This window comes from Ischnura elegans, chromosome 13 (genome assembly GCF_921293095.1).
Source record: "Ischnura elegans chromosome 13, ioIscEleg1.1, whole genome shotgun sequence".
Taxonomy (NCBI): domain Eukaryota; kingdom Metazoa; phylum Arthropoda; class Insecta; order Odonata; family Coenagrionidae; genus Ischnura; species Ischnura elegans.
The window spans coordinates 18,872,126-19,160,483 of NC_060258.1; the positions used below are offsets into that span (position 1 = coordinate 18,872,126).

General features: G+C 39.5%; 6 protein-coding genes across 10 annotated transcripts in view; 4 read left to right on the forward strand and 2 right to left on the reverse strand.

The window, feature by feature from the left end:
• Positions 1-13,576: 13,576 nt before the first annotated feature.
• LOC124170063 lies at positions 13,577-38,697 on the forward strand. The gene is made up of 5 exons (XM_046548749.1): positions 13,577-14,064; positions 23,554-23,708; positions 29,809-30,056; positions 36,675-36,783; positions 38,651-38,697. Exons 2-5 carry the CDS (start codon positions 23,636-23,638, stop codon positions 38,695-38,697), a joined length of 477 nt encoding a protein of 158 aa, XP_046404705.1. The 5' UTR covers positions 13,577-14,064; positions 23,554-23,635.
• Positions 38,698-38,746: 49 nt separating this feature from the next.
• LOC124170064 (zinc finger protein 236-like) lies at positions 38,747-188,052 on the forward strand. The gene is given in 29 exon segments (XM_046548750.1): positions 38,747-38,924; positions 41,629-41,757; positions 47,858-48,034; positions 63,021-63,299; positions 72,713-72,862; positions 76,747-76,864; positions 83,016-83,203; positions 89,148-89,386; positions 91,977-92,058; positions 92,060-92,142; positions 94,406-94,538; positions 98,267-98,406; positions 100,811-101,070; positions 123,492-123,636; positions 134,641-134,804; positions 136,004-136,299; positions 142,970-143,144; positions 145,338-145,426; positions 151,269-151,442; positions 162,112-162,302; positions 163,456-163,585; positions 169,770-169,882; positions 171,952-172,138; positions 172,169-172,228; positions 174,643-174,840; positions 176,755-177,055; positions 184,504-184,774; positions 186,051-186,204; positions 186,855-188,052. Coding segments are annotated over 29 exon segments (5,109 nt in total). The 5' UTR covers positions 38,747-38,801; the 3' UTR covers positions 187,215-188,052.
• Positions 188,053-194,077: 6,025 nt separating this feature from the next.
• LOC124170273 (uncharacterized protein C05D11.13-like) lies at positions 194,078-201,769 on the forward strand. 2 transcript variants are annotated; one of them, XM_046548979.1, is made up of 3 exons: positions 194,078-194,301; positions 194,457-194,837; positions 200,479-201,769. In XM_046548979.1, exons 2-3 carry the CDS (start codon positions 194,551-194,553, stop codon positions 200,825-200,827), a joined length of 636 nt encoding a protein of 211 aa, XP_046404935.1. In that variant the 5' UTR covers positions 194,078-194,301; positions 194,457-194,550; the 3' UTR covers positions 200,828-201,769. The 2 variants fall into 2 exon arrangements, with proteins under 2 accessions (XP_046404935.1, XP_046404936.1); XM_046548980.1 differs by having other exon boundaries at positions 200,485-201,769.
• An 8,980-nt stretch (positions 201,770-210,749) lies between these two features.
• Positions 210,750-216,733, reverse strand: LOC124170290 (gastrula zinc finger protein XlCGF7.1-like). 4 transcript variants are annotated; one of them, XM_046549003.1, is made up of 3 exons: positions 216,563-216,733; positions 212,592-212,813; positions 210,750-211,420 (listed from the first exon to the last, which is right to left on the reverse strand). In XM_046549003.1, exons 2-3 carry the CDS (start codon positions 212,666-212,668, stop codon positions 210,934-210,936), a joined length of 564 nt encoding a protein of 187 aa, XP_046404959.1. In that variant the 5' UTR covers positions 212,669-212,813; positions 216,563-216,733; the 3' UTR covers positions 210,750-210,933. The 4 variants fall into 4 exon arrangements, with proteins under 4 accessions (XP_046404959.1, XP_046404957.1, XP_046404955.1 ...); XM_046549001.1 differs by lacking the exon at positions 216,563-216,733 and adding an exon at positions 216,335-216,555 and having other exon boundaries at positions 212,592-212,810; XM_046548999.1 differs by lacking the exon at positions 216,563-216,733 and adding an exon at positions 216,335-216,555.
• A 6,397-nt stretch (positions 216,734-223,130) lies between these two features.
• Positions 223,131-266,045, reverse strand: LOC124170109. Its single transcript, XM_046548787.1, has 6 exons — positions 265,015-266,045; positions 254,415-254,584; positions 244,614-245,138; positions 233,289-233,432; positions 227,955-228,196; positions 223,131-223,588 (listed from the first exon to the last, which is right to left on the reverse strand). Exons 1-6 carry the CDS (start codon positions 265,668-265,670, stop codon positions 223,508-223,510), a joined length of 1,818 nt encoding a protein of 605 aa, XP_046404743.1. The 5' UTR covers positions 265,671-266,045; the 3' UTR covers positions 223,131-223,507.
• An 11,547-nt stretch (positions 266,046-277,592) lies between these two features.
• The window catches only part of LOC124170146 (probable nuclear transport factor 2), a 20,171-nt gene continuing 9,405 nt past the window's right edge, over positions 277,593-288,358 (forward strand). The window contains exons 1-3 of the mRNA XM_046548838.1: positions 277,593-277,845; positions 278,111-278,182; positions 284,373-284,471. Of these exons, the coding sequence (XP_046404794.1) occupies positions 277,738-277,845; positions 278,111-278,182; positions 284,373-284,471 (279 nt within the window). The 5' untranslated portion in view covers positions 277,593-277,737. The remainder of the gene's footprint in view (positions 277,846-278,110; positions 278,183-284,372; positions 284,472-288,358) is intronic.

Below are 288,358 nucleotides of genomic sequence, written 5' to 3' on the forward strand. Positions count from 1 at the left end.
TCAGAATAGAAACAAATCACTCACACTAAAATATCACGGGAAAAGTTCTTTAAAAGCACGACTGCAAGAGCCATATTTCATTTTTGAAAAATGATGACAATAAATGTACTTTAACAATGGAACTGACAAGCCTCCAAAAAGAATTACTCTCGGTTTGAAAATGATGATAGTTTTGTCTACATTAAGTCAATATGTAGAGAAAAGACATGCAGAAGTCAAGTAATATCATCTTAGAAGCCATTACAGTAATAATATTGTTCAGGAAAATTAGATTCTTATTGTAGTACTTGGGAAAATGCCTAAAGTCCCTTAAGTGACGTCACAAACCGTTTCATCGAGTAAAAATGGCTGGGGTAGGGTGTAGATCTATGAAATGTCCTTGGAGACAGGAGGAAGAACTGCTTCCGGTGTAAACGTTAGTTAACATTAGTCAATATGTCAATTAGTTTATTTAATCAGGCTTTGCTTGCACAAGTGTGATAATCTCGTGATATTTTAGTGTGAGTGAAAGGCATGACTATTTACCTGCTTAAATAGTAACGGACTTGATTCGAATCGAGGTTAGTGGTTTCGTACATCTGTAGAATGTTATTGTTTATTTCTGGTGTTTACTATGTGCCATCGTTGTTGTTTGAACGGAGAAACAATATAAGCCTACAGAACAAGTTTAACAATAATCCCTTGAAAACGATTTTTGTTTGGAATTTGAAAGATATTTTGTATAGTTGCGACTGAACTTTTTCGTGAACTTGGTGAGAAGAAAGGTCATTCAACAGTACATCGCAGGTTACCCTAATTCGAGATTAATATTTTCATGAACTTAATTGAATCACCATTGCGAAATGGATGTTTGTAACATATCCATATGATGACTAGGATATGTTGCTAATTGCTACTTTTCTTTTCAAGGGACTCATTGTCATGACAACTCCTCGAACGAAACCATCCAAACCTATTTTCATCCAGTTTTATTTCCTTCGTGGTGTAAATAGCAACTACTACGTGATCCGTAAACTGTTTTGTACATTCACGCGTCGTGTAGCATACTGTTTACGACCTCTAATATTATTTTTTTCAAGTGTTTATTATGTTACCATTTCCTTCTGTGAACTTGTATTCCATATATGGTAGACTTTTGGTGAACAAAAAATGCCAGACTTAACAATCCAAAACCACATTGTTGATGTTGTTGCTAGATTTAGTTAATTAATTCTTCATGGTACAATTATATGCCAGCCTCTCGAAAGCCTCAATGAATACCAACTTCTTGGTGGGCTGAAATAGGCTTAGTGTTTAAAATCACGCACGACTGGCATTTTTATGTTATAAAAAAATATGATTCTCGGAAGAGATAGTGGTTACATTTAGTGATGCTCTATTTCAAAGCAAAAAATTGTTTCTGTGAGTGGTAGTTAACTTAATGTTTGAATACACCACCTGCAGAAAGTTTCAAAATTGTTACAAAAGTTATGAAATTGACTTTTGTTAAATAATATCAGTCAATTGATGTAGGAGGGCATAGCACGAAACTTATTAGGTATTGAGTATGCATTTTGCGTTGATAGCTACATTTTCATTTCCTTGATTACTCTGTCAACGTTGCAATTGATTTTTTTCCGGCGTAGAAGTGTTCAATAGAACTATTCTGTGTTATCGAACCAGTTACCTTACTGATGCCTCTGTCTATTTTCTATTGCGTGTAACTATCACGTCGATGTCAAGATTTTCTTTCACATATATCAGATCTTTATACACATACATATGCTATAAACAGTCAAAATTTTCAATTTCATGAAAAGTGGACGACAGTGTTCCCTAGACAGAGATTTGGTGAGTATTCTGATGGCCTTCTTTTGTAGCAGAAATAAAGATTTTATGTCAGGGGCATTCCCCCATATTTCCAAGCCATAGTCTAAATGGCTGTTTAAAAATGAAAAATATATACAACGCATGAAATCAGAAGGGATTATCATAAGCTTAGCTTTCTTAGGATAAAGAGAGCTTTGGATAGCTTACTTCAGTGATGTGATAGCTCCAGCTAAGTTTAGCATCGAGGTAAAACCCAAGTAACTTAGTACACTTCAGATCACCTGAGGTAGGCTTCAGGCTACAGATAAGCTTTTGAGTTTTTTCCTTGTTTAGTAGAAAGCCATATACTCTAAACCAATCATCAGCTATTGCTAGATGATTTTCTAGGTGATAATACTATAAGAGCAATCAGGTGGTGTGAATATAATTGTAAAACAACATATCTTCACAAAGAAGGAATATATTGATCTGTATTAATGATGAGTACAAATAAGAAATTGTTGTCCAAATATATAATACAATTTTAGTATCTGAAGCATTAATACTAACATTGCAGATTGCATATTTCGTATATAAAACTTTGTTTAACCTTTTCCCAACGAAAGATGTAAATATACGTGTGGGCGTTTCTTGACCAGGGAGACGAAAGCTGTATATTTACGTGTGAGATTTTCCTACACAGGGGAAAGAATGCCGAATATATAAGTTTTCTAGCTCTCCTCCTTTTATGACGGTCGCGGGTGTAAGACGTCTTTGTTTCGGGACCCAACGCTGCAGGGTTTAGGCTTTACCCTTGGAATCCGGCAGCAGGCACCCTGACCCCCCGTCTTTTATTACCCCTCTTAGCGGTAAGGGACAGCGGTCATACAATTGTTTATCCGGTCAGGTTTCAAAATAAATATTTGTTCATTTCTCAAGAAATATAAACTAATAATAGGGTGGTTTCCTATTATTTTTTTATTGCCTAAATCGAAAGATTATTACTCCTGGAGTACGAATTTCACGCTTTTAGATTTTTAAATGACGATATCTATTTTTCGCGATCAAATGAAAAGTGAAAATTTTCAAGCGCGCGAAAACGCGACGCGTAAGTAGGAATGAAGAGAAAAAGTCCGTGCGACGCATTTCTGGTTCCCCCTCCCGCCTGGTAGGTGACCTTGATCGAGGCTCTGAGCGCTGATAGGACGCAGGATGCTAACGGGTAGCTGAGTACCTTCCTGTCTGGTAGCGCATGGCTTAAAAAAGGTTTATTAATACCTTATCAAGCGAAGAAAACTTTCCGACCTTAGCCAGTTTTAATAGGTGATTATTAAGACATGTTTCCCTGAGCTCTGCGACTCATGCATGCATTGGTAGCCTCTGACGATGCATAACTCCTATCCTCTCGTGTAGAAACTAGGTCCCTGTGACGTCACGTGGAGTGGAATCGCATGGGCGCCAATCTGGCCTTTTTCAAATGAGGATAAAATTTGACCCTTGCCATTCGTCTAAACCGGTATTTCAAAAACCAAATAATTTTTGTATTATGAATACACTAATGGTGGGTAACGAATCGCCATCAATGCCTTTTGTTTTCTTAGATGAAGGAAACTACCATATTGAATTCTTTGTCTGTTGAGCAGCGTTTACATTTTTTAAACAAAATTCTACGATAAATATTAACTTGTACAGTGAGTCCTCGTTCTACGTCACCCCGTTTAACGTCATTTTGCGATAACGTCACGAAAATTTTGAGACCGTGATTCGTTTATCGCACCTTTGCTTCGCGATAACGTCAGGTTGGTCAGATCTTTTAAATTTCGCGCGAGAAAAAATGCGAAGCGGCGGGCGTTGTAGGTTGTTCGTTTTGTGGGAGGTAATACAGTCAGTCTAAACGAAGTGTAAAACGGTGTGTTTATTGTCAATTTCGATTACGTTTATAGCAAATTTTCTGCAAAATGAATTCTTAGGTAGGTGCGCAAATGTTAAATGCGTAAATGTCAAGTAAAGTTTTAACAAATTTTACTTGACATAACGGTTTTCTGGAACCTGAAAAGTGATTTCTAGAAATTTTTGCGAGTAGAACTCTTGAGTATTTGTCGTCACTTTTTCGCCGTGTTCTCAATAATTTTGGCTCCTGTAACTGCGACGATGTTTCAGCGATGATTATGCCCAGGCGACGCTCGACCGGGTGACCACCATAGCTAAGCCGAAAAAACAAATATGCGGGAAGATACAAAAATGGAGAAGGATGTACGTCGCTGCTGGTATTGCCGTCGATGAAGACAGGGACTCGTATTTATGCCATAGTTTGGCATTCCCATCGTAAAAAATGGCCCAAATATGATATGCTAAATTTTTTTCGCGTAGGAATTGTGAGGTCTTGGAGCTGATATTCACTTTTTACATTGTTTCTTATGGGATATTGTGCTTCGATTAACGTCATTTCGTTTATCGTCACATTTTTCAGGAACGGTAAGTGACGTTAAACGAGGACTCACTGTATCTTGAGTTTTGTATAAACATCAGCATGGAAATTGCTGCTGCATTAAATGCGTTAATATTGACCTTAGAACTTACTTTAAAATTTGAAAATCCTCAGAAAAAAATGAGAAATTATTTCAAAGTCTGCAGTTAACGTGCAAGCAACAATTACCAATATATCAGATACAAATAAGCAATCCATAAGTTGACCGTGAACCAATGCCACAGGTAGGGTCGTAAACCCGGAAAGGAGGGAGCACAGCTACCCTAGGAGTCCATGATAATGCGGAGTCCCTTGCTAGGAAGGGTCGAAAAAGGTTGGAACTGAAAACGTGTGATTATCTGTAAGACCCTTCTTAACGAATGCCCTCCATGCTCTGTACCACAAGACAGAAGAGTCTCTTGGGGCTCAGTACAGCAGTCATGCTAAGACGAAAACTCCGCCGTCTTGAAAGGGTTAAAAGAAATCACAACTTCAATTGCATTCACTGTATTCTGTTATGTACTAGCTACCTTCAGCATGAAAAAATGAAATTTCAATTTATTTCTCACTTACTACCTTTCCTATTTCAACAGTTCAATTATCTTCATGACAGAGAATTGATCAATAATCTATATATATAAAAGAAAGTCGAAAATCATGTTAGTTAGAACACTTATAACTCGAGAACGGCTGTACTGATTTTAATGAGATTAGGTTTTTTGGATTCATCTCAGCCCCGGATAACATATAGGACATTAAAAAAGCATAATTTCACAAAAAATTCATCTCTTTCTTAGTGATATGTTTTAGGAGTTAGTAACACAGCAACAATTGATAAGTCGGTCAAAACTACAAATTAAATTATATGTTTTGTTTTTACCAATTTAATAACTGAACTTCGTGACAATATAATATTTTAATTACTAAATATATTCAAAATAATGAAATTGTATTTAAAAAATTTAATTCTAGCTAATTGAAAGACCAGCTCGAGTTGACTCTTAACTACCGTGTTTGTAAACAAATCTCCAAGCAATTGCTGACAAACGCTAATGTTTGTGTTCCTGTCGAGGAATCCAGCCGTTTGATTGACGAAGATGAAGTCACCAACTATCTATCTGAATATTTTAAGTCCTTGGAAGTACCTGGCTTACCACGAATTACAGCTAAATGTAGGCTCTGTGTTCATGATCTTTCGAAACCTAAACCTACCGTAACTATCCAACAGAACGCGTTTGGTTATTTAAAAAAAAAATTGGTAATGAATGTGATTCACACGACTTTTCTCAAAGGAAAACTCAAAGATTAGGAAGTTCTGATTCCGAAGATACCATGATCACAACTCATATGTCCGTTTGAGCTTAAACGTATTCAATTTCCAATTCGTGTTGCATTCGTGATAACGATTAACAAATCGCATGGTCAGTCTTTCAGTTTTTGTGATGTTTGTGCTCATGTGCTAATGAAAACCCATGATTTTCTCATGGCCAATTAAACGTGCTATGTTTACGAGTCGGTAAACCATCCACTGTATTTCTTCCTTCGCTTCAAGGGCGCAGCTAGGAATTAAGGATTGGGGGTTTTAGGCACAGCTAATACTACGTACAGGTCTGTAGAAAACTCGCTAAGGTAAGCGAGAGGTGTGGGGGCCTTCGCCCAGACATTTTTTAAGATAAATGGTCCAAAATACTGGGTTTTATGGCTGTGTGAATAGTTAAATATGTTTTGTTTGTTACTCAACCGTCCCCCTAATATTAGTAACAAAAGTTTGTATAAAAAAGTTCTCTGAGCTCTTGGGGGGTTTTATCCCCCAAAAACCCCCCCTCGCTGCGTCACTGCTTCGCTTCGCTATATTTATTTAGCTTCATCCTCTTTATCTTGCGCCTGATCACAAAACAAAAACTGCTGTTTATCAGAAGGTGCTTGACGCAAGACATTAAACCCAAATGTGTAGGGCACACCGTGGTGCATTTACGCATGCAGCACGATTACGCAGTGCATTTTTTCCGAAGAGAGATACTATAACTGCCACGCCTAAAGTCATTTGATGCGAATGCTGCTTCATAGGGGCTTTTCTTACACGATTTTGAGCATCAGTCAAGCGTCGGTCTGGCATTGTGTTAACCTGCCCCGTGAACGGGCCAAGTTTACGCAACGGACTTGGACCTAAAAACATATTTTACGGTTAATAACACAAATAGCCAACTACTGAATCCGTATAATTTTTATTTCATTAACTTCTTTATAAAACCACGATGCCCAAAATTTCTTAAGCTAAAACGTAAGAAAATTCATTGAAAAAATCCGCGTAAACGTGCTGCGATCCACCCCATTCAATAAATAAAATAAAGATTCAGCAAAGACAATATCTTTCTGACAAGCATTTTTGATACTCATTAAGGTAGTTTTATTGAATTTGTATCCTTATTTTATTATAATAAATTAAACATGTTTAAAAACGATACAGCCACTCTTGATTTATAAATGGTGTACCTAACTAAACTGTAAGTTCATTGATTGTAAGGCGGTACGAAGTGTGCCGGGTCAGCTAGTAGTGATATAAATCTGATACATGTAACTTGGAAGACAAATCATGCCAAAATTTTTTAACTCTAAGATGAACAAACATTCCTAAGGTAAGGGAGGTAAGATAATATGGCATGATATTATTTTCGAAAGCCATTTCCTGGACGAACAACATATTATCTGAAATGGCAAACGAATTATTCCCTATCAGTTAGAGTTTGCTATAAAACGTGACGGATGAGACGGTACTTATTTCTCGAAAGCGTATGAATTACTAAGTAAAGTGTAGAACTCGATCAATTCTCAATATACGAAGACATTTATATTCGGCAGAAATGGCAAAAAGCAAAAGACAAAGTGGGATTATAAGTAATCATCATTTGATCAACAAGTTTACTTTCAATGTATTGTTATTTATTTAAATTTATTATGTTTGATTGTGTTTGTACTTTTTCAGTTTGTTATACTGTGCCAATATAAAATGGCTAACTATGATGTATGTGGACAATTTGATAAATAAGTAAAAAACAACGAATAAATATCAATTCCGACCTCTCCTGTGATTGCTCGGACGACGGTCAGTGTTCAGCACATCACCCTCTATCGCACATCTATTTAAACAGTTGGGTCCGTGCGACTTTATGATGAATGTTTGGCACTCTGTTCTTCGTGGACGTCTTCGCGGCCCTCTCGGAATTTCTTGTACCACTGGGAGACTTGAGTTCTGGATTCAGCATCCTCACCGTAAACCTCATTGATCATTTGAAGAGTTTCCGTAGACATTTTCTTGAGTTTGACACAAAACTTGTCGCTAACCCATTGCTCGATGGTACGCTCCATTTACTAATACTACGTAACATCGAAGACAAATCATGCCAAAATTTTTGGGAAAGTTTTGAACTCTTAAGATGAACAAACATTGGGGACAATTCCTACGGCTTAAGGAAGTTTGAGCGAAAAATCAATCATCATAGAATTCTATGATTTTTATCTCATTGCAAAGTCTTGATCTTTCCAATGATATCATAATATACGCCCCTTACCGAGCAAAATTCAGAGAAATTTGTGTGTAAAGAGAAGCTGATTTACATGGCATAGATAGGAGCCATGCGCTTTGGTGGCAGAATTTATTTTAAAAGAAGTATTTCTCGTTCATAGAAATCGACAAAAAAATAACTGAATAGATTAAACTTCATTTATGAATTTCTGGTTGCTTTTGCTTTCTAATATGAGTAATATTTACAGTTTTATAATTGAACATTTCCGATGCCAGTACACCGTACCCCAAGCTGGGATATAGGCCATATTATATTAGGGAAACTTAGTATGAAATTACGAAATGTACCGTTGGTACCCTTGGTAATAAGTCAAGATAAAGTTTAAAATACGTGAATTCTGTTAATAACTGAGAAAAATAAGGAACTAAAGAAAATATTTTCTCGATAAAATATTATGAAAATGTATCAAAAACCTTAATAACTCCTTCTATTTGTAAATTTTATGAAGATTCAGTCGCTGTTATGACTACGGATCTATCTCGCTCAAACTACCTTAAGTGACCTATGACATTGATTATTAATTTGTGTCTTTTGACCAACAAGGGCAGGTACCCAGATAGCACAAAGTAAGAGAGTCACCCATTTCTTATGGTTTTCTCACAGTAAAAATTGATAAGCAGCGTATCGTAAGCTAAGGGGCTTATACAAGGCAAGGGTAAGATTTTAGGGAAGAATATTTATTTATATCACACCAAAAATAGCACTAAGGCATTTACCTTAGCTTTATAAACAAAATAAATTATGTAAATACCGTATTTTCACGAATCTAAGACGAACACGATTCTAAGACGACCCCCCCTTTTTTGGAACTCCCCTCGGGAAAAAAATTTTTTCCTAATAGCGATACGAATAAATGATGAATGTGGGAAAGCGATCAATGCGGTGATGTTTGGCTAGGTGTCCTATGTCCCAGGAAACTCGGGATTTCGGGCGTAGAAATTGTTCTCTCTCTGGCTGTCGTCTCGGTGGAGACCAAAGTTGCTGTGGAGGTGGCGGAGGAAGATTAAATAGGGTGGCTAAATCAGGTCTGTAGAGTCACTTCTGACTACATTAAGGAAGCTGAAAGACAACTGACAGATACCTCCTCATACACACTCATGCCTCATGACCCTAACCCCACCTTCCAGGAAAATATCAAGTCTTTTCTCAAGGAACATGCCCCACCGGAAGGCCTCTCTTCGTCTGATATATCCATCCTTTCCCCCCCATACCCACATACTCCACAGTTTTACATTTTGCCAAAAATACATAAACCCAACCACCCTGGCCGTCCTATTGTCAAATAATGCAACTCACCCACGGAAAGAATATCTGCATTCATTGACTATTACCTCCAATCGCTAGTTTTGTCTCTACCATCCCATATCAAAGATACATATAACTTCCTAGACCGTCTCCAATCCACCCAAATTCCTCCTGACACCCAAATTACCATGGCCACCATAGATGTCACTTCTCTCTACACATCAATTCCTCATTCTGAAGGTCTTTCCTCCCTCCGCCACTTCCTTTCCCAACTCCTCGTACCCCTAGCACCGACTTCCTCTTAGGCCTAGCTAATATCGTAATTAAATTTGTGCATAAGACCCTGCATTTTCTTTCTACATTTTAAAATTAGAAACGCACCTATCCCTCTGTGGACCTGCATTTAAAAGAGAGGGGGGAAGCTCGCTGGGAGCAGGCGCATCATGCTCATATTACATACATAAGCAGCAAACTCAGTTCTACATGTTACTATGGCAGCTCAGTTCCACTGAGGAAAGAAAAACTTTGCTAAAACTATATTATAGTGACTTCTATAACTCTCATGTCACCTATAGAGTAATTTTTTGGGGATCAACTCTTCATTTTATCAAAATTTTTTTGTTTACAAAAATGTGTCATGGGAATCATTTCACCCAAAGGTTACAAATCTCCCAGCAGACCAATATTTAATGAAATGCTTAACCTCACCATTCTGTGTGTATATATATTGTTAACTATTATGTATGTTAAGAACAACCTAAAATATTATACTTTGAATTCCCAGTCCCAGTCAGGCCACATTTTTGCCCTCTGATTTCTGGCTTTTTCATCTACCACAGCACCATTGTCCTCGTCCTTTTTCTATTCCATGTTCCTATCCCTTTCTTTCCTTACCTCTGAATTTATATGTATACTTTGAATAATAATGTACATAGCCATTACACAAAATCTCATAGTGATGTACATCATAATTTTGTACAAACAAATGTTGCTAAAAGGGGGTCTCAGGGAAATGGATATGAAACTTTTTAATAATTTGCCTGCTGATCTTAAAATTGTGAATGATGATATTTTGTTTAAAAATAAGTTGAAAAAACTCTTATTAAGAAAAATGTATAATTCAGTTGAAGAATATCTGGATGATACTCTTTAACACTTTAATGTAAATATGTGTACAGGGAAATACACTGTTTGTTATGTTGGTATATAAATGTATGCATACCCCTATGAAAAAATTGTATAAACCTGTTTCAAAATTTTATACAATTTATACAATTGCCATGGCAATGTATAAGATTGTATAAAATTTTGAAACAGGTTTATGCAATTTTTTCATAGGGGTAGTAACCGATGCCGTTTGGGCGGTCACATTGAGGGTCGAACGGACGTTTTGAGAAAGGGAGAGCCTTACCTCGTAGTCAAGTGGAGGTTCATTTGTCTTTGCATTTGTGTGTGTGTGTGCGTGTGTGAATTGCCCCGGTATGCGAGTGAGCAGTGTGGACGTGATTCATTCCCCCCCCCCCCTCCCCCTTCAATTCCCACTTTCCCGAGTCCCTGCATTGTGCTGCGACGAAGAAATCCCTCCTCCCCAGTGTGGTATGACTCGGGGGCGTCCATCTACGGACCCTCCCACGGCCCCCACCCCAGGTACACCCTTTACTTTCCGAAGATAAAAACCCTGCGTTTTTGGCAGCTGGAGGGGGAATAAGAAAAAGAGACGGGTCACGCGGGGCGTGAGAGTGCGAAGCTGAAGGAAGAAGTTGGCCTGGTTCTTTTTTATTGAAGTGTTGCCAGCGAGATACGCAGCCGGAGGAGATTCGTCGGGATGTGGCGTGGGTGGACAGGCTAAGTTGAGGCGCGGCGAGAAAAAAAAGGAGACAGACTGGTATTTTTCCGTCGCCAAAGAAAGGCCGTCACGCGCCATCCCACCAAGGAGACACGGCGGAAGGCAACATCCCTCACCAGGAGCCGCAAAGAAAGCAGGAACTCAGCCCTCCGCGTTGACGCGACCCGGATCCGATAAGTGCCATAACCCCTACCCCAACCAGGAAATGAGACTATTCCCCTTCCCCAAGATTTAAGAAGATCCCGGGCCAGTGTCGAACCCCTAACTGATCCCCAAAGTTGTCCCCCCATTCAGTGCAGAAGAGCCCCCCCATCACCCCCCGAACTTTCCCGATTCCTCCCAAATTCCCCCCCCCCCCAGGTGTGCGAGTGTGTATTAGTTTGTAAGGACATGGTACTTTTTCTTGTGATTATACTGTATTTAACTTTGTGGTCAGATGGTGCAAGATGAACTGATAAAATCAATCGGGTGAGAATTTGTTATTTCACTTGTTATTTCAATTTTCTTTCAAGGTTATGTTCAGTCGAATTCTCGCATATGCCCGCTAGGAAGCGGAAGTTTGATGTATGATTTTGCACTTTGATCATTTGTTATTTTCATTAAATTGGTGTCAAACGAAGGATTTGTAGAAGGCTCTCGTTCTTTCAAGCGCACCGATCACCAAGAGATCACTCATACGGTCCATTCCCTTTCCGCGCACCCCTCCCCATTCCTCTCCCAAAGAAAAAAAACCCTTCCCCTTTTCTTGTCCACCCCAATCCCTCCCATTCTCCCCTTGACCCGGCACGAGGAGTCACAGTATATACTGCATGATTTGACGTGCCTTATTTCTGGGTCATTATTTAATGTACTAGATCGCTCGGCAAATAAAATAATAATAATCTTATCTCGATGACTTCCCACATAGGAGAAATACGTCCCTGAGACGTATTGAATATCACATGTTACGTCTCAGAGACATTCTGAGAGCTTCAGAGACTTCTCTGAGATATCACTATGTCCGAAAAAAAATGGTCTCTGAGATGTCTCATGAGACGTCTCAGACAAGCCTCTGAGATGTCTCATGAGAGTTTGTACTGTGGTATGCTTTAAATATAGGCAAAAAAATAATTAAATGCAAATTATACAGTTATGGCCTACTTGTCTCGATCACTTTTAGCGACAAATTTTTGATGGATGGCCTTTTGAGAACAAGAATATTAAATGTCATGATTTTAATAATCACAATTACAGAATTGCACCGAAAAATATATATGGAAGGCATTGCTGGCATTTAAATATGTTTTTTTTTTTTAATTCCTGAACGTCTCACGATTACATCTCTGAGACATCTCCGAGACATATGCGATATTCGAGACATTCAGGACCATAATGAGACGTCTCTGAGAGGTTCGTTGCTACGTGGGTTATAATGCACCAGCTGGATAGATGAGTTCATTTGTGTGTATTGTGGGATTAGTGATGTTGTTTTGCATTCACACGACTTGTGTTTTCCTTTTTGTTTTCTTTATTTGTTGGATTGTTGTTTTTTTTTTTGAGTGACATAATACAAAGAGAGGATGACCTAACAACTCTTTCATCTGGGGGGGGGGGTATTCCAGACCCCCCCCCCTGTAGATCTTGCCACCCCATTTAAAATGCTGATATAAAGCATAGACCTATAGTGATAAATTCAAATTACAAATACCTAATTGACATTACTGATTCGGTTCTGTGATTTATGGCAAGCCTATTGTAACAACAATTTGTCAATTAAAGAGTTTAGCAGAGAGACTTATCGCAAGTTGTTTAAAAATTTTTCATCCCTGCCTTCAAGTAGAATCATTGCAACTTGCTGGATATCAGCCACTGAGGAATATTTAACACAGTTGCGATGGTTCAGATGTAAGCCCTTTTCGTCCCAAAACGATGTGTTAATTGGACCTAACTCAATCCGTTCAAAAATCTGTGACGAACTAACTTGAAAAAGGACCATATTCGCACAACACTGTTCATAGCAAAGTACGAAGAATCCTGATGGCAAGTCAGAGGTTAAAAATGTCCATGGGTGTAGGTATCCCTTGCGTTAAATGACAGAGGTGTATTGCAACCGCGCTTAGATTTCCAACACAATTTGAGTGAGACATAAAATTTAAAACGCACAAGTTATAGAAAACTAGTTCTAAAATTAACTCTCCAAATTCCGGGAAAAAATTATTAAGCCCAGCTTAAGTTTCAATCATTAACAAATTCCAGATACGAATTGGGAATTCATAACAATACGTTGCCGAGTCGGGTACTAACAAGCGAAAAGGAGCATTTCCTACAAATCGGGAGCCAAAGTTTTGGAAATAGTTTAATTATGTTCACATCCCAGAAAACGCCTACTTCCACTCACAATCAGTGGGGCTTACGGTAAATCAAAAGAGTGCATTCCAAGGAGAGGAAATGAACTCCTAATAGAGCTCGAACAATTTCTTTTGCATAAGTATGAGGATATCCCAAATAAGGAGTAAAAAAAAGATTCGGTTAATGCTTGGAATTTCCACCGTGTTTTTGCCCATCAAACCACATTCTGGCCGTTTAAACATCAATGGACAGCATACGACAATAAAAAAACAACAGCTGATTCCCGGAATGGCGATCAATAGCAGTAATACATAACTCTATATAATGGTTGTGAATAAGAAAAAACTTCACTTATTCCTTAAAAATATCCTAAATAATTGACTTTTTGAGGGGGACTGAATAATCGGCACCTTTGAATCATTAAGTGTTGCATAAACCTCTTCAAATGAGAATTATCATGCGAGCATATTCCACTATTGAAGTAACTTACGCTTGAGGACCATAAATTATTGCAGCAAACGGCCAACAAATTGCAAGACATATTACCAAATGGAGGAATTTTTACAACATCAGCGGCGGTTGCACCTTCAGAATTTGAATATTTGAGAACGTAAACAAAGCGCGGGATACTAATGGACGCCCAAAGCACACAGAATCATGGGTAGGCGTACATGGATGAAGTCGTGTTCCTCCATATTTTGATGAATAATTCCTCTAATCCGTTGGAATATCAGCTAGTATTTGATGTGTTGGAAAGCTTTTTTAGAATTGAAATCAAAGAGAAGACCCCGCTGAAAGTTTTTAAGGTATGTAAAAATGAGATTGTTGCGCCTTGGAGCTATCTGCCATAGGGAATTGTGCTCATGGGCGGATTGATACCTTAGTTTTAAGTAGGCCTCATCAGTCAATTGCCTTCTCACATCAATTCTGGCGGCGAAACTTGAATACGGTTAAAGATTAAAGTAAATTTGTCAAGTGAGAGCTAAATTGGTGACCTCGAGTGCTTAAATGGCCTCGCGAGTTTCTCATCAACACTGCCTATGAAGATCTTGACAGATCATGAATTGCTTGTCGTATTACATTCACACCATGCTATTGACGTTTAAGCTGTCAGTTTACGATATCTATATTTATCGAGCAGTGTCTGTTGTTAGAAATTATCTTACCAAAATGTATTGCTCTGGTAATAACCGATGTTCACTCCATGTTGCATGACGTGTAGTTTTTGTGATTTTCACTCTCAACTATTGACTCATATGTCGTAGATGTGTTGCTTTAACTATCCGGTAATCTCTGTATATCCTACGAAACATTATTATTTGTAATCAGCAGGCCCTTAGATGTTTGTGTGGGCCCAGTTTTCTCCTGGATCATTCCTACTCCAATAGTAATGTTAGTGATGGCATATTATAACACTAATAGGTAGGAAAACCGTAAGGGTGTTGTGGTGTCGTTTTCACCTCAATGGAAAGATCCATACTATGTTCAAGATCTATAGTCATACGCCAAGAATCTTTCCTGTTCATTATTTGATGTTGTTAAACTGTATTGAAAGAGTTTATCGCATAATTAATTCTATGCGATGAGAAGTAATGGCTAAAGGAAATGTATAAGAGGTGCAACATAAGTGAAATATTCCTAACTGTTCGAATTTGATTCGTGCTTTATTGCCGTCTATCGAAATCATATTTCCTTACATAAAATTGTATGTGTTAATGTATCATGTAACCGGGACTTAAGATTTTTCAAACGCATGTTAGATACTCTCTAAGATGTTTAGGCTCTTTTTTTCAGCCATCTTCCAAGTTTATTGAATTCCTCTTAGATACAAGATCCGAAATTTAGGACTGAATCCAAGCATTCATGCCATTAGTGGAGGAGCATAATTAATATTAATTAAGTTAATTTTGGGAATTAATAGGTACCATTGGGGTAGAAGAATGTTTTTCAGGATACGTTATGCATGCACTCCAATGCGTATGAAGTATGAATGATCGGTACATTCTTTCATTAATATTTCAGCACCCCACTTATTAAATACTGCTAGAATATCGCTGTGAATTTCGAAAATTGATATCACAGAATTATTTTTAAGTTAACTAATTATTATTTGCTGTTCATATAGAATTATTAAGTACTTCTAGTGGAGGCAAATGCATTGTTAAATGGTAGTAATTCAGCAATTGGTGGACAATCAATAATGTTAATACATAACTTGTACAAGGATAGAAACTCGGTGAGCTGACTTTGAACATGTGGTGGATACAAACATAGTATTCGCATTATCTCATCGCATGGCTCGTATATGTGGAGAAGCCAGCATGAAAATTTACACTGTTGAGAAATGTCATCTTGAGCCTTTCAGTACTATGATATATTATGCCAAAATATATCCTCACCTAACTTATGGCATCATCTTTTGGGGTAATGCTAGCTGCTGCCACAAAGTTTTCTCTATGCAGAAACGTGCAGTGAAAGCCATGGCCAGAGTTTCTATGTGAGCACCTGGCTTACCTCTTTACAATGATCTGAAAATACTAACATTCCCATCACTGTACATACTCAACTGTGCCTCTTTTGTTAAGAATAACCCTGAATACTTTCCAAAAAATAGTTCTCTCCATAATCACGCTACCAGAACCACCAATGACATTCACCTCAAAGACTACCATAGCACTTTCTGCCAAAAAGGACCCCTTTTCTCCCTATCAAAAATATACAACAGGCTACCGTATGATATTAAATGTCTTCCACCTACACCATTCAAGAATGCTTTGAAGAAATATTTAATGGAAAATAACTATTATAGCCTGAGGGATTTTATGTTGGGCTCGGAGTAATCTTTGCCCATCAACCACTAAAATTGTAACTTTTTTTCTTTTATCTGTAAAAATTGTAAATGTTATATCACTTCAGTTATTTGTAACTATTACTTTAATTATTTACTTTATTTTGACGACTTCCAATGTCACCGGAACATGTGATCTCTAGGAACAATAAAAATTATTATTATTATTTACATGATATTATTAATTTGGCTTCCATAACATGGAATGATTTTCTAAAAATGTTAGTTCGCATTAAATAACTTGTCAGTTAAAATGTTGAGCACAATGTAATAACATTCTCATCGCTATTTCTTACACTACTACATAAACTCTTAATACGTAATTGAATCATGTCAAGAAAATGCTGCAAGTCCAAAAAATTGCTCAAATTACAACGTTCTTGCGGTTAAATAAGTGACCTTGTGGCACCACTTTTCAAATCAACAGTTGGAAATAGGAGGACGGAAGAGAATTAAGTCACTCAATGGTAGAGGAAATGTTTTCCATTTTAAAGTTTCATTTCAGAGACAACGTTGCATTTCGGAGGGGGAATGATCGAGGAAAATATTGTGATACATAAATATAATAATACGAACGCGCTGCGCCCACTCCCAGCGGGCTTCCCCTGCTCTTTTCAATGCAGGTCCACAGAGGGATAGGCGCGTTTCTAATTTTAAAATGTAGACAAAAAAAGGCAGGGTCTTATGTACAAATTTAATAGGAATTTTCATGTACAAATTGAGGCCAGAGGACCTCTTTAAAGACAACATTGGAAGTAATTACACTATCCTTTGTTTAACGCACTTGATGACTCATATTTACGTATCAACAGGAGACTTGAATGAACAAATGTATCAGTTTGTGCACCGTTAACGTCAGGAATATTTACATGTTCTCTGATAAATTCTGTGCATTTAGGTACCTCATTTGTAGAGTTTGGTTGCATATAAGTTGAGAAAAAGGTATCTATACAGTAGAAATAATATAGAAGATTTAAAAGTACTTCAATAATTTTGGCAGTTTTAAAATTCTTATTCATCGCAGTAATCACAAAAGGTTAACCTGGAATTTTGCAAAATTTCTGTGGAATTCCACCCCCCTCTCTGGTGATGATCTTGAGTGCATCATAAAAAAACACGGCCCCCAAACGTAATCTCATACAAGGCTGAAGGCCCTTTACACACCCCTCTTCCTATCCCCATCCGCAATCAATATCCTGTCCCCACTTCCTCAACCAGGCAGCACCCATCCCACTCTTATTTACCCCACCCCCTTGGAATGCTCTCTGACTGTGGAAGTGCATTGTTCGTCTTTATGGCCAATTGGAGTAATTTCCTAACTGGAGGGAGGATGGAGAAGTGTTTTCCATTATTGGGGAAATGAAGGGGAAAACTCTGTTATCCACATTCGTTTCCTTGGCTACGACATGTGATTCGTCATTTTATCAGGGTCCCCACTCAACCGTGAAAACCTTAAAACCGTGAATAAGCCGCGGATTTCGTCGACCGTGAAAAAACCTGGAAATGGCCGTGAATTTTATAATGTAGTAGAAAAGACCTTAAAAATCTCTCAAACTTGTGGAAAAAGGACTACAGATCAAAATTAAAAAAAGATATTTCAATCATGTTTCAAGCCTGAGCCATGTACAGATATTGTCCACACATTCATATCCACACGTATATCCGAAGTGCAATTATTGGTGTCTTGTGCCATGACGACACATTGATCTTGAGCCTGTGATTGGAAGACCGGCGTACAAAGTGTTCATTAAATATGGCGAAAAATCAGACTCTTCTTTACTTCCCTACCTCACTGCTCCCTCCATTTTGCCACTCACAACCTTCACCTAAATTTTGATATCGATAGGTGACGTCATGAGAAATAGCACTTTCATTTGCTACGTTTGAATTCATAGCGCCTGTCGCGGTTGATAAATTTTTCGTTAACATGCGGGCAGTGATTGTTACGTCATCAATATTTCTGCCTTAAATGTCTCATCTACAAACTGTGGATTTGATGACATTAAGACGGTGAAAACCTGGAAAAAACTGGAAATTTATAATTTAGTTAGAGTGGGTAGCCGGTTTATGACATGTATTTAGTCTGTCCTCGCTCTCGTCAGACTTGTTACATTAGCATGGCCTCTCACTGCGTTCACGCAAAGATACGGCTGGACTACCCTCCTCGCCAATTCCGTAACTGACCCTAATCATTTTAGCCAAGTTTGGAAGCACGGGTCACATATTGGGGAAAATTAAACGAAACACCAACTTTTTAAATCAATTATTCTATGTTATGGATGTTATAGATAAAAAAATTAGCTATTATTATAGATAAAAAAATTGGCGCCATTCCGATGATGACGAAGTGAAAACGACCGTGAAGCAGTGGTTGTCTAATCAGGCGGCGAGCGTCTTTGACGATGGCGTACAAAAGCTGGTCCCAAGAAACGATAAATGCCTCAATAGTAATGGGAATTATGTAGAAAAGTAGAGTAGAGTATGGCCTTTCAAGTGAATAAATTAGTTTTGAAAAAAATGTACTTGTTGTTTTTTTATGTCAAAACGGTACTTACTTTAAAAACATGCCTCGTAATATATTACCCAGTAGAAAATCATATCGTACGTAATTTATGATCGTAACTGAATCATAATATGAAAATAACTAATCAAAAAGATCGTATATTCACCTGACTACACGGAAGGAACTATAATTATCAACCCACAAAAGCAATTTAGGAAACGGGCTATGACCCTTTTTTATCTTTTTTTACTTGTCACTGAGCGATAGGGGGCATCACAAATGGTGGTTAGATGGGCTGCCGTTAAAATTTCGTAGAAGTTGAAAACGAATAACTGTCTAATACATGGACAATAGTTGCTATATTCACTACTACAGTTGCTATTAACAGTTGCTATATATTACCCAGTAGAAAATCATGTCATACGTAATTTATGATAGTAAAAAAAATACAGTTTATGAAAAATTGGAAGTAAGGAAATAAAACTTTGTAAGGTTCACTGTTATTTAATTATGGGCACGACCCGGGTTTCGTAACTTGGTTACACCGTCAGGTGACTGATCTTGCATGCATCATACATTTATACACAAGTGACGGTGAGGACATCTATCGGAAAGGAAAGGGACTGGTTGAAAGAGTGGGGGTGAGGGTTAAACACGGAATGGAATAGGGAGAGAGGGGGGGAGAAGGGGGAAAAAGGGGCAGCCTTGATTTGGGACGAGGGTTTTTCCTGTGAGGATAGGTATCTGACCAGCCAGGGGAGGGCGGGGTTAAAGTGGGTGAGGAGACGAGAGCTAAAGAAGGTGGCGGTGTTGGGGAAGAAAGAGAGGATTCGCAGGCTGCCGTTAAAATTTCATAGACGTTGAAAACAAATGTCTGTCTAATACATGGACAATAGTTGCTATATTTGCTACTGACCACAAAATTCTTAGTTTTAATTCGTATACAAAAATTTTCAAGATGTTGTTTGATAGCATTTATTAAGATGGATGGGAATTTCTTCAGAGCTAAGATCGTTGATATTCAACTTGAAAGAATGGGAAGTTTAGGGTTGTGTGGTTTTTAATGATCTTTCACAGAATGAAATCAATAAGCAAGAGAATTTTTAAAAAATTCCATCTCAAATAGCCTCCATAAACGTTAAACAAAGAAACGCTAAAGACAGAAAAAGGGTGGTGGGAACAAAAGCAAACTTTTTTTCGTGGTTTGAAATTACGAAACTCGATATTACGAAGTGCCCATTTTCCTGTCCCGCTGACTTCGTGCAATGGAGAGTTCACTGTAATAAGGAATCTTAAATGCATAAATGTGCTCAATAAAACATCAAAATGTCTTCCATTACGATGTGTCCGCAAAGATGATGGAGCGCGGCAGCCGGTACCCGACTGTTTTCCCGAATCGTTTTTTCCGACGACCTTTCTCCCGAAAGAATTTTTTCCCGAAGTGTAACGTGTCCTCTTTCCCGAAAGCTTTTTTTCCCGAAACCCTTTTCTCCGAAACATTTTTTACCGAACACCTTATTTCCCGATTGTATAAAAATGAGTTCATATTTTTCATAACCAAATATATTCATACACAAGATACATCATTTTTTTAGAAAATTATATTGTGCGCGATAGCTCTAAGGAATTCAATAAAATTCCTATCGTTCTTGTACCTGCTTTTGTAGCTTCATGTTGATTCCATAGACTAGGAGGATATCGAGGAGGAACAGCGCGTCGTCTGCCAACAGCTTTTACACCAATAACGTATGTTTCTTGAAAATATTTCATAATTGGCTCAAGTCTGGGAATATTTTTATCCGCGTACTTTCTTAGAAGCTCGAAAGTTGTTTCAATGTCTTCAACTGGAACAAACGCTAAAGCTGCCATCATATGAACTGTTGTTTTGAGGGTTCTATGTTGGGTCATTGTAAGGGACTTGGAGTCCCACTTGTTGAATTTTACGATAAATAGCTTGTTTTTTATACAATCGGGAAATAAGGTGTTCGGTAAAAAATGTGCAGGAGAAAAGGGTTTCGGGAGAAAAGCTTTCGGGAAAAATGGATTTGGAAAAAAAATTTGGGAAAAAGGTCGTCGGAAAAAACGATTCGGGAAAAAGGTAGGGAATCGCGGCAGCCAGGCAGAGAGCTCGAAAATAATTAACTTCTAATATATTACCCAGTAGAAAATCATATGGTACGTAATTTATGATCGTAAAAAAAATACAGTTTATGAAAAATTTATGAAAATAGAGTTCAATCTCTTCCATAACACAGTTTTCACACAATTTCGGATCTGGATTTGATTTTATACTTTGGATCTGATTAAGCAGGGAAATATGCACCGATACTTGAATGCAAGTGATCTGATCCGACCATCCCTTAACCCATTCCAATTTGACTAATTTTCTAATACCGTGCTCCTGTTCTCTATGAATTTTTTCTGTTGTTCTTTTTTGAATGGCAGGTAATGAAATGATATTTTTTAAATTTGTAATCAACGTAGAACCGTGAAATACAATGTGATCATTAAACATGGAGAACACAGCTATCGCTACTCGAATAAAATCATTTTAATCCTTCCAATGCATGTGATGTTTCATGAAATATGAATAGGGTGGTTTCCTTTTATTTTTTTATTGCCTGAATAGAAAGATCATTACTCTTGGAGTACGTATTTCACGCTTGTAGATTTTTAAATGACGATATCTATTTTTCGCGATTAACGAAAAGTAAAAATTTTCAAGCGCGCGAAAACATGATGGCTAAGTATGAATGCTGGGAAAAAAACCGTGTGGCGTCATTCTGGTTCCCGTTGCCGCAAATGAGGTGACCTTGGGGCGAGGCTTTGAGCACTGATACGACGCAGGATGCTAGCAGGTAGCAGAGTACCATACTAGCAGGATGCGCTTTGCTTAAATAATGATTATTAATACCCTATCAAACGTAGAAGACTTTCTGACCGTAGGCAGTTTTAATAGGTGATTATTAAGACATGTTTCCCTCATCTCTGTGCCTCATGCATGCATTGGTAATCTCAGACGATGGAAAACTCCAATCGTCTTGTCCCTGTGATGTCATGTAGAGTGGCATCGCATGGGCGCCAATCTGGCCTTTTTCAAATGAGGATAAAAATTGACCTATGACATTCGTCCAAACTGGGATTTCTGAAACCAAATAATTTGTATACATATTATGAATACTCTAATGGTGGGTAACGAATCGATATAAATGCCTTTCGTTTTCTTTGATGAAGGAAACTACCCTATTATTCATGCATTCGATCAATGTTTTAACAATTTTAAGCTTTCAAAATAATTATATTGTTCCTCAAAATAGTGTTAAACTTATGAAAATCCGATGACAAAATACAACCGTTATTGCACGGTTTGGCATCACAAGTTCATGACCAGCTATGCTCTCACGAACTTGCATTTTTCCATTTTTTTGTGCATTATCTTCTTATATTTTTTAAAATTATATTATTCTAAAAAAACTTTTGTAACATTTATTTATGCAAAAATATTGTATATCGTTGTATTTTATATTGTTCTTATGTTTTCATTCATACTGTTTTCATTCATGCAATACTGTAAATACTGCTGAAATTTAACGTGCATGATCTACGTACATGCATTACTTACATTCTTCGGCACTCAACAATACGAATCGATTTTCAATTCGAAGCAAGCGGAGATTTGCGTAGTTTATACACAAATCCATCGATTTAAATGGTATAAACAAAGTGTTTTCCACAAACTGTTAATACTATCTTCCTTGTATCAAAATTCATTGTAAAGTCACTTGAACGAAAACTACGAGATTACCAAGCACTGAAATTGGGGCAACTTGATTTTACGCTCAAAAAAGTTTTTTTTACAATAATATACTTTTAAAAATAATAACAGTTGTAATAAAAAACATACATTGAAAACCTTAGAAAAATTTATTTTTGTTTAATTAATCAAAATTAATGGTAAATAGTTTTGGTAATAGCTTAGTAACGTAATATCAATCAATATGTGCAAAGCTAAGTTATGTCAAAATTTTTGTGTATTCTCTTTTTATTAAAAAAAATTATATTATTGTAGAAAAAACTCTTTCGCAACATTTATTTATGTAGGTAACGATATTATATTTCATTTTATTCTCATGTTTTCATTCACAGCCCTGGTGATAGTTTTAAATAAACTGAAATGCTGGCCAACAACTTTTTTGCCTCATATACATTTGACCTAAACTCCAAGAATTATTTTATTATTAATTAACACTTTGCGTGCCATGGACGTAATATTATGTCTTTCCATTTAATTGGCTTTGTATGCGTGAAGCCGTAATATTTCGCCCTTGGTACTTTTCCAGTTTACTGCTTAGGGGTTCTGTTTTTTCAAAAATCAACTGCTCGATGGAAAAAGAGTTCACTTTATGTCTTGAGGACGAAAAGTCCTCTGCATCTACCGGCATCCTCATCTTAGGCCACTTAGTGTGAAAATTCTTTGGGCCAATGGACCGTTCGTTGGGGGACCCTGTTTGTCATCCAGGATTTATAATGCTTTGCTTGGAACAATGCTTTTTTATGATTTCCATGCTCTAAATAGTTCAAATTGAGCGTATTAAAAAAATGTTATGCATTTTATGGCAGTACATCATATGTTGCAACTTTTTTATTTAAAAAAAACATTAGGTTTTCATTGTTAAATTATATGTTTAAATACTTGCAATAAATGTTATTCAACTCATTCACAAAGAAGAGCAAAGTCCATTTTAATTGAAATGCACATTGATATAAATATATTTTTGATGCTAATGTTTTAAAAAATGTACGAATATAGTAAAAAATGGCTGGATTTTTCAGAAGGGCTTTAAATTTAGCAGCCGGCACTCAAAGTGTTAAATGAGGTCATGATAAGAGGAAGAAGAAAAGATTAATTATTTAATACTTATTCTGACGTTCGTGTTTTGGCAGGTGTGTTTGTTGGGAGATGGATGGCAGTGTTGGATTGCGGGGACATGGACGTAGGAGGAGGTAGCGTTGCGTCTTGTCCGCCATGGAGGCCATGGACCATGCTACCGTCACCTTCCCTGTCGTCAACGAGATGCTCCTGTCCGACGACGTTCAAGGTGTGTGAGACAAAAAGAGGAGGAAGAGCGCGGCCTCCACCTCCTCAAGCGTGACAAATCCCATAAACCCCTTTGACCGTTCCAAATTACAGGCAGGCATTTATGGAGAGAAATTAGCAATGGATTATGCGCAGGGAGACTTCACTATGAAGACTCAGGGAGACTTTAGTGTGAGATAATAATAATTAAGATCCATATTTTTGGGTTTACCCGTGTCACAAATTATAATTCCGACAGTTTCGTCCCTGCTGCTGGAGATTTCATCAGGGCGATGACACTTCTTCTTCGTGTGCATGAATATATATTCTTTGGAAGGTTGGGGTGGGGAAAGTGCGGGTGGTAGGTTTGGGGCTTTTTGGGCCACACCGAAAAATCAGCCGTCGCAGAACACGCCGCAACAGGACATGACATCGAGGCTACCAAAAGAAAGACACTTCAAAACCAGAATAACAAGGGAGGCCCTTGAGATAAGAAAACACCGGGATAATTTCAACAGAGACCAAGGGCAACACATCAGCACATCCTGGCTTCCTTTAATTGCCAAATCTTTCTTGAAAGCCCCATACCTACCCCCCACCCTTCCCCCACCCCAACCTTCCTGAGAATATATATTCGCGCGCACGAAGAAAAAGTGTCATCGCCCTGATGAAGTCTCCAGCAGTGGGGACGAAACTGTCGGAATTTTAATTTGTGACACGTGTAAACCCCAAAAAATAAGGAAGGATCTTAATACCATGGACCGTGAAAGTTTTAACCAATAATAATTAAGTTTTCCTGGATATCACACAACTACTTATATCACTTCTTTTTTACAGAGCACAACCCAGATTTCGATGAATTACCATCATCTTCTATCATAAGTATAAAGAGCGTCGCACCCTTCTGATAATAACTCTAGCCTTTAGTGTCTTAACGACCGTTTCCCCGCCATACCTGTGCGAGAAATTCGTTAGAAAATCTGAAGTACATAATATACCTACCGGTAATCATACCATTGACCTCCATATTCCAAAACATCACACGCCTTTATATACGAACAAGTCATTCATAGTAACCGCCTCACGAATATGGAACTCTTTCCCAGCCCAAATAAGAAGCAGTACAAATATCAATAGGTTTAAACATAGCACATATGGGTTTTTGAAGAATGCCTCCTTAACCTCAAGTTGAATATCTTTTGTTTATATTCATGTTTAGCCTAATTATTATTGTTATTTTTATTGATACATATGTGAATAAATGGTCAGCTAAATTTAGAATTATGCTAAATCACAGTGTTATCCTAATGTTATGGTTTCTTTAAAAAAATGTTTGTTTGTCATAATTGTCATAATGTATAGTCACCTTAAAATCTTGTGTTTAGTATATTATATCTTGATTATTTATTTATTTTTTTGTAGAAAATATTCTATTGTTTTTTTCATGCTCTTGGCGATCTGCACTGGTTGCATATGTCTGTAATTATATTTTTTTTACTTTTTTACTTTATTTATCTACCAAGTTGGAAATGTAGAAAGCTGTACTTTTATTTTCTCATGGGCCCCAGTGCCTACGAAAATAAAGGACATTATTATTATTATCTTCAGGCACAAATAAATTTTATAAAATAATAATAAAAAAATAGTATAAATGAATATTTTAAAAATAAAACTTAAACACGAGTAAATTTATTTGAATTTAATTCACTATTTGTGAGTAGCATGAGAATATTTGAAACCTCTCTGTACGGAACTCTTTTTTTGGGAAGGAGAGTTACCCTGGTAATTTCGTCCCTCGGATTTGGGGCCCAGCTCATTCGAGTGCCCATCATAAATTATTAAATGAAATTATTTATTATAAATTAATAATAAATTGTTTAATTAATAATAATTAAGTAATTTATTATTAATCTATAAATATTATAAATATTTATGATATTTGCACCTGAAGATGGTGATAATTCATTGAAAGGGTCGTGCTCTGTAAAGAAGAAGTGTTATAAGTAATTGTGTGATATCTTGGAAAACTTATAATGGCATACCACAAAGTTAATCAAGTGTTGCCAAATTTTGATAATAATCATTATTTTATTTCTGGGAGGCGTCATAAGTAACATAGAAATCATCAAGTTAGGCAGGGCACGGGGAGTCAGTGACAAAAAAGAAGAAATAATAACCTTAAGTTAAACAATGCATGAATTAAAAACATAAATGACTGCTGACAGCAGTGGCGGATCTATGAGGGAGAGGGGGCTAAGAGCCCCCCCCCCCCTTCCCTTGGGTACCTAATTTACACTAGATAGAATGGTAATTTTGTTTGGACCCACGATACTACTAGGTAGTTACCCTCCATTTAGCCCCCCCCTCCCCCATAAAGTATGTAGTAGAGGTGGGTTAAACTGTTCATTTTTATGAACCGTTCACTTTGATCCTGTTCAGTAAAAAGAACAGTTCAAAATATCGGTTCATAGTGAACAGGTAGGGTCATTCGGTAGAAAATATTGTTTATCATGCGTTTAGAGTACATGAAAGCTTAGTGTGGTATCGTAAGGTTTGTGGAGAGTGTTATGGTAATTTCGAGCAAGAATCACGTTTTAAACAATATTTTTGGAGATGCATCCTCATTAAAAAATTTCATCGTAGGCGCCAAAAACTAAGTCCAAAGATCATCTTGGTAAAGGGACCAAAAAAATGTTCCACAATCATGAGTTCAATCGTTTCCTAAGTTCATGAATCGCGTTTTAAACAATATTTTTGGAGATGCATCCACAAATCCACAAATGTTCAAAAAACGAAATCAAAATGAACGCGATATCCCAACTGAACGCCCCGAGGAAACTAATATTTAATCTAATATTTCGAACGGTTTGAAAGAACTGATATTTTAAATATCAGTTCAAATATTAGTTATGTCGAACGGTTCGAATGAACTGATATTTTAAATATCAGTTCAAATATTAGTTAGAACGAACGGTTCGAATGAACTGATATTTTAAATATCAGTTCAAATATTAGTTAGAACGAACTGTTCAGTGGCGAACTGTTCGTTTTCGTCGACGGAGGAGAATAGTAGAGAAAGAAGGGGAGGGGCTCGGTCGTCTACGACGCACTTCGGCGGCCTTGGATGGCCTCTGTCGTAACCGCCATCTGTTGTACCCACAACGCACTTGCTCGAGTAAGCTGCAGTTCAAAATGCCTCTTGATGATCATACCTACTGTACCGAGTATGCCGCAATTGTGCAGTGCCGACATGAACAGTGAACAGGGTGTTTTAGAGAACGGTTCATTTTCGAACCGGTTCATTTTCGAACCGGTTCATTTCAGTGAACAGTTCGTTTTGGCAGTTCGGTTCTTTTTGACCCATCTCTAGTATGTAGTATTCCAAAAGTGGATACTTATGACGTAATACTAAATACTGCTGAATATTCAGTTTTATTGTCACAAAAGAAAATAATAAGAATGATAATGAGTGCAAAAAGAGATGACGCTTCTTATCCATTATTTAAATCACTGGGTATTTTAGATATTTATATGTTCATGGAGTACTACGCATGTTTTATATCTGAGGCGGAAATGTCACTGGCTATGTAAATATTTCCTACCATGGATTGAGGCCATGGAATAGAGTACCTATTCCAAAACCGAATAACGAAGCTTTTAGAAGGTTTTTTATATTGTGCTACTAAGATGTTTAACCTCCTATCATTTCATATAACCTCCATAAAGTCCTTCACGTTGTTTTTGCATGATTTGAAAATATGGTTGTTCTCCATATACAATATTGAAGATTACTTGTAAACATTATCTTTGTACGTTATTTTAAAATTCTATGTTATTAGTCTGATTTCTGTACAGTGTATGGAATTTTTCTATGTATAATGGTAATTAATGCATTTTTTTTTCATTTGTTTTTTATATTTCACAATATTCTCGAAGGAACACGCGTTAGAGAAAAGCGTACTTTGACTCATTAGTTATGGCATATTCTTTTGTTTTGGCCGCACCAGCCTGCTTTCAGTTTATTCATTTAAGAGGTGGCAACCCCAACACTGGTCCTCACCACAGGGGTGCCTATATTCTACCTGTAAAAACTCGTGCTTGAGTAAGCTGTTTTAATTTCATGTACCATAATGTGGAGTAAATATATTATTATATTATAATTATTGTATTATACTATATATTATATTTATTTTTATTATACCATTATATATGATTCTTATTTCTTTTATTAACTCATTTGATGGTCTCTTACTGATGATATCATGAAGAAATAGGAGATCATTTATGCTTCATTTATTTTGTAAGGCCTGAATATTAAACTCTTCCAATAATACATTTTCACAAACATGAATCTATTTACTGGAAATGTGAATAAAGGAACCTTGTCGTTATTCTTCCTGTTTACCAAATGTATGAGGAATTTTTCTAACCGTCGTGTTGTGTTTGGTTAAGATGGGTGGAGAGAAACCCAGCGTCAGCATTAGCCTTTGCTCTTAACGAAAGGCACCAAGGGGACCACGGCTTAACGTCCCATCTAACGGACGGAATGTTGTGCTTGAAGTGCCCTCCATACATCATTCAAGCAGGGATCGGGCAGTCACTGGCTGTCATCTGCATCCGTCGGGATTTGAACCAGAGCCCATCGGGGAGGGAAGCCAACACCCTAACCACCACACAAACACGATCCCCACTATATCATCAACGTCACTGCATTCGGTTGGGAAGGCTCAAAAGAGGCCAAAACCACAGATGAACCAGTGCAAATAAAGGGCCAGATATAGTAATGAAAATGCCAGGCATTGAGAGGGAAAAATACGAGATACGCCACATTTTCTCTCAGAGAATTAAAATTATTCTGTTTGTTAAAATGAGTTATTGGAAGAGTTTAATATTCTGGCATTTCGAAATAAAGAAGGCATAAAAGATTTCCTATTTCTTCATGATGTCATCAGTAAAAGACCATGAAAATAAAAGAAATAATTATCATACATTATAGTATAATACAAATAAGTTTAATATGTAGTATACCTTTCAACTGTACATATTTTGAATTACATCATAAGTATCCACTTTTGGAATATTACATATTTACTTTCTTTACAATTAATTATGGGAAGAGTTAATATTATGGCCTTACAAAATAAAGAAGGCATAAAAGATCTCCTATTTTTTCATGATGTCATCAGTAAGAGAGCATCAAAATAAAAGAAATAAGAATCACAGTTCTTAAAGTTAAAAGTAGGTTAAAGAGAATCTTTTACACACCAAGAATGAAGATCAATTGATGCACAAATCCACCAATACAAAGGATTTGTATAACATGTAACAAGCATTTCAATGACCTGAAAATATACAGAGAATCACAAATGAAAAAACGACTTTGTTTTCTTCCACTAATTTCTTTTGACGGTGCGACATGTTTCGACCTTGAGCGGAAACATGTCGTACTGTCAAAATAAATTAGTGGAAGAAAACGAAGTCGTTTTTTCATTTGTGAACTTCAACTTCCACAAAGTTGAGCCTGACACCATTGAATGTACAGGGAATCACTTTTTAAAGAAGGGAAGAATACGTTTGTGAAGTGATTTATATTGGCATTGGTGTTTTTCATGGCTGCGACCTATTTAATCAGTATTTTTCAATTTTGACTGTAATTATTTGGTGATCTGAACACTTTATTTCTAATTTTTATAATTATTCTTCAGGATTTTTCACCAAATTTTATGAATATGTTCGGCAAACACACAATCTAGAAGAATAATTCTCTGGTTAGCCATCGTGTATTGTTTTTCATAATTAAATGAAGTGTGATGTCTATTTCGCTGAAGAAGATCACACATCAGTTGAACTACACTATTTTTAATCACTCTCTGAAAAGTGTGTCAACATTTAAGGACCTAGGAATTGTCACTGACGATAAATTAATTTATTTCCTGCGCATACGATCCATCAAGTCTAAGGCAATGTCCCTCTTGTGCTTCTTGTACCGTTTCACTGAAATGAATGACCCCCAAGCACTTTGAGCTTTTTAAATTATAAGAAATAGAATTATTTGGTTTTTGATTGATTATTTTTTCCGAAGATGCTGTTGACGTTTTCTTTTGTTGTGATTTGTGGAGCAGCGTCGGAGGGTGAGATGGGAGTTGTGGAGGAGCCTCAGTCGTTTGTCTTCTCGTCGTCGGAGGGCACCACCACGACCCTTCTCTCCCTCCCCTTCGCCCTCCTCCAAGACTCTGGCCTCATCTCGACGTCGAGTGGCGCCCCCGAGGGCAGCACTGCCAACACGACCAATATCATCATCAAGCAGTCAGCGTCATCGCACCAAGGGGGCCACCTGCCCTCCAACACCATATTCCTCGATGCAGCTCAGGTGAGTCTCTTCATAATATACAGCCGACTCCTGATTATCCGGCTGTGGTATATCCGTGAGGGTTACCACTCAACCGTGGATAAGACGCGAATAGGGTAGTTTCCTTCATCTAAGAAAACGAAAGGCATTGATTGCGATTCGTTACCCACCATTAGTGTATTCATAATATACAAATATTTGGTTTTAGAAATACCAGTTTAGATGAATGGCAATGGTCAATTTTAACCTCATTTGAAAAAGGCCAGATTGGCGCCCATGCGATTCCACTCCACGTGACGTCACAGTGACCTAGATTCTATTCGAGTAGATAGGAGTTTTACATCGTCTGAGACTACCAATGCATGCATGAGGCACAGAGCTCAGGGAAACGTCTCTTAATGCCTACAGTCAGAAAGTTTTCTTCGTTTGATAAGGTATTAATAATCCTTATTTAAGCCAAGCGCTACCAGCTAGCAGGGTACTCTTTTACCTGTTAGCATCCTAAGTCGTATCAGCGCTCAAAGCTTCACCCCAAGGTCTCCTCACACTCTGACAGCAGGAACTAGAATGACATCACACAGGCTTTTCCCGGAATTCATACTTAGCCGTCGCGTTTTCGCGCGCTTGAAAATTTTCACTTTTCATTTAATCGCGAAAAATAGATATCGTCATTTTAAAATCTAAAAGCGTGAAATACATACTCCAGGAGTAATAATCTTTCGATTTAGGCAATGAAAAAATAATAGGAAACCACCCTATCTCGTATTCCGTGAAAAAACCTTGAAAAAGCCGTGACTTTCGTCATAAAACCTTAAAAACCTCCCAAACTTCATTTAAGGACAACAATTGACCGTTTAAAAGAAAAATCAATTAGTCAATCTTGTTTCAAGGTCAGTCACGTACAGACACACTCACTCCACACATTTACCTGCACAAGTGTATTCGAAGCACAAATATTGGTCCGTGTGTCATGACGACACACAGACCTTAAGGCTGTGATTAGACGACCTTTAACCAAAGTGCTCATTAATCCTTGCAAACAATCAGACACCGCCTCTTCTCTTCACTGCCACCCTCCATTTCCCCACTCACAAGATTTTGCTGGCTGTAATTTTGCTAACGATAGGCGACGTCATTAGAGCACTTTCATTGCTGCGTTTGCACTGCCGGCATTTTACGTTTGTTAAATTTTTAGTATGAGTTCGGCTGGTGATTTTTAGGTGATCAATATTTATTCCTAAAATGAAAAAGAAAAACGTGAAATTGACGATATGTAGACCGTGAAAACCTGGAAAAAAACTGAGAATTCTATAATTTAGTTAAAGTTGGATCCCTGTTGCAGATTATCCGTGCATGATTTTCACTTTCGCTCAATATATCCGCACTAATCATTTTTTTTAATGGTCGAAAAATCATCGGAATTGGTATTAACCGGGATTATTATTTCCGTTAGAATAACCTTTTTAAAAAGGAAGTGATCATTCACTAGCCGCATTCGCGGGAGTAGTGTTCCTTTTTTTCCAAGCCTCACAGGGCTCGACCATGCTCTGTGATCACGGATACACCTCCCGCAGCAGTTGCAACCTGGGTAACTTGTGAGAGACGTGACTCCGTGGCGTGGTGCCTGACAGTGTAGTTCCAACGTCGAGCAGTTGCTTTGATGCATTCGTGCAAACCAGTTTTCTGTATCTGTGATCACACAGCCACAGATGTGCGGTTTTCGAAATCCGGCCTTACATGGAGCATTAATAATACAAGTACAACCATGTTATTGTTGCTAAAAAGATCGCAAACTGGCAAAGAAAGCTCTCAATGAGTCCGGGAAGCACTCTAAAATAACAGAATAATGGCATAAATAACAATATACTGTTTGTTTTACGTAAATTATGAACATTACTAGACATAAACACGTTGCATACCGGGGTATTTAAATTCCTAGGAACGCCGAGATTGGAAACATGTGCCTATTAGGGCGTAATGCTTTCGGTTTAAACATGGTTAAAAAGCTAATGCTTAGGATATAAATTCACCCAATCAAACGTTATGATGCATCAATTCATTATGAATAACGAACAACAACTGAAAACATACTAACGAATACGTATTGTACGCTTTAAAATTGTTTAGGTTGACGCGCCTATATGACAAGAATCTTCGTCATCCGTCCGGAACGTTTGGGGAAAAAATGACGAGAATTCTCGCCATCCGTACGCAACGTGTTAAAGTGAAAGTTTGGGTTGTCCATGTTTTCCGATTATTCGCGCCGTCTCTCCCCATCGTTAGTTAGCCCATTGGGATAATCGGGAATGTACTCTTCAAGGTTTTTTACGGGAGGGTTTTTTACTAGTATCGTCCATTTGGAGGGTTTTGGAATGAGGGCTATGACCAGTGATTAGAGATGTGCGAATAGTATCCGCGAATACTCGAATACCTCGAATAATAGAAAGTATTCGATATTCGAGATCTCGAATAGTTATGCCAAAGGTACCGTCTCGAATACCTCGAATACTTTGAATTTCGCGTCATACACTGTCGCTCGCACGTCGTTGGTAGTTGACTCGGAAAAATGAGAACTTGTCTAGTGCATGCAGCGCCGTTTTAGGCAAGCTGACGAAATACATCAAATTCACGGGTTTGAGCGGTGAAAAGAGTTCGACGTGGGGAACCGAAATTGATCGGATGAAAAAAATCCGAAAATCCCAGGTGTCCCCTATCAGGAGAACCTCAGTTCCGTGGGATAGCGACATTGGCGCATTTCCCACGATCCGCTATCCCCATCCATTCAGCGTTCGCCCCCCCCCCCTCTCAGACGATTTCCTCTTCCCCGAAAACAAAAAAAAGGTCCCGGCTCGTGCAGGGATCGTATTACGAAGACCTCAGCTTTGAAAAAAATATCAAGTTACCGGAAAATAATAGAATCGTGTTTCACCCTTCTCTCTTTCTCCCCACTGACCATTTTCCCGCATCCATCTTTTGATAAAATGAGAGGAGGTGTTTGCCGTGTGTCCTTTGTGGCTAATAATGACAAGCACTTATTTTGAATCTTCCCCAGGAGATGAAACTACCATAGGGAGGAACTCAGTGCCGTGGGATAGTGACATTGGCGCATTTCCCACGATCTGCTATCCCCCTCCATTCAGCATTCGCCTCACCCACTCTTGACGATTTCCTCTTCTCCGAAATCAAACAAAAGATCCCAGCTCACGCAGGGATTGTATTACAAAAACCTTAGCTTCAAAAAATATCAAGTTACGCGAGAAAAATAGAAACGTGTCTCGCACCCACCCCCTTTTCTCACCCACTGACCTTTTTCTACCTACCTGCTTCGAATTTCCCCCTTTCTCGAGGTCAACTGCTGCATGAGTCATCTACTAGCCCGAAAGGTGTCTAACAATGACTTTCGGCAATTGTTATTACACCTTTATTGGATTGAAATATTAGTAATGTGCGCGTAATTTAAAAAAGAATAAGACCAAACACGACATATTTCTGACTTTATTTAAGCATTTTGCGCAAGAAAATAAATACCGGGAAGAAGAAGAAATACGACGGAGGCGTAATGCTCAAATAGGGTGGTTTCCTATTATTTTTTATTGCCTAAATCGAAATATTAATACTCCTGAAGTACGTATTTAACGCTTTTAGAGTTTTATAAGACGATATCTATTTTTCGCGATTAAATTAAAAGTGAAAATTTTCAAGCGCGCGAATACGCGACGGGTAAGTATGAATGCCGGGAAAAACTCTGCGTGACGTCGTTCTGGTTCCCGCTGCCGCAAGTGAGGTGACCTTGGGGCGAGGCTCTGAGAGCTATAACGACGCAGGATGCTAGCAGGTAGCCGAGTACCATGCTAGCTGGTAGCACTTGGCTTAAATAAGGATTATTAATACCTTATCAAACAGACTGTGTGATTATTAAGACATGTTTCCCTGAGCCCTGTGCCTCATGCATGCATTGGTAACCTCAGACGATGTATAACTCCTATCTACTCGTATAGAAACTAGCTCCCTGTGATGTCACGTGGAGTGGCATCGCATAGGCGCCAATCTGGCCTTTTTCAAATGAGGTAAAATTGAACATTGCCATTAGTCTAAACCGGTATTTCTAGAACGAAATAATTTGTATATTATGAATACACTAATGGTGGGTAACGAATCACAATCAATACCTTTCGTTTTCTTTAATGAAGGAAACTACCCTATTGTTTACATAAAATTAAAATATTCCATTAATCAGCTAAATTCCTGTTTGAATCCTTTAAAGGCAATCACAATTACTCGCCAAAATCTTGGGTTTCCTGCTGCATAGGCGACCTAGTCAAACATTTTCACATTCATCGTTTAGTATTCGAGGTATTCGAAATTCGAGGTATTCGAATATTCGAGCAATGATTTAATATTCGAATTCGATATTCGAATTCGAGAAATCTACTATTCGACCCATCCCTACCAGTGATCTATTGTAACAAAATTAACGTAATCGTAATGTAATTGTTTCAGGTAAATCCATTATACATTATGATTTTCATTCACCTGGTACTGCTCTTGCAATGCAGTGCTCGTTTTCCTGATTTTCAATGTTTTTACTTGTTGGAACGATGAAATGTTCATGGTGACACAAAACTCAGAACTATTCCACAAACTTTTATTTTAACAGTCAGGTTAAAATGGTTTGTGGAACAGTCAGGTTAGTTTTGATAATGACGGTATAAACGTCGAAACTAGTAGACTGTTAAAATAAAAGTTTGTGGAATAGTACTGAGTTTTGTTTTACCATGAACATCGTTAAACTCCTTTTCGATTTTTTAATCATCATAAATCAACTATTAAGTACTTACATTCAAATCGCTAGCGCAACTCATGAAGGCGATCCTGTAAGAACTATGAAAGTAATTGTAATTATGACGACTTTTCCACAGAGTGCAATTACTATGATTGCTATTATCCACTTCCCTGCACCTCGATTATGTAAATGTGACAGCGACGACGGCGATAGATGACCATCACGTTCTCCTATCACATTCCGCTGTATCATGTGATCATGTTAGCCACTGTCATCGCGTGTATCATGTAGAAACGAGCACGCGAGGTTGGTATAATTGAGAAATCTGAAGAGCCAATGAAATCCTTCGACACATCTCTGTCCAAGAATGCGTCGTCTGCGGAGTCTTTGAAATAACAATAATAAACAACGAAAACATAAAATGGATGCAGTTCACAGCTAAGTACTTCGCTTTGTCAATAGATAATATTATGATAAAGTACTCGTATTATGGTAAAGTTATGGGGAAAGTTTAGTATTACTTTTCGATGTGTGATAATGTATTCCATTATTCTAATGCTCGCCAGGAGATGCTGCAGTCATTATATTTACTATATCGTAGAGAAGGGCCGAAAAGTCGTGATCTTGGATTGAAATGATAAGGGAAGTGTAGTCGCGCTAGCGATTTGAATATAAGTACTTAATAGTTGATTTATGATGATTAAAAAATCGAAAAGGAGTTTAACGATGTTCATGGTAAAACAAAACTCAGTACTATTCCAAAAACTTTTATTTTAACAGTCTACTAGTTTCGACGTTTATACCGTCATTATCAAAACTAACCTGACTGTTCCACAAATGTATGGATGTACTTCAATAAGCAGTACTTTCCAATTTGCTGTGTGGAAATAAAGCAGCTCAATCGAATTCACTGCCGTGCGCACATAACAATTGAACAACGTGGACAACTAATAATGTCAAGAGAGCACTCCAGTAGAAATAATTACGAATTTTATTGGTTTTTAATCGATCATAGGGCATTATTAAATTAAATAAGAAATAATTTTTTGCTAATATATGCATTTAGTGCTCGTTTTTATGTCAGCATATGCTTGTCACCATGGGTTTCGAACATGATAGGCCGATGACGCTCGCAGCGTGATAAAGGGAGCGATCACGGTTTCATAATCGCTGCTATCACCTTCCGTCGTGGGAATCGAGTTGCCCCTGGCAACGACATCCCTCTCACCCTTCTCACAGTTACATAATCAGGGTGCTGGTTAGCACATTTTCCTGGATAGCACACTCATTTTTTGTGGTCCCTCCAGAAACGTACTAAACAAGTACTACCATATTACAGTGATATGTATGGTGCAGATTTTTACAGCAATAAGCACAGAGCAGACTTATTTTACTGATTTACTTTACATATTCATGTTGTAAAACATTTTATGCACATGTTGTTACGACGGCTTTGGCGGAGTGCTGGTAATGTAGGCTGCATTTTCTGGGTTTCACCGCGTCGTAAGCACTTCGACCTGAAGATGCCTGCTGGAATGCAGGAGAAACTGTCGTCCACAAAACAACCACAAGGCAGTGAAACCTGGAAAATGAAGCCTATATTTTATGCACATTTTTCATTATAATTTCAATATCATCATTTTCAAACAAACATTGTGAAAATCCTCAAGAAAACTGTCTAAAACGTGAATAATTCACAGAAACTAAATGGCTGCCACTACCGAAACGAAAACAAGCTTGATCTGCCGGTAATGGCGGCCACTTCAACTAGTTGCTGCTTGAAAGCAACAACTACCAGGTGCCCAGTCGGTTTTGTCTCATTCTCCCCTATCTCTGATTGCTCTTTCCTCTGGCAGATGGCATTGCTGTCCTCGGGGGGTGGCCACGTGGTGCTCACGGATGCATACCTGGAAGAGGGTAGTGGTGGCGAAGCGTCCGAAGTGACGCAGCAGATATTCCTGCAAGGTACGTATGTCTTCCCACGTTCTCATTCATTGTCATGTCTCGTCTGATTGTTTTTTGTCCTTCCACGCAAAATCTTGGGGCTCATACGTACGAACCACTCACCAATTACTTTTTAGTTTTAAGGTTTCCAAAGCGATTGGATGCACTATTGCATTCTTTATTTGGGTGTACGTCTGCGTGCTTAAGCCTTTTAGTGCCAGGGGGCGCATCTATCAGCCCGGGGCATATATCTATACATCTATTAGTATATGCGAAGAGTGCTGGGCTTATTTTGCACTGATGCCTTTTATATTTTGAGCTTTTATTTTGTCTCTATTTTTTTGTATCATGCTTTAACACACACGTAAGTATTGAGAGTCAACGAAAAAAAAATTAGTTTCAGAAAATGCATATTAGGCTTTATATAATTTTTTTTAGAGCAAACCTACAAAATCAGCAACAAAAGGCCAAAAGGCATTCTTCAGCAAACCAGGAAAAATGGGCTGGCACTAAAAGGGTTAATATAGTAAAACCTTTATGTAGTGAACCTCTTTACATCCTAAACCTCCATGCATCATATCACCCCTACGGTCCCGTCAGATTTACATGTAAATTTATAGGAAAACCTCTATGAAGTGAACCTCCTTATATCGTAAAACCTCCACTTATCATACCAAGGAGACACCCCCAAGACAGCCAAACTACCTCCGTAAATCATACCGAGACAACAAAAGACCATTAATGCAGCCGCGATTACGTCCATGGAATGACATTTTCAGCGATAAATGTTTCACGCTTAATTTTTTTCTTATACTCCTTTAATATGCTGTAATATTCACTTTAATCATTAGTTATGGCCATTTTGTTCAATATGAGAGCATACCTAACAGTATATAAGAAAAAAGGTATCCAACTATCCTAATCATTTTAACCCTTAACCAACGACGTGCAATTCTCGTTACACTACCAGTGACATGCGATCTGAGATACTGCAATAAATCAAAAATTCACAAAATGTTGCAATGCCATTTTCTATTGTTTTGTTTAATTTTTCTTTAAATGAATAACTATTCTAAAACTTATATTAAAATTTTTACATTCCCAATACGAACCAATTTGTCAGTAAAAATTGTTATATGAAACAGGATCAAAAAACTAATGCCAAAAACACTCTAGTTAAAATTATTTTATTTATGTATCAATATTTCGTCACATTTATAAATGAGGCCTTAAATGTTTAAGTTGGAAGGCTAAGTAGTAAGTAGCCATGAAACTTATCCCGCTTATTCCTTTTCTTGATGCATTCTGCGGGTGATCAAAATTGCAATTTTTCATGAAAGCACACACAACCTTTCTGCATTGGAAAAATAAGAAAGAGGTTTTCTGTGTTTTAGTATGGCGGGAAAAGTCTACATATTGTCCGCATCTCAAACCTTTCAACTTCTTCAGCCTCTTCCTACGGTAGATGGAGAATTTGTGCAATAATGTATCCCACCTGTCTCGGGAGTCTTACATTTGACATTCTCCTTCCCATATGGAGTCTAACGAGATCTCCACCATTGATTTCATGCAGTAAATTGTCATGTACAATACAATCAAATTCATACAATTAAATATCTACCAGTTATTGTCTTTCCTCTCTGATTTCTTTGGAAACTGAAGGGCACTCCAATTAATTAATTACTGCGACCAGTTTCAGTTACACAGTTACAGTTCAGTTACATGGGTGTCATCATCGGGCTAATGCAATTGAAACTGGTCGCAGTAATTAATTAATTGTGGAACCTGCCACTGTCTTTCCTTTTGTGATATGTCATTAAGGAGTTCCATCATGTTTAGCCTGATAAAGTTGTATTCCAAAGAAATCCCTTGTTACTAACTGTGCCAGCAATCAGAGGTCTTACAGAGGTGTGTGATTTTGTTCTCCTGCAGTGACGAGCGGTGGGGGTGGGGGGGTGTTGGGAGTGGGCAAGGGGGACGACGAGGGGCAAGGGGCCCTCTTGGATCAGAACCACGATGCCGTGGCCTTGGGAGACGTCATGGGCAACGCTTCGGTGGTGCAGCAGGAGCGACCCATGCAGAGCGTGAATGCCATGAAGGCAAAGCGAGGCCCGGGGAGACCGCGTCGGGACGACTCCAAGATGATCCCGCCCTCTGTCAAGGTACGTTCCTCCTCCACGATTCACCAAAAGGGTGTTCTCCTATTACAGTAGATTCCATTTAATGGGTCAACCGGTTAATTGGGGAAGATCTTGAAGAACAGGACCAATAGAGGAATATCCCAGAGTATTCTCCGCTTGATTGGGACAGCATGCTGCTTTATTGGGCCATGAGTCGGCAACATTGACTCTATACTCGCGACGAAATTAAATGTTTTTGTTTTCAGAATACTATTTTTTTATATTTTCCTCCTTTGATTTAATCTTATTTTTCACAAATGTTCCTATTCTTGCCCTATTTTGAAAGCTCTTGTTGTTATACTATCTGCAAGAGGATAGGACTTTTCTTTAATAGGACTCATTAAAAGACATTCAGATAATTCAGCATCGCCCGTGGCTGTGAAAAATATTTTTAACAAAAATGTTATAATTCTTAAAAATGATAATAAATTAAATAAACTCATTCATTTATTAATCAAATTAATAGTTAAATAAACTTGTGTTGCATTATAAACATTCTTTAGTCTTCTTTCTACCATTTCAAAGTTTTTTATGCCCATATATGAGAGAGTTCGCCTAATTGGGGCAACCGCTTAATTGGGGCAAAGAGCACCTGTCCAGATATGTCCTAATTAACCGGAATCTTCTGTATTTTTTTATTGCCCAAAAAAAAGATTATAACCCCTGGAGAACGTATTTCACTCTTTTCAATTTTTAAATGACGATATCAAATTTTTCGCCATTAAATGAAAAGTGAAAATTTTCAAGCGCGTAAAACAGTGACTGCTATGTATGAATGCTGGGAAAAGCCCTTGTGACGTCATTCTCATTGCTGCTGCTGCCGCGTGAGGTGACCTTGGGGCGAGGATATGTGCGTCGTTACGATGCAGGCTGCTAGCAGGTAGCACTTAGCGTAATGGTGTTTGAACCATTGCAATAGCCTCACACCAAGGTGGCCTCACCCGGCGACAGGGATGCCACTCCACGTGACGTCAGAGGAACACAGTTTCTGTACGAGTAGATAGGAGTTTTACATCGTCTGAGGTTACCAATGCATGCATGAGGCACAGAGCTCAGGGAAACATGTCTTAATAATCACCTATTAAAACTGCCTAAGGTCTGAAAGTTTCCTTCGTTTGATAGGGTATTAATAATCCTTATTTAATCCAAGCGCTACCTGGTAGCAGCCTGCATCGTATCGGCACTCATAGCCTTGTACCAAAGTGGCCTCATATGGTGGCAGCCGAAACCAGACTGACGTCACATAGGCTTTTCCCAGCATTCCTACTTAGCCGTCCCATTTTCGTGCACTTAAAAATTTTCACTTTTCATTTACCGTTTGTGTCTGAATATAGTACCCCCTTTTTTTTTCCAAAAATGCCTGTGGTAAAAGTAAAGGGGGGGACTGTATTCAAACGCATTTTTTTCTTTAAACTTTTCCTGAAACTGAAGCCTCAAAATTAGGGGGGGGGTGGGGGCTAAATTCAGAGAAATACGTTAATTGCGAAAAATTGATATCGTCATTTAAAAATGTGAAGCATGAAATGCATACTCCAGGAGTAATAATCTTTCGAATAAGGCAATAAAAAAATAATAGGAAACCACCCTTTTGTAGGCACCGGCTGGAAAGGGCTGAGCAATCTTAAGTCATCGTCTGTGCACGTAAATGAGGATATACATATCGTTTCATTTTTAAATTATCATAATCATTAAAAATAAAAGTGAATGTTTGGACTATCCATATTTTCTAATTATTAGTACCCCCTCTGCCCATCACTTACCTGTTGAACTAGATAAATAGATTGGGAAATTATTTTGCTGAGCTTGAGGCCGTAATACTTGGTGAATGATCACGCTGAATGATCATTCGAATGAAATCATTCGCCCTGAATAATGGAAAAATTGGCAAATGTACAGTCATGCGCATGATCGTTCAGTGAACATTAGAACATGTTCTAATTTGCTCACATGATCCTGTGAATGATCCCGTGATCATTCAGCATGATCACTCACCGTTCCTCTAAGTATTTTTTAAATGGTATTTACCCCCGATAGAAATTGCATTCCATTGTTTTCAACCTCTCTCTTTTTCCCTCCGCGCATTGGTGTTTCTCCACAGTAAACCCTGTTCGGCATTTGCCAAACTTTTCGAGCAGTGTGTTGATTTGCTTTTTATTTACAAGGTTTTACATCGATTTTTCATGAGAAGTGGAAATACGGGGTTATTATTATACAACCGTCCTTCCTTCACCCTACGAAGATCACGTATTACTTTACCAAGGACTAATCTTACGCTGTATAAACGTTGTTTCTTGTTTATAGGCCCAAAAGTGTACAACTTATTACCTGATTCATGTCTGAAAGCAGAAAATAATAACGTAATTATGAAAAATATTCAGTCTTGGTTGTTTAGAATGCAAAGTGTGGAGGATTTTCTTCTATGATATAATACCATGTAACGTACTAGCTTCAATGCAAATGTTGTGCTTAAAATGTGTATATGTCAGTCTATGTAAATCATGTAAATGATGGAAGCCAAATGATCCAGCTATGTAAATGATGGTAGCCAAAAAACAGGTTGTCCTTAATGGCTACCTAAAGTTACTCCATTTTATGTAATTAATTCTATTCTGTACTTTTTATATTTTTTTGGAGTAATAAACAAACAAACAATTTATTATTTCTGTGTTGATGCGTGTTTGCGCAGGGTGTGTGGTTCTGCCAGATCTGTGGCCGGGAGTTCAGCAAGTGGCCGTTGCTCAAGAAGCACCTCAAATCTCACCTGGACGACAAGCCCCATCGCTGCTCCAAGTGCACGGCCTCCTACAACGTACTGGTGAGTACTCTGCCCCCTATATATGATTCAAAATCATCATTTTTATGTATTTCATTTGTAAGAAAGGGAACCTAATACAGAATACAGTTGCCATTTTATAGTGGCCAGGTAACAATGCATAAATTAGAGGACAAACAAGTGGTATAACTAGCGGAAACAAGAAATAATTTTACAAAAAAAACAACGACAAGAATCTGCAGGTGCAAGCAACTTTGGTGGCTGATAGGATAGGGAAAGATTTATAAAGGATGCAATGCAAATGCGTTGTGAGAAAATAGGCGGTAAAGAGTCACAAAAATAAAAGACTTCGATTGATTCCCAAAAAGTTACATACATTTAATTTTATATACGTACAATACAAAGTTGGTTGGAGACTATTATTGAAAAATCCTTGCGTTTTCTGCGTGATGAAGATTGCCCTGGCCACGAGCAGGTCACTTCCCGTCCGTTGTCACGAAGCAAGAGAGAGCCACTCCTCCTTACCGTGCGGAATCCAAAGAGGGAGGAGGCGTGAGAGGGGAAGTGAGGCAGAGAGAGGGGAAGCAGGATTCTCTGACGTTTTCTCTTGCTATTGGCCGATGGATGAGCATGTGCCCTAATGTCGGCACAAGGATTTCAGTCGAAGTGCAAAGGGGTGGATGTGTGGAGGGACTGAGTTCAACACAGAAGTAATGCAGTATAAAAACGAACGTTAAGCAAGTGAAAGTCCAGGAATGGGCATGTGGATTAGGGGATGAGAACAGGATAGGGTGGAACTTCAAAATTGATAAAAGGGAGCCAGATATAGATAAAAGAGGCTAAGATATTAGTTTGCAGCAAAAGAGAGGAGGCTTAGACAAATATTAACCTAGGAAAGCATAAGCTTGAAGGGGTGAAAGAGTTTTCTTACCTGGGAAGCCGAATCACCAACAATGGAGAAATCGAGAAAGAAATAGTCAGTAGAATAGCGCAGGCGAAGAGGGCTTACTGTGAAAAGAAGAATCTTCTTACAGTTAAAAATAAAAGCATAGAAGTAAGGAAACAATTCATCAGAAGCTAAATATGGAGCATGTTTCTCTGTGGAAGCGAGGCTTGGACGTTGACAGCAGCAGAGAAGTCGAGAGTGGAAGCATTCAAAATGTGGTGCTACCAAAAAATGATGAAGATAAAATGGATTGACGGTGTAACGAGGAAGTGCTGAGAAGAGTGGGAGAAAAAAGAAGCCACCTAAAAACCTTTAGATGAAGATGAGACAAATTAGTTGGCCACATTTTGAGGTACGATTGCCTGATGAAGACTATCATATGAGGTATCGTAGCTATGGTCGTTTAAAAATCTAAAAGCGTGATATGCATACTGCAGGAGTAATAATCTTTCGACTTAGGCAATAAAGAAATAATGTGAAACCTCTTTTAAACGATTTTAATTTTTCCTGGTGAATACTACTGATGAATTTTTCTCGGGTTCTCAGCCAGGTTAATGCTTTTACACAAGCCGACGTTTCGGAAGATGACTTGCCTCCCATCCTCAAGGCTGTGTTACTTTATGGAAGTCAAACTTCACACTGAACTGGAGCGACCGTTTACCGAGGACAACAATGCAGCTCAAGTGTCGTCCGATTGGCTGTAGGTCTTTAAAAATTCTTCACGTTTAACACTTTGAGTGCCGGCTGCTAAATTTAAAGCCCTACTGAAAAATCCAGCCATTTTTACTATATTCGTACATTTTTTAAAACATTAGCATCAAAAATATATTTATATCGATGTGTATTTCAATGAAAATGGACTTTGCTCTTCTTTATGAATGAGTTGAATTACATTTATTGCTAATTTAAAAAAATATAATTTAACAATGTAAACTTACTGTTTTTGAAAAATAAAAAAGTTGCAACATATGATTTACCGCCATAACCTGCATAATAATTTTTTATTACGCTCCATTTGAAGTATTTAAAGCATGGAAATCATAAAAAAGCATTGTTCCAAGCAAAGAATTATAAAGCCTGGATGACAAAAAGAGTCACTGCAACCTCAATGAGCGGTTCATTGGCCCTAAGAATTTTCACACAAAGTGGCCTAAGATGAGGATGCCGGTAGCTACGGAGGACTTTTTGTCCTCAAGACATTAAGTGAAATCTTTTTCCATCGAGCAGTTAGTTTTTGAAAAAACAGAACTACTAAGCAGTAAACTGGAAAAGAACCATATGTGAAATATTACGGCTTCACGCATACAAAGCCAATTAAATGGAAAGACGTAATATAACGTCCATGGCACCCATAGTGTTAACCCTTATGTTTTTCATACAGCTGATTACAGGTCTCCATGTATTGCTAAGATGAAAGCCGGTGTCTCAATTGAAATTTTTGGGATTGAGGCGGATGTCTATTGCTTCCTTAATTATGCGGTCCCAGTAACGCTGTGCGTGGCAAAGGATTTTTGTATCTTCCCATCTAATAGCATGGCCTTCATTAATGCTGTGTTCTGCCAAGGCCAAATTTTCTGGTTCCGCTAATCTGAAAAATCTTCGGTGCTCTTTTAACCTTGTCTCGATTGTTCGGCCTGGCTCCCCCACATATATTTCATCACATTCACCAGGTATTCCATAAACCCCCGGTGTCTTCAGGCCGATCGGATCTTTCACCCTCACCAAGTGGTGCCTTAATTTAGGTGGTGGCAGATGGATGGTTTTGATGTTATACCGTCGTAGAATGCGGTGGATCTTACCAGATATGGTTGACACATATGGGATTAAGGCTTTGGACAAAGAGAGTTTTTAGGGTTCTAGGTGAACCCTTCAAAGAATACAATGCACCGGGGCCGGGAACCAAGCCAGTGGCTTATACGCCCAATCACCCGGGGAGGGGGAGGAGAGGTAGAAAAAAGGATAGAGGCGCCGCCGCGATGGGAATCCGCCGACGCCTCTGGGAAAGGATAGGAGCAGAAGGGCCCACTAAATGGCGAAACCAAGCATACGCAATTAATTTTCTACCAATTTGAGTGGATTTTCCTATGAGGAAGATAAATCCATCGATCGAATCGCTAGATAAGCATAATTTGTTAGTATGGGTGACATATTTTTGGACAGTGTGGTGTGCATGTGGGAGTCCAATTGCATGCTGCATGCTGGTGATTGATCACCCCCTGCCAAACACCCTAGAGGAGGCTCCCAGGGTATTATGTAGATGCAGATGGAAAACCCGATGATCCTCCATGCCCTTGTTACGCCTGGAAAATCTAAGACCATATGTTTCCCACTCCGCTACCAATATAAAAAATCGCTAAGTATTTACATTCACATCTACATGGTAGCGTCAAACCCACCACCAGGACACGGGCAGTAGCGTATACAGAACAAACCTCGCAAAAGATACCTTGGGCTACATTCACTTTCGTAGAAACGACAAATAGTTACGTCAATTGTGTAAGGGTTCAGTATATCGATACCATCATGGAAGGTAGCATCAGTGAGAAGAAAAGCTCTACATTACTCAAAGAAGGTTTATTTGCCACGTTCGTGCACTACAGCCGCCAACAACACACTCTCTCAAAGCGTCTCACTCTTCATGCATGCTCGTCGTTCTATCTCCCTTCGCACTCCATCGTCCCGTGGTATGTGGTCTGTCGACGCTTGAGTTAGGTGAGGTGAGGGACGGGGAGGGAAGCGAGAAGCGAAGGGAGGACTGCCGAACTCCGCAGCGCATGGGTGGTGGGTGGCGTGATGTGGGGGAAAGGGGGAGGCAGGACAGAGTCCCTCATCCAACGATGCTATCCACTCGCACAGTTTAAGAGAGTTTTATATAAACTGACAATACGCATAGGTACACAACGCTAAGCCAGAAAGAAAAGTTACCTTCGAGTTTCTGCAATGTTAGACAATGCGGGCGGCTCCTTTAGAGGGGGTGGTGCGAACACCCCAGTGCACCCTATAGATGCATATGCCGCCGCACTGGGAAAACACTTCAGCGCTATGAAAGCGAATAAGGCCCACTAAATAGCGAAACCAAGCATAAGCAATTAATGTTCTAACGACCTTGGAGGACCATTATATGAGGAATAATGATCCAACGATCAAAGAGCTATGTCAATAAGGCTTTGGACAGTGGTTTTTCAGGCGGCTCATCCGAGCAACACTTTTTTTTTACGTTGAACCTACTTAGGGCCTTAAAAATTTCTTGTTTTCCATAGCCATTCCATCGTGGTGCAAATGACCTCAGCTGTCTGTCTTTCGCCTCCTCCAATTACCACGCCATACCTGTTGTCACATCACAGGGCTGTTGCATCCCACCCAAAATGCAGGCAATGCAGGGCCGGAACTTAGCCTTGTGTTTACAACGAGAAAAGTAATAAAGAAAAAAGAATGAGGGACATGAAACCAAATCTTGTGACATTGAGGAAAGGAAGAGGGTGGAGAGAGATTGAGCCAGGGAATTCCCGCCTCACCTTGGCTTCCATCAACTTCTGCACCCTGTGTGGTGTCCGTCTTCCAGTTGACGTGAGTGAAGTTCCTCGGCCGAGCTTCGGCGAGATGAAAAAAATCACCCTCATCGCCTTGACATCGGTAAACGAACAACCCCGGTGCAAGGCATGCAAGCGATGTTCCTGTGCTTCTAGAGCCATCTATAGGCAAATAGGAGCAAAAGAAACTAAAACCAAGGAAGGCAGGAGAAAGGAAGGATGGGGTCAACTTGAAAGAATAGAAAAAAATAAGGCTGTTCTGGCCCGAACACACATGAATATATGTATAGTCTGGTGTGAAAGTTTGAAGCCCATTAACCATTCCAGAATGAAGCCCTGATTAAGTAACAATAGCTTATATCTTGCGTAAGGAGGTTGACTTGCGACTACTTGAGTCAAGTTGCCCATTGTAGCTCTCTGTTTAACACATTGCGTAATGAGGGCGAGAATTCTCGTCATTTATGCACGTCAACCTAAACAATTTTAAAGCGTACAATACGTATTCGTTAGTACGTTTTCAGTTGTTGTTCATTTTTCATAGTGAATTGATACATCACAATGTTTGATTTGGTGAAGATTTATTCTAAACATTAGCTTTTTAACAATGTTTAAACCAAAGGCATTACGCCCTAATAGGCACATATTTCCAATCTCAACACCTCCACCCAGAATCGGCATTCCTAGGAATTTAAATACCCTGGTACGCAACGTGTTAAGTACTAGTGTATGGCTCTTGTTTGATCCTTACCTGGCTCATAATAATGCCTAACCTGTTCATGACCTCAAGAAATGGATGAGTTTTATGTTTTAATAACAATTTTATTCAGCACAACAATGGTGTGAATTCTGTACCTATTTTTTCAGGATTATATTCATAAAATGTATTAATTCACTGATTATTAACACCACGACATGACTTATCAAGTTTGTTTTCATCATCACTGGTCAACAATCCTAGGATTGGTTTGACGCAGCTCTCCACTCAGTTCTCCTATCAGCTAATCTTTTCACTCCTACGTATTTCTTCTCTTTCACATCTCTCTTTACTTGTTCCATATATTTTGTTCGAGGTCTTCCTTTTCCGTTCTTGCCTTCCACCTGTCCTTCGACGATTGTCTTCATCAGGCCATCATGTCTCAAGATGTGGCCTATAAGGTTATTCCGTCTTCTTATTAGCATTTTCATGAGGCTTCTCTTCTCTCCCACTCTTCTTAGGACTTCCTCGTTACTAACTCGGTCGATCCATTTGATTTTCATCATTCTTCTGTAGCACCACATTTCAAAGGTCTCTATCCTTGCTTTCTCCGCTGCGGTCATTGTCCATGCCTCACTTCCATATAGGAGCATACTCCAGATGTAGGTTCTTATAAATTGTTTCTTTACTTCCATATTTAAGTTTCCCGCTGTAAGCAGGTCTCTCTTTTGGTGGAATGCTCTCTTCGCCTGGGCTATTCTGCTGATAATTTCTTTCTTGCTTCTCCCGTCACTAGTTATCTTGCTTCCCAAATAACAGAATTCATCCACCTCTATCAGTTTATTCTTCCCTATTTTAAGGTTAGTCTTAAGTTTGTTTTACTTTATTTTTATAGTACCTATATTTGTTAATTTTCCTGGCAGTGGACTACTTGTTTAAATGCACTGTGTCTTCTTTGCGTTGCATTTCCAGTGGAACCTGAGGCTTCACGAGGCCACGCACGCAGAGGTGGGGAGTGGGCAGCCGTTGAAGTGCCCCGCGTGCAGCCGAACGTTTTCACGCATGGCGTCTCTCAAGGCGCACGTGATGCTACACGAGGAGGACGAGTCGCTCTTCTGTGCGCAGTGCGGAGAGGAGTTCAGCATACAGGTATGATTCGCCACAACACGCAACGCATTGCATCGCCCGTTTCCTATCTCAGATTGCACTATCTCATGACTTTAGTTTTCTCTCATTAGAGTTTCACAGGTTTTTCACGCTCTCCTTCTCTTGTGGGCGCTGAAGGATACTACACCCTTATCCTAATGTTTTTCCCCACAAACATAAATTTTTTTAACGCAAAATTTTCCCATTACTTATTTATCTTGTTTGACCTTTCACCAATAGTGTATATGGTATTATTTTGTATTGTAAACTTCTATCTACCATTTTTAAATACGTTTGCGTTGACACTATCATGGGGTTAGGTTGAAGAGGGGACTTACTAGTCTCAACCTCGCCCGAATAAAGACATTATTACACTAGACTATCGTTAATATGAACAACTTTGTTACGAAGTTCTCATTATTACGAAGCAGTTCGTTAGCCCCAACGTAAAGGCCTATCCAATCTACAGTGAAAGAAACGTTATTACGAAATTTTCCCTATCAGGAACCTCAGTCCTGGTCCCTATAGGTACAAAATGAACTTTATTACGAAGTTCTGCGAAAAAGCAACGGCATTTAGGTGGATTTACGCTATACTACGTTGTCATCATTGATCTACGTTTAAGTTCTCTTCTTGTACTGTGCCCAAGAGCGTCAATTATGGTTCTTTCTTCAGTAGGAGATACTTCAATACGCACGCAACATGATGTAATAAGCTTCCTTCCGGTGGAATAATGGTGATCCACTCATAAACGCCCATAAATTGGACGTACAGTTAGTCCTCTTATTACGCACATTGGATTTACAAACTTTCAGAGATACAAACATTCAAAAAATGCAAGTGCGCCCAAAATTTCAAATTTGGCGCCTTTGGTGTTTGCCGATGTGACACGACGTGGCGTACAGGAATTCGTATAATCTGAACAAAGTATCATTTAATCTGGTGTGAAGTTAGGTGCTCTTCAGCGTTTCGCCCATTCTTTCTTCCGGCGGACAGCGATTTTTTTCGGCTCCAGCTATGTTGCAAGCTAGATCAGTTCGTCACAATCGTGATTTGATGCAGTGTTGGATTCTGCAGGATAACGTCACTCCTCGATGCCTTGTATAGGTTTATCAACTTACAAACAAACTCTGGGAATGCATCTTCTTCGTATATCGAGGACTTGCGCATAAATTAATCGCGTATATTATACACTTGCATCTGAAGATTTTAAGTGCGGGAGATTGAAGAGACAAGAAATTTCGACGAAGTATGTTTTTATTTTTTTTTTGATGATTCCTAAAAGAAGCGTTAATACAAACTTCATTATTACGAACGTCCACTTTTTTGGTCCGGTGAACAAAAGTAATAACAAGAGTCTACTGTAGTATTATATCCGAATGAAATCGTTATGATCATCAATAATAATTAGGGTAAGCCGGATTGGATTCGTTAGATCCACATATTCACAGATATTACCCTTCACCAGATACATCCAATCCAAAGCGGAAGCTTCGCAAACCAGAGATTGAGACCTACGCAAAAATTTATTCATCGGAGAAAATCTGCGTGGTGCTTGAGTGTGAGCGTGATTTTCCTAGTTCTATATATTTGTCTTTTCCTTTGGTCATCCTTCCAAAGTCCCACGTTTTTGCCCAGCACTTTCCTTGGGGAGTTTAATTTCTTTCAACTATCAAACAGCCGTAGATTGTTCCATTACTTATATCGGATCCAAAGTTGCGTAAGACATTGAATCTGGATTGTAAATTTTAAATTAATGCTTCAGTGATGCAGCCTTTCATGAGAGAGAGTGGAAAGATTTCCAATTCTCTCTTCGCAACTGCCAATACACTGCGATTCTTGTTCTGCTCGTGAACAATTTCTTAAAAAAAACTCTCGTAGTAGTTAACAGAAATTTCTACATAACACAATTAACATAACACAACAGAGTAACAGAATTTCTGATTAACTAATAGTGATAATTATTTTATTTTTAAAATAATAATTTCATAACAAAATTTCTACCATAGAAAATTTATTTTTATCCTTGCGAATCCCCCCCGCATTACACGTATGTATTCAATTGTTGCATAAGTTCGTACATCCGCAGGGGCCGTTTCTGTTTTAACACTTCGAGTGCCCGGCTGGTTCCATTTGACCCAAAAGAGAATATATTTACGTTGATTATTTTGAAATAAAGAAAAATTTTACACTAATATTTCATGACTTTTAATTATTTAGTTTGGTTTACCACTGTGCAAAAGTTAACACAGTGAGTCCTCGTTCTACGTCACCCTGTTTAACGTCATTTCGCGATAACGTCACGAAAATTTTGAGACCGTCATTTGTTTATCGCACCTACGCTTCGCGATAACGTCAAGTCTTTAACATTTTGCACGAAAAAAAAGCCGAAGCGGCGGGCGTTTCAGGTTGTTCGTATTGTGGGCGGTAATACAGTCAAAGTAAAGTGTAAAACGGTGTGTTTATTCTTAATTGTGATTACAGTTATAGCAAAATTTTCTGAAAAATAAATTCTTCGGTAGGTGCGCAAGGTTTTACTTGACATAATGGTTTTCAGGAACCTAAAAAGTGATTTCAAGGAATTTTTTTGTTTAGAACTTAGAGTTTTTGTCGTCACTTTCTTCGCCATGTTCACAATAATTTTGGTCTTGTAACTGCGACGGTGTTTCAGCGATGATGATGCCCTGTCTACGCTCACTCGAGCGACCACCATAGTGAAGCCGAAAAGCAAATGCTAGAAGATACAAAAATGGAGAAGGAATTACGTCAGTGCTGCTATTGTCGTCGATGAAGACAGGAACTCGTATTTATGCCATAGTTTGGCATTCCCACCGTAAAAAATGCCCCAGATATGATACGCTAATATTTTTTCGCGTAGTAATTGTGAGGTCTAGGAGCCAAAATTCACTTTTTACATTGTTTCTTATGGGATATTATGTTTCGATTAATGTCATTTCGTTTATCGTCAAATTTTTCAGAAACGGTAAGTGACGTTAAACGAGGACTCACTGTACGGATATTATTATTTTTTTCTATTTTCTCTCATCACTTATACTTGCCACGCCAGGATGGGTCATTTTGATCCAGACTATCATATTCAATTGAAGACTTTCTACTGTTCCTTTGTATTCAATGTGACGGTGTGTGTTTTATACTGATTTTTTGTCAAAAAGCTACTGTATTATTTTTAACCTGATACGATTGAAATTCATTGTACCTCTCAAACCCATCAGAGGAAAAGTGAAAACTATTCACTGATTTGTAGAAGCTAGTTTCCCATAACACCATGGAAATTGTTGAACGACCACAATTTTAATATTTTTCATCTAATTAAATTTTCTACTACCTATTCATATTTTTTAGTTTAGGTTTTCAGAATTTATGGGGTGAATAGAAACAAATCATTTTTAGTGTTTTATTCACCCCGCAAGAAAAATTTTCAAAGATGACCGGTCTGATCTCACAATTTATTTATCATAATTTAATCTAGTTTAATACGGTAAATGTCTACCTATTCAATTTGTTTACTTACAGTTATGTAACTTCTTTTGTGTGTGTACTGAATTAAATCATTATGTTGAGAAATAAATTTGTATTTATCTATTACAAATTAAAAACACCGTACTTAACTGTTTCCATTCACCCCCGATTCGTTTCAATAGAAAAAAACATGAAATTGAAGTACTGTTTCTATTCACCCCCATTTGCGGGGTGAATAGAAACACCATGTTTTAATTTTTTTCTTAAAAATCAAATAAAATTTTAAAAATTAAATACTATAAATAAATAGGTCCAACAGAGACCTGTGTTTGGGCAAAACATTGATTATATGGAACAACTGCAAGTATGCAAAATTTCAAACGAAAGAAGTTGAAAATTGTTTGTATTCACCCCGTTTTACCGGTACCCTCCCAAATGTTCCCTCGATATAGCGAATTGTCGGTTTACTGGGGGTGGAGCAAATAATAGTCAATATACCTGTTGCGAACAGTTATACAGGAACAGGAGTGATGCAGCGACAGATAAATTTATATCCGATAAACGTAAGCATAAATCTAGACAAAAAAGCGTTGTTTTTTTTGCATCTCTAAAATTTCTTACTCAAACAACGACTAACTATTCAAACAATTTATAAGCGCCGCACTGAATAAAAATCATGCAAAGCATTGTTTTTTGGTCATGGTGTCTGCCATTAAATGCTTTCTATTCACGCAACTCACAGACTTGCGGGTATGCTGCTGTCTGCTTTCTGCCGCTGTAACGTCCACCCGGGAATGCTCGCAGAGTAGTCGACGATAAATTGGGCGCCAGTGTGGGTAATGCAAAAACTTCCGCCCACACTCGGAAGCGGTAGGAAACGGAATAATTTTCTTTTTGTGATTCTCTCAGAGTAGTAGGCGACGGACAACCACTCGCTGATCCGTTCACCTGTTCATCACTGAGAATCGGGAGTGGTTGGGAAAAAGGACGGGGTGATAAAAGGAAAATATAAAAAAAATACCGGTACAAAATACTCCGGCAATGCCAGACTACTTAAACTCAAAATCAGCCTCAGCCACCAATTCCTAATTGTCCTAGCCGGACGCTGGTAGGCTCCGCTCGACAACTTCGACTCTCGCCGACTGACCCTCCCAAAAAAAAACTCCCCGAGCTCCCGACGGTAGCAACCTCTCCTTCCCTAATTCTACTCCCGGCCGCGGCCTCCGCGGCTGTCTACGGAAGTAACCCTCAAAAAAAAAGAATGGCAGTGAGCGCTCCCAAGCGCCAGCTTTAAATAAACGTCACATCACTCCCCTCCCCCCAAAAAAAAAAAAAAAAATACAACTTATATATCAACAGAAAAAAAACAGTTCGCCCACTGCATATGCTTAATTCACCGGCTTTAAATCCCGGACGTGCCATTGGCCCGAGGCCTTACCCCCCATGGTAACTAACTCATAAATGGAATCAGCGACTTTACGCTTAACTAAAAAGGGGCCTATAAACTTGGGCTCTAACTTAGCCGCGACAAATTCTCCGGCATCTGACTTAGGAAAGTTCCGCCGCCACACCAATGTGCCCTCCGGAAAATTCACTTCACGGCGACGCAAATTATAATAGCGAGCTTGGCGAGCTGATGCCTCACTCTGAGCCGCCGCGGCCGATACAGTCATTTTCTGTATTTTCTGACGCAGCTCCTCCGCATAACCGCGCGGCTCAAATTCAGCCAGATCGCCGAACTCTGACAACCGGTATAAGTCGTCAGGTAAGTGCCTCCCGAGATTTAGTTCAGCAGGGGAGAAGCCAGTTGTTTCCGAGATCGAACTCCTCAATGCGAACAATAGATCGGAAACGGACTCGTCCCATTTACGCTGATTCTTTTCACAAAAAATTGATAATAACGTTTTAATGGATTTATTCGTCCTTTCACATGGGTTTGCTTGCGGAACATACGGAGCTGTGTGACAAAGTTTGATTCCGAACAATTCACAAACTTTCTTTAAAATTCGGCTCACGTATTGTGGACCGTTATCAGTCAACATTATTTCTGGGCAACCCCAGTGGTTAATTACTTCGGTACGCAAGTAATGAGCAACATGTGTTGTCTTCACGCTACGCAAAGGTATTGCAACGGGCCAGCGGGTGCTTGTATCCAAAAAGACTAGCAAGTAGCGGTTTCCCTTCAGCGAACGAGGCAAAAGGACCTATAATATCTGAGGCAACGATCGTCCATGGGCGCATCATTTTATGTGGCCTCATAAGCCCTGGGGGTTTCACTTGCGCAACCTTGAAGCGCTGACAAGTTCGGCATCGCCGAACGAAATCGCTTACGTCTTTCCTCAACCCCGGCCACGAATAAAAGTTACGAATCCTCCGAAAGGTTTTAAAGAATCCAAGGTGACCGCCCCTTGAAGAGCAGTGATTTTCCTCCAAAATTTTTGGTCTCAACGAAAATGGAACTAACATTTTCCACTCTCCATTCGCGTCTCTAGAGTACAGTTGCCCCGAGGAAATTCGTAACTTAGGATGATCGTCAGGACTTTCTTCCACTTCACGCCGGAGACTCGAATACCAGGAATCCTCGACCGCGGAAGATCTCAAACTCTTACCACGCTGTATTGCCCCGATCCTGGACATGGCGTCAGGAACCACATGATACCCACCTTTACGATGAATTATCTCGCAGTCATATTGCTGCAACTGAGATATCCATCTCGCAAGCCGCCCTTGAGGATTCGAAAAGTTCGCCAACCACTTAAGCGAGGCGTGATCGGTGATTACCTTAAAACGGTAGCCCTCCACATACGGCTTGAATTTATTCACCGCGAATAAAACTGCTAAACACTCCGGCTCGGTCGCACTATAATTCCTTTCAGCGGCAGAAAGGGTTCGTGAACAATAAGTGATAACGTGCTCATCTCCGTTAATCTCCTGCGTTAGAACACCCCCTATTCCCATGCCGGATGCGTCACACTCGATCACGAATGGTAACTCAAAGTGTGGGCAAGCTAAAATTGGAGCCGTCACAAGGCATGTTTTTAATATTTCAAACGAAGTCGCTTGTTTCGCTGTCCAACAAAATTTTGCATTCTTTTGTTTTAAGAGATCGGTTAGAGGCGCAGCTACTGAGGCAAATGAAGGTACGAACCTTCGATACCAACCCACGAAACCCAAAAATCTACGTAGCTCTGTTACGTTGGTGGGGGTAGGATAATTAACCACCGTAGCAACCTTCTCGGGGTCCATTTCAAGTTCGCCATTGCCGACAATATATCCTAAAAATTTCAGACGCATCTTGGCAAACTGACACTTATCTATATTTATTTTCAACCCGGCATTTCGCAAACGCCTGAAAACTTCTTTCAGGTGACTGAGGTGCTCTTCAAAAGTAGAACTGACTATTACGACATCGTCTAAGTAGGCAAAAGTATGAGGCTCCAATTCTGCGCCAATAACTTTATCCATTAAGCGCTGAAACGTTGCTGCCTGCACTATGCAGACCAAAAGGCATCACTTTGAAATTGTATAACCCACGCCCTGGGATCGTAAATGCCGTAATCTCTCTGCTTCCCTCCTCTAACTCTACTTGCCAGTATCCTTTCTCCAAATCTAATGTAGAAATGTACTTTCCTGTTCGGAGTTTGTTCAATATATTAGAAATATATGGTAAGGGATAAGCGTCCTTTTTGCTCACATTGTTGACCTTACGAAAGTCAACGACGAACCTTTTAGAGCCATCCTTTTTTGGCACTAGAAGAACGGGAGAGGACCAAGAGCTATTCGAAGGCTCAATTATTCCATTAGTCAGCATATTGTCTACCTGGGCGTCGATAGCCCTCTGAATCACAGGGGAGACGGGATAATATCTCTGTTTAATCGGGACATCGCGTTCCAAGACAATTCTATGCTTTATAACGCTCGTGCGTCCCGGCACGTTATCGAACAATTTGAGTTCAGTATCCAAAAATCTGATTAGGGCGATGTCCTCAGCGGGCGTGAGACTGGTTTCGGGGTAAATCCTCTCCAATTGTAAATTAAACCCTGCGGAAGAGGGCCGTGAAGCTATCGTCGGAATAATAGTTCCATCCTCAATCTTAACCACATGACTGGAAAAATCCAATCTCGCACCAATACTCATCAAAAAATCCGCTCCCAGTACTAGGCTATAGGGCATAGAGGGGAGGACATCAAAATGAACTAACACGACCCTCTCTTTCACCCTTACCGGAAGAGTCACGGCCTTGGTAATGGAGGCCCGACGACCATCCGCCATTTCTAGTTGGGTGGTTCGCGTGCGCATTTGAATGCTGAGATCATCTAACCATCTTTCAACCGCGGCATTTATAACCGATTGGGAGGCTCCCGTATCGAGCAACGCGGGCCAGGCCCTACCATATATTTCAACTTCTACGAAAATTCGGTTGGTGACAGAACATATTGGGGGGGGGGGGGTGAATTACACATAAAATTTCTAACAGTTTCTAACCAATCTTCCCATTTGTTGTCCAGACCCACCGGCTTGAGCCGAAGTCTGCGAAGCCTGCTGCCTGGATTTAAGACGTCGCCCCGGCGTTTCCCGTACAACAGCAACTCGGAACAGTTTGTCCCTTTCTCCCGCAACGGTGGCAAAATTTAGAAAGAGATTTCTTGCATTGACGAAAAAAATGATCGTTCGCGTCACAATTCCAGCATTTCATATTAGAGAATTTTTTATTTTCCACGGAAATTGGGGTAGAAGCTAAAACTGAATCATAATCTAGGCATTTCACCCTCGAAAACTCGAACTCCCTATCGACCATATCAACCGGTTTTGGTGGGGGCATATATGATTCCCTTCTTATCTTCTGCCCTTCTACGGCTCGTCCGAAGAACATTAATTCCCTGATGGAGGAAATAGCATTGGGAGGAATTTGCTGGAGGTAATCGGGGTGCAAATTCCCGTAGGCCAACTCAACCAGTTCGCTCTCTTGCAGGGGTCGCTTCAAGCGTCTATTCATTGCGGATACGCAAGTCAGAAATTCATTAATTTTCTCGCCCGCCCCTTGAGTGCGTACAAACATATCCTTTCTTAGCCTTATATCATAATCTAAGGGCAGATAAGCTTCTCGAAGCCCATCCTTTAGCGCAGAAAACGTCCCGAGCGAATTTCTACTAACTCTCCACCATTGTAGAGCTTTCCCCTTTAAAATTTCAGAAGTGAGACGGTACATTATGTCATCGGAGGCATCATTATCTGCCTGAAACTCGTCGCAAGATTCTAAAAATGAGGCAACGCTCTCCGTCTCCTCTCCAGAAAAGGAAAGTCCTTTTCTACCGGCCAATTTCGCCCAGCCTACGGCGTCATAAAGCGGCCTTTCCCGGGGATTAGATTCTACGATTTGACGCAACAAATCTGCAAGTCGGCTTTCTTCTCGCGGGAGAGAAGCCGTCGTAGCTACTTCAGGCGTCAAATTTCTGCAATATTCGCGGAGCGCGGCCCGCAGCTGATCTAACGTTCCCGACGAAGGGAGACCGAACCTCTCACAATATGTTACCGCCTCGGCCTTGGACAAATCGTTTATCCACGATGTTCCTACTTAACCCTCCATGACTAACCGCTAAAACAACCAAGGGGATATAGGAAAAAAGTGGGTTCTAATCTTCGCTTCCCGGGGTCCGTCGGGAATAAGACTAAAGGTTCAGGGTGGACCGCGGTAAGGTATCAACAACAGGGAGAGGGAGACAACGTTGAACCTAACACTGAAACAAATAACACAATATCGCCGACCTCGTGGATAAAGTAAAGAATTGAAAATTTATACTTACAGTTTGCCCCGCGTTCGGGCGCCATAAATGTAACGTCCACCCGGGAATGCTCGCAGAGTAGTCGACGATAAATTGGGCGCCAGTGTGGGTAATGCAAAAACTTCCGCCCACACTCGGAAGCGGTAGGAAACGGAATAATTTTCTTTTTGTGATTCTCTCAGAGTAGTAGGCGACGGACAACCACTCGCTGATCCGTTCACCTGTTCATCACTGAGAATCGGGAGTGGTTGGGAAAAAGGACGGGGTGATAAAAGGAAAATATAAAAAAAATACCGGTACAAAATACTCCGGCAATGCCAGACTACTTAAACTCAAAATCAGCCTCAGCCACCAATTCCTAATTGTCCTAGCCGGACGCTGGTAGGCTCCGCTCGACAACTTCGACTCTCGCCGACTGACCCTCCCAAAAAAAAACTCCCCGAGCTCCCGACGGTAGCAACCTCTCCTTCCCTAATTCTACTCCCGGCCGCGGCCTCCGCGGCTGTCTACGGAAGTAACCCTCAAAAAAAAAGAATGGCAGTGAGCGCTCCCAAGCGCCAGCTTTAAATAAACGTCACACCGCCTGAGGAACAAAAGAAGATCAAGCATTCGCAAATGTTAATGCCACAATATTTTCACCAAAATGAACTACTTATTTGTATCGAACGACAGTATACTACATGAATTTGAGACTGAGCACTCCATGTTAACTTCATTTCTAACAGATCGCAAGAAATTACAGAGATAAGGGACTCTTGGTGAAGGTTTTCCGTCGATCTCTCTGGCAAAACTCTCGCTATGGCGAGTGCCAACACCAAAAGGGCCTCGTAAAAACGAATTTTTAACATGCTTATTATAGGGTCAATTGACGGTGCATCGGCTATCTCTCGTAATGGCAGGGGTCTCGCAATAGCCCGTACTCGCTTTAACGTGGTTCCCCTGTACAGTTTTAATATTTTTCATCTAATTAAATTTTCTAATACCCTCCCAAATGTTTTATAAACAACATAAATAAATAAACTGGAAAGGAATTCAGTGTTTTGAGTAAAATATGCAAGCATGGTCGTATTGGGTGTCAAATTGACCCACTATGGCATGAAAAGGTGTTAGGATTGGTCGGGTGCCAGTGTTAACAGCATAGAAGATGCACCGTTATTAAGAAGGCCACACACGAGGCCGAAAACAGCTCGGTACCACAATTGCTCAAAATGTGATGTATTTTAGTTCTCACGTTTTGTAATACAGTGAGTCCTCGTTCTACGTCACCCCAATTAACGTCATTTCGCGATAACGTCACGAAAATTTTGAGATTGTCATTCGTTTATCGCACCTTCGCTTCACGATAACGTCAAGGCTTTTAAATTTCACACGAAAAAAAAGGCGAAGCGGCGGGCGTTGCAGGTTGTTCGTTTTGTGGGCGGTAATACAGTCAGTCTAAACAAAGTGTAAAACGGTGTGTTTATTCTTAACCTGGATCCGCCCAAAATATTTTTTTTGAGATTAATACTTCATATTCTAGGGGAATGGTAAGGGTGTCATTTTTACTACATTCTGAAAATATTTCGTTGATCGGTTGTGTAGTTTCCGAGATACAGGCTGTGACATAAATGTCACATTGGGCGGATCTGTTGTCTTTTGGTGCAAGGTAATATTTCCCCAGAAAAAGCAAATATTTTTCGCATTTGAGCTGCACTGTTCATTTAAATGATAAAAAAACACTAGAAAAACATATTATTAATTACGTACACTATTTTCAAGCTTTTGTTTAAATTTAAAGTAAATTGTTTTAAAATTTAGCAATAATTTTCAGAGTTCCATTGCCCGCGATTCATAAATTTTTCGATGTAAATTGTGATTTTTTAAGATGTAGAAGTGTTTTGGATTTTTTAAATGCTATTTCACAAGCTTGGGGTATATTTTAATTTATAATGTTTATATTATAAACTTGTCAAATACACACCAAGAAAAATTATGTTAAATTTATGTATAAATTTAAGTTTTCGGCAGTAGTGTTATGAAATTACAGAACCTTGAATTGACACAATCAATGGATTTGTTGAAGGTACATTTAAATAATATTTTTACATGGCTAATAAGTAAAATAGTTGAAAATGCATTTCCCAATTTTGGAAAATACATAGAATAAATATACATGTTTGAAAAATATTCTCACAACATATGAGGGTGTAATACCTTATAAAATTGAATTAAATTTGAATCAATTTGTTTCATATAAACTAAAGATTGCTTTAGAGTTCAATGCCGGTGTATACGTACCATTTTGAGTGGTGAGTAGTAAAGCAATATTTGTCCATATTTCATGCATCGCATGCAGTGCATTTGACGGAAGCGCAATGATCTCCAGCACGGCGACGCAATCTTTTGAGACTAATTGATCATTAGCATCGTAACATATTTCACTGTCTGCCTCTGTTGAAAATGAAGTAGTACGGCGGCTATACTTGCCTTTGCATCGATGTATGGTCAGTAATGTTTGCATTATTACACGCCTGATCTCTAATTGTGACATGCAATGACCAGATTTCGCTCGTGAACAGATTGTGAACAGCTTCAGATTGTGAACAGCTACATCCAAAAGTCAAGGAAAATATTCCACCATTACCACCAAAACTGATTGTCCTCCGCCGAATGAATTACATGCAAGGATAGATACCAAAATACTCAACAATCATACTCCTGCCAAAAGAGAGTTTTTTCAGTGGGAAAAATCCCTCTTAAACGTTCTTTCAATTTAGTGATCTACGGCGAAGCTACCACAATTTGTCTATTATGTCGGGCATCGTATTGTCTGCACAGTGAAGGTATCTACTCATCACAAAGAACCTATTCCTTTGCTAGGCTACGGTAACCATTGAGTTGTGAGCACCCCCAGAATCTTCCCAGGAGCATCGCTTGGATGGAAACCAGTTACAACCTCATAACAGTAAAATCCCAATGAAAATTTTCATCTCCTCTTTACTGATGCTAGAAGATGAAAAAACAATAGAAGTAGTATAATTATCTAATTCTGCCATGAGAAAAAAGAATGTCATCCGAAAAAACTATTTTAAAAATTTCTACACCTAATTTTCCCTCTATTCAGGAAGATCTGTTTCGGGGAATAACCTATTTCTTACAAAATGACCTTCTTGTCGCAAATTGGCAGCTTCTCTTTTTACTTTTTTCTATTGGAGAAGTGATGTAAGCTTCGTTGACTTCGAATCCTTTTCCTTACATCTAACTGGTACCGAAATACTTCAGGACTTCTCTTGAAATTCATTAGTATTATCATTATCAAGCTGCAAAAGAAGCTCCACTCTTGCCCGAAGTTGTCCTCCCGTTAAATTTTCCACAAGTCCACCAGCCTGGTCATCTGCAATGTTCTCATCAGTGACAATTGCTGCTTCTGGTAGCTCAAGGCATATTGTACTTCGTCAAAGTCTTCGTTTTCCGGAAGCTATTTGGCTTCACACAGTGTAATATCTCTGAGCTATCGATATCCCTAATATTAAAAAATTTAATTCAAGAGTAATTACCGGAATAAAAGTTAATAAATGCAAATTTATCGACTAATTGATAACTAATAAGTCTTTTGGCGGGAATACGAAGGAAAAAACGTTGAAAATGGAATAAATTCTAACTAGAGCATAAAATTCGAAACTTTGAAGATTTGCATAGGGATCCGCCCAATGTGACATTTATGTCACAGTAACATTTATCAGAGTATATTACAGAAATGGAAAGCAATACCAAACATATTAATGTATTATTAATAATTTTGTATCATTATGTTGATACATACCAAAAATTGTTGCTGTAGCGCATATAGTTAATGAAAAAATTAAATATTTACACAAAGCGAACGTCCATTTTTAATGTCTAGGGAAGGCGCATAAGTACCAGGGGTACTCAAAGGATAGGTCTTCACTCTCACTTGACAATTCTTACCTTGAATTGAAGCACTTAGCTTCCTCTTTCTTATAAAGTATAAAACACAACAATATACCGTGCCCAAACGATGCAAGAGCCATTACAGTGGAGCGATACAGGGTGTGACATTTATGTTACATTGGGCGGATCCAGGTTAATTGCGATTACAGTTTTAGCAAATTTTCTGCAAAATGAATTCTTAGGTAGGTGCGTGAGGCATTGCTTGAAAAAATGGTTTTCAGGAACCTAAAAAGTGATTTCAAGGAATTTTTTTGTTTAGAACTTAGAGTTTTTGTCGTCACTTTCTTCGCCATGTTCACAATAATTTTGGTCTTGTAACTGCGACGGTGTTTCAGCGATGATGATGCCCTGTCTACGCTCACTCGAGCGACCACCATAGTGAAGCCGAAAAGCAAATGCTAGAAGATACAAAAATGGAGAAGGAATTACGTCAGTGCTGCTATTGTCGTCGATGAAGACAGGAACTCGTATTTATGCCATAGTTTGGCAATTCCCATCGTAGAAAATGCCTCAGATATGATTCGCTAAAATTTTTTCGCATAGGAATTGTGAGGTCTAGGAGCCGGTATTAACTTTTTACATTGTTTCTCATGGGATATTATGTTTCGATTAACGTCATTTCGTTTATCGTCACATTTTTCAGGAACGGTAAGTGACGTTAAACGAGGACTCACTGTAGCCAAATGAACAATCATTGAATGCAATTTTCAAACTTACTTTTATTAAGGAACATTAACAAACGGCAAGCTGTTTTGATCCAAAAATACATTATTTTTATTTAGTATAGATTGATTATGAATGGGCAATATAAAAATACCAACGAAAGCTGCGTTGCCATGTCTTGCGTTTGTTACTTTGCTTCCTGGTAACCGGCTCTTATATTGATGTCATGCAGCCCCGTTTGGCAACATGACATTAAAAGAAGTTATTGACATTCACAAATATCAATACTTTTTTGATTATGGATCATATAAAAATTGAAAATAAATTAAGAAGTGTTTCTATCAATTTTATTTTTTCTATCGGGGTAAACTGTGGAACTAGATAGTGTTTAAACATTTTCGTTATTTTACAACAAAATATGCATTTAAAAAATATGCAAAAGCCAATTTATTAATCTACATTAATGTTTCTAACTTATTGTGGAAGATGAATGTTGTAGATTTCGCTAGGTTGAGTTAAAAATTTCATGAAGTTGCCAAAACGGCTATTTTTACAGTATGCGGAGTCATTAATTGCACTGGCATGTCTACATTTTTGACTTTTTCATGAAACAAAAAATAAATCAGAATTGAGAATAAAATTTCCTTTAAAATGATGTGTTATTTATTGTGATAGCATGAACTGAAGGCCAGATATAAATTTGCAAAGTCAGGGTTCCCACTCAACCGTGAAAACCTTAAAACCGTTAACCTCAAACATTTCGGGTAACGAGAGCAGTATTCTGGAACGGATTGTGGTTGTAATACGAGGTTCTACTGTATATGTGTATAATGAATGTTTAAATGCTTTCTCTAATGTTTTCATTTATATTTAACTCAATTTGTGCTGTATTATAACTATTCTCATTTAAAAAAGCACACCTATATAGCCTGTAACTTTCATATAACAGTGAGTCAATAGGAGCTAGGAACCAATTAATCCTGTTACCTTTATTTCTTGTGGGGCAAATTGTTTCGGATAGCGAACATTTTGGATAACGAGAGCAGCTTTCTGGAACGGATTGTGGTCGTAACACGAGGTTCTCCTGCATGCTGCCATTGTGTTTTTGCAGGGTCAGCTGGATGAGCACATGAAGAGCCATGAGGAGTTGGAGTCTGCCGACCTGGACCCCCTTGCTCCTGAGGGGCAACTGCCCACCGTCGGCTGGTCACTGAGCAACGAGCAGCAGCAGCAAGGGGGCGGAGGGGGGAGTGGAGGGGGGGCGATGTCAACGCTCGTCGAGGGATCTCTAGCGGCGAGGGCAGCTCCAGGCGGCCACCGCTGCCGTCTCTGCAACGCCCTCTTCCGCAAGGCTGCGCAGCTGCGCGAACACATGAGGGAGCACTCAAAGGTCAGTGTGTCGATTAACCCTTAGTTACGTGCTGAGTCGGGATTTTGCCAAAACTTCGCATTTACTGCTATTCAGATCGCTGGTGGTACACTTTTGTTTTCTATTTCTGTACTTTTCCCTCTACCAAGAACATTATCATCTCAGGGTTCCCACTCAACCGTGAAAACCTTAAAACCGTGAATAAGCCGTGAATTTCTTCTACCGTGAAAAAACCTGCCATGAATTTCATCGAAAAAACCTTAAAAATCTCTCAAACTTGATTGTAGAACTATGATAGACGGGTTAAAAGGAAAAAAATAATATTTCAATCATGTTTCAAGGTCATTCACGTGCAGATACTGTCCATGCATTTACCTGCACACGTGTATTTGAAGTGCAATTATTAATTGGTCCTTGTGCCGTGACGACACATTGACCTTGAGCCTGCGATTGGAAGACGTTAACCCTGGCAAAAGATCAGGCACTTCTTCACTTCCCTGCCACCCTGCTCTCTCCATTTTCCCACTCACACCCTTTTAGCCAGGCATGAATTTTGCTAACGATAGGTGATGTCATGAGAGATAGCACTGTCTTTGCTGCGTTTTCATTCAAGGAACCTGTTGCGTTTGTTACATTTTTAGTTAACGTGCGACCTATGATCGTTACGTGATCAATATTTCTGCCTAAAATGCCTTAACCGTTAATTTGATGACTTTTAGAACATGAAAACCTGGAATAAAACGTGAATTTTATGTTTTAGATAGTGTGTTCTATAGACTCCTTGTTTATGCATACACTACAACTACAGCAACAGAATATAAACTTTCGAAATTTAAAACGAAAAAGAAAAACAACTCCAACTGTGTCGCAAAAAAGTATTCGGACAACTGAACTTTTATATTAAATTAAGTGGATGGCTCCAGGAATAGAAATTCCATCCTTTTTTTCCACCAAGTGGGAACCCTGTATCTGCAATTCCTTAAGAAAATTTAGCCTAAATATTTATCATGAAATTTGCATATTAATATGCTTTATTTTTGTTTTTAAACCAAAGGAAAAAATATTTTTTTCCAGTGAAATGTAGGTTTGCCTTTATTAGTGCATACAAACTTGTTTCTTCTAAACCATACGGCTTGTCAGATGGTTCCATTTATCACACATAGTGACAACATTGAAAGCATAGCATTTATATTGCATTACGAGTTACAACTTCATTAACAGAAAAAAAGCAATTATTATTAGAGTATTCTACCGATTAAGGTAGGTTTGCATGGAGTACACAAGAAGTGATCTGGGAGCCTTCCTTTCCTTCCATTACCGCCTTCTTCAGTTCACCATAAGGTCTACTCCCCTTCTATCTATCCAAAAATCCTACTCTTTTCCTTCCCCTCCCTCGTTTACCTAACATTCTACCCTCTAACACCTTTTTCAACATCCCCTCCCCGCTGAGTACTCCCTCCATCCATACCTTCTGTCTCCTCCGTATCTCATCCAAAAGCTGCCTCTCCTCACCCACCATATCCAGCACTTCGTCGTTCCTTTTCCTCTCCGTCCATTTTACCTTCTCCATTCTTCTCCATACCCACATCTCGAACGCCTCCAATCTTCTCTCGTCTTCTTTCCTCAGTGTCCACGTTTCCGCATCGTAGAGCGCTACACTCCAAATCAAACTCTTCACCAGCCTTTTCTTTAAACTCTTACATTACGATCCTTTCAGAAGCTCCTTCCTGTTCATGAACGCCTCATTTGCTAAATCAATTTGCTTCCTGATGTCTTTGCTACGGTGTCCATTTTCCTCTAATCAAAACGTTTTAGGAGCTTTTAAATTAAAATATGTGAATTAATATAATTTGTACATTTCAGAATAAATTAAGGAAATTACAAGCTTAGAGTTTCACTTAATAACCATTCTTTCACTTTTCTTTTAATGTTGGCCACGGATTGTATAATACATAAATCCTTTGGTATACCATTGAAGGAATGATGTACAACATACTTCAGCAGCCTTTTACCATACATGTTATTGCAAAGATACGATTTCAACAAAGGACTGTTACGTTTATCCACAGAATGTGTATTATTACATTAAATATTGTGCTCTTTTTTGCAATAGTTCTCTATAATAATGAGCCTATTCAGCATTTTATTCACAGTTAATATATTATATTTAGTACACAGTGATTTAAGGTCAGAATTACAACAATAACTGAAACCATCTGTATCAGTTAACTTCAATATTCTCTTTTGGTTCTTTATGATTGTGTTAAACAGAGTATTTGACGACATTCCTCAGGGAGTGATTCCAAATCTTAATAAAGTACTATATCCATATTATAATTTGAAGTGCTTTTAATTATTAGAAGTTATCCAAATGCTTTAAAATACCCTAAAATTTTGATGTACCTTTTCTTCGCGAATCCAAAAATATTTAAGTGTGGCAAGAAAGCCGCAAGCGTGCACTGGCGCTATCCTTGCGGGCGCGCGTTACTAAGGGTTGAGGCTGCATTCCCAACCGTGCATGCTGAGATTTAATCCACACCAAAACAAGCTTAGTAGATCTTGTATGATATTTGGCACGGTTTGGTGCAAGTTATTAATATCAGTTAAATAAGATGTGATGCTTACGGATAAGTTATTGAATCTTCTCAAGACTAATGTTTTGTTTCATCTGCTGAAACAAATGCGATGCATAATTGCAAATGGCGTCCACTAAATGTTGTTTCTCATCATCATCATCACTGGTCAACAATCCTAGGATTGGTTTGACGCAGCTCTCCACTCAGTTCTCCTATCAGCTAATCTTTTCACACCTACGTATTTCTTCTCTTTCACATCTCTCTTTACTTGTGCCATATATTTTGTTCGAGGTCTTCCTTTTCCATTCTTGCCTTCCACCTGTTCTTCGACGATTGTCTTCATCAGGCCATCATGTCTCAATATGTGGCCTATAAGGTTGTTCCGTCTTCTTATTAAGGTTTTCATGAGGCTTCTCTTCTCTCCTACTCTTCTTAGGACTTCCTCGTTACTAACTCGGTCGATCCATTTGATCATTCTTCTGTAGCACCACATTTCAAAGGCCCTCTATCCTTGCTTTCTCCGTTGCGGTCATTGTCCATGCCTCACTTCCGTATAGGAGCATACTCCAGGTATAGGTTCTTATGAATTGTTTCTTTACTTCCATATTTAAGTTTCCCACTGTAAGCAGGTCTCTCTTTTGGTGGAATGCTCTCTTCGCCTGGGCTATTCTGCTGATAATTTCTTTCTTGCTTCTCCCGTCACTAGTTATCTTGCTTCCCAAATATCCGAATTCATCCACCTCTATCAGTTTTTGCCTCCCTATTTTAATGTTGGTCTTGACTTCTTCTCTTCTGCTGCATACTAAGATCTTGGTTTTCTTCGTGCTTGATGTTTCTGTTTTTTGATATTTCGTTTTCAAAGTTTTATACATATAAGCAATTTAACGCAGACACACATGTTATTCCTTAAGGCCTGGTTGCATGGTATATTAGAATGTACAAGAAAATGTGAGAATGTCTGAATCTCAGGACGAATGCGAAATTTCACCTAGTAACCACGCAAATGTAATGGTGCGGCCCGCCACCGCAAAAAAGCCGCGAGTCGCACGCTGCACGGAATTGCACATGGGTTCTTGCCCTTGGTGTCGGGAAGCGAATAACCACACACAAGTATTTAAAGTTTTTACCCAAAGTTTATTTCCTTTTAAAATCCCAGTTTCCCCAATCAATTCAATGAAATGACGTAAAGTAATGACGATTTGTGCATCCAGAATAGCCATAATTTTTTGATATTACCAATGTCTCGGGAAGGAGAGGAGCTTCTGGTGATGACACGGGTGGATGGTGAGGCGCTTCAGTCGCACGGGCCATAAGGCCAGCACTTCGACTCCAACCGACGGCTACATTGCTGACTGACCACTGACGAGTGACCCGTGACTGAGTATGAGTCACTGAGTGAGTCCCTGAGTGCGTGAGTGACAATAGCATCTCCACCGTGTCATTATACACCCATGTCTCGTATAGCGCAATTTCGATATAGCGCAAATTCGTTCCTCGGGGAAACATTGCAACGCAGTGTAGCCTAATCACAAATCTTAAACGCTCTCGTGATAAAACGTGAACTTGCGCTAAGTACATATGAAATTTCTATCATTTTACGCATATTAATATTATTGCTTGCCTTATATCTTCTTTTTTGTTTATATATTAATCGAAATCCATTGCTGTGCAATGGCCAAAAGTATTACTCGTCATTGGGTCTAGATAGCCGTTCTGCCGAAGTAATTTATCTCGTCTCCTTAACAGAAAGATAATAAATAATTTAGTTCGTTAATTAAGCATGGGGCTAGTGGAAATGATTTTTTTTCAGCAATACGGTTTGAGACGTATTTTTGCCGTCGTAGGTTACCAGGCGATTGACTTCCGGGTAGAGGGTCTACGTTAAAGCCTTCAAGGTCATCGGTATTCACGGGGGAGAAATGGAGCAGTGGCCGAGTTGCATATGAATAATTAGCATCAACACATAAAAGGGTCCGCTATAGAGTCTCAAACACAATGGCTTTGTTCCCTCCCCGCAGTCGTAGGCCTTCTGCATCTCAGGAATACAGTTCAGCAGTAGAAGGTGATTTAGATAGAGCCATACAGAGTAAAAACCAAGAAATATGGAAAAAAATAGGAATACGTGTAGAAAAATCAAGAATTTATCAAGAAATACCATAAATCTAGAAGAGAAATTGATATAGGTCAATTGCTTTGAAAATGGAGAGCGTCAAAGCAATATTGCGCGGAAGTTTAAACGCATGATGCCTCATTCTGAATAAAGACAAAGTTAAAACATCAGTGACTTCAACCGCACCAACTTCAACCAAGCGGTCTACAGTTACGGAAAGTTCATAGTGAGTCAGTACAAAAAGACGAGAGTGGTAATCGCTCCGAGTCATTTAGTGAAAGCTCCGGTTGGTTTCAGAATTTAAACGGCAAGCAGGTATTTTCAGTGCGGCGATATCAGGTGAATCTGCAAGCGTTGATAGCGCAGCCACCACAACGTTTTCTGATGAACTCCAAGCTGTGATTGAAAGTGGCTCCTTTCCCCTCAACTAGTTTTTAGTGTTGACGAGACGATATTCTTTTGGAAAAGAATGGAATTTTGTTCATTCATTTTCAGGGAAGGAAAACCTGGGTCAGCTTTCAAGGCATTTAAAGACTGTTTCACGTAGCTGCTAATGACTGGGAGGACTTCAAATTAAAATGATTTATCATTCATAAACTCCGCTAGCTATGAAATGGCATTCAAAGTAGCATTTTCCTGTCATTTCGATGAGCGACAAAAGGGCCTGGGTGACACGATAGTTGTTTTTAGACTAGTTTGAAAAATCGTCAACTGCCGGCAACGCAATACGATCCCTTGAGATAGCAGATCATGTTAGCCCACCCGCACGACAGGAGGGAATTTCAAAAGCACGTAAGAATTTTTTTTAACGTGAATAAAAGTCTTTGAATGCGAGCATACTATCTTTAAAGATGTTTTAAACTATAAAAATTTATATAAATAATGTTTTCTAAGGCTTTTAATGGGAATATAGATGTTTTAGAGGAAATTCAATACCCAAGACCTATGCTACCAGGAACGCATCCTTATCTTCCCTATGTTAAAACGCTCTCGTATAACGCAAATTCGTATAGCGCAAAGACCCCAAGGAATGTATCCCTTGCGCTATGCGAGACATGGGTGTATAGGGAAGTGGAACCAGGATGTTTTCATCAAAGAGGAAAGGAAGGGGAAGAGGAAGGTTAGGCGTTCTTAAAGTTGAAAAGGTACTAATCCCGAGGCATACTTTGTCCACTGGGCAAGTCCATAATTTCCCGTGTTTTGCTCGTATACGTTCTTTCATTTGACACAAGTTCGCTAGGCGAGTCTCTCCTGGTCTCACCACGAAAGCTCCTCCTGGTCTGACGAATTTTCGCAGTTTCTTTATTCAGCAGTTCGCTTTGCTTCAAACCCAAGAGTTTTATTTGCTACATAAACAGGGTGAGTTAAGGCCAACTCCGCAAAGTTGTTCTCAGCGGTTATATTCGAGGATATTAAGAGCACTCGTTCTGGGGAAAACTCTTGACGGAAGTTTTAAACGCAATTTGTCGAGCGTTTTAGCTAAATTGCCATCTGAGAGGTCCGTGTGTTTTCTCCCGTTGAAATTTCCGCGGCCACCACCCAGTCAGCGGGGGTCCGGAAAAATTCTTGAAAAATCACAAGCCTGGAAATACTTTGAATGGACCAGAATTTCAAGACATGCATTAGCAGCAAAGGGCATTTATAGCTGGATAAAGTATGCAAAGTTACATGTATTACATGATCTTATTCACCGGACAGCTATTTTACCTGAAGCTTGAATCGGTAACTGATTAAAAATGGATGATATTTGCTGGAAAAGTCTTGGCGAAGATGCAATTGCAGCTATAAGTATGGGAGACTCTTGCAAAATGCTAAGGGAATGGAGAATGTCATCATCACAGGGATTCACATCTCTGCTGGCTATTCCGAGACGTCACACAACAACATATTTATGCATATTTTGGAAATGGAAATCTTCCATTTCCGGATCACTACACAAAAATGTAAGAATGTATGAATTTCTGAATAGAAAATAGAATTTGTCCTAATTTCGTTCGGACAATCGTACAAGTTGAACTCATAACAGAGTCACCTGGAGGCAGACTGCGCAAACGACACATTCAGTTCATCTGGCTTGTATTGCCGACTCCTAGGTTTACGACGTCTTGCATGTCTTGGCTGTCGAAATCAGCGAAAGACACTTAGTGAATGTTGCTTGTTAAGGGCTCCTTGCAACGAGATCAAATTATATTTGGAATGGAATTTACTTAGTCAGTACCTACCTCAGTACCTAGTACTCAGTACCTACCCGTTTACCTCAGTAGCAGTGCTAAAAGAACCATTCCAAAATATAATTTCCATTAATAAATAGGATGAAATAAAAGTTGATAACCCCGGACTGGGGGTGCTGTCGTATAAAATACCTCAATCTTTGAAAACCATGGATTTCAACATTGTACGTACATTCTGGGCTAGAATGGTCTCATGTATTCCTACAATGTACTTTGATAGCCTATATTGCGAGTTTTCAAAGTTCGAGGTATTGTAGCTAATGTTTTTAGATTAGCAAGATGAGCCCGTCACCAGTGGAGTATAAATTACGCTGCGTGACCTGCCGTGTACCTTTATATCTGTATCACCTATAAATTTACTAATTTCAACCAGTAAAGATTAACTTTAACAAAAATCGTTTATTATTATACATGCACATATTGGAGTAATGTGAATTACAAGTGTTTGGAGTACCTAATGTCAATTACAAGTGTTCGAGATTTATGGCATTTTATATTCGTTTTGTGTTCTTAGTGATTATGTTTGTACGCATATTGTTGCTTGCCGCAAACCTTTAATGGTATGTGCTCTTGCTAGAGTGGTTTTCATTTTTTATGTGGAAGTTGGTCAGTATAAGCAAAGAAAAAAATTAACATTTTAGCGCACACCAACCCTTGTAGTTGTCGTATCTCTGCGTTTGTAATGTCACTGCTAAAATACCTAAACGCCTTCATTATGATAAAACATTTGTATGTCCATAAATACATCAAAGTTTGGTATACCATTTATAAATCGTTGGAATTTTCCTTCTTCCAACCAAGATTAACTTTCTTGAACCCATCCTGGACAGCGAACCATTGCAACAACCAGCCAGCACGGAAATAAGGCTAACATCCCATGATTCTAGTTGCGAAGGACGAACGTTCCAGCCGGCGTGAATACATACGCAACAAATAAGTCTTGCAGCAAACGTCTGAAATAGGTTAATTAGTTTGACTCAGTTCTTACAAAAAAAGTGACAGAGAGAGAGAGCATTACCTATTTTCACAACTTAACCTCGTTTCCCTATTCGTAGTGAAACCTATTTCTATTTTGCTTTTCCCCGCAGTCCCGTGGGATTCCATTACCTTCAGTCATGACGTGCCATTTCATATTTATTCTACTTTCCATTCTAATCTTAGAGGGGGTGGACGCCCTCGGAACGGAAACCCTCCCCTTCCAGCTTGGGCCGATGTAGAATAAAAGGGAAGTGCCCAGAATTGCTATGTCCCAATTAACCAGAATCTACTTTAGCTGAAAATTTTTAAATCTGAAATGTTGCAAATTCCGGAAAGTAGCCTTGGCAGTCTTCGTACATCCCACCTGAAATGCCTGAAATGAGCTGGCTGTGAAAGAGTTAATCTGTAACTAGAGGCTCCCTAGAAGCATCTTGCTAGTAAATTTTGCTTTCGCCTCTCCTTGAAACAGAATTAACAATTTTAATGCGCGAAACATACAGGTTACGAGCTGTTGCTTTTTTTAGTGTACCCCTTCCAATATGTCCCAATTAATCGGAACCTACTGTATCATCATCAGGCTAATTTAATCGAAACTGGTTGCAGTAATTAATTAATTGTGGAACCTGCCATTGTCTTTCCTTTCTGATACGCCATGAAGGAGTTCCATCATGTTTCACCCGACATGGTTGAATTCCAAAGAAATCCCTTATTAACTCGTGAATGCCCACGGGTGCCATATGGCACCCAGTGCAGTGTTGAGCCAATACTCCTGCAATGCATTTAATATGTGAATTTTAGCGTACCTTTCGGTGCGCATACTTACGAGGAGACGTCGCCAAAGTGATGTTCAGGATCTGGATACGGATGTTATTTTCTGAAACTATATATGTAGGTAAGGTAGAAAAAGTGTCACGGCTTTCTTCCACATAGGCCCAGGTTCGATAGATATTCGCTTGTAGAGACTTCGCGCAACATGACATCCCTTGAGTAATCGCCGTGGTAAGGCACAATTCGGAGTTTCGTTTAAAATCCATAAATTGATATTAAATTTAAAAAATCACGAAGTAACTAAGTAAAACGAATGGGGATAAAATGTAACAGTGATTTCAAAAATTAGAAGAGAGAAAAACACGGTCGTAGTTAAGAGGTAGCGATTACTCAAGGGATGTCATGCTGCGCGAAATTTTTACTAGCGAATATCTCTCGAACCCGGGCCTATGTGGAAGAAAGCCTTGACACTTTTTTCTATCTTACCTATATAGTTTTAGAAAATAATATCCGCATTCAGATCCCGAACATCACTTTGGCGATGTCTCCTTGTTAGTAGAAGGTTTCCCCTATTATTCAGTCAGTTTGAATTGTGGTCATTGTGTTGAGTTCATATGTATCATACTTTATAAAAATGAACTGTGTGTGAATTTAAAGAAACTTTGGGCGCTGACGGGTTAACTAAAGCCTTGCTGTGGTTTTTTTTACGTGTGTGCAATATTTTATGTAAACTTGTGTGACTTGCATTTTTTTCTGTTTGCTGCTTTGCAGGTGAAGGCGTCGTTGTTGCGGCGCAACCACAAACGCAACATTGACCGCTCGTCCTTCCTGCACAAGTGCAAGAACTGCATGAAGGGATTCCAGAAGCCCAGCCAGTTGGTGCGCCACATGCGCATCCACACAGGGGAGCGGCCATACGAGGTGCGTGTGTGCTTGCGCGTGCGTGCGTGCGTGCGTCGTCGTCCAAGGGCGACACACTTTATTCATTCTTTGAATGATAATTAAATCCTATCCTTGGTATTTCCCAGGAGGTGTCGTACTTGAGTGTGTGGTTTAAAAATTTTCAAAAAAAAAAGAACAACTTTAATATTAAAATGAAGAGTATATTTCATAGAGTAATTGTTGCATGTAGTTTTTACTCCAAAATATGAGAAGTATTGTAAGTGTGGCTGTCAGACCCAGGGATGCCGACTTACAAAAATTATCGGGAGGGGGGGGGGGCAAACCGGGGATCCTTCCCCGGGAAATTTTATAAGTAGTGAGTTTTTAGTTTTTTAAGCATTTTAGAAGAGTCATATGATCAACATTATAACCTTGATAACCTGAATCTCTTATGTCTGGACACTCCGGGGAAAATTGACAAGCCTGACACATTTTTTCCTCACATCTGTTATGAATTTAAATATACTCATAAGTAGGTGGGTGAGCGTCTGTCGTGACACACTTTATGACCTTATTTACTATTTATAGTGCTACGAAAAATGACTGACTCTCTAGCGCTTAGTGCAGGTACGCAGGTATTGGAACTACTCCACTTGCTGACGTTGACGGTGAATAAATGAAAACATAGTAAAATGCACACCAGTAGTAAGAAACTTGTCCACAGTAAGAGTTTCTTATGTTTTCATAATGTTCTGTTTATGTTAATGGTCCACTGTGCTACGTTTTTGAATAAGTCTTTAGGAGAGGAAATGAATTGCCGAATAAAAAATATAGGGTGCCCTTAAAAAAGACATACCGTTGTTCATATCTTTGTAAATAACAAAGCTACAAGGGAGGCAATCATGCTGATTGATGTCCCCCTGACGGCTAATGAACATTTGCTTGACACATTTTTGCATCTGGACAAAAAGTTATTTTGGGTGGTCAAGATAAATGGGACACTCTGTTTATAATGAAAGGAAAAGCTGCATGCTCACTCACAGAAATGCAATAAGCAGTAGCCGAGGTGGAAGGAAACGTGAATTGGAATTGGAGCAAAAAGAAATGACAAGGACGAAAGTGGTGGCTCCACGATATCCTAGTCGGGGGCAATTGATTATTGCAGTGAATATCCTATTCTCCTAAATATATGGGCGAAAGTGACCTCCGTTTTTGATAAATAGAACACTGAAGTAGATTTTTTTTAATTATCATGTAATTACACCTTAAAACTATGATTTCCTTCACTTTTGAACATATTTTCCATGAACATTTACCTGCTCCTTTGTCCACCTTTCACTACATTTAGTCAGCTTGGTTGCATCGCCCCCACCCACCTCCCCATCCAATAAGATTAGATAATATATATTTGCCTAGCGATCAAAAATACAAAATGAAAGCAGTATGTACAATGATATAAGGCACGCCAAAATCAGGAAAAAAAAGCAATAAGAATACCCATACATTCAATTAAAAAAAAGTAAAAGCCATTAATTTAATTATGAGCATACAAAAAGAGAGATTTAAGTTAATAGGAGTCATCGAAGAACTCATTCACTGAGGAATACATTTTATTTAAAAGAAACATTTTTAGGCTACTTTTGAATTTTATTATCGACTCTGTTTGTTTAAGCTCAGAAGGAAGTTTGTTGAAAAGATGGAGACCCATATTAGATGGCCCAATTGCCGATTTTTATTAGTCCTTACATTGGGAACATGAATATCATGACATCTTCTAGTGGTCTAATCAGATCCCCTTGGCTTTTATAACCCAAGGAAGACCCCCTTCCACCCTCTCCCTACCCCAACAGTCCCCCCCACTCCCTCTAGTTTGTATGTCAGGTATGGAGCGAGTAATTAGCTAGGAGGGGATGTTGAAAATGGTGTTGGAGGGAAGAATGTTAGGTAAAGGAGGGAGGGAGGTAGATCAGTTTAAGATGACGTATCCAGGGTCGGTTGGCCTTACAGGGTCAACTGAGAATGCAGCCCTGAGATAGATTATGAAAGAAGCAGTTTCAGAAAGCACCAATAAGAGGTCCAGAAACCATTTCGATGGCTAAGTTCTAACAACACATATCTCAAAAATAGCAACTTTTCGGGAGAGCAAAAAACGATTATTGTTTTACTTGCACACCGAAATTGAAAACTAAAAGTTCATAAAACTGAAAAAGAAGCATTTATTTGCAAGCAAAGAGTTGTTTTATGCTTGAATTTTAAATATTATTACACTTTGTTTAAGGTACCCATCTCAAACCGGACATATTTGAGATGGGTGTTGTTAGAACTTAGCCGTTGATTTCTAATTCCACGGCCATGAAACACCAATTAGCTCATTGTCTAAATGTAAGCAATGGTAAATTTTAAAGTTGTTTAATTTTCTTTTTTTTTTGAGTAATTTGCAGAGCACATGTTGAAAATGGTGTTGGAGGGGAGAATGTTAGGTAAACGAGGGAGGGGAAGGAAAAGAATAGGATTTTTAGATAGATTGAAAGAGAGTAGGCCTTATTGTGCACTGAAGAGGGAAGTGCATGATGGAAGGGGAGGCTCCCAGAATTCTCCTTACGTACTCCATGGAAACCTACCGTAATTGGTGGAATACTTTAATGATTAAATGTTATCTTTCATCCTAAGCTGCCCAAATTGCAAAGCAAACAGTCTCTACAATGTCCATTAGATTAGGTGACAATGTAATTATGTTAGATCGTACGTAACGTCATAAAATGTCTGGTTCTGATGATGCAACTATGTCATGAAAAACGGGTCGTACTAATTCAATCTATAAGTAAACTTACATGCTTTAGTCTGTCATTTCAAGTACAGATAATGTAAGAAATGGCAATTGAACTTACTTGTGATTTATGAAAGTAATACTGTTGGAATAATAATAAGTTATTTGGAAGAAAAAATCAGCGGACCCCTGAATAATTTTGATGAAGGAAAAAAATAGACCAATTTTTCTACCCTATTCTCTATTTTCCTTCACGACGAGAGGTACGTTAGCAACCGAACAACAGATTATTTCAAGTATTTAGGGAATATAATTATGTATCCAAGGAATCTGAATTCCATTAAGACAACTTCTGAGGAACTTAAATTTGTGTAAGTAAGAAAAAAAAATTGCCTTCAAACTTTTAAGATACAAGGTACATATATGTCTCAAATTTTTGAAATTCTATCAAAATTAAATGAGGCAGTTATTAATTGTAAGAAATGGTTCTATTAAAGACTAGGCTATTGGTTTTAAGTTTGAAATCACTGAAGGAACAAGTGACTTCGTACGCAGTCACGCGCACGGGTGCAAAGTTAAATACACCAAAGGATGAAGTTCGCCATGAAAGAATATTTGACTTAGCCGGGATTCGAACCCGGATCTCCCGATTGCCGGTCAGATGTGTGAGCCAGTTACACCACTAAGGCATTTTCTCAGAGCAGATTTCGGGATGGGTTTTCCTCTGGTGTATTTTGCATCCGTGCAAGTGACTGCATACAAATCACTTGTTCCTGCAGTGCTTTTGAAATTCGTCGTCGCAGACCAGGGGAAAAATAAGGGTTCTTCACCCCGACAGTGGCTTAGTAAGCACGACCTTTGCCACATGTGCCACAGTGTGGACGTGTGACGTCAACATCTCGTTTGGTGAAACCCATCCCGAAGTTTGCTCTGAGAAAATGGCTTGATGGTGGAACTGGTTGACACGCCAGACCGGCAATCGGAAGATCTGGGTTCGAATTCCAGCTAAGTCAAATATTTTTTCATGGCAAACTTCATCCTTTGGTGTATTTAATTCTGCCCAAATTGTTTTACCATTGGAGTTTCAACTCCTTTCTCTGGCTTCTGATGGATGGCAGAGTGAGTAGTGATTAGTTTGTCATTTGTTTCTTTCTAGTGCATGACGTGTGGCCGAGCCTTCAACCAAAAGGGCTCCCTCCAAATCCACATGACGAAGCATTCTGGAGTCAAACCCTTCACGTGCGAGTTCTGCTCGGCCGGATTCCGACAACGAGGTGAGTACACTCTCATCACCTACTGGCTCATTGCTTGTCCACATACTGTCCACTCTGTGTAATAGGGTAGTTTCCTTCATCTAAGAAAGGAAAGGCATTGATTTGCGATTCGTTACCCACCATTAGTGTATTCATAATACACAAATTATTTAGTTTTAGAAATACCGGTTTAGAGGAATGGCAAGGGTCAAATTTTATCCTCATTTGAAAAAGGTCAGATTGGCGCCCATGCGATTCCACTCCACGTGACGTCACAGGGACCTAGTTTCTACACGAGAAGATAGGAGTTACACATCGCCTGAGGTTACCAATGCATGCATGAGGCACAGAGCTCAGGGAAACATGTCTTAATAATCACCTATTAAAACTGCCTATGGTTGGAAAGTTTTCTTCGCTTGATATGGTATTAATAAACCTTTTTTAAGCCAAATGCTACCAGCCAGCAAGGTACTCAGCTACCCGCTAGCATCCTGCGTCCTATCAGCGCTCAGAGCCTCGATCAAGGTCACCTCACAAGGCGGGAGGGGGAACCGGAAATGCGTCGCACGGACTTTTTCCCATCATTCCTACTTACGCGTCGCGTTTTTGCGCGCTTGAAAATTTTCACTTTTCATTTAATCGCGAAAAATAGATATCGTCATTTTAAAATCTAAAAGCGTGAAATAGCTACTCCAGGAGTAATAATCTTTCGATTTAGGCAATAAAAAAGATAATAGGAAACCACCCTATTTTGCAAAAATTCAGGCTGAAATTGGAGACAAACAGATGTGGAGAATAAATCACAGCAGCAAAGCTCATTTTGGTAACAGGCGAAGATGAATATAACTTTCTAGATTATATTGATTTAAGTTTTCTTGGATATTTTACTATCACTTAAACCACTACTTTGAACCTTCCGTCTGAAGATCACAGCGCGAGTGCTTTTTCATTTCTTCTCGCTATTATGCGGCATGGACCCTTGATGCTCATGGTAGCTTTTTTTTTTGAAATGCTCCTTGCAGCAGCCCTCTTGCTTCGTTTGACTTTGGCCGTCCCCACGGGAAGTTGTTTAAGTTTGGATCAGAGAAGCTCATTGTGCCCAAACTCGTCACAATTTGAAAGGTACCGCATAAGCGTGTGTAAGAGGCGCACCCCTATTTTGAACATCGAAGCTATGAAGAAGAAAATTTTGCAGCATTTTTTTAATATTATCGCGCGGTGTTGCAGACGTACGCCTGGAATTTCGACAGTTATCGAAATTTCCTCTTTTAATACTAATTGTAAGAGGAAATTTTGATAACTGCCTGTAATTTTACCTCAATAATGAAGACCTGTAATTTTGATTTTCTCGGGCCCCAAAGTTAAAGATTTTGCGAATATTTAGGCTGAATTTAGATAGAAGCACTGAGATATAAAATTTAGAGAATAAACCGCTACTACTAAGCCCATTTCAGTAATAAACAGTAATAAATGTATCATTAAAGGTTATATTTACGAAGTGTAAATTTTATCTAAAGAATGTCATGCTTTTACGATGAGTGAGAACGATCACCAAAAATTGAGAGTATGCAACCCGCGTGCCACCCAAAGTGTCTGACTGGGGTGGCACGCTCTCACTCTCGGTGCGATATCTCGGGAACCAAGGGACAGAAATGAAAGAAATTTGAGTTTAATCTCTGCAAATGTCTAACAAGTCGTTGTAGAAGACAAAAAAGGGATAGAATGATCCGAGAGTGACATTATCTTAAGTTATGTCCGCAAAACACCCGAAAATACCAAAATTTCAAAACTTAAAGTGCAATGAGGCACGTTTTCCCGGCATCCGATCGCAAAAACAATTTTCATGGTTTATTTTCTCACCAAATTAAACAAAACTGGGGGCTGTCCCAAAAGAAATTCAAAAACTTTAAAAATAAGGACCACCCTAGTGTATATACTGCACGAAAGATATCGTTTAATTGTTAGACTACACTGATAATAGTGCATTAACGTTTCAAGTTGCAGCTCTGAGCCATGCTTTGACTTGATAATGTGTTTTCGTATTTGTGCCTATCAGTCACATTACGCCTCAACTCGGGAGTTCAAATATACTTTTAAAAGTAGTTGTGTAAGAAATAGTGAAATATTCAAGACAGAAGTTGCAGATAGTGATTTAGCACTTTTAACCTTCCGTCAGGAAAAGTAGTAGTAATATAATAATAATATTTATTAACACTGTAGGGATACAATTTTCTGTGGGTTTCGTGAAATAAAATACAGGTTACATTGGCAGAGACATAAAAGAATTGCAGTAAAACACAGATTACAGAATATTCTTAAAAAATTCCTGAACACTATAATAACACTTGCTATATAGCTTGCTTGCTATAACTGAAGACTGGAAAAGTATAGGTGAAATAAAAAGAAGGATAGGAATGGCAAAAGGAGTTTTCAAGAAGAAGAAGAAGAGAGCGTTGTTTAACAAGGTACTGGAATTACAATTGTGGAAGAGATTGGTGAAATGCTGTGTGTGGAGTGTGTTTATGTATGGATGTGAGACTTGGATGATGGGGAAGAGAGAGACAGGGACAGGATTGGGGGGTTTGAGATTTGATTTTGGAGGGAGATGGAGGGAATATGCTGGATGGACGCAAGTGTTAAAAAGGATAGATGAGGAAAGTACATTGATGGACAAAATAAATCAAAGGAAGGGTGACTGGCTGGGACATTTGATGAGGGGAAATGGAATTTTGAAAGTAACTTTGGAGGGAACGGTGGAAGGGATCAGAAGAAGGGGAAGGCTAAAGTTTATCGACAACGTTAAAATTGGAAGGTATGGAGACTTCAAGAAGGTGGCCAGAGACAGGAGGGAATAGAGACAGCTTTGGCGCAGGGGACTTGCCGACGGGCAGATCATGCTATATCATCATCATCATCACCACAAGATGATGATGATATAGCAAGATCTTCAATGTATTTGTAAAAATCATTGCTGAGGTGTAGGGTTTTAAACCAGATGGTAACTTATCGTAAATTGCAGCAATAGAGTACAGTGAGTCCTCGTTTAACGTCACTTAACGTTCCTGAAAAATGTGATGATAAACGAAATGGCATTAATCGAAACATAATATCTCATAGGAAACAATGTAAAAAGTTAATATCGGCTCCTAGACCTCACAATTCCTACGCAAAAAAATGTTAGCGTATAATATCTGGGGCATTTTTTACAATGGGAATGCCAAACTATGGCATAAATACGAGTTCCAGTCTTCATCGACGACAATAGCAGCACTGACATAAATCCTTCTCCATTTTTACATCTTCCGGCATTTGCTTTTCGGCTTCGCTATGGTGGTCACCCAGGCGAGCGTAGCCTGGGCATCATCATCGCTGAAACATTGTCGCAGTTACAGGAACCAAAATTATTGTGAACACGGTGAAAAAAGTGACGACAAAAACTCAGAGTTCCGGAAAAATTCCTTGAAATCACATATTAGGTTCCTGAAAACCATTATGTCAAGTAAAACCTTGCGCACCTACTGAAGAATTTATTTTGCAGAAAATTTACTAAAACCGTAAACGCAATTAACAATAAACACACCGTTTTATACTTTGTAAAGACTGGCTGTATTACCACCCACAAAACGAACAACCTGCAATGCCCGCCACTTCGCATTTTTTCTCGCACGAAATTTAAAAGACTTGACGCTATCGTGAAGCGAAGGTGTGATAAAGGAATGACAATCTCAAAATTTTCGTGACGTTATCGTGAAATGATGTTAAACAGGGTGATGTAGAACAAGGACTCACTGTAATGGGGGCCGTTCTGGCATAGGCTAAATGAATATAGATTACTAGGAATGTCATTTTTAGAGTGAGTGTCATGACTGTGAAAGTTAGAGTTAACTTGAAAGTAATGAGGATAGCTCTTCACAAACACGGCGCAAGGTACAGTAAAACCTCTTTACATCGCAATGGAGGGGACCATAATTTTGGCAATTTGATGTATGGAGGTTCACTATAGAGAGGTTTTAGTGATAGGCACCATCTTTTTATGTCCTTCGGAAATGAAAGGCACTCCTGTCTTTTAAACCATTATATTTATGCGTTTAAACAAACGTGCATGCATTAGTGAACATGTATTTATTATTTAATAATTACAGAAAGCGAGTGCTATCGCATGATTTTTGCCATGATTCAAGAGAAAACAATGTGATCTCTCTGAATTCCACAGTCACTCAGGATAGTTGGATACCTTTTTTCTTATTTACTGTTAGGTATGCTCTCATATGGAACAAAATGGCCACCCACAACTAATGATTAACGTGAAAATTACAGCATATTAAAGATATATAAGAAAAAAAATAGTGAAAAATTTATTGCTGAAAATGTCATTCCAATTAGGTAATCACGGCTGCATTAATGGTCCCTTGGTCTCTCGGTACGAGTTGCGGAGGTAGTTTGGCCGTCTCGGGGGTATCTCCTTGGTATGATAAGTGGAGGTTTTATGATATAAAGAGGTTCAATACAAAGAGGTTTGCCTTTAAATTTACATGTAAATCAGACAGGACCATAGGGGTGGTATGATGTATGGAGGTTTATGATGTAAAGAGGTTCACTACATAAAGGTTTTACTGTATGTATTTTAAATAGGGATGGAGGGATCCAGGATTTTTATCGGATCCGGATTCGGATCGGATCCTTGATTTTCGGAGCTGGATCTTTCGGATCGGATATTTTCGGATCCAAATGCATTTTCAAATTCCTGTTGCTGAGATTCCCCCGATGATTGTTGGGAAGAGTCACACTATGTACCAGTCGTATTTTGCCTTTTTTATTTTCCACGGCTGAAATTCTGCTTAGTAACCTCTGCGAGAGCTTTCAAACAAAATGGTGGGACAAGAATCGCATGCGACGGCGCATTCGAAGATAAAATCGGAACTCTTTCCATACTTATGGGGTGTTGCATTCTCTGAAAGCTATTATTTAAAATTTTGGATCCAAATCCGATGTCTTCCGCGACTTTGGATCCGATGTATCCGATGAAGGGCGATATCCACAGATATTTGGAACATAGGTATCCAAACCGACCATCCCTAATGTTTAATAGTAAAATAACTAAGAAAACTAATAATGGAATGCCACAAAGTTAATAATGAGTCAGCTAATTTTGTATATTGACATAGTTAAAAGTTTATTTGAAGAATTTTATGGTTTTACGACGAGTGTGAATGATCGAAAAATTTTGAGTGCATGAAGCCCAAGGGTCGCCTATAACTGGCTGCACGTGGCATCACCTCACATTTTACCCTTTGGAAGGGGAATTTGTGGAAAATGAACTACAGTGAGTCCTCGTTCTACGTCACCCCGTGCAACGTAATTTCGCGATAACGTCACGAAAATTTTGAGATCGTCATTCGTTTAGTCTTTTAAATTTCGCAAGAGAAAAAATGCAGAGCAGGTTGTTCGTTTTTCGGGCGGTCATGCGGTCAGTCAAAACGAAGTGTAAAGCGGTGTGTTTATTGTTAATTGCGTTTACAGTTTCAGCAAATTTTCTGCAAAATGAATTCTTAGGTGGGTGCGCAAGGCTTTACTTGGCATAATGGTTTTCAGGAACCTAAAAAGTGATCTCAAGGAATTTTCCGCGTAGAACTCGGAGTTTTTGTCGTCACTTTTTCGCAAAAAAAATCCTTGCAAAACGTAAACGTCACGTCGCCGTGTTAACAATAATTTTGGTTTCTTTAATTGCGACGATGTTTCAGCGATTGCCTGTGCGACTAATGGTGATCTGATTGGTGATGCCCAGGTGATGCTCGCCCCTGGCGACCACCATAGCGAATTCCCATCGTAAAAAATGCCCCAGATATGATACGCTAAATTTTTAAATAAAAGGAATTGTGAGGTCTAGAAGCCGATATTCACTTTTAACATTGTTTCTTACGGGATTTATGTTTCGATTAACGTCATTTCGTTTATCATCAAATTTTTCAGGAACGGTAAGTGACGTTGAACGAGGACTCACTGTATTTTTTTGGTAAAACTTCCCCCTTTTGAATGTCTACCATTGATCTTTTTGCAAGGAAATAATTCCCGGAAAATTCATGCCTAAAAAAATCGCTCATTTTCAATTATTTGATGCGGATATGTGCCAGATTTCCAAACTTTTTGATTCGGTTATTTATTTTCAACGCAGGCAACCTGAGGGCGCACATATTGCGTGTGCATGCAATCCCAGTGAGCGGAGAGCAGGCTTTTCGCTGCTACGAGTGCCCTTGCGTCTTCCGCAAGCTTGGCTCGCTCAACGCACACGTGAGCCGCGTCCACGGCCACAGTACGACGACAGTGAACTCCAAGCGCAAGAAGACGGATGGAAGCGGAGTGGTAAGTGGATTCTAACTACAGTTTATTTTTACTAATTTTCCAGGATGTTATGAGGATGTATTGAAGAGTAAGGTCTCAAAAGATGCTATTTCTGATTCGCAATTCGCAATTTTTCTATGATCCAAAAATACAAGATTTTAACACTTTGAGTGCCGGCTGCTAAATTTTAAGCCCTACTGAAAAATCCAGCCATTTTTACTATATTCGTTCATTTTTTAAAACATTAGCATCAAAAATATATTTATATCGATGTGCATTTCAATGAAAATGGACTTTGCTCTTCTTTGTGAATGAGTTGAATTACATTTATTGCTAATTTTTAAATATATAATTTAACAATGAAAACCTTCAGTTTTTGAACAATGAAAAAGTTGCAACATATGATGTACCGCCAAATGCTCATATGCTTATCAATGAACTTAAAGTTTACTTACACCATTTATAAATCAAGAGCGGCTGTATCGTTTTTAATCATGTTTAATTTATTATAATAAAATAAGGATACAAATTCCATACTTTAAAATAATTTTTTTAATATGCTCAATTTGAACTATTTAAAGTATGGAATTTGTATCCTTATTTTATTATAATAAATTAAACATGATTAAAAACGATACAGCCGCTCTTGATTTATAAATGGTGTAAGTAAACTTTAAGTTCATTGATTGTTAGGCGGTACGAAGTTCGCCGGGTCAGCTAGTATAATATGTAGTGTAAAAGACAGTAGTGCCTTTCATTTTCGAGGGACATAGAAAGATGGTGCCCATCACTGAAACCTCTTCATATAGTGAACCTCCATACATCAAATTGCCTAAATTTTGGTCCCCTCCATGACGATGTATAGAGGTTTTGCTGTGCAGGGAGCATTTTGCGAATCACCCCCCCTGCACCGCTCGCATCTTAACTCTTCGATGCGCAATAACGCCCATTCACGTTTGGCCCTTTCACTCTTTCCCTATCCTTACTTTCATCCTTCCCCTCTCCCCCTTCTCTTCACCATGGGCAGCACTTCTTTGTTCCTTATTCCTCTCCTTCCTCCATCTCACCTTCTCCATTCTTTTTCGCGCTCACATCTCGAACGCTCTCATTCTTCTCTGCTCCCTCTTTTGCTGACATCTAAGTTTCCCCATCGTAAAGAGCTGCACCCTTATCAGTATAATTGTTAATAATAATAATAATAAAATTTATTGTTCCGCTGGTCATGTGACATAGAACTCGTCAAATTGGAAGTACCCTATATCTCCGAATATAGTCCCCCTCTGAATATAGTCCCCCCCCCTAGTTTTGAGACCCCAGTTTTGGGAAAAATTTTAAAATGCAAAGGAAGGCAGTTTTTCTGTGGTTAGCAAGTTAAGATTCTAGAGTCAATAAAAACTATTTTTTTCTGTGAATAATAAGAACAAATCTGTTCACACATTTTCCATCACAACAAAATAACTATTCCTAAAATATGTTGTTATCCATTGCATGTATCAGTAATTTATAGTTCCTTAACCAGATGTAATGAAGTAATGAGAAAATTTTTCAAGTATCCAAGGCTATTGTATTTTTTTAAACACTCGCAAATTATTAATATTTTTGATTTCCAAATGACTACAGACAATGTAAATATATAAGCTTTAACATAAAGCCCATAAAGAGTATTGCATTTGGCCCTGAAACTTCCTTAGACCCAGTGTAACACACCCATCGCAAGTCATGTCAAATCCAAGTGACTAGTAGAATTTAGGAAATCTAAATAAAATTGTGTTAAATAAATTATAAATATTATAAAAATATAGCCATCTAATGCCTGCTAAGCAAAATAATTAAACTACAGGACTTACAAATATCAAAGTAATAAAATTAAGAAATAAACTTTTTCCACCAAACATAAACACTGAAAAAATATGTTATCAATTTTCAATGCATCGTTGCGAATCATTGCATAAGTTACACAAAGAGTTTCTGCTCTGCATTTGCGCACAAATTCGACGATATTTTCCTCTAATTCTATGAATCTGCCGCATCGAGACCCCCGAAATGACTTCCGCGATGTATTAGCGCTTTGCAATCTTTCCAAAGACTTTCTTTCCACGCCAAAATTTTCAGCCGTCATATGAATACTATGATTTACGGCGTATTCTGCAACGGCTATTTTTAAATTGGCATCAAAACTACGTCTTTGATGGCTTCTTATCTGCCGCAGGATTGATCCTCATCTTTCTACTTGACCCATCACCTCACTGTTGAACGTAAAATTATTTTTAATAAAGAAAATATCGCTGAAATAATTGCGAAATATTATGTGACGTAATTTATCGATCCTACTTACCCTGGCGAATTGAAGATATTCCTCGATAAATTGATCGCACTCTCGATGCTGAGTCGCTGGATTTCGAACAAATGCAGTAATGCCGGCGCTTCTGGTTTAAAGCCATTGATTATTGCGCCTTTTCAGAAACAAATGCATAACCATTACGCATTCTTGTTCTGTGATGGCGGTAAAGGCAGTGGTTGTAAACACGAACCGCACGGGCACGTAGTAGCTACGGCCGCAATGAAATGCGAAATCGTCACGAAAGGTTTACTTTATCTGTTTATTTTTCGCAATGATTTAAATCGTGTTACTATTTAATGAGCGACGGGTGCATATACTATTGATTCAATTCTAGTGTTCGATTAGTGTGATAGTGTGTGTTTAGTTTTGATTTTAATTATTTATTGTTTTGCGTCATAAAGTGATCAGTGTCGATTGAATTATTCTAACAATACTTTTCCAAGAAAAATTAACGGCTACCCCATGGATTCCGTGAAAACGCATAATCGATATGCTATTTGAATCGGAAGAATCGTATCTTTACAACATTTGTGGCAAAAATTGTCTTAATTTCCGGTAAAACGTGGCAGTATATAGTCATATCTTCGATTATAATCCTCAAAAATATACTCAAATAGAAAGACTACGAGAACATTAGCCATTATGCCGTTATTTATAACTTTATGGTCACCTTTTGTATGCTAAATTGGATTACACTCGATTATAGTCCCCCCCCCTTACTTTTCCTCGGCCATTTTTGGAAAAAAAGGGGGGACTATATTCGGAGATATACGGTATACATATTGTATACAATACTAATACAATATACAAATTTACAATATATGCAATACACAAAAAATCAATTAGAGAATATCTTCCAGGTATTCAGTCAAGTTGTAATACCGTTTGTCGTAAAGAATTTTGCATAATCTGCTTTTGAAAATGGCTGGAGAAGAGACAGGCTTTAAAGAACTTGGGAGCTTATTAATTGTATATTTGGGAAGCTGGGTGGAAAGGACCTCGCCTCAAATACTCTAAATTGTGCCCAAATGCATGTGTATTGCCTCTACCACGTGTATTGTATGAATGGTAGTCACTGTTTGGTGGGAATAGAGAAGGATTGTTTTTAACCAACATAGAGCATTGCAGAATACATATACAGGGGAGTGTAAGAATGCCAAGAGCTTCAAATATTGGCCTACCTGGAGTCCTAACGGACACACCTAAGATGGCTTTGATAGCTTGTTTTAATAATAATTTTAATAAATTAGCAGATAATAAATACAGTAAATTCCGGTTATTACGCGCCTCACTTTACCGCGGTTTCGGATATACCGCGGGTCTCACCATGTCCCCCGAGATGATTACATTGACCTTTTTTTTGTGGTAGGTAACTTTGTGGCGAATTTTATCTCGGCGTGACTACCGACGCGTCGCAACTTCAAGCGACTGTATTAACGCGGTTGGCGACGTATTCCATACATTGTTTCGAAGCCATAAAAAAAACTCGGTAATGCCTGATCGGTCATTGTGTCTTGCGAACTCGAGCTGAAAAGTGTGTTGCACGGCTATAATAATTTTCGAGATTCTGGGAGATTGAGATAATTCTCATTCGTACGTTCGCACCGCGGCGCTCAAACCAAGGTAGGTACTCAATGCTCACAGGCTTCGAGCATTTCATAATGAATGGGCTGTTTTACCTTTGTCTTAATGTGAATATGAAAATTACTTTTTTACGAAAATTTTCATTGATTTTAGGGTTAAAACGATGTCTGTCAAAAGGAAAACTTACACAATAAAAGAAAAGTTGGGCATAATCGACAGAGTGAAACGCGGTGATTCAAAATCAAGTTTATTCAGGGAGTTTGGTGTTCCCGAAGGAACTATTCGTGGTTGGATGAAAGAAGAAGTTAAATTACGATCATTCGTTGATCAAGTGGATGACGAAATAGGACTTGATAGAAAAAAGGCCAGATTGAGTGCTGCTGGTGATGTGGATGAATGTTTGTTCACGTGGTTTGTTCAGAAGCGCAGTGAAGGTGTTCCATTATCTGGTCCACTTTTACAAGCACAGGCAATTAAATTAAATAAACAAATAGGTGGTGCTCATGATTTTGTTGCTTCTGCTGGCTGGCTATCGAGGTGGAAAATTCGCCATAGGGTAGCGCAAGTTAACATGCAAGGAGAATCTCGTTCCAGTGACAGTGAAGCAGCTAGAGAATTCTGTGGGACTTTACGCAAGATGATTGATGAGGGTGAGTACACTGAAGAGCAATTGTATAACTGCGATGAAACCGCTCTCTACTACAGATTGCTTCCAACAAAATCACTTGATATTAAGAAGTCGGCAAATAAATCCGGAATAAAAATGAGCAAAGAAAGAGTGACTTTATTACTGTGCGCGAACAAATCAGGAAGTCACAAGTTAAAACCTCTGTGTATTGGTAAAAATCGAAGTCCTCGGTGCTTCAAGCACGTTAATATGACAGCACTACCCATAAATTACAAAAACAGTCAGAATGCCTGGATGGCTCGAGGCATTTTTTTATCTTGGTTCAATGAAGATTTTGTTCCATCGGTTAAGAGCCACTTAAGATCAAAAAAGTTAGAAGAGAAGGCTCTACTTCTGTTAGATAACTGTCCGGCCCATCCGTCTTCTGAGCTCTTGATATCGAGGGATGGCAAAATAGTGGCTTCATTTTTACCAAAAAATACGACAGCTCTTATTCAGCCCATGGATCAAGGGATAATTAGAGCATTTAAAGCCCATTATCGGCGGGAATTGCTCACTAGTTTCATAAATTCAGAACTGCAGGTACAAGAATATCTGAAAACAGTCACCCTGAAGAATATGGCTTATAATATTGGATTGGCATGGAAGAAAATAACTTCAGCTACAATCCTAAATTGCTGGTCAAAGTGCGAGTATACAGCGGGCGATAGCATGGAAGACGAAGACGAGTTTTTGGGTTTCACGGAAGAGGACGCACGTGAAGCTTCAGATGTTCTTTCTAATAAACTATTTGTGAGTGATCTCGAGGCCTGGGTTCGCGAAGACGAGGAAACTCCTGTATCTGCTTATAATAGTGACGAAGAAATTGTGGCTGCAGTCCAGAGCCGCGCAAAAACAGCTGCATCATCGGAAGATGAGAGCGAGAATGAAGAAGACGAATGTGAGGTCGAGATGCCAAAAATTGGCCATTTATTACATAATATTAGTGAATTGATGAATTGGTTGGAGGGACAAAGTGATTGCGATAGTATTCATCTGTTGCACTTGCAAAGCATAAAAAATTACGTGACAAAGAAAAGCCATCAACTATCGCGGCAAAAGAAAATATCCGAGTATTTTAGTAACTCCCGTTAAAGTAGAGCGTCTAAATCATAAAATAAATATTTTAATAATGTATTACGCAAATAAATTGGCTATAAATTACCTTTAAGGGTTTTTTTTATTGCTTCCCACGTATTTCCCGTTATAACGCGGTTGTCCGATAACGCGGGTGTAAACTATGTCCCCCTAGACCCGCGTTATAACCGAATTTTACTGTATAATTTGAATTGATTGTGCAGAAATAGTCATGTAAAGAGGTTTTGCTGTGTCACAGTGGTATTTTTTAAAGTGCGTGTCGTGCCTGTTTGCAGTCGTGTTCGCTGGACGAGGACGTGTCGGACGTGCTGAGGGATTTGGCCGAGTTGGAGGAGGCGACGAGGCGCCTCAGCGGTGCTGGGGGGGAGGGCGTTGTCGGTGGCAGGAGGAGGGGGGGGAGGGGAGGACTCGGACATCCTGCAGCAGGCGCTCGAGAAGAGCGGACTCTCGGCAGAGGGGAAGAGCAAAGGGGACGACGGCGCTCAAGCACCAAGTGCCGTCCCTCTCCCTCCAGGTACGTACACTACAATACAATTCATTAAGTAGAACCTCACTTGTGAAACTTTCAGCTGAAAACTGAAAAAAAAACCTCACAAGTGAGGAAGTTTCATACATGAGGTTTTTCACTTAAAAAAAGGAGCATGAAATCCTTTTCAATAGAGGCCGGTTTGTTTCCAGGAAGCAATTACTCATTCGGAAGCAAGAAATTGGAACCTAATAATCCTATTTACTCACAAGCAACACCACTGATGATGTCTTACTTTAAGAGAAACATAACTTAGCATTCCTGAACAACATTACCCACTGTTGAACGTCTTGGTCAAATTGGTAGAATTTCTGGCACTAAGCCGTAAGGCTATCATACTGGAGAAATTTCAGAATGGTGATACTAAATGTTCACAGAGAAGCCAATTTTTGAAAAAAGTTGACTCATTAAAAGCAGTTATCAGGAAATTCATTTTACGACCTAAAGACAAACCCAAGGTTGGAGATTGAAGAAATGAAATATCTGAGGAAAGTCATCCAAATTAAACCCATAATTAGGGAGCAAAATTTCACTAATGCGTCACGAAGGCTGAACTGAGCAATGTCACTCACAGTTCCCATATTTACTCAGAGGTAGCACTATTTGAGGCTCTTAGGCCCTTAGTATTCTTAGTTAATATATTCACGTCACAGTGGAATTTGAATTAAAGAACAGTGCACCTAGCTACTCCAAAATTCTCATAATATTTTTTTAAAATCAATGTTGACTTTTTCTTGAATCTACTGAATTGATTTTGTTGCTGCTGAGAATGTATCTTTTACAAAATTAGAACAATATGGTAGCTTAATATGCGAACCGTTTCAGAACCTCGCCTTAAACGCCGTGCATATCTTCATCTACACCTTCATAATACCCTACGAGCCATCTCTAGGGTGTTTGGCAGGGGGTGATCAATCACCAGCATACAATAGGATTCCCACTTGTGCAACAACGGTCATAAAATATTTCGCATAATAACAAAAATTACGTGCACATTCATAAAAATTCAGAACTTACCGACGGTTATTAAGGGCCGTATTCTTAGTTCACCCTACATATCCGTCCCTACATATGAAGAGGCCCCTACATATGTTTCTCAATCGACACTACATAAGTACTTTTTTCACCCTCTATTCCCTCTATTCCGGTGTATTCCGTCGTCAAGTTCTCTGATATGACGTAGATGATGGTGCAGCGCCAAATTTCCATTCTGGTGGCGTAATGGGACCTAACTGTGAAACTAAGAATAGGCGTCCGATAATTTTCGGGTGCATTGTTAGGGCAACAGCTTAAAAAAAACAATCAGTGTCATCCGCCAGGTCGTGTCGGTACCTTAATTATCGCTACAAATACTCTCATGTGGAGCCAAAAGTAGGACCGTATTGTCTTTAAATTTCTTCAAAAGCGGTCTGTCTGTACAAGATAGTGATAATTACGGGGTAAAATTATCATTGACGCGGGAAATTGTGTTGCATCATCAAGGTTCATCATTCACTTTTACCTTCCGTAGTTAGCTTAATTGTATGGCAAAAGGAGGCATGAAAATATGTTTTCTATGGCTATACGTAAACGAAGTATTGGTTTCTCAAAAGTGTACCAAGGGCCAAACTTGAATAATATTGATATATATTTGCAGAACAATGTGACATATACCACTATATTGTACTTACTATTTTTCAGCCAATTTTATTATTTATTTCACATAATGGGTATAATGTGGTAATATTATTACCTTTCAGCTGTGTTACTATACATTTTAAAATGGTTTGTGTGAACTCATCTCCCTTAATATGCATTACAACATAGATTCTTTAATCGAAGTGATCAGCAGACGATATTTGGCTGCCATGTTTTTGTAGGGTGTAGGGCTGGTTCGGATATCCAAAAACAGCCAAATGTAGGGCTTGATGTGGCGTGTGTAGGGCGAGATCAGTTTATGTAGGGGCTGATGACATATCTAGGGTCGGTTGTCCTTACAGGGTCGACCGAGAATACAATCCTTAGATAGATTATGAAAGAAGCAGTTTCAGAAAGCACCAATAAGAGGTCCAGAAACCATTTGCAATGGCTAAGTTCTAGCAACACGTATCTCAAAAATAGCAACTTTTCGGGAGAGCAAAAAACGATTATTGTTTTACTTTCACACCGAAATTGAAAACTAAAAGTTCATAAAACTGAAAAAGAAGCATTTATTTGCAAGCAAAGAGTTGTTTTATGCTTGAATTTTATTTTTTTAATATTATTACACTTTGTTCAAGGTACCCATCTCAAACCGGACGAATTTGAGATGGGTGTTGTTAGAACTTAGCCGTTGATTTCTAATTCCACAGCCATGAAACACAAATTAGCTCATTGTCTAAATATAAGCCTAATATAAATTGTCTAATTATAAAAAAATAAATAAAAAATATAATAAAAAAAATGGTGAATTTGAAAGTTGTTTAATTTCCTTTATTTTTTTGAGTAATTTCTTATGTACTCCATCGTAATTATCACTAATTACATAAAAAATAGTGATAACTACGATTAATTTATAAATTTATTATTTCTCAGTGATTGTGCACATAATTTGTTGCAGGAGGTCCTGGAGATTCGATTCCCTCGCCCAAGAACGACACAAGCATAATCCTGAAGAGGGAGGGCGCGTGCGAGGGATCGTCGCAGTCTGGGGATGCTGACGGCAAGAATGGCAACTCACAGTGTGTCTTGACGCTGGCCGACAAGGCACTTGACGGGACTGTCAGGTAGGGCAGAACTAGACGTCGTTCTGCCGACGGCAACATTTTGATGAAGAAGCGTTCGGTGTTTATTTTTTGGCATATGCCAGAATCCATAGAATTGTGATGACTACTGGCCTCCCACTGCACTGTGAAAACCATAAAACCGAAAATAGGCCGTGAATTTTGTCTCCTGTGAAAAACCTGGAAAAAGTCGTGAAATTCTTCACAAAGCCTATAAAAAAATCTCTCAAATTTGGTTGTAGAACTACGATTCACAGACAAAAGAGAATTCAAAATGTCCGTCATATTTCAAGGTCAGTCATGCGCAGACATTGTCTACGCAATTATCTGCACGCATATATTCAAAGTGCAATTATAGTCCATGTGCCATGATGACACATTGACCCTTTTGCTGCTGTTCAATGTCCGAAAAACCTTCAATGCAATCGGCCAAAAGGTTAAAATGCATTTCCTGTGGCCACCTACTTCCAGGATGGGTGTGGTACACCCTCCAAAGGGTCCCTAATCCTCAACCTTTCCTCAACCAGCTCACCCTCGCTGACTCTGACTGCATTTTGAAAATCAATAAATCAATCTGATCATCAAAAAATGATTGTTTGCACAACACTCGTAACGAGCTGAAAATGGCCATTGTAGCAAAATTAGCAAAATCGTTACTTTTCATCACAGAAACACGGTTCAAAGACGTACTTGATTGCCTGATTGGCAGAAGTACGATGCAAACAATCATTTTTTGATGTAATTCATATAATTAATTGTAGCGGGCGTAACTTGGTGGATATTCATAATTGCAGGAATAGAAGGATCAACAACTTTGCTATTTCCACATAGTAATTTATTGAGAACGAATATGGTTTCGTCACAGAGTAACATTATCACTTTGATAATGTTACTCTGTAACGAAACCATGGTCGGTCTCAATAAATTACTATGTATGTGGAAAAAGCAACGTTGTCGATCCTTCTATTCCTGCCATTTTTTGATGATCCGATTGATTGATTATCAAATTACAGTCGGAGGGGTCACATTTTTGGATGGAGGTCCCCCTCTCGAAGGGTTGAAGATAGTGCTCTTAGCTGTGAGATAGTGTTATAGGAGGCGCTGAGTGCATACTAGGGAGGAAGAAAAGGAACGTTCACCACAGCAGTGAAAGGGTTAAGCCTGTACCAAAGCCGGAAGACTGTTAACCAAAGTGTTCGTTATCACTTGCAAAATTTCAGACACTTCTTACCCCTTAACCAGTGACGTGCAATTCTTGTTACACTACCAGTGACGTGCGGTCTGGGAGACCGCAATAAATCAAAAATTCATAAAATATTGCTGTGCCATTTTTGTTTTGTTTAATTTTTCTTAGAATGCTTAACTATTTTAAAACTTGAATTAAAATTTTTACACTCCCAATACGAACCAATTTGTCATGAAAAATTGTGATTTGAAGCAGGATCAAAAAACTGATGCCAAAAACACTCGAGTAATAATTATTGTATTTATGTATCAATATTTCACCAGATTCAAAGAGGCCTTAAATGTTAAAGTTGGAAGGCTAAGTAGTAAGTAGCCATGAAATTTATCCCCTTATTCCTTTTCTTGATGCATTCTTAGTAAGTGACGTGCAGTCTCACAGACCGCTAATCGAGTTCAATTGCAAATTTACAGAAATTTATAAAAGGAACGATAAATTTTAGGAGTGGGATGTCCTTGTTATGCAAAAATATGAAGCTAGCGAGGATTATATATATTTTGAAATCTTAATTTTGAAAATATTCATAATTTTAGAAACGCAGCGGTCTCTCAGAGGTTATGAGTGCCGATACGATGAAGGATGCTAGCAGGTAGCTGAGTACCCTGCTAGCAGGTAGTGCTTGGCTTAAATAAAGATTATTAATACCTTATCAAATGAAGAAACTTTCCCGACTATAGGCACTTTTAATAGGTGATTATTATGAGATGTTTCCCTGAGCTCTGTGCCTCATGCATGCATTGGTAATCTCAGACGATGTAAAACTCCTGTCTACTTGCATGGAAACTAGGTCCCTGTGACGTCACGTGGAGTGGCATCGCATGGGCACCAATCTGGCCCTTTTCAAATGAGGTTAAAATTGTCCATTAACATTCGTCTAAACTGGGATTTCTAAAACCAAATAATTTGTATATTATGAATACACTAATGGTGGGTAAGGAATCACAATCAATACATTTCGTTTTCTTTGATGAAGGAAACCACCCTTCTCCACTGTGCTTCATTATTCTTTCCTCTCGTCCGCAGGCGTTACAGCATCAAGGTTCGCTGTTTGGGTGGAGTGAGGTGGCACCAGTGTACATACTGCCCCAAGGAATTCCGCAAACCCTCTGACTTGGTGCGCCACATTCGCATCCACACTCATGAGAAGCCTTACAAGGTAGGCAATGATTTCCACTAGTACAGTGAAATCTCTTTATAACGAATCCACTATAACGAAATTATTTTCCTTCCTTTATAACGATATTTCCCGTATAACGTACTTCGGATATAACAAAATTTCAGTTCTACAGGCCGCTATACGAGGCGAATAATTTCATTCGCATGATCATTCACCGTAAGGTACTTGATAATGACCTCTACGGTTCGAAACATGTCGTATGGACAAAATAAATCAGTGGAAATCAATTAAGTCTCCTTTTCATTTTCGATTATTAACTTTCACATAGTTGAGCCTAATATAATTGAACTAACCATACACCGTGTACAACGTAACATTTCGCGAATGAACCTTCATGCCCATGATCATTCAGAGAAAATTAGAAGTTATTCTTTATTGCTCGCATGATCATTCACCGTGTATAGCGGCCTAAGGAATGTATTGTGGTGGCTCTTTAGGATTACGTTTCAAAGACATTTCACTGTAGATGCATATTTAACGGTTAGTCCCTCAGAATAATTTCCTTTACATGTAAGTGGTTCACTTGGGGACTCCCATCCTGTGGGCTTAGGTTCAAATCCCAGCAGTGAATTTAAGCCCCTTTGCCACCCTTATCATGAGGGAAAGTGACCAAGATAATAAAAATGTTGGGTAAATGCCGCGGTCCTTATTTTTAAAGTTTTCTAATTTCTTTTGGGTAGCCCTCCAGTTATACTCCGTTTGGTGAGAAAGTAAATTGTGAAAATTATTTTTGCTGTCGTGTATCAGGAAAATGTGCCGCATCGCACTATTAAGTTCTGAAATGTTTGTATTTTTGGGTGTTTTTCGGACATAAATGAAGATGATGTCACTCTCAGATTATTCTAACACTTTTCTGTTTTTTCATGTTGACTCGTTAGATATTTGTGATGTATCACCTCAAATATCTTTCATTTCTGCCAATTGGTTCCCAAGATGTCGCACCAAGAGTGAGCGCGTGCCACCCCGCACACTTTGGGTGGCACGCGGGTTGCATACTTGTGTGGACCGGGGGAGTGGGGGGGGGAACTCGTTACATCAGACTTCCGATTATCCGGCTGCAGTTTATCCAGGCTACGGAATATCCATCATGATTTTCAATCCCACTCAATTTTTTCCACGACATTTAAAAAAAAATAAAATCGTGCACAAAATCGTTGAAATTACTGCATCAATGCTAGGATACACCGGGCTTATTATTTGCGTTAGAATCCCCTTCGTAAAACGGAAGCATTTGCGTGCTAGCTGCATTCACGGGAGCACCGTGTTCCCGTTTTCCAAGCCTCACAGTGCACAACCGCGCTCCATGATCACAGATACACGTCCCGCAGCAGTTGCAACCCGTGCAACTTGTGCGAGACGTGACTACATGGCGTGGTGCCTGACAGTGTAGTTTCCAACGTCGAGCAGTGGTTATGAAGCATTCGTGCAAACCACTTTTCTGTGTCTGTGATTACACAGCCATGGATGTGTGGTTTTCGAAACTAGGCCGTACATGGAGCATTAATAATATGAGTACAACCATTGTTATTGCCGCTAAAAGGAACGCGAACTGCCAAAGAGAGCTCTCAATGAGTCTGGGAAGCACTCTTAAATAACAGAATAACTGCATGAATAATAACATATTGTTTGTTTTAAGTAAATTAAGAACATTGCAAGACATTTAAGAGAAAGTTTGGGTTATCCGAGTTTACCAATTATTCGTGCCGTCTCTCCCCATTGTTAGCTCATTAGGATAATCCGGAGTGTGCTGTATTTCATTTTGAAGTCATAATGGTGCAGAAAATTTGCGAATTGTGTTGACAAGGTAAGAAAAAAAATTATCAAAGTCAGTTGACATCTTCCCATCGTGCATAGACCCTAAACTTTGACAAAATTTGAAAAAACATCATTTTTTCGATTATTTTTTTTATTTTTGAACTAGATATTTTCACAAAAGTTTTTAACCTCTTCAAATAGAGGCTTAAGCATTTTGTTTTAATTGGGTATAGGACAGTTATATATATCGGCTGTGCATCAGGGGCTAAAATTTGCCACATTTTACGAGTTCTTTTTTTGGTCTTTAATATACATTTTTTATGTAATGGGTGCTACTTTACATTTAGTTTTGAACGTGAGAACATTATGTTTTAATGTGGTGTGAATGGATGATCAGCTTCTGGTCCCATAATGACCCCCAATGCTGTGGAAAAACAGAACCTGAAAAAAGAAAAGTCAATGGCATGATGGGTGAAAACAGTAACAATGGGCATTGTGCTTTTTGACATGCTCTCTTCTGAAAAAATCTAAATTATTGAAGTTAGGTACGGTAACAGTATAGAAATACCCACGCTGCCATGAGAGATGACAGGGCCCTCTACTTACGAAACTATGCTTTAATGTGCCAAAGATTTGATCAGTTTTTACTTTAAATTAGAAAAATCCTAAAATCAAATACATAGTTGGATGTAGCTGATGCCGAAGAAAGAGGGCTCAGGGGAGGCGTGTGAGGGTACAACGCACTGGTGCACACCAAGGGGGAGTGGGAGGTAACCCCATACCCCACACAGTATGGGTTCCCCTTCCCCTCTCCCTACCCTTCAACCGTCACCCTCACCTCCGCTGATGCTACTTGGGAAAATTTGCATTCTGCTAATGGCCTTTTGTATTCTTCCCGCTCTCCCCTACCTCTCCCTCTTTTGCCCACCTTTCACTACAGTTAGTCAGCTTGCATGCATCAGCTCTACCTACCTCCCCATCCTCCCGCTCCCCCTTGGTTCTACGACCAGGGGAAGACCCATCCCCTCCCCTCCCCTTCTACCCTCCTAACCCCCCCCCCCCAAGTCTACAGTCACCCCCCCACTCGCTCTGGCTATATGTAAGGTATTTAAGGATGTTGAACCACTGTACTTGTCGCTTGAGAATGACGTGGAGTGTCGAAACCATGGTCGTGTAATTATAAATATATTCTGTGGAAAAACAAAGTTTACATTTTTTATTCATCAAAGGTGTATTAGGTGCGTTCCCGCTCTCTGAGGGTGAAGTGTGAATTGGTTGTGCCTCTCCCATAAGTTTTCTTGGCTCATCATTTACCCAAGAACAAATTTCGTATGGCTCTCAAACCTTATGCCACTCTGAGCAGACTGGTTGTTAAATGTAAGGATCAGATGGACCACCAATTGGGTATAGATGTGTTGGAGTGTATTCATTGAAATGCAGCGATTGCAATGGTGTCTACGTGTTGCTGACAGGAAGAAGCTTTGAAGTCAGGAAGAAAGAACATTTAAGTGCTTACAAATATAACAAAGATGAAAAAAGTGATATTGCTAAACGCTTGATATGCAACAGCCATAGGAACGATTTCAAAATGAATATTTAAAAAAATTTGCAATGACCGCCATGAATTGTATTCTAGAGAGCAGTTGGAAATTTTAAAAATTATCGATAGTCAGGACAGCACTCTTATAAATGAATATTTCTACCCATCCTTCTCCCCTAGTCCGGCATCTGTTTTAAAATTCATCAAGTAACTAGGTGACAATAATCAGATGAACAAATCATAATTTGCACCTGAAGATGACGTGATAATTTGTTGTAACCCGGGTTTTGTTGTGTAAAAAATAAGTGGTATAAGTAATTGTGTGATATCTCAAAACTTATAATAGAATACCTCAATGTTAGTAATGAGTTTGTGAATTTTGAGTCTCTCCTCTTCTCTCTCTCTCTTGCAGTGCTATATGTGTTTCCGTGCGTTTGCGGTCAAATCGACGCTCACGGTGCACCTGAGGATCCATTCCGGCCTCAAGTCGTACGAGTGCCCAACGTGCAAGAAGAAGTTTGCGTCCCAGTCTTCCCTCAAGGTCCACCAAAGGTGAGTGGGTCCAACTCATTCTCATCATACTCTATCCTCTTTCAGGGTGGCCAAGAAGCAGAGAACTGGTGGGATTTTTTAAATTTAATTTTATTTTATTTATTTATTTTAGAGATAAGCGAATAGTATCTGCCAATACTCGAATACCGTGAATACTAAAAAGTATTCAGTATTCAAGATCTTGAATAATCCTCTATATTATTTCTACTGTATAGATACCTTTCTCAACTTATACGCAACCAAACTCTACAAATGATGTACCAAAATGCACAGAATTTATCAGAGAAATTGCGACGGCATATCTTACTTCCTAAATATTGCCGTTGTTTCCTAAAATTGGTTTAAAAAAAACAATCGATTAAAAAAATCGATTCCGGCAAGATTGTCCTCATCCCAAGAATACAGTTAACGCCGTCGGTTCCCACCATGCCTTTTAATTTGACTCTCAGACAATTTCCCATTAAGGTTTCCTATGCGATGACTATTAACAAGGCTCAGGGTCAGACTTTCCAAAGAGCTGGCTTATTCCTGCATGACCCTGTATTCTCTCATGGCCAACTTTATGTAGCATTCTCTAGGGCAAGATCTTTTCAATAATATTTTTGTAAATATTAAGGAAAACGCTTAACAAGTATTAACGGAGGATAGTGTAATTACTTCCAATGTTGTGTTTAAAGAGGTCCTCTGACCTCAATTTGTACATGAACATTCCAATTAAATTTGTACGTAAGACCTTGCCTTTTTTTTCTACATTTTAAAATTAGAAACGCGCCTATCCCTCTGTGGACCTGCATTGCAAAGAGCGGGGGAAGCCCGCTGGGAGCGGGCGCATCACACTCATTATGCTTAAAGTATGATCTCAAATACCTTAAATACTTTGAATTATGCGCCATACGCAGTTGAATGCACATCATTTGTAGTAGACTAGGAAACAACGAGGTAGAGATAGGACTCTAGTTATTCAGTGCATGCAGTGCCATTTTAGGCAAGTTGAGGAACTACATCAAATCCGCGGATAATAGTGGTGAATAGATAGATATCGCTCGATGTGAGAGACTGAAAATGATTGGGGGAAAACTCTGAAAACCACTGAATTCAAAACCCCTCAAAAAAGTTGTAAATGGTGGGAGAAAAAAATCGACTTTTGTGGTACCTTACGTCACACATTCAGCTATTGCTCCCGAACTGTTCCACTCATCGGAAAGATCATCGTGGATCCAAAGACTACAAGGATGCGGCCTACTCCTGACATCAGTTTTTTTTCTCTATGCCGAATGAAGTCTCTGCAATGACGGGTTAAAGTTGGAAAAGGATCGAAATTGAATTTAAAGTTGAAAGGATCGAAGGATCTGCCAAGAGGCAGAAAACCGTGCGGGTAAAGTGATGGAGTAAGAGTGAGGGAATACCACAACTGAGCCGGAAACAGTCATACAGTTGAGAACCTCAAATCTGGAATCCGGAAAACCGGTAATCCGAAACGGCTCACAGCTTACTTTGCCACATAAGCGTATTTTCCCCTGGAACCAGGGCACGTCATACTTTTCAAAGAATCGAAAATCATCGCCAAGGAAAATAAATATTTCCCTTGGCTGATAAGGGAGGCGATAGAAATAGCAAGTCACCAAAAGAACTTCAATAGGGAAGACGGCTATCCTTTATCCTCATTTTTCAAACGGCTTTTCCAGCAATGGAATTCAAATCAACGGCCTAGCTATATATATAAAGGATAGGCAGCTCTGCAGATCATTTGGACCCAGAGATGGGAGCTGGAACGCACCTGAAACTGTCGTCCGCAAACACATGAATAAACCTGGAAAACCCCGCCTGCCTGCCCGCCCCCCCACCCCCATCCTCCGACACCATGAGGCATCCAGGGGTAGGTGACCGGACCGAGCGACTGGAAGCGTTGGAACCCAGCGGAGAGGGTACCAGGGGCCTTCCCACCATCCCCTTGGAGGAAGACATTAAGGACATTAGTGTATATGTCATACTCCTCTCTAACTCCATCCTCAGTTTTCCCCCCGCTTTCCCGCCCACCACCCCTTCCTGCCTTTCCTATTTAAGTATAGCGCACTTGATATTTTTGTACCTGATGATGCTGAAAAGCGAAACCGGAAGTATTAATAAATTTTAAAATTGTGGAAATTGCTCCTGCTTTATCATTTTCATTATGTCACATTTCCACTCCATCTCGCCTGAAACCTCAGACTATATTATATAATTTATTGTATGCATCCAACTTTTCTGTGTACTCAAGCTCTGATGCCAATGTATACCTTTAGTATGTTCTTAGTGGACCTAGAGTCCAAGAGCAATAAACATTTCTTCATCTTTATAATCGGGAGTTTAATGTATCTGCTTCAACTGCGTCTGTGACCGTGCTTGTCGTTTGCTCTCGTCGCAGGTTGCACTCTGGTCTGAAGCCGTTTGCGTGTCCCTACTGCAGCCTGCGCTTCCGCACGACAGGCCACCGCAAGACGCATGTGTCGACGCACTTCCGGGCGAGGGGGGGCAGGGGGGGGAAGAGCGAGGAGGGGGCGTCGTCGACAACGGCCGAGGCCATCCAGCGGGTGTTCCTCAGGGATCCCATTGTCGTGGTGCAGCCCCCAGACGAGGACGACGGGGAGGATGACAACAACGTCGAGGAGGCGACAACCGCAAACGGTGGGTACATACATCCTTGCCTTGTATAGTGCAAGGGATGCATTCCTTGGGGTCTTTGCGCTATATGAATTTACGTTATACGAGAGCGTTTTAACATTGGGAAGATAGGGATGCATTCCTGGTCTCATAGGTGTTGGGTAGCGAATTTCCTCTAAACCATTTATATTCCCATAAATAGCCTTAGAAAACCTTATTTATATAGTTGTTCATAGTTTAAAATGTATTTAAAGATAGTAGGCACGCATTCAAAGACTTATATCCATGTTTAAAAAACTTCACCCGTGCTTTTGAAATTCCCTCCTGGCGAACATCTGATGTATCAGGGTTTCATAATGCATTGCCAGCAGTTGACGATTTTCTAAACCAGTCTAAAAACAATTATTGTGACATCCAGGCCCTTCTGTTGCTCATCGAAATGACAGGCAAATGGTACTTTGAATGCCATTTCATAGCTAGCGGAGTTTATGAATGATAAATCATTTTAATTTGAAGTCCTCTGAGGTATTAGCAGCTGCGTGAAACAGTCTTTAAATGCCTTGAACCCTGACCCAGGTTTTCCTTACCTGAAAATGAGTGAACGAGATTGCATTCTTTTCCAAAACAATATCATCTCGTCAACACTAAAAACTAGTTCTAAACACTAAATCCCATAGTCGTGGTGCAGCCCCCAGACAAGGTCGGGGAGGATGGCAACGACGTTGAGGAGGCGACAACCGCAAACAGTGGGTACATATATATGTAGTACCTCGTATTACGACCAAAATCCGTTCCAGAAAGCTGCTCTCGTTATCCGAAATGTTTGCTATCCGAAACAATTTTCCCCATTAAAAATAAAGGTAACAGGAATAATTGGTTCGTAGCTCCTATTGTCTCACCATGATATGACAGTTACAGGCTATATTAGTATGCTTTTTTAAATGAGAATAGTTATAATACAGTACAAATTGAGTTAAATATAAATTAAAACATTAGAGAAAGCATTTAAACGTTCATTATACACGTATACAGGAGAACCTCGTATTACGATCACAATCAGTTCCAGAAAGCTGCTCTCGTCATCCGAAATGTTCGCTATCCAAAACAAATCTCACCATTATAGGAAAGTTACAGGCTCTATAGGCATTGTATTACGTATAGACTTACTATTGTAGACATTGTATTACTTTGTATCCATTTGGAATCGAACAGCACAGAACACACATGGCCGCTGCACATCAGTTCGCTATCCAAGGAAAATTTTTAGCGAAATTTTTGGTCGTTATCGGAATTGTTCGTTATCAGAGGCGCTTGCTAACCGAGGCTTCATTGTATACACTAGAACTTCTTCAGTGTGTTTCTGAAGGGAGCACAAAAAATGAATGTGCTATCCAGGCAAGTCGATAATAGCAATCCGATCTCATTATATCTCACCAAGGGGGAGTGGGAGGGGGTCCAAAAAGCACCCCACCTAATTAATAAACCCCCTAGAAACATCGAAAAGATTCGTCATGGCTGGATTCTGTGCTAATCTGCCAAATGAATGCCATGAGGATGAAAATCTCAATGTTTTCATAGATTTCCCTGAGACAATCACATAAAAATGTCATCATTCTCCTGTGTTGTGTCGTATACAGTAAAACTTCGATTTTACGCACTTTGATTTTACATCAAGTCTCGTTTTTGCGCAGCGACCTTCAAGTCCGGCCAGAAAGCATAGGGAATTGCAATGGTGAAACTTCGATTTTACATCTTTTCTTGATTTTACGCAGTTTTTTGATTTTGCGCAGCATTACCTCAGCCTCAAAGAGGCCGCTAATCTTGATTTTATGCAGTTGAAATGATGTCGCGCTGTTAAGCGTGAAATTAAAAACATTGCGAATCTAATTATCGCTTCCCCCTGCGCCCTCTAAGTAATATTTCAGGCTCCTTTACGAACGCGAACATCGCTCTTAGTTCAAATTTGCCGTAGAAGGATATCGAAACCTAAAACTTACGGCAATCGCCGTGTATGTGTAACTACCTACTTTTGATTAAGACAGATGATCGCCAGAGATATTGACATTATCACCTTTCGTTTATTATTCGACTTATTGATCGACGCTGTTTATAACATATTTATTGAAATTACAGTAGATGGTCGTTAATCCGGAATTATGAACTACGGAATACCTATCCCAAACGGAGGGTTTTCTAGAATTTTGCTAACGCTATGTTTTCCGTCGCCCCAGCGAAATGAGCCGTTAAAAATCCTCCCGTGCCAAAATTTTGGCTTCCAAGGTGATCCAAAAAAGATAGTCGTACTTCTAGTATGGACGTAAGTCGATGGTGATTCAACACGATGGTAAAAGCAGCATGCGTTGTCTCTTTCCGCGGGCTAACCCCACATCTGCGGGACGAATGGAGGTGAGGAAAGTTGCTTGCGCGGCGCACAGATCAGAACTGACTCAACTTGTATCTCATTGTGAGTGGGTTTATATGAAATATGATAGGAACTTGAATAGCTATTACTTTCACTCCGCTAGGTGGCAAGCGTTTATTTTTTAACGGAACGGGAGTAAATGCCTTCAGAGAATAACTCGCGTCGTCAATCGTCATGTAATCATTGAAGTCAAATTCAAGACGTGAGTGGTAAGGCAGTCCATTTAAACTCAGGAATGGTTTAGCACCCCTAAATCAAAATACAAAAAGTGTCCGGTGTTGTTATCAGATATGGGGAAGCAAAATATTACGTGAAGCTGAGTCACACGGCTTGTGAGTCGAAGGTCCCGGCACTGAATTCGCAGAAGAATGCCGACAGAGAAGCTATTCCCGGAAGAGTCAATCTACTAAAATGCTAAAATTTCATGGGGAAATGCTTTTTTAATGCGTATAAATTATAAAGAAGGAAAATTGTTCCGGACTATTAATATTTTTTTATTCATCACTGGCGGCATGACGGTAGTTGCGCCGTTATTTAAATAGCTAACTTTAAAAAAGAGATCAAAACACCGGAAAAATCTGAATTTCCGAATATCCTGGGTCCTGCGTGCTTACCTATGGTATACTATTTTAAGCCTTCTAAAGATAATGAGTAGAGGTAGGCTATTTTCGTTTTTGACGAAATCGCGAAATTTCTTCAGATGATTAAAAAACACCGAGCTATCACTCGAAGATGCATTACCGCTAAAAAAAGTGGAATATTAAGCATTTCGTTTTCGCGAAATCCATACTATTTCGCGAAACCCATACTATTTCGCGAAATCATTAATAATTCGCGAAATCTGCCACGAAATGATTGTATTTTATCGCGAAATTTCGTCGAATGTGGCGTATGGAAGATGCCCATCAACACAATTAGATGTTTTGTAGTTTTTAACATGCCGGAAATCGATCGCGTTAATTATTTTGAAGCATAGATTTTCATTTTTAAAACTGAGACCATAAGTATCTGGTAAACCTCTCAACAATTCACTTCGCACTCAGAGAAATTCCCTCACCGTACTGAAAAGATGAATTCAAAAACGTAGAACAATTCGAGGAACGATAAAGTGATAATATTATATTACTTGCTGATTACGAGTTCCTAAATATCAGAACATCAACGAAGGTTCCCATTCCAGACAAGGCTTTTTAAAAATTCGTTAGCGCGAGTTGAGCTGAAGCGAACTCACGGCAAAACTAATCGGAAAAGCAGTGCTTCCTCGCACTTTCTTTTGCGGCAGTGGACAATAAACGTAGTGTCGGAATGTGATGTTCTGAAGTCCCTATCTATGTTTAAAAAAGCCATTTCAAGCCATATATTCTACCATTTACCGCGAAATGGATAATGCTGCATATTTACAGGCACAAATAATTCACTGGAAATCCCTGATGCGTATAATTACACATACAGTAAACTCTTGATTTTACGAAGCAGGATTTTACGAAGTTTTCGATTATACGAAGTGATATTGCGGTCCCGGTGAAAAGCCTATGCTAAATACATGGCGCTATTCGATTATACGAAGTTTCGATTATACGAAATTTTTTGAATTTACGAACCTCGGCTCGGTCCCTAGGAACAAATGGCATTCGTTTATACGAACTACGGCGAAAAATTTGTCAACAAAACTAGTTACGCCGGCGTAAGTAGCTAAAAAATCAGCGCTTCCAACTGTGGTCCATCAAAAGTGCGAAATCGTAAATGATAATGCAACTTTGGAGAGAAATGGGTCGCCAAAAACCTCACTGTGGGAATTTAGGGGGAGTAGGAGTTCAGTTAAAATATCGCGGCTGACATTATACCCCTATTTACGTGCCTGTTCGTAAACATAGCATCGACAATAATTCGTAGTTTAACATGCCAGGAAGGTCGCGCGGAGTATTTCGTACACCCCTAATTAACCCTTTGCACTGCTGTGAACGTACAACGAAGACTACTTGACTACTTTTCGCCGAAGCACTTCGAAGGGTCCCTAATCCGGGACCCTTTCCTCGACGAGCTCACCCTCGCTGGCCCCTGAAACTGGGCTATTTTTAAGGCATTACCTGACGCAACCCTGGGTTTCAAAGGGCAAAGGTGCCATGGGGGGAAAAAGAGTAAAGTGCGTGTTACTGTGGGGCTGTGCGTCAACCAAATGGGCACGGACAAAATAAGCCCGATATCATTGGGAAATTTGAAAGGCCACGGTGCTTAAAACATGTAAAATTGGAAGCCCTCCCCGTTTTTTACCATGCAAATAAAAACAGCTGGATGACCCGAGAAATTTTCCAGCAAACGGTTATACGTCTACTGAGAAAAATTGCTGGAGAGAACAGCAAAATTGTTTTAATAATGGATAATGCCACCGTTCATAAATACGTGGAGGATCTAAAATTGGCTAATGTTCGAGTCCTCTTTTTACCCCCGAACTCGACTAGCAAGTCCCAGCCCTTGGACCAAGGCATTATCCAATATTTTAAAGTCCTGTACCGGAAGAAGCTTGAGCGGTATTACTTGCGATGGATCGGTATGTATACATTCATCTATTTTGCTCATGTGCGTTTGGATATCGATTTAGATATTTTTATTCATGATTATCATTCTTTCAAATCTATTTGCTACTTTTATAAATGGGAACAGAAATTAATAACATCCCGAAATGGACGTTGATACATGCAATCCGCGCCATAATATCTTTTCGTGTATATATTGGCCTTTGTGAATGAACAACTTAAATATCTTAAGTATTGGGCTCTATTTACCGCCAATTTATATTTCAGGCTTCTCGTAATGAAGACGCACTTCCAAGTCTAACCATGAACTTTCTTCTCACGCGCTTCCCAGTTCTCCCATGCTGGGGTTCTGTCTTTCAAAAGCCTTTGTCCCTTCCCTCTTGCCGCCTTTGGCTGATCTTGCTGACACCCACCTTACGCATCCCAAACCCCTCCTTCCCCAGCATTTCCCATTCACTCCCTCCCTAAGGAGACTGAGCTTGTGTGCGTCGCAAAAAAATACGGCCCCCAAAAGTAGACTGAGGCAGAGCTGAAGGCCATTTCCCCACCCTTCTTTGTCCTGCCCCCTTCACCAGTCATTGTGCTGACCACACTTCTTCCCTCAGGCAATCCCCATCCCACTCTTATTCACCCCACCCACTGGGAACGTTCCCCGATTGTGGAGAAGGGCATGGTTCATCTTTACCTGCAACGGGGGGAAGTTATTAACCGGAGAGAGGCGGAAGAAGTATCTTCCACTGTCGGGAAAATGGTGCCGCGCTTATAATTGTCTCTCTTCTTCTCAGCTGACTTTTCAATTGAAATTATTTTCTTTGCTCTTTCCACACTATATTTATTTACGATTATGGCGCGACTATTTTTAGTGCTAAAACTAAGAAAATCTTTTCTCTATGTCAATGATCCTTTGCATAACTTTCAATACGGCGGAGAAAGGAACACAAAAACTAAATGAGGTGACGGTACAGGTTTTTGCGTGTCATTTTTTGGGAATTCACGCTAGTGAACCAATACTTAACCACGTTGAGAAATGATAAAACGTCTCTTGTAGGAAAACAATCAATGTGGATAATAACGTTTCTATCTATATTTCTCCGATACTGTAAGATGTTTCTCCTGTCGTTTTCCGGTTGGAACCTTGCTCCTGTCGGCATAAAAGGAGAGAAACATACTATATGAACAGATCACCTCACACCCGGTATGAAGAATACAGTCCTGATGAAGAATTAAGTCTTTTATGGCAACGTCTGCGAAGATGATGGAACACAGTAGTCGGACGGAGAACTCAAACAGAATTTACTGCAAATATTCGCCAGAAGATAATCACATCCTACGTTATTTATGATCGTAATTGAATCTCAGTGAAAATAGAGCACATTCTGCTGAAAATACGAAGTAACTCGAAATATTAATTTACGAAGGTTATTTTGGAAACGGGCTAAGACCCTTGTTTTTCTTTTTTTCTCGTCACTGAGCGATAGAGGGCGACATAAATGGCGGTTAGGCCGGCTGCCGCTAAAATTCCGTGGGTGTCAGAAACAAATATCTATCTTTTGCATACTTAATAGTAGCTATTGGCTCCTAACCACAAATTTATTACTGTAAATTCTTATAATAAACATTGCAATTCATTATTTGATTACGTTTTCTAAACTGGTCGGGAATTTCTTTAGCGATCGTTGATGTTGAAGTATGAACAAGAAATGGGAATTTTATGGTGGTATAATTAGTTAACGATTTTTCACATCATAAATCGATAGCTAAAAGCCTTTTCTATGAATTATACCGAGAATAACCTCCGAAAACATTTAAATAAGATCACTAAAGACAAAAAACGGCGGAAGAAACAAAAGCGAACATTTTTTTCGTGACTTATGAAAAAGGTTTGAATTTACGAAACTCGATTTTACGAAGTGCCAATTTTCCGGTCCCACTGACTTCGTAAAATCAAGAGTTTACTGTATATAGTTTTTACCATATTGGGATCCAACACTAGCCCGAAAATATTTAAGTTCGACACTTTTGGGAAAGGATAATTCGATTCGTATCTAAAATAATCCAGTTTTAGTAAACATTTCCTAAATATCAGAACATCAACGAAGGTTCCCATTCCAGACAAGGCTTTTTAAAAATTCGTTAGCGCGAGTTGAGCTGAAGCGAACTCACGGCAAAACTAATCGGAAAAGCAGTGCTTCCTCGCACTTTCTTTTGCGGCAGTGGACAATAAACGTAGTGTCGGAATGTGATGTTCAGAAGTCCCTGAAAGGATTTCATTTACCAATTTATGCCTCTTTTTCTGTCTGTACTCCGCGAGGTTAGGGTTTTTGTCAATGCGTAGTGATGCGTAGCGGGCAAGCCGTCTCCCTTGTGACTGTCGCGTAGTGGGCTTGCCGTCTCCCTGGTGAATGCAGGTGTCTACCGCCGCGCGCTGTTTTTCGCTTTCAAAATCGCCAGACTCATCAACACAGAGTCACGTTGGTAACTACATTGTAGCTGCATTGCATTTGGAGCATTTTTGAATTGCATCACTAGTTGAACATCGACAGAAAACAGTGACGTGGAGCTGGTGAGAGGACCCACTTCATGGTATTCGTATTGTGGAAATAACGAAAGGCAGAAAGACTGATTAATTGGGTATTCAGAAATACTTGGATGTTGATAATGCCTAAAGTTGTGACTGTGTTTCAGAGAGTGCGAGAGTATGAGAAAGAAGGATTTTATGTGTTTGATAAAGCAAAAAAAATTATGATGTGCAAGTTTTGCAATGTCATTGTGGGCTGGAGCCGGAAAGACACATGTGAGAAGCATGTCAACGCCAGAGCTTCTCATGAAGCAAATAAGAAGAGGGTGGTGTCTGAGGGGGAGGATCAAAACGGCAGACTTTGATTTCTGAAACATTGGATGCGAGCAAACGGGCAAGGCAAGAAAAAGAACAATTCACAAAAGACACGGTGAGGGCATTTGTGAAAGCAAATATACCTTTGTTTAAAGTTGATCACCCAGCTGTTAGAGAGTGGATGGAAAAATATATTCCAGGGGCAGGTAGTCTTCCTCATTCTAAAACTTTGAGGGATGTTTATTTAAAAAACATTGGAGAGGAGGAAGAAGTAAATCTTAAAGAAGTAGTTAAAGGGAGAAAGATAGTGATTTTATGTGATGAAACCACTGACAGGAAGGGTCAGTGTGTATTTGTAGTCTTATTTAAAGTGCTTTTGCTTGAAGAAGGCAGCAAGCTTTTCATTGCTGCTTGTAAAGTGCTCCAGAGTGCCACCGCCACAGAGTGTTCTCGAGTCTTGGTGGAGACATTAGGAAAATATGGTGTGGACTATCAAAATGTACTTTCATTTACAACAGACTCTGCCCCATATATGACAAAATGTGCTGACATTATAAAAGTGCTAACGTCATCTACACTCATCCATGTCCAGTGCTGGGCACATAAACTCAATCTTGAGGGAAATATGTGGGCTATTGGACTTCCTGAACTAAATGAATGTGTTGTGAAAGCTAAAATGGCTTTTCTTAACACCAGAAAAAGGAAACATCATTATTTGAAGTATCTTGAAGACAAACATGTTACCCCAAAACTGTATCCCTCACCAGTTGCCACTAGGTGGAATGCTTGGTATTGTTCCGTTGCATATATAGATGAATATCTCCCTTACCTTGCTGATTTTTTCAAGTTTGAAATTAAGGACTCTAATGACAACAGCCCCTCTATCAGATATTTCAAGTGCCTAACTGTAGATGAACTTGCAGGTTTGAAATGCCAGGCAAAGTTTGTTGTTGAGCATTGTTCAGCCAATGTTGCACTTTTAGAGACACTGGAAGGGTCGAATTATCCTTTTTCTCATGTCCTGAGCGTTAAGTTGTTAGACCTAAAAAATGGTTTCCAATTAGTTGCTGATCGGCAGTTTCGATCAGAAACTGCTAACCTGTTGCAATCACCTGCTTGCCACTCCAGAGCTATAGAAGCACAGTTGGCAAATGTTGGAAAAGAAGCAGTGTTAAAACTTAATTCTCTTGTAGCTAATGACCCAGCAAAAGACTTCTGGGAGGCTATGGGCCAACTTTTCAATCCTAGGAACATTATTGCAAGTGGGCTGCATGTAAATCATAGTTCTGTGTCTCAGTATGTAAAAAAATTGCCCTTGCTTAGTGATCTACCCATAATTGATTTTACTGAAGCTTATTTAGCAACCAAAAAATGTGTCATTGATGCTGCAGCTACTGGTGAGGTTGACCTAATGGCTATTGTTAAGAGTCTTAGCTCTGATTATCCTAGATATGCAGAATATGCTTTTTATTGTATAAGTATTCCTGCCTCTAATGTTGACAGCGAGAGAGCATTCTCAGCGTACAGCAACATTATGTCTGATAAAAGGACATCGCTAAAACCAGAGAATATGGAGACACTAATAGAACTATATTTTTGCGAATAAAGTCAATTTTACTTATTGGCAGAATTGTGGATCGGAAAGAACCAATAATTTATTTTACTTCCTATTTCATGACTTCTATTGCTGTATTACTCAAATATGCCTTAGTGTCCTTTTCTTTAATATTACATAAAAATTTTCAAAAATATCTCTTACACTGAATGTTTTATTGTGCTTTAAATTATTTATGCTTCAACATTTTTTCACCGAAATTTCATTTATTTACCGCTTTTTTGCGACGAAATCCACCATTTTATTCACCGAAATTCAGGAATTTTATTCACCATTTTTCACCAGCTCTAATAATGAGCTAGTGTTATCCTGAAAAGTATACTCCTCCTCAATGCAAAATCTTGATTTTACACAGTGCCCATATTTCGGTCCCTCCATCTGCGTAAAATCAAAGTTTTACTGTATGTTTTAATAGCAAGTTTAGCTAGGTCATTTTATCTTTCTCAGAGATTACTCGCAGAAAATGACGATAACCCTCAGTATATAAATTGGATTGTTTTAAAGCACAAAAATTGGGCAACATATGTTAACCATAAATCCCAGCAACAGCCATACACATTTTTTCTAAGAATGAACCCATATTAATGAATATATCAATATTGATATGACGATTAATAAGACATTTGAATCTTATTATAGGCAGATTTTTATATTTTACAGTTTAAGTTCTCTTAAAACATTTGTCCAATGTAGTCTGCTATTTATTTCTTGTACAGAGATCAAGTATTTTTGCGTTAAATTTCGTGTGGGGATCCAAAGCATTGTCTGCTCTCGCAATACTCGTTTGGTAATGACGCGCGTACTCCTCGTGTTGAGAAATGCATTTGGATGCATCGTAGTCGTAAAAAGAGAGATTTGGGATGAATGTAAGATTGTCAATGGTGGATAATAATAAAATAACTTATGAATTCAGAGGTTTACACACAAACCAAACTACAAAAATGGTCGGTTAAAATATTATGTAAAGCTAAAAAACAAACTAGCTGCCGTAATCTTTTCAAAAGGTTACAGATCCTTCCCCTTCCTTGTATATATATTTATTATGCTGTGATGTTAATTAGAGAATTAAAACAAAAGTTGTGTCTTACTATGAATAACGATATTCATGATTATCGTACAAGAAATGATCTCGCAGTGAGGCAACAAAATCTTTCTCTCTTTAGTAGAGGGCCTATCAATATGAGTATTAAAATTTGTAATAAATTACCCAAATCAATCAAAGAGGAAATCAGACCTGGCCTTTTTAAAGCAAAATTTTAAAAATATCTTTTAGATCATTGCTGCTATTCAATTGATGAATTCTTTGAGGATGCCTCGCAATTAATCACAGACAAGATGGCGGCCGTTAGTGACGCACGAAAATGTGGCTGCTGCGAAAAGTTGTTCGATTGCAAAGATAAAATTGTTACCTGCGACCAATGCTCGCGTATGTTCCACGGTAAATGTACAGGGCTAAAGGAAATATCTTTAAAAGCCGTTTGTGAAGATCGAGATTTACACTGGAGATGTTTGTCCTGCCGATCTTGCAAGACCACGCTAGCCGTCATGGCCGCTGACATCGAGTTCTTGAAGCAAGAGCTCGGCAGTTTGAAAAGGAGAGGTGAATCTTGTGCCATTGATAGTTCCCTAAAGAGGGTTACTTTCGCTGAAAAGCTTGCGACTAATAATTGTGCGACCGAGTCGCGTACGAAGGGTGTGGAACCATCTATCGACGAACCGGTTGTCAAAGAAAACGCAGTCAAGTCCAATGTGAATACTAAGCCAACTATCTCCTCCGTGGGAAAATTAAACAACAACGGCGAGACGACGCATAGCCTCAAGAACCCTGCAGCAATCAGCCGTAACGGAAACTATCGCGATGTTTTCAAGAAAGGTGAAGGATCTGGTAGCGAAAACTCGTTAAGTGACACAGGCAGTGATCCCTCATCCACCGACAAAGAAAACTACACTGAAGTTCAGCATAAGCGTAGACGTCGAAGGAAGCCGATGGAGGGCACGGCTGACGTCAGTGAGGACGCGAGTGGTAATCTTACCGGAGTTCCTCGCAAGAGTAGTCTTCACGTGTGGAGGTTTCCAAAGGACACAAAACCAGAAGAAGTTGTGGACTATTTGAAAGGTAGATTTACTGGGGTCGTGGAAGTGAAATCTTTAGAAACATCGGGAAATTACGCATCCTTTCGCGTATCTACCGATAGTGATAAAATTCACCTTCTAAGAAATGTTCAAATCTGGCCCAAATATGTTCTGTTCGAATGGTATTCTTTTCGGATAGCTCGAAAAAACTTGGCACCAAGTTAAGTTCTGCGCCGGTGTCACCTTATGAAACAGAAGTAGTTATTCGAGATCAAAAGGACTCTATCATTTCCTACCAGTTGTCTGATAATTCTAACCATAATAACAGTATTGACAGTGTAAGGGTGCACAGTGGTCTGTCCTCAATCCTGTGTTTAAACATTCAATGCCTACGCAATAAACTTAGTGCCCTAGAAGTTTCAGTCAATGAGTGCCCATATGACTTTCTATGTATAACAGAGCACTGGCTCAAAACTGAGGAATTTGATATCTCCAATATCAAGGGTTACAGGCTGGCAACATCCTTCTCTAGAATTAAAGCAAAGCACGGTGGTACATCAATCTATGCTGCCCAGCATTTATCTGTTAAAGTAATCAACATCAGTGGGTTATGCAGGGAAGTGCATTGTGAGGCAAGTGCCATATATGTGAAAGAATACCATGTGATTGTTGTGTGTTTATATAGATCCCCAAATGGTGATTTTGTAATTTTCTGCCAACAGCTAGAGCAAATTTTAGTTACTCTCTATAAGTTTGGTAAGGTTATAATTGTATGTGGTGACCTAAATGTCGATATTCGATTTGACACAAGAGAGACAAACTCCCTCATTGCTCTGCTCATGTCCTTCAATTTGCACTGTGTAAACAGAGAGCCCACAAGAGCCAGCTCTTGCCTTGACAATATTATCACAAGCTTACCTGCCTCTTCTTATAATGTCAACGTGACTGACTTAGGGTTGTCAGATCACCTAGCTTTGGACTTCAGATTTACCACTGAAAGAAGAGTTTCTGAACCCGTATGTAAGACCCATCTTCCTACATTTACTCGGTATATTTCTCATATTGGTGGTGAAAATTTAAAATCTCTATTGTCCAATGTCACCTGGTTTTCGCTCCTTCAATATCAAAATGGCAACGATAACTTCACTTGTTTTTTTGAGAATTTCATTTTGCTCTTTGAACACTGTTTCCCCAAAAGACTTATGTCCAAAACTAAAGGTAAAAAGCCCAGTAATAAGTGGTTTACTAAGGAATTATCTCATTTACGATCTGTAGTAATCCAACTTCACTCCAAATATAGTCACTCTCGCAATATTGAGGACAAGAAGGCCTGGCTTCTTCATAAGAAGGAGTACATAAATAAAATAAATCAGTCAAAAATTATGGCAAATGGTACTCTAATTAATAAGGCTGACAAAAAAGTAAAGGCAGCCTGGAAAGTTATTAATTCTGAAACTGGCTCTATACATCTCAATTCAGAACTCCCTTTCTGTTCTGAAAGCCTGAACAAGCATTTCATTGACTCAATCAATCTCATCATCTCCTCTTTAAAGAGCCCATCTGCTGATGCCACTGATCTTCTTAGAGAACTCCCTGTAACCGCACCTGCTTTCAAATGGCAGTGGGTTACTCCCACTGACATTTTTAAAACTATCAAAAGCTTCAGAAAATCAAACTGCACCGACATTTATGGATTATCTGCCAACCTTATCATACAATTAGCAGATGTACTCAGTGAACCCCTTGCAATAATCTGCAATACCTGCTTTCAGTCAGGCTCATTCCCAAAAAAACTCAAGATATCGAAAATAGTCCCTATTCATAAAAAAGGTGATAGAACCTCACCAGCAAATTACCGCCCAATTTCTATCATTCCTGTTTTTGGTAAGATAATTGAAAAAGTCATTAAAATTCAGCTCTACAATCATTTTCACGATAATAATCTATTTACACCCTCTCAATATGGCTTTCGTCAAGGTCGTTCTACATCTTCTGCCATCAAATATGTGGTCGATAACTTACTGGAGGCTTTTGAAAATAGATCCTCTCTTGTTTTAACAGCTTGTGACCTTTCTAAAGCTTTTGATTGTGTTTCCCATCCACTACTCCTGAGAAAATTACAATATTATGGTATCAATAATTCTGAATTAAAACTCATGCGGCCGTATTCATAGTTTCCTTAGTAAGCTACTAACGCCTAAGTAGCGTTCTAAGTAGTAGCATACTAGCAAAATGGTATTCATAGATCGTTAGTAAGGGCTACTAAGCCTAGTATGCTACTATCTTAGTAGCTGGTTCTTAGTCGCCCTCCGGCCTTGTTTAAGGGAGCTACTAAATATGGCGGACCGTTGTGGATGATCGAACTCCGGTTTTATTTGTATACTGTTATAGAGTTTTTATGCATTTGTGCCAAAATGGAATACGAGAATCCATTCTTCAAGTAAGGCAGGCAACGTATGTAGTGCAATTGTTGACAGGAAATGAAAGTTTTTCGTAGCTGCGAGGAAGCTACGACTTGCAGTGAACTTGTGCCTCTAGTGTAAGTGAACACAATTTGTACATTCAATGCGACCCTAAGTGAATTGATTGCATATAGACGATGAAGTAAAGAGTGAAGCGACAAGTGAAGTGATTTGTGAGTGTATGAGCTTCGACAAAATGATTTATTTCTTTCATACTGGTTTAACCATTTCGATCAAAGGTATCTACTAGCTGTTGCGAAGGGGATATGTTTTATATTTGAAGCAGTTGTTCTTTAGGGAATCAGGAAACGCTTATAAATTTTCATTCGTTTGTACGCTTATAATTTGTGTTTGATTATATTACTTATTCTAGTCACTTTATCGTGAGCTTTCGGCAGTATTTACATTTCGCGTATTTCGTTGCGCTTTTGTTTTTGTTTTGGTTACGGTACGAGTGATAGCGGAGAGTGAGATTGGAAGTATGTTGATGTTACAATTTCTGGTTTAAAAATTTGTTTCAGCATATTTATTTCATTGTCCACGTAATGGTAATGTGAAATAACATCAACTGATTCTAAATCATTAGTGATGAGTGGGAAGTGAGATGTGAAGAATTCTTTCGAAAGTCAACGAGTGCAAATTCTTTTGGTGTGTGCAGAGTGATTGGAAAACTGATTATCATTGTTTACTAGAGTCACGTTAAAGTGTTTTAAATTATGTGTGAGTCAAGCTTTTCATTGAACCAGTTGATTCAGAATGTACGGATTATAAGTGTCATAAAGACAGCTCGTGAAATGTGAAGTGAAATGTTGTGTGCGTTGTAGTCCTATTTGTGATATGATCAGCAATAAATAAGTAAAACAAGTTACGTTAATTATGCTTTGTTTTTTACATTAACCACCTCTAGTAAACTATATGCCGTATATTTCCACACGCTGTCAATGTTTGAAATATTTAAATGTAGCGAAGCAGATTGTTGTTTCCTTGACTAACACTTTAGGAGTTGCAAACATATGTTACTAATTGCTCGCACGTAGGTGTTTGTAACGTAATAAATGTGTGTCATTCACACATTTATCTCAACGTTATTTTCTTAACGTTTCATTTCTGCATTGCAAAAGTTTTCGTTTCTACTCCGACATTGAGGTGTATTTCTGCTTTCCGAATACAGATATGTATAATACTGACGATGCTAGTTATGTTTTTCCATACTAATCACGCATACACTAATGGAAACAAATATCGGAAGTGCAAGCAATACGCAATTTATATGATCAATAAATATACGACCGTTTGTAAAGCAATAACTGCATATCAAACATACAAATGCTTCGGTATTACTCATAAATCTACCCTTTCCCAAAGGTATTGCATAATTTTTTAGTACAGCAATAAAAAAATATATCTGAGATGCGATATCACATCGAATTATCCATTATGAAGTAAAAATTTCAATGCACTTTGCTGAATCAATTTCTTTTGTTTGATAGTGTTACGAATTTTCCGCGCCGCGGAGGAGTCAGATGCAATGTTGTCAAGCGTAGCCTAGCGGGTTGAACCCAAATCGCTACCGAGTATCGGCTGCCGAGCTGGCTAGTAGCATACTAAGTTAGTAGCTCTTAGTAGCTCACGTAATACAATCCATGAATACCATATCTTAGTGGGCGACTAAAAGGTCTTAGTAGCCGACTAAGTTAGTCGCCCTACTAGCGTGTTTTAGCGGAAATCTATGAATACGGCCGATGGAGTCCTACTTAACAAACCGCTCGCAATGTGTTCAAGTGAATAATTCACTGTCTGCCCCTATTAACGTAACACATGGTGTACCACAAGGATCAGTCCTCGGTCCTCTTTTATTTTTAATTTTGATTAATGATCTCCCACACCATCTTCCTTGCACATCAGTCTTATATGCTGACGACACTACTCTCATACATGATCTAAATGACCCCACCTATCCTTCGGATGTTATCCTTTCAGTGGCCGAAGAATGGTTCTCAGCAAACAGGCTTGCCCTTAACACAAATAAAACCCAACAAATGGTGTTCTCCTTAAGCCCTACTCTGTACCACACTAGAAATTTAAAGCTACTGGGCTTTGACCTTGATTGCAGACTAACATGTGATTGTCATACATCCTCTACAACTGCTAAGTTATCAAAAGCCATATTCCTCCTTAGAAAACTGAAAACACTCATTCCTGCCGAACATCTTCGAGCAGTTTACTTTGCCATTTTTCACTGCCACCTCTCCTATGGCATTGAGGTTTGGGGCCATTCTTCCTCATCTAAAGAGTTATTCATTCTACAGAAAAGAGCCATTAGGATTACATATTACCAATTCTAACGTAAGGGAACATTGCAAACCACTATTCAGGCAGCAAGGGATTATGACATTGTACGGTCTATATATATTTAAATGTTTAATAAATGTGAAAGTGAATATTGACAGCCATAAAACTGGTGCTGATGTCCACCATTACAACACAAGGCTCAAACATAATCTGTTACAGCCCCATTGTAGGCTGTCAACTACAAAAAATTCTTTTGACCATGTTAAACTTTGCATGTTCAACCACTTACCTCAAGAGGCAAGAAATTGTACTTTAAGAAAGTTTAAAGGTGTTCTTCACTCGTGGATAGTGACTCAAACTTTTTATTCACTCAATGAATTTCTGGAGAGCAATACTCTAAATTGTATATTCTAGATTTAGTTTTTCTTTGACGAAGACTATTACATTGTATTATGTTTAATGTTGAATAAATTATGATTATGATTATGATTAATGTAATGTATATATATATGTATTATAATATGTTGTGAGTTTCTTTGTACTTTTGATTTGTTTTTATGTTTTCCTGACGGGTCCTCTATATGTACATTCATATCTTTTCTGTGACCAATAAAATATTATTATTATTATGCAAATACTAGGAAACGACTTGCGGGTTGCGTCATGGCAAATACCGATATTTGCACGAATCTAAGACGAGGTTTTATTCCCTCGCAACTCCTGCGGAAAAGAGGGTTCACCTTAGAATCGGATGCAAAATGTTTGACGTCAAGTGGGTTGCATAATTTACGTCGGAAAAATTATGGACACCTGAGGTTGCCACCTGATAGCAATACAACGAAAAATCAACATCAAAAATAGCTTAACAGTAATTTAGCATATTTAATTTTGCATTCAAGTAAAAAGAAATTCATTTTTGGGCAGCAGGCAAAGATTCGGCGCGTGCCGATCAGTCGCCGGGTGCACTTCTGCCGAGTCCGCGAGATTGCCTGCTTTACCCTGGGTTCGGCTCCATTCAAGTTAAAGCTTGATCAACTCACAAAATGTTCGTATGATTGGTTACAATTTACCTTAATTGTAACGTTAAAGCCTCAATGCCGTAGTGGGATAAACTGCTACAAAGTCGTCGCATTTTTCTCAGAGCAACGGTAAGATGGCAACATGATTTGCCTCTGATTAGAGAAATCGATTTAGTTGTGATTCCGTGCCTTTCAGAGTATTACGATGGCAGAGAAAAGAAATTATTACACTGCCGCTTTCAAAAGAAAAGGTATTAAGTGGAACTCCGATCTATCGTACCCGTATTGATCATTTTCCTGCATTCATCGTTCGCCGTTTCTGGTCACAAATAAGGTTCCATATAGACAATGTAATTTTTTCCCGCATCTCAAAAGTATCGTTTTTATGCATTGATCGTGTAAAGATCGTGGTCCCGACGTATAATATTCCCACATCAATCTTTTGGCGAAAATGAGACGAAATTAATACAATGTGTCATTTATGGCTAATAACTAACGGCACATAGATTAAATATTCCCCACGAAATGAAATTACCATTGGGAGAAGCTAAAAGCCTTGGGGTAGTAGCATAAGCGCATTTCCCAAGATCCGCTATCCACCTCCGTACATCTCTCGCCTCCCCCCTCTGACGCTTTCCTCTTCTCCAAAATCAAACAAAAGGTCCCAGCTAGCGCAGGGATCGTATTACGAAGACCTTAGCTTCGAAAAAAATATCAAATTACATGAGAACAATAGAAACGCGTTTCACGCACCCCTTTTCTCACCCACTGATCTTTTTCAGCCTACTTGCTTCAAAGTTCCTGGTTTCTGGAGGCCAACCGCTGCATCCAATCACCTATTAGCTCAAAAGGTGTCCAACAATGAATTTCGGCAATTGGTATTATACTTTTATTAGGCTGGAATATTTGTAATGTGCTCGTAATTCATAAAAGAACGAGACCAAACACGACGTATTTCTAACGTTATTTAAGCATTTTTAAGCAAGGAACTAGTTGGAAAAATACGATGGTGATTTTTGGCGAAACTCGATATCCTCGTTGCTGAGCTTCTCGGCAGTTAATGCGGCATTTTTCCGAAAACAGGATATCAGGTCAGACAGGGTATCAGTTATCAATTTACGAGTTATACCATAATTCTCACTTGTCAGAGTTACTGACGAAGGGATATCTTCTCAGGATATTTCGTCCCTACTAACTATCCGAATTCATCCGCCCATCTGACGCTACGCTAATTAGAGAAGAATGGGTAAGTTGCCCTATCTTTGGGACAAAAAATTTCATGGCGCAGTCATATGGTCATGCTTCACCCCCTGCAGTATGCTCTGTGTACGCCGAACGCGATAGCATAGCTTGTACGAGTGGTTCCATACTTTCCAGGGTGGCTTACCTTCATACCACGGAGTGTTTTCCGTGTGGGTTTAATAAAGTCAGGTTTCATTTTCACTAGTTTAATTTTATTCGTCTTCAGACCATGGCCCCTCCGAAGAAACTATTAGTCGAATCAACAATAAGACCTAAGTGTCTCGATTAAGTACCACTATTCCTTTCATTACGCGCCAAAAATCATGCGTTTCCTGGGACATAGGCAACATAGCCAAACATTCGCGCATTGATTGTTTTCCCCTAGAAAATTTTTTTCCCATAGTGGAGTTCCAAAAAAGGGGGGGTCGTCTTCGATTCGTGCAAATACGGTAATTGCGCGTACTAACCAAATAGTTTAACTGTATTTCGCTCCGATGGTACCAGAAGAAATCGTCGTGCTAAGGAGGAAAATGTGGTAAGGAGGAACATAATTAATCAAGTTCCACTGTATATTCAATGTTGTAACCACTTCATGGTACAAAAAAAGTTATGACCCCATTTATTATCTTCACCACCTGTCTACAGAAAATTGTAGGATTTCCCTTCCTCATTGGGAAATATTTCCTTTCTGTAGTTTAGCAAACTCTAGTTATCACGAAGTTCAAGGGACCAAAAACATACGTTACCAAAATTCCTCACCTATTAAATGTCCCGTACTAATAGACGTGCTGCATAATGGATTCAGAGCCATGTGTAAGATATACTCAGTTAAATTACTAACAAATACAGTATATCCTCAATATACGAACAAGATACGTTTCAATACCTTCTTCGTAAGTTGATAGACCTTTGCTAGACATCAAAAAGGGTGGTTATCCTGTAGAATGCAACACTGCATTAAAGTTTTTCTTTCTCTCTCAATGGTGATCTGCCTGCACAGGCATTGCGGCTGAATCCTAAATAAATTCACTGTCCCCGGGGAGGGAGGAAGAACGGGCGAAATGCTGGACAGTTCCTGACTTCACAATGGATTAACTGATGCTTTGTTCAGACTGAACTTAAAGTGCGAGTTCCTTTACACAACACCGCGTCGCATCAGTTGACTCCAAAAAGTAACAAAAAAACAACTCCGCTGGCCTACTCGTACCAGGCTCAAAAAAAAAGGCAGGTGTAAGGCTCAAAAAAAAAGGCACGATTGAAAGGAGAATAAAAAATTTAATAACAAAAAAAAACCTTACTGAACTGTGGCGCTAAAGATACAAATTAATGACTCTTGGTGGGTAGGTAAGGGAGGGTAAGTATGTTACCTTGGCAGCAAGAGGTAGCGGTGGTCAAAGAAACGGCGCCGTTGGTCGCCTCCCGGGAGCAGCTCTCCTCACAGCCAAACATTCGACGAGAGCTGTTGCAAAATAATGTTCACCACTCGCGGACAAGCATTCCTTTATATAGGGTGGACCCATTTTCCACCATTAATGTTAGGCCCTCACTGACTGGAGGCCATTTCCTTTCGGTGGAGGATTACACCACCCGCCGAGCTGCTTGACCGATGGAGTGAGGTGCGGCTCACTCGTCCCAGGTTTCGGCACCAACTTATCTTCTTGCTTCACGGTCATATCCGTGACAGTAGCCCCAGCAATCGCTGGGATCAAAATCCAGGAAAAAGCCTAGTTCAGCATCAATGCATGATTACACCAAAGGAAACAGCGTTAGAAAGGTTTTTGGGAGTAGACACAAGTAATTTGCAGTCAGTGCCTTTCGTTTTCTATGATGAAGGCAACTACCCCATTATAGGGATGTGATGTATACGTTTTTGGGGTGTTGGTATTCCTGACTACTCGTATAACATCTAGGTCCCTGTGACGTCATGTGGAGTGTCATTGCATGGGTGTCAATCTGCTCTTTCTCAAATGAGGTTAGAATTGACTATTAACATTCGTCTAAATTGGGATTACTGAAAGCAAATATATAATTTGAATATTACGAGCGTGCTGCACCCACTCCCAGTGGGCTTCCCCCGCCCTTTTCAATGCAGGTCCACAGAGGGATGGGCACGTTCCTAATTTTAAAATGTAGAAAAGAAGGGAATGGTCTTATGTACAAATCTATTTGGAATGCTCATGCACAAATTGAGGTCAGAGGACCTCTTTAAACACAACATTGGAAGTAATTACACTATCCTCTGTTAAACGCACATGATGACTCATACTTACGTATCAACAGGAGACTTAAATGTGGAATCAGCCGCATTTTGATAAAAGTTATTTAAAGAATGCGAGATTTTGTTGGGAATGAACAAATGTATCAGTTTGTGCACCGTTAACGTCAGGAATATTTACTGGTTTTTGTTTTTTTTTTTTTTAGTTTTTTTTGATTATTTAAAAACCAATTTTAGGAAACAATAGCAATATTTAGGAAGTAAGATATGCCGTCGCATGTTCTCTGATAATTTCTGTGCATTTTGGTACCTCATTTGTAGAGTTAGGTTGTGTATAAGTTGAGAAAAAGGTATCTATACAGTAGAAATAATATAGAAGATGAATGCACTAATGGTGGGTAACAAATCGCAATCAATGCCTATCGTTTGCTTTGATGGAGGAAACTACCCTATTGGGGAGGTTCATTACGAGAGGTTCTTTTACGTGGATTGTCCATTGGACCATTCCAAGACCAGGCCAATGACTTTGAAATAGGGAGGTTTCCTTCAAATTTTGCTGCAAAGGGTTTCCTTTTACTGTATTTTTAACCTAAAATTTTGTTGTTAAATTTATTGCTCAACTACATTCAAACCTCGATTAGAGAGAATTGGATAAGTTGGAAACCTCAGTGAGTGAGTCTAATAGGGTAGTTTCCTTCATCAAAGAAAACGAAAGGCATTGATTGCGATTCGTTACCCACCATTACTGTATTCATTATATACAAATTATTTCGTTTTAGAAATACCGGTTTAGACGAATGGCTATGGTCCATTTTTAACCTCATTTTAAAAAGGCCAGATTGGTGCCCATGCGATGCCACTCCACATGACGTCACAGGGACCTAGTTTCTACGCGAAAGGATAGGAGTTATACATCGTCTGAGGTTACCAATGCATGCTTGAGGCACAGAGCTCGGGGAAACGTCTCTCTCAATAATCACCTATTAAAACTGGCTAAGGTCTGAAAGTTTTCTTTGCTTGATAAGGTATAAATAATACTTATTTAAGCCAAGCGCTACCAGCTAGCATGGTACTCAGCTACCTTCTAGCATCATGCGTCATATCAGCACTCAAAGCCTTGCCGCAAGGTCACCTCACACGGCGACAGCGGGAACCAGAACGACGTCACACGTAGTTTTCCCATCATTCCTACTTAACAGTCACATTTTTGTGCGCTTGAAAATTTTCACTTTTCATTTAATCGCAAAAAATAGATATCGTCATTTAAAAATCTAAAAGCGTGAAATGCATACTACAGGAGTAATAATCTTTCAATTGAGGCAAAAAAAATTATAGGAAACCACCGTATTCGCTTAACGTCTGGGTCGCTTGCGATCAACGCCTTTTGTTTTCTTTGATGGAGGAAACTGCCCTATTTCAGGGATCTGATTGATTCGTTTTGGATTAGGTGTTGGCACATTTAATGGCTTGTCCCTTGATTCGGTCAACCCTTGTCATTTGTGACTGCTAATTTTCTGGTTCTCCAGCCGTGTCTGTCGTTTATGGCTTCCGAAACTGTTGGCGAAAGGTCCTTCGACCTGAAGACAGAAGCAGGATGGCTTCCGAAACTGTTGTCAACCATAAACGACAGACGCAGCTGGAGAACCCGAAAATTAGCAGTCATCGTGGACAACGCCGCGGAAACCTACGCACGTATTCCACTTGTCAATTGTGTCTCGTGTGTGTGTGTCTGTTGCAGGTGGGGATGGAGGGGTGAAGGGGGAGGAGGTGAGGCCGCACGCCTGCCCGCACTGCACCTCGGCCTTCAAGAAGCTCTCGCACCTCAAGCAGCACGTCCGCTCACACACCGGAGAGCGGCCTTTTCGATGCACCTCATGCGACAAGTGAGTCATGCACCAGCAATACTAACTATCAACTAATTATTTATTTATTACAATCAATCTGTCATCATTAGTCAACAATCTTAAGGCCTGAATCACACGATCGTTTCCTTTCGTCACAAAAAGTAAACACTAGAGGGATCATTTTCTTTCGTCACGAAAAGAGATCGCTTCAATGATCATTTTTCTGAATCACACGGTCACTCCCGAGGTCGCTTCTTGAATTATTCCCGACATCGCAGCTCGTTTTCATGGGACCCGTATAATGTAAATATATAGCATGTTTATGTTTACTTGTGTCGTTCCCAGGATTGTGAAACGTTGCGCTACAATCACTCCGTACGGGCATTGCCTTCTGATTGGCTGATATGTGGTATCAGCATCGGAAAAAGCGACTGGACGAGTGATGATAAAAAGGGATGGGAATTCTCATTGCAATTGTGATCGCAAAAACAATTGCCGGTGAAGTTCATTTGCGAGTGATCACTCTAGTGATCGCTATAGTTATCACTGGGAAATGACGGATAAAATGATCGTGTGATTCAGGCTTAAGATAATTTGGCGTAGCTCTCCATTTCACCGGAGAGAGGCCTTTTCGATGCACCTCATGCGACAAGTGAGTCATGCACCAGCAATACTAACTATCAACTAATTATTTATTTATTTGCAGTAAGCCATAAAAAGTACATGAAACCTTATACATTGGATTTTTAACCCTTAACCAGTGATGTGCAATTCTTGTTACACGACCAGTGACATGCGGTCTGGGAGACCGCAATAAATCAAAAATTCATAAAATATTGCTACGCCATTTTTATTGTTTTGTTTAATTTTTATTTGAATGTTTAACTATTTTAAAACTTGAATTAAAAATTTTACACTCCCAATACGAACCAATTTGTCATAAAAAATTGTGATTTGAAGCAGGATCAAAAACCTGATGACAAAAACACTTGAGTTAAAATTATGTACAGTGGAACCCCGATTTATCGTTCCCGCATTCATCGTTTTCCCGCATTCATCGTTCGCCGCTCCTGGTCCCGAATTAAGTTCCATAAAGACAATGTAATTTTTTCCCGCATCTATCGTTCCCCGAAGTATCGTTTTCCCGCATTTATCGTTTGACGATCGCGGTCCCGTCGTATAATTTTCCCGCATCTATCGTTTGACGAAAATGAGACGAAGTGTTTATAACGTGTTGTTTACGGCTAATAACGACAGACACAAAGTTTGAATCTTCCCCAGGAGATTGAAATACGATAGGGAGAAGCTGAGTGCCGTGGGATAGTTACATTATCGCATTTCCCAAGATCCGGTATCCCCCTCCATTCAGCACTCGCCTCTCCCCGTCTGAAGCTTTCCTCTTCTCCGAAATAAAAAAAAGGTCCCAGCTCGAGCAGGGATCGTATTACGAAGACCTTAGCTTGGAAATAAAATATCAAGTTACTCGAGAACAAAAGAAACCTTTTTCACGCTTCCCCCTTTCTCGACCACCGACTTCTTTTTAGCTGACTCGCTACAAAGATCCCCACCTCTGGAGGTCAACTGCTGCATGAATCACCGATTAGCTCAAAAGCTGTGTAGAAATGAATTTCAGCAATTGGTATTATACTTTTATTATATTGAGATATTAGTGATGTACACGTAATTCAGTAAAGATTAATACCAAACATGACGTATTTCTAACGTTATTTAAGCATTTTAAGCAAGGAAAGAGTTGGAATAATAAGATGGTGATTTCTGGCGAATAACGATATCCTCGCAGCTGATAGAGAGCTTCACGGCAGTTGATGCGATTTTTTTCGAAAACAGGGCGTCTGCTTACAATTTACGAGTTATGCTACAAGTTTCACTTGTCTGAGTTGCTAGCGAAGCGATGTCTTCTCTGGATATTTTGTTTCTCTCGACTAGCAATCTGAATTCATCTGCTCATCTAGAGCTACGCTACTTATTGTTAGAAATGAGTGGGTAAGTTGCCTTCTCTATAGGATAAAAAATTTCATTGCGCAGTCGTATGGTCATGCTTCACCCTCTGCAGTAAGTTCTGCCTACGCCGTACGCGATAGCATTAGTGCCGAACTTCACCTCGCACGAGTGGTTCCGTACTTTCCGGGGTGGGTTGACTTAAAACTAGCGAGTGTTTTCCGCGTGGGTTCAATGGAGTCCGGTTTCATTTTTATTAGTTTTATTCTTATTATTGGCCTTCTTGATCCATTTCATAACCAATCACTGCGACGGCGAAATCAGTTGTTTGAGGCATAACACGAACATTTCTCTAGTAAATACGTGTACTTGAAATGGCATTTGATGGATAAGAGTTTTTACATCAGACAGAAATGCATAATAGCCGTGAAAATTCCGAGTGGAGTGCAAACATATTTTTAGCAAGGCGGCTTGTTCCTTTAGGATTTTAGAAAGAGAGATAAGTCGAATCAACAATATGACCTAAGTGTTTCGATAGTGTAATAATATTCCTGTAATCAGCTGAAATCTTGTTTGAATCCATTAATGAATGTCATAATTCGCAAAAATCCAGCTGATCCTGGGAAATAGGCAACCCGGACAACCATTCCCGCATTGATCGTTTTCCCGCATTCATCGTTCTTTTCATCCATCCCCCTGAAAAACGACAGATCGAGGTTCCACTGTATTATATTTATGTATCAATATTTCGCCAGATTCAAAAAAGGCCTTAAATGTTAAAGTTGGAAGGCTAAGTAGTAAGTAGCCATGAAATTTATCCCGCTTATTCCTTTTCTTGATGCATTCTTAGTAAGTGACGTGCTGTCTCACAGACCGCTAATCAAGTTCAATTGTAAATTTACAGAAATTACTAAAAGGAACGTTAAACGAACGTAACAGGCATATAGTGCAAAATCATGTCAGGTGACCATCACCGATTTCTTTGAAAGTTATACTTGTGAAAGCAGTATCCTTATGATGAATAATGATGCCTTTATCTCAGCTCAGAACCGAACCGTCATGAAGTTACCGTCCTTTGAACATTGCAGTGTCAGGCCTCAGAGTAAAAAATGAAAAATCATGTAAATGCTGATTACTAAGGAACCATTCACCATTTCCAGCCAGTAGCAGTGGGTGTTTGCACACATTGGATGCCATGGAAGTAAACAAGATTGAACTTGCTTTCACTCAATAGATGTAACCAATCATTCAGATATGAACTTTTCACTGTTATGAATGCTAAGTAGAATGAAACTTCATTTTTATCCCCTTGAAGGTATGCAATCTTGGTTTAAAAGAGTCAAAAACATGCCTAACTTTGACATACCTTAAAAAAAAAGTATAAAAATACTACCTTTTTTAATTTTTTTAGTTGAAAGCAGAACATTTAAACTACCCCCTGAGAAATTTTAAAGAAAATAAAGGGAGGCCTTTTTTAGTAATAAATTGTTAAATAATGACTAATTTTTATTGTTTAAACAAGTCCTATTTGTTTATTATTGCTTCAAATGACTTGCAAGTTATGCCATAATGTGCATAAATGAATTTTCTTCAAAATGAAACAATAATCACTGCATTATGGTTCATGGTTCCTTAGTAATCAGCATTTACGTGATTTTTCATTTTTTGGCCTGGCACTGCAATGTTCATAGGACGGTAACTTTATGACGGTTCAGTTCTGAGCTGAGATAAAGGCATCATTATTCATCATAAGGATACTGCTTTCACATATATATAAATTTCAGAGAAATCGGTGATGGTCACCTGACACCCCTCTGCCTGATTTGAGATGAAATCCCCCTGCTTCCTTAGAGATGCTAGGAGTTCAATTGATGATTACGGGCCGAAAAGAGATACATACCCAGCGGTGGGGACAGGGTGACAGGGGAATCGAAAGAACCATCGTAGGTCCCGTGACAGTATAAGCACAGTCATTCGCCATGGGCTGGGAGGGGCGGGCGGCATGACTGCTTAACACTCTGGGTGCAGGCCCCTAATTTTAAAGCCCTGCTGAAATTTCCCGCCATTTTTACTAGATTCGTACAATTTTTTAAAACATTAGCATAAAAAATATATTAATATCGATGTGTATTTCATTAGAAATGGACTTTGCTCTCCTTTATGAACAAGTTGAATATTATTTATTACTAACTTTTAAATATATTATTTAACTTGTTGACCGCCATGCCGGTCATAATGACCGGAGTCGAGTGGCTCCTGTCACGCCACCCAAGTCATACTGACCGGCCTCCGAGCGACTGTTTCTAAGTGGATTTCTGACGCCGGAGTGACCAGAATGTATGGGCTATGATCGTTGTGGCATCAGAATATAAATATTTATTTTAAAGTAAAGTACAAAATCACATTTAATGTTTTATGATCCGGGAATAGTTAACGGAATGAAAACAGTAATGGCGTCAGAGGACATATCTACTAAAAACATCATGGCGGTCAATGTCTTAATAATGAAAACCTACTGTTTTTTAAAAATAAAAAAGTTGCAACAAATGATACTGCCATAAAATGCATAATAATTTTTTTTAATTATGCTCAATTTGATGGAATGGATTTTAAACCATGGAAATCATAAAAAAGCATGGTTCCAAGTAGAGATGGGTCGAATAGCAGATTTCTCGAATTCGAATATCGAATTCGAATATTAAATCATTGCTCGAATATTCGAATACCTCGAATTTCGAATACCTCGAATACTAAATGATGAATTCTGGAATGTTTGACTCGGTTGCCTATGCAGCAGGCAACACAAGATTTTGGGGAGTAATTTTGATTTCCTTTAAATGATTCGAACAGGAATTTAGCTGATTAATGAATATTTTAATTTTATGGAAACAATTGGGCATATAATTAATTCAACTAACATCGCTTAACCCCCACTCCTGCTGCCAAGTGCTAGCTGACAATCTGAGGCATTTTGCAAAATACAAGCTCTTTTCCACCGGATTTTCTTCAATTATTTTCAGTCCATCTTTGGGAGTTCTCATGAGATAAGAAGATGAATTGGAATTGCTATCAGGGAGAAACCAAATATTCTGAGAAAATATCCCTTAGTCTGGGACTGTAACAATAAAGATTTATAGCACCACTCATAAATTGTAACTTGATATATGTTTTCGGAAAAAAATACTGCATCAACTTCCGAGAAGCTCTGCTGCTCATATCGAGTTTCGCCAGAATGCTAAGTCTCTGTCGTATTTTGATATTTATTTCTTTGCGTAAAATGCTTAAATAAACTCAGAAATACGACGTGTTTGGTCTTATTCTTTTTGAAATTACGCGCACATTACTAATATTTCAATTCAATAAAGGTGTAACATCAATTGACGAAAGTCATTCTTAGACACCTTTTGTGCTAATAGATGACTCATGCAGCGGTTGACCTCCACAGAAATGGGGAACTTCGAAGCTGGTAGGAAAAAAAAGGTTAGTGGGGGAGAAAAGGGAGGGCCCGAAACACGTTTCTATTGTTCTCGTGTAACTTGGTATTTTTTCGAAGCTAAGGTCTTCGTAATATGATCCCTGCGCGAGCTGTGACCTTTTTTTTTATTTCTAAGAAGAGGAAAGCCTCAGAGGGGGGCGGGCTAGCGCTGAATGGAGAGGGATACCGGATCTTGGGAAATGCGCTAATGTAAGTATCCCACGGTACTCACACAGCAGTTGACCTCCAGAAATGGGGAACTTCGAAGCAGGTAGCCAGAAAAAGGTCAGTGGGTGAGAAAAGGGGGGAGGGCGTGAAACACGTTTTTATTGTTCTCGTAACTCGATATTTTTTTCGAAGCAGGGGTCTTCGTAATGCGATCCCTGTGCGAGCTGGGACCTTTTGTTTGATTTCGGAGAAGAGGAAAGCTTCAGAGTGGGTGAGGCGAGTGCTGAATGGAGGGGGATAGCGGATCGTGGGAAATGCCCTAAGGTTGCTATCCCACGGCACTGAGGTTCTCCTGGTGGGGGGAATCGGGGATTTTCGGATTTTTTCACCCGACCATTTTCGGTTCCCCTCGTAGAACTCTTTTCACCGCTAAAATCCACGAATTTGATGTACTTTGTCAACTTGCGTAAAACGGCGCTGCGAGCACTAAATGACTACAGTTCTCTACATTTTTCCAATTCAACTACCAACGACGTACGTGCGACAGTGTGTGACGCGAAATTCAAAGTATTCGAGGTATTCGAGACGGTACTTTTCGCATAACTATTCGAAACCTCGAATATCGAATACTTTCTATTATTCGAGGTATTCGAGTATTCGCGGATACTATTCGCACATCTCTAGTTCCAAGCAAAGCATTCAAAATCTTGGATGACAAAAAGGGTCTCTGCACCCTCAACGAACGGTTCTTTCCTCCAAAACATTTTCACACAAAGTGGGCTGAGATGAGAGTGCCGGTAGCTGCAGAGGACTTTTTGTCCTCAAGTAAACATAAAGTGAACTCTTTTTCCATCGAGCAGTTGATTTTTGAAACACAACAGAACCACTAAGCAGTAAACTGGAAAGGTACCACGAGCGAAATATTACGATTTCACACATACAAATTCAATAAAATAGAGAGGCATAATGTTATGTCCAAGGCAATCTTAAGAAAGATTAACAGGATGTAATATTATGTCCATGGCACGCAGTGTGTTAAGAAGCCTTCCGCACAAAATGCATCAAAACTCACGATACACTCACCACAACCATTTTTATTTACAGTGAAACCTCGGTTAGCGAACACCTCTGATAACGAACAATTCGGATAACGATCAAAAATTTCGCTAAAAATAGCGAACAGTGATGCGTAGCGGCCATGTTTGCGTTCGGCGCTGTGCGATCCCAAATGGATACAAAGTAATACAATGCCTACAATAGTAAGTGTACAACTAATACAATGTAATACAATACCTTTGTAGCCTGTAACTTTCATATAATAATATTATTATTTTTTTATTTTCCCAGCGATCTCGTACATTAAATAATGCCCCAGATATAAGGCACCTCAAGTCATACAATATATACACGTAGATACCAACATAGCAAACAGTATATTTCCCTGGACACATATTTACATTTACCGTATTTGTCTGAATATAGTCCCCCCTTTTTTTCCAGAAATGCCCGTGATAAAATTTAAGGGGGGGACTACGTTCAAACCCATTTTTTTTATTTTTTCCCAAAACTGAAGCCTCAAAATTAGGGTGGGGGGGTGTGACTGTACTCGGAGAAATACGGTTAGTGTTAAAGAGCATCATCTAGATATTCCTCAACCAAATAACACATTTTTCTTAGTAAAAGTTTTTTCATTTTATTTTTAAACAAAATATAATCATTCACATTTTTAATATCATCAGGCAAATTTGTTCGTACAATATTATGATGTATCACACTATGAGATTTTGTATAAAGACTATGTACATTACTATTCAAAGTATAATTGTAAAGTCTATCGGGTCCTCCGGAGGCCGCAGAGGGAACGCGAGGAAGGGAATTAAGGAATTTATAACAAATTCCCGGTCTTTTCCATAACTCCTCTTTATTCGCGTTCAGATACATCCATCCCGCAAGTCGTCTCCAAACCAACTCAACGTCGTGTCTTCTTCCCACCAACGTATCCGCCAGCTTGCAGTTCCCAGCCCTTCCTCACCGGATGCAGGGAGGGGTGGGAGGAAGGCATTGTGTATCTGCTTGCTCTACAGCTAACCATGGTGGGAATGCAAGTCAGCGTGACACTAACATAATTTTTTAGGTTGTTCTTAACATACTTAACAATATATATACGCACAATAGCGAGACAATATGAGCTAGGAACAAATTATTTCAGTTACCTTTATTTTTAAGGGGGAAAATCGTTTCGGATAGCGAATCTTTCAGATTGTGGTCATTATCCAAGGTTCTACTGTATATGTGATGCGTGTTAATTGGGGTGTTTGGAGGGGAAGTCAATGGATGTCTCACTCTTAACTCACTCTGTGATGGTTACCTTGTAGGTCGTTTATGTCACAGAATGCCTTGGGTTGTCCGCTAGCACATGACAGTAGGGGTGGGGGTAGAGCGAGCTACCTGGTGAAAACAAGTAGAGAGATGAAGCTGAGGATCCAGGTGGGCGTGCCGCTGACTATTAACGCAACATTGTTCATGTTTTCCACGCTGCCTCAGTTATATTAAAAATATATTTATTAGACAGGAACAATTCAAATAATAGACTATTTTTGGCCTTTTTGATCCATCTCACAACCAATGACTGTACCGGCGAAAGCAGCTGTGTTAAGCCAAATGCACATAGCTCCCGTGAATACATTTACTGGAAATGGCGCTTGATGGATAAGAATTTTTACATCAGTCAGAAATCCGTTATAGCGTAAATGCCAACTGGAGAAACATTTTTTAGCGAGGTATTGGGGTGTTTGGAGGGGAATTCGATGGATGTATCACTCTCTGATGGTTGACTTGTAGGTCATTTGTGTCGAAGACCCCGTGACAGTGTAAGCAGTCATTTGCCATTGGCTGAGCGGTGGCACAAATGCTTAAGAAGTCTTCCACACGGAATAATAATAATAATAGTTTTATTAGCCAAAAGAACCAATACAAGTAAGTAAATGGTATAGGCTTCGTCAAGTATAATACATAATTGGTATTTTAGATAATGTTCACTCAAAAAAACAAAGACATCTTCCTAAAATAAAAAAGTTACATTACAAATTTCAAGCACACAATAGTGAAAGCTGAACAACAGCCATGTATACTTCAACACTTACTTCACAGCACAAAACCTTAAGCACAGGTATACAATTCTCATTTAATAGGTTAACACATCAAACTACATACTTTCTTTACAATAGTTAATAAATTCATCAACACTATACAATGCCTTTCCAGTCAGGTATCTTTTCAGATTTACTTTAAAATTATTTACAGAAGACAAACTTCTCAATTCTTCTGGTAAAAGGTTATATAGTTTTGTACCCTTATGTAGAGGACCATTACTACTCCTTTTTGTTTTCCTGGGTAGCACATGTAAACAGTCTTTGGTTCTGGTCATATGTGAATGGAAGTCAGCATTTTTTGGGAGAGAATTTATACGTTTTTTTATGAATAGCATTAAGTTCAGAATATAAATGGATGTTAGAGTTAAAATTTTGTGTGCCTCAAAGTGAGGTCGACAGGATTCTCTATATTTTAGGTTTAGCATAATTCTTACAGCTTTCTTTTGCATAGTGAATACCTCAGTGCTATTGCAACTGTCACCCCAGAAAATAATGCCATAAGAGATTAAGGATTGAAAATTAGCATAGTACACATATTTTAAAACACTCAAAGAAACACTTGATCGTAAATAGCGCAGTTGATACATAATATGTGACAGTTTGGTGGTTAAAATTTCGACATGTCTAGACCACTTCAAGGATTTGTCTAGTGTGATTCCAAGGAAAGAAATATTATTTACATAAGTTATTTCAGAGTTGAATAGTTCCACTGTTGGTGGCGATTTACAATTTAAGTTCATACATACAGTTTTTTCTAGGTTAACTGCCAACATACTATTTTTTAGCCACATTTGAATACTTTGAACTGTAGAGTTTACCTTAATCTGTAATTCTTGCGAATTTGGGGCTTGCAACAATATACTAGTGTCATCAGCGAATAAGATTGTTTTTGCTTCCTGGAGATATTCAGGAAGGTCGTTAATATACAAAGTGAACAATAACGGCCCTAGGATTGACCCTTGGGGTACACCATATTTGACTTCTTTCATAGTAGAGGAGCAATTATTTATATATTTTGTGTTTGAGTCCAAGTAAGAAATTTGGACAATTTGGTGTCTGTTTGTTAGGTAAGAATTTAACCAAGAATAAGCTACTCCTGTAATACCATAATTTGAGAGGCATTTCAACAATATGTCGTGGTTTACAGTATCAAATGCTTTTCTGAGATCAATGAACAACCCCACAGTTTGGTTATTTTTGTCGAGAGCATCAGTTGCATCATTTAGAAATTCAAACAAAGCATCAGTTGTTGACTTATTTTGTCGGAAGCCAAATTGGTATTTGGATAAACTTGCATTTTTATCTAAAAAACTTAAAAGTCGATTGTACATGACTTTTTCGAAAATCTTTGAAAAACCTGAAAGTAAACTTATGGGTCTGTAGTTATTACAATCCTTTTTGTCTCCTTTTTTAAAGAGGGGGTAGACTTTGCAAATCTTTAGCTGCTGAGGGAAAATACCTTCTGATATTGATAAATTACACAAATAGGTGAGTGGGTTTACGATGAACGGGATAGAGTATTTAATAATCTTATCCGGGATGCCATCAAAGCCCGATGACATTTTGTTATGGAGGGAGAGGCCAATTTGTAAAATTTCCCTTGGAGTGGCTGGGTAAATAAAAGGTGCATTCTTATTTTTAGATGCTGGTTGCTTGTAATAGGGATCTTTGGTAGCATGATTGCTGCTTAATGTTTTGAGTATTTTCTCAGGGGTTTCAATAAAGTGATCATTAAAAACATTTGCCACGGTTAATGGGTTTGTTATCAAAGTGCCAGAGTGTAGAACACTCAAGTCCTCAGGTAAAGAGGCAGTATTTTTGTTACTCTCTTTCTTAATAATCGACCAGGCAGCCTTTGTAGCATTCCCTGAGTTTTTTATCAATTTATCATTGTAAGTAGATTTTGCTCTATGGATTATTTTCTTGTATTGTTTGACAAAACATTTATAAGCAGTCCTGTTTTGATCACTGCAACATTGCTTATATTTATTGTATAAGTCGCGTTTTACTTTGCTTAGGTGGACAATATCAGGTGTTATCCAACTATTAAGTCTTGTGTCAGAGATGCAAGCCCTACACTTTTTAGATTGAAAAGTTGTGTCAAATATGTATTGAAATCTGGATAGGAAAGCATCCATTTTAGCATCAAAACGCGTTAAAAATGCGTTAAAACTCACGACCCACACTCACCACCACCATTTTCATGAACATGTATATGTGATGCGTGTTAATTGGGGTGTTTGGAGGGGAAGTCGATGTGTGGCTCACTCTGTGATGGTTGCCTTGTAGGTCGTTTGTGTCGAGGGGCGTTCTGCGCTCCCACCTCAAGACACACGTCCCCATCATGGCGCCCTCGAGACGACCCTACTCGTGCACGGAGTGCGCCAAGAAGTTCGTGGCTGCGGGCAGCCTCAAGAGACACATGGCCAACTCGCACTCCAACCACCAAAAAAGTGAGTACATATTTTGCAATCGATTACATATAAATATATACTATTAACCCTTTATAACCAAATGTTGCTTCTAAGCAACAACAAAAATGCTTAAAATTTCAGCTCTATTTAGGAGATATCTAAACTAAATATTATATTGTAGTGTACATTTTAATGACGAAATATTTAGCTGCCAGGATAATTATTGTTGAGAGTAAAATTTTCAAGTTTTCAAAATGAAAAATCTTGAAATTTGATTTCTCATACAAATTATACAAATTATTTGGTTTTAGAAATCCCAGTTTAGACGAATGGCAATGGTCAATTTTAACCGCATTTGAAAAAGGCCAGATTGGCGCCCATGCGATGCCACTCCACATGATATCACAGGGACCTAGTTTCTATACGAGTAGATAGGAGTTTTACTTCGTCCAAGGTTACCAATGCTTACATGAGGAACAGAGCTCAGGGAAACATTTCTTAATAACCACCCATTAAAACTGGCTAAGGTCGGATAGTTTCCTTCGTTTGATAGGGTATTAATAATCCTTATTTAAGCCAAGCGCTATCTGCTACCAGGGTACTCTGCTACCTGCTAGCATCCTGCATCGTATCAGCACTCAAAGCCTCGCCCCAAGGTCACCTCACTTGCGGCAGCGGGAACCAGAACGATGTCACACGGAGTTTTCCTGGCAATCATACTTAGCCGTCGCGTTTTCGCCCGCTTGAAAATTTTCACTTTTCATTTAATGGCGAAAAATAGATATCGTCATTTAAAAAACTAAGAGCGTGAAATACGTACTCCAGGAGTAATAATTTTTCGATTTAGGCAATAAAAAAATAATAGGAGAGCACCCTATTGGAGAAAGAAGAGAATTTGACAGCGAGGGAATGTAGCGACAGAATGAATCGGCATACTTAAACTAATGGCTCATGGATATGAATCCGCTGTATGTGATGGTATCAATTATATATGTACCAGGAATGTCCTCCCTCCATTGTATTTATACCTTTTTTCTTTGTCTCCATTTGCCTAAGAACGAACATATTTTCTGCATTGGTTAAAGAATATACATATGTTGGATATTACTTCTGCACCCTACTGGACACCCACCCCTTCGCCTCTTCTGGCTTTTCTTTCCCCATTTGAGTGTTTCTCCTTGTCTCTGTCGAGTGCTGCACATTAATTTACATTGTATGCTTTGAATGGTGGAATGCAGGGACTCCGAGGGAGACTTTCCTGTGCCCTTACTGCAACTCTCCGCCGTTCAACTCGAACAAGGCGTGTCGGAGGCACATTATGTCGCACACGGCTGAGTTGGTGGCCGCGCAGGAGCGTGAGGTGGCGAACCAGCAAGAGCAGAGACAACTGCAAGGCCCTGACGCGCAAGGGGAAGCGTTGGAGGCTGTGGTGGTGCAGGAGGAAGGCGTCGGAGGTGCAGAGAGTGATGCGCAAGGTGCGGAATGCCTTGCGGATGTGGGGCATGCTTCCTCACAGCTGGACCTCCAAGATCACGTGAGTAATCAGCCGCAACGGGCTTGTTCGCCATTGTTGTTGTCCATTGTGATAGCTCAGGCCTCCCACTCAACTGTGAAAACCTTAAAACCGTGAATAAGGCGTGAATTTTGTCCACTGTGAAAAAACGTGGAAATAGCCGTGAATTTCGTCATGAAATCTTTAAAAAAATCTCTCTAACTTGATTTTAGAACTAAGATTGACAGATCACAAGAGAAATCGATATGTTGATCATATTTCAAGGTCAGTCATGTGCAGACACTGTCCACACAATTATCTCCACACGTATATTCGAAGTGCAATTAATTATTGGTGCCTTGTGCCATGACGACACATTGACCTTAAGCCTGCGATTGGAAGACCGGTAAAGATTGGCAAAAGATCAGGCACTTCTCAACTTCCCTCCATTTTCCCATTCACAACTGTTAGCCCGAGATGAATTTTGATATCGATAGGTGACGTCAGGAGAGAGAGAGCACTTTCATTGCTGCGTTTGCATTCATGGCGTCTGTCGCGTTTGTTAAAGTTTTGGTTGAGGTGCGGCCAATCATTTTTATGTGATCAATATTTCTTCCTAAAATGGCTTATCAACCAAACGTGAATTTGACGACATTTAGACCGTGAAAACCTGGAAGAAACCGTGAATTTTATGATTTAGTTAGAGTGGGAACCCTTTCAGAGAAAATTTTTCCATTAACCATTCTGCAGGAAACACGTTCAGAAGAACCGCAATGTATCAAAGTTCAAGGGACCCAAACAGTAATGAATTCGTCACGCCAAACTTAAAATTTTTTTTCGTCACATTTTACATGATATAGTTGCTTAGATTAGAAATATAAGTTTCAAAGAATCTGACAGAATTCGTTAACATTACCGTGAATGTCTGAATATAGTCCTCCCTTTTTTCTAAAAACGCCCAAGGTAAAAGTAAAAGGGGGGACAGTATTCAAACTCATCTTTTTAACTTTTCCCAAAACTGAAGCCTTAAAATTAAAGGACTATATTCGAAGAAATACGGTTTATGCATTGCTCTTATTATCTTGTAAATCATAGTTTGAGAATTCTAAATATACCTATGCTTGAGAGAGGTGCCATTGTGGCTAATTCTAATAGTGATCATAACTGCAGGGCTTTAGTATGTTTAGACGTGTCTTTTCGAGATTTGGATAACACCAATTCTTCCTTCTTTGGGAACTCTGGCTTCACTTAGGCCTGTATTCCAGAGCATAACTCTCTAGTCTTGATCCTGACTCAAATTTGACTCAGTTGCTACTTTTCAAAACCTGACTCAAGTCTGAATGCTCACTCAGACTACACTTCAGAGCTTGAGCAGTCAATTGAAAACTTCACAGGGGCCTTTGAGTCTGTCGCATTTGTTGAAGTTTGTTGCAGCCAATCATTGTTATGTGATCAATATTTCTTCCTAAAATGGCTTATCAATAGACCGTGAATTTGACAACATTTAGACCGTGAAAACCTGGAAAAAACCGTGAATTTTTTTATTTACTCAGGGCGGGAACCCTGTAGCTTGAAAAATAAAAGAGGCTTGTAGTTGTAACGTTTCTCAATCCTCCACCCGTGTCTTGAGTCATTTGTAGCCTTCAAAAATAGACTGCCTGAACCCTTTCACAGATTAGTTGATAAAGTCACTAATTCCTGCTGTATGAATTGTATGCTGCCTGTCTGTTCATCCTTGGATCTGTGCATAATAGTCCATTAAAAGTGTAGATTAGACCCAGATGGGGTTAAAATGTTGATTTTTTTTAAATAAAAACCTGGAGAAAGAGCCAGTGTCTGCCCCATGTAATATTGGTCAATCATGCAGTCTATAACAACATTGCATTTAAACTTTTTTGCTTGACAATTAAAATTATGGAGACGATCTCAAGTTTTTTATACAGCTTTCCAGCTATTTTATATCTTAAGTTAAATTATTTTCATTGATTTCTCTTGGTAGTTCATTTAAATTTGCCATTAATTCAGATAATAAGAGTTCATCCTTAGAATTGAGTACAGGCATCCCCCGAGTTACGTATGCCTCGACTTACGTAAATCCGTACTTACGTAAGTGATAACCTATTTCAAGTGATTATGTTAATTTTCGAATATGAGCGCGATGATGTAGATATTCGCTCGTATAACCAATGGCTGAAAAAATATCGAATGTTTATCGAGTTTTTTACGTGATAAACAAAACAAAGTGACCCATTTTTATCATTCCTCGAAGGAATTTTCATTAATTTCTGTGGAAAAATCATTTATTAACCCCAAGTCACCAATCAACGTGAAAATTTGCAGTTCTAGCTATGGAAGTGTGTACGATACAGCTTGTTACACAGCATACACACCCGAACTCCGACTTTCAACTATTTAAAAATTGTATCCTTAAGTTTGGACATTTCCATGTGTGGAATTAAAAGAAAATGAAGTTCGAGCAGAAATATTTATTGCGGAAAGGCATTGAAATTTTGAATGCTGGCAAAGAACGCTGCGAAAAAGTGAAGAAAAAGTTGACACACGATATTAATTGCGTACTTGTATAAATGTTTCCGGCTACTGGGTTACCGTGTTGTATTTTGCAAAGATTTTAAGCTGCATTTTCTCTTCGTTAAAACTTTCGCGGGTGCTCGTCATGCTGAATTAAAACTTTTGGGCTTTGTCGCCGCGTCAGAGGATAGTGACAGAAATAATCAAGACGTATATACCAGATCCCGCCGATAGAAGAAGACTCAACCCACAAGATCCAAAAACTCCGTGTATCTACGGCCTGCCAAAAATTCATAAGGAAGGAATGCCCCTTAGACCCATAGTCAGCGCCATTGACTCACCAGCATATAAACTAGCGAAATACCTGGCACTGATCTTATAGCCCGCAGTAGAAGACGCTAAATCTTTCGTGAAAAACTCACAACATTTTCTTCAGATCATTAGTGGCGTCAAGGTCAAAGAAGAAGACATCCTAGTCAGCTTTGACGTAACATCGCTCTTCACAAATATTCCTTGTGACGAGGCGGTAAATATCATAAAAGACAGGTTCGGAGAAAACATCGCCAAGATGACAGAGATTTGCCTCAAGAGCACTTTCTTCCGGTGGAGGAATAATTTTTATCAACAGACGTCTGGAGCAGCGATGGGTTCCCCTCTCTCCCCAGCAATTGCAAATATATTCATGGAGCACATAGAAGATACAGCCATTCAGAACGCCCCCTACAAGCCGAAGATTTGGGTCAGATATATCGACGACACTTTTATCATTTGGACGCACGGCAAAGAAAAGCTTCAGGAATTTTTTACTTATTTGAACGGGATCAACAGCAACATAAAGTTTACAATGGAGGTGGAGGAAGACGGAAAACTTCCATTCTTAGATGTCCTCGTTGAAAAGAAGAAGTACGGAACATTGGGGCATGCAGTGTACCAAAAACCTACAGCAACAAATCGGTACCTGCACGCCTTATCTCACCATCATCCAGCGCAAATAAATGGAGTGGTCAACACGTTAATTCACCGCTCCTACAAAATAAGCGAGCAGAACAACTTTGCCGGAGAGAGGAAGAAGCTAGAGGCCATTCTACGGGCAAATGGATTCGACGACAGAGTTATCTCTCGAACATTTAATAAAGTTATCAGAAAGAACAACGAGATCAAAATCAACACCGCAGAAGCAGCGAACTCCTCTGTAAATGACCTCAGCGACCAGAAGAAAGCCTTCCTGCCGTACATTAAGGGGACGACTGACAGAATAGGAAATATCCTACGCAAATTCCAGATAAGGACAATATTCTCGCCTCACGTACAGATAAAACATCTACTGAAAACCGTCAAGGATAGAACTCCACTGCAAGTCGAAGGGGTATACCGAATTCCTTGTCAGACCTGTGGGAAGAACTACATCGGCGAAACAGGCAGATCGGTTAAAACACGTCTAGAGGAGCACGAGAGAGCAATTCGACTGGGGCAGTCAACGAAGTCCGCGGTAGCCAAACACGCAGCGCTGGGCCACACAATCGACCTTAAGGAAGTAAAAATTGTTGCGAGAGTGAAAGGCTTTAAACTGAGACTCGTAAGAGAAGCAATAGAAATATCTAAAGAGGAGAAAAACAACTTCACCAGAGACACTGGCCTTAAAATCAGCCGTACTTGGCAACCCGTAATCGGCAAAAATAATCGACAACCTACTCCTCCAACCTCTCACTCCTCTCCCCCCACCATCTGACACGTATACCTATATATACCAATTTTAAATCCCACCTCTTCAGATTCCCTTGAGAAAGCGACCATCATCGGTCGGGAAACATTGGGGCCACCCAAAATCTGACGCGGCGACATAGCCCAAAAGTTTTAATTCAACCTGCATTTTCTCGTTCTCTCATATTGTGTGCCAATATAAATGAATACTGCTTTATTGAAAGCTTTTCCCCACTAACTTTGTTGCAAGTTAATGACGGAGTTGGCTGAATAAAAGCTCCCTTTTAATTAGCTTTGCGCATTGGAAATACTCTTCGATGTTTCCAGGGAAGTAAATATTCAAATGATGATATTTTCACGTCATTTTATTGAGATGTATGTATGGAAGTATGTTTGCGTGCGTGAAAGATTGAGTGTTTGTGCGTGTGAATGTATGTGAGAATATAGAGATTTACTGGTATTTTTTTGTGTGTTATTTACTCGTCATCTTCGACACCACTCCTTGGTCTATTAACTGGGACAATGAAACCACCAGATTCATCAATCAACGTAATATATAAAAGGCAGAAGATATAATGATTAAAGGTAGGTAGACAATGCAAAGTATGCGCCTTTAGATCGCAGTATAACATAATGAATCAATTAAAGTATTCAGTTTAATAATGAAGCGTTTAGATACCGTACTTTCATGAATTCACGCGATCCATCTATTCGGGGAATAATACTACGCATTTTGATTGGCAATGCTAGAGAGGCAACTCTCAAACTATATTAATGTTTATCGATTTTTTTAAATCTAAAAACATAAGAATATGTGGAAGAGTTCGTGAATATCGCAGTGAATTGAATGAAACTTTACCGAGAATTTACCGTGCATTTCTCCGAAATCTCTGAAGCACTAACACAGAATGTTCGACTTATGCAGAGTCTGCCGGAACGTATCCCTTACGTAACTCCCTGTACTGAGAACTGAAAAAATTTAAGAACCGACTCTCTTTAATTTCTAGTTTCGTAATTGTGAACATCTGTGTGAGCATGACTAGTTTATGATGCAAGAAAGTTAAAAAATTATTAACCTTTTCCCTACTATACGCGTATATATACGTGTGGACGTTTCCTGACCCGGGAGACGACGGCCGTGTATTTGCAAGTGAGATTTTCCTAGCCAGGAAAACGAAAGCTGTATATATACGTTTTCTAGCTCTCGGTTTACGTCACCTTTGTCCCGGGACCCAACCCTGTGGGGTTTAGGATTTAGGGAGCAGGTACCCGGACCCCTCCTCTTTTATAACCCCTCATAGAGGTAAGGGACAGCGGTCATACATTGGTTTATCCAGTCAGGTTTCAAAATAAATATTTGTTCATTTCTCAAGAAAAATAAACTGAGAATTGAATCCTTTGTCTTTTGAGCAGCATTTACAATTTTTTAACGAAATTCTACGATAAATATTAACTTATATCTCGAGTTATGCATAAACATCAACGTGGAAATTGTTGCTGCATTAAATACGTTAATAATAGCCTTAGAACTTCGTTTAAAATTAGACAATGCTCAGTAAAAGAGTAATTCAATTCAAAGTCCGTAATTTATGTGCAAGCAACAATTATCCATTTGCTAAATACATACAATACATACAAATATAAGCAATACATAAGTTAACTGCGTACCAATGCCGCAGGTATGGTCGTAAACCGGGAAAGGAGGGAGCACAACTGCTCTTGGAGTCCGAGATAATGCAAAGTCCCTGTGTTGAGGGGTCGAAAAAGGTTCAGCGAGACCCTTCTTAACGAATGCCCTCCAAAAATGCTCCGTACCACAAGAAAGAAGAGTCTCTTGGGGCTCAGTACAGCAATCATGCTAAGACGAAAACTATGCTGTCCCGAAAGGGTTAAACTTTTTTGCTTGACAAATAAAATTATGGAGACGATCTTAAGTTTTTTACAGAGCTTTCCAGCTAATTTATATCTCTAGTTAAATTATTTTCATTGATTTCTCTTGGTAGTTCATTTAAATTTGCCATTGATTAAGATAAGAGTTCAACCTTGGAACCGAGTATGCATTGAGAACCGAGAGCCGTTGGGGGAGAACCAGACTGGTACCGAGAACCAAAAAAATTCAAGAACCGACTCATCCTTAATTTCTAGTTTCATAATTGTGAACATCGGTGTGACCATGTCAAGTTTATGATGCAAGAAAGTTAAAAAATTATTAAAGTGAGAAGTTATTTAAGTATACTGGGACTAGCCACGGTGATAACTTTCATAGAGTCACCCGCAATGCGCAAATAGTGCGAAAAATCCACAGAGAAATCAAGGGATCCGGGTTCGAATCCTGGTCAAGGTGAATGATTTTTCCTCTGTGGATTTTTTGCACAAAGTGAAGAGGATAAAAAAATTAAATGTAAATTGATTTTGGTACTTTAGGCTGTCAGATGAGCCATTGTTGTTGTCGTTGCTATAGTGATGAATGTGGCTGTTTCAGGAGATGGAGCAGGGGAGTCACGAGCTGTCCGTGATTGCAGAGGGCGACGAGGAGGATGGGGGGGAGGGGCAGTTGAAGGAGGGCGTGATGGGAAGCGGCGAGAACATGGTCGTCACTTTCTCACTCGACTTCCCCACCGCAGAAGCACTCGGAACGCAAGTCATCAACCACCAAGGTGAGAGTCACATCACCAAGTCATGTCCAAGTGTATTTTGATAAGTCCTGAAGATCTCTGGAAAATTGACTTCATCTGGCAATCGTAATGTCTTCTCCGTAGAGTTTTCAGAAGACTTCTCTTCTCTCCCCTCAGTGCTTCCTCATTACGTACTCAGTCAATCATATCACTCAATCACGTACGATTATAATACAGTAAAACCTCTTTACATCGGCATGGAGGGACCAAAATTTGGGCAATTTGATGCATGGAGGTTCACTATAGGGAGGTTTCAGTGATATGCACCATTTTTTCATATCCTTCGGAAATTAAAGGCACTACTGTCTTTTAAACCATTACATTTATGTGTTTAAACAAACATGCATGCATCAGTGAACATGTATTTATTATTTAATAATTAAAGAAAGCGAATGCTATCACATGATTTTTACCATGATTCTAGAGGAAACGATGTGATCTCTCTTAATTCAACAGTCACTGAAAATGATTAGAATAGTTGGATATCTTTTTCAATATTTAGTGTTAGGTATGCTCTCATATGGAAGGAAATGGCCTCAACTAATGATTAACGTGAAAATTACTGCACATTAAAGGTGTATATGAAAAATAAGCATTTATTGCTGAAAATATCATTCCATGTACGTAAAAGCATCTGTATTAATGGTATCTAGTTGTCTCGGTACGATTTGCAGAGTTAGTTAGGTCGTCTCGGGGGAACATCTCCTTGGCATGATAAGTGGAGGTTTTACGATATAAAGAGGTTCACTACAAAGAGGTTTGCCTATAAATTCACTTGTAAATCTGAAGAGACCGTATGCATGCTATGAAATATGGAGGTTAACGATGTGAAGTGGTTCACTACGTAGAGGTTTTACTGTATCATGTAAATTTAGGATGTGTTACTATAATATTATGAGAGAGATTGAATGGTATTGATATGATTGTAAATCAATATTTGTATCTTCACAACAACCCAATATTGATAATTTTAGATGATATGTAAGAATGAATACATTGTTGTCCAAATACATAATCATCATCGTTAGTCAACAATCCTATGATTGGTTTGACGCAGCTCATATCCATTCCTCACTCATATCTGCTAACCTTTTCATAATGATAAATTTCTTCTCTTTTACATCAAGTTCAACAGATTCAGGCTTCAATTGGTGAAAGTTAGACATATTTAAATAAACAAAAGATCGTAGCACTTTTTCCACTAAATTTTTTGCTGCGTACAACGCGTTTCGGCTCGCTGAGCCATCATCTGGTACAAGATGATGGCTCTTGTAAGAGTCTTGTACCACATGATGGCTCAGTGAGCCGAAACGTGTTGTACGCTGTAAAAAATTTAGTGGAAAAAGTGCTACGATCTTTTATTTAATCTTTAACATCCTGTATAACCAGTCGTATGTAACTCATTGGGACTCATTGAGAGCCGTCCCTTGCCCTTCTTCCCTTCCGCCTGTCCTTCAACGATTGTCTTCATCAGGCCATCGTGCTTCATAGTGTTGTCCCGTCTTGTCGTCTCTTCAAGGTTTTTAGGAGGTTTCTCTTTTCTCCCACTCTCCTTAGCACTTCCTCATAACATCCGCAGTCAATCCATTTTATCTTCATCATTCTTCGGTAGCACCATATTTCGAATGTTTCCACTCTTGAATTCTCTGCTGCTGTCAACGTCCAAGCCTCGCTTCCATAGAGAAATATACTCCATATGTAGCATCTGATGAATTGTTTCCTTACTTCTATGCTGGTATTTTCAGCTGTAAGAAGATTCTTCTTTTTGTAGAAAGCCCTCTTTGCCTGTGCTATTCTACTAACTATTTATTTCTTTCTTGTTTTGTCCATCCTTGGTTTATCAACTTCCTAATCAGTAAAACTCTTTCCCCTTTTCAAGCTTGTGCTTTCCGAGGTCGATGTTTGACCGTCGAATGTCTATTTTAATTGTTTTTCGAATGAATGATGACCATCTTTTTGTACAAACTGTATTTTTTAAAATAAACTTCAATTTTTGCGGTGCATCGATCTTTGGGTTGAAATTTCTATTTTTGTTAACAATTCCAAGCTTATCATTTCGATTCAGTATTGATCTCTCGAAAAATCAATTTTAGCCGATATTTTTCCGTCACTGGCCCTGGGACACCTATTGAATATGTATTTGAATTTTTCTTTGTTTCCCTTTGTTTCCTTCAGTGTCGATCGGTGGTGAGGAGGTGGAGGGGGGTGGAGCGACCCAGGCGGTGGCGACCATCTCGTTGGCGGACACTGACGGCCTCACTCAGGTGGGTGATTGAAGAAACAATTAGCAATAGGGTGGTTTCCTATTATTTTTTTAATTGCCTTAATCAAAAGATTATTAATCCTGGAATACGCATTTCACGCTCTTAGATTTTTGAATGTCGATATCTATTTTTCGCGATTAAATGAAAAGTGAAAATTTTCAAGCGCGCGAAAACGCGATGGCTAAGTAGAAATGATGGGAAAAGTCCGTGAGACGTATTTCTGGTTCCCGCTGCCATCCTGTGAGGTGACCTTGAGGCAAGGCTTGAGCGCTGATACAACGCAGGCTGCTAGCAGGTAGCAGAGTACCCTGCTAGCAGGTAGCGCTTGGCTTAAATATGGATCATTAATATCTTTTCAAACGAAGGAAACTTTCAGACCTTAGGCAAAATTAATAGGTGATTATTAAGAGATGTTTCCCTAAGCTCTGTATCTCATGCATGCATTGGTAATCTCAGATGATGTAAAACTCTATCTACTCGCATGGAAACTAGGTCCCTGTGGCGTTACGTGGAGTGGCATCGCATGGGCGCCAATCTGGCCTTTTTCAAATGAGGTTAAAATTGTCCATTGCCATTCGTCTAAACCGGTTCTTCTAAAACGAAATAATTTGTATATTATGAATACAGTAATGGTGGGTAACGAATCGCAATCAATGCCTTTCGTTTTCTTTAATGAAGGAAACTACCCTATTGTGGAGAGACTCACGCTATTGTTATAATTATATACAGTTGTCTTTTCAATGTGATGTGAGAGTGGTACAGCAGTACCAACTACAGTACACTCTCGATTATCCTAATGGGCTAACGATGGGGAGAGACGGCATGAATGATCAGGAAACACAAATAACCCAAACTTTCACTTAAATTTCTTGTAATGTTCATAATTTACGTAAAAAAACAATATACATATTATTATTTATTTAGTTATTCTGTTATTTTAGAGTACTTCCCAGACTCAATGAGAGCTTTCTTCATAAGTTTGCAATCTTTTTAGCGGTGATAACATGGTTGTACTCGTATTACTAATGCTCCATGTAAGGCCTGGTTTTGAAAAATCACACATCCATAGCTTTATGATCACATATACAGGAAATTGGTTTGCGCGAATGCTTCAAAACCACTGCTCGATGTCGGAAACTACACTTTCGGGCACCATGCCACGTAGTCGCGTCTCGCACAAGTTGCCCGGGTTGCAGCTGCTGCGGGACGTGTATCCGTGGTCACTGCGAGGCTTGGAAACAGGAGCATGGAGCTCCCGTGAATGCAGCTAGCACGTGAATGCTTCCGATGTACGGAGGGGATTCTAACGGGAATAATAAGCCCCGTGTATCTTAGCATTAATGCTGTAATTCCAATGATTTTGCGTCGGATTTTATTTTTTAATAAAAGATCGCAGAAAATATTGAGTGAAAGTGAAAATCATGCACGGATAAATCGCAACATGGATACACCGCAGCCGGATAATAGGGAGTCTGCTGTATATAGACGTGATCGACACGATCAAGGAGGGAGACTCGAGTGGCTGCGTCTCCCGGAATCGGGTTTAGGGCAACAAAGAATTGAAATCCACGCGAATCAGATCTCAGAGAAGTTTAATGACTGAGGTTGGTGGTGAGTTTACAAATGTAACGGGCAGGTACAGTGGAACCTCGTTAAAGCGAGTACGGGCTATAGCGACACCCCCGCTATTACGAGATATAGCCGATGCACCGTCAATTGACCCTATAATGAGCGTGTTAAAAAATTCGTTTTTACGAGACCCTTTCGGTGTTGGCTCTCGCCATAGCGAGGGTTTCACCGCCGGAAGACTTTCATCAATACTCCTTAACCTCTGTAATTGCTAGCGATCTGTTAGAAATTAAGTTAATGGAGTGCTCAGTATCAAATTTATGTGGTAAACTGTCGTTCGATAAATATAATGATTGACGAAACAATGCTTTGCATGATTTTTATTCAGTGCGGCGCTTATAAATTGTTTGAATAGTTAGTCGTTATTTGAGTAAGGAAATTTAGTGATGCAAAAAAACATCGCCTTTTGTCTGGATTTATGCTTACGTCTATCGGATAGATGTTTATTTGTCGCCGCACCACTCCTGTTCCTGTATATCTGTTCGCAACAGGTATATTGGCTATTATTTGCTCCACCTCCGGTAAAGCGACAATTCGTTATAGCGAGTGTTTATTAGTGCACCGAGGGGTGTCGTTATATCGAGGTTTCACTGTACGTTGCTCTCGTATCTACCCAAAGACTGCCTCGAATTCCCGCGCTCATGTCGTCAGGGCACAGGTCAACATCTCCAAGTCCAGGGGAAGGGTGGCTTGACTCGACCCTATCCTGGTGAGCAACTTATCTACGCCAGCGAGGCAATGACCATTTGTCCAGAAAATTTAGACATTTCCAACCGGTCGAGGAGATGCTGATCACATATGCCTCGACGACCGATAACCCAAATTTATGGGTGGGAACCCTTGCTTTCGGCGAATATGATGACGAGCAGAAATGTGCTTAAAAGATCATCAGAATAACACACAGTCATTACAATATTACAGTCAGTCGTCCGTATAGCCAAACACAGGACTAGAAAAAGTGTCAGCTTTTTGGTAGTTTGACTTATTCAGTGCAGGCCTGACTTTCATCAAAGTCGTCGGAATCAGCCGATAAAAAATTTCTATTATTTATGCCTGATTTTTGTTTGGTACAGTTCGTTAACCATATTTCTTTATGATAGTAGTAGCACTTATAGTACTAGATGAGCGGATTTGATTCAGTGGGCAATAGGGCAGTTTCCTTCATCAAAGAGGCATTGATTGCTTTCCGTTATCCACCATTAGTGTATTCATGACATGCAAATTATTTGGTTTTAGAAATCCCAGTTTAGACGAATGGCAATGGTCAATTTTAACCTCATTTGAAAAAGGCCTGATTGGCGCCCATGCAATGCCACTCCACGTGATGTCACCTAGTTTCTATACGAGTAGATAAGAATTTTACATCGTCTGAGATTATATGCATGAGGCACCTCTTAATAATCACCTATTGAAACTGGCTAAGGTCGGATAGTTTCCTTCGTTTGATAGGGTATTAATAATCATTTTTTAAGCCATGCGCTGCCTGCTAGCAGCCAGCATCGGAGCGGCGCACATATCCTCTCCCCAAGGTCACCCCATTCAACAGCAGTGGGAACCAGAATGACTTCAGGGAAGGGATCATGCGCTAGCTGCATTCACAGGAGCATCGCGTTCCAGTTTTCCAAGCCTTGCAGTGCGCCACCGCGCTCTGTGATAACGGATACATGTCCTGCAGCAGTTGCGACCGGGACGCAACTTGTGCGAGATGCAACTCCATGGCGTGGTGCCTGACAGCGTAGTTTCCAACGTCGAGCAGTGGTTTGGGAGCATTAATAATACGAGTACAACCATGTTATTGCCGCTATAAAGATTGCGAACTGGCGAAGAAAGCTCTCATTGAGCCCAGGAAGCACTCTAAAATAACAGAATACCTGAATAAATAATAATATATTGTTTGTTTCACGTAAATTATGAACATTGCTAGACATTTAAGTGAAAGTTTGGGTTATCCGTGTTTTCTGATTATTCGTGTTGTCTTTCCCTGGATGTCTCGGCACGATTTGCGGTTGTAGGAAGGTTGTAGGGTGACGCAACTACATGGCGTGGTGCCTGACAGTGTAGTTTCCGATGTAGAGCAGTGGTTTTTGAAGCATTTATGCAAACCACTTTTCTGTATCTGTGATCATAAAGCTATGGATGTCTGGTTTTCGGAACCAAGCCTCACATGGAGCATTAACAGAACAAGTACAGCCATGTTGTCACTGCTAAAAAGTTTACAAACTTATGAAGAAAGCTCTCATTGAGTCTGGGAAGTACTCTAAAATAACAGAATAACTACATAAATAATAATATATTGTTTGTTTTACGTAAATTGTGAACATTACAAGACATTTAAGTGAATGTTTGGGTTATCTGTGTTTTCCGATTATTCATGCCGTCTCTCCCCATCGTTAGCCCATCAGGATAATCTGGAGTGTGCTGTAATAATAATCTTGTCATTTACAAAATGTGGAACTATTAAGTCGTCTCCATTTGCCATTAAGTTGATGGACATGAACCATAGGCTGGACCTTCTTTTTTTTTTCAAAATTTGGAAATTTTATTTTTTTCCTTTTCTCAGAATTGACTGTGATCTCTATATTCAGGAGCTAAAAATGGTCACTTAAAAAAACTGTGCCCTTACGGCCCTAAGTACTAAGGTCCCAAAATTATATTGGACTTTTATTACATTCAATACCTATCCATCTATCATCTCGAATGCCATATTCAGAGACTAGATTATGAAAATACACTCGATAAAGAGACTTATTGCAAAATGTAAACACGAGGGGTAGGGAGGCAAGCTTATGAATGGCGGCAGTGGCGCAGCGAGGGGGGGGGGGGGGTTTGGGGGATAAAACACCCTCCAGAAATTTTTAATTTTAATCCATTTTACTTAATTGGATTGATATTACTAATGGAATAGTGTAAGGATCAATAAAATATCCCTCAGAACGCAGTAAATCTCATCTTTTTGAACCATTTATTTTAAAAATTCCGCAGCTATTTATTAATCTCGCACCTACCGCTTATCCTGGTGGGGATTCCATACCCCCACACACCCTGGTATTATAGTTGCACGTAAACCTCACCCCCCCCCCCCCCATCCCGCCTCAAATCCTTGCTGTGCCCCTTGGCCCTTTCCAGCTGGTGTTTTGGGGGTGAAACCCCACCCCCCCTAGAGCTCATAGAATTTTTTAAGTTTTATCTATTTCACTTAATTAGATTGACATTTCTAATATAATAGTGCAAGGATTAATAAAATATCTATCAGAGAGCCGTAAAACTCACCATTTTGAACCATTTATCTTAAAATTCTGCATTTTATTAGTCTCGCACCTACCGCTTATCCTGGTGGGTATTCCATATCCCCACACACCCCGGTATTAGTTGCACCTAGCCCCCCCCCCAGCCTTAATTCCTAGCTGGGCCCCTGCATGACGGAATCGAATTTTAAAAAAATAATGTTTTATCACCATAGCTAGATTGATTGTACTGATTTCGGTCTGAACTGAGACTGATTTGAAAAGAGAGATCTATAGACAGAACAGCCGTTTTCAAACCTCGACCGATCTCAGTTTGGTTCCTATATGTAGTGATCATCTCAGTATTTATGTTTAGTTGTTGAGTGTGACGTGTTGCTTTGTTTTGTTTTTTGCAATTTTATTATGTAAGCAATTTTATAATATCCAATTTTTGCATCCCCTTCGATGTTCTTGAATTTCATGCCTAATTGATAAAAATAAATGAAATTTGTGAAAAAATTGTATGTTAATATTTCTGAACCTGCCGCGTGAACGGTGGTGAAATATACGAGAATTGCCATGAGAATAAATTCCCCTGGACCGGGAATCGAACCACGGACCTTTGGCTTTCCAGGCCACTGCGCAGACCACTACGCTATCCAGGTTCTTTAATTCCCATGGCAATTATACCGAGGCTCATGGCACTAGGTGTAAGGATAATTGCCATGAGAATTAAAGAACCTGGATAGCACAGTGGTCTGCGTAGTGGCCCGGAAAGCAAAAGGTCCGTGGTTCGATTCCCGGTCCAGGGGAATTTTTTCTCATGGAAATTCTTGTATAAATTGTATGTTATTCTTTTACTTATAATTGTGAAGTGTTAATAGAAATTGTTTTTCATAATTAATGATTGAATTACCATGTGAAATCTGTATCTCCTGGTTGCAATGGATGTTTTTTTTTCTCCCATTGACTGTGTTGTCTGTTTGCAGGAGAGCCTGCATCAGATAGAGCAGACGTTAGGGACGGGCATGTTTGCGGAAGACGCGATGGACGAGGGGGCGGCCACGCACCACAACGCAGCGCAGGAGGCTTGCGCCATCAAGGAGCAAGGCATTGACCTCCACACCATCTCCTTTGACCCCTCCGTCTTCTCCAACATCACGGTGAGTACATGATTTCCGTGAGGTGATGATGATCCCTTTACAGTCCTTGTGAAGGCGTTCGCAGTGTGGTGGGGATTCAACAGACTTGTTTTCGAGATTACTACCACGTAGATTCATCAACAAAACTGTCGACAGACAACTATATTTGGGGCTATACTGTAAGAACAGCAAATTGATATGATACATAGTTAAATTAAGTATGTCACTGAATAAAACGATATACGAAGGTGAAGCCAAAGTCATTATTGAAACTGATGACTCATTAACTGTTATACAGTACTTTAAAGATGATGTTATAGCATTCAATAAGGAAAAATATGAAATTATTGAGGGCAAAGGAATGATTAATAATCATGTTAGTGCTTTTATCATGGAAAAGCTTGAAGAAGCAGGAATTAGCTTGCACTTTATAAGCACACTAAATGAAAGAGAACAGCTAGTCAAAAAACTCAAGATGGTACCTCTGTTAGAGTGGTTAGAAGTGTCAGGCTAGTGTCGACTGCAGCGATGAATCTATGTGGTAGTAATCCTGAAAACTGGTCTGCTGAATCCCTTTACAGTGTGTCCTCGTACAATGCCTGGTATGGTCCATCGCAGCTGGGGTGCCCGGAGGTGGGAAAGAGGATAGCAAACGTATAAAATCGTATCCGTATTTGTTATGTTGGTCAGACTGGAAGAAGGTTCAAAAACAGAGTGAAGGAACATAGAAGAAGTTTTATATACAATGACGGGAAATCTTCTTTCGCTAATCATTTATGCCTCTGTAACCATTTTAGCAATTTCGACATACATATTTTACATTGTATTGAGAAAGGGCTTAAACTAGATTCTATGGAAAAATTCGAAATTGCCAATAGCCCGGATGGACTTTGTAATGATGTTTTATTTTGTACTGACTCTCCTTTGTTAAAATGCATCCCCATGACGTCAAAACCCTGACCTTCACTCCGATCCACTCGATGTATGTTTTCGTCCTTCACTCACTTGTTCCACCAAAACCGTTTCCCCTCCCACTCCCCCACACCTAATTCCATATGCCCCCACCTCCTACCTTGGCCTGGGTATATATACCGAGAGAGTACTGGATTTTTCACCTTGAAAATGACGCTTATGTGTTGAAACCATGGACGGTTGCTGAGTTGTGACATTAAAAGTGTGGAAATTACCATTGTGTTCTTCTTTTTATCATGGGAGAGCAAAGTATGAAAATGGAGGATTAAAAGGAAGACAAAGGAGAAAGTTTTGTTTTAACCCTTTCAAGACGGTGGAGTTCTCTCCTTAGCATGACTGCTGTACTGAGCCCCAAGAGATTTTTCTGTCCCCTATGTAAGGAGCATTTCTGCAGGACATTCGTTGAGAAGGGTCTTGCATAATATCATGTACTCTTTGCGCCAACCTTTTTCGACCCTTCCTAGCAAGGGACTCTGCATTATCTTGGACTCCGAGGGTATTTGCTAGGCTCCCTCCTTTCGGGGTTTATAACCCAACCAGCGGCATTATTTCGCGGTCATCTTAAGATTTGTTTATATGAATCCGCCATATGGATAACTGTTGCTTGAACAAAAATTGCAGACTTCGAACTGAATTCGTTTTTTTTCTGAAAATTTTCTAATTTTGAACGAAGCGATACCGTCAATATTAAAGCATTTAATACAATAGCAATAATTTCCATGTTGATATTCATACTGAAATCGAGGTTTTTTTGAGGAGGCATTTTTGCAGGACATTTTTTAACCCTCCATATTCTTTGACACTAGCAGGCACGCATGGCACTCAGTGCTACACTTGGTTTTCCGCTGATATTTATAAGAAAAGCTCGAATTAAGAAGCATACATTCATGACCTTGTTGGAATAATTGATGCGTTTGGTTCACTGACCAACTACTATTAATAACGTGAGGCCGAAGCGGCACAATGTTGCCCTTTGAGCCACAGCGTGCCCGCTGGAGGGTTAATAAGGGTCTCGCAGATAATCAGACACACTCAGCACCAACCTTCTTTCGACCCTTCCTGGCGAGGGACTCCTCATTATCTCGGACTCCAGAGGGTAGTTTGGGGTTTATAACGCTACCAGCTGCTTTGGCTCATGATCAGTCATGCTTTGTTTATATGAATTAGCTACATGTCGATAGTAGGGATGGTCAGATCGGATACCTTGGATCCAAATACCCGCGGATATTGCCCTTCATCGGATACATCGGATCCAAAGTTGCGGAAGGCATCGGATCTGGATCCGAAATTTTTAATAATGGCTTCAGTGAATGCAACAAAAAGTGCAAAAAAAACCTGGCTGCGGACCACCGGAAAATGGCCATTTCAGCAAAGTTAACAAAATCGTTAATCGCTTAGGTGTCGCAGATATCACACTTCTTTGAGACGGTGGAGTTCTCTCCTTAGCATATGACTGCTGTACAGAGCCCAAAGAAACTCTTCCGTTCCCTCCGTACAGAACATTTTTGCAGGACATTCCTTAATACGGGTCTCATGGATAATCACACACTCTCAGCACTAACTTTTTTCGATCCTTCCTGGCAAGAGACTCCGCATTATCTCAGACTCCATAGGGTAGTTTGTGGTCAATCATGCTTCGTTTGTATGAATTAGCTATATGGATAATTGTTACATAGAATCATGAATCATGTTATGAATAATTGTGTCCTCATTAACCTTTTCCCCTTTTTCCTGACCCGGAAGACGACGGCCATATATTTACGTGTGAGATTTTCCTAGCCAGAAGAACGAAAGCTGTATATATACGTTGTCTAGCTCTCCCCCTTTTAGGATGGTTGTGGGTTTACGCCGTCTTTGTCTTGGGACCCAACCCTGCAGGGTTTAGGGTTTACCCTCGGAATCCGGGAGCAGGTACCCGGATCCCTAGTCTTTTATAACCCCTCTTAGCGGTAAAGGACAGCGGTCATACAATTGTTTATCCAGTCAGGTTTCAAAATAAATATTGGTTCATTTCTCAAGAAAAATAAACTAAGAATTGAATTATTTGTCTTTTGCGCAGCGTTTACAATTTTTAAATGAAATTCTACGATAAATGTTAACTTATATCTCGAGTTATGTATAAACATCAACATGGAAATTGTTGCTGCATAAAATGAGTTAATATTGGCCTTAGAACTTCGTTTAAAATTTGACAATGCTCAGAAAAAAATGAGGAATTCAATTCAAAGTCTGTAATTTATGTGCAAGCAACAATTATCCATTTGCTAAATACGTACAAGCAATACATAAGTTGACCGCAAACCAATGCCGCAGGTATGGTCGCATTATCTCGGACTCTAGAGGGTAGTTGGGTTCCCTCCTTTCCGGGTTTATAACTCTTTTTTCAGCTGCATTGGTTTGCGGTCAATCATGCTTTGTTTATTATCAAAATGAGACATTGCAATATTTCCACTGGGTTTTATTTTTAAACAATGCGTTACATCATTACAAACAACATTATCAAGTGTGAAAAAGCCTGAAAGAGTTCCTACTTATATATCTTGGTGCTTGAAGGGAGGGGGTAAGTAGAAGGATGGGGTTTTGGTGACGAGGAGTGAGGATATTGAAGGCTGTGGGGGGGAAGGGTCATTTTTTAGGGTTTCGGAGAAAAAGCAGGGTTGGGGGGAGGAAAGAAAGGTTCCAGGATGGGTGAGGGTACCACCATGCACGCCTTCACCGTCTTCTTTCGCATTGTGGTCGTCCGGATGTAATCCTCGTCCAGATGATCTTCTTCTCCTGGGTAGTTGACCCCATGTCCTTTTATTGCTCTTCTATGGTGTGAATGGGTACTGTGTTTGAGTGAGGTTGTGTGGAAAGGGTTTGAACAAAATTTAGAAAAGCTTTCACCGTAGAAGAACAATAGAAGAAGGACACGGGATCAACTATAAAAACTTAAAATTATAAATAAATATTATATAATTATTTAAATTAATAAAAATTATATAATTAATAAACTATAAAAGTTTTGGTGGAACATTTCTAATTGATTTATTGTGCATGATAGTAATGTATTCCATTTGGGTGGTATTCGAGGGTGTTAGAACATAGGTTTCCATGGCGATGGTTTGATCTCTGCATTTCTTTAGGGTTTTCTTCCGCATCAGCTTGTTTGTAGACAACAGTTTCGCTAGCTGTCCAGCCAGCATATCTTTAGGTCGAAGGTGTCGGCTGTTGGTGTCTGCCTCACTCATATGAAATGAAACTTTTAGTTAAGGAGTGCCGATACTTCCCTAGACAAATCAGGGAAGCAATAGGAATTCAAAAAACACCATTGAACACCATTGAACAAAAAACACCATCCGTTTGTATCTGGCACCTCAGAGAAGATTGCTAGGATTCTACGACAGCACAACGTCGTAACAAGATTCACTTGTGTCACCAAGACTGGCAATGTACTACCGGGTCCAAAAGACGTTTTGCCGCACGACATTCAAGAAGGGGTCCATAAGGTGCCATGTTCATGCGGCAAAGACTACATAGGAGAGACGTGTAGATCAATGAAAGTGCGCATCCAGGAACACAGAAGAGCCACAAGAAATAAGCAATTTCAGCTCTCCGCCATTGCGGAGCATGCATGGAGCGAACCCGGACACCAGATACTCTTTGACGAAGCATCAGTTGTTGCAAACGAAAATAGATATTACCCCAGGCTAATAAAGGAGGCTATCGAAATATTCAAGACACCAGAAAACATGAATAGAGAAGACGGCTACCCTCTCCACAGCTCGTGGAAGAGGGTCATACGAGAGAAAAGAAGGTGGACCAATCAGCATCCAGCATGAAAAAATGGCGCGAAAAATGAACTATATAAGTCACCAAAAGTTGAATCCCGACATCGACCTGAAGACGCCGGTTGGAATACCGGCGAAACTGTCGTCACAAAGAAAATCCACGCGGTGAAACCCAGGAACATGGAGACATCATCTAGACAACGCCGCGGAAAACTATGCATCAACTTAACACTATTGAATTTCAATAGAGAAGATGGATACTTCCTTCACAGCGCCTGGAAAAGGATCATCAAAGAGAGAACCAATCAGAGAGAAGCACCCAGTCAGATAGCCAATCACAGTGCAGCTCCCATCCAGCCTACGGTATATAAGCGAGGCAGAAACCGACATCCGACGTCTTCGACCTGAAGACGCTGGCAGGATAGCCAGCGAAACTGTTGTCAACCAACAATCTGACGCTGAAAAAACCCTGAAGAAATGCAGGAATTTGAGGGTGTTGTTTCGGGAGGCAGTCTGTGAATGGTGGCAGCAGCATAGTGACTTCTGAGCAGGCAGGCAGCTGGCAGCTGATTAGCAGGCCTCTCAACTGAAGGGCTCTTGATAATCGCTATAGTCTCAGGCTCAACATTTATGGAAGTTCATTTCAATAATAGGGTGGTTTCCTATTATTTTTTTATTGCCTAAATCGAAAGATTATTACTCCTGGAGTACGTATTTCATGCTTTTAGATTTTTAAATGACGATATGTATTCCTCGCGATTAAATGAAAAGTGAAAATTTTCAAGCCACGAAAACGCGACTGCTAAGTATGAATGCTGGGAAAACTCTGTGTGATGTCGTTCTGGTTCCCGCTGCCGCAAAGTGAGGTGACCTTGGGGCGAGGCTTTGAGCACTGATACGACGCAGGATGCTAGCAGGTAGCAGAGTGCCCTGCTAACAGGTAGCGCTTGGCTTAAATAAGGATTATTAATACCCTATCAAACGGAGAAAACTTTCCGACCATAGGCAATTTTAATAGGTGATTATTAAGAGATGTTTCCCTGAGCTCTGTGACTCATGCATGCATTGGTAATCTCAGACGATGTAAAACTCCTATCTACTCGTATAGAAACTAGGTCACTGTGACGTCACGTGGAGTGGCATCGCATGGGCGCCAATATGGCCTTTTTCAATTGAGGTTTAAAATTGACCCTTAACATTCGTCCTAACTGGGATTTATGAAACCAATCTATTTGTATATTATGAATGCACTAATGTTGGGTAACAAATCGCAATCAATGCCTTTCGTTTTATTTGGTGAAGGAAACTACCCTATTAAAACGAACAAACTTTGTATTAATCCACCTATTTATTTTCGTGGTAAGACTAGTTTCGATGCAGCAGCATCCACCTCAAGTACAAAGGTTACAAGCAATAAAATATCAGTATATATGATGTGGTTTTCGTGGGTTTTCGTACGAAAACCACATGATGCATACGGATATTTTTATGCCTGTAATCTTTGTACTTGAGGATGGAGCCACTGCGTCGAAACTAGTCGTACCACGAAAATAAATGGGTGGATTGATGCAAAGTTTGTTTTTTTTAATTAATGAAGGGTTCTTCTAAGGGAGGGCCTCAGTTGTACAGTTCACTTTCCATGGCAGGATGTTTTGAACACTTTGAATGCAGGAAGGGGGAGAGTGGCTTTATCAATTATTTTGGGACAGTATTTTCACTTGGGGGATTGTAGGGGTGAATTTGACGTGCACTGGTGGTCAATTGTAGAAGGGGAACTAGGGAATCCCACTAACGAGGGGAGACAATGTACCTTTCTCCACCGTTTTCAATACTGTATTTTTTATGGCATTCGGAATGACAAACACACATCTGAACTTGAAGTGGTTCCATTGAATGGGCCTTAGTTTGGCTGTAATTAATTAATTTTCATGCGGTACTTTTCACAAGCCGCCTATAGATCCATGATATCGCACCCTTCAGCAGATGGGTCAGGTGGGGTAGTGGTAGCGTGACGCCTCCCACCCGGGGGACCAGGTTTTGGGGCTTCGTCATGGCAGTATATTTTGTTATCTTCATTGTGATCTTATGTTTCTCAACTTTTTCATCAATTTTTAAAAAGTTCGATATGAAAATTAATTAATTACAGCCAAACTAAGGCCCATGCAACGGAACCACCACTACTTCAGAGATGTGTTCACTATTCCGAAGGCCATAAAAATACGGCATTGAAAAAGGCGGAGCAAGGTTCGTTATCTCCCCTTGTTAGTCTAAATGACGAAAAAAAAAATTCGGATAACGGCAAAGTTAAAATTTTTACCTTCAGGCTCAAAGTACGAGAGCTTTGAGCGATTATTATTAGCAATACGAGTACAGTGGCGCCGACTCCATGGGGCCTTAAGGGGGATCGAGCCCCCTCAAAAATTCGTTATGGGTGTGAGGAAAACTTTGTCAGGCTTGCTGATTTTCCCTAGAGTGTCCAGATATCGAGATTCTAGTTATCAGGGCTCTAATGTTGATCGTATGACTCTTCTAAAATGCTTAAAAAACTTAAAACTCACTACTTATAATATTTCCCGGGGAAAGATCTCCGGTTTGGGCCCCCCCAATATTTTTTGTAAGTCGGCGTCCCTGCACGAGTACTCCATCTCCCTCATTTTGAGATTAATTTTTTCAAACAATTATAACTTACAAACAATTAATTATTACTTTTAACACGATCCCTGGCGTGGACTTTTAGACGAATTCGCCCATTGCACCATCGTGTTATTCTAGTTTCTTTTGTTTTAATGCTTGGATTCTTTCCATTTGAGTTTTTGTGTACATTCGTCTACGCACGCTGCGTCGGTCACGTCATAAACGCATTGCCGAAGTAGCTGTAACTGTGTGCTATGAAAGGAAAGGCTCATTCATTTTAGGGTCATAATAATAATATTTATTTTACGGCAGTAAACCTAATTTACAAATATTAACTGTAAGGAAAATTACAAGAAAATTAATACATTTACAGTTACAATGATAGTGCAATAAAAGTAGCATATCATATACAAGTTACATCAAGTCGATAGTTAGTGTATTGACAGCAAATATGTTAACATATTTCGTTTAAATGAGTCAAATGAATCATAAAATATGTCAGCATTAGTCACATGTGATGCACTGTTAAATAACCTCACTGCCCTGGTGACAAAATTATTATAAACAATATTGTTTTTACAAAATTTCACGAAGAAAGTGTTGCAATTTCTTGTTGAGGTAACTAAGCAATTTAAACTAATATCATTTAGACAAGTGCAATATACCAAATTATGACATAGTTTATATAGAAACAACAGATCGTTAAGTTTCCTTCTGACCAGTAAAGGTTCCATATCTAATATTTGAAGAGTTTCTCTATATGGGGTGTATTGAGCATGAGACTAAAGCGGCATGGAGACTAAGTACATGTTTCGGTCATTATGACTTGAACGTGTTAACAAGCCTTATATAATTCCAAAATTGCATACTTCCCTACAGTTGGTTGTAGTGGTTAGCGTCATTAACTCCCACCCAGGGGGCCTGGGTTCGTGGCTTTGTCACATCAGCATTTTCTGTAGTCTTCATTTTGATCATATGGTGATAAGTATTTCATTAATTTTAGCTGCATCAAACGTAGGCATGAGAGAAATTTTATTATCATCATGACGGCATTCAGGTATTTAAGCAGTGTCATTTCGAATGCTGAGATATTTGGAATTATATAAGGCTAGTCAAAAATACCGCTTGAGAATTATTTAATTACAGCCAAACTAAGGCCCATTCAATGGAACCACTGCCAGTTCAGAGATTTGATTGACATTCCGAATGCCATAAAAAAGTAGGGTGGAACAAGGTACATACGTCCTCTTGTAACGAGTTTAAAAACTTTGGCACTTAAAGACTGCACTAGGTTATAATATTTGTGCAAATGCATATTGGTTGTAATGATTGTAGTTGTATATGAGCAAAGCATGAGAGATAAGTTGGATCATTGCAAGTGCAGCAATTAACTACATAAACAGAAGCCTCAATAAGAACAGAAGGGATGTGAGGACTCTGAGAACGAAAAGTATCACCTTAACATTAACTTTATCTCAACCATGATGGAAGTTAGTCCAATTCATCATCACAAAATAGGTGCAAAACACAATGGGTGAAATAGGGGTTGCGAGAAAAATCTCCAATTAGATAAAAACATAAATCCAAATCCTCATTGAGAATATATTACATCATCATAATAATAATCATCGGAAAGACTGCATTAATGCTAGGATACACCGGGCTTATTAATTCCGTTAGAATCCCCTTCGTAAAACGGAAGCGATCACGTGCTAGCTGCATTAACGGGATCACCGTGTTCCCGTTTTCCAAGCCTCACAGTGTTCGACCATGCTCCATAGTCATGGATACACGTCCCGCAGCCGTTGCAACCTGGGCAACTTATGCGAGAGGTGACTACGTGGCGTGGTGCCTGACAGTGTAGTTTCCGATGTAGAGCAGTGGTTTTGAAGCATTCGTGCAAACCAGTTTTCTGTATTTGTGATCACACAGCCACGGATGTGTGGTTTTCGGAATCAGGCCTTACATGGAGCATCAATAATATGATTACAACCATTGTAATCGCTGCTATAAAGATTGCGGACTGGCAAAGAAAGCTCTCAATGAGTCCGGGAAGCACTCTTAACACGTTGACCACCATGATGTTTTTAGTAGATATTTCCTCTGATGCCATTAGTGTTTTTCATTCCGTTAACTATTCCCGAATCATAAAACATAAAATGTGGTTTTTTACTTTACTTTAAAATAAATATTTATATTCTGACGCCACAACGGCCATGGCCCATACGTTAGCAAGAGATACCGGTCACTTGTGGCTTCAGAAATCCACTTTGAAACAGTCGCTCGGAGGCCACCCACTATGACTTGCGTGGCGTGACGGGAGCCACTCGACTCCGGTCATTATGAACGGTGTGGCAGTCAACGTGTTAAATAATAGGATAACTGCATAAATAATAATATACTGTTTGTTTTACGTAAATTATGAACATTACAAGACATTTAAGTGAAAGTTTGGGTTATCCGTGTTTTCTGATTATTCGTGTTGTCACTCCCCATCATTAGCTCGAGTGTACTGTAGTTGGAATGTGTCCGTAAGAGTAACAACAATTTACTGAAACATAGGTCACGCAGTCTTTCAAAGACACACTTTCAATTACAGTAGCTGATATGACGCAGGATGCTAGGAGGTAGCAGAGTACCCTGGTAGCTGGTAGCGCTTGGCTTAAATAAGGATTATTAATAGCCTATCAGACGAAGGAAACTTTCAGACCTTAGGCAGTTTTAATAGGTGATTATTAAGAGATGTTTCCCTGAGCTCTGTGCCTCATGCATGCATTGGTAATCTCAGACGATGTAAAACTCCTATCTACTCGTATAGAAACTAGGTCCCTGTGACGTCACGTGCAGTGGCATCGCATGGGTGCCAATCAGGCCTTTTTCAATTGAGTTTAAATTGGCCATTAACATTCGTCTAAACTGGGATTTGTAAAACCAAATAATTTGTATATTATGAATACACTAATGGTGGGTAAGGAATTGCAATCATTGCATTTCGTTTTCTTAGATGAAGGTAACCACCCTATTATGAACATTGTAAGACATTAAGGTGATATTTATGGTTATCCGTGTTTTCCGTTATTATTCGTGCCGTCTCTCCCCATTGTTAGCCCATTAGGATAATCGGGATAAGTGTGCTGTATATGTTAATGTGTGGCATTGAAAAAGGCGGAGCAAGGTACGTGGCCTCCCCTGCAGTGAGTGCGAAGCCAACACTCCCAGCTGCCACACCAACTGAACCCACCCAACTTCCGTCTTCCCTCCTCATCGTTCGTGTCGTTGTTTTAAAATGCCTCGCTCATTGTTTGTTGTTTCAGGGTGAGGCGTTGGGGCTGCACGCATCTCTGCAGCCAATTGTGGACGAGGCAATGACGTCTCCGCAGCCGATAACGGTGGTGACTAGGAATGCGGCAGCGCCAATGTCGGAGAGCAACCCTATCAACCATGACAGCAAAGAGCAAGGGGGGGAGGGGAGGGGAGGAGTGCCAAGGAAGCGCAAGGTTCACGAGTAAGGATTGTTGCCCGAAATCAGGGAAGAGTGAATGCTCACTTCCCTCGGCATGTTCACAGAACTCATTCATTAAATATAAACGGTGCATTGGAAGCATCGTAGCGATGCTCGCAAACCACCATTTGCCAGTTCTCTGTTGAGCGAGTTTAACCCTTTTACTGCGAGCCCATTTCGGGTGGGATGTATGAAGACTGCCAAGGCTATTTTCCGGAATTTGCAGCATTTCAAATTTTAAAATTTTTCAACTACTTAATTTTATTTCATACGTCTAGGTTTTTCCCAATTCTTAAGATATATATTTACATCTTATAAACATTGATAGATTATGGGGGTTTACTTAAATTACAGCCGTTGAAATAGCCGGAATCACGAAAAAAAAGTGAAATAATTCGGGCCGATATATATCGGCCCCTGGCAGTTTTCGCTCAACCAGCGAGGGCTGGTATATATTGGCCCGGTGGCAGTGAAAGGGTTAATTTGTGTTCAATGTCACGTTGGAAGTGAAAAATTATATTCATGGACATGACAGATGGTAACGAACATTATGTTACACAATGACTAGCTACAGAATGTGCAATGGCAAATAGAACATATTTTTTCTCGTGAGTAAACTCAATATTTCTCTTCTGCTGTGTCCGTGGCCATATATATCATTTCCATAGACAGCACAAAAGTGAAAATAAAAAAAAGTGTAAAAATCGCTAATGATCTCTGCCACTTACGTCATTAGATTTTATGATTGACGATCTATTTCACCATGGTTGACGAGCGGTATTTGTACCAAATGTCTGTGCTTGAATCATGATGTTCCTGGTGTGTCAAATTTGACCAGCATTGAGTGTCATAGCCATCTGCATATTGACAGAGGGGGAACAGACGTAATGAGTAATTGCTGCATGATTGGTTTCGTAAGTTTTAAGGATGGTTATCCTTAAAACTACTGTATGTATCAGGGTTTATAAAAATTGAGTTTCATGAAATAATTTTGGCATTTAACAGATATTGGGGTTGCTTTTCTTTCTGCATAAATATGACACACCATAAGACTCCACTGATAAGAAAAGAATAAATAGTGATTTTGGCGTTTTATAAGCAACTTCTCTTCTTCTTATTTTAGTCTTTATTTGTCGTTCATTGGTTTCCCTCGCAGGTGCTCGTACTGCCAGCGCATCTTCAAGAAGTGTTCGCACCTCAAGCAGCACTTACGCACACACACCGGAGAGAAGCCGTTCCAGTGTCCGGTTTGCATGCGCATGTTCGTCACCATGGGCACGCTCAAGGTAAGTGCACAGCATTATAATAATAATAATAATAAATTTTATTGGTCCTGAGACTGGTATGTTACAAGTATAGGACAAGTAAAATATAACTCTTAAATCATTTGTTACAATACACATCCATATATCACAACATAGTACAATATTATACAGTGCAACCTCGATATAACGACACCCCACGGTGCACTAATAAACACTCGCTATAGCGAATTGTCGCTTTACCGGAGGTGGAGCAAATAATAGCCAATATACCTGTTGCGAACAGATATACAGGAACAGGAGTGGTGCAGCGACAGATAAACATCTATCCGATAAACGTAAGCTTTAATCCAGACGAAAGGCGATGTTTTTTTGCATCACTAAATTTCCTTACTCAAATAACGACTAACTATTCAAACAATTTATAAGCGCCGCACTGAATAAAAATCATGCAAAGCATTGTTTCGTCAATCATTACATTTATCGAACGACAGTTTACCACATAAATTTGAGACTGAGCACTCCGTTAACTTCATTTCTAACAGATCGCTAGCAATTACAGAGGTTAAGGAGTCTTGATGAAAGTCTTCCGGCGGTGAAACCCTCGCTATAGCGAGAGCCAACACCAAAAGGGTCTCGTAAAAACGAATTTTTTAACATGCTTATTATGGGGTCAATTGACGGTGCATCGGCTATCTCTCGTAATAGCGGGGGTGTCGCTATAGCCCGTACTCGCTTTAACGAGGTTCCACTGTACATCAGAAACCTGTTTAGCACATATGAATTTATCTTACAATAATCAATTTCCTAGGAATTAAAATCAACAGATTTAGGCGTTACTTGGTGGAACGATGAGATATTCATGGTTAAATAAAAACACAGTACTATTCCACAACCTTATATTTTTTTGCAGTCTACTAGTTTCAACATTTACAACGTCTTGATCTTGACTTGTCTTGACAGTACTATTGAGTACTGTCTGAGATTGGTATCTACATTCACATTCTGAGTCTTGATAATGACGTTGTAAATGTTGAAACTAGTAGACTGCAAAAATATAAGGTTGTGGAATAGTACTGTGTTTTTATTTAACCATGAATTCCTAGGAATTCATTTACATCATAATGACACTTGTTTATCAATAATAAATTTACTCTTTTTTTTAATTTTTCCAATTTCTCTATTGATTTTATATTTTCGGGTAATTTATTGTAGCATTTCAGTTCCATTTTGTATGGGCCCTCAAGGTGTAATTCTGAGATTGGTATCTACGTTCACATGCTACCCTGCAGGCCACCTAAAAGGTGTGTTTCAGGGGGTGTTAGGACACCAGCCATTTGCACATAAAAAAGGAAATTCAAAATTACAGTTAGCATTTATTAAAGTCCTTTATGGTTCGGGGAAAAAACGAATTCCCATATCTATCTGTTCAGCAAAACATCTCTCTTAATTTATCGCTTCTATTGGACCAGGAAATATAGTGTGTCTCTAATATTATGTTCTCTGTGTCGCTCTTAAAGATATCAATTCTCAATTGTTCAAGCAATCTTAGCCTAGCGCGCAGCCTCCGAGTCTCTATAGCGTCTCCCAGCCTAATTTGCTTAGCATTTGGGTAAAGATGTCTGTACGCCCGTAGCAGTTTTTGACTAACCTTGCACCCTTCCTTTGTATTTTATTCAGTTTGTCGATTAAGTCTTTCTGCACCGGATCTCATGTTTAATCGCTGCATATTCAAGGTGCTGTCAGACGAGTGCAAAATAGCACCTTTCTTTTACTTTCCCATCCGAAAATATTCCCACAATACGCTTGACGAATCCTAACTTCATCAGGGGTATACACCCATGTCTCGTATAGCGCAATTTCGATTAGCGCAATTTCGATATAGCGGAAATTCGTTCCTTGGGGAAACATTGCAACGCAGTGTAGCCTAATCAAATATCTTAAACGCTCTCGTGATAAAACGTGAACTTGCGCTAAGTACACACGAAATTTCTATCATTTTACGCATATTAATATTATTGCTTGCTTCAAATCTTCTTTTTTGTTTATGTGTTAATCGAAATCCATTGCTGTGCAATTGCCAAAAGTATTACTCGTCATTGGGTCCAGATAGCCGGCCTACCGAAGTAATTTATCTCGTCTCCTTAACAGAATTACTTAATTTAGATCATTAATTAAGCATGGGGCTAGTGGAAATGGGTTTTTTTTAAGCAATACTGGTTGAGACGTGATTTTTGCCGTCATAGGTTACCGGGCGATTGACTTCCAGGTAGAGGGTCTACGCTAAAGCCTTCAAGGTCATCGGTATTCACGGGGGAGAAATGGAGCGGTGGCCGAGTTGCGCATGAATAGCGTCAACATATAAGAGGGTCCACTATAGAGTCTCAAACACAATAGCTTCGTTCCCTCCCCGCAGTCGTAGGCCCTCTGCGTCTCAAGAATACAGTTCAGCAGTAGAAGGTGATTTCGATAGAGCCATGCAGAGTAAAAACCAAGAGAAAATGGCAAAAAATAGGAATTCGGGTAGAAAAATCAAGAAGTTATCAAGAAAAACCATAAACCTAGAAGAGAAATTGAAAGAGGTCAATTGCTTTGAAAATGGAGAACGTCAAAGCGGTATTGCGCGGAAGTTGAAACGCACGATGCCTTATTCTGAATAAAGACGAAGTTAAAACATCAGTGACCTCAGCCGCAACAACTTCAACCAAGCGGTCTACACATACGGAAAGTTCATAGTGAATCAGTAAAAAAAAGACGAAAGTGGTAATCGCTCCGAGACATTTAGTGAAAGCTCCGGTTGGTTCCAGAATTTAAACGGCAAGCAGATATTTTCAGTGCGGCGATATCAGGTGAATCTGTAAGTGTTGATAGCGCAGCCACCACAACGTTTTCTTATGAACTCCAAGCTGTGATTGAAAGTGGCTCCTTTCCCCTCAACTAGTTTTTAGTGTTGACGAGACGATATTCTTTTGGAAAAGAATGCATTCTCGTTCATTCATTTTCAGGGAAAGAAAACCTGGTTTAGGTTTCAAGGCATTTAAAGACTGTCTCACGTAGCTGCTGACTCGGAGGACTTCAAATTAAAATGATTTATCATTTATAAACTCCGCTAGCTATGAAATGGCATTCAAAGTAGCATTTGCCTGTCATTTCGATGAGTGACAAAAGGGCCTGGGTGACACAATAGTTGTTTTTAGACTGGTTTGAAAAAGCGACAACTGCCGGCAATGCATTACGAACCCCTGAGATGGCAGATGTTAGCCCACCCGCACGACAGGAGGGAATTTCAAAAGCATGTAAGAATTTTTTTTAACGTGAATAAAAGTCTTCAAATGCGTGCATACTATCTTTAAAGATGTTTTAAACTATAAACATTTATATAAATAATGTTTTCTAAGGCTATTTATGGGAATATATATGTTTTAGAGGAAATTCAATACCCAAAACCTATGCTACCAGGAACGCATCCCTATCTTCCCAATGTTAAAACGCTCTCGTATAACGCAAATTCGTATAGCGCAAAGACCCCAAGGAACGCATCCCTTGCGCTATACGAGGCATGGGTGTACATACTCAGGCCTCCCACTCAACCATAAAAACCTTAAAACCTTGAATAAGCAGTGAATTTTGTCCACTGTGAAAAAACCTATGAATTTTGTCATGAAATCTTTGAAAAATCTCTCAAACTTGATTTTAGAACTACGATTGACAGATCACAAGAGAAATCGATATGTCGCTCATATCTGAACGTCAGTCACGCGCAGACACTGTCCACACATTTATCTGCACAGGTGTATTCGAAGTGCAATTATTGGTCCTTGTGCCATGACGACACGTTGACCTTGAGCATGTACCAAAGCCAGAAGACTGGTAAACAAAGTGTTCATTAACTCTGGAAAAAAATCAGAAACGTCTTAACTTCCCTGCCATCCTGGTCCCTCCATTTTCCCACTCACAACCTTTAGCCGAAGATGAATTTGGCAAACGATAGGTTACTTCATAAGAGAATATATATAGCACTTTCATTGTTGCCTAATCATTCACGGCGTCTTTTGCGTTTGGTAAATTTTTACTTAACGTGCGGCCGGTGATTATTACTTGATCAATATTTCTGCCTAAAATAGATTAGATAATTAGTATATTACTACTTTTCCTCTTCTATTCTTGACCTTGTTCAATTAATTTTTCATGATGTTTCTTGGAGATTAGGTCAAATGAAACCAAGTTATAGCCAACGTTTCGATTTATGTAAAATCATCCTCAGGGCTATGAAAAAGAAAACATGAACAATATAAAATACAAAGATAGCCTTAGTAACACAACATCAATAAATATGTACAAAGTTAAGAGGTATGTCAAAATTTGTTGTGTATTCTATTCTGTTGTTATATGTATATATGTGTATACTTTAAATTATATTACTGTATAAAAAAAGCGATCGTAACATTTTTATGTAAAAATATTGTATATCGTTGTCATCTTTGTATTTTATATTGTTCATGTTTTCACTTTCATAGCCCTGAGGATGATTTTAAATAAATCGAAACGTTGGCTATAACTTGGTTTCAATTGACCTAAACTCCAAGAAACATCATAAAAAATTAAAATAGATTACCCACAGGCGGTGAATTTGACGACATTTAGGCAGTGAAAACCTGGAAAAAATCGTGAATTTAATAATGTAGTTGGAGTGGTGACTCTTGGATTTTAGGTAGAGTGGGACTGCAGCCCTCCAATCTCTCCCAAGCTCTCTCCCAGTTCTTTACCTTCCTTAAGCTCTTCTTCTTCTTCCTCGCCTCCCCCTGTTTGATCTCACCTAGATACCAAGGATGGTGAGTGAAACGGAAAGAAAAATGTTAAGTTTCAACCTGAAGCAAAACGAAAATAGGAGGCCAAGGTTTAGATTCATTCTCGCACGAAATTAAAATCACTGCACAGAATTTAGTTTCAGGACGAAACTTTACTCCCCCGGAATGAAACTAAATATCAGGCCGTCGTATCATGCGACACAGTTATTAGGATGATATCGTATAACTAAATATCAGTAGGACGTTAGTGGTAAACCTTAAAAACCATTAATAAGCCGTGAATTTCGTCTACCGTGGAAAAACCTGGAAATAGCTGTGAATTTCATCATAAAACCTTAGAAATCTCTCAAATTTGATTGTAGAACTACGATAGACGGAATTAAAGAAAAATCGATGTTTCGATCACGTTACAAGGCCGAGTCACGTGCAGATACCGTCCACACATCTATCTGGACACGTGTATTCGAAGCGCAATTATTAATTGGTCCATGTGCCATGACAGCACATTGACCTTAAGCCTGCGATTGGAAGACTGCCCAGAACTGCTGTTTCCTTCCCTATGTGTCAATGTGTGGCATCAATTTTTGCAGAATTTGTGAATGGTTAACTGAACCTCCTTTAATTGAGGTTAATCCTTGAATGTGTGGATAATAGGTTGGCTTCATTTTTCCTTTTTATTGCCCAATTCAATCAATCCTGGAGATTACTATCCTTTTCACACTTTTAGATTTTTAAATGGCAATATCTATTTTTTGTGATTAAATGAAAAGTGAAAATTTTCAAGCACTTGCGAGTGCTAAGTAGAGCTAGTCTCTTGGGAGAAGCCCGTGTGAAGTCATTCTAGTTCCAGCTGCCACCATGGTGCGAGGCTATGAGCACCACTGCGATGCAGGCTGCTAGCAGGTAGTGCTTGGCTTAAATAAGGATTATTTATATGTACCTTATCAAACAAAAGAAACTTCCGACCATAGGCAATAGGTGAATATTGAGAGATGTTTCCCTGAGCTCTGTGCCTCATGCATGCATTGGTAATCTCAGACGATGTGAAACTCCTATCTAATCGTATAGAAACTAGGTCCCTGTGACGTCATGTGGAGTGGAATCGCATGGGCGCCAATCTGGCCTTTTTCAAATGAGGTTAAAATTGACCATTGACTTTCGTCTAAACTGGGATTTCTAAAACCAAATAATTTATATATTACTAATACACTAATAGTGGGTAACTAATTGCAATCAATGCATTTCGTTTTCTTTGATGAAGGAAACTACCATATTTTCTGCTTGCTCAACAACATGTTACATCAAAATAACAATGATGTTTCTCCTGGGGAATTTTCCCGTTTCGAGTGAATGTGGTTTTGAATGATGCCATTCTTACTCTGTCTGTCTTTTGTTTTTAGGCTCACTTCCGCACGCACACTGGTGAGAAGTCGTTTGGCTGTGAGACGTGTGGCGCCCACTTCACGACCAATGGATCGCTGCGCAGGCACATGTTTGTGCACGCAAACCAAGGGTGAGTCTCTGCAAACGCAACACCCTCCCTTAGCACACATGTCAGTTGCCGATTGTATTCACCAAGACTACATACTTGAACCATTCATACACCTTTAACCAATATAAGTTAACCATTTCTTTCATTTAGTTCTATTAGATATTTTGTACAATCGAAATAGTGTTAAATGCTATGTAAAATGCTTAATAAAAGTATAAGTATTCATGAAACGTCTACCATAAAATAATAAAACGCCGATAAGCACGGGAAAATTGTACATTATAATAACACCGCCAAGATTTTCTATAACACCGAAATCACATGGTTTTTTAAAGAATTTTAGCAAAAAATAAAACCACTTTCACGGACCTCTAGTTATTGGGCTCCTAGAAGAGCGGATTTGGGCGTTTGTTGAACGTTTTTGCAGTGGAGGTATCGATGTGGTTCTTGCTCTCAGACCTTCAATTGTTTCGATACCCATTAGATGTGCAATCATACTTATGTCCATCTGCAAAGTTTTACTCCAATATAATCAGACGCAGACTTCAGCAAGTGATTAAGATTGTCCTACAGTTGCGCAACCTTAAATCTTATAGTGCCACCAGAATTGTTTGGTGCCAGCGCAAAATGCCATTGTGAATTTAAAAATTTTGTAGGATTTAAAAAAAATCATAAAATGAACTGACTATTTTAGATATCAATTTAATGTTTTGTTTTATTTTATTTTACTGGGAATGAATTATTTGTTGGTTATTATATTTTAATCCATTCATGGGCGTATCCATTATCACACCTAGAAAGGGGGAAGCTGTGGTCATTCAAGTTGTGGCACAGAAAAGGTTATGAAACTAGAATTTCAAGAAAATTATTACAGTGCTCTATTAGCTTTTAAAATTATTTGGTCGGAAAAATATTTTATTTTAATTACATTTTAATAGTATTGGCTGTAATATAAAATAATGTCAATTTTAAAAAAATTTTATTCTCAATTCTGATTTATTTTTTTGTTTTATGAAAAATTCAAAAATCAAGACACGTGAGTACAATAAATGACTCCGCACACCATAAAATTAGCCGTTTTGTCAAATTCATGAAATTTGTAATTCAACCTAGGGAAAACTACTTCGTCTACAACATTCATCTTCGACAAAAAGTTTCAAACATTAATGTAGATCAATAAAATGGCTTTTTAGTATTTTTAGAATGCATATTTTGCTGTAGTATAACGAAAATGTTTAAACATTATCTAGTCCTACAGTTTACACCGAGAGAAAAAATAAAATTGATGAAAACACTTCTTAATGTATTTAAAAATTTTCTTTGATCTGGAAAAACATGATTTTTATGTAGTACATATAGATTATAAATGGGCATTAAAAAAATGCGCCGGAGTGAACGAATGCTGCGTTGCCACGTCTTGCGTACGAAGCTTAGTTTCCTAGTAACCAGCACTGGCCTGGCGTGGCTCCGTTTGGCAGCATGACATTAATAGTAGTTATTAGCATTCACAAATATCTATATTTTTATAGATTATAGATTCTCACATCATTTTGATGACGACAGTAGCTTGTGGCACCAATAGTGCATAAATATGGGCATTTCCATGATAATGTCAACTTTTTTTAACAAATTAAAATTTAGGCTGGAAATATTTTATCTTCATAAAACAACAGGTAATTGGTTGAATTTTATGAAATCAATATTTGAAATATTATTCACAGCCTTACTAAAAGTTTTCAAACTATACTTCGATTCACAGAGCTTTGAAGATGTTTGAAATCATTACGCTTAGGAGGATGACCTGACAGTAATTCCGTCACATTTTAATTATGGGCATATTTACAAGGCATTTCGATAATTAATTTTGTTTTTGTACATGAAAATCACCATCACGAATGTTTTTTGATCACGCACAGTTAAAAGTTTTACAATTTTTTTTGTATGTTACAATTCAATTGAAATATGCTATTGCATAGTTTTTTTCTAATGGTTATTCCGTCACAAATGGAATTGTCCATATGCAATGGTTTTGGGCAATTGGCCATTGTGCGGTTCTTGCTCTTCAGTTGTTTTTTTGCGTTTCTTTGCAGGCGAGTGTATCAGTGCGAGCGGTGTCAGCAGAGCTTCCGCACGTTGGGCCACTGGCGGCGCCACTGGCACTCCCACGAGAACGAGCTGCTCGGGATGAACCGAGGGGGCACGTCTCCGATAGTGACGCTGGTGGACAGCGGCACGCAGGAGTGCACGGTCGTGATTGGAGGGGGGGAGGAGGAGGATGTGGAGGGGGGAGGGGGGAAGGGAGTCGGGGGAGGTGGGGAGGGGGAGGGGACGATTGCAGAAGAAGAGGAGACGGCTCAACAGCACACGGTGAGCAACACTGACTGTAAAGAGTTCATTTACACTATGAATTTAACCCCCTTGACTACGTAGGTTTCCGCGGTGTTCAGGTTCCAATTTCTCCATGTTTCCGGTGCAACCGCGTAGGTTTGTTGGTGATGACAACAGTTTCGCAGGTGTCTACAAGGTCCCTTGCTCGTGTGGAAAAGCGTACATCGGTGAGACTTGCCGTTCACTCAAGATACGGATGCAAGAGCACCGAAGGGCAACGAAAAACAGGCAATTCCAGCTGTCTGCCATATCGGAGCACGCCTGGACCCCGGGACATGACATTAAGCTTGACGACACCAAGATAATAGTGAAAGAAGGCAGATATTTTCCCAGACTCATCCGCGAATCCATTGAGATAGCCCGGACAGACAATTTTAACAGAGGCGACGGCTACCATCTGGATGCCCATTGGAGGAGGCTCATTATGCGGACCAATAAGAGAGCGGCAGCCACAATTGGCAGGACTGACCCCCTATACAAGGAGGACAAAAATCGTGGACCGGCATCATCTTCGACCTGAAGACGCTGGCAGCAGTGCCACCGAAACTGTTGTCATCACCAACAAACCTATGCGGTTGCACCGGAAACATGGAGAAATTGGAATTTAACCCTTTTAGTGGTATCCTTATTCCCGGAAAGTCGAAAAATGCGGAGGGTATTTTTATAAAATGTAGCAACTGGGAAAAATAAACATTATATAGTTAATTTGTTAGATATCTTTAAGCGGTTTTTTTTATTAATGAGATTAAATTGGGCAATAATCACAACATTTTTATACGTTTACTGATATATATACAGTGGAACTTGGTTAGTACGTTTCTGAAGGGACCACGAAAAATGAACGTACTAACCAGGAAAACGTACTAACGAGGAAAGTAAATAATAGCAGTCGGGGTTATTGCAATCAGTGAAAAAGTCGTCATAATTACAATTACTATCGGTAGTTCTCATAGGATCGCCTTCCTGAACTCTTTTCACATTTAAAATCAAGAAAATGAGCGCTACCATGAAAAATAATACCATGTGAAAAAAAATCGCAATTTTTCATGGACATCCCGGAGACGATTTCATGATTACGGCGTCTATCTCCCGTGATTTATCCTATATATATTTACAGAACGAGGACGAGTGAAGCTCAGACAAGCGAAGACAAGTCATTTTTCTTTCTCACAGCGTACTCGGAGAATATAACAACCTGGAGTAAGTCAACTGGTTTTTTAAACATCATAAAAATTGGGCAAAATTATATTGACATTCAAATTACGGCAACAGCCGTTGACATTTGCTTCTGGAATGATACCATTTCGATTGTAAAATCGATCGATATATCGACTGATGACACGCAAGATTATTAGATTACGACGTAATTACAAGAAAATTTTATATTAAACAGTTGAAATTTACTTTCAAAATTTGTCTAATGTCGTCTGCTTTCGTTCCGAGATCAATTATTTTTAAGCTGAGCTTCGCGTGGAGATCCTGAGGATCGTCTGCTCCCGCAACAGTAGTCAAGTAAATACGCACGACGTCGAGTTTATGGAACAGTACTGCTTTAGATAATGTGGAAATTGTCTGACTCATTTCTTCATCATGATAACTCGTGCAATAGCAACAATTGCCCACTCACGAACTTTGTGCGCAGCAGTGGGCACTCCCAAGCGCTCCAAAGGCAACAGAAGGTGAGGAGCTCGGGGTGGGGAAAATTGGGGCTTCTTATTGGTTGTAGTTTTTCATAGTCAGACATTCCCGAAAAATGGCCGCATTTTATTTTTCATCACGTCACAAGAATTCAGAAATGCATTTGGATAAATTACGGTAGAAGAAAGAGATGTGGAATGAATGGAAGAATGTTAATGACTAATGATAATAAATTAAATCATGAATTCAGACGTTTGCGACCCTTAAGAAGACACTAGAGAACGAATTGCGGGTTGCGTCACGGCAAGCAATTGAGCGTACTAACCAGGAAAGCGCAATTTTTTCAAACGTACTAACCAAATTCTTTTACCTGTATTTTGTTCGGATGGTACCGGGACCGAGGGAAATCGCCGTACTAAGGAGGAAAACGTACTAAGGAGGAACGTACTAACCAAGTTCCACTGTATATATATATATACTGATAAGTTTTTTTATTTCAATGTCCTCAAATTTAACAGCAATAACGTAAAAGCTGATATATCAACGAGCTGCACTAAAAGGGTTAATCATATGGCTAAATAACTTATTTACATGAATGCAAAAGTGAAAAGGTTATATTGTTCAGTTAGTCGTCTCCTTATGAACGTTTTAAAAATTCGAGTGTGCCTGAAATTTCAAATTTGGGCCCAACTAATTTACAAAGCCATCGAATTCACTCTCATGTGTTGTTTTTCCCTCTCATGGTGATGACATAGGCTCAGCCAGCGCAGGCGAGTGGTCGTGGCAGGGGCAGGAGGTTGGCCCCCGCCTCCGCCCCGAGCAGTGTGATCCGGCTGAGCGAGGAGGAGACGGCACGGCTGGCCCAGCAGAGCCCATCGCAGCCACACCTCACGCTCTCTGAGAGGGTGCTCATCGCTTCGGCCGCAGAGAGGGGACGCATCAGCGAGATGAACGTAAGCGGTGATAGCGTAATTTCCCATCTGCTTTGTTCTGAGTGTAAGCAATTTGAGAGAAATGCTTAAAGGGCGTTGTACACGGTGCTTTTTACATGTTCCCATTCCCACGTAGAAGTCTTGGCGAAAGAAAGACACTTCAAAACCAGAATAACAAGGGAGGCCCTTGAGATAAGAAAACACCGGGATAATTTCAACAAAGACCAAGGGCAACACATCAGCACATCCTGGCTTCCTTTAATTGCCAAATCTTTCTCGAAAGCCCCATACCTACCCCCCACCCTTCCCCCACCCCAACCTTCCTGAGAATATATATTCACGCGCACGAAGAAAAAGTGTCATCGCCCTGATGAAGTCTCCAGCAGTGGGGACGAAACTGTCGGAATTTTAATTTGTGACACAGATAAACCCAAAAATAAGGATCTTAATTCCCGTCTGCTTTGTTCTGTGCGAAAGCAATTTGAAAGAAATGCATAAAGAGCGTTTTACACGGTTTTTACTTCTTAAATATGCTATGGGGTACAACATGATATCCTAAAAATTCCAGCCCGATTGCTTAACTTTAAGATGTCGCTCAAAGATCATAAATGCAATAACATTAAATTTCCCTCACATTAATAAATAAGATCATTTTTAGGGATAACGCTCAATTTTACAGCCCTTAAAGGCCGTTTTAAACGGTACACAGAATTGTGTAATCTGACATACGTGCGAAGGCGCAATCAAAATTGTGTCGTATAAAGCAGTGAATTGCTAGAACACATGCGAGAACGCGTGGACGCGAGACGGCAAAATAGCCCCTGTTTTAATTTCGTTCATGCATTCGCGCAATTCTACGCCATTTTAGAAATTAATGCAGCTCTAACCTGTGCAATTCCGTGCCTCGTGTCAAACGGCCTTAAGAAATTTTAGCCTTAAATATAACAAACTTCCAGACTTAAAGCCTTATTACATTGTATTTACTAACATTATGTTATTATTGCTAGAAACCCATTTAAAATTCCACAATACAAAAAAAAATGTTAGTAATTCTTTAAGAAGAGTAAATTGTTGAAAATCAAATACAACGTTTGATTGAAAAAAAACACAGGTAACACAATAAGTTGAGCGTGGATTCGTGCTATGATAGGGTTAGGGGGTCTAGTTCAGTGGCCAGGGTAAGGGAAGGGCGCCATATAGAGCTGGGTCCCAAATCTGATGGACGTAAATACCAGGGCAACTCAACACCAGAAAAGAGCTCCAAACAGAGAGGTTTAAAATATTCTCATGCCACTCATAGCACGGAAAACGTTTTCCAAATGTAAATGGCACCCGCAGGAAAGGGTTGAAGCAACTGATGAAAATGTATGATTTTGCAATAGGGTGATATCCTATTATTTTTTTAAAATGCCTAAATCGAAAGATTATTACTCTAGGAGTACGTATTTCATGCTTTTAGATTTTAAATGACGACATCTATATTTTTTGCGATTCAATGAAAAGTGAAAAGTATTTTTTTTCAAAAATAAGTGTGATTTTAGGTTTTTGAGTCTTACAACCCTTCGTGTTTGAATATCATCGAATCCACTTTCTGATAGTGTGGTTTCCTATTTTTCTTTTATTGCCTGAATTGATAGATTATTACTCCTGGAGTATGTATTTTTTGCTATTATATTTTTAAATGACGATAACTATTTTACTATTTATCACGATTAAATGAAAAGTGAAAATTTTTCTCTGCCCAATCGCAATCAATGCTTTTCGTTTTCTTTGATGAAGGAAACTACCCTATTAAACCCTATTACTTTATGAGATGGAAAGAAACTCATACCAAGTAAAGTTCCGTCCTGATGATGTAAATAAATATTGTTATTATTATGTACAATTTGTAAGCACTGGATTATTCTCGACTCTCTGGCCATTTTGCTTTCGCAGGACAAGCAGCGAGCGTTGCAGTTGGCTCCGAAACTCCCGCACGCCTGCCCCCACTGCCCAAAGAGCTTCCGCAAGCCCTCGGACCTGGGACGCCACGTGCGCACGCACACCGGGGAGCGTCCCTTTGCGTGCGAGACGTGCGGGCGACGCTTCACGGTCAAGTCGACGCTCGACTCTCATCGCCTGACGCACCCCCTGGAGGGAGCGGAGGGCGGCGGGCACCCCAAGTACCCGTGCCACGTGTGCGGCTGCCTCTTTGCCACCAAGGGAAGCCTCAAAGTGCACATGAGACTGCACACAGGTACAAGGGGGGATACACATGTCGCTAATAATAATAAATATAACCCTTTTACCCTTTTTGTTTAACCCTTTAGTGAAAAAAAGATTAAAAAATGCATATATTACATTCCCATTGCATAGCGTCCATGTTTTTTTCTTTTAACATGTTGCGTACAAATGGCGAGAATTCTTGTCAATTAGGCGCGTCAACCTAAACAATTTTAACGTGTACAATATACGTATTCATTAGTACGTTTTCAGTAGTTGTTCGTTATTCATAATGAATTGATGCATCATAACGTTTAATTGGGTAAAGTTATATTCTAAACATTAGCTTTTTAACCGTGTTTAAACCAAAGGCCCTAATAGGCACATATTTCCAATCTCAACACCTCCACCCAGAATCGGCATTCCTAGGAATTTAAATACCCTGGTACGCAACGTGTTAAGAGTTGCTCGCTAACATGCGCATTTAAGGATTTGTCTGTTTGTTGCTCTTGCCGACATTCTAACATCTCCATAGCCACGGACACTTTTCAAAGGAAGCATAATTGTAATGCAGTGTTGCATTCTGCAGGATAACCACACCTTTCCACGCCTTGCATAGGTATATCAACTTACGTAAAAGCTCTCGGAATGCATCTTGCTCGTATGTTGAAGAATTACTGTATATGTTCATTATTCAATCATGAGACCACTTCCAGATAAGAAATGATTTTCCCGCCGGCTGCGTTCACTGCATGGCACACGGCGTTGCAGAGAGTCATCTCGTCTGAAAGCCGCCTGAATTTCACTAGTATGGCGGCTGGCAAAAAGTCGTTTCGTCTGAAAGCGGCCTTAGCTCATGGCCGCTCAGTTTATCTATAGTGTCGCCGTACTTGCATGTTTTACAGTTTATTGTTGAGATTATAAGAACTGTGACAGTGTAGCATGCAATTAACCCTTTTACTGCTTCTGGGCCGATATATGGGCCCTCGCTGGTTGAGCGAAAACTGCCAGGGGCCGATTCATCAGCATGAATTATTTCACTTTTTTTCATGATTGTGGCCTTTTCAACGGCTGCAATTTATGCAAACCCCCAAAATCTATCTATGGTTATAAGATACCGTAATTGTCTGAATATAGTCCCCCCTTTTTTTCCAATAATGCCCATGGTAAAAGTAAAGGGGAGACTATATTGAAAGCCATTTTTTTCCTGAAACTCTCGCCTCAAAATTAGGGGGGGCGGACTACCGTATAAGCTTGTGTAAGAGGCGCACCCCTATTTTGAGGATCAAAGCTATAAAGAAAAAATATTTTGCGACATTTTTTTTTATCCTATCGTGCGGTGTTGCAGACGTATGCCTGGAATTTCGACAGTTAACAAAATGTCCTCTTTCAGTACTATTTGAAAGAGGAAATTTTGATAACTGCGGCGGCATAAGAGGGAGTAGAAAGAGTTCCGATCCTCTCTGCATACGCCATCGCTCTACGTTGCTTGTCGTACTCACAAACAATTTTGTTTAAAAGCTCTCGCAGGAGTATTGCAATAGAATTGCAGCCGTGGAAAATTTATGGCAAAACACGACAGGCAAATGGCATGAGCTTTCCCAAGAGATTGAACAACAATCGGGGCAATCTCAGCGCCGTAGGATAATAACCACGTCGTAGATTTAAGGCCCCTTGCTCACGCACCGATTTTGGACGGCCGGTAAAATATCGGCCGTCCACATTCCAATAGTGAACAATGGGAGAGCATTGGAGCTTGCACACGTACCGACCACACGCCGGCACCGGCAAAACGCCGGCACCGGCAAAATGCCGGTTAGCTGCCGGCTATTGTCACTGTGGATTGCCGACGCCGGCTCAAAAACTTAGCAACGTATCGTTTGACCGGTAAAAATCCGGCGTGTGTGCAAGCATCGCTTCGCCGGTAAAATATCGGCCAATATTTTACCGGCCATCCAAAATCGGTGTGTGTGCAAGGGGCCTAACGGAACTACACTCGGCTCTCCATCAGCTAATGCCTCTGCCGTTTTTTTCCTTTCCGAGACTCCACAGGAAAATATCAAGTTAAGGGGAACAATGGAAACGTGTTTCATCCCTACCCCATTCCACCAACTGACCTTTTTCGGTCTACCAGGTTCAATTCCCCGAGTTTCTGGAGGTCAAATGCTACGTGAGTCACCTTCTGAGCTCGAAGATATCTCGATATCTTTCAGCAATTGTATGACACGCACGAGGTTCTAAAAAGAATTAGACCTAACGCGACGTATATCCTACAGCATTTAAGTTTTTTGAGCTCTAATTGATTGACACAAAGATTTATAGCTAAAATAAGGCTACTAATATTGAACATAGTCCAAACAGCACAATTTCGGAAGAAACAAGCGTAGTATAAGCGCATTCAAACAAGACGAGATGGACTGAAAACTCAGGCAACGCAAACTGCGTATATCACATTGCTGCGCCTTCGCCCCTTCGCTTTAAAGGCAACGACGTCACATGCAAGATCGGACGTGTTCTTCCCTTGCTCCTTCGCTCGTAGCTTTAAATACGGAGGGAAGGGAGCCCTCTTCCCCTCGACCTCTCCTTCAGCGCTCTTCACTTGTAAGCATTTCCGATTTCTTCTATCCACCATTAAGTCCAACAATGAGCACACTCGTTCGAATTTTTTCAACCGCAGGTTTTGACACCAATATTACTATATGCAGTATAAATGCCGCGGGATGCCCACTCGTGGCAATAAATTTAGCGCGCGCTCCGGAGCGAATCACCCCGCGCGATCTTTTCAATATTCACCTCTGGGGTACCGACGTGACGGCGCGATGCTTGCAAGAAATTCAAACAGGAGCATTTTAAAAATACGTCACTAAGGGAGAAACTCCCCTGCCTGCCGCTTGATTTTGACCCAGGGTTTCAGATGACTGACTCACGCTGAAAACCAAGGCCACTCAGTTCCCCTTGAACTTGCAACTGGTGAAGTGGAGGGGGGGAAGATAAGAAGTTTGTGTAAGAGGCGCACCCCCATTTTCGGCTGCAATATCTGGGAAAAAAGGTGCGCCTCTTACACGCGCTTATACGGTATATTCGGAGAAATACGGTAAATACGGTATATTTACATCTTAAGAATTGGCCTTCAACTTTTAATTCACTGACCTGAAGGAAGCCACCATCATTGGTCAATGATCCTACGATTGGTTTAACCTCCATTCAACTCTGCTCTCTGCCAATCATTGCACACTCATACACATCTTCTCTGTCACAACCTTCTTTACCTGTTCCACAAATATATTTTATTTGAGTCTGAAGATAGTTCAAAGTCCACATGAGACTGCACACAGGTGGGACACATGCTAGTAATAATATTGATAGCAAATTTTATTGATCCCAGGACTTGATTAGACATATGGTACTAATCAGAAAACATGCTGACCCAAATACGACACACTCCCAATTTTCCCAATTTGTTAATGGTGGCGAGAGACGGAACGAATACTGTAGGATCCCTATTTAACGTTTTTCAGGGGGACAAAATTCAAAACACTTAATGCGGAAAAACACTAAATGAGGACCTGCCATTTTCTTTCAGGTTTTAGGGTCTGTAATGATTGAAATGGCTTTTTATGATTAAAAAATATTACTTTAACACGTTGCGTACGGACGGCGAAAATTCTCGTCATTTTTTTTTCTCCGAACGTTCCGGATGGATGACAAAAATTCTGTTGTTTAAAAATTTCCCCCCCTGGTTTTGGACCCCCCTGACGAAATTCCTGCCATCGACTGAATTCACATTTTCCTTATGCACGTTTCTCCCAAATTTTGTCACTTTCTCATCGCATACCAACTTGTGTTTCACCCGAAAATGCTTCAGTATGGTGGGGTGGATTTAGCACAATGTTTGTCCTAGCCTCCCCACCATTGCTGCACACTAAGTTATGGGCCATTTTCCACTAATACAGTAGGAACCGGTTAATTGGGACGTATCGGGACTTGTGCACCTTGCCCCAACTAAGCGGCTGCCCCAATTAGGCGAACTATCCTGTATATGGGCATAAACAAGCGTTGAAATGATAGAAAGAAGACTAAAGAATGTCTATAATGCGATATAAGTTTATTAAAATATTAATTTGATAAATAAATCGGCGAGTTTAGTTAATTTATTATCATTTTCAAAAATTATAACAATTAAGTTATAAATATTTTTCACAGCCTCGGGCGACGCTGAATGAATCTTTTAATAAGTCCTTATAAAGAAAAATCCTATCCTCTTGCGGATAGTATAACAAAAAGTGCTTTCAAAATAGGCCAAGAATAGGAACATATGTGAAAAATAAGAGTAAATCAAAGGAGGAAAATATTAAAAAATAATATTCTGAAAGCAAAAAATTTTAATTTCGTTGAGAGTATAGAGTCTAATGTCGCCGACTCATGGCCCAATAAAGCAGCATGCTGTCCCAATTAAGCGGAGAATACTCTGGCATATTCCTCTATTGGGTTCTGTTCTTCAAGATCTACCCCAATTAAGCGGCTGCCCCAAGTAACCAGTAACCCATTAAACAGAATCTACTGTACTTTTGCCTTTGGTGTTTGTGAAAAATGGGCTTCAACTTTTAATTCACCGACCCGAAGATAGCCACCATCATTGAACAATGATCCCAAAGCCTGAATCACTTGATCTTTTTTTTTCATCGCAAAAGTGATCACTATCACGATCACTAGAGTGATCACTCGCAAAATTATCGTCGCCGGCAATTGTTTTTCATGATCGCGATGAGGATTCCCATCGCTATTTTTCATCACTCGTCTTTTGTCGCTTTTTCCGTCGCTAAAACCGTCACTGAAACCCCATTTCAGCCAATCAGAATGCATGACCGTATGGAGGGATTGCAGCACAGTGTTTGAATATTGTGGGAACGACGTAGATTAACAAACACGCTATATGTATTTTCGTGATGCGGGTCCTATGACAACGAGCTGTGATATCGGAAATGATGCGGAAAGTGACGGCAGGAGGGACCGTGTGATGCAGAAAACATTCACGGTAGCGATCACTTTCACGACAAAAATAAATGATCATGTGATTCAGGCTTAAGATTGGTTTAACCTCCATTCAACTCTGCTCTCTGCCAATCATTGCACACTCATACACATCTTCTCTGTCACAACCTTCTTTACCTGTTCCACAAATATATTTTATTTGAGGCTGATGATATATCAAAGAGGGGATTGGGTTGGTGTGCTTGTCGTATCCCGCTCGTCTTCGAACGAGATATTAGCGACAATACGAACGTCCCTCGAATGGAAGGATCAGGTGGCAGAAATAAAAGGAGTCACTCTGAATAAAAAGAGCAGTGACTTCATTCCTTTTAAGAATGAACAAATATGTTCCCCAGCCTCTTGGCCGTGTCCAGCTCAGCGAGTCACCGCCCAACAACTCAGCCGCGAGCCAAGCTCGGGATGCACTTTTAATCTTCCCCGAGGGAAGGTCCGAAAAACCCTCTTGTCTACCCCTGGACCGGCATCCGCAGATCACGAGCAGATCGTCTCATACACCTGCACTTTGGACTGGTTGGCATGCGTACTTGCTGGCTCACGTGTAGAAATGGCTGCTGGATGATGCTACATGCTGGCTTGAGTTGGTTCTTGCCTCTCTTCTGCACACTAGCGTCGTGATTTTCTTCCTATTTATTTCATTACTAGTGTCTGCACTCTCAAATTGCAAAACTTGTCTTCTCATCCGGCTGGCTTGGGTTCAAATCCCGGCACTGGCAGAGAATTTTTCAGAGACTGCCTGTTCCCTGCTTGGATGTTGTGTGGAGGACATTTCAAGCACAACACTCTGTCTGTCATAATAATTATAATAATATTTATTTGCTGGGATATCTTGGTACATGTGGTCATACATGGAATTGGGAGAATGGAGAGTTTCTTGAAAAGAGGGCGACATGGAGCCCTAAGGGGTGCACTGCACATGAGTCTCACTATCTTCTTTTGTATTTTAAAAACAACATGAGCACAGGGCAAAGGGCCCCAATAAAGGTTGCTATAAATAACATGGGATTAGAATTCACCAAAATAGATTGAGATTAGCACTTCATCGTTAACTGTTGACCTAATCGAGCGAACCAAAAAGCACACTGATCAGAGATCGTGGACTATGAACGTGGCTATCTCCGCTTAGTCACCTATCGAGGGTAACCCCCAAGAAGGAGGCATTGTCCCTCCTATGATTTTATTGTACCATCGAAAAAGACTGAAATATCTGGTAAAGGCTTATTTTTGTTTACGTAGTGGATTAAATTTGTTTTTTCCTTATTAACAAGAAGATAATTATTATTACACCATTCTTGTAAGAGGTTGACAATACTGTTAGCCCTAAACACCATGCTATCAATTGAAGAGGCTGACACCTGTCGGATGTTAAGCCGTGGTCTACTTTTCCTTAAGAAAAGGCCAATGCCAGGTTTCTCTCCACCCTACCATTCCCCCATGGTGCAAACAACCTAAGCTGTCGGTCGCCTCTTCCAAATACTATACCGATGTGAGGTACAAAATGCATTGAAACTGGTTGTCAGTTAGAATTGGAGTGTTTGTGGAACATTGGTAGTAACTCTTAATTTACTGTCATGTGGAAATTGCTAATGTATTTGTGGCAACTTGATATACATTTTAGCTTAATTTCATACTAGCATTCAACAGATTTAAGCTCAAGCAACTCTCTGTAAGTTTGTATTTTGTGATCACCATGAGAGGGTGGTTTCCTATTATTTTTATTGCCAAAATCGAAAGATTATTACTCCTGGAGTACGCATTTCACGCTTTTAGATTTTTAAAATGACGATATGTATTTTTTGAGATTAAAGGAAAAGTGAAAATTATCAAGCAGGGGAAAACACGACGGCTAAGTATGAATGCTGGGAAAAGCCTGTGTGACATCATTCTGGTTCCCTCTGCCGAAAAGTGAGGTGACCTGGGGGCGGGGAAATGTGCGCCGCTGCGATGCAGGCTGCTAGCAGGTAGTAGAGTACCCTGCTAGCAGGTAGCGTTTGGCTTAAATAAGGATTATTATTCCCCTATCAAACGAAGGAAACTTTCCGACCATAGGCAGTTTTAATAGGTGATTATTAAGAAATGTTTCCCTGAGCTCTGTGCCTCATGCATGCATTGGTAATCTCAGACGATGTTAAAACTTCTATCTACTCGTACAGAAACTAGGTCCCTGTCACGTCACGTGGAGAGGTATCGCATGGGCGCCAATCTGGCCTTTTTCAAATGAGGTTAAAATTGACCATTGCCATTCGTCTAAACTGGGATTTTTCTAAAACTAAATAATTTGTATATTATGAATACAGTAATGGTGGGTAACGAAACGCAATCAATGTCTTCTCATTTTCTTTGACGAAGGAAACTGTACCCTATTATTCTATTCTATTGTATTAACGATGGGTTTTACGCTTGTCTCTCCCTTTGTGTTGCGTTGCGGCGCAGGGGCTCGCCCGTTCAAGTGTCCGCAGTGTGAGCAGCGCTTCCGCACGTCTGGCCACCGCAAGGCTCACCTGCTCACGCACCTGCGTGCCCAGGCCCTGGGAGGCGCAGGAGGGACGAGGGGAGGAGGGAGAGGGAGGCGTGCGCGGGCCGTTGCGCTCGAGGCCATGCGCTCGATGGACGAGGCGTTGCGTGGAGCGGTGGGAGAGGCGACGGCCCCGGGCGCAGAGGAGGAGGAGATGGGTGCGGTGGGCGTGGACTGGCTGCACGCCAAGTGAGTACAATGACATCATTTGCATCGTGTGCATTGCGTACGCATCGGCTATATTATTGTTAATTTATTCTCCAATTCATATCATAATTCAGTGTGGGTATTGGATTCGTCAGTTAGGAAATTACTGAATGATTTGTCTAATACAAGATGGAATATAAATGCATGTTTACAGAAGTAGACATCAGTCGCATTTGCATTGCTTGTTATCATTTCATTCTGTCTGATAATGAGTCATGGATCTTGGCAGCAATATTCATTGGATTGCTTGAAGATTGTGATAAGTAATATGACTATTGTTTATATTTCTTGTAGCATAGGATTCAACCTATTTCTTTTAATTAAATTTAAGAATGCTTTCTTTTAATCAAATGGCTAAATAACTTATTTACATGAATGCAATTGGGAAAAGGTTATATTGTACAGTAAGTCGTCTCCTTATGAACGTTTTAAAAATTCGAGTGTGCCTGAAATTTCAAATTTGGTGCCTTTTGAGGTTGGCCTATACAACTCAGTGTGATGTAGAGAAACTTGCACTTTGGGTACAGTCTGAACTAAGTACAGTAAAACTTTTTTACATCGTAATGGAGGGGACCAAAATTTGGGCAATTTGAGGAATGGATAGTATTATAGTGAGGTTTTATTGATATGCATCATTTTTTCATATCATTTGGAAATGAAAGGCACTACTGTCTTGTAAACCACTATATTTATGCGTTTAAATAAACACGCATGCACTAGTGAACATATATTTATTATTTAATGATTACAGAAAGCAAGCGCTATCGCATGAATTTATACCATGATTCTAGAGAAAATGATGTGATCTCTCTCAATTCAACAGTCACTTAAAATGTTTAGGATTGTTGGATATCTTTTTTCTTATTTACTGTTAGGTGTGCTCTCGTATGGAAAAAATGGCCACAACTAATGATTAACGTGAAAATTACAGCATATTAAAGGTGTATAAGAAAAAAAAGTGTGAAGCATTTGTTACTGATAATTTCATTCAATGTACTTAATCGTGGCTGCATTAATGGTCTATAATTGTCTCAGTATGATTTGCGAAGGTAGTTAGGCCATCTCTGGGGTATCTCCTTAGTATGATAAGTGGAAGTTTTATGAGATAAAGATGTTCACTACAAAGAGGTTTGCTTATAAATTTACATGTGAATTTGACGGGACCGTAGGGGTGGTATGAAGTATGGAGGTTTATGATGTGAAGAGGTTCACTACATAGAGGTTCTACTGTATAAAGCATGTGTGTTTTTGTTTGCAGCCTGGGTGGTGGTCGAGGTGGCGGCGCCGAGGGTGTTCGGAAGGGCTCTTCGTTTGAGCACCACTTTGGTGAGGAGGTGATCCTGGGGCAGTTGCCGACGAGGGCACAGGGCGACGCCCACCTGGTGACCACGGCCAACAACGGCGATGAAGAGGTGAGAATGCCACCCACCCATCCACAATGCTCTCCTCCTTCTTCCCCTTCTCTAAACGAGTCTATCTCGAAAGGAGTGTGACGTGAACTGTTATGAGAAAAGATGTGACAAAGGTGGTGAGGAGATAAAATGACCAATGTGCAAATAGGATTGATTTCCAACTCGGAGCACATTTAATATCACCCAGAAATCACATAAGAAATACTTGAGAGACTTTAGGGTGAATCTCATAGTGTTCCCTTCGGTGCGGTTTTTTTACAATGATGAAAAGGTCAATTTTTGTAATCATTTTTTTGCGAACGACTAGAAAAAATAGATTTTAGTGGGAAACAAAAATTTTTGATGCGAAATTGTACCTTGTAAAAAATGTTTTCTTTTCCTGTAAGACCAATATGAACCGATTTACAGCTTGATAATGCTTTTGTTTTTGTCAGTCTCAAAATTTTAGAGATAAAATGTCTAATAGCTGGGAAACGATGCATTTTTGAAAAAACTTATAGAATCTTTTTTGATGCCTTTAAAATATCACCTTTATCTTTAAAATCACATGACTCATCCCTAATGTTTGGAATAACATTAAAAATTATAGAAAGGCAGATGGCGATGATGTGTTGATTGTTATGTTTATTCCTCTTTCGCCTGCGCAACAGGAGGGGGTCGAGGGTGTGACGGAAGCCCTGGCCTTTGAGGCGGGCGGCCTCTTTGGCGGACACCCTATAATCCTGGACGAGAGCAAGGCGCTGGGCGGTGGGCCAGACTCAAAGAGAGACTGGACGACGGAGGTGTCGGGCCGTCCCCTCGGCGTGCTCGACGAGGACGGAAACATCAGCCTCGTGATCGACGGAGACTTTGTGATCGAGGAGGACGGCACGGTGCGCCAGGTGATGGGTGCGGAGTGCGTCGTGCTGACGGCGGCGAGGCCATTGGGCGCGCGCAATGCACTGAAGATGGACGGGTGCAGCGAAGAGGAGGCCATGGACGACGATGGCAACAACGTGTGTCAGCAGTGAAGGGATGGATGAACGACCAACGATCAGTGCTCGTGTCCGCCAACGAATGAAAAGGCATTCGTGCGTGCTGCGTTTTGTACAGTGTCAACGAACTGCGCTTGTATCAACTCCAAAATTTGTGATTAACTACCGTCTATGATGCATGTGATTGATCTTTGGTGGCGAAACGTCGATAATCCATTGTCAATCTTCATTATAATGAACGAAAAAAAAGTGCAGGATGATTATGTACAGTTTTAACATACTGTGCGGATATGAATGCCTAATTTTTGTGATTAAATACCATCTCTAATGCATGTGATAGATTTGCAGTTACGAATCATTGATAATCCATTGTCGACGGTCAATCTTCGTTGTAATGAATGAAAAGAAAGTGCAGGATAATTTTTGTAGAGTTTTAACACAATGTGCGGATATGAACGTCAAATTTTGTGATGTACAGCTGTGTATGATTCATGTGATAGATATGGAGTTACGAATGGTGGATAGTGCATTTGCGATGGGTAATGCAGAGACTGCAGACGAGTGCAGCGAGGATTAGTCATGATAGTGATGACTGCAAGCAGATATTGAATGAGAGGATCAGCAGCTGTGCAGTAACGTCTTCATCTTAACGGATGCTGATAAAGTGCGTACTATGTTTTTGCATAGTAAACATACTGTGCTTCTATGAACACCAAAATATGTGGTGAGCAATGCATCCGACGTATCTGCGATTGACGAGTCGTCAATGAACTGCATCGAGCAATGAATTGTGTGTGTGTGTGTCACGTTGACCCCTTGTATTATATTTCTGGTTCTCTTATGGACTCATTAAAATGCAGCCTTCTAATCTGAAGATATCCGTGTTTCTTTGCCTTTCCTCAAGGAAACCAGCAATGCAAACAGATGATTCAGTCATGTTTGGTGCTGAAAAGGAAACGGAGTTGTTTTCGTTGCAATGTTTGCATAAGTCCTCTGGATTTCTGTGATTGCAATGCTAAACTTAAGCGTGGTAAGCGAAAGAAAGCTCATACCTGTTCGTCATTCCTTTATTCGAAGATGGTTTCTTTAATTCTTCAAGGGAGTACCATCAGTTTTTAAACGTTATCTCAAACATGTGGTTCGTTTCTGTAAGTGCTACGCTTAACTTTGGATAGATGCACCAAGGAGAATTGGATTCCATGCTCATCCTGGTGTGGTCTGAATCCGTTGCTGCAACAAAGACACCGCTTTGTCTAGAGCGGCGGATACAGAGAAACCTCAAGGGGGGGGCGTGCGAAAGATATTTTAACTTCCTTTATTTTTATCATTATAAAAAATTAGTCACATGCAAATTTAACAAAATATTATTTAAATTGATTATACACATCTACAAGACAAGACCATATTACGATATAAAAATGTACAATTGTGGTTCAGCAATGTTTGGCAGTGAGGGCTGCTCCAGCAAGGGGGCCGCCTGTTCCCCCCACATGTATCCGCCACTGTTACGGGATATAGCTTCTATAGATAGCTTTAACAGCTTTCTTCTGGAGAGAAAATGTTCTTGACAACAGAGAGGAATTTCCCCAAAACAAAATGCCGCAGGATAAATGAGAGTGTACTTTGGCATAGTGCAGAGCTTTGAATGTGTTTTTGGACACTACGGGTGCAAGCTTTCTTATCATAAAAAGACCCACAAGTTTTTTATTCAGTTCAGAAACATGTGATGACGAGTCAAGTGTATCTGAGAGGTGAATTCCAAGGCATTTTATTGTTGTTGAAAAGGTAAGCAGACGATTGAAGGGTAAATCTTCAGCTTGGTGAGGGTTCTTAATATCGAAGCAGATGTAACAAGTTTTGGCTTCATTTAGTGCAATATTGTTCAGGTGACACCATTCCAACATCTCCTGAGTTGTAGTTTTAGCATATTCTGTTAGATCTGAAGTATTGCTAGCAGTCAACAGATTAGTTGTATCATCTGCATACATAACTGTGTGACTCCGGGTAAACTGCTGAGGAAGATCATTAATAAAAATGAGAAACAAAAGTGGGCCAAGTATTGATCCTTGTGGGACACCTGCTTTTACTTCCAGTGAGCTTGAGATGGTTTGCACTATTCCAGCTGTGGAGTGATGTGAATAACACACTAAGTACTTGAGTTCTATTTTCAAGATAGGAGGTAATCCAGTGTAGAGAGACACCAGTCAGGCCCAGACTTTCTAGCTTGCATTTTAAAATGTTATGATCAACACTATTAAAAGCATATTTGAGATCATATGAGACTCCTAGGACATGCTGTTTTTGGTTCAAGGCCTGTAGTAATAAGTTCAGATACTGGAACATTGCAGTATTAGTTGATCTACTAACTCGGAATCCATGTTGGGAGTCAGTAATTAGGTTGCAGGAGTCTAGGTAGCAACTAAGTCGCCGATGAAATAACTTCTCAAAAACTTAAGAAAATACTGACAGAACAGCGATGGGCCTGTAGTTACATGCTTCTGAGGAGGGACCCTTTTTTAGGATAGGTGTAACTTTGGCTTGCTTCAGTGCAGAGGGAAAGACTCCAGTAGTGAAGGATAGATTTAAAATATTAGCTAGGGGCAATGCTATCACTTGTGAGGAGGCATTAATGACATATAAGGGAATACCATCTGGCCCTTTTGAAGAAGAGTTGCGAAGAGATTTAATAATGGCCACTATTTCAGAGGGAACATAGGGTAGTTTCCTTCATCAAAGAAAACGAAAGGCATTGATTGCGATTCGTTACCCACCATTAGTGTATTCATAATATACAAATTATTTTGTTTTAGAAATACTAGTTTAGATGAATCGCAATGGTCAATATTATCCTCATTTGAAAAAGGCCAGATTGGCGCCCATGCAATGCCACTCCACGTGACGTCACAGGCAGGGACGCCGACTTACCAAAAATATTGGGGGGGCCCAAATCGGGGATCTTGCCCCGGGACATTTTATAAGTAGTGAGTTTTCAGTTTTTTAAGCATTTTAGAAGAGTCATGTGATCAACATTAGAACCCTGATAACTCGAATCTCGATATCTGGACTCTCCGGGGAAAATCGACAAGCCTGACACATTTTTTCCTCACACCCATTACGAATTTTTGAGGGGGCTCGGGCCCCCTCAGGCCCCATGGAGTCGGCGCCACTGGTCACAGGGACCTAGTTTCTATACGAGTAGATAAGAGTTTTACATCGTCTGAGGTTACCAATGCATGCATGAGGCACAGAGCTCAGGGAAACATCTCTTAATAATCACCGATTAAAACTGCCTAAGGTCGGAAAGTTTTTTTCGTTTGATAAGGTATTAATAATCCTTATTTAAGCCAAGCGCTACCAACTAGCTTGATACTCAGCTACCTGCTAGCATCCTGCGTTGTATCAGCGCTCAGAGCCTCGCCCCAAGGTCACCTCACTTGCGGCAGTGGGAAGCAGAACGACGTCACGTGCAGTTTTTCCCGGCATTCATACTTACCCGTCGCGTTTTCGAGTGCTTGAAAATGATCACTTTTCATTTAATAGCGAAAAATAGAAATCGTCATATAAAAATCTAAATGGGTGAAATACGTACTCCAGGAGTAATAATCTTTCGATTTAGGCAATAAAAAAACAATAGGAAACCACCCTATTCATGGGCTGTAGACAATAACTTTGTGCTTGACCCGAGAAAAACTGAGTCTATGTTACTCAGCACCTCAAAACTACTCATACATGTTGACTTTGGTGTTTTGCCAAAGATTATTGTTGGTGATGCTGAAATATCATATGCAAACTCCGTTAAAAATCTCAGGGTCATATCGATGCCTAATTTGTCTTGGCAAAACCATGGTGAAGCCATCAGCAATAAGATTAATATGATCCTGTTTCAGTTAAAAACTCATAAAAACCCTTTGCCCCCTCATACCCGCACACAACTTGTATCCTCGCTAATATTCCCCCACATTGATTACTGCTGTCTTGTGCATCATGACCTAACTGAAGAGATTAACACCCTGATTCAACAGCAATTAAATGTGTGTGTCACGTTCATTTATAACCTTAAAAAAGATGAACATACGTCCCCTTATTTTTCCAAGTTAGAATGGCCTAAAGCTAAGACAAGGAGAGAATACATGCTTGCCTCCTTTTTATTTTAACTTTTCAATTGTAAACAGCCTGAATGTATACTTTAATTTTCCTCAGTCTGAAGAGGAAAATTGAAATGTTGCAACGCGAATGTCACCAGATTTTTTAATTGTTCCACAACATCGAACCATTACATTTAATAAATCCTTTTCTATTGTTGGGTCAAGGATTTGGAATAGTTCTCCAGAAGTAATTAAAAACTCCAATTCATCGATGTCTTTCAAAAATATACTTTTCAATAAAATGCTATTACATGATAAAAATTAATTTTACCAATATGTTAAGTATTTTCTGTTATCATTATTATATCATTCATTGTATGTAATATCCAATTTTTCTGTGTTCTCGAGCTCTGATTGTATACCTTTAGTATGTTCTTAGTGGACCAAGAGTCCAAGAACAATAAGCATTTCTTTATCTTTGTCTTCCAGGGTATTGAACCAGGTAAGTTGAACAGGGATTGCCGACATTCTAATGGCTAATTCAGCCATCATCCTCAAGGTTTTTGAGTGTTAAGTAAGGTGTACAGTATCTTATACAGGATGGAGAAAAACTGCCACAAAATTTTAACCCTGAATAGCTGATGCCAATAAGAATCAAAATTACTAATAGAGTTTAGATCGAAAACACACCATTTTAAAACCACACAAACATTGAGCCAAGCGCTCCAATAGGGTGGTTTCCTATAATTTTTTTATTGCCTAATTCGAAAGATTACTCCTGGAGTGTGCATTTCACGCTCTTAGATTGAGCGGTATTCCGCTCGATATCCACCCGTGATATGACTGATATGCTACCCTTATATCTCATTGTTTCCTTTTATTTTAAATAATTAGCCAAATAGCGCTGTTTTTGAGTCTTGAGAATCCAAAATGTTCAAGGGAGTGTCTGTTGATCGTCAAGGAGCTATTCTGCTTATAGGTGGCGATTGAAAGATGTGCCTTTTTTTAAATAGCCGTGCTTTACCCTTTTCCCGATTAAGGTGCACGCAAATTCTCCCTTGGTGGCTAAATCATATCACTTTGGTGAATCTGCGTGAATCCAATTTGATCGACGCGCTGGTAGGATTTAGATTTCCTATGATAAAATACGCTGCCAAGGAAGCATGGCATCTTTATAATTCATATAACATGAAAAAGTTGAGAAATATAAAAAGAATAAATCAATTGAGTATCCATGATTAATGAATTTCTTAAATAATGTATACACGTTTCATCAAATGCTTCTCAATAGACGCAAAGATTATTGCGCACAAAATAATATAACTACCAGATTCTTTAACTTTTTGTGGAACAGATTGATTAATCATCGACTGAGATGAGCAATCCATATACCATGAGTGATAATGCCCAAAGTAAGGGAGGTACAAGTAGTAACTAATGGTGTACAAAGAATATGTCAATTTTGAACTTGTTTACATTCGTCTGCGGTGCAGACAGTTGAGCAACGAATGCGAGGACATTTTCATGAGAAAGATTGGAGATAAATCTGAATTGTAGGGTCCCCGTCAATGACCAATTAATTAATCCAGAAATACTGTTAAATCTCCAAACAGCACGAAATCGCTACTGTAGATGCTGCTCATAAATTTCAAATGAGTTCAAAACAAATAAAACAGCCATAACAGTTGAGTCCTTACTTGAAATGTGTTTGAATACAATAGAAATATAATGTTCCATTCCGATTGCTTCCAACTAGAAGTTAATGAATTATCACCTCGGTAATGAAATATTATAATAGTATTTTGGCATATACGGCAAACTTTTGCGTGTTTTTCTTGTTCCGTTGTTGTAATTTCTTCCTTGTAACTCAAATTCTCGAAAGACACTACAAGTAATACATGAAAGGGGATTACATTTTTACTGATACGCCTTCAACCTTGAATGTACTATGATGTTATAACTGTTAAGTTAACTGCATTATGTTATAACTGCATTCAAGTTAAGTCCTGCCATGCATGCATAAAACAAGCGTGCGCGTGGATCCCTGCATATGTATAAGCATTAATGCATATATATAAGTCTGTTGTTACTGCGCGAGTAATTATTGCGTGATCCGAGGGTCATTTTTGACAATTTGGGATTGTTTTCGGACGATTTTCTGCCTCTACTACACCGTCGCTACGTAAACGTGTTGTATTAACAGCTTAAATCTTAATGTTTTCTTGAGATATTAAAAATTTTATAATCCTTTTAAGGGGTACCTCCCCCCGTCAAATCTTGCATACTTTAAGTTGTAGGCGTCCCCGCTCTTAGATCCCTTTGGAAAGCTCTAAATTTTTATAATTGACCAGAAGCCTTATTTTCAGGGCAAATGAAATTTTATGTTATCACTGCTGTGCTAAGTAGACGCTTCCATCGGCCACCATAAAGTTTTAATTCTAGGGTATACCAATTTTCGTCTCTCCTCTTGAGTTAAATACTATTGCCCACGCATTTCCTTAATTTTCTACCTCATCCACTAAATAATGTTCAATTAAATTAATGAGGAAATTCCAAATTTTCAATATTTCATTCAGGGTGGCCATAGTTCCAATGCAAGGTCCATCACACTAACCAGAAATAAAGAAACTCCCTCCACATTCTTTTTATTGCCTTCGAAATTCATTAGGAAGTTGCTAGTAACAGCGAATATTAGCCCATAATTCCACTTTGATGGTGTTTTTTTATTTTTTGGGGCATTTTTTTAATGCTCGAATAATTAAACATATTCGGTACTATTTCTTAATAATACTTGTCATTGACTCAAAATCCTCGCCCAGTGTATTATATTGATCGGTGTAGTGAATCAATATCTGCCATTCACGCGTACAGTGTACCTACCTGGGATAAAGAACGACATTAGTCCGGTAGTAGTGAAGTTGCGATAACTTCCCGAAGATATATTGTCTTATATATATATTTAGAGCAATATATATATAAAACTCGGTGCGATACCGTACTCGAGAGAAATAGGATACAACTTCCATTGATGCGTTCACGTAAGTTCAGCAGATCATTATCTTAATTTGCTTTTAGATCATCATTTCCAGCATATTTATTTAGATGAAGGCTGTATACATATATATTGTTATTACTCAAGTTAGGAATCATTGAATATATGAATGACAGTGATTGTTTACTTTTTAATTCGCAGTGTGAACGGCCATTCCACAGATGGCAGCACTTCCGCGGTTGTTGTTTGTGTTTTGAAATCTTTGCCGGCGGGACTTTTGTGCAAGTTGGGATAGATGTCGAATTATTTAAACGTGTCCATCCCCGAGTCGGTGCAGAACTTACATCCGGCTTATCACCCGGGGATCGGAGAGTTACCTATTTGTGTTCCGAAACCAGAACCGCCACAGACTTCTTTGCTGGTCGTCGGCGCGTACAATAATAATAATGTTGAGGCGCCGGGTCAAACTGTGGACCAGAAGCCTTCGATGACCGCGAGAGCTGTCGAGACGAGGAACAGAAGACAATTCGAGACACCGGAGCAGCGAGAAGCGAGGCTACAAAGACAGCGCGAAGCCAACAGGTATAAGGGATTTTTTATTTATACAGTAACTCCAACTTGCATGAATAGCCCGCGGGTTGTCAGGAGTGGGAAAGGGTAAGTTTTGGTTAACTGTGGGCATTGTCTGTAATATGAATACGCTCCTGATTGAGTTGTTTTTTTGCGTTGGTAGAGAAACACTATTTATAAATGTAGTAATAAGGCCTTTAGCTTGTAGGCGCGATGGTGAGAAGAGTCGTTAGTTTTCCAATGTTTATGAATGGGACCTGCCCCTTTTTATGGGCCTAAATGTTATTTTATAGAAAAAATAAATAATGCGAGCCATCAACATTAACATAAATTTATTTTTCCCGATTTTTGACGTAAACATGGAGAGAATTGAAGAAGGAAAGGAAAAGTGTGAAATAAGCGCTCAGCTTTTGAAATTTCATGCGTTGAGTTTTTTCTTTTCCCATTGTGTTCTATCTTAATTGACTTCACCTTCGATTTTATTTCGATAGAAACGTTATGCCGAGTGACAGTAGCGCGCACAGAAAACACTCGGGGGGGGGGGGGTTGGGGGGGCGCCAAAGATAGTTTGAGCTACCTTTATTTTTATCGTAATGAAAAATAGTCATGGCACATGCAAATTTTTATAAAGTTTTATTCAAACTGATTATAAATATATGCAAGACATTGTCATGATATTAAAAAGTTACAAATGTTATTCTGCAATGTTCGGTAATGCAGACGGTTCCGCAAGGGTTGGATGCAAGCCCCATTCGCCCCCCCCCCCCCCAATAAATATCCACCACTACCAAATGAATTTTTAATTCAGCAAATAGAACAGCGTTTTCCCCGAAAGCAGCATGCAGTCTCTCCATGTATGCTTCATTGTCAAAAATGTCCCAATAGTTTCCAACCAGAGTTGGAGAAACAAACTTTGATAAAAGTAGTTAAGTAACGGGGTAGTTTCCTCCATCAAAGAAAACGAAATAAAGGCATTGATTGCGATTCATCACCCACCATTAGTGTATTCATCACAGGTCTACAAATTATTTGGCTTTAGAAATCCCAGTTAAGACGAATGTCAATGGTCAATTTTAACCCCATTTGAAAAAGGCCAGATTGGCACCCACGCGCACTCCACGTGACGTCACAGGGACCTAGTTTCTATACGAGTAGATAGGAGTTTAACATTGTCTGAGATAACCAATGCATGCACGAGGCACAGAGCTCAGGGAAACATCTCTCAATAATCACCTATTAAAACTGCCTATGGTTGGAAAGTTTCCTTCGTTTTATAAGGTATTAATAATCCTTATTTAAGCCAAGCGCTACCTGCTAGCAGGGTACTCTGCTACCTGCTAGCAGCCTGTATCGTAGCGGCGCTCATAGCCTCGCAACAAGATGGCCTCACACGGTGGAAGCAGGAAGAAGAATGACGTCACACGGTCTTTTCCCATCGTTCCTACTTAGCCGTCGCATTTCGCGCACTTGAAAAATTTCACTATTCATGTAATCGCGGAAAATGGATATCATCATTTAAAAATCTAGAGGCGTGAAATGCGTACTTCAGGAGTAATAATCTTTCGATTTCGGCCATTAAAGAAGTAATAGGAAACCACCCTATTGAAATGTATTTCAATATTCTACTACTTGCAAATTATGCAGCTTCCCATTGTATTTTATTGAATTTGCGGATTGAGTCTTTCTGCGCTAGTCGCATATTCTCGCTGCATATTCAAGGTGTGGTCGGATGAGTGCGAAATAGCACCTCTCTCTTCTACTTTTTCATCCTAAAATTTTCCCACAACATGCTTGACGGATCCCAAATTCTCCTGGGTCTCCGCCACGAACATTTCTTATATGAGGGGACGAGAAGCCAATGAGTGCAAGAGATTTTTTTTCTAGACAGGGATAGGTACTGAAATTAACCCTTAGCCTGTTGGAAAGGTTTTAAACGGTCGGCATGGTGAGCGTGGGAAAAACGTTTTTCTGCGTTTGACCAGATTTTCTTACCACTGGCAGCCTTTCCTTAAGATTTTATTGCCGACCTTTCTGCGGTTGCGTGAACTCGGCCCTACCTAGTGGCGGAGAGCACAAAGGACTCGGAACCCTCACCAGGGGTGCAGCTAGGAATTATGGCTGGTGGGGGTTTAGGTGTGACTAATACCAGGGTGTGTGAGGGTTTAGAATACCCACCAGGATACAAGATAAGTGGTAGGTGCGAGATTAATAAATTGTGGAATTTTAATATAACTGGTTCAAATGGTGAGCTTTACGGCTTTCTGAGGGATATTTTATTGATCCTTACACTATTCTATTAGTAAAATCAATCCCAGTAAGTAAAATGGACTAAACTCTAAAAACTTTTCTGAGATCTGGGGGGGGGGGGTTTATTCCCCAAAACACCCCCCCCCCTCGCTGAGCCACTGACCACTGACGACCCTCACCACGGGGAGCCCTACCCAGATAATCCCTTATCCAAGAGAGAGAGCTCCGAATATAGTCCCCCCCCCCCTCAATTATGAGTCTTCAGTTTCGGGAAAAGTTAAAAAAAAATGCATGTGAATACAGTCCCCCCCTTTACTTTTACCACAGGCATTTTTGGAAAAAAAGGGGGGACTATATTCAGACATATACGGTATCTTGCCATTGTCCATAAGCCTGGGAAACTTACATGAACAAATTGGTCACTCTTTCTTATACTATCGGTGGTGGGTCTTCTGTCCCTGTGTAATTAACAACGACATATTATATTCGTGGTCTGTCGTCAGTGGGTAGGGTGGGCAGTAAATAGTTGGTAGATGTGTATGTGGTGTTGGCTAGAGTGTTGGCCCCTCTTCAAAGTGTGGGCTCGTGTTCAAATCCCAGTGGGGGCATTGCCATTGATCCCTGCTTGGATGTTGTGTGGAGGACATTTCAAGCACAAAACACCGTCCATCGAATGGGACGTTAAGCCATGACCCCCTTAATGCCATTCATGAAGATCAGGCTAATACCAACACCAAGTTTCCATCCACCCCTCCCTCATGGCGCCAATGACCTCAGCTGGCTGTCACATGCTCCAAATGCCACACGGTACCAGCACACAATGACTTGGTTTGAGTTTCTGTTCTCTGCTGACATCAAGTGGTGAATCAAATGCACTACTTAATATCTAGTTGATCACGTATGTTATCATTACTGAATGTCTGTACCTAACTCCTTTTAGAAAAAAAATCACTTTTACCTCTTGGTTTTTCCCCATCACGTTTTCCCCCCAACAAAAGTTGAGAGTTCTATTTGGTGGTATGGCATTTGGGGAGGGTAAGGAAGGGTGGAAAGAAACCCAGTGTCGGGATTAGCCTGCTTTAAACGAAAGACACCAAGGGGACCACAGCTTAATGTCCCATCCGATGGACAGTGTGTTGTGCTTGAAATGTCCTCCACACATCATTCAAGCAGGAATTAGACAATCGCTGAAAATAGGGTGGTTCCCTATTATTTTTTTATTGCCTAAATCGAAAGATTATCACTCGTGGAGTACGTATTTCATGCTTTTAGATTTTAAAATGTCGATATCTATTTTCCGCGATTAAATGAAAAGTGAAAATTTTCAAGTGCACGAAAACGAGACGGGTAAGTATGAATGCTGGGAAAACTCCGTGTGACGTCATTCTGGTTCCTGCTGCCGCAAGTGAGGTGACCTTGGGGTGATGCTTTGAGCGCTGATACGACGCAGGATGCTAGCAGGTAGCGCTTGGCTTAAATAAGGATTATTAATACCTTATCAAACAAAGGAAACTTTCCGACCTTAGGCAGTTTTAATAGGTGATTATTAAGAGATGTTTCCCTGAGCTCTGTGCCTCATGCATGCATAAGCAATCTCACAATCAGACGATATAAAACTCCTATCTACTCGTATAGAAACTAGGTCCCTGTGACGTCATGTGGAGTGGAATCGCATGGGCGCCAATCTGTCCTCCTTGTTTAGGCTTTCCTGGTGTGGTGTGGATTCAGCGTGGAGGTTTACGGGGTTACTACCCAAGATGAATCTAATAATAATAATTGTCTTCCTTTTTCAAGCGAATTGAGGACAGCATTGTCCTCTCTTACAATTTACTTGATTGACAATCACAAACATCCATGCCCTGGATGGTGATCATGATCAATCCACCCAGGCGGGATTCGAACCCACGACCTCTAGGTTAGCAGTTGGGGACTTTACCCGGTGCCACCGAGGGCGGCGTAAATCTACGCGGTAGTAACCCCGAAAACCTCCACACTGAAGCCAATCTGGCCTTTTTCAAATGAGGTTAAAATGGACCATTGCCATTCGTCTAAACTGGTATTTCTAAAACCAAATAAGTTGTATATTTTGAATACACTAATGGTGGGTAATGAATCGCAATCAATGCCTCTTGTTTTCTTTGATGAAGGAAACCACCCCATCATACATATTCTTTTTGAAACACACTGTTTATAGATAGTAGTGGTGGACACAAATCAGGGGTGGTTATCAGGGAGAGATGGTTTTGTGGTCGTTGCCAATGTTCAGGGGCGGATCCAGGATTTCTTTCTGGAAGGGGCACAAGCAAGGCCGTATCCAAGATTTTGTTCTGGGGGGGGGGGGGGGGCACAAGGATACCTCATAATACAAAACGAACCAGGGATGCCAACTTATGAAAAATATTGGGGGGTGGGCCTAAATCGGGGTTCGTGCCCCGGGAAATTTTATGAGTAGTGAGTTTTAAGTTTTTTTTAAGCATTTTAGAAGAGTCATGTGATCAACATTAGAACCCTGAGAACTCGAATCTCGATATCTGGACCCTCCGGGGAAAATTGACAAGCCTGGCACATTTTTTCTTCACACCCATAATGAATTTTTGAGGGGGCTCGGGCCCCCTCAGGCCCCATGGAGTCGGCGCCACTGAAATGAACGAAATGATAATGGGATCGTATTAATCCTTAACCAGTGACGTGCAATTCTTGTTACACTACCAGTGACGTGCGGTCTGGGAGACCGCAATAAATCAAAAATTCATAAAATATTGCTACGCCATTTTTATTGTTTTGTTTAATTTTTCTTTGATTGCTTAACTATTTTAAAACTTATATTAAAATTTTTACACTCCCAATACAAACCAATTTGTCATAAAAAATTGTGATTTGAAGCAGGATCAAAAAACTGATGCCAAAAACACTCTAGTTATAATTATTATATTTATGTATCAATATTTTGCCAGATTCTAAAAAGGACTTAAATGTTGAAGCTGGGGAAGGCTAAGTAGTATGTAGCCATGAAATTTATCCTGCTTATTCCTTTTCTTGATGCATTCAAGGTAAATGACGTGTGGTCTCACAGGCCGCTAATCGAGTTCAATTGCAAATTTACAGAAATTAATAAAAGGAGCGTTAAATTTTAAGAGTGGGATGTCCTTGTTATGCGAAAATATGAAGCTAACGAGTATTATAGATATTTTAAAATCTTAATTTTGAAAATATTCATAATTTTAGAAACGCAGCGGTCTCTCAGAACGCACGTCACCGGTTAAGGGTTAAAAATCTTGCATATTTTTAAGGGCCTGGGCGGGAAAGGGGGGGTAGGTGCCCCCGTCCACCCCCCCCCCCCTAGATCGGCCTATGCCGATGTTTCAACCTGTTTTAATTGTGTCCCTGTGCGCCATTCCGTTTCGAGCAACAGGAGGCGGAGGGAGTCGGAGACGGAGGAGCAGAGGATGCTTCGGCTGATGGCCAACAGGCGGCGCCTCGCCAACGAGAGCTTCGAGCGTCGGCAGGCGCGGTTGGCCGACCTGTCACGGCGCCAGAAGCAGCGGCTGGCCAACGAGACGCCCGAGCAGCGTGCCGCGAGGCTTGCGTACCTGTCCAGGCGGCAGAAGGAGCGTCGGGCCAACATCATGGCGACGAGGACGCGCACAAAGTACAACGGGGGGGCATGCAACACGGGCGTGCAGACGTGCTGCCGCTGCGAGTGCATGAACAAAGTGGACAACGGCCAGTCGATGGGACGAGAAAACCAGGAGTGAATGTGTGTGTGTTGAGGTGATGTGAAATCAAAAAAGAAAAAAAAACATGGTAATCTAGATTATTCTAGGGCTGTCCCGTCGCACATTGTTACGCGAGTACCCAAGTGATTGCGTACGTCAGCACTCAAATGGTTCTTATGTCAGCACTTGAATACGTAGCCAAATACGTAGATGCAGTTTCCTAGTGTAATTAGATGGAAATCTTTGATTTTTAACTTGATGAAAAGGACTTGTCTTTCAACACAATTATTTATTCCAACCTCGAAGGAATGAGCGTGGAAAAACTTTTCAAACAAGTGGGTAGAACAAGTCCTTTTCAAGTCAATTTCGTCATGTTGAAGATACTATATGATACAATTTCTTGGGTTTTCCAGCGAGTATAGCTCGCATGGAATCTTCTCAAAGTGCTCCTCATTGATTTCTTACATACTTTGCAGTTGTATATTAATCTCCTTCATGGAATAATGAACCACGTATAATCTACATGGCTGTCGTGACGTTGGTGCAAAGTTATTTCAGTGGTAGGCAACTTCTACCACACATTTTTCATGCAGAGTTGCTTCATTTCATTTGATCACTAAACGTACACGGATCTGAATCTCCCCAAAGATATCGTCTATTGCACACTCCCCTGACTCATTTGTTAATGTGAGTACTGTACATCAATCATTTGTGCTTTTCTGGTAACAATGAGTGAACACTTTTAGTACACCCTGAGATTCTCCCTATGCCTACCTACTTACGCATCTGTGTTGGGGAATAGGTCACGGCCTGCGTTGTCTTCTTGTTGATGACCTTGCTGCATCAATTCCGTCAGCTCGTAAACCTTGAATGGTTTGGAGACATAGCTTTATGTTGTTTGTGCAAAGGCTTCCGCGGTGCGCTGGTAATGTAGGCTGCATTTGAAGGGTTTCACCGCGTCGTGGTTGCGTTGGGGACAACAGTTTCTCCTGCATTCCATCAGGCGTCTTCAGGTCGAAGTGATTATGCCGTGTTTTGGCCGCCGTTATATAGCCAGCCCAGTGGTGTATGTTCTCCCTGATTGGTCGCCTTGCGGCCAATAGCATAGTGGTATGGGGCAAAGAGTCTCTTCCATGTACTGTGGAGTTGGTAGCTATCCTCTCGGTTGAAATTATGAGGATGTTTAGATATTTCAATCGCCTCTCGGATGATCCTTGGAAAATATCAGGATTCTCTGGCATGCAGGAGAAACTGTTGTCCCCAACGCAACCACGACGTGGTGAAATGCAGCCTACATTGACATAGCTTTAAGTTGTCCGACCGAGTATGGGTGAACCGCTTTGCTGGCTGGCGGCATTGAACTCAAAACATTGGGCCGTTATGTGTCGTGCATGTGAGCAATTGGAGCCAGAGGCCAAACATGCGGCAGCGAATACAGAAAAAAACTCAGAGGGATAGGCGCAAAAGATGTTTTGGGCTACCTGTTATTTTTTGATTGAAGCTTTTGCGGCTCATGATGATTGAAAAAGAGTGACGTACGGGTGTACGCCGCGTGTCCTAGTCCCTTCATTCTCTTGAAGAAGTGACCAGCAGTTGGTCGCAAAACGTCGGGGCAATCTCCACTACGACACGCGGCATACACTGGTGTGTCTCTCTTTTTTTAATTACCTGTTATTTTATCGTAAGGAAAACTAATGAAGTCACTTGAAAAGTTTAAGAAAGTATTATTCAAACTAATTATTCACGTAAACAAGACAATGTCATGTTATGATTAAAAAAAAGTTACAATTGTCAGGGTTCCCCTCTCAACCTTGAAATCCTTAAAACCATAAATTTCGTATTCCATGAAAAAGCCATCGATTTTGTCATAAAACCTTTAAATCTCTCAATCTTGATTTTACGATCTTACAACTACGATAGACGGATGAAAAGAAAAATGGATATTTCGATCGTATTTCAAGGTCAGTCACGCACAGACATGGCCTCGGATTTATCTTTATTTATTTGATGAGCTGAGAAAATGAAATTCAAAGTTGCGCGATAACCATTGTATTTAAATGGAGTGCAACTCTTAAGAGGTTCTTCTGGAGATGCGTGCAATTCCTGTGGGGTGTGGAAATCAGTATTTAAGAATTTTATGCATATGGATTCGGGATTTGATTCATATCCTTATAGTAGATTTGATTTTGGATTGGGATTTGTGAAAATTGTGAATTCTACTTATCCTGTAATTAAATTAAACGAAGCAGAGTGAGATAACATACACGTGAGCTGGGATTAGTTGAGTTGTAATTCATTTTTTTCTGTTTCTATTTTTATAATCAAGTTATTTGTACAGGAAATCAAGTGCGCATTATTCCTGTTACGAGATTATCTGATAATTTTGTGCTGGCTAAGATACGCAACCTGTTTCCAATTCCCCAATACATACATCAGATAACTGTGCTATTGTAGGCCAAAGTAGGTAACGTATTTCCCACCTACTTCGCAGATGTTCCGCTAAAAATCCTCCTCAATAAGTGGATCGCAACGCAGCCATGATGATTAGTGGGTAGTCGCAATGACAAACAAACGCTTCCATCTCTCCTCCCACGCAAATCTGCTGCTTGTGACCAGTTTGTGTTCCTTATTGCGCAGTTAGGCAACCTGAAGGTTTGTTAGATAGTTAATTGTGCTTATCGTCTGCTCCAAATGTGCATTTGATGCGATGAGTGGATTTTCAGCTTTTTGATAAATTTTAATGCAGTTACTGAGAGAGATATTTTGTTTAACAAGAGTATGTATTTAATTTTGTGTGTGTGTATTCTTCGTGTTCTTGTAATACCTTTTCTAGTTTGTGATGCGCGACACTTTATGCCGCGTGGCACTGTATTGTCACTGTATGTCTTTGTCTGGTAGCATATTGGATGCCTGATGAAACCCATATATACATATATTAAAGATTGATTTTTTTAATCCAAATTTAATGACATCTTCTGTACGTTTTTTTTTTTACATTTTCCTTCAGGTTTCAAAATTTCACCTCTTTTCTTATTTTTGGATCAGAGTGACCGTATTTTCAAGTACAGCAGACTCTTGATATTATCCGGTTGCGGTATATCTGCATTGTGGATTATCCGTGCATTTTCCACGATCTTTATAAAAAATAAAATCTGGCGTAAAATCATCGGAATTACTGCATCAATGCTAGGATATACCAGGCTTATTAATTACAACTAGAATTGCCATCCTAAAACAGAATATTTCATTTACAATGAGTCCTCTTTTAACGTCACTAACCGTTCCGGAAAAATGTGACGATAAACGAAATGACGTTAATCGAAACATAATATCCCGTAAGAAACAATGTAAAGAGTGAATATCGGCTCCTAGACCTCAAAATTCCTATTGGAAAAAATTTTTGCATATCATATCAGGGCCATTTTTTACGATGGGAATGCCAAACTATGGCATAAATACGAGTTCCTGTCTTCATCGACGACAATAGCAGCACTGACGTAAATCCTTCTCCATTTTTGTATCTTCCCACATTTGCTTTTCGGCTTCTCTATGGTGGTCGCGTGGGGAGCGTCGCCTGGGCATCATCATCCCTGAAACATCATCGCAGTTACAGGAACCAAAATTATTGTGAAGACGGTGAAAAAAGTGACAACCATTATGTCAAGTAAAACCATGTGCACCTACCTAAGAATACATTTTGCAGAAAATTTGCTTAAACCCTAATCATAATTAACAATAAACACACCGTTTTACACTTTGTATAGGCGGTATAGACTGACCCAAAAAACCGCCCACAACACGAACAACCTGCAATGCCTGCCGCTTTGCCTTTTTTCTCGCACGAAATTTAAAAGACTTGACGTTATCGCGAAGCGAAGGTGCGATAAACGAGTGACGATCTCAAAATTTTTGTGACATTATCGCAAAATGACGTTAAACAGGGTGATGTAGAACGAGGACTCACTGTACTTGGTAGCAGGGAAAGTTTGCTTGGAAGTCTGCTTTAGCATTGCAAAAGACGATGTGTGGCAGGTTTAAAACTAACTCTTCATTAGTTCTAGAAGATTCTCCAATGTTTAACCGATCGTAAATTAAGAAAAACCTCATGTACGATCTTGGAGCAATCTAAAATTACAACTTTTGTGGATAGATAATAATATATTGTATGATTTACGTAAATTATGAAGTTTACAAGAAATTAAAGTAAAAGATTGGATTATCCGCGTTTTCCGATTATTTGTAAATTCTAATTTCTTGAAATTATTCACTCACCCCTGCATAAATGAAATGATTTGGTAAAACGACCACAGTCAAAATCCGTAGGGATGGAATTCATGCATCATACGTGCAATTAACTTCTGCCCAAGTTAAGTCACTTGAACCGGTTTAAACGAAGTGGAATGCATGAATAATTGACAGCTTGAAGAACTTATGTTGATGGAAAGGTAAGTGATTGTATGATATTTTTTACATTGATATTAGCTCTATTTTAATTATGTTTGCAAGTTAAATTTATACTTACGGTGTTCGCTTATAGATGGTTAACTCAGCGTCACGGAATGTATTTTTTAGTTTTGAATTTGTGAATTATTATTTTCTCATCTTCTTCCATATAGTTGAAACGACAATTAGTCAATTCAAACTAATATTATCTTTAGAATAGTGAATTGATTCGTGAATGTGTTGCGGTAAATGATGTTAAATATTTCTTTTTTGCTTTTTCACTGGCCATAGAAATGTCACATGAGTGTATTGATCGGCAACTTAGCCAGGAATTTTGTTCAGGGAGGATATGCTAAACTAATATGACACGTTTCATAATCGAAAAAACTTCATTACTTAAAGAAATATTTTGTAAATTCATGATTTTTCAATATTTTGTTTTCTTTTCGGAAGGAAAATGACTGTATTTTCATATTTTGGGGGGGTCCAGACCCCCTGGACCCACTGTTATTGATTGGTTACGAAGTTGAGCTAATAGCTTGAACTAAAGCATTCTTTGAGACTCAAGCCATATAATTTTGAAAACCACGTTAAGTGATTTCATGTTGAGCAATCATCACTTAACACAACAGTAGTATACAATTGACTTGGAGGAGTACCAAGTGGAAAAAGCACCAACACACGTAAAACCATGGTACTCACTCTATATAAATTATAAAATTTACGGTTTTGTCCAGGTTTTCACGGTCTAAAATGAATACACTGTTGGTGGGTTACGAATCCCAATCATTGCCTTTCGTTTTCTTCGATGAAGGAAACTAACCTATTGTGATGGGCAGAAATTAACAAATGTTACAGTAGTCAACATCACGTTGGTGCATCAACAAGCTGTGAAGACAAACTAAATAAGTAAATGACAATAAATAAGTAAATAATGATAGAAAATCACAAGGAGCAGGAAAAATCAGTTAATGATTGACAAACTCATAGAAAAAAAAACTTTGATTAAACTCTCAGAAAAAAAATAATACAGGTGCGATTTCACATGGTTTATTAAGGTACCTAATCGCACAACACTTAAGGTACCTCCTCAGTCATAAAAGCCTTTGTCTGTGAGGAGAGCCAGGACATTTCCATGTTCATCCACTCATGTTAGGTACCTCCCTATGCCTCCGACCCTCTTCAGCACCACTCCTATAATTCACATTAACGTCTGAATTGTAGAACGATTACACTGTCTTGAAGGTATTGGGCTCTCTCAAACGAAACACAGTACACTCTCAATTATCCGGGCGAGTGATGGGGAGAGACGGCACGAATAATCAGAAAAAACAGATAACCCAAACTTTCACTTAAATGTCTTGTAATGTTCATAATTTACGTGAATAAACAATATATTATAATTTATGCAGGTATTCTGTTATTTTAGTGTGCAATGAATTAAAATTCAAAATTATACACACATAATTTCCTTTATTTTGACTCGAGTATATCACGTTAACATTTAACTCTTGAAGGACCATTATCCATAATTTTGACTGGCAGTAATCATTAAAAATACAGTAAAACCTCTTTACATCGTAATGGAGGGGACCAAAATTTGGGCAATGTGATGTATGGAGGTTCACTATAAAGAGATTTTAGTAATAGTCACCATTTTTTCATATCCTTTGGGAATGAAAGGCACTATTGTCTTTAAAACCATTATATCTATGTGTTTAAGCAAACATGCATACATCAGTGAACATGTACGTATTATTTAGTAATTAAAGAAAGTGAGCGCCATCACATGATTTTTACCATGATTCGAGAGAAAACGATGTGATCTCTCTCTATTCAACAGTCACTTAAAATAATTAGGATTGTTGGATACCTTTTTTCTTATTTACTGTTAGGTGTGCTCTCATATGGAACAAAATGGCCACAACTAATGGTTAATGTGAAAATTAAAGCATATAAAAGGTGTATAAGAAAAAAAAGGATGAGACATTTATTGCTTAAAATGTCATTCAATGTACGTAATTGTGGCTTCATTAATGGTCTCTAGTTGTCTCAGTTTGATTTGCAGAGGTAGTTGAGCCGTATCGGGTGCTTCTCCTTGGTATGATAAGTGGAGGTTTTACGAGATAAAGAGGTTGACTACAAAGAGGTTTGCATATAAATGTACATGCAAATCTGATGGGACCATAGGGGTGGTATGATGTATGGAGGTTTATGAAGTAATAAAGAGGTTCACTACACAGAGGTTTTACTGTATTTCTTTATGTTTAAATAAATTGATAACTTAATTAAATATAAAATTTCTCTTTATTGATCAATGCAACTCAATATATATTTACAAACCACTTCACAATAAAAATTGAAGATGAACAGTGGTCACGTGGCTTCTGCTTCCCCTGGCCTGACAAACCACACGGCACCCAGTAGGGTATGATATATGACGCTTATTTCTAATCAAAATGTACTTTGGAACGTTAAATGAATAAATATGCCAACTAAGACATCATTAATGGCAAGAGGAAATATTGTGTAGTGATTTCCTGAATGAAAACCGCGTTACAAATAAATGCTGAAACTGTTATTTTGACCGATGCTGGATTTCAACCCTTTCATGCTTAGCGACAGTTGGAGTCGACGGGCATTTTCATGCGTAGAACACCTGACGTAGGGTAGATCTGTCGTGAAATTTTCAATGCAAACCACCAGACATGGGCTCTGGCCGTCGAGAGGGAAGGGAAGTGACCGCTGAAGTAGCAATTGTTGGATGCATTCAGGCCCGGTCTGATACCCCGCTTAGCGAGTCCTTTAGGGTCACGCCCCATGCAATTAAACCCGACCCTCCCACTCACTTATGATCATCCTCACCGTAGGAATCCGTTGCTAAGTGGTTTTATTGTCGATAGTTTCTTTCAATGATGTATTTTGTTGAATACTACAATTTTTAAATACTTTGAAATGATTTTGTTCTGTGCGTAGAAAATGTTTAAACGAATTTTTAGCGATAAAAATAACGGACTGCCGAAATTATTGCCTTATTACCTTTTATTTACTAACTTTGTTGTTATTAACGCCAGAAACCTGTTTAAAGTTCCACAATGCTTAAAAAACTGTTCGTAATTCCTTTAGAAGAGTAAATTACTGAAAATGGAATGAAATATTCGGCTTAAAAAAAGGGACGGGCATGAGCTAAGTAGGAAATCTGAGGGATGGAAATACCAGGGCAACCCCCCCCCCCAAAAAAAAAGCTCCTTATGGAGAGGTTTAGAATATTATTATGCTAATCGTAGCAAGGAAAACTTTTTCCAATGGGGAACATGCATGGAATTTGTTCATCATGCTAGTTAGTCTCATTGAATAGAAAATTTTCTCACGAGTCCAAATATATAAGCCAAAACTCTCCTGGTACTCCACTAACGTCAATAAATGCTAATTAAAAATGTTCGAATATCGCTTGAAGTCACGTGACCTGAAACGCCTTCTGACGTCATCGCACGGTACACCATTCACTTCGCTAAGAGAGTAGAGTGTTAGAGGCTTGAATGCAAGATATTTAAAGTAAAAATTGCAATTATTATCGCCAAATTTGCATTTGTGCCCTCGTAGATCGATTTTCTATCCACTTCCTCAGTCTGTCATCAGTGGATACCGTTCCGTGACGTCACGCTCCGATGACGTCGTGTTTTCAAGCAGCCAATGAAGATGAATTTTTAAAGGCTCATAACTCAGCTAAAAAGCATTATTCATGCACGAAATTTTCGACGAGTACATTTGAGGTAGAGGCCTTCTTATTCCAGTACTTTAAAAAAATTGTGCATGTTCCCCATTGAAGGTGCCGGCAGGAGAGGGTTAAGGTAGACAGATAGTATAATTCCATTTTTATGCGTAAATAGTAAATTATATTGTAACATAATATGAACCATAACAAATAAAAGTCAGAGAAAATCATGACAACAGCGTATTTTTTTAGGCACAATGATTAAGTAAGTAGAGGTTACTTAATACACAATGACGTGTCCTTCAAGAATTAAATCAATCAACACTGGTCGCAGCGCGTTATGAATCTGGGGAGTGTCCGCCTTGGCTAACCCACTCTGCACTTCGTATTATTCTCCGTAGTTTGCGTTTGCAAGTTTACCTGTTCATTCACATTGATTAGCAAACACCACCAAGTCACGCTGGAGGCAACAGGAAACATAATGAAGATACTTTTGTATGTTCCACAGGAGTTTTAATAACCGACCCAGGTTTTGACAGTACACTATGTCATTATCAAGATGAATATACACAAATTTGCGAGATTACTAGGGGGTAATTGGGGGGGGGGGGTTTAAGGCAGGGAGGAGGTGGTGATGGGTGAGGATGCTCAAGAAAGTTGCCGAGCAGTTAGAAATATTAAGAGCATGTCGCAACAAAAATGTACGGGTGGTAAACGACTTGTTGTACCCCTCCCACTCCTCTCCTTTGGTAAACTTAAAACAAAACTTCAAACTTTGGTAAACAAAGTACTTTGTAAATAAAATTGTGAGGAAGTTTACCATTTCATTTTATTCTCATGGAATTATCAGTTCTCCTGGACTCAGCACGTAAACTCACTGACTTTGAGGAATCCATTTCCTCGTTATCTCTTCCCCCTCCCACCATCACCACCTCCTCCCTGTCTTAACACCCCCCCCCCTCCCTAAGGTATATATACGCTCGCAAATTTGCGTATATTCACCTTGATAATGACATAGTGTACTGTCAAAACATGGGTCGGTTATTAAAACTGCTGTGGAACATACAAAAGTATCTTCATTATGTTTCCTATCACTAAGTTCCACCAACTATCGCCTTCCAGCCTTCAGTTGACGGAGGCTACCTATAAGTATTAAAAGAAAATAGAAATGGCACTTTTCCATGGGCATATTTAAAGCACAACGCGTTTCAACCTTTAGGTCATAATTAAGTACAATGTGTGGCAGCAAGTGCCACACATTGTACTTCATTATGTACAGTAGACTCCGTTTAATGGGTCCACCGGTTACTTGGGGCAGATCTTGAAGAACAGAACCCAATAGAGGAATATCCTAGAGTATTCTCCGCTTAATTGGGACACCATGCCGCTTTATTGAGCCATGAGTCGGCGACATAGACTCTATACTCGCGACTAAATTAAAATTTTTTGTTTTCAGAATACTATTTTTTTATATATTCCTCCTTTAACTTACTTTTATTTTTCTCAAATGCTCCTATTCTTGCTCTATTTTGAAAGCTCTTGTTGTTACACTATCCGCAAGAGGATAGGACTTTTCTTTAATAGGACTTCGTAAAAGACATTCATTCAGCGTCGCTCGAGGCTGTGAAAAATATTTTTCACTAAATTGTTGTATTTCTTAAAAATGATAATAAATCAACTAAACTCGCTGATTTATTAATCAAATTAATAGTTAAATAAACTTATGTTGCATTATAAACATTCTTTAGTCTTATTTCCATCATTTCAACGTTTGTTTATGCCCTTATGCAGGATATTTCGCCTAATTGGGGCAGCCGCTTAATCGGGGCAAAGTGCACAAGTCCTGATATGTCCCAATTAACCGGAATCTACTGTATTTCCTTTTAATAGTTATAGGATGCCACTCCACCGCATTTTGCCTGCTTCTGTTTCTTTTACGGAGGCCACCATTGTAATCCTTTTCACCGTCATACGTGCCAACAAACGTCTACCTGGGCAGCATCGTTCCTTGTCCCACCCACTCTGCGTTTTGCGTCACCGTCTGCTCGTGGTGCGCCCGCAACAAGTGCGCCCTCATCTTGTCCCGACGCGAGAACGAGCGCTGACACTCGCCGCACCTGAACGACACGCCCTGGTGCAGCTTCTCGTGCTCGTTGCATCGGTCGCGCCTCGAGAAGTGCTGTCCGCAATACGAACACTCGAACGGCTGTTCCCCCGTGTGCGTGCGGACGTGGTTCTCGAGCTTGTCCTTGCGCGAGAGCAGGCGCCCGCACAGCACGCACATGCGGGGGTCTGCGTGCACCGCCTCGGCGTGACGCGCAAGCTCGTTGGCTCCGTGCAGCTCGATGGCGCACAGTCGGCAGGGGAAGGGGGCACGGCAGGCGCTTGCATTGCGGTGGGACTCGAGTCGGCTGGCGGAGGTGAAGGAGCGGTCGCAAGACTCGCAACGGAAGTCCTTCTTCTCGCTCTTCACACTGCAAGGCATGAGGAGGAGACAATGAATGACAGCTTAGACCAAGTAGGAATTAAGGGGAAAGTAAGGAGGGCAGAAGAAAGGAAGAGGGGCAGGCACGATGCTTAAAAATTGACCAATTTTTTAATAAAGTTATCATTACGTCGTTTTTATTCCGCGTGTTACGAAGCCACAATCATTGAAATTCACATAAATAACTTCCATATAAAAATAAAGAGATTATTTCATACCAAAATTATTTTTGTTTGTTGTTTTTTAAAATTCAAATCCCGCCCAGAAAAAAATCCTGCATCCGCCCTTGCTTTTTAATGTCAGTGCATATACAGTAAAACCTCTTTACATCGTAATGGAGGGGACCAAAATTTGGGCAATTTGATGTATGGAGGTTCACTATAGAGAGATATTAGTGATAGGCACTACTGTCTTTTAAACCATTATATTTATGTGTTTAAACTTACATGCATGAATTAGTGAACATATAAAGTAAGTGCAATCATTTGATTTTTACCATGATTCGAGAGAAAATGATGTGATCTCTCTCAATTCAACAGTCACTTAAAATGTTTAGGATTGTTGGATACCTTTTTTCTTATTTACTGTTAGGTATGCTCTCATATGGGACAAAATGGCCACAACTAATGGTTAATGTGAAAATTAAAGGAGCATAAGAAAAAAAAAGGATGAGACATTTATTGCTGAAAATATCATTCCATGTACGTAAAAGCATCTGTATTAATGGTATCTAGTTGTCTCGGTACGATTTGCAGAGTTAGTTAGGCCGTCTCGGGGGTGTCTCCTTGGTATGATAAGTGGAGGTTTTACGAGGTTAAGAGGTTCACTACGAAGAGGTTTGCAAATAAATTTACATGCAAATCTGACGGGACCATAGGGGTGGTATGATGTATGGAGGTTTATGCAATGTAAAGAGGTTCACTACATAGAGGTTTTACTGCATTGCTTTATCTTTATCATGATAATAAGGTCTTACAGCGGAAACATTAAGATTTTTGGAAAGGATTGGGTTGGCCCAGGTAAAGACAACGTTGTCTTGATGATCATTTTTTTAATTCATTTTTGGGGGCTTAAAACTTGCTTTATACTTATGATTAACTGCTAGAGGAATCCAAGCGTTGATCAACTCATTTCCACCGGGAAGAAGAACACTCACTCACCCTCTTGTTTGCAGCACGTCGTCATCCTGTAGGTGCTCACCATTGCCAAAGGCAGGCGATGCGTCTGCGACACTCATGTTCAGAAAGCAGAACGATCACTGACGGCTCGGAAACAACGGAGCTGCCGTAGGAGCTCAATGGAGCGAACTGACTGCACAGGTGAGCGCAGTGCACCACCGCGATGCGTACTTCATCATCGCTGAGGCCATTGTTCCCCTGCTACTGTAAAAGATAGAGAGAAAATTTCAATAAGTATTAAAAGAAAGTAGAGATGGCACTTGTCCACAGATTTATTTAAGCACGACGCGTTTCAACCATTAGGTCATCATCAAGTACAGTGATAATCATTGTGAAGTACAATCATTGTACTTGATACATAATGACCTAATGGTTGAAACGCGTCGTACTTTAAATAAACCTGTGGAAAGTACCATCTTTATTTTCTTTTAATACTTACAGGATATCATTTCACTACATTTTGCCTGCTTCTGTACTTTTATATAGAAAATTTCAACAACCACCTGCCTTACATTTACACGCTTCCCCACTTTACTCAGTTCATTATATCTTTGGGGGTGAGAAGGAGTGGCTTAAGCAAGTGGAGATGGGGGGAGAGAAAGTTTACCAACGTGACTTTGCCTTTGCCAATTGGCAAACACCAGGAGTGGCCTCGGTGAGTTGCCCTCAGACCTCCGTCGAGTTAACATCGTTAATCTGCTCGTGGGGCTGTGTTGCCAAACCTCACGTGTTCTCTTGTGACTAAGTAGGACTAGACTGACCTTGCATGTGACTAAGTAGGCCTTTCACCAACGGTGCCTCATTCAGTGCAGTAGCTGACAATGTCGTGGGCTTCTGTGAAAGGATTATCCCCAATGCCTTCCACATGAGTGGGTATATTGTATCAGCACCGGTGCCAAAAAAAACCTGGTGTTTTTTATTTTTATTTATTTATTTTTATTTTTTCCCAAACCTCCGAATACAGCTCTCGTAGGCCATTTTAAATCGGGGTATTCAACAAATTCAACAATGAAACGTACACGAACAACCATGCCCTGGATAAGGGGAACTTACCCAGGCGGGACTCGAACCCGCGACCTCATGTTTGGCAGGCGAGGACTTTACCCCGCCGCCACCGAGGCCGACAAATTTAAACTAAATATTGCTACATATTTAGTCACAGGTAGGGTATAGGACATTGAGGCATTTTAAATGGGTTGCAAGCGTTAATAACAAAAAAGTTTATAATTAACGGTAATAAGGTTTTAAGTCCAGAAGTCCTTTATTCCCTTCCCTTACCCCAGCCACTAGACTACACCCTCTAGCCCCATCATAGCACGAATCCACGGTCAACTGATTGCGTTACCAGTGGTTTTTTAAACCACATATTGCATTTGATTTTGAATAATCTACTCTTCTAGAAGAATTACTAACATTATTTAAAGCGTTGTGGAATTTTAAACAGATTTCTAGGGTTATTGACAACAAAGTTAGCAAACATAAAGTACTAACAATTGTAAGTACTAAAGTACTTTATTTTTAATGCAAAAATTTCTTTTAATATTGCTAATGCACAGAACAAAATGAATTCATTTCAAAGTATAAAAAAATTGTAGTATGCAATTAATTTATCATTGAAATAAACTACTGACAATATGACCACTTCCCAACGGATTCTTGCGATGAGGATGGTCATAATTAAGTGGGATGGTTGGGCTTAATTGCATGGGGAGTGGCCTTAAGGACTCGCTAAGCTGGGTCTGAGACCGGGACTGAATGCATCGCAGACAATTGTTACCTCAGTGGTCACTTCCCTTCCCTCTCGTAGGCCAGAGATGACGTCCGGTCATTTGCATTGAAAAATCCACGACAGCTATACCCAACGTCAGGTGTTCTGCATATGAAAATGCCCGTTGGCTCCACCTGACATTCGGCGCAAAAGGTTCAAGTATTTTTTGTCGATATACATAAGCTCATAACTTCTTGGTTGCTGAGGTTAATATTTTCTGTATTATTGGTGCATTGACATTTCGGTAAAAACGAATAATGGAATGGATAAATAGCAGAAAGCAAAAAGAGAATTTTCTCCATTCAAAATTTTATATCAAAAGCAGTGTTTGATAAGTTATTATGCATTAAAGTGGATTAAAGAAATTGTTATTGCCATACTGTAACTGAAAAAATTAGTCTGGAGAGGTTCGAATTACCGACTTTGGAGTGCTACCGAGGTAAGTATTCTCCTTAACCACTAGTCCATGTAACTCGTTAACTCAAAAGGGGATTCGTTACGAGCTTTGTCAGGCAAGGGAATGAACCAGTCTTCTAGTGTCACTAAGTCAAACTGAATTTTAACACTCAGTGGCACTATATTATTATAGTGCCACTATAATAATATATAGTGATATTTTATATGTATGTTATGTTCGCTATCACTGATCGAAAAGCTTCAGCGTTAATTGTAACACAATATACTTTGACAGATCGGCCAACATACGAGAGGAAGTAAAGTGACGTTCTGGACGTAGATTTATTATCTAGCATGAGCTGCATAATTTATGTGGCATTAAACATTGCACATTTCCCGCATACATTTCACTTTAATGATGTTGTTATAAAGATATTACGGGAGGTGGGTATGTTGTTCAAATTTCCCTCCCACTGGTACGATAGAAAATGCCGAAACTCGATTCCCAAACTGCAGCGAAAGTGGCACCGTTCCATTTGTTGCAATACTTTTGAATCCGACTGTACATTTTAAAATGGTTTGTGTGAGCTTATCTCCCAGGTTAATATCCATTGTAACGTAGATTCTTTAATGGAAGTGATCAAAATTTGGCCATCATGTTTTTGTAGGGTGTAGGGCTGGTCCGGGTACCCTACATTAAGTAGTGCACGTTAGTTCCAAAAACGGCCATATGTAGGGCTTGATGTGGCATGTGTAGGGCGAGATCGGTTTATGTAGGGGCTGATGACACATCCAGGATTGGTTGGCCCTTACAGGGTCCACTAAGAATACGGGCCTCAGCCTTGCATGAAATATTTTTGACAGTTTGCTCCCCCCAGACCCACAATTGAAAGTGACACTTGAAATACACTTGAGGACCTCAAATATGGAACCCTGAAAACCAGAAATCCGGAATGGCTCACAGCTTACTTTGCTACATGAGCATCTATGTTCGTAGATGTGTCGTGAGTGACCACACTCACTCCCTTCGCTATGTAAAAATACGAGTGATGAAACAAGTCATCAGCTTCACTCTCCTTGATACGTATGACTTAGAGAAATGGAGAAAAAAAATAGGTAGAGGGAATGAAAACTAAGGCTATCTGAATAGCCCATTCATTTCACTATCGCCTGCAGCTATCACCACAGACTAATTGACGATACGTTTGCTCCATGGTTATATTAACTACCGAAGTAGTTTTATTCATAACAACACCAGAGTTCAGTTCATCCCGATATATGGAGGTCAATAGTGAATATTATCACCGCAAGACAACCACAAAAAATTAAAATAAACGATCTAAGAACTGGCAAGCTTGTCTCCGACTAAGTGACATACACGTAGTTACTTCTATGCAGCATGCATCATACCATAACAGGCGTTGAGATCAGATCAATAACATTAGACGGTAATAGCTTCAGAGGCAAGTTGCGAGCATTGCCTTCGCAATAAGCAAATTTCGTAAAAAAAATAAGCATAATAGTAACATTGCTAACAGAAATGAACAGGACTCACTCATACCAACAAGACCAAGACAGCCGATAATCAGAACATGAACATCAACAGTAACACTCCAATGCTGCCAGCAATGGTACACGCGCGCACAACGCAGTACCATTGGGTTAATACTTATGTTTGTACATGCGAAAACTCTGAACGAAACTCAAACTAAATGCGCGTTAAACAACATAACTGATTATAACATTGCTACATTCAATTACTTCCGAAAGATGCCACCATCGTCATTACTTTGTAAAACTTCAGCTTTTTCTCGAAGGGACCGGACCGAAACGTTCTAAATGAGAAAATTCGAAAGTGGAAATTCGACGGAAAATATTCCTCCTCAGTTAAAACTCCGCGAATAAAATAATATGCCGGAGAAAAGGTCAACTTATCACAATTTAGGACTTCTTGACATCGACTCCCGCATCAGTTGTTCAACTGTCTTCGCGGCCGCTCGCTCCCAGCGACGAATTCAAACAACTTCCAAATGTAAACATTCAATAATTTTTGAAGAAACTCCGTTCACTGTGGTAAATAATGCTTTATTGCATTATTTGCACTTACTACTCATATTTTTTCAACATTTCGAGACAAGAGAAGATATATCAACCGTAGCAACAAAACGTTTTTGACAGAAACGCATTCTTTATCAAGGCTATTGTGTTTCCCTATTGTATTCCTTGTGCTTTGGTCGACTGTCATAATATTTTATAGTATGAGTAGCATATTTTCAGACTTACAACATACCCGGGTCCATGGGATGAGTATATACATGAAATGAACAGTATGTTCAAATATAGATTGAGCTGACAATTGTTTTGGAATGATTGTATTCATGCATTCACATATAAAAAAGGGGAATCCCGCGTATACTTGAAAATTTTCAGGTATTTCGTGACACCCTAAATCCAGGCGCTTACAAAGCTAAAGCTTGCCTTACTTTGAATAACATCCAAGTTAGGTTTTCTCTCCAACAGTGGCTGAGTACAATATCCATTTGATTTGAAAGGGCTACAGAGTTTATACTCAGGACTGACCATAGAACAGAATAATAGAGAGAAAATAGAGATGATGTTTTATTATTGTTATTCAGGTTATAACTCGGGAATAATTGCCATTGGGCCTTTTTATCTTTGCTGAAAGGTAGGATGATGTTAAGGAAAAGGAAATCAAAACTTTATTAGTAGGTATATAGTACAACCGGTAGTGCTCTTTATATCTGAAACTGGATTGTATACACGGAATCTATGTAGATTTATCATCCTATGATTTGCGATATGCACTTAGTGTATTTTTTTATTTACTTGCTTCATTTCAACAATAAGTAAAAAAATTAGACTCACTCAGTCTTGTATATCCTATTCAGCAGAATGGTTTTCGGGATTACTACCGCGTGCATTCATCTCTGCAGACGACAGTTTCACGTGCATTGCAGCAGGATTCTTCAGGTCAATGAAGTGGAGATCCATGGTATCGCCCGTCTCTTGTACACCCCGTCGATATGGGCAATACCACGGATCTCCACTTCATTGACCTGAAGAATCCTGCTGCAATGCCGGCGAAACTGTCGTCTGCAGAGATGAATGTACGCGGTAGTAATTCCGCAAACCAGTCTAATGAATCCTCACCACACCACCAAAGACTACACAAGGATTGCATATCCTATGCATATGACGAAGACTATTGCAAATTCCAATTTGTTTAATGTCTAATAAAATTATTATTATAATATGGTAGTTTCCTTCATCAAAGAAAACGAAAGGTATTGATTGCGATTCGTCACCCACCGTTAGTGTATTCATAACATGCAAATAATTTGGTTCTAGAAATCCCAATTTAGACGAATGTTAGTTGTCAATTTTGACCTCATTTGAAAAAGGCCAGATTGGCGCCCATGCGATGCCACTCCACGTGACGTCACAGGGACCTAGTTTCTATACGAGTAGATAGGAGTTTTACATCATCTGAGATTACCAATGCATGCATGACGCACAGAGCTCAGGGAAACATCTCTCAATAATCACCTATTAAAACTGGCTAAGGTCGGAAAGTTTTCTTCATTTGATAAGGTATTAGTAATCCTTATTTAAGCCAAGCGCTACCAGCCAGCAGGGTACTCAGCTACCCGCTAGCAGCCTGCGTCGTATCAGTGCTCAACTCGCCTCAAGGTCACCTCACTTGCGGCAGCGGGAACCAGAAATACGTCACACGGAGAGATTTCCCGACATTCATACTTACGCTTCGCATTATTGCGCGCTAGAAAATTTTCACTTTTCATTTAATCGCAAAAAATAGATATCGTCATTTAAAAATCTAAAAGCGTGAAAAGCGTACCTCAGGAATAATAAACTTTCGATTTAGGCAATAAAAAAACAATAGGAAACCACCCTATTATAAATGTTGAGCACGCTAGCATATACGCAGTGGATGGGGACAACAGATTGACCATGTGATTCAGAAAATGATGGGTCATGCGACGAAAAGCATTCGAAGGGGCAGAAAAAATGATCACGTGATTCAGGTTAAAGAAAAAAACCAGCAGTGATCCATGTAAAGAAATAAAAAAATATTACAATAAGCATAACTTTATGGCGGAATGTGAGATGCTGAACATTTTCACAGAGGAAAACAAAATTGCATTGTCTCTGGGTAGCAATTCTTTCCATCAACTTATTGTTACACTGCGAAACCAAACACTCTCGTCAGATGCATAGTCTGTCTTTCTCACACGATAGTTCTCCGAAGATGAGCGAATGGCACAAACCATTTCCACATTTGCACGAGAAGTAATCCATGATTCAGTTCCAATTAACCACTTCAAATATCTGCTCGCAAAAACATCCTTAATGAACACACACGTCAAAACTGGATGAAAACAGTCCATTTTCACTTGGTTCATGCACTGTGAGTAAAAAAAGTTTCCCAACTTGTTGAAGTCCAGTCATTGAAGACGAAAATCAGCAGTAACTTCAGAATTCATTGAAGCTAAACCCAGTGACTTGAAATTTAGCATGTCTGCTCTTTAAAAAGGTCTATTAACGCTCTATAAAAAATTACTCAAACATCATACCCATGAAATCAATTCTTTTTCCGTTACTTGCAGTCGAATCACATCAATTCCAAAAATCACATAAAGAAAGTCCCATTCCACCAAAATGTATCTTGCCTATGAATTCCACTTTGTTCATTTCTCAGAAAATGGTTCTCTCTTATTGTTTTGCAAGCATTATTTTCCTACAATTACACTTTTTTTTTGTCAATACACATGGTTTTTGAGTTATCCATGAAAATTCTAAAATTTCAATCGTGAATAACTCAAAAAGTATTTGTTTATCAAAAAACTTCATTCTAGATTATCTGCTCATAACTTCATCCTCTATCAATTTTCAGGGTTTTTTTGAGAAATAAAAAAAATGTCCACTCTGAGAATTGGAGGAAACGACCCCCATGGTGGAAGCATTACTTAGGTATTTCTGCTGACACATTCTCAAAGTATGTACAACATTTCAAGTCCATTGATTCGGTTCCAAAGAATTTGAAGGCAAAAAGCTTCAGCGACTGGATTATTTACGGATGGAGCCACAAATACTTTAGGATATTCACATTTGACTTCATAGCATCTTTCATCACAAGGCCACACTCATGAAGATGAAAATTCAGACAACCTTGATAACGTACGCTCAGAGCACAAGTCCAACGCTTCTTACTCTCTCTGAAGGCCATTTTGCGGAATAAATTATCACTTCCAGTATCCACGTGTTAATAGTGGCGTTAGTGAGCAGAATTAGAGAGGGGTTGATCGTTATTGAATCAACAGGAAAATTAGTATGAAATATTAGGAACGCACAGTATCACAGTCACTTGTTCAAAGTGTTTCACGTATTTATTATATATTGTCAGTGGCAGCTGGCTTTTATAGTTCTTCGGTAGAATGATATAAAGGGTCCTTTAGTAGTTAATTATTTTCTATAATCGTCCCAAAGCTATGAAACTAATTTCTTGCCACGACCTAAATCTAACTCTATCGCTAGTTTTTGGAGTTTAAACTTGTTTACACACAAATTCTGCATTGCTATTTTTTCCTTCATAAAAATTACACTCAACCCGCATAATTCTTTCATTTTATTAAGCCCCAATCAGTATACAGCAGACTCCAGATTATCCGGCTGCGGTATATCCGCGTTGCGGATTATCCATATGCATGGTTTTCACTCTCGCTCAATATTTTCCGCGATCTTTACAAAAAAATACAATCGGACACAAAATCATCGGAATTACTGCATCAATGCTAGGATATACCAGGTTTATTATTTCTGTTAGACTCCCCTTCGTAAAACGGAAGCGATCACACACTAGCTGCATTCACGGGAGCACTGTGTTCCCGTTTTCCAAGCCTCGCAGTGCACAACCGTGCTCAGTGATCACGGATGCACGTCCCGCAGCCGTTGCAACCCGGACAACTCGTGCGAGATGCGACTACGAGGCGTGGTGCCTGACAGTGTAGTTTCCGACGTCGAGCAGTGGTGTTGAAGCATTCGTTCAAACCACTTTTCTCTATCCACTATCACACAGCCAAGGATGTGTGGTTTTCGAAACCAGGCCTTACATGGAGCATTATTAATACGAGGATAATCATGTTATCGCTGCTAAAAAGATCGCGAACTGGCGAAGAAAGCTCTCAATGAATCCAGGAAGCACTCTAAAATAACAGAATAACAGTATAAATAATAATATACTGTTTGTTTTACGTAAATTATGAACATTACAAGACATTTGAGTGAAAGTTTGGGTTATCGTGCTTTCTGATTATTCGTGCCGTCCCTCCCCATCGTTAGCCATTAGGATAATCGGGAGTTTACTGTATATCAGATCTGTGTATACATATATCTGTACATATTAGATCTGTATGATGGTAAAAAAAAACAAGATAAATAAAATAAAATTTATTAATATAAATACTAAAAAACTGAAATCTTAAAAACATTACTGACAAAATTGAGGATGTAGGACCTTCAGGCGATACTCCACATTGGTCTTCTAGATGACAGTTTCAGCAATATTGTCACCAGCATCATCAGGGACCTGAAGTATTGGCTTGACTTCAGTGACCTGAAGACTCTGGTTGTAATATCAGTGAAACTGTCGTTTGGAAGACATCCGGTCGAAGCAGAGTAAAGCCCAAACAAGCTACAATTTCAATTACATCAACCTGAGTGGAAGCCTTGGCGAGGACTTCTTGGAAAGTCTGCATATGTGCAACTAACAATGGACTGGCAGTAAGAGGAATAGAGGTGAATGGGATTAAGAATGAAATTTGCCACAAAAATAGCTCATATCATTTGATTTTAACCCAGGACTGCTCAATCAGCAAACAAGCAATATACCCAATAAGCTGAGAGGGTGAGGTTCCACTGTATCTATTCCGTACAAAATAGTACACCGAAACATTTTCTCTGACGATAAGGGGTCGTCTAAGTTGGCCAATTTGCATGGTGCCAGACAATATCGTGAGAGAGTGACATGCAAACGAAGTGGACGATGCTTTTCCCTTGTGATAAATTTGTGGTGTAACCCACCAGTGCGTCAAGATTACTTTCTGCTTGTACCAAATAGGTTACTACGCATGGTATACACACACTGAGATTTACACCTCCAACTTCTCAATTCGCAAAGCAGCAACAACCTCAAAATGAAGAAAATAGTGGATTTTCTGTATTGCAGTGAGGAAAACAGATGTTACCTGGGTAAACTTTTCTCGGGATTCCCACTGGGTTAATTCTTTCCTAATGGCCAACGTTTCAAGCTCCGTCTCGGTGCTCGTCATCAGGACTGAATGTTCATTCATTTAATTCACGATGAGCACCGAGACGGAGCTCGAAACATTGGCCGTTACGAAAGAATTAAGCCTGTGGGAATCCCTAGAACAGTTTACCCACAACATTCGCCGGGAAAGCATCAAATCATATTTCAGGTGTTACCTCTTTGTATCATATTTCCATAGAACAGTAACCCCTCGAGGTACAAACATGATGCGTTCCGAGACCCTGTTCTTAAGTTGTAAAACCTAAAATTGTAGTTATCCTGCAGAATGCAGCACTGCATTACAATTTTGCTTTAACTTACAAAAGTGACGAACTGATCTACTTAGCTGCATGTGCGACACGGCTAGAGCCGAAAAAGTTTTACTGCCCATGAGAAGGAAGAACAAGTGAAACGCTGAACAGTTTCTGACTTCACCACGCTTTAATTGACACTTTGTTCACACTGCGCCCAAAGTGCAATTTCCTCTACGCCACACTGTGTCGCATCGGCCAACTGCAAAGGCATCAAATTCGAAATTTTGGAAACACACTTGAATTTTTCAAATGTCCATCAGTGCCGTCATGGCAACATTAGCAGTGTCGAAACGCACTTCCCTTAACTTGTTTTAGAAGTGAAATATTACTCTGTGTGTTCTTTTATTACAAGTTATTATTTACATTTTATTACAAAATGTTTTGTTTTGTTTTAGTTACTAATATAATATATTTTAGAAGTTTTGAGGCAACAAAATTGAGGAAAGTGATATTTTACTATTATTCAATTAATTATTAATTGACAATTATTCAATGATTTGGTTAACAAAAGACACTTGACAATCATGTCTTTTGTTAACCAGTGTCGGAACGGCGTTCCGATGCGTTCCGGTACCATGACACCACTGATGTTCATGTCTCTGAAAGTTCGTAAGTTGAATGTTCCAAAGAATAGGACTTACTGCGTAACAAACTACTCTTGAAGGAGATTAGCTAGGTGGTGTTACTGGTAGCACACCTTGCCGGCAATCAGGAGATATGGATTTGAATCTCAGTGAAGCTAAATGAAACGTGAATTTGTACCTGTGTATGACACAGTAAACAAAGTTACTACTTGTTCTACGTAGTGCTTTAGATCAGATGTTTGCCAACATTCCCGAAAAGCAGGCCTTGATAACAATGCTCTGTGAGAGAAGAAGCTGTATGCTCAACTAAAACAATCGTGGCTCCATCCCATTGTTGAGGAAACTTGATTGGCCCACAGAGCAAATCTTGCTTTGGCAGTTTGAGGATGCATCCGTGACGGATCCTCACAACAAGACGCACACGCTCTCAAAGAGGAAACAAGTCTTGACGCGGATGCACTGGAATGCAATGGAGCAAGGGGTGTCGTTGCTCAGGGGCCGGCTCGTGGGTCGTCCAGGGCTGTTGACGGCGAGGGGGAGAGAACGGCAGGTGACGAAAACCCCTCAAAGCCCTGAAAAAGAAAGAAAGGTCACTCACTCCATGATTTGATATGAAGGTAGGTTTGGGTAGGAGGTGGTAGAGCTCATCCTATTTAAACCCAAAGGTGTGCAATTTCTATTACATGGTTCCCACTCAAACTATAATATAAAATTCACGGTTTTTTCCAGGTTTTCACGGTCTATATGTCGTCAAATTTACGGTCATTTTAGGCAGAAATATTGATCAAGTAACAGTCATCGGCTGCAAGTTAACTACAAATTAACGAAACATGACAGATGCCATGAATGCAAACGCAGCAATGAAAGTGCTATAATCATAATAATAGACATAAAGCTCTTATGACATCACCTATCGTTTCCAAAACTCAGCTCTGGCTAAAGGTTGTGAGTGGAAAAATGGAGGGACCAAGGTGCCAGGGAAGTTAAGAAGTGTCTGAATTTTTGCAGGTGTTAATGAACACTTTGGTTTGGTTTGAACACATTGAAACTCTTCTGGCTTTCGTACAGGCTTAAAGTCAATGTGTCATCATGGCACACCGACCAATAATTGCGCTTAGAATATACGTGTGCGGATAAATGCGTGGACAGTGTCTACGCATGACTGACCTTAAAACATGATCGACACATCAATTTTTCTTTTGCTCTTTCAATTTTAGTTCTAAAATCAAGTTTGAGAGATTTTTTTAAGGTTTCATTGACGAAATTCACAGCTTTTTCCCGGTTTTTTCACGGCAGACGAAATTCAAAGGTTATTCACTGCTTATTCACAGGTTTTCACGGTTGATTGGGAGTCCTGTATTAATCAGGGTAAAACCTGAATCACAGGACCATTATTTTCAGTCCCCACTGAGCGATATCCCCAGCAATACGTTTTCAGGGACCAGCGGAGTGATCACTAATTGGCTCATCATTTTATGAATCGCACAGACATTCCCTCCATCTTTTTTTCCATCGCTTCTTCTGTCACTTTCCATACTTACAACTGCAATTCAATATTAAAGCCAAGCGTGGCATTGCCATTGCTTTTACTGGCCACACGTTCTGATTCCTTCAATGAAAAGACAATCCCTTGACTCTCAGAATAAAAGTGGTGCAGCGCTATGTAATGCCCATCTTATTGCATTGGAGTGGTAATCTACGAAAAATAGTTGGATTTTTCTTCCTCATCGGAAAATCTTTCTTTTTTTTTAGTAAAATTAAATTATGGTTTCGCTAGTGGTAGGACCCGCCCGCCTTTGTGACGGGGCGGGATTCCTGTCCCATCCCTTCCCTATCCCATCCCAAAAGGCGTCGTCGGGCTCCTATTGTGGCGGTGCCTCCTTCCTTTTTCCTTCCTTGTCCTCCCCCTTCTGCGGTGCAGACTTTGGCCCAGAAGAGTAACCCCGGGAGTCCGCCCAAGGGTTTCGAATCCACTGTATTGTAGTGGTAATATCCAATGATTTGATCCATGGATTTTTCTTATTTATAGGAAAATCCACCAAAATCGTTGGCAAATTAATGACTGTAGCTAGGTTTCGCAATTTAGTGGGCCCTTTCCGCTTCTATAGCGTTAAAGTGTTTTACTTTGTCCCATCCCTTCCAACCCCATCCCTATCCCAAAGGCGTTGTCGGGCTCCTATCGCGGCGGTGCCTCATTCCTTGTTCCTTCCCATTTCCACTCCCCTCCCCGGTTGATCGGGCGTATCAGTACGATTGCTGGGTCCCGGCCCCAGCGTGTTGTATCCTCTCATGGCTCCCCTTGAGCCCTCATTACTTCTTGTGGCTTCAGTGACCCTACAATTTGATTGATGGGTTTTTCAATATATCAATAACTTTATTTTTTAATATAAAAGCTATAAATATTGAAATTTTAATTATATTTCAAATTAAGAGTATATTTCGTACTTTAATTTTTGCATGTAGTTTTTAATCCCAAATGTTAAGAAGACCCTTGTGCCCCCCACCCAAGAAAAATATCCTGGATCCACCCTTGGGGACAGTTTCCACCCTTAGGGTCACCTCACACTTTGAGGATTTCATTGCCGTCAGCAAAGGCCCAAGAGAAGCCAAAGGTCTGTGGTATCTTCCTAGTCCAGTGGAACAATATCCCGATTACCTACATAATGTGAATTTAACCACTGTTCACCAGGCAGGATGGAAATACGCTACATTTACAGCCAAGCAAGGCAAGCAAGTGTTGGAATGGTCTTCCCCGTTTGCTTCTTGGTAGGTCCATATTCCCCTCTGTTTCCTCCCTTGATTGGATAGTGCAGTCAGGGGGCCGATTAGTACTAGCACAGAGAACCTTGGTAAAATTGCCATAGAAATGTTGTGAATGGTTATGGGCACTGTGCGAGTGAGTCAGTTCGAATGAGCGACTCAGCAGAGAGAGAGCTGTGAGGCGAGAGAGTCTTATTCGGTGAGTCGCGACTCCCTCCACAAACGACTCCCTCCGGCCATGCTGTGTGTTGAAATAGGGTAGTTTCCTTCATCAAAGAAAACGGAAGGCATTGATTGCAATTCGTTACCCACCATTAGTGTATTCATTATATACAATTTATTTGGTAATATCTCTTCTATCATAATTCACACCACTTGTTTTCAGTTAACCTGCTTACTACCTTATAATTATTTGTTTTAACACACTGTTGATTGTATTTTAAAAGATAACTATCGTTAAACATGAAAAAATAAAAAATGCCAATATATTTTTGTGATTTCACAAAGCATAATATAACTTAATTATTATCTTGAATTATTGAGAGGTCTCCGCCCCCCTAACGAAACTTTGAGGGGGCTCGGGCCCCCTCAGGCCCCATGGAGTCGGCGCCACTGGCAAGCAGCTCTCCCAATCGTGCTGTGAGCAATGGGGCAGCTCAGAAAAAGAGAGTCATTTATGCCATCACTACCACCGGCATCAAAATGATGTGCCACTGTACTTTGAAAATTTATATCTGGAATTCAGGACATAATAATGGATAGCACATCATTTTAAAGAAAATTTTATTCGCAATTCTGTTTTATTTTTTGTTTTACGAAATTTTCAAAAATCAAGACACCCGAGTGCAATAAATAACTCCGCGCACCGTAAAATTAGCCATTTTGCCAACTTCGTGGACTTTGTAACTCAACCTAGGGAATACTACTACTGTAACGTCACCTCCTTGATATTCGGCGTGATTAATTATGCCATGGTCCTTGTATTATGCATTGATGTTTGAATTGTATTTTTATTTGTATGCATGTTTATGTTTATATTGCTGTTTTGGGAGTTGAGGGCGCTATGGTGATGGAGGAGTAAATAAGGGATTGTTAGTAAGAGAGCCATATTGGATGCAAGAGAGAGAATAAAGCTCCAGAGATAATAGATGACTATTATTGTTTGAGAAGCAAAAAAAAAGGTAGCCACATCACACTACGTCTACAGCATTCATCTTCCACAATAAGTTGAAAACATTAATTAATATGTATAAAATGGCTTTTGCCAGAAAATCTCCGCACTCACCATGCACACCGTTCAAAAACGATCCCATAGGCTAATGGGTTAATTACTAATTCTTTGCTGTGACGCTGTGAAATGGCAGCATTGCTGTGAGCGAACAAATACAGTAAAACCGCTTTACATCGTAATGGAGGGGACCAAAATTTGGGCAATTTGATGTATGGAGGTTCACTATAGAGATGTTTCAGTGACAGGCACCATTTTTTCATATCCTTTGGAAATGAAAGGCACTACTGTCTTTTAAACCATTATATTTATGCGTTTAAACAAACATGAATGCATTAGTGAACATATATTTATTATTTAATGATTACAGAAAGCGAGTGCTATCGCATGATTTTTGCCATTATTCGAGAGAAAACAATGTGAGCTCTTTCAACTCAATAGTCACTGAAAATTATTAGAATAGTTGGATAACTTTTTCTTATTTACTGATAGGCATGCTCTCATATGGACCAAAATGGCCACAACTAATGGTTAACATGAAAATTACAGCTTATTAAAGGTGTAAAAAAAAAAAAATAAGCATGAGACATTTATCGCTGAAAATGTCATTCCATGTACGTAATTGCAGCTTCATTAATGGTCTCTAGTTGTCTCCGTACAATTTGCGGAGGTAGTTGGGCCGTCTCGGGGGTGTCTCCTTGGTATGATAAGTGGAGGTTTTACGAGATAAAGAGGTTCACTACAAAGAGTTTCGCCTATAAATTCACACGTAAATCTGACGGGACCATAGGGGTGGTATGAAGTATGGATGTTTACGATGTAAAGAGATTCACTACATAGATGTTTCACTGTATATTAAGTCATACAACGCTATGTTAAGCTGCTACTAGCATTGATCAAAGCAACAAATTTCGAGAAGACTTTCAAACGTCAAGTGGGTGGAGACTCACCAGTAGGGGGGGTCGTGGAGGGGGCCAGTCTATGTGCGGGGGTCGCTGCACAGGTGGTGGCGCCATCATGGTGGTGGTGGCCAGCGGGGGAAGCATGGAGGTGGCGCACGGGGAGGGGGGCTGTAGGCTGCAGCCGTGGTGGTGCTGTAGCTGCTGCTGCAGCTGTTGTTGCGTGGAGGCGCTGTTGTGCTGCAGGTGGTCAGCCATTGTGGACAGGGTACTCGACACCTCCGACGCAGACACTGCAAAACACGCCCACTCGTTACACGCACAGAAGATAACTAGTTTTGAGGAGGCTGGCTACCACTTCCAGCACTTCCACAATTCAATTATCCCCTGCATCAGTTGCACAGTGAGGGGGGGGGGGGTTTGGGGGATAAATCTCCCCCCCCTCCCAAGAGCTCAAAGAAATTTTTAAGATTAATCCATCTTCTATATTATTTCTACTGTATAGATACCTTTTTCTCAACTTATACGCAACCAAACTCTACAAATGAGGTACCAAAATGCACAGAAATTATCAGAGAATATGCGACAGCATATCTTACTTCCTAAATATTGCTATTGTTTTCTGAAATTGGTTTTTAAATAGTAAAAAAAAAACTAAACAAAAACCAGTAAATATTCCTGACGTTAACGGCGCACAAACTGATACATTTGTTCATTTGTAACAATATCTCTCATTCTTTAAATAACTTTTATCAAAATGCGGCTGATTCTACATTCAAGTCTCCTGTTGATACGTAAGCATGAGTCATCATGTGCGTTTAACAGAGGATAGTGTAATTACTTCCAATGTTGTGTTTAAAGAGGTCCTCTGATCTCAATTTGTACAATGAACATTTCAATTAAATTTGTACATAAGACCCTGCCTTTTTTTCCTACATTTAAAATTAGAAACGCGCCTATCCCTCAGTGCACCTGCATTGAAAAGAGCGGGGGAAGCCCGCTGGGAGCGGGCGCAGCACGCTCGTTTTACTTAATTCTATTAGTGTTACTTACAGAATATTGTAAGGAGCAATAAAATATCCCTCATTAATCCGTAAAACTCACCAATTTGAACCATTTATCTTAAATTTTTTCTGGTGAAGGACCACAGCACCTCTCGCTTACCTGGCGGGTATTCTATAATCCCCAGACCCTTAGTATTTGTTGCACCTTAATCCCCCTCCTAGCCGTCATTCCTGGCTTCTCCGCTGCCTTGCAAAACCTGAATTCGCTTGAAACTAGAAGGACCAGACCCAACATTTGACAAGTAACCTCTACATACTTACTTAATCATGTTGCACAGAATTTTGATTTCTCTCGCCTTTATATTTTCAGACTATTATTTATTTTTGAAGGTATGTATTCTGTAAAAATATAATCTCATTTTTTCACATAGAAATGGAGTTATACCACCTGCCTAACTTAAAAAATAAACCTTAATATCTGCCTTATTAATATCTTAGGCGGGAAAACTTTCTAAGAGTGGAGGCAGGCAAAATTGCATGGGATATTCACGTTACGTTAAACACATGAAAATAACTGCAAATTCATTTCATAGAAATAAAAACTGTTTATAAAGTTAACATGGGGAGGTCAAGAAGGAATTCAGTGTGCTTCGTTTGATAAACTTTTTCCTTAATCCTACAGAAAATGATTCAACTTATTTCAAACATTCATTGGTGCTTTCATGTACACCGGAAACACCGTCGATCGAATCGAGAAAATTCATAAAGATATCAAATGATCTCAACAACAAATTTTGACAATGTTCAACCTATCTAATAAAGAAAAAATCAGCTTTCAAAGATATTAGACTTGATGAAAGTCAAAATTTCTGTTTAATTACTCCGCAAGATCTTAAGATAGCAGAAATTATTTGAAAATGTAGTTTGCTTGCCATCAGTTAGGACTTCTTAAGCAGGACAACTTATCGAGCTGAAACTTATTCAGGAGGAACAATCAATGGGATTTAATTTGGGATTATAAAATCAAATTTCTTTGAGTGTAATACAGTAGATTCCGGTTAATTGGGACATATCGGGACTTGTGCACTTTGCCCCAATTAAGCGACTGCCCCAATTAGGCGAACTCTCTCGTATATGGGTATAAAAAACTTTGAAATGGTAGAAAGAAGACTAAATAATGTTTATAATGCAACATAAGTTTGTTAAAATATTAATTTGATAAATAAATCAGCGAGTTTAGTTAATTTATTATCATTTTTAAGAATTATAACATTTTTGTTAAAAATATTTTTCACAGCCTCGGGCAATGCCGAATGAATGTATTTACTTGGTCCTATTAAAGAAAAGTCCTATCCTCTTGCGGATAGTATAACAACAAGAGCTTTCAAAATAGGGCAAGAATAAGAACATTAGTGAAAAATGAGAGTAAATCAAAGGAGGAAAATATAAAAAAACAGTATTCTGAAAGCAAAAAAAATTAATAGTATAGAGCGAAAAATCCACAGAGAAAAAATCATTCGCCTTGACCGGGATTCGAACACGGATCCCTCGATTTCCGGCCGAGTGCTTTAGCCAGTTAAGCTACCGAGGCGTCATTCTCCCCTGTGGAAATTTGTGGAAATTTTTCGCACTATTTGTGCATTGCGGGTGACTCCGTAAAAAGTTATCACCGTGGCTAGTCCCGGTATACTTTCATAAGTCCAGAGCGAACACCTCTAGTGTTCAAAGTTCGGACTTTGCTCTCCGGCTGTGGCGCCATGCGCACGACCTGGACTGCTAGTCGCATCATATGCTCAGCAGTCCATACCACCTTGTCCGGTATAGTCCACAAATTTCCACAGGGGAGAATGACGCCTCGGTAGCTTAACTGGCTAAAGCACTCGGCCGGAAATCGAGGGATCCGGGTTCGAATCCTGGTCAAGGCGAATGATTTTTTCTCTGTGGATTTTTCGAACTTTCATAATAGTATAGAGTCTATGTCGCCGACTCATGGCCCAATAAAGCGGCATGCTGTCCCAATTAAGCGGAGAATACTCTGGGATATTCCTCTATTGGGTTCTGTTCTTCAAGATCTGCCCCAATTAAGCGGCTGCCCCAAGTAACCGGTGGACCCATTAAACGGAATCTACTGTACTTTTTACCCGGGAACTTCTTATCCAGGTTCTTCTAAGGTATAAATTAGATTTATGAGTATACTTCACTGTGATGAATACATAGGAATATTGGTGTTAGCAGCAATAAGAATGGAGGGGTGGAAAAAATTGTCACAAACTTTCAACCCAAGATAGCTGATTCCAGGAGGAACCAAAATTTTTAGGTCGAAAATGCACCATTTTTAAAACACAGAAACTTTGAGCCAAGCACTCCATTTGGCCCTGAGTTTGCCCAGTTACCAGATGCCTAGGATACACTCTAACCTCCTGGAGGTGAAGTGAAATGTTTTCATGCTATCGCTGAGTGTTTGGCATCCCTTTTTTTCTTTTGTCTTAGTGTATTTCGCACGGGCTGCGGAACGTTAGTGGCGTCGACCGGGGTATACAGCCGGTCGGCACTCCAGTGTAGCGGAATCGCTTTATGGTTGGAGTTCGTGTTGCTAAAGGCCATTTTACACAGGGCACAGAATTTTGCAGGTTAGAACTGCATTAATTTCTAAAATGGCCTGGAATTGCACGAACGCATGAATGAAATTAGAACTGGGGCTATTTTTCCATCTCACAACCACGCATTCTCGCATGTGTTCTAGCAATTCACCACTTCACATGATGCAATTTTGACTGCGCCTTCATACACACGTAAGATTGTGCAAGTATGTGCCCCGTGTGAAATGGCCTTTAGGCTGTCGAGGAGACAACCCGGGATGTCGCACAAGCTCAAGTAGCAAGTGAGTCAACAGCTCAAGGAGGTACCTTTCCATTAAACCTTCCTTTTTCTGCCCCCCTCTCCCATCCTTAAAATAACTCCCAATGATGATGCGTGACTCGGGACGCTTTTAAGGATTGTAAGTCACTGAGGGAATCATGAAAAGGACAAACCTTTCTTTCCATTCACCTCCGATCCAAGTGCAGGCAGATTTGTCTTTAACTACCCTTTCCTGCACAGCTTGCACCCTTATTTACAGCTTGGTTGTTTGATTCCTCGTCATTGAAGCCCCTCATCATCAACCACAACCAAAGCTAGCTGGGAGAAACAGCCATGTATTAAGCATTCAAAGTGATGGGAGGTCCAGAACAACAGGGTAAACTCCCAGCCAATAAGGCGATTTCCTATTATTTTTTTATTGCCTAAATTGAAAGATTATTACCCCTGAAGTAAGGATTTCATGCTTTTAGATTTTTAAATGACGATATCTATTTTTCTCAATTAAAAGAAAAGTAAAAATTTCAAGCGCACAAAAATGCGATGGCTAAGTAGGAATGCTGGGAAAAGCCCATGTGACGTCATTCTGGTTCTGGCTCCCGCCGTTTGAGGCCACCTTGGTGCGAGATTATGAGCGCCGTTACAATGCAGGCTGCTAGCAGGTAGCACTTGGCTTAAATAAGGATTATTAATACCTTATCAAACAAAGGAAACTTTCCGAACTTAGGTAATTTTAATGTGTGATTATTAAGAGATGTTCCCCTGAGCTCTGTGCCTCATGCATGCATTGGTAATCTCAGACGATGTAAAACTCCTATCTACTCGTATAGAAACTAGGTCCCTGTGACGTCACGTAGAGTGGCATCGCATGGGCGCCAATCTGGCCTTTTTCAAATGATGATAAAATTGACCATTAACATTTGTCTAAACTGGGATTTCTAAAACCAAATAATTTGTATATTATGAATACACTAATGGTGGGTAAGGAATCGCAATCAATGCCTTTCGTTTTCTTTGATGAAGGCAACTACCCTATTCCATGGGAAGTTGAAAAACCTCAGCGAGGCAACGGATAATAGGTCATTTTTAAGAGACGTTTCCCTGAGCTCTTTGCCTCATGCATGCAATGTTAATGTCAGACGATGTAGAACTCCTATCTACTCGTATAGAAACTAGGTCCCAGTGACGTCACGTGGAGTGGCATCGCATGGGTGCCAATCTGACCCTTTTCAAATGAGGTTAAAATTGACCATTACCATTCCTCTAAACTGGGATTTCTAAAACTGTATAATTTGTATATTATGAATACACTAATGGTGGGTAACGAATCGCAATCAATGCCTTTCGTTTTCTTTGCTTGTTGTGTGTTGAGTGCTTGACTCAATGTTTCCATAGTTTAAAAATGTGACGTTTTCAAACTTAATATTTTGTTTCCTATAAGCATTAGCTATTCAGGGTTAAAATTTTCTGATGCAATTTTCCTCCGCCCTGTATAAGAGGAGAAATTGTACGTGAGTTGACTCACCGGTGGCGACGTCGTGGTGATGGTGGGCATGGTGGCCGGGCGTTGGAGGCAGGAGGTGTGGGAGGAAGCGTGGGGGTGCGTATCCCCCGCTCCCACCCGTCCCACACCCACTGCCGATGCTAGGCCACTCACCCGGCAGACAACCTGCGAAGGATAGAAGAAGACAGATTGGCTCACTTTCACATCACTCCCCTATTGGAAATTTCTTAAAAGTCTTATAGAAATTCTTATAAGAATTCTGTAAGACTTATAGAAATTCTAATAAGAACTTTGCATTTCTTATAGAATTCTATAAGAATGTTGCGCAGGTCGCATAACTTTCAGGTTTTTATCCTGCAGGCATTTAAGTCACCATAACTTATGTTGGCAATTGATAATTATTTAAGAAATTCTCATAAGATTTTTTTTGGAAATTATGTATAACTCTTTTTTTAAGTAATGTTCTGCTAATTTATTGGCGTTTTCAGCATGGTATTTGACATAAATGGTTCCAAGAAGTGGAGGCTTCTTTTTATGAGACTTGTTAATATTATATAAGCTTTGCTTTACAAGAAATTTTCTTATAAGAAAAATTCTTACAAGAAAAATGCCCAATTTCTGATAGGAAATTTTCTTATAAGAATTTTCCAATAGGGTCCATTCGATCTGCGTAAATAGCCTGAAGCCTACCTCAGGTGATCTGAAGCCTACAATTTTACTTGGGTTTTACCTCGAAACTAAACTTAGCTGGAGCTATCACATCACTGAAGCAAACAAAAAGCTATCCAAAGCTCTCTTTATCCTAAGAAAGCTAAGCTTGATAATCCCTTCTGATTTCATGTATTGTATATATTTTTCATTTTTAAACAGCCATTTAGACTATGGTTTGGAAATATGGGGGAATGCCCCTGACATAAAATCTGTATTTCTGCTACAAAAGAAGGCCATCAGAATACTCACCAAATCCCTGTCTAGGGAACACTGTCGTCCACTTTTCACGAAATTGAAAATTTTAACTGTTTAAAGCATGTATGTGTATAAAGCTCTGATATATGTGAAAGAAAATCTTGATATCTTCCCTCAAAGATGTGAAACTCATAACTACAGCACAAGAAATAAGAACCTCTTATCATTAAACCAGTGTCGATTAGTGAAAACCAAATCTTCTCTTCCTAACATAGGCATTAGGTCATTCTACCCATTACAGCCAGAATGACCAGTTTGTCTACATTTAAGAGGGTGACTCACAATTTGCTTGTCTCTCATCCTTTATATTCTCTCGATGAATTTTTTACACACAGTACTTATGGCATTTTATTTTGATGTAACCTATATATTTGGTTGCATGTGATTTCCCTTGTATATTTTTGCACTACTTTTTCCTGACGAGGTCACAGTATTTCCGAATACTATTGACCAATAAAATTATTATTATTATTAATACCATACAGATACGATTGGTTTTGAGTGCTCGTCAATGTGTGAGCCAACATTCAATCACGACTATCACAGAAAATACCCGATTATTCGTGCTAATGAACGGGAGAGGCACACAAATACCCTATTTATCTGAATACAGTCCCCCCCTTTTCTTTCCAAAAATGCCCATCGTATAAGTATAGGTAGGACTATATTCAAACCCATTTTTTAAATTTTTCCCAAAACTGAAGCCTCAAATTAGGGGGCGGCTATATTCAGAGGGGGACTGTATTCGGAGAAACACTGTGACTGGAAAACTAAGATAATCAGAACTTTCACTTATAATTTTTAGTATGTTCATCATTTACGTAAATCGTACAGTGTGTCCTTATTTATGCTCATAGACTTATTTTAGATTGCTTCCGAGACTCATTGAGAGCTTTCTTCACCCGCGATAAAATGAAAAGTGAAAAATTTCAAGCTTGTGAAAACGCAACGGCTAAGTATGAATGCTGGGAAAAGCCCGTGTGACATCATTCTGGTTCCGCCTGCCACTCTGTGAGGCCACATTGGTGCGAGGCTATGAGCACTGATATTTTCAGAGGTTTCAGAGAGAACAACAGAGATTTTCAAAATGATTTCCAAAAACGAGAGGCCGGTTGTCATTAGAAATGGAGAAGTGGGAGTAAGTAGCGAAGCAGGAAAGAGGCAAGAGTCCCCGAAGGTTATCTGAGGAAATGAGTGAGAATTAGCAGGGTGCAGGGAAGGGATTGCAGGTGGAAGAACTTTGCGAGCCAAAATGTGTCATATGCATTAAAATATAGTGGAAAAGTGCTACCGTCTTTTATTAAATTATGTCAAAGAAGAGCAAAGACTAGCAAAGAGGGCACCTCCACGCAGACAGAACCCACATAATAAGCCTGCTGACGGCGGTGCCCTTCGAGGCGCCTCCAGTACAGATCATTGCCAGTTGCCTAACAGAAGGCGCCCCTTGGATGCGACCCCCATAGCCACGTGCCTATTTTGCCTTAAGGTAAATCCGGCCCTGAACGTAAATTTATCGATTTAGCAACGAATCACAAGTTCCTATATTAAGCCTGAATCACACGATCATTTTTTTTCGTCGCGAAAGTGATCACTATCGCGATCACTAGGCGAAATGATCGTCGCCGGCAATGGGGAACATGCACAATTTTTTTAAGTACTGGAATAAGAAGGCCTCCACCTCAAATGTACTCGCCGAAAATTTCGCGTATGAATAATGCTTTTCAGCCGAGTTATGAGTCTTTAAAAATTGATCTTCATCGGGTGCTTGAAAACACGACGTCATTGGAGCGTGACGTCACAGCACGGTATCCACTGATGACAGACTGAGGAAGTGGATAGAAAATCGATCTACGAGGGCTCAAACACAAATTTGGCGAAAATAATTGCTGTTTTAACGACAAAATGCCGACTGTGAATGTTTTGGGTTGCCAAGGCGTTGTTGAAATAAATAAAGGGGATTGTTTGGGGAGATTTGGAAAGAAAAAAAATCAGCCCCCATAAGGAAATCAAGCTAAAGCAAACTGAGGTATTTTGCTTTCTTAAATCCCTCTCGGAGTCCTTTTAGTAACTACCACAAAGCTCGACGAAGATTTTTACTTCGATATCCTGCATTCAAGGCTCTACCACTCAACTCTCTTTAGCGAAATGAATGGTGTACCGTGCGATGACGTCAGAAGGCGCTTCAGGTCACGTGACTTCAAATGATATTCGAGCATTTTTAATTAGCATTTATTGACGTTTGTGGAGAACTAGGAGAGTTTTGTCTAATATACTTGGACTCGTGAGAAAATTTTCTATTCAATGAGACTAACTAGCATGATGAACAAATTTCATGCATGTTCCCCATTGTTTTTTGCGATCGCGATGAGGATTCCCATCCCTATTTTTCATCACTCGTCTGGTCGCTTTTTCCGATGCTGAAACCACATATCAGCCAATCAGAAGGCAATGCCCGTACGGAGCAATTGCAGCGCAACGTTTCACAATCCTGGGAACAACATAGATAAACAAACACGCTGTATATTTTCGTTATGCGGGTCCCATAACAACGAGCTGTGATATCGGAAACGATGCGAAAAGCGGAGGCGGGAGTGACCGTGTGATTCAGAAAAATGATCACAAGAGCGATCGCTTTTCGCGATGGGAAAATGATCACGATAGTGATCATTTTCATGACGAAAAAAAATGATCGTGTGACTCAGGCTTTAGACCGCACTCAAAAGGCGTTAGGAAGATTTTTCCTCACGAGCTGGGCCGAAAATGGGGGTGCTTGGGATACTCGAGGGTGCAGCTTACACGAGTAAGCACGGTATTGTAAGCGCAGCTTTCATTAAGTTAATTAAAAAGCTGCGAGATGATGGAGAGCCTCCTCGAAACGGACTTTGATCAAAATGCAGCCATCAGCACAAATGGGCTTACAATTACCTCGAATTAAATTTTTTAAGTATAATATCAATATTTTTGGCATGTTTAGCTATTTATATGTTCTTCGTTAAAACTCTCGCGGGTGCTCGTCATTATGAATAAAAACTTTTGGGTTCCGTCGCCGCGTCAATTACTGGGTGGCCCCAGCGTTTCCCAACCGATGCTGGTCGCTTCCACAAGGGATTGTTATTCAAACCTTATATTGTTATGAAGCTGAGTTATTAAATTGGTAAAAACAATGCAAATAATTCAATAAAGAATTTTGACTTAACAACTGTTGCAGTGTAACCAACTCCTAAAGTCCGTTTTACACGGTACACTGAATTGCGCAATCTGACGTACGTGCGAAGGCACAGTCAAAATTGCGTTGTGTAAAGCGGAGAATTGCTAGAACACATGCGAGAATGCGTGGATGCGAGACAGCAAAATAGCCCCTGTTCTAATTTCGTTCATGCATTCGCACAATTCCACACCATTTTAGAAATAAATGCAGCTCTGACCTGCGCAATTCCGTGCCCTGTGTAAAACGGCCTTAAAAAAATCAGCCATCAGCACGTTCGTGTTGCCATCGGCAGAGATGCTTGAGAAACGACCTCTCCCTCAGTGACTCCACGAACGTGGGCTGACGGCAGATAGGGAGGTCAATTGTAGTTGGGGTTGTAGTAGTAGTGGAATCGTAGTGTACGACTTGGTTGGAATTAAGTGGAGTTGGTTTCTTGTGAGCATTTGGACTTGTCCCCTGGCTTGTTCCCCCAAACATATTTACCATCGGCGAAGGCGACTTAGAGTATTTTTATAAAAAATTATGGGATCCAAAAAAATAATTATGCTACAAGAGAATCTTTGAAGACATCAACTTATTTATACAATTAAAAATTGTAAATAATTAAAAAAATATATATAAATAATTAAAATTGGTTCGTTTTTTATATTTAAAAAAACTAACCAATTTAATTATTTTGGAGTGATACTAACGAACAACAATAAAGAAGATGCAGAAATAAATGCCCGATTGGCAGCAGCTGATAAATCACATTGGAGCTTAGTACGTACAACTACATACTTAAAAATAAACTCTTGTCAAATAAAACAAAACTTAGTATATATGTATAACACAATAGTCATGCCAATATTATTACATGGCTCTGAAGCATGGGCTTTTACAAAAGTAGTGCAAAAGAAGCTCATAACTTTTGAAAACAAAGTTTTAAGAAGAATATTCGGCCCGATGAAGGAAGGAGAAAGATGGAGAATTAGGAAGAACAAAGAGTTGGGAGGCAAGAGAATAAGATGAACAATTTTAATTTCTCGTGGTGAATACTACTGATGAATATTTCTCGGGTTCTCAGCCAGGTTAATGCTTTTATGCAAGCCGAAGTCTTGAAATCGAAACGAAATTCGTTTCTTTTCAAGCGTGAAATTGGACTTCCATAGAGTAATATGGCCTTGGGAAGATGGGACTGACAGGTCGTCTCTCGAGAATAAGATTTGCTGGGCCACCTCCATAGGAGAAGTGAGGACACAATGCTGAAACAAGTTCTGGAAGGCAAACTCGAAGGTAAAAAAAAGACGGGTTGGAAGATGGAGAATGAGCTGGGGCGATGAAGTTAAGAAGGATGTGAGAAAGATAGTCCAGCTGGATATGGCAGGCGACCGTAGAATGTGGAGGTGCTTAGTTGGTGTGGCCAAAAAAGACCTTCTCCGTTTCGAATGGCCACAGGAGTGAGTGTGAGTGAGTGTGAGTGAGTGTAAATAATTTTAAGTACAGTGAGTCCTCGTTTAATGTCACTTACCGTTCTTGAAAAATGTGACGATAAACGAAATGACGTTAATCGAAACATAATATCCCATAAGAAACAATGTAAAAAGTGAATATCGGCTCCTAGACCTCACAATTCCTATGTGAAAAAATTTTAGCGTATCATATCTGGGGCATTTTTTACGTTGGGAATGCCAAACTATGGCATAAATACGAGTTCCTGTCTTCATTGACGACAATAGCAGCAGTGATGTAAATCCTTCTCCATCTTTGTATCTTCCCGCATTTGCTTTTCGGCTTGGCTATGGTGGTCGCCCGGGCAAGCGTCGCCTGGGCATCATCATCGCTGAAACATCGTCGCAGTTACAGGAACCAAAATTATTGTGAACACGGCAAAAAGAGTGACGACAAAAACTCCGAGTTCTACACGGAAAAATTCCTTGAGATCACTTTTTAGGTTCCTGAAAACCATTACGTCAAGTAAAACTTTGTGCACCTACCTAAGAATTTATTTTGCAGAAAATTTGCTAAAACCGTACTCGCAATTAACAATAAACACACCGTTTTACACTTCATTTAGGCTGACTGTATTACTGCCCAAAAAACGAACAACCTGCAACGCCCGCCGCTTCGCGTTTTTCCTCGCGCGAAATTTAAAAGACTTGACGTTATCGCGAAGCGAAGGTGCGATAAAAGAATGACGATCTCAAAATTTTCGTGACGTTGTCGCCAAATGACGTTAAACGGGGTGACGTAGAACGAGGACTCACTGTATATAGATAACTAGCTGATCCGGCGAACTTTGTACCGCCTGACAAATCGATGATCCCCACATGGTCTGTTCACATCCAAGGACTTTAAAAATTCAGACGGAGATGGATAGTCGGTGACTTTGTCTTTCACACAATCAATAGAGTTGAATTATTGCACAGTACCAATTACACAGGCTAACAAAAAAATTTTGTTTGAAAACTTTTTTTATTTTAATAGCTGATCTCTAAAGATTTTTATGTGCCGAATCCAAACCTGGCCTTAGTTTTTTTGTATCACCCATAGTTTCCAAGCAATATGTATTTTAATATTTAGTCTAATACCCCTCTACGGTATATAGGGAAATCTATGAACTTGTGTTACATCATAATTTTTTTTTGTATTTACTGTTAAATTACTTACAGTAGTAATGTAGCATGATAATACAGGGTTCACTTGTCAACTGGAATTGGGTCTACATTTTCTTTCCCTTTTTTCCTTGAAGCTTCTTGTGTAGCATTTTCTGCGATGAATCGCTTGCTGAACTTCTACCAACAGTAATTCCCCATCATGTTTTTATATCATAATAACATGATGGGGGATTACTAAGGATAATCTCCCATTATCTTTGTTCATTAGACCTGCATTTTCAATTTTATTTTTACTATAAAAAAGCTGTTTATTTCTAAAAATACTGCTTGATTTCATAAATTTAACTGTAAAATGTGAATAAATGGTGGGTGATACAACTTTTTAAGCATCACATTTGGATTTAGCAACTTAAAAAATATAAGAATAAGGTTTTTTCAGTAAAAACATTTTTTCATTGTTGGCCTGTGTTATTTGATCCTGATTTGCATGGTTAGAGTAATCCACATCTTCCATTCTAGGTCGTCAAAATTGCTCGCTCAATCAACCATTTGTGATTTTTTTTGGTGATCAATCACGTTCGGGAGCACTTTCTCGATGGCCTCATCTCTCGATGAAACGATATTGCAAAATTTCCAAGGAAGTGAAATCAAACTGCTCTATTCATCAACAGGAACACGGACATTACTGACAGTCAAAAATAGCTTGGAGATTTGTTTACAAACACGGTAGTGAAGTGTCTACTCGAGATGGGCTTACAATTAGCTTGAATTAAATTTTTTAAATATGTATAATTTCAAAATTTTTAATATGTTTTAGTATTAAATTGTTATATTGTTATGAAGCTGAGATATTAAATTGATAAAAATGATACAAATAATTCAATTAGTAGTTTCGACTTAACAACTGTTGCAGCGTATCCAACTCCTAAAAAAATACTTCTAAGATCAAGATCAATTTTTCTCCTGAACTTTTACCATTTTTCAAAGTTTAATCAGTGCGGAAATGTGGACATTGAGGAAAGAAGACGAGAGAAGATTGGAGGCGTTCGAGATGTGGGTATGGAGAAGAATGGAGAGGGTGAAATGGACGGAGAGGAAAAGGAACGACGAAGTGCTGGATATGGTTGGCGAGGAGAGGCAGCTTTTAGATGAGATACGGAGGAGACAGAAGGTATGGATGGAGTTAGTGCTTAGCGGTGAGGGGATGTTGAAAATGGTGCTAGAGGGTAGAATGTTAGGAAAACAAGAAAGAGGAAGGAAGAGAATAGGATTTTTAGATAGATTAAAAGGGAGTAGGCCTTACAGTGAATTGAAGAGGGCAGTGCTGGAAGGAAAGGGAGGCTCCCAGATAACTTCTTTAGTACTCCATGGAAACCTACCTTAATCGATGGAATGCTATCTATATATATAAAAGAAAGTCGAAAATCGTGTTAGTTAGAACACTTATAACTCGAGAACGGCTGCACCGATTTTAATGATATTAGGTTCTTTGGATTCGTCTCAGCCCCGGATAACATATAGGACATTAAAAAAAGGATAATTTCACAAAAAAATTTCATCTCTTTCCTAGTGATATGTTTTTAGGAGTTAGTAACGCAACAACAATTGATAAGTCAGTCAAAATTACAAGTTAAATTATTTTTTAGTTTTTACCAATTTAATAACTGAATTTCGAAGCAATATACATTTTAATTACTAATTATATTCAAAATATGGAAATTATATCTAAAAAATTTAATTGGAGCTAAATGTAAGCCCAGCTCCAGTTGACTCTTCACTACCGTGTTTGTAAACAAATCTCCAAGCAATTGTTGACAAACGGTAATGGCCGTGTTCTTGTCTCGGAATCGAGCAGTTTGATTGATGAAGACGAAGTCACCAATTATCTATCTGAATATTTAAAGTCGTTGGACATACCTGGCTTACCACGATTTACAGCTAAAGGTAGGCTATGTGTTAATGATCTTTCGAAACCTAAACCAGCCATAACTATCCAACGGAACGCGTTTGGTGATTTAAAAAAATTGATAATGAATGTGATTCACGCGACTTTACTCAAAGGAAAACTCAAAGATGAGGAAGTTCTCATTCCGAAGATTCCATGATCCCAGCTTATGTGCCCTTTGAGCTAAACGTATTCAGTTTCCAATTCGTGTTGCATTCGTGATAACGATTAACAAATCGCATGGTCAGTCTTTCAGTTTTTGTGATGTTTTTGCTCATGTGCTAATGAAAACCCATGATTTTCTCATGGTCAATTGAACGTGGTATGTTAACAAATCGGTAAACCATCCGCTGTATTTCTTTCTTCACTTCAAGAGCGCAGCTAGGAATCAAGGATTGGGGGTTTTAGGCGCAGCTAATACTACGGGTCTGTAGGGTCTGTAGAAAACTCGCTAAGGTAAGCGAGAGGTGTGGGGGCCCTCCCCCAGACATTTTTTAAGATAAATGGTTCAAAATAGTTGGTTTTGCGGCTGTGTGAATAGTTAAATATGTTTTGTTTGTCACTCATCCGTACCCCTAATATTAGTAACAACAGTTTTTATAAAAAAGTTATCTGAGCTTTTGGGGGGGTTTTAACCCCCAAAAACCCCCCTCGCTGCGTCACTGCTTCGCTTCACTATATTTATTTAGCTTCATCCGCTTTATTTTGCGCCTGATAACAGAACAAAAACTGTTGTTTATCAGAAGGTGCTTGACGCAAGACATAAAACCCAAATGTGTAGGGCACCCCATGGTGCGTTTACGCATGCAGCACGATTACGCAGTGCATTTTTTCCGAAGAGAGATACTATAACTGCCACGCCTAAAGTCATTTGATGCGAATGCTGCTTCATAGGGGCTTTTCTTACACGATTTTGAGCATCAGTCAAGCGTCTATCTGGCGATGTGTTAACCTGCCCCGTGAACGGGCCAAGTTTACGCAACGGACTTGGACCTAAAAACATTTTTTTTACGGTTAATAACCCAAATAGCCAACAACTGAATGCGTATAATTTTTATTTCATTAACTGCTTTATAAAACCACAATGCCCAAAATTTCTTAAGCTAAAGCGTAAGAAAATTCATTGAAAAAAATCCGCGTAAACGTGCTCCGATCCACCCTATGTACATTCAATAAAGAAAATGTCTTTTTGACAAGCAATTTTGATACTCATTTACGTAGTTTTATTGAATTAGTATCCTTATTTTATTATAATAAATTAAACATGATTAAAAACGATACAGCCGCTCTTGATTTATAAATGGTGTAACTAAACTGTAAGTTCATTGATTGTTAGGCGGTACGAAGTTTGCCGGGTCAGCTAGTAATAATAATGTTTAATCTGTTATCCGAGAAAAAAATGCCAGTCCCTAGAACTTTTACTTATAGAAGGTTCGACTGCATTGCATACTGCTAATATTGAGGATAATTGGATCGCTCAGCACTCACTGCCACCCTAACAATATTTATGAAAACCTTTTGAAATGCGTCCAAAACGGCTGCAAAAATCGACTCTCCAAGTGACAGAGTGAGGTCCGTATTCCTAGTGGACCTTTTAGGGCCAACCGACCCTGGATACGTCATCAGCCCCTACATAAACCGATCTCGCCCTACATATGCCACATCAAGCCCTACATATGACCATTTGTAGAACTAAATGGGCCCTACTTGATGTAGGGCACCCAAAACCAACCCTACACCCTACAAAAACATGGCGGCCAAATTTCGTCTGCTGATCACTTCGATTAAAGAATCTACGTTGCAATGGATATTAAGGGAGACGACCTCAAACAAGCTATTTTAAAATGTACAGTAACACATCAGAAATGTAATAATAATGCTACTTTATAACCACCAAGTTAAATAAATTATAAAATTGACTGAACTAATAAGAACAATATAGCGGTATACATCACCTTGTTTCTACGAATACATAATAATATTTTTTATGTTTGGCACTTGGTAAACTTTTGGGAAACTAATACTTCATTTACGTATAACCATAGAAAACGTATTTTCATACCACTATTTGCCACAAAATAAACTTAACTGCGGAAGGTGAAAGCGAATGACGAACCTTGATGATGCAACATAAGTTCTCACGTCAATGCTCCGTATTTGCTCCGTACTTATTACTATCTTGTACAGAACGCTTTTGAAGTAATTAAAAGACAATTAGGTTCTACTTTTGGCTCGATATGAGAGTATTTGTAGCGATAGTTTGGGTACCGACATGACCTAGCGTACGACACGTATTGTTTATTTACCTTGAGCCGTTACCCAAACAATACACCCGAAAATTATCGTATGTCTTTTCTTAGTTTCATAGTTAGTTCCCATTGCGTCACCAGAGTGGAATATTGGCGCTGTGCCATCATCTACGTCATTTCAGAGAACTTAACGACGGAATTACCCCCCACCACTATTGTAGGGTCGACTGAGAAACGCATGTAGGGGCCTTTTGTTATGTAGGGACGGATATGTAGGGTCGACTAAGAATACGGCCCTGAGGCCTCCCCCTTGCAGTTGCATAAGAGCAGGGTATTCATGTCCACCGCAGTGGACGCAACCCTCACGCAACCCCATCGTACCATTCTCACAGTCCCTTGACGTTGGCACGCTGAAATAGGGGGGGACGACACAATCCTTGAAGCTCGCACTGCTGCTTCCGCAAGGCCTCCCTCCCTGGCTCTGGTCTTGTGCTGCCCTCTCCCACCTCAGCACGCTCGCGGCCTCGCACTGCGCTGCGCACGGCTCCTGCAGGCCGGGTGATGTATTGCTCCGCCCATCCTCTGCCGGGAGGACGCCCGCCTTGGAGGAGCCCCGCTGCGAGCGCCACTTGCGCGCCCTCTCCAGCCCCTTTGCTCGCATCCGCGCAAGCTCCTCGGGCGAGAGGCTGGCCCTCCACTGGCGCATGCGTTCCGCTGCCTTCCACTTGCGCGCCTGCAGCTCTTCCGGGGAGAGGGTTGCGCGGAGGGTGGCTCGGTAGGTGCGCATCCGCTCTGCCGCCCTGCGCCTGCGTGCCTCCGCCTCTTCGGGAGAGAGCTTGAGGCGCCAGTGGCGTCGTCGCTCGGCTGCAGCCACCCTCTTGGGCCACTCGGCGCCATGCGGAAGGACTGCAGACACAAGACAACAAGCAGGTTCCTTATGATTATCCTTGCCTCCAGCACCACCGCTCTGCCTCTTAAAGACTAGGGGCGCATTCCAGAGGAGCGCTACCATAACTGTTGGGGGATTTCCCCCCCTTGAATGGAACCGCTACATACTAGCAGCCCTGAGTGAGCACTTGGTCATTTCCTAGCCTTTCCCCTACTAAAGACAAAAATATGCATCTCGACGTTTCTTGATCCGGGAGACGAAAGCTGCAAATTTTTATCAGAGATTTTCTTACGCAGGTGAACGAAAGCCGTATATATACGTTTCCTAGCTCTTCCCCTTTTATGACGGTAGCAGGTGTACAATGTCTTTGTTTCAGGATCCAACAAATCAGGAGTAAGGTCGTACCCTTGAAATCCAGGAGCAGGTACCCGGACCCCTCGTCTTATATTATCCCTCTTAGCGGTAAGGGACCGTGGTCGTTCAATTGTTTATCAAGTCATTTTGCGAAATAAATATTTGTTCCTTTCTCAAAAAATATAAACTAAGAATTGAATTAATTGTCTTTTGAGCAACATTTACAATTTTTAAACAAAATTCTGCAATAAATTTTAACTTATATCTTGATTTCAGTAAAAACATCAACATGGGCATTGTTGCTACAGTAAATTCATCAATATTGACGGTAGAGCTTCGTTCAAAATTTTATGATTCTCAGAATAAAACAAGGAATTCAATTCAAAGTCTGCAATTTATGTTCCAGCAACAATTATCACATATTGATGGCTAAGTTCTAACAACACGTATCTCAAAAATAGCAACTTTTCAGGAGAGCAAAAACACTGATTAATTTCTTTTACTTGCACACTGAAATTAAAAATCAAAAGTTCATAAAACTGAAAAAGAAGCATTAATTTGCAAATAAAGAGTTGTTATTTGCTTGTATTTTATCTTTTAAATGTTATTACACTTTGTTTAAGATACCTGTCTCAAACCCGCCGAATTTCAGATACGTGTTGTTAGAACTTAGCCATGGATATAGCTATTAGCTATTATTATAATTCATATAAGCAAAGCATGATTGATAGCAAACCAATGCCGCTGGTAGGGTTATAAACCCAGGAAGGAGTGAGCCCAACTACCCTCTAGAGTCCGAGATAGTGCAGAGTCCCCGCTAGGAAGGGTTGAAAAAGGTTGGTGCTGAGAATGTGTGATTATCCGCAAGACCCTTTTTAACGAATGCCTCCCAAAAATGCTCCGTACCAAGGGAAAGGAGAGTCTCTCGGGGCTCAGTACAGCAGTCATATGCTAAGGAGAGAACTCCACCATCTCGAAAGGGCTAGAGTGCTCTTTTAGGCCACTACTCACCAGAACACTCATTGCTGATTGATGGGAGATCAAATATTGATTCAAGGCAGCCAATGGTTTGTTGTTAGATGATTCAAAGGCCCCTGTGAAGCATTCAAATGACTGCTCAACTCTGAAGTGTAGTCTGAGTGAGCATTCAGACTTGAGTCAGGTCTTGAAAAGTGGCAACTGAGTCAAATTTGAGTCAGGATCAAGACTAGAGAGTTATGCTCTGGAATACAGGCCTAAGTGAAGCCAGAGTTCCCAAAGAAGGAAGAATTGGTGTTATCCAAATCTCGAAAAGACACGTCTAAACATACTAAAGCCCTGCAGTTATGATCACTATTAGAATTAGCCACAATGGCACCTCTCTCAAACATAGGTATATTTAGAATTCTCAAACTATGATTTACAAGATAATAAGAGCAATGCATAAACCGTATTTCTTCGAATATAGTCCTTTAATTTTAAGGCTTCAGTTTTGGGAAAAGTTAAAAAGATGAGTTTGAATACTGTCCCCCCTTTTACTTTTACCTTGGGCATTTTTGGAAAAAAGGGAGGACTATATTCAGACATTCACGGTAATGTTAACGAATTCTGTCAGATTCTTTGAAACTTATATTTCTAATCTAAGCAACTATATCATATAAAATGTGACGAAAAAAAATTTTAAGTTTGCCGTGACGAATTCATTACTGTTTTGGTCCCTTGAATTTTCATACATTGCGGTTCTTCTGAACGCGTTTCCTGCAGAATGGTTAATCGAAAAATTTTCTCTGACAGGGTTCCCACCCTAACTAAAGGCCGGGACACAATGAACGCTACCGTGAGACGCGAGCCGTTAACGGGAAGCGGTAAAAAGATGGCGGGAGGGAAAGCTTATTAAAAGGGACACAACCACCGTTTACGGAGAGTATGTAAACGCGAGAGATGGGCAACTTTCATCTCTTCCCATGTCCCGTACACGGAAAGCCAATCAGAAGAGCCTGAAAATGGGAGCCATCTGTTTACAGCGATACAACATTGTTGGCGCCAATTGCTGAATATAGCAGTTGTTGTTGTCGTGCAACGTGAGCTGAAGAGAAGTCAGTTTAGGTAAGCCATTACTTAATTTAATTTACGTGCATACTATCCTCGTCGATTTCATAAATTCTTCAAAACTCTTCCTACACACAAACGAAAAGACTGAAGACCACAAACAAAACCACTGCGCGGGCGTTAGTCAATTTTCTTTCCAGCCATGGAAACGTCAATTGTGACCGCACAGTGGCGTTCCCCGTCTCACATTCTCCCGGATCTCGTATACCGTCTCACGTCAGCGTTGTTTGTGTCCCAGCCTTGAATCATAAAATTTACTGTTTTTTCCAGGTTTTCACAATGTCTATATGTCGTCAAATTCAAGGACTGTTGATAAGCCATTTTAGGCAGAATAATTGATGGCGTAAAAATCACCGGCAGCGCGTTAACTAAAAATTAAACAAACGCGACAGACGCCGTGAATGCAAACGTAGAAATGAAAGGGCTCTCTTTCATGTCGTCACCTATCGATATCAAAATTCAGGTCCCGCTAAAGTTTGTGAGTGGGAAAGTGAAGGGAGCAGTGAGGTAGGGAAGTGAAGAAGTGTCTGATTTTTTGCCATGGTTAATGAATACTTTGTTTGCCGGTCTTCCAATCTCAGGCTCAAGATCAATGTGTCTTCATGGCACAAGGACCAATAATTGCGCTTCGAATACACGTGTGGAGATAAATGTGTGGACAGTGTCTGTGCGTGACTGACCTTGAAACAATGATCGACATATCGGTTTTTCTTTTGATCCATCAATTGTAGTTCTGCAATCAAGTTTGAGAGATTTTTAAGGTTTAATGACGAAATTCATGGCTTATTCACGGTTTTAAGGTTATCACGGTTGATTGGGAAACCTGTCTGATGATAAGAGGTCGTCAAAGTTAGCCATCTTGCTTTGTGCCACCCAGTATGGTGAGAGAATGACCCACGCAAAGTGGGAAATGCTTTGCTCTCGTGGCAATTTTGTATTACGTGGTGAACCCATCAGTGTGTCGCAATTACTTTCTACTTGTACCACATTGGTTACTATGTATGGTACACACACACACACACAAGAAGTTTCACATCTCAAACTTCTCAATTTGCAAAGTGGCGACAGTCTCAATATGAAGAAACTAGTGAATATTCCCAGGAATAGAAGGATCAACAACTTTGCTATTTTCACTTGGTAATTTATTGAGACCAACCTAGGTTTCGTCACAGATTTACTTTATCAAGGTGAAAAATGCAGGTAAACTACAGTATATATAGCAGAAGGTTGGGTAGGGAAATACATTACAAGATTTCCCTACAAATACAAGATTTCCTTACCCAACCTTCTGCCATGTATACTGTCAATTTACCTGCATTTTTCACCTTGATAATATTACTCTTTGACAAAACCATGGTCGGTCACAATAAATTACTATGTGGAAATAGCAAAGTTGTTGATCCTTCTATTCCTGCGATTATGGATTTCCACCAAGTTACGTCCGCTACTATTAATTATATTAATTATAGTGAATATTCCTCTGTGCAGTGAGAAAATCAGATGTTACATACGTATGCATCATTTTCATTGTACAGTGAGTCTTAAACATTTGAGCAGAAAACCTAAAAAAAACCTGTAGTTATCCTGCATAATGCAACACTGCATTACAATTTTGCTTTAACTCACAGAAGTGACAAACTGATCTACTTAGCTGCGTGAGCGACACAGCTAGAGCCAGAAAGTTTTACTGCCTGTGGGAAGCATGAATGAGTGAAACGCTGAACAATGCCTGACTTCACAACGCTTTAATTGACACTTTGTTCACACTGCGCCCAAAGTGCAATTTCCTCTATGCCGCACCGCATTGCATCGGCCATTTCCAAAGGCGTCACATTCGAAATTTTGGGCACGCTTGAATTTTTCAAATGTTCATATCTCTGGAAGTTCATAAGTCAAATGTTCCTAAGAAGAGGACTTACTGCATAATTAACTATACTCCTACCGATATTTAGATCTCAAACTTATCAATCCGTGACTTGGTTAAGCCTCAATATGAGGAAAATAGTGAATATTCCATTGAATAGTGAGAAAACCAGGTACTTAAACACATAATTTTCATTGTACAGTGAGTCATCAACATTTGAGCAGCTGCATTCCGAGACCTTGCTCGCAAGTTGAATAGGGTGGTTTCCTATTATTTTTTTAATGCCTAAATCGAAAGATTATTACTCCTGGATTACATACTTTACGCTTTTAGATTTTTAAATGACGATATCTATTTTTCGCGATTAAATGAAAAGTGAAATTTTAAGTGCGCGAAAATGCGATGGGTAAGAAGGAATGATGGGAAAACTATGTGTGACGTCGTTCTGGTTCCCACTGCCGCAAAGTGAGGTGACCTTGGGGCAAGGCTTCGAGTGCTGATACGATGCAGGATGCTAGCAGGTAGCAGAGTACCCTGGTAGCTGGTAGTGCTTGGCTTAAATAATGATTATTACTACCTTATCAAACGAAGGAAACTTTCCGACCTTAGGCATTTTTAATGGGTGATTGTTAAGAGATGTTTCCCTGAGCTCTGTGCCTCATGCATGCATTGGTAATCTCAGACGATGTAAAACTCCTATCTACTCATATAGAAACTAGGTCCCTGTGACGTCACGTGGAGTGGCATCGCATGGGCGCCAATCTGGCCTTTTTCAAATGATGATAAAATTGACCATTAACATTTGTCTAAACTGGGATTTCTAAAACCAAATAATTTGTATATTATGAATACACTAATGGTGGGTAAGGAATCGCAATCAATGCCTTTCGTTTTCTTTGATGAAGGAAACTACCCTATTCCATGGGAAGTTGAAAAACCTCAGCGAGGCAACGGAAAGTGAATTTATCCTGTAGAATGCAACACTGCGTTGCAATTTAACATCAACTCACAATGGTGATGAATTTATCTAGTTGCGCATGCAGCATGGCTGGATCAGAAAAAATTCTACTTCCCATGCTAAGGAAGAATGGGTAAAACGCTGAGCAGTTCCTGACTCCGCAACTATTTAATTGATACTTTTTTTAGAATGTGCCCAAAGTGCAAGTTCCTCTACGCCGCACCGTGTCACATCGGCCAACCTCGAAGGTGCCAAATTTGAAATTTTGGAGACGCTCTCATTTTTTGTACTTCCGAATCTCTGAAATTTCGTTAGTCGAACATTCATAAGTAGAGGGCTTACTGTAATAGGTGTTGACTTTGAGCTAAGAGCTCCAATTGGCCACGAGTTAGCCCTGCTGCTGGATACCTGGAATGCATCGCAATCTACGGCAGGCAAAGCATTTGAAGTCATGAACTGTCCATAGCATATGGCAAATGGGCAAATTCACAGTCAACTAGAGTGCTTGGCTCAAATTTTTTGTAGTTAAAAATGGTGTGTTTATAATTAGTAATTTAATTTGATTAGTAATTTTGGTTCCAACTGGAATCAGTGATCCAGGGATAACATTTGGGGACACAATAGGGTGGTTTCCTTCATCAAAGAAAACGAAAGGCATTGATTGCGATTCGTTACCCACCATTAGTGTATTCATTATGTACTAATCATTTGGTTTTAGAAATACCGGAATAGACGAATGGCAATGGTGAATTTTAACCTCATTTGAAAAAGGCCAGATTGGCGCCCATGCGATGCCACTCCACGTGACGTCACAGGGACCTAGTTTCTATACGAGTGGATAGGAGTTTTACATCGTCTGAGATTACCAATGCATGCATGAGGCACAGAGCTCAGGGAAACATCTCTTAATAATCAATCACCTATTAAAACTGGCTAAGGTCGGAAAGTTTCCTTCGATTTGATAGGGGAATACCTAATAATCCATATTTAAACCAAGCACTACCTGCTAGCAGCCTGCATCGCAGCGGTGCACATATCCTCGCCCCAACTTCAACCCCCCACGGCGACAGCGGGAACCAGAATGACGTCACACGGTCTTTTCCCAGCATTCATACTTAGCCATCGCGTTTTCGCGGGCTTGAAAATTTTCACTTTTGATTAAATCGCGAAAAAAAGATATCGTCATTTAAAAATCAAAAAGTGTGAAATATGTACTCCAGGAGTAATAATGTTTCCATTTAGGCAATAAAAGAAAATAGGAAACCACCCTATTATTCTCCATACTGTAAAATTACAAGGAAAATATTCTGAAATTTTGGGTTTTGGAGTCATTTGTTTAAGTTTTTCACGTGCTCTTCACCCATGTATTGTTGATTCAAACCACTGAAACTTCTTTGAGCATTTCTGTGAAACGCTGAACAGCTCCTGACTTCACAACAGTTTACTCGGTACTTTGGCCACACTGTGCCCAGAGTGCGAGTTCCACGAGTACCACACCACGTCGCATCGGCCAATTACAAAGGTGGCAAATTTTAAATTTTGGGCACGCTTTAATTTTTTGAATATTGTTAAGAATAGATTTACTGCATTCAAATTTTATGCAGCAAATAAAGGCCTGGTTACACGGTATATTAACACGTACAAGTTAATGTACGTTTGCGTGAATGATTTTGGTGGACCGGAACGAAACATGTACGAATGCACGAACCAAATTAGAACAGGTTCTATTTTCCGTTCATGCATTCGCACAAGTTGGGTGGTTACACGGTACATTTTCGTGTTCATTCACGCGTTCATACATTTAGACATTAACCCGTACGTGTTAATGTATCGTGTAACCAGGCCTTAAGACTTTTTACCAGTCAACAAATTCATTATTAATAATATCCACACATGAAAGTCAACACCTTACTATAATTCCTCATGTTGCATGTGTCATGCCATAAAATGGGTCACGCACCAGCGAATGTTTTAAGCTGATTTTCAGAAAGAATTAGCAATAAATTATTCATTGGTAACGCCTACTGTGAGATTCCAAGTCCCATTCATTGGTAAAAATGTTCAAAGAAAAAATTAACGTGGAACCAGGCCAAATCAATATGAAAATTACTGTGGGGTTTGGTCGATTTTATATCGTTCACAAGAAAATTAGACTGAAATTTTAGGTCTTGTAGTCATTTGCATGTAAGTTAAAAGCCTCCATATTGCCAATTTTGTCATGTGCTTTTCACCCATGCATTGTTGACTCAAACTGTGGCTCGTGAAAGAAGACGTCTTGGGATGGAAAATAAAGTGGACGTGAAAAGGAATAGAGTGAGTTCCTATTATTTTTTTACTGCCTAAATCGAAAGACTCCTGGAGTACGTATTTCATGCTTATAGATTTTTAAATGACAATACCTATTTTCTGTGATTGATTGCAATGTGAAAATTATCAAGCATGGGAAAACGCAATAGCTAAGTATGAATGCTGGGAAAGTGACATCATTCTGGTGCCAGCTGTCACCGAGTGAGGGCACCATGGTACGAGGCATTGAGCACCGCTATGATGCAGGCTGCTAGTAGGTAGCAGAGTACCCTCCTAGCAGGTAGCGCTTGGCTTACATAAGGATTATTATTCCCCTATCAAATGAAGGAAACTTTCCGAACTTAGGTAAATTTAATGTGTGATTATTAAGAGATGTTTCCCTGAGCTCTGTTCCTCATGCATGCATTGGTAATCTCAGACGATGTAAAACTACTATCTACTCGTATAGAAACTAGGTCCCTGTGACGTCACGTGCAGTGGCATCGCATGGGTGCCAATCAGGCCTTTTTCAAATGAGTTTAAATTGACCATTGCCATTCGTCTAAACTGAGATTTCTAAAACCAAATAATTTGTATACTATGAATACACTAACACATGAACACACTAATGGTGTGTAACCAATCGCAATCATTGCCTTTTCGTTTTCTGTGCTGAAGGAAACTAACCTAATGACAGAATACTCTGGAAAAGTCATTGATGCGCCAAGAAACCGGCGCTCAACTCAACGTAAATGGCTTGAGCATGGCAGTTCGATCTTCACAAGAGTGATACGTAAATGGCAAGGAGGAAGCGTTAACTTTTGAAGAAAGATTTGGTGCTTAAATGGTGAATGGACAATGCGAAGAGTTCTGGGGATTGCAACCAAATCAGGAACTGCATTACAGTGATGTTTCCATGTCTGACTTAGCGTCATCCTCAGGGCTACCAGTGAGTGAGCACGAGTAAGAGTGAGGTGGTGCCGGCATGAAATATTGCCTACAAAGGGGACTTTATAGAGGAAGCCCAATGTCATCCGATAGAAGATAAGATTTCATACATACAAACAAAATATTTGCGTGGCGCATTGTTTACTGTGCCATCAAGGGGACTATATAGAGGAAGCCCAATTCCATCCCTTAAAAGGCTGATTTCCTGTTGCCTCTTCGGTTGCATTTTAATCAGTTTTCAAAAATGTCCACGGTGCAGTGACGAATGCAATTCAATCCACTTTTTTTATATCTAAGAGTTCAATGTTTGTAATTGCGAGGAATAGCATTGAAAAGTTATGAATTTGATGGATCACATCAGCATATGCATAAATATCATTTAACACCCAACATTATAAGTACTGTATTTCCACGTGAAATTCAGATCAATTTGTCTGTCAGTGATGCCATTGGCGACTTCTGTAAACCCATTTGAAAGCGCAGTGGGTGACGACACATTTGGATACAGACTTGAGGATTCTCTTTCATAACGTTCGTGATGCCAACGTTGCCGGCACCACCTCGCAGCCCTGAGGACAATGGCCAACATGAACAACTAAACAACGGCAGTAATGCAGTTCCTGACCCAGTGGCAATCCAGGAAACTCGAGTGTTTTTTTGTGGCTGAGAAGTTTATTTTTCATCAAGTGCTCAGTTTCAATTTATAGCTAATCTTTTCCATGAATCAACTTTTCATACCCTTTAAATAAAACCGAGATTCGAGATATTTGACGTCCTCTTAAAGCAAATATTTACCTGCTGTCTCTACCGTGTGGTTCGCTGCGCCTGGGTATGTGCTCTGGGGCTGGAAGCCGGCTGGGTGCGGTGCCAGCGCAGGGTGTGGCTCTTCCTCCGCCTCCTGCTTGACTATCGGCCGGCACGGCACACTGCCAACGCTGCCGGCACCTCCATCCTCCCTCAAGCGGCTGCAATAAAAACAGCAGAGCACGATGCACAAGTTAAAGCATGCATTTGAAGAAGCATGTCCCTTAACCCATTAATCCCCAGCGTTGCGTAAACGCAACATTATTGAATCGTAATTATTAGAAAAAACCTTTGCGTCAGAATAATGTTTTCTTGGGTTTTATGAATTTCTAAAGAACTTTTTGTTCTTATTAAGTTATTTTGTAAAAAAATTCATTAAAATAATTGTTTTCATTTTACTTCGAAATTTGCCTATTTCGATGCGTTGAAGTACTACAAATTGTAAATGATTTTTTACCAAGATTTATTGAGTAATCTTACTGGAGGTAATGTTTTATCTTAGTTCTAAGTTTCATTATTCATCATGTTTATTTTTGTTACGAAATTTCGTCGTTACTTGTATAAATATGGTTGTTGTAAATAATGTTGCGTTTACGCAACGATGGGAATTCTCTGGTAAACCAGAGGGCTTTTCTCAAAGCATAACGAAACTTGTCAGTAAGGCTTTTAATCGACGACGTAGTCTTTTGGAGGCAGTTTAGCTGCATTTTTGGGACTCACAGGTTGTGAGTTTACAAAGTAAAGGGTGAATGGCTTTTTAAAATTCCAGCATGACCATCTGTACGAATTTTACATCGAACAGTGGTACTTCGTTGAGTCGAACTGTTGCGCGCACACGTGGAACCGATACAGGGCAATGTCATTCCCAAGTCGTTGATTGGAAGTATTACATAGTAGACGTTAAATTCAGCTTTAGTTGCATTCAGTTTCAGAGACCGTAGGATGATAGGATGAGAAACTTATTAGTTGAAGCAGGATTGAGATGGAAGGTGGAGTGTTCCTATAGTCCCTCTTTGGAATTTTCTCCGTGGAATCCTTAGTTACCTATTTTTTATTCTATCGCTTAGGTGATATAAGGTTAATAATCTAGCTTCAGTTGGGTTCGTATCAGTTTAATAGTCCTCTGAAATGCATCTTATCTCTCATCCAGTAATTATATCAATAATGCCGCAGTAGCTTTTTCTCAGCGTTTTGCAAAATAATTCATCCAGGGGTTTCATTCAGATACAAAAGTGAAGAAAATTTTACCCGTTATTTCTACGCCTCATACGTATACTTTAGAAGAAGCGTCAAGAAGGTATCTTAAGAATACAAATGAACAGGAGAGGCGATTTGTAATATTTTCTAAATTTTGGAACTGCAATGGGGATTGCATCTTCTCAGTATTTCAAATATGAATGATTGCAGGCGGTGCTGCAAGGCAAATCACAGTTTACTCAAGTAGTATCTAAAGAAAAATTGTCCAGTAAATGCGCACGCCCAGGTAAAAGATGCAGAGAACAAACAGGCTCATCTAAATGTGAAAAAAAATGAATCTACCTCCGTAGCAGTCCCGAATTTCTGCGTGAAAAAAGTAATAGAAACACTTATTACTCAGTATGGAAGCCACTCACCAGTTGAGATCCGTCGCTTATTTCTCAGTGGAAAATTACTTGACTTAATTTTGAGCTACTCGAATAACTACCCTGAGGAGATAAATAACCATTCATTTACTCAGATTAAGGCAGATTTAAAAAAAATAATTGGAATCATAATGTTGTCGGGGTATCATATATTACCGCGCACTAAGTTGTACTGGACAAGCCTTGTGAGGCAATGTTGACGTGGATTCGGTTTGATGAATTTAAAAAATATCGACAGCTCTCCGATAATTCTCAACTACACAAAGTGATACATTTTTTAAAGTCGACCCTATTCTCAAATGATTATACCAAAATTCCATCTCTATCAGTTTTTGCCATATGGAGAGGCGGAACTTGAAAGTGATATTTCTAGGATCTCTAAGTTCACTAGGAGAAAGGGTTGTTCTAAATTTGCTGAATTTTTTAAGTCCACAAAATTTCATACCGCGTATTTTGATAATTTCTTCACCAACTACAATCTGTATGCAACTTTTAAGTGATAATTGTTATTTTTCAACGGAAACAGCAAGAGAAAACCGAACGGAAAATTGCGCACTCATGTCTTCGAGAGATTTGACAAAAACAACCTAACGGGGATTTTTACTATTCGTTTGACAGGTCAAAATATATTCTCTTAGTGCGATGGCATGATAACTCTCATCGCTGTTGCTTCAAATTACGGGAATATGGAACCCAAAGTAAGGACAAAATGACACGAAGATTTCCGAAGAAAATCGAAATATCATCACCGATTACAATCAGGGAATGGGAGGGGTAGATTTACTCGATAATTATGTTGCATGTTACCCTATCCAAATTAACAGCAAAAAAACCTCTTTCCAAAAAGGGATTGATAGTGCAGAGGTGATTCCGTGGAGATTTTACGCCAAAGTCACGGGCAAAGCAATTCCATTGTTAGAATTTCGGTCCGAGATCATAAAATTTTACTGAGGCAAGAAAACGTTTCCAATACAATTGCTGATGACATTGGGCATAAAACTCGGTGTCCACATGCAGGACACCCTAGGAAAAATAGCATACCCCAGCATGCCCGTCAAGGGAGAATAATGCATTTCACCCGCAGGCATACTTATAATTCCCAGCGAAGAATTCGAGTGTGCAAATCAAAGATAAGTTATATATTGCTAAAAGAGCTACGTTTAATTCCAAGCAGAATATTATTGGACATTACATCAGAAAATACGATGAAAAATAAAATATGCAACTTAAGTTTTGAAAAGTTCTTTTTTGTGTTTATTTACCGGAGTTTTCCCAGCGTTGCGTAAACGCAACATTATGCAAATCATATATTATGATAAATATAATATTTTTTTCTGAAAATTAATCTTAATTAGGCCAAAATAAACCGTAAAATACGAAATAACCGAAGGTGAAAGCCCTATGTGCAGTCTGGGGAATAATGGGTTAAACATTAAATTTTGGTATTTTTGATTGAAATATGCATGTACAATGAATGCAGTTTTCAGGGTACTGCAGCCACTCCAGTCTGATGCGATGCGATCTTTCACAATTGAAAGCAGCGCACAGCGATTCGCAGGGCTTCAAACCTTTCAAGGCATTACTTTTACAAATGTATTCAACGGTGTCTGGCGAGACGTTGTGGAACATATTGCAGTTATAAATGAAAGTGAAAAAACTTTGTGAATGTCCACAGTATTTATTCAAGTACGACACGTTTCAGTGACTCATCGCTATCATCAGGTACAAATGCGTCAAGAAGTCTTATATATGTACATGCGGAAAGGAGGGGGTATGGTTATGAGTTGGTGGAAGTGGGAGAGAGGTTGGGGGGTAAAGGATGGGGGAATGGAGTGGGGAGGCGGTTGGGATACGTGAGGAATTGGGGTTCAGTTGAAGGTTTTAGCGGGGGCAGGGCTAACAGCAGGGAATGGCTAAGGAACTCAATGTCGTTCATGAGATTTACTTTGCACCCCCATACTTAACACCCCAACCCCTCTCCCACTTCCACCAACTCATAACCATACCCCCTCCTTTCCGCATGTACATATATAAGACTTCTTGACGCATTTGTACCTGATGATAGCGATGAGTCGCTGAAACGCGTCGTACTTGAATAAATACTGTGGACATTCACAAAGTTTTTTCACTTTCATTTATAATTACTTTTACAAATTTAAAAAAATGTTTGTCCATTATGGCGACAGATATCATAGAGAATTGCATAGGGGTGAGTTTTAGCCCGTTCTCAAACAATTCCTCTCCCTCCCTCTCCATCACCTTATAGCACAGGCACTGAAGTGCTTTCCTTTCAAACATGCACGATATTCTCCATTTCAATGTCCTTTGCTGTCCTATTCAACTCGCTGCTGCTTGAAGCAGTCTCTCACCCTTCCGCTGGCCACTCCTCGCTCGCTGCTCCGAAAGACGTTTGACACATCGCTATTTTCATGAATGAATTCCACGGAATGTGGATTCTCCAAGGGCACAGAGCACCGGCACACAAGTTTTTTGTGTATTCTATTCATCTTCAGGGCGAAGGTGAGAAGCTCGTTATTTAGCTGCCATATCAGCCTTATTAGCTGCCTGGTATTACGGCAATGTTGAAGGAAGGCTAGAGAGAATAGAAGTTTTCCTTTCTTCTATCTTAGCTACTCAAATCTCTTCAGGACTTCCTGAGGGTCTCCTCCCCACTGATGGTACTCAGAGGTACACAGAAAATTGCACTCATCATGAACATTGCCGTGGAAACCATCGCAGTAATTTGATCACAATAGTTTCCTATTTTTGCTCTTTTAGTTTTTCAGAAGATTGATAGATGGCATCTAGTCAGTGCTAATTTTTTTCAATGAACTAAAGCCCCAAAGCCAAAGGGGGGTGGGGGGGGGGGGGGGTTTAGCCATGGGGGCAAGCCAAGTTGTGACATTAGTTTATGAGATTATTTCCTTAAAAAATTGTTTTGTTTTAGTTACATATCTTATACTAATACATATCATTTTTTGTGGGTTTAAAGAAAATTTGTTGAATACATTCGTTTCAATTCTGTACTGATTTTTCTTCAAGACTTTTGCAATTTTTGCTTCTAGGGAGGTGGGGGGGGGGGGGGGGGAGCAGCTGCTTCTCGCTCGGTACGCCCATGCCTGAAACTGTGGAGCAATTTTTTTCATTAATCCTAATCCTTATATATAACACTAATTTAACCCACAAAGTAGCCTTTAGACCTTCCGGCCTAACATAAGCAATTCTCCGACTCGTCAGCAAAAGTAAGCTAACTCTCAACCTTCCCCTTACTACCAGTCCTCTGATTGGTTGTTGTTTTGATGTGGTTGGCAATGTGACCTGAAATTACGTGAGTCTGAAAATTTTCCTTCGGAGGTTGGGATGAGCCCTCATAATGACTGATGGTCACTATCATGAATTATAGAACTGATGAAAATATGTAAATATTAGGTAGTATGGTATTAGGAAGAGGTGACCAACAACTGAGGTCAATTGCACCACAACAGAGGATTAGGTAAGGAAGGGTAGAGAGAAACCCAGCGTCAGCATTAGCCTGCTCGTAACAGAAGGCACCAAGGGGACCATGGGTTAACGTCCCATCCGACGGACAGAGTGTTACGCTTGAAATGCCCTCCACGCAACATTCAAGCAGTGATCGGGCAGTCTCTGGAAATTATCGGCCACCGCCGCGATATGAACCCGAGACTGCCAGGTGGGAAGCCAACACTCTAGCCACCACACCAACCCGATCCCCTGTAAATATTAGACTGACTTTATCGTTCCACACGGAAAACTTTATTGAAATGACCAGTGTTTCCAAGTACGATTTCACCTTTAAGTGGTAATTTTTATTCTTTTTTCACAGCTATCAACAAAGAACTTTTTTTGAAATGACCTGGATTTAGAAGTAAGATTTCATTGTCAGGTCACCTTTATTCACACACCTCTCCAAAGTTTTGGAACAATTATCCTAAAAAAAAAACACGTACGGCCTTTCACTCTAAACCACAGATTGATTTGAATTTTTAAGACATAACCTTCTATTTCAAACTTTCAAATGACCAAATCACAGTGTCAAACAGAATCAAACAAATTTCACGATAAATGAAAGGAATAATGTGAATCAGTGTCAAATATGTAACCTAACAGAGTTATACAACCTAACAGAGGATGGATATATCAGAGATGGCTCATAATACAGTTCTCAGTTGTGAGTGGCAAATGCTAGCCGACACTCAGGCCTAGATAAATTTTGTTTCATTGAAACAGAAAAGTAGTAACTAATGTCCTCAACATTACAGCCACTGGAGACTTTTTTGTTTCACTATAAAGAGGCTATAGAGCTCATCATACCTTGTGTATTAGTTTGGAAAAAATGACGAGATTCCCCAATAAAGTGAACAGAATTATGGGGAACGCTGCGCAGTACAGCAGACTCCCGATTATTAGGCTGCGGTTTATCTGTGCATGATTATCCAGGGTTGATTGATTTAAATCACGATTTCAATTACTTGATTTTTATTTTTAAAAATCAGGTGATTTAAATCATAATTTTATCTATATGTTTGATTTTTAAAGAGTCAAGAAAAGGAAGCTGTAAGTGTATAAATTTGATTTTTATTTCTTTATTAATACAATGAATCGACAGTTATCAGCAATGGTGGCTCTTAAATAGAAATGATACTGTAGGAATGCATGTAACATGAAAATAAAAAAAAATGGCTTTGGTTAGAATACTAGTGTATCCGTTGAAAAAAAATTGTTTTCTGATTTAAATTCTAAGCGTAGGCACCATACAAAGTTGCAATTACAGAATTTTTCTAAACTTCATATGCTTTAGAACCACATAATATAGGGTCATTCCACGTCAAATCACCCAGAAATTTTCAAAATGACACCCACCGACTCGGATTTTAATGAAATTTTTGTCACTAGCTACTATCACCTATCTAATGACCCATGTAAAATATTTCCTCTCTCACTCTCATAGTTTGCAAGATATGAGGAGTCGAAGTTTGAGATGTTGGCTCAGAAGTGGTGCTCGTGGGAGTCAAATTCCAGAGTGCAGGGCACAGGGTAAAAATTCATAACTCAGAAACCACATAATATATTTGAATGAAAATTTGACCCCTTGTCTATCCAAGTACATAGCTTCCATAGTAATGTCTTTTATTTCCCTTGCATTGTTATGTTAGCCAAAATGATGTCAACAGTTGTTAATTAGCCGATTTTTTTAGCTCAAAAACATTACTTCATATTTTCAGAATTATCACCAAAAGGCAGAGCAGTTAACTCATCCAATTTTTTTTTAAATTGAAGGTTAATATGTGCTCCAATATACTGTGAAATAAAAATGGTGGTGTTTTGACTGCCACCATGAGTATTTCAGGTTTTATATAGCACATTTGATACATCCAATGGCAATTTTATATTATGCTGGTGTAATTTTTAATTTGATACCATTGGCATTTCCATAGTTCTCTCCCCTGATTGACTAAATGTTGTATTAAGTTTAGAGTATGTTGCCTCTTATTTTTTCTGCAAACGATCATTCTCCAATATGCTGCCCAAATAGTTAGTTTTGCAAATAACCGAATTTTTGATGAATGGAGAATCTTAAAAATCTCATTTAAATCAATAAAATCCGATTTAAATTTAAAAAATCAACAAAAATGATTTTTTTGAAAAAAAATCATGATTTTTATCAACCCTGATTTTCACTCTCACTCAATTTTTTCCGCGATCTTCATAAAAAAATAAAATCAGACGCAAAATCACTGTAATTTCTGCATCAATGCTAGGATACACCGGGCTTATTATTTCCGTTAGACTCCCCTTCGTAAAACGGAAGCGATCCTGCGCTAGCTGCATTCACGGAAGCACTGTGTTCCCGTTTTCCAAGCCTCACAGTGCGCAACCGTGCTCTGTGATCACAGATACACGTCCCGCAGCAGCTGCAACCCGGGCAACTTGTGCGAGAGGCGACTACGTGGCATGGTGCCTGACAGTGTAGTTTCTTACATCGAGCAGTGGTTTTGAAGCAATCGTTCAAACCACTTTTCTGTATCTGTGATTACACAGCCATGGATGTGTGGTTTTTGAAACCAGTTCATATATGGAACCGTAATGTCAGGTGTAAAACCTTGTTATCGCCACTAAAAAGATTGCGAACTGGCAAAGAAAGCTCTCAATGAGTCCGGGAAGCACTCTAAAATAACAGAGTAACTGCATAAATAATAATACATTGTTTGTTTTACGTAAATTATGAACATTAAAAGACATTAAAGTGAAATTTTGGTTTATCCGTGTTTTCCGTTTTTATTCGTGCTGTCTCTCCCCACCATTAGCCCATTGGGATAATTGAGAGTGTACTGTACTTTGTGAAGACTGATATACTAGGGTGGTCCTTATTTTTGAAGTTTTCGAATTTCTTTCGTGACACCCCCCATCAACAGATATCCCGGGAACGAAAGGGCAGAAATGAAAGATATCAAACACGCCCTTTGCGGGATGGTTGCCGACATACATCAGGGGCTCAGATCTCACATTTCTCAAAATCGGATATTATAAATCACCGCTACCCGAGCCCCAACGTCAAATATTTTGCGAACATTCAGGCTGAATTTAGGTAGAAGCATTTAGATATTAGCTTTAGATATGGGGAATAAATCAATACTGCTAAGCCCCTTTTTGGCAATAACCAGTGATTAATATAGTATTCAAGATTATATTGACGAAGTTTAAAGTTTATCTAAAGAATTTTATGGTTTTACGATGGGTGAGAACGATCAACACATTTTGAGAGTATGCAATCCGCGTGTCACCCAAAGTGTTGTCTGGGGTGGCGCACGCTCACTCTCGGTGTGATATACCGAGAACCAATGGGCAGAAATGACAGATATTTGAGGTGATACAATATAAATGTCTAATGAGTCGTTGTAAAAAACAGAAAAGTGATAGAATGATCCGAGAGTGACATTATCTTAAGTTATGTCCGAAAAACACCCAAAAAACACAAAATTTCTAAACTTTAAGTGTGATGCGGCACGTTTTCCCGGCATCCGATTGCAAAAATAATTTACACGATTTATTTTCTCACCAAATGGAACAAAACTGGGGGGCGTCCCAAAAGAAATTCGAAAACTTTAAAAATAAGGACCACCCTACTGATATACTCTTGGGTCATTCCATGGCAACTCAACCAGGCTCCCACGCCCACCATCCCCGATTTTGCTTATTTTTTCCCTGTAGTTAGTTCCAACCTTAGTTAAACCATTTACTGCCACCAGGGGCTGATATATCGGCCCTCGCTGGTTGAGCGAAAACTGCCAGGAGCGGATTTACCAGCCCGAATTATTATACAATTTTTTTGGGATTGTGGCCTTTTCGACGGCTGTAATTTATGTAAACCCCCAAAATCTATCTGTGGTTATAAGATATAAATGTATCTTAATAATTGGGAAAAAAATCTAGACGTATTAAATAAAATTAGGCAGCTGAAAAATTTCTAAATATGAAATGTTGCTAATTATGGAAAATAGCCTTGGCAGTGTTCGTACATCCCACCTGAAATAGGCTGGAAGTTAAAGGGTTAATATCGATCGTGTATTGCCTAATCAAAATGCTTAACAGGTGATATAATTGAAGATCCATTTCTGGCAATATTACGTTATATCTCTCATGGAGGACGGACTCCTTTGCTTGGAGATGAGGACAACTTAAATTTGCTATTCTCACAAAATATTTTCTCCAAAACTACGTGATCATGTTAACAATTCATAATTAATTTCTTCCATTAATCTTTGTTGTGTGTGTTAGAAAAAATTTTCATTTTTTTCTCGCAGATATTATTTTCATAAATTTGCCGAAAACTTTTACATGAGCATCTTCCAGCATTTTTATTTCACAACGCATGGAACATGGAAAAAAATGGGCTGGCAGTAAAAGGGTTAAGAAAACTCCAAAATATTAAAGACCGTTTGCTAGTATTTTCCAAGATATGAGAATTTGAATTCGATGAGGCACACAGAAAAATTCTGCCCACCAGTCAAATTATTCAAAACTACCATATTTGTACCCCTGTAAAACCTAAACCAAATGAACAAAGCTGGTAAAAATTTTAGAGTCTATAAACATGCAACTATTGTTTTCAAAAATTATATCAAAATGATTTTCACTTGAAAATATTTTATATAAATGTTCAAAAATTGCACTTTTGACAAATTTCCACAAAAAAATACTTTAGACACATGTAAAAATCACATACATCGCATGAAAGCTATAAAAATTACTGTAAACATTATGAAGCCCACCAACCTCAAAATAGAGTGAGATTTGGGGCAATGTTGAATTTATTTCATGATAAATATGATAATTCCGCTATTATTTTGTTGCAAAATGCCACTTTTTCAAATTCTAATTACAAAAAAAGACACCAACTAGGTGACTGAGTTTTTTTAATATGACTTGCACTAACCTCCCTCTTTCAGGAAAATTAAATCTGAAGTTTCTCCAATAATTGATAGTGCTTCTATGCTTTATTTAAATGATGGCTGTAAAATGACAGGTTACGATACTTATGTTTCAGGGCTTCCCCCAAGAGGTGATTTGAATTTGAGTATTGAGGTTCCTGTACACTCCTGTCATTCTTATATCCTATCCTAAGATTACAACGCGACTTATACCATCCAATACATGAATGCAGAGGGCAGAGAGTTCAAGTAGTTCATTTAAAAAAATGTGACCTAAAAAGTGATTGATGTGGGAAGGAGAGTATAAAAAAAGGAACAAATTTTCACTTTTCCTTGGAAATAGCCACTTTGAGGCCAGGGATCGATGCAGAGATTCATTAATTCGCTCATTCATATTACTTTTATTGACTTATTCAGTTGTTATTTTTGAAGTTAATTGGAATCCCTAATTGAAGAGGGACTGCCACACGCAACAGATAACCACATCTACCAATTGAGATATATTCTAGGAAAACCAACCTCCTCCTTTCCCTCCTCAAAGCAGCCATCCTTGCCCTTTGAGACTCCAAGTCCGCGGCGATTTGTTCCTCCGACCGTCTCCGTCTCAACTCTGCCATACGAAGTCTCTGGGCTTTTCTGTCTGCTTCAATTTGTTCCTCCGTCCTTTCGGCTCTCATCATGGCAACCCTGAGTCGATTAATTCGCCTCCGGATTTCCAATTCCTCTGGAGTCAACTGTCTCCTCGAAGAAGAACTCCTCCTCACCCTTGGTTCAACACTGACATTGTTTCTTGACACCTCCACAACATCCACTTCTCCTTGAACTCCTTGCTCACTTAGGACGGACTTAAGTTCTTGCTCCGACCTTCTTCTTCGGAGAGCAGCCATGCGAGCCCTTTGCGACATCCTATCAGCTTCTATCTGTTCCAGGGTTCTTGCGGCTCTTGTAGCAGCCATTCTAATTCGATTGATTCTACGCCTAGCTTCCAATTCTTCTTCCGTTAACTGCCTTCTCGCTGTCTTTCGACCACTATCACTTTTCAAGTGAACGTCTATCCTTTGTATTGCTGCTTTAAAAGTCATTCGCAGTTGCCCGATGGTTTGTTTGTTTTCAAATGGATTGGAAAGAGCTGTTTGTTCGCTTTCATCACTGGGTTCGAGTTTGATAGCTTCCATCTTGTTTACCTGTCACCATAGCATTTTAATTCGCTCGTCTATTGTTTTCAAGGAGTGAAATTCAATGTTTACTCTCTACTTTTCGCAGATTAATTGTCTGAAATTACTTAAATGCATCTTAATCGGTGCATAGGCAAAATATTTAGGTGCCTTAGCTCGTTCGGGATACGTAGACCAGCCTCAGTTGAGGTTGGCGGTCATCTCAAATCCGATCACCTTGTATCATCGCCACCGGCCCTGACGAACGCAAGAGTATTTCGATTTACGTAATCAAAACTATCTCAGATATAGCTTTTCTTTCTTATGTATCTGCCACACAATCTATTCCTCATTGAATAAGTCATCTCTGTGGGATTAAGATGGGAGTAACCGACATTGCAAACAATGATGGAATGAACACTAACTGAATGTTTCCACATTTCCATCAGTGTGCATGTTTTGCGACAAAGAGCATATATCCTTCCTTTTGAAACCTCAGTTTTTTTTTAATATGCCGCTATCAGCAGCTGCAGAGGTAATGATTTCTTCCTCACCATGCATTAAAAGCAAAGGGACAAGTTATTATATATTGAGGTAATTCTGTTTTTTCTAATCATTGATACCAAGGTATTTCACCGACAAGATTTCGAAGCATTGAACGAATTCGGTCATTTTGTAGGAGCATTCATCTGTATACTTACATTAAAACTTGTAATGGCATTTTATTCATCTTTGTGCTCACCATGAATGCTCTCAATATATAGCTGTAGACAAGATGGCTAAGTAAGACCGATGTGCATACTATTGCCTGTGCTGCATCCATGACTCTACCCCAAATTCATTGGAGCAAACACCAATACTAGAAATTGCTGCATCTCCTTTTCATGCCCATAATTTAAATGGGTAACAATCTTTCTGCATTAAATTGTACTCGCACTAAAAAAAAACAATAATAGTTATTACATTTGATTCAGTAAGTCTTATAGTTAATTTCGAGGAACATCTAGGATTATAGTTGATTACAGTGGCATGAATGGAATAGTTGATTATGGCAGATCAGATAATGCATAGTTTATTATCGCAGAACTACAAATACAGCTTCTGATTTTAATAATCTCACATCGTATTTGAGAATGACCCGACGGTCACATCATTTAATAAAATTTTGGAAAATTGCCATTTATCTTTAATGTTAAATCGGGATATCATTCCACTTCATCTTGCCTGCCTAAGTTACTTTTACTGACATCAGAGGTTTGATTCTCTGACGCGGCATTGCCAGGCGTGTAGTCAGTAATTTGTTATGAAGGGGGCATCGGTGTTATGCTGGTACCCTATAGCGGTAATTTATTGTACATTGGCACATACTAGAAAGCCATACATTTCATTAAGTAAACCATACATTTTATTTGCATAGTGCTGACATTTGTCATTTTATTTTAGTTTATTTTTTATTTTATTATATAGTAAATTTCACATACAGCCGTAACGCCAATTTACTGTGAAATTTTTAACAATGACATGAATTAGACACAATACAATAACAACATAAAAACTAACAAAGAACTGACCAGTAGGGAAGTATAACATTCAATTAGCAGACATATGGGTCAGAGCTTGTGCGGTGAATTTTTTGCGTTACAGGTAAAAAGGATCTATGGAAGGAGGGAGTGAGTTTAGAAGGGAGGGGAGGCGATATATAAGGTTGAGCGCTTGGTCAGGGAAATCCTGGGAATAGGCAGATGGAGTAGGGAGAGCGAGCGGGTGGAACGAGTCGGTATTCTAAAATTCAACAGAGAGAGGAGTTCAGGGCAGTCAAAAGTCAAGTTCAAGATATTGTGTAGAAAGTTGAAGTGCGTTTTAAGCCTGAGATTCTGCAGATTAAACAAGGAAAGAGAAGACAACACAGAATCAGAGGACATATTGCGTAAGTGAGGGATTCTATGCCTAACTATTTTGGCAAAGAAGTGGGGGATGCAATCGAGGGATTTTAGGTTAGTCAGGGCTGACATGGACCAAATTGGAGAGCAATACAAAACTATCGGAAGGACAATCGTTGAGAAAAAGGAGTGAAGTGCAATGGGATCCTTAATTTCCGTGAAGCGGTAAAGGAGGCCTAACAGAGACATGGCTTTCTTTTTTACGGTCTGAATGTGGTCGGAGTAGTTTAGTTTGGGGTCGGTTATGACACCCAAATCTTTCATTGTCGTATCTCTGGTCAAGGGAGATGAATTAGCGGTATAGTTGAAAGTGATGGGTTGTGTTTTTAACGCAATAGTCATAATGCTGCATTTTTTAGGGTTGAGCTTTAATTTCCAAGTGTCACACCACAGGGAAGCTTTATTTAGGGCAATTTGGAGATCTCATCAGTCAGAGGTGTTTTTTATCTCCTTGTAGATCTTGCAATCATTGGTTTTTACTGAAACATCCCAGTTACTATGGTTTAGATTTTATTTGTGTTCAAGGGCGTACCGAGGATCATAACTAGGGGGGGCAAGCCATGGTCCAGGGGTGGGCAGGGTCATTCCATGTCAAATCAACCAATATTTTGTCCAAATTACACCCTCCGTCTCGGATTTTCATGAAACTTGCCATGGTCATACATTCTGGTATGATTAGAGATTATAGCCACCAATTTTCAATTGTTAATGAAATATGAGCAATAGGGTAGTTTCCTTCATCAAAGAAAATGTGAGGCATTGATTGCGATTCGTTACCCACCACTAGCGTAATCATAATATACAAATTATTTGGTTTTTGAAATACCGATTTAGACGAATGGCAATGGTCCATTTTTATCCTCATTAGAAAAGGGCCAGATTGGCGCCCATGCGATGCCACTCCACGTGACGTCAGAGGGACCTAGTTTCTATAAGAGAAGATAGGAGTTATGCATCGCCTGAGATTACCAATGCATGCATGAGGTACAAAGCTCAGGGAAACATGTCTTAATAATCACCTATTAAAACTGGCTAAGGTCGGAAAGTTTTCTTCGTTTGATAAGGTATTAAGAATCCTTATTTAAGCCAAGCGCTACCAGCCAGCAGGGTACTCTGCTACCAGCTAGCAGCCTGGGTCATATCAGCGCTAAGCCTCGCCTCAAGGTCACCTCACAGGGTGGCAGTGGGAACCAGAAATACGTCACATGGGGAGAATTCCCGGCATTCATACTTAACCGTTTCATTTTTGCGCTCTTGAAAATTTTCACTTTTCATTTAATCGCGAAAAATAGATGTTGTCATTTAAAAATCTAAAAGCGTGAATTACGTTCTCCAGGAGTAATAACCTTTCGATTCAGGCAATAAAATAATAGGAAACCACCCTATTGAAATTTGGGCGTGATCCCTAAAGTGCCGCAACGTGCAACACATGGTGATTTTTACGAAATTAGCAGTGCATGTGGGAATGCATTCACATGATTGCTTCCTACTCTAAGAGCCGGTGGCAATTGCTATAGTGAGATAATGCATGCTCCAATATTGTTTAACCATGAGTATAAGCTTATCCCTTCCCTAAATTGAGCAATTACCATGTGCCTTGAAAAAGATGCCATTTTTTCCCGTGACCATGAATGAGTGTTTTTTTTTACTACAAGGAACGTTGGACTCATGATTTTTTTTCATCAGGATCTTTGCTCATACATTAATGATTACTTTAAACCGAACCATGAGTCTGTATTCGCATGGCCTTTCCCTGTGGATGCTGACAATGAAAAATGGTACAAGCGAGATTTTTTTGTAAACTTTATTTTTTTGCAGCTGAATTACTTCATGCAGTGAATATTTGATGATGATCATGGTATCATTATGGACTACTCAGCTCTAGAAAAAAATCATGCTTTTCTATCACACAGGAATGGAGTTATGGATGAAAATACATAATAATCACCATGTGTTGCACGCAGCGGCACTTTAGGGGTCATGCCCAAATTTCAATTGCTTATATTTCATTAACAATTGGAGGCTAAAATTGAACACAATTTCTAATTATACCACAATGCATGACCATGGCAAGGTTCATGAAAATCCGAGTCGGTGGGTGTCAGGGCCTGGTTGATTTGAAATGGAATGACCTGGCAAGCCAAGTTGTGACATTAGTTTGTGAGATTATTTCCTTGAAAAAATAGTTTTATTTTAGTTACATATCTTATACTAATACATATAATTTTTTGTGGGTTTAAAGAAAATTTGTTGAATGCTATCGTTTCCATTTGGTACCGATTTTTCTTAAAGATTTTTGCTTCCAGGGGAGGCAGCTGCCAAACCCCCCCCCCCCCCGCCCCTCGCTGGGGACGCCCATGTTGGTGTTACTTTCCATAACTCGACTCATTTTTCAAAACAAAAAGGGCTTTGGTGGTGATCATTAATTAAAGATCTGGTTGCATGGTGCATCAACTTGCACGATCTGATGTCATTCATTAGCCGTTTAAGCTACTGAAGAATCTTTAAAAAAGAATAAATCTCCCATTAATGATAAAGAAAAAAAGCAGTGTTTATTTCCTTAGATGTAATTCAAATCAATGTAATTATTGTTATGTGGCCAGACTGGGAGGAAATTTTATTTAAGAATTGATGAATATAAAAAAAAATCATTTTTATACTGTTTTGAAGAATCTGTGTTTGCAAAACATTTACATACTTGAGACCACGCACCTGATTTTAACTTGGATATTTTACATGTATTTCAAAAAGGTAAAAAACTGGATTTTATGGAAAATACTTAATTATGAGAGTATACTTGAGACGTTTGGAGAAAGACTGGTCCATGAGGTGGTGCTTACGATTAATTCACCTTCCCTTAACACATTCTACGTGGGCCCGGTTTTCATTGAAGTCGTCAAAATCGGCCGTTAAAATAAGAAAGAAAATTAGAGGGAGGTTTGCGCACCATAACTTTTGTTCAAATACTGCTTTTTACAAACTGCTCACATGGGTCGAAAGAGGGAAGCTTGCTGAAGGCCATGCACACGATTGGGAGACTCGGAAGTGGATATATGAGTCACGTACAGAGGCGGAGAAAGGGCTCCCGGCCCAAACGGCAGAGCATGTCAATAGGGTAGTTTCCTTCATCAAAGAAAACGAAAGGCATTGATTGTGATTCGTTACCCACCATTAGTGTATTCATAATACACAAATTATTTGGTTTTTGAAATACCGGTTTAGACGAATGGCAATGGTCAATTTTAACCTCATTTGAAAAAGGCCAGATTGGCACCCATGTGATGCCACTCCACATGACGTCACAGGGACCTAGTTTCTATACGAGTAGATAGGAGTTTTACATCGTCTGAGATTACCAATCCATGCATGAGGCACAGAGCTCAGAGAAACATGTGTCAATAATCACCTATTAAAATTACCAATGGTTAGAAAGTTTCCTTCGTTTGATAAGGTATTAGTAATCCTTATTTAAGCCAAGTGCTACCAGCTAGCAGGGAACTCTGCTACCTGTTAGCATCCTGCGTCGTATCAGCGCTCAAAACCTTGCCCCAAGGTCACCTCACTTGCGGCAGCGGGAACCAGAACGACGTCACACGGAGTTTTCACGACATTCATACTTAGCTGTCGCGTTTTCGCGTGCTTGAAAATTTTCACTTTTCATTTAAGCGCAAAAAATTGATATCGTCATTTAAAAATCTAAAGGCGTGAAATACGTACTCCATGAGTAATAATCTTTCAATTTAAGCAAAAAAATAATAATAGGAAACCACCCTATTGCTACCTCACCGGTCATTTCCCTTCCAACGCATCGGCCAGAGCCAACGAACGGTTGTTTGTGATGAAAAATCCACTACAGCTATACCTGACGTCAGGTGTTGTGTTTGAAAATGCCTGTCGGCTCCATCTTATGTCTTATGGTGCGAAAGGATCAATGAGGTGGTGGCGATGATGAACTCACCTTCCCTTGAGGTGAGAGTCCCTTCTCACAGAAAAATCTTCTCGGATGATCCTGATTAGAACACTGTCACGCAAGCGAGTGAAACCAAACTAAACCCTTCTCCCATTCATACTTCTAAATTTCTCCCCTCCTGCATTTCCCAGTTATAATAATAATAATAATTTTATTGGTCAATAGTATTCAGATATACTGAGACCTCATCAGGAAAAAGTAGTACAAAAATATACAAGGGAAATCACACACAATCAAATATATAGGTTACATCAAAATACGAAGCCATCGGTACATGTGTAAAAAATTCATCGAGAGAATATAAAGTATGAGAAACAAGCAAATTGTGAGTCACCCTCTTAAATGTAGACAAACTGGTCATTCTGGCTGTAATGGGTAGAATGACCTAATGCCTATGTTAGGAAGAGAAGATTTGGTTTTCACTAATCGACACTGGTTTAATGATAAGAGGTTCTTATTTCTTGTGCTGTAGTTGTGAGTTTCACATCTTATAGGGAAGACATCAAGATTTTCTTTCACATATATCAGAGCTTTATACACATACATGCTATAAACAGTTAAAATTTTCAATTTCGTGAAAAGTGGACGACGGTGTTCCCTAGACAGGGATTTGGTGAGTATTCTGATGGCCTTTTTTTGTAGCAGAAATACAGATTTTATGTCAGGGGCATTCCACCACATTTCCAGACCATTAGTAGAACCCATGGGGTGCAGTGGATTATGCGATTTTTAAGAGCAAAAAGAAGCGGGTAAAACTATAACTAGGCCAGATTGGCAGCTAGGATTTAAGGCTGCGGGGGGGGGGGGGGGGGGGGGGGTTTAGGTGCAACTTATACCGGTGTTTGTGGAGATGTGGAATACCCACCAGGATAAGCGGTAGGCGCAAGATTAAAAAATGGTGGAGTTTCAAGATAAATGGTTCAAAATGGTGAGTTTTACGGCTTTCTGAGGGATATTTTATTAATCCTTGCACCATTCTATTAGTATTCAATATTAGTATTATCAATCCAATTAATTAAAATGGATTAAACTTAAAATTTCTCTGAGCTCTGGGGAGGGGGGGTTTTATCCCCCAAAATCCCCCCTCGCTGAGCCACTGCAGATAGGTGTCGCTTAACTTAGAAGCAACACCTATCTGGACAAGATATAGTTATTTCTGTTTGCACGGCACCTTTTTTCGCACTTAAAAAATCACTTACCCCATTCCGCCCCAGGTTCCCCTATGTACGAGGCCAGCTGCTCTTTATTCAGACAGCTCTTGACAATGATGTGTTCACATTGAAACTGGTTCAGCGAAGAAAATTCTGTGGAAAGTTACTACAGTTGTTAGTATCATTAGCTTACAGTTGAGGACCTCAAATACGCAATTCTGAAACCCAGAAAACCAGAAATCCGGAATGGCTCACGGCTTACTTTGCAACTTAAGCATCTACGTATGTGTGTCGTGAGTGACCACATGTACACCCTTCACTATGGAATAATACGAGTGATGAAACAAGTCTTCACTCTCCTCGATTATACGTTCATCTTCTGACTTAGGATTTTGACGCCTTGGTTGAAAAATTTCCAAGTAGCATTGAATGACTAGCGTTGATGGATCTCCAAGAATCTTGTTTAAAACATGATTCATGATCTTTAGAAGCAATTGAACTCTTGATTGTGGAACATTTTGTTTTGGTCCCTAACCCAGTTGATTTTCGGACTCAAGTTTTTGGCACCTTGGTTGAAAAATTTCCAAGTAGCATTGAATGGCTAGTGTTGATGGATCTCCAAGAATCTTGTTTAACCTTTTCCCTACTTTACACGTACATTTATGTATGGACGTTTCCTGACCTGGGAGACGATGGCCATATATTTAGTTGTGGGATTTTCCTAGCCAGGAGAACTAAAGCCGTATATGTAAGTTTTCTAGCCCTCCCCCTTTAAGGACGGTCACGGGTTTACGCGTCTTTGTCTCGCGACCCAACCCTGCGGGGTTTAGGATTTACCCTCGGAATCCGGGAGCAAGTACCCAGAGCCCTCGTCCTTTATAACCCCTCTTAGCGGTAAGGGACAGCGGTCATACAATTGTTTATCTTGTCAGGTTTCGAAATAAATATTTGTTCATTTCTCAAGAAAAATAAACTAAGTATCGAATTATTTGTCTTTTGAGCAGCATTTACAATTTTTAAACGAAATTCTACGATAAATATTAACTTATATCTCGAGTTATGTTTAAAAATCAACATGGAAATTGTTGCAGCATTAAATGCGTCAATATTGGCCTTAGAACTTCGTTTAAAATTTGACAATGCTCAGAAAAAAATGAGGAATTCAATTCAAAGTCTGCAATTTACGTGAAAGCAACAATTATCCATTTGCTAAATACATAAAAGCAATACATAAGTTGACTGCGAGCCAATGCCGCAGGTATGGTCGTAAACCCGGAACTGTTTGTTAAGCTGGGAATTCTCACGCTTCCTTGTCTCTATATATTTAAACTATGTGTACTAGTTAAACTCAACCTTCATAGACTAAAGCTAAATCAGGATATACATAATCACCAAACTAGATCACATACATCCATCCACATAACCCTCCACAGACGGAAACTTTCCTACACAAGCCCCATAGCTATAGGCTCAAAAATATATAATTCACTCCCCCCCAAACTTAGGAGCATCTCCTCAATGAACAGATTTCAAGCTGACCTAAAAAGATATCTTGTAAACAAATCTTACTACAGCATCCAAGAGTTCTATATTGATCCCTAAAAATATGTATAAATGTATGTGGATGTCACTTATTGATATATTGTGTTCAATTGTTTAGTGTTACATCTACTGTTCAGTATGTTACATTTTTTATGATTCACTTAACTTCCATGACGTGTCCTATATCTATATTCTGTGGCTCACTGTAATATATGATCTTTTGGACAAATAAAATTATAATAATAATAATAAGGAGGGAGCACAACTACTCTTGGGGTCCGAGATAATGCGAAGTCCCAGCGTGGATGGGTTGAAAAAGGTTCAGCGAGACCCTTCTTAACGAATTCCCTCCAAAAATGCTCAGTACCACGAGAAAGAAGAGTCTCTTGGGGCTCAGTACAGCAGTCATGCTAAGACTCCGCCGTCTCGAAAGGGTTAAAACGCGATTCATGATCTTTAGAAGCAATTGAACTCTTGAATGTGGAACATTTTGTTTTGGTCCCTTACTCATTGTCAGTTAATTTTTGGACTCAAGTTTTTGGCACCTTCTTTGAATTACTGTTATACAAATTTTATGCATTGTATACAAATTGTGTATGCTGTATACAGCATGTGACTTAATACAGTTTATACAATTTGTATACAACCTGTATAAGTTGTATAAAATTTTTATAAGGTTTTATACAATTTTTTCATAGGGGTCCCTGTCCATGAACTTAGATGATGCATTTCTCTTGCTTATGTCCATACCCCTGTATCTGACTTCATCTAATGTGTTGCCCAAATAATTGAATTGCTCTACCTGCTCACGTTGCTGCCCAACTACTTCCAGATCCAGAATCTCTCATTCCTAGCTCGCAATGCTTCAACAAACCCTCATAACCTTGGTCGTCTTGTCATTAACCCTGTGAGTGCCAACAGATTTTCTAGGTACTATGCCAAAAGTGCCGAGGCATTTTTGCTGATTTTGCAGTAGGTTAGGGAAAATAATTAGGTCTCAAAAACAAGTCAAGGTACATATATGTTCAAAAACTTTGGGAAATCTTTATTATATGTGTTTCCACCTTTTTATTATATTATTTGACGAATTTTTGGTAACATGAGTTAACTTTTATAATTTGAAGAAAATAGTTAATGTTAAAATAAAATGAATATTGAATGATTAGTGAACTATCAGCGTTTAAGAGTGACATTGCATGAGGAGCACGATAGTGTTCCTGGCACTTTTTGCAAGAGATAGGCACTCTAACGGTTAACCTTTTCCCTATGAATGACGAAAATATACGGCAGGACATTTCTTGACTCAGGAGACGAAAGCCAAAAATTTTCGTCGGAGATTTTCCTACACAGGTGAAAGAATGTTGAAAATATACGTTTCCTTGCCCTCCCCCTATTATGTTGGTCGTGGGTTTGCAAAGTGTTAGTTTCGGGACACAAGAAAGTGGGACTTAGGCCATACCCCAGCAAATCCAAGAGCAGGTACCCGGACCCCTCATCTTATATTACCCCTCTTTGTGCTTAGGGACAGCGGTCATTCAATTGTTCATTCAGTCTGGTTTTTGAAATAAACATTTGTTCCTTTTTCAATAAATATACCCTCAGAATTGAATTTTTGTCTTCACAATTTCTTAATGGAATTCCACATTAAATATTAACTTACATCTTGATTCCAGTACAAACATCAACATGGGCATTGTTGCTACAGTAAATTCATCAATATTGACGGTAGAGCTTCGTTCAAAATTTGACAAATTCCAGAATAAAAGGAGGAATTCAATTCAAATCTGAAATTTACATGCAAGCAACAATTATCCATATAGCTAATTCATACAAACAAAGCATGATTGACCACAAACTAATGCAGCTGGTAGGGTTATAAACCGCAAAAGGAGGGAGCCCCACTACCCTCGGAGTCCAAGATAATGCGGAGTCCCTTGCTAGGAAGGGTCGAAAAAGGTTGGAGCTGAGAGTGCGTGATTATCAGCAATAGCCATCATGACGAATGTCCAGCAGAAATACTCCTTACAGAGGAGATTGAAAGGTCTCTTTTGGCTAAGTACAGCAGTCGTGCTAAGGAGAGAACTCCACCGTCTTGAAATGGTTAATCCTCATGCCACTCTCCCCCCAATGACTGTCTAACTCATCCATTAGATCCTGTGGTCTTCTCGCTTACTGGCTAATCGACGCCTGATCACCTGCGAACCTCACTGATTTAAACATCATTCTCCCCACTTTTACTCCTGCTCCCAACTCATATCTTGTGATTAGGGTGGTCAAATATTGAAGATATATGAATGAAAGAGAGAAATAGGAAAATTATCCCCTTGACAATTAGAAGAGTGGCCACCATAGTATTGATTCCCAAGGTATGTTGGGATTTTTTAATGTTTTTACATTTATGAAATAGCAATTGATTGAAAAAATCTGGAACTTTTGAGACGGACTATGCGTACACAGGGATATATGTTGGATTTTATAAGCACTTATAATTCCACCAATTCCAAATATAATCACGGCAGAAAAAATCAAACCTAGAGCAACGAACCTACCTATACTAACTGAAGATTTATTCTTCAATAACACCATAGAAAGCCGCTTAAGATGACCCTCGAAGGTGTACGCGAGATTATATTGATTTAATTACCTCTGACTGAGTAGATATTGCCCCATAAACTCAATAAATGGCATTCATGACCGTTCACGAAGATGACCGTAACGAACAATGAAAGTTGCGCTGGCTCTGAATTTAAGTTACCGCGCATCAGGTGAGATCAACGAGCTGTATCACTGCGCGATAATTAGCAGAAGATAAATCTTCACTATTTATGACTGGCAAGTAACTGGCAAATAATATTTTCTTATCGCCAGGATTATGTAAACTAATTAGAATGCATGTACCTTACAATATATCTCTTTCTCCAGAATGTTCGAGATCCTGTGTCCACCACGTTCCTCACAGCTACTCCGCCGAAACGCGAACTTGGTTACCATTTACGAATTGTGAATAAGTATCGAACAAGAAATACATAAAATAAAATTTATTTTTTATTTAAACTTAAAATAAAATAATATGGGATATTTAGCTCAATGTAATACCACAACTTACGACATTCAATGCCCGGGAAAATTCGGAATTCGAAATCATAATCGAAGGATACTGGCTTTAGTTAACAGGCCTAAGGTTCGCTAAATTAGTTATAATTTAGTGTAATTTTTCTTACGAAAGTTACATAGAAGCCAAATAAAAGAAAATTAGTACGGTAAATCGAGCCATCAGTGAAAATTCGACAATAAAGTATTCACCGCATGCAATGCGATTCTCTTTTGTTGAAATAACGCCCGCCACCCCCCGCCGCTAATGCCCCCTATCAATGGCTCTTGATTTTGCAGCAAAGTGATTCTAGAATCTCGGATATCGTATTGGGAAAGACTTAATTGTCACACGCTTCGGATTATATTTTTCTAGAACTCCATCTAAAATCAAAATGGTGTTAAATCCAGCCTACGAAGCCATCGGAAAGAGTTTCGTCCAGCAATATTATGCTATGTTCGACGACCCTGCCCAAAGACCTAATCTCATCAGTTTATACAATGTGAGTGGATTATCATGATTTCTGTATAATTGAGCTTTCATTGAGATATAAATGTTTTAGTGTCTTCTTGAATTGTATCATAGTCCTTCAATTAGTACCTGAATATGAATGTGAATGAACCAATTTCGTGAAATGGTTACATGGTGTCACGCTATGTGATCCCGTGCAATCTTTCAGTGGAAATGCTTGTATACTGTAAACTTCATAGTTTTCGGAGAATTTATCATATTTCTTGCTGTCTTTTATCCATGTTTAATCGTCGCAGACCGAAAGTTCGTTTATGAGCTTCGAGGGCATGCAGTTACAAGGGGCCTTAAAAATAATGGAGAAGTTGACGGTGAGTTAACTTCATATAGTCTTCCTTATTGTTTCTGTGAAATATTTTTATAAAAAAATTGTGTTTTGAAGGTCTTTCAGATTTTATGAATTGAGGTGATCAAATCGCCGTCAATATTGCTGGGCGATTCTATAATTAAACATGAGTTGGGGGACATCGGTTGGAATTACTGTTGCCTCAACAAGGCGGCTAGTGTGTTGCAATGTTTTGAATAAATTTGTTTTTGAGTTAGTGAGTATAGTTGTTGTGTGTGAATCGTCGTAAATGTTTTCATTACTTGTATCATTGCGGTCATGTTTTCGATTTCAGTGTAGGTATTCCAGTTCTCTGCCTTTCGTTTGATGAACACGTTATGTGCGATGTAATCAGCTTACCTGAAAAGCTATGAAAATTAAATAGCCTAAGGTTTTATTTTGTTTTCGCGGAATCGTGATAACTTCAATCCTCGAGGTAGGAACAGGGTATCTCGTTTCAATGCAGTCATTATTTCTTAGTCCGTACCCCAACATGTCAAATTTCAATTTTTTCTCATAAGATGCTTTGAATCTAAGAAAAATTGAATTTTTTTTAAGGATTCTGTAAATACGTTGTTCTTAATTAGTAGGTCATTCTACGTTAAAAATATTAACGGCTTACTATGTCGAATGCAGTTAACACGTTCACAGGAAGTCGATTTACAACGGAAATTCTTTAAAAAAATGCTTATTTCCTTGCACTGACAAATTTAGGTGGTGTAAACGTTAGTGACCTGTCTGTTAAAAATTTGGATCTCAGGGTCATACTTGGATATGTGTGGGTCACTATTTCGTAATATGTTAGTATTCCTTAAAATGTTACCTTTATTTTGTTAGAGGACTGTTTACATGGTACAGCATAATGTACAAGTTGATATCAGTTTGCATGGATGTTTTTTGAGGACAGGAGCTGAACATGTACGAATGCATGAACCAAATTAGAACAGGTTTTATTTTCTGTTCATGCATATGCACAAGTTGGGTGGTTTAACAATGCCTTCTGGCATTTGTTTTTGCTCTTATGCCTTCAGACATTAACTCATGAAGATAATGTGCCATGTAAACATGCGTGAAAGTCACTCTGTTAATATTTCCCGGCTTATATTGGCTCCTGTATAGCTAATTTTATGGCTTTTTATCATTTAATGAATGTTGCCATTTTGTTTGTTTTGCAATCAGTTTTCAAAAGTGATACGGAAACTTTACGCTGAAACACTTTGAGTTTTCCTTTCCTTTTCCTCTTAGGAGCAAGGCATAATGTGCAAATGAAAAAAAAAAATTTGATTGCATTTCTGTTCTTACTTGATTTGTTGCATGAGTGTTTGTTGAAAAAAGAAAACAATATGCATATTTCATCACATTTGGTGGAAGGCCCAGCATAAACTATCCAGAATCATGAAAAGCTGATTCTTTCGTTTTTATCGACACTTTTTCTTTCTAGCCTAGCAGCCATGAATATTCTTTTAAAGATGGTGGGACATGGCTTAAGATTGTTGGAAGAAAAAAATAGCTTGATAAACATTGTCTTTTTGGTCAATGTATGATGCTTTACGGAACAAGTTTTTCAGCGTAGGGTTTTCTGAAATATTCTGAGGCATGAGAAAATTTTTACTATTTCTGAGAATATTTATAGTTTGGAATCCTCATGCTTTCTGTTGTAAAATTGCTCAATTTTATGAGTATGGGATAGGAAACAAAACAGATAATTTATGAATGGTCTTTAAAAAACTGCATTTTCACCCTGCCGAAAATGATCATAAAAAATAAATGAATAGTGATAGGTCAGGGGTCTCCGAAACACGGCCTGCGGAGGGCTTTCGTCCGGCCTGTGCACTCGTTTCAAATGGCGCTCGATTCTCGCTCGTTTAACTCTGTGAGACGACGCTAGGAGCATTACAGCGCTGTACTACACGTTAAAGTTGCCTTCAACTGTTCGTAAATAAGAAATATGCCTCTGGATACTTCAGTAGACGTTGATATTGAATACTTCAGTCATGCTATCCGGCACGCGGGGCGATTCGGAACTTGGAATGTGGCCCTCGTGGCCTAGTAAATTGGAGACCCCTGTGATAGGCAGTAAAATTTTTTTACACGGTTTCGTGACGGTACGAAAAGATAAAAAACACTAAGTTTTAATACAGAATATGAGTTGGTGGTTGTCATGCCTGGATGACCTGACATGGAATGACTCTGATTTTATAATCTCCAGTGCGTATGTTGTTGTGTATAGTGTATTTTTTATTATTGTATTCTACCGATTAAGGTAGGTTTCCATAGAGTGTTCAGGAAGTGATCTGGAAGCCTCCCTTTCCTTCCAGCACTGTCTTCTTAAATTCACTGTAAGGCCTTATCCCTTTCAATCTATCTAAAAATCCTATTCTTTTCCTTCCCCTCCCTCGTTTCCCTAACATTCTACCCTCTAACACCATTTTCAACATCCCCTCCCCGCTAAGTACTAACTCCATCCATACCTTCTGTCTCCTCCGTATCTCAACTAAAAGATGCCTCTCCTCGCCAACCATATTCAGCACTTCGTCATTCTTTTCCTCTCCGTCCATTTCACCCTCTCCATTCTTCTCCACACCCACATCTCGAATGCTTCCAATCTTCTCTCGTCTTCTTTCCTCAGTGTCCACGTTTCCGCACCGTAGAGAGCTACACTCCAGATCAAACTCTTCACTAACCTTTTCTTTAAACTCTTACATAACGATCCTCTAAGAAGCTCCTTCCTGTTCATGAAAGCCTCCTTTGCTAGTGCAATTCGCTTCCTGATGTCTTTGCTACTGTGTACGTTTTCCTCTGATGTGCTGCCCAAATAGTTAAACTGCTCTACCTTTTCAAGTTTTTCCCACCTACTTTGATCTTGAGTCTCACATGTAAAGTGTAGACATACCAAATTTTATGTCTCTAACTTATCTCGTCACGGAACAGTGGTCATCACAAAATGATGAAAAATAGTAAATAATAGCCGCTGCACAGGGTGGAGATTGCTTGTAACCCACTAGTGGGTTGAGAAGTATTTGACATGCTAGCAAATCACAAAGAGAGCAGATTATCGGAGATAGATGCGATGCAGTGTGGCTGGTGTTAGTCTAATCCTTCCTTGGTTTAAGTTCTTTTGGTTTTGCTTTGAGAATATATCCCTTATTTAATTGAATTAGACTCCAACTTTTTAACAGGGCTGGTTAAATGTTTGGTATGTATCCCAAAGAATAGGGTGGTTTCCTATTTTTTTTTAAATAGCGTAAATAGAAAAATTATTACTCCTGCAGTACATATTTCATGCTTTTAGAGTTTTAAATGACATCAATTTTTTGTGATTAATTGAAAAGTGAAAATTTTCAAGTGCACGAAAAAGCGACGGCTAAGTATGAATGCTGGGAAAAGCTCGTGTGACGTCATTATGGTTCCGGCTGCCGCCGTGTGAGGCCACCTTGGTGTGAGGCTATGTGCACCAGTACGAAGCAGGCGTAATATGATTGGTGATTAGATGTAATAGGTGATTATTAAGAGATATTATCCTGAGCTCTGTGCCTCATGCATGCATTGGTAATCTCAGACGATGTAAAACTCCTATCTACTCGTATAGCATCTGGGTCCCTGTGACATCTCGTGGAGTGGAATCGCATGGGCGCCAATCTGGCCTTTTTCAAACACGGTTAAAATTGACCATTGCCATCCGTCTAAACTGGGATTTCTGAAACTAAATAATTTGTATATTATGAACGCACTAATAGTTGTTAACGAATCGCAAACAATGCCTTTCGTTTTCTTTGATGAAGGGAACTACCCTATTGTAGAATATGTGAGCGTTAACTTCATTTTTGCTGTTTGATGACAAAAGAAGGTCATCAGTCTTCCATTCCATCAGGTTTTTACCATTTTGTTGCAATACTGTAATTTTTGGATTTGCAATTGTGTTAAAGTATGGAGCTACATTGTTCTTAATTCAGGCTTTGCTATCTGGCTGTAACGCAGTGGACTTGGACTATTTGTCGGTTTAGGTGAATAATTTTTTTCTCTGTGTAATTTTTGCAGAAGTTGTAGTTGTTTTTTGGTCAAATTTTTCTCTTGGAACAGGATTTAATGATTTTGTAGTTATGTTGGATTAAGAATTCCCCTCCGATTGCTCCCTTTGGCAATTAATTCTGATCTCTGTTTACGTGCAATGATGTTTTCACTTGGCTGTTGTTCCTAATAACGTGTGGAGAAGAGTGTCTGAGCATGTAAATACTTGAACAGTAATTATCTAGCAGTGCCCTAGGGCTCAACATTGTAATTCTGGGCCAAGAATGGCATTACAGTTGAGGACCTCAAATCCGTAAAGCTTGGCAATCAAAGGGTCTCTGGATTTCTGGTTTTTCTGGATTTCTGGTCTTCATGGTATATTTTGTTAATTAATTAATTTATAAATGCGTTAAGCCTCATGTGCTCGGTATTAGAGATCCCCATGTGTCCCTGCCCAGGTCGTTAGCATATGTTCGTAGCGTGTGCTTGCTTAATCCTACTCATCGCAGAACAAGGCTTGGAGAGTGGTGCCACGAGGTGGCAAGTCAAAACACTACGCAGAGGAATATTCAAACGTTCCGGATTTCTTGTTTTCCCGAATTCCAGATTTGAGGCCTCAACTGTATTAGTACAGCCTTAAAGTGGTAATGAATTGAGATCTTGTTTTTTCCCAGCATATGACTTTGAATCACCGGGTGAGTTAATTGTAGCCGTACGGTTTATTTATTTCAACGGATTACACACTATTTTACAAAATTGAACTGATTATGGAAGTAACAGCACAACAAGAACAAAAGAAAACAAAAATTAAATGTATAACAAGTAATTATTACAAAAAATTTGCATGCAATAATCAAATGACTGCAAGCAAATGTGGGTTAATCTCAGCAAACATTCCAACTTTTCTTTTGAATGTAGGAGGAAATTCATTGAAGAAGTCCAAGTGCGTAGCCTGGGGCAGATCCAGGGTTTATTTTCTGGGGGTGGGGGGGGCTCAAGGGTCTGGCAGGTCTTCTCTTATTTGAGATTAAAAACAAAATACAACAATTACTCCAGACAACATTGTCTTTAGTTTGGTATGAAAGTTATTAATTTAAAATGAAATTAATGTAATGAAACTTTTTGCTACCCAAAGGGTGCGAATGACCAACAAACTAACATTATTCAGGGTGTCCCATTTATCTTGACCACCCGAAATAACTTTTTGTCCAGATGCAAATTCAAAAATGTGTCAAGCAAATGCTCATTAGCCGTCAGGGGGACATTTTACTGCTTACATTATATTTTATTACTTACATTACTTGTTCATGTGTTATTTATTCTTCCTGACGATGACCATTACAGTGTATTTCTGTTTATAAGTCTAATAAATATTATTATTATTACTATTAATCAGCATGATTGCCTTCCTTGTAGCTTTGTTATTTACAAATATATGAACAGGAGGTGTTATAGGAGAGGAAATGAATTGCCAAATAAAAAATATAGGGTGCCATTTAAAAAAGACATGCCGCTGTTCATAACTTTGTAAATAACAAAGCTACAAGGAAGGCAATCATGGTGATTAACGTCCCCCTGACGGCTAATGAACATTTGCTTGACACATTTTTGAATTAGCATCTGGACGAAAAGTTATTTCGGGTGGTCAAGATGGATGGGACACCCTGGATATGCCACACACACACCACAGTGGCATCCCAAAGCATATTTTTTGAAAAATTAATCCGGGTTCCTGTCTGATTTGAATTAAGAGCAGATCATGTACCAGTATTGTATTTCAGGTAATTGCTCACCAGCCCATTGTTTTATTTTTTGCACGGTATGAATAATAGTGTTAACTATGATTCTGGAAGGGAGTAATCAAGAACCTCTATTTTAGTATGATTACATTCCTGCGTGCATTATCAGTGCCAAATCATATTTTGTGATATAATTAATGCATTACTCTTTCTATTCTCATTTGTATGCTTCCATTGATGTCCATGTTTGTTTAGATTGCAAATTTTAAAGCATTGAATTGCATGTAAATCTGTGGAGTGGCGTTCAATTTGAGTACATGTGGAGTTGACAGTGGAAAGTGGTTTAGAGCCATGGTTGTGTGATTCCTCAAAGTTCAACTTCTCCCGATCGTTAATTCCCTTTTCTTCCCTGCTCCTTTGTCTTTTCAGAGTCTTCCTTTCCAGAAAATCAACAGGATCTTCACAGCCATCGACTCGCAGCCCATGTTTGACGGGGGCGTTTTGATAAATGTCCTCGGGCGGTTGCAGGTGAGGATTCGTTATTTCTGGGCTGAACGGAGAGGAAATGCAGTCATTTCAGTTTGAAGTGGATGTGATGAAAGCCTCAGTATTTTGTGTCAAATAATTCATCGCTGCAGTAAATGTTTTTGTGGTGAAAGTGAAATTTACTTGACTTGCGAAGCATAACATTCGGAATACAGCTCATATTCCTGATAATCTGGCATAATGATGTTGAGAGGCAGCAGGAATAATCAGAAAATTAGATTAATCCAAACTTTCACTTGAACTTGTTTTGGTCTTTAGAAATTACGTAAAGCAAACAGTATTTTATTATTATTTATGAATAAAGTAAGTCTTTTCAGATTGCTTCCGCAGACTCAGTGAGAACTTTCTTCACCCACCCGCGATGGTTTTAGAGGCGATAACAGATTTTACTCATAATCCCACCGCTCTTTGTATGCCAGCAAACTGTCTACGCAAGCAAGCGCCTTACTTTGACTCATGCAGTCTCTACTTAATTCGTCTCTACTTCCACTTCCCCCACTACCTTCATTTCTACTACAGTGGAACTTCGTTAGTACATTCCTATGTAGACATGTTTTCCTCCTTAGCACGGCTGTTTATCTTGGTCCCGGTACCATCCGAACAAAATACAGGTAGAACTATTTGGTTAGTATGTTTTAAATAATGGTGCTTTCCTGGGTAGTGTGCTCAAGTACTCGCAATGATGCAACCTGCAAGTCGTTTCTTAGTATATTCCAAGAGTGTAAACCTCCAAATTCATTAGTATATTTTATTATTATCAGCCATTGATCTGTTTACATTCATCCCACATCTTTCTTTCTACGACCGTGATGCATCCAGATGCATTTCTCAATGCGAGGGGTTTGTACGTCATTACTTGACAAGTGTTGTGGGAGCAGACGATGCTTTGGATCTCCACACGAAACTTAACGCAAAAATACTCAATATCAATACAAGATATAGAAAGCAGACAACATTGGACAAATGTTTTAAGAGAATTTTTAACTGTAGAGTATAAAAATCTGCTTATAATGATCTTTAAATGTCTTATTAATCGTCATATCAATATATTCATCGATATGAGTTCATTCCGAGAACAAATGTGTACGGCTGTTGCTGGGATTGATGGTTAAGAAAATGATTATGATTTTTTTAGAACTACCGATTGATATACTCAGGGTTATCGTCATTTTCCACGAGTTATCTCTGAGAAAAGAGAATTGACTTAGCTTGACTTGTCCTCTTGATACATGTCTGACAAATCACGGGAGAGTGATGATGTTTTTGCGAAATTTCCTCTGGGAAATATATGAAAGCATTGTGATTTTCATTCACATACATTGTGATTTTTTCTCTGTGGATTTTTCGCACAATTTGTGCATTGCGGGTGACTCCCGTAAAGTTATCACCATGGATAGTCCCGGTATACTTAAATTCGTCAAGAAAGAACACCCCTTGTGTTCAGAGTTCGGGCTTTACTCTCCGGCTGTGGCGCCACGCGCACGATTTGGACTGCTCGTCACATAATATGCTCGGCAGTCCATACCACCATGTCCGGTATAGTCCACAAATTTCCACAGAGAAGAATGACGCCTCGGTAGCTTAACTGGCTAAAGCACTCGGCCGGAAATCGAGGGATCTGGGTTCGAATCCCGGTCAAGGCGAATGATTTTTTCTCTGTGGATTTTTCCGCACAATTTGTGCATTGCGGGTGACTCCTGTAAAAGTTATCACCGTGGCTAGTCCCGGTATACTTAAATTCATTCACATGGTATTTTTTTGGCAGTTCAGTACAGTACACTCCCAATTCATCCTAATGGCTAACGATGGGGAGAGACGGCACGATTAATCAGAAAATACGGATAACACGAAGTTTCACTTTAACACGTTGCGTATGGATGGCGAGAATTCTCATCATTTTTTTCCCGAACGTTCCGGACGGATGGCGAAGATTCTCGTCATATAGGCGCGTCAACCTAAACAATTTTAAAGCGTACAATACGTATTCGTTAGTACGTTTTCAGTTGTCGTTGGTTATTCATAATGAATTGATGCATCATAACGTTTGATTGGGTAAAGTTATATTCTAAGCATTAGCTTTTTAACCATGTTTAAACCAAAGGCATTACGCCCTAATAGGCGCATGTTTCCAATCTCGGCGTTCCTAGGAATTTAAATACCCCGGTATGCAACATGCTAATGTCTTGAAATGTTCATAATTTAGGCAAAGCAAACAACATGTTGTTATTTGTGCCATTATTCTGTTCTTTTAGAGTGCTTCCCGGACTCAATGAGAGCTTTCTCTGCCAGTTCTCGATCTTTTTAGCGGCGATAACATGGTTGTACTCGTATTATTAATGCTCCTTGTAAGGCCTAGTTTCGACACGGTCCACGGTTGACACATCCGTGGCTTAGTGATCACGGATACAGAATAGTGGTTTGCACGAATGCTTGAAAACCACTGTGTGACATCAGAAACTACACTGTCAGGCACCATGCCACGTAGTTGCGTCTCGCACTAGTTGCCTGGGTTGCAACTGCTGTGGGACGTGTATCTGTGATCACAGAGCATGGTCGTACACTGCGGCTTGGAAAACAGGAACGAGGTGCTCCCCTGAATGCAGCTAGTGCCGTTCCGCTTTACCTGGGGGATTCTAACGGAAATAATTAGCACCGTGTTTCCTAGCATTTAAATGCAGTAATTTTGATTATTCTGCGTCCGATTTTATTATTTTATGAAGATCGCGGAAAATATTGAGCGAGAGTGAAAATCACGCACGGATAATTCGCAACACGGATATACTGCAGCCGGATGGTCGGGAGTCTGCTGTTGTAATTTTCTTGATTTTAAAATGCGTGTATTTCTTACGGGGACCTATTACAAAAAGATATAAATTCATATTGATATGTCTTCATTAGGAAACATTACTCATCTAAATAATTTATATGTACGCATAATTCATTCCTTCCCTTACATATTGTTAAAATTTTTATCCCCGTAACTATGTAAATAGGTCTGAAAAATGGCTGCATCGAATGTAACCTAATAACGATCATAACTTCAACTCTAATCAATCGATCCGCTTGATTTAACTTTTGTCGGATGAAACACATTAGCAGTTGTATTGTGTAGGACTCTTGTATTCAAAACTTGATTCACAAAGAAGTTATTAGCGATTAAACCGTATCCAAGGAGATTTGTATCGATATAACTCGCAAATGAATCGATCGAGCGGAATGGCAATCATTGCAAAAGTTGATTTTTTTCATAATAATGCGGTGAAAAGAGTTCAGGAAGCCAATCCCATACGAACTATGGACAGTAATTGTATTTATGATGACTTTTCCACGGATTGCAACTACCCTGATTCCTATTGTCTACTTCCCTGGTTAGCACATTTTCCTGGATAGTACGTTCATTCTTTGTGGTCCCATCAGAAGTCCACTGAATAAGTTCTAATGTATTCTCTTCCCCTTAAGTTTGTCCTTGAGTGGTCGCTGTGTGAAAATACCACACTGTGACGAAATAACCTTTTCAACCGCAGGTTGTGACACCAATATTACTATATGCAGTAGAAATGCCGCGGGATGTCCACTCGTGGCAATAAATTTATCGCGCGCTCCGGAGCGAATCACCCCACGCGATCTTTTCAATGTTCACCTCTGGGGTACCGACGTGACGGCGCGATGCTTGCAAGAAATTCAAACAGGAGCATTTTAAAAATACGTCACTAAGGGATAAACTCCCCTGCCTGCCGCTTGATTTTGACCCAGGGTTTCAGATGACTGACTCACGCTGAAAACCAAGGCCACTCAGTTCCCCTTGAACTTGCAACCGGTGAAGGGGAGGGGGGGAAGATAAGAAGTTTGTGTAAGAGGCGCACCCCCAT

Coding starts and splice junctions, on each gene's coding strand:
- LOC124170290 (XM_046549003.1), bottom strand. CDS start 212,668: ATGAGTGTCGCAGACGCATCGCCTGCCTTTGGCAATGGTGAGCACCTA. Junction 211,421..212,591: donor GACGTGCTGCAAACAAGAGG/GTGAGTGAGTGT, acceptor CATGCCTTGCAG/TGTGAAGAGCGAGAAGAAGG.
- LOC124170063 (XM_046548749.1), top strand. CDS start 23,636: ATGGAGGCCATGGACCATGCTACCGTCACCTTCCCTGTCGTCAACGAG. Junction 30,057..36,674: donor TATTCCTCGATGCAGCTCAG/GTGAGTCTCTTC, acceptor TTCCTCTGGCAG/ATGGCATTGCTGTCCTCGGG. Junction 36,784..38,650: donor GCAGCAGATATTCCTGCAAG/GTACGTATGTCT, acceptor TAACTGTGCCAG/CAATCAGAGGTCTTACAGAG.
- LOC124170109 (XM_046548787.1), bottom strand. CDS start 265,670: ATGGAAGCTATCAAACTCGAACCCAGTGATGAAAGCGAACAAACAGCT. Junction 254,585..265,014: donor TTGAGGAGGGAAAGGAGGAG/GTTGGTTTTCCT, acceptor TTTTTATTGCAG/CCGCTTGAGGGAGGATGGAG. Junction 223,589..227,954: donor CTCCACGACCCCCCCTACTG/GTGAGTCTCCAC, acceptor TTTCTTTTTCAG/GGCTTTGAGGGGTTTTCGTC.
- LOC124170273 (XM_046548979.1), top strand. CDS start 194,551: ATGTCGAATTATTTAAACGTGTCCATCCCCGAGTCGGTGCAGAACTTA. Junction 194,838..200,478: donor AGACAGCGCGAAGCCAACAG/GTATAAGGGATT, acceptor TTCCGTTTCGAG/CAACAGGAGGCGGAGGGAGT.